The sequence below is a fragment of the Pholcus phalangioides genome, unplaced genomic scaffold (assembly GCF_987345545.1).
Source record: "Pholcus phalangioides strain wild (caught in Gottingen) unplaced genomic scaffold, Ppha-v1.0 ptg000015l_1, whole genome shotgun sequence".
NCBI lineage: Eukaryota > Metazoa > Arthropoda > Arachnida > Araneae > Pholcidae > Pholcus > Pholcus phalangioides.
Genome location: NW_028301608.1, coordinates 75,744,824 through 75,984,538, shown reverse-complemented (window position 1 = coordinate 75,984,538; position 239,715 = coordinate 75,744,824). Strand labels below are relative to the sequence as shown.

At 38.9% G+C, this 239,715-nt stretch overlaps 3 protein-coding genes and 1 pseudogene across 6 annotated transcripts; 3 read left to right on the top strand and 1 right to left on the bottom strand.

The window, feature by feature from the left end:
* Positions 1-9,637: 9,637 nt before the first annotated feature.
* On the top strand, positions 9,638-19,561 carry LOC149076701 (uncharacterized). Of its 3 annotated transcripts, none has more exons than XM_089242494.1 (3): positions 9,638-9,953; positions 11,108-11,173; positions 18,821-19,561. In XM_089242494.1, the coding sequence occupies exons 2-3, from the start codon at positions 11,116-11,118 to the stop codon at positions 19,513-19,515; spliced, it is 753 nt and encodes a 250-aa protein (XP_089098620.1). In that variant the 5' UTR covers positions 9,638-9,953; positions 11,108-11,115; the 3' UTR covers positions 19,516-19,561. The 3 variants fall into 3 exon arrangements, with proteins under 3 accessions (XP_089098620.1, XP_089098619.1, XP_089098621.1); XM_089242493.1 differs by lacking the exon at positions 9,638-9,953 and adding an exon at positions 10,365-10,537; XM_089242495.1 differs by lacking the exon at positions 9,638-9,953 and adding an exon at positions 10,494-10,830.
* A 26,875-nt stretch (positions 19,562-46,436) lies between these two features.
* Positions 46,437-124,021, top strand: LOC149076700 (uncharacterized). 2 transcript variants are annotated; one of them, XM_089244324.1, is made up of 6 exons: positions 46,437-46,561; positions 67,723-67,844; positions 78,511-78,774; positions 87,661-88,052; positions 96,100-96,448; positions 122,250-124,021. In XM_089244324.1, exons 2-6 carry the CDS (start codon positions 67,778-67,780, stop codon positions 122,555-122,557), a joined length of 1,380 nt encoding a protein of 459 aa, XP_089100450.1. In that variant the 5' UTR covers positions 46,437-46,561; positions 67,723-67,777; the 3' UTR covers positions 122,558-124,021. The 2 variants fall into 2 exon arrangements, with proteins under 2 accessions (XP_089100450.1, XP_089100451.1); XM_089244325.1 differs by having other exon boundaries at positions 46,535-46,718.
* Positions 124,022-135,468: 11,447 nt separating this feature from the next.
* Positions 135,469-215,368, bottom strand: LOC149076698 (uncharacterized). The gene is made up of 6 exons (XM_089244320.1): positions 215,244-215,368; positions 208,226-208,323; positions 171,159-171,401; positions 154,170-154,573; positions 146,211-146,553; positions 135,469-137,595 (listed from the first exon to the last, which is right to left on the bottom strand). The coding sequence occupies exons 2-6, from the start codon at positions 208,293-208,295 to the stop codon at positions 137,309-137,311; spliced, it is 1,347 nt and encodes a 448-aa protein (XP_089100446.1). The 5' UTR covers positions 208,296-208,323; positions 215,244-215,368; the 3' UTR covers positions 135,469-137,308.
* LOC149076699 (60 kDa heat shock protein, mitochondrial pseudogene) lies at positions 172,176-173,382 on the top strand (annotated as a pseudogene).
* Positions 215,369-239,715: the final 24,347 nt, after the last annotated feature.

The following is a 239,715-nucleotide window of genomic DNA, read 5'->3' as shown; positions in this document are numbered from 1 at the left end:
GGTGGAGATCTCTTCTGAACAGCACGTTGCAAGGCATCCCAGATATGTTCAATAATGTTCATGTCTGGGGATTTAGGTGGCCAGTGGAAGTGTCTAAAGACAGAAGAGTGTTCCTGGAGCCACTTTGTAGCAATTCTGGACGTGTGGGGTGTCGCATTGTTTTGCTGAAATTCTCCAAGTCCGTCGGAATGCACAATGGACATGAATGGATGCAGGTGATCAGACAGGATGCTTACGTACCTGTCACCTGTCAGAGTCGTATGTAGACGTATCAGGGGTCCCATATCACGCCAACTGCACATGCCCCATACCATCACAGAGCCTCCACCAGCTTGAACAGTCCCCTGTTGACATGTAGGGTCCATGGATTCATGAGGTTGTCTCCATACCCGTCCATCAGCTCGAAGCAATTGGAACCGAGACTCATCAGACCAGGCAACGTGTTTCCAGTCCTCAACAGTCCAATGTCGGTGTTGTCGAGCCCAGGCGAGGCGTAAAGCTTTGTGTCGTGCAGTCATCAAGGGTACACGAGTGGGCCTTCGGCTCCGAAAGCCCATATCGATGATGTTTCGTTGAATGGTTCGCACGCTGACACTTGTTGATGGCCCAGCATTGAAATCTGCAGCAATTTGCGGAAGGGTTGCGCGTCTGTCACGTTTAATGATTCTCGTCAGTCGTCGTTGGTCCCGTTCTTGCATGATCTTTTTCCGGCCGCAGCGATGGCGTAGATTTAATTTTTTATCGGATTCCCGATATTCACGATCACGGTACACTCGTGAAATGGTCGCACGTGAAAATCCAAATTTCATCGCTACCTCGGAGATGCTATGTCCCATCTCTCGTCCGCCGACCATAACACCACGTTCAAACTCACTTAAATCTTGAAACCTGCCATTATAGCAACAGTAACCGATCGAACAACTATGCCAGACACTTGTTGTGTTATATAGGCGTTGCTGACCGCAGCGCCGTACTCTGATTGGTTCCATATCTCTTTATTTGCATACGCATGCCTGTACCAGTTTTTTTGGCTCTTCAGTTTATATATATATATATATATATATTTCTAATTAAGCCGTGTGCAAGTGGCTTTGTTCGAACTTGAGTAATAAGGATTGGCTGAATTTTATCATCAATGAAGGTTTATGCATTCACAACGGAACTTGTTTCATCAAAACCTTATTTTGTGCTCCATGTCAAAGTAGAAAACTTAACTCCAACATGCGTTGGTGCGAATAATTTTGTATAAAATAAAATTTCTGGATACACGATTTCATAGGAGTACGTAACACATGTTAAATATAGTTTTGTTTCAGGAATGTGTGTAGGGAGAGGGGCCTTGGGGGGAGATTAAAATAATATTCATTTTTTATGTAACGTGATCATCACGTATTCCTAAGAGATCCTTACAATCTGCAATGAAATAAATAATCTGTACTGAATGAAAATAACAATTTTCGATACTTTTCTTTTCGATCTACAACAATAACAATTATCACATTTACAAGAAAAATTGACAGAAATAGCATTAAAAGACGGTCTGACGTTCAAATTTGAAGATGGCTATTAATTTTTCTAGCTGCAAAAGCAAATACTGTACCTGGAATCTGTGTTGATATACAGTGGAATCTCCCATAAAAACGGACTCTCCCCGTTTTTAGCGGACACCTCCAGTTACCAAACACTTTTTGAATTACGTCAACGGGACTCCGGACCCCCGTTGAAACTGATTATTTTACTATCCATTAACGGTCACTCCTCGTTAGCGGCGAAAATTTTCGGTCCCGTGAGTCAGTGCCGTCTTAACGCATGGGCTCCTGAAAAAAAGAGGGGGCTCAGAAAAACGAGAAGTAGTTGAATTTTTTGAGAAGTTTCCAGGTAGGGCCTCAGAAAAATCACTTAGCGGTAGGGGGGGGAGGGTCCATGATGCTCTCAAGACGGCCCTACCGTCAGTGTCCGTTGTCTAATGATGTTCGAAGTTCTAATGTAGCTGAACATTTTTCATGTGTGAGACGTTTCAATGCAGTCACAAATCTTTTGACATAATCGAAATCACCTACAGACATTCAATTGTGAGGATTTGAGAACGCTGCTTAGTAAAACCAAGCGACAATCATCACACTTAGGAAACATCTATTAATAATAAAATTATTTTTATTAAAACTAAGTAGCAATTGTAGTTTTGCGTCGGTATTTTTTAATAATTTTAACATTAATAGATATTTTTTGTGTGATGCGAATATTACTTTGACCACAATAAATGCATATTGTTGCGGATAATTTTCCACAAGACTTCGGGATTGCAAAAACAAGAACCGGTTCGACGGACAAACACAGATTTACAGAACAGCAATTTACACGTATTTACAGGCTAATCAGAGAGCTAACAACTTTCTCGCAAAGTTTAAACACAACTGACTGAATCTCCTTGTGCCTGCCTGAGCCTGTCTAGCCTGCCATCTTGTGAGCGCCGCACTATTTATAACCCCGACAGAAACTTCGAGAAATAGAACATTCCACAAAATTCTATCTTACAGTTTCCTAGTCGGCGGCGCTACTGTACGGAAGGGTTGAACGAATGTCTGGAGGGGCGGACTTTCTAAAATGTTCCCGCCAATAGCATCCCTATCCGATAAACCGAAACCGGCATCAACCGATTTCGATATTTCTGAGAGCCATCGAACGAATCGCGCCATCTATCGTCGATAGTTCGTAACATTGCCCCTATCTTAGCATTGTTCGCCCCGACAATTCAGTTCGGCGGGTTGTCACTGCGGTAAGAGGCCAGTCTGTTGAAGTGGACCACCTTGCACTTCGAGGATGGCGTCTTCTGGATCCGAGTTACGACGTCGTTCAGCCTCTTCACGACTCTGTAGGGTCCTTCCCATGACGTCTGAAGTGTCGGGCACAGTCCCTTCCGGCTCTTCGGGTTCCAGAGCCAGACAAGGTCTCCTTCCTTGAAGTCATGAGACGTAGCAATCACATCGTAGCGGCTCTTCATCTTTTCGAGGCCGATGTTGATCCGGTGCCTGGCGATTCGATGCATGTCCTTGAGGCGCTCCTGGAGTCCCTGGACGTGTTCTTCCGGTAGAAGAGCAGCATCTATCGGCCGCCGGAACATCAGATCACCTGGCTGGCGAAGGTCCTCTCTCATCGGCGATAGCGAGTATCCGGTGCTCACGTGGCCGGTCCTCGGTAGCGGTCGCAGGATGTTCGGGGCGATTCCTTTGCGGGCGGTGCAGGCGTCGCAATTCTTGCACCACTCGTGCACATCGGTCCTGGATTTGTCCCAACAGAATCGTTCGCGGACCTTCTGGAGAGTCTTAATCACGCCGAAATGTCCACCGGTAGGGCTTTCGTGCAATTCTTTCAGCACATCTTTCACACGGCTCCTTGGCAGGACGAGTTGCCACCGGAACGTCTTTCCATCCTCAGACTCCCATCTGCGGTACAGCACGCCATCTCTCATCTCCAGAGAGTCCCATAGCGCCCAGTATCTCTTGGTCGTCGGACTGGAAGAGGCGACGTCTTGCCATGTCGGTTTACTCCCGATGGATTCCTTCCACTCCATGATCGGTCGTATGTCGGGATCGTCTAGCTGGGCCTTCCTGGTGTTCTCGTCGCTCCAAGGATCGTCACTTGAGACTTGAGATGTTATCTGTCTCACTATAGGGCTCACCGGTCCGCACTTCTCTTCTGCCTTGGGGCAACGACAACGGTTCTGTGTACACGGTCCTCTCGTCAGGGCGTCGGCATCTCCATGCGCTTTTTCTCTACGAAGCTGGATCGTCTTCTTCATGCCATCTGACCCTCGTGAGAGAACAGTTCCGGTCCTGCCATTGGTCTTCTTTGCACCGGCGATGCACTCTTTTTGTGTCTCTGGACTGTCCATCACTTTCCTTGGAGGTACTTCGTTACGACCACACCCGAGCAGGGCGATACGTTCCTTCGGCGTGTGCAACTGGTCGTTCCTCATGTCCAAGGAAAATCCGTATCTCCTCAAAAAGTCCACTCCGATGACGCACGGATCACTTATGTCTGCCACGAAGACGGTGTGGTGGTAAGTGACCGTGGCGAACTTCAGTGAGACTTTTAATTTTCCTCGTACAGTCATTTTCTCTCCCGTGACTGTCTGCAGCGTCAACGATGGTGGTACATAGAGAAGTCGTTGTTGGAATTTCCGAGCCAGGTCCATCCTGACGATGCTCACGTTGGCTCCGGTGTCGATGACCATCCTTCACGGCAGTCCATCAATCTCGCCTCTTACGTGGAGTCCGTGGTCTTCTCCGTGCAGCTGTGAGACGTGGTACACTCGGCATGGCGTATCTTCCGTACCGGTAGCTGTGACTGAGCATACGCTCCGCAGGTGCCCTTTTCCCTGGCGTTTCCAGGTTCCCAAAGACTTGTCTCTCTGGGTCCCACGATCGTTCTTGACACTCTTCAGGAGATCTTTCAGCTCTCGGATGATGTCCGCCGTGGCATCCTCCGTAACAGAGCCTCGGGCCACTCGTCGCTCTCCCCTCGAAGCTTGACGGGCTGCCTCGTACTTCATGGCACAGACAAGAGCACTTCTCACGTCCTTGTACTCGCCCAGAAGCAGCGCCTGCTGGATGTCGGGGTCCTTGACAGAATCGACGAAGGCTTGTAGGGTCAATCCTGATGTCAGGCGGGCAATCGGGATATGCCAGCTGCGAGAGTCTCTCGATGTCCATGGCCAGTTCTTGTAATGTCTCTCCCGCTTTCTGCTGCCGGGTCTTCAGTTGCAGCATGTGGAAATCCTTGAGGTAATTTCTCCGAACCTCAAGTCGAGTGCGTTCGTAAGAGATTCATAGCTGGATCGGTCCTCGGCGGCGAGCTTCTGAAGGACTTCAGCGGCTTCACCTCGGAGTGCGGCGGCTAGGTGGAAGGCCTTGAGAACGCAGTCCCATCCGTTCGCAGAGGCAATCATCTCGAACTGCGTCCTGAAGATCGACCAGGATGTCCTGCCGTCATACGTCGAGAGCTTGATGTTCGGCCGACTGACGTCAGCTATGGCTGGCAGGATCGGGTGACCGTCCGGGAAAAACGTAGCTGGTTCCTGAATTTTCTTCTCGAGCTCCAATATCCTTTTTGAAAGCCAACTGCATTCATTTCTTGGGAGAGTTCCTTCTTCACGGCGTCGACCATTCCGTCCACTCTAATTTCAACGGCGGCGATGTCTCCCTTCACTCCGGCGATGGCAGTGGCGATGTCTTCTTTCACCTCTGTGACGGCAGCGTTTATGTCCTCCTTCACCCCAGCTATGGTAGTGGCGACATCGTCCTTCACACCGGCGATGGAGGTGTTTACGGCGGTGACATCCTCTCTGACGTCAGTGATGGAGAGATTCACGGCTGCAATGGATGTGTTGACGTCTCTCATGGCTCTGCTCGTATTCTCTTCGATGCCTGTTTTCATCTGGCCCATCACAGACATCAGTTGATTCAGCTGTTCTCGCATCTCGTCCATGTCCATCTTCCTTGTCTTCATGCAAGTCTTGAATTATCCCACTTCTGACACCAAATTGTTGCGGATAATTTTCCACAAGACTTCGGTATTGCAAAACAAGAAGCGGTTCGACGGACAAACACAGATTTATTTACAGAACAGCAATTTACACGTATTTACAGGCTAATCAGAGAGCTAACTACTTTCTTACAAAGTTAAATCACGAGTGACTGAATCTTCTTGTGCATGTCTAGCCTGTGAGCCTCTCTCCGTCTGCCATCTTGTGAGCGCCACGGTATTTATAACCCGGATAGAAACTTCGAGAAAAAGAACATTCCACAAAATTCTATTTCACAGTTTCCTAGTCGGCGGCGCTACCGTATGGTGGGGCGAGACTTTCTAGATTTTTCTCTACACGCCCCGCCAGTTCTCCGCCAATCGCATGTCGCTGCGCTTAGACCGAAACCGGTATCGTCTGATTTCGACATTTTGAGAGCCATCGAACGGATCGCGCCATCTATCGTCGATAGTTCGTAACAATATGTTTTGTGCATATGTTTATAATTTTATAATTCACAAATTTAGTTTTTTTTGTTTTGCAATGAAGTTTACTGTAATTTTCTTAATTGTAATTATTTTAGAATTTTTAACCCTTTTTATACTAGAAATGTTTCAGGAAAACATTGATGCAAAAAAAACAAACGAAAATTCGTCACTGTATCTTTCAACTTTTTAATGTGAGTTTGTGACATCTCTCCCAGGGGGCGATGAGAAATTTTGTTTTTAAAAAGGGGGCGATGGACTGAATAAGTTTGGGAAACACTGATTTAAGCAATCTGTAAATGTGCCGCTTAGTTCATTTGTACAAAATTTGAGGAGGCAAGCCACATCAGATAACCTTCATTTGGTCTGCGGGTCAAGGGTTTACTATATATGGCTTAAAGGGTGGGTCTCACTGAATTTCTTAAAGAGAAATTTTGAGTTCTTAGCCTTCAAATAGCATTGAAATTAACAAAAATCGATTATAGTAACATATAAGGTATTTTCTTTCGAGATTTTAATTTTTTTTAAATGTTTCACATTAAAAAAAAAAAATTTCCGTCTGGGGGGAGGCTCAAGAGCCCCCTATATGCCCCCCTTCCTCATACGTTTCTGATCCCACCAATATGCGTCACGAGGTGGGGGAGTGCTGACGAAATTTTGCTGACAGTGGGGCTAAAATGGCTAAAAATTTGCTGACTTAATACTTGAACAGCCCCTTTCCGGTCATTTTCTCACATTTCGTGGGGGGGGGGGGGGGGGCACCAGACCTCCAATGTTTCTTTCGATTCCGGAGAGGCGAGAGCCTGAATTGAAAGTCAAGCCTGGTTGATACCTAGATTGATTGATTGAGATGATGGAAAAATTTACTTAATTATGTTCAACCGCTGATTTTATTTAATTACTAGGGGGGCTATGCCACCCTGCCGCCTTTGGCGGCCACCCCCCAACTTCTCTTCATAACATATCTTGCTTATTTCGTCCAATTTCATCAACGTGCTATGGAAAGGGACGTGTTTCACCAGCTTACTGAAGAAGCGAATTTTGCAATAATAAAGCATTTCATTTCATTCCGTGCACCGCCCAGGCTCTATCGACCATTGTCAATTTTAGCCATTGCCCGGATGAGGGAGCTGGGCGATGTCGGGTGCTTTATTATGCATATAAAATATAAAATACATGAACATTGAATATAAAAACACATTATTAAAAAAAAAAAAAAAAGAAAAAAAGTATATACAGATTTAAATATTTCTATTATACAATATACAATTTATTCCGATGAGCTCTTCTGATGTCCTTTCCAGCTTTATTGAGCCCGAGCCCCCTGTAACAGGGCGTAGCCGGGGGGGGGGACTTGGGGGTCTGGTTCCCCCCCCCCCGAAATGTGAGAAAATGACCGAAAAAAGGGAAAAAGATGGCCAAATCCATTGTTCTGTCACTTTGGTTCCCCCCCCCCGAACGAAATTTCTGGCTACGCCCCTGCCCCTGTTCCTCTCTGTGGCCAAGCGCCAGGTCCTGAACCATGTTTTCTTCATTTGTTTGTTGGCTCGGGTGAGCCCTCCGCCGTGTCCAGGCAAGGTCCTGGACCACGTCTTCCCTCGTTGGCTTGTTGGCCAGTGTGAGCCCTTCGTGTCACAAATAATAAAGCAACAAAAAACAAACGTGATTCATCAAGTACCCCCAGAAAACTTGCCCATGGGATCCCCAGATTTATATTCGCTGAATTTTAGTGGGGCCCCTGACAGGATTTTTTATCTCAGGCTACCGATGTGTTGCAAATTTTACTATGTTAAACAACAAAAATCAATGAGATTCATCAAGGGACACCCAAAATGAAACCTGTCAACATTTCCATGGAGCCCCGACCTAGAGGATTGTCGGACATCCTCTCGGTGAGGGGCAACGGAAATTTTTAATTTTCGTCAATTTTACAACGAAAGAAATCTAGGGCCTCCATCCAGTAGTGGAGACCCAATACTCAGATTTTTAGTGGAGAATCCAGACTGGATTTATCTCGGTCTTCCGCTGTTGCAAATTGTACAATGTTAAACAGAAAAAAAAAGAATCAGATTCATCCAGGGCCCCCAAAATGAAACCTGTAAATATGGAGCCCCCGACTTGGAAGCTTGTCGAGCATCCCCCGCAGCGAGTGCCGTGAAAAATTTTCACTTGTATTCGCTTTACCAACGAATAAAATCCAGGGCCCCCAACCCGGGACACCAATTCGCATACTTTTAGTGGGGCCCCAGACTGGCTTTATCTCGGGCTTCCGCTGTTGCAATTTCTACAACAGAAAAGAATGAGATTCATCCAGGGCCCCCAAAATGAAACCTGTAAACACGGGGGCCCCCGACTTGGAAGCTTGTCGGTCATCCCCCGCTGCGAGTGCCATGAAAATTTTTTATTTGTATTCGTTTTACCAACGAATAAAATCCAGGGCCCCCAAAATGAAACCTGTAAACATGGGGCCCCCCGACTTGGAAGCTTGTCGGTCATCCCCCGGTGCGAGTGCCATGAAAAATTTTCATTTGTATTCGTTTTACCAACGAATAAAATCCAGGCCCACCCACGCAATTACCCGTGACCGAATTCGCAAATTTTATGGGGCCCCAGACTGGATATATCTTGGGCTATCGCTGTCGCAAATTTTTCAACGTAAAGCAGCAAGAAAACAATGAGATCCATATCAAGGGCCCCTGGAAATGAAAAGTTTTAACCTCCCCATGAAGGTATACGTGCAATCCCCCCCGGGTACCCGGACCCTGTGTGTTGGGAGTACTGGTGTTATATGTATATTATACATACCTCTCGGCATGACCCTCCACAAGGTCAGGGCTGACAGGGGCCGGAACGATTCTTATCACTTTTTGATTTTTCACACTATAAATTAACCACAGAGGGGCCCCTGAAAAGCTGGTTTGGGGGCTCGCCATCTAAATTCCAGCCAAGGGCCCTGCTGTAGGATGTGAGAGCCTCTCGGTACATGCACATAACATGGTCCAGATATGTGCTACAGTTAAATGAATATTTGACCCAAAATCGTAACCGACTTCCGTAACACAAAAACGTAACAGATTTCCGTCACCCATTTCCGTGACATAAAATCTGCACTAATTTCGGTTGCTTAGAAACAGGCCCTTTTCGAGTTTGTGATTTTATATTATAGTGTAGATTACTATTTATACTGGGATACTGCCTCGTTTTCAACCCTACTACGTAAGCCTAAATTTTTCACACTTAACTAATTCGAACTTTCCGCATCTGAAGATAAATGGGAACAGTATAAAATTTTGTTTGCTGAAGAAAGCTAGTAATAGCACAACGGGTGACAGAATGAAGAAAGTGGCAGTAAACCTTCAAGAAAAGAAGGGAGAGTCTCTATCGAAGACAAAAGTGATTCCGCAACACATTCTGCAGAAGAACCGCAACAGGGTCCTTATGCTTTTGATACTGCCAAGGAAATATGGACGACACTTACTGACCTCCGTACCGTCAGGAATGGAAAAGCTCGACCACGAATACCACAGAATGAACAAAAAACCCTTGACCAATTAAGGAACAGCTTTGATATAAGGGACACGCCAAATTGGCGAATTTTTTGCCGGCGATAAGTTGCCATCGTTAGCGCGCTCTGGTTCGGTGTTGTTCTTCTGGGTTGTCGTTGTTCCAGAATGTTCTATGCTATTCTAAAGCTGTTCTGAATTCTGCCAGGTGGAGGGCTTGTTGTTGTTTTTCCGTGTTCCTAGCGCGTCTTTCAAACGGGTATTTTTTTTCCATTCTCTATCTCTCTCATTCTATTCTCTCTCTTTTTCCCTCCAAATGACGTCACCTTATAGCCGCGGCGTTTTGAAAACCGTTGGGAGATTAGCTCATTTTCTCTTCCTTCCGTATATATAATGTAGTGTGTGTGTCGGATTAATTCTTTTGGATATCTCTTTCTTCAGGTTGTACCTTTAATATTTTCCAATATTTATTATTTTCTACGTACAGGATGCCCCTGCATCCTTTTTAATTTATAATACATAGAATATATTTATTTATACCACATGCAGGACCGTTGTTTATTTATAAGAACCTGGATTCCCGGAAAGAGAGTCCGGGTTTTAATTTATAATCATTTTTATTATTATAATTATGCTTGTTGGTTTTAACATTTTTATGCTCGCTCAATCCAGCTCTTATTTATGTTTCGATTGTTTTCTATGCTGGTGATTTTTTTTTTCGGCGCCTGTAATGTGTCTAACGGCCTTGGCGACTTTTGATGGGGTCGTCGGACATGTTTGGCGCCGAAAAAAAAAGTCGCCGAAAATCGTTAACCTGTCCCTTATATCAAAGCTGTTCCGAAATAATGATTCAGAATAGCTTATGTGTAGAGTAACAACAGCGAATGCGTCGCCGTGATATCCGCCGTCACCCAGTACCGTGACGTCAGCATTATCGCTTTATGAGCCAGCCCGTATCTTTAGATACCCAGCTTATATGGCATTTCTTGTCATCTTTATAACATGGATGTTACAGAGAATAAGAAGTAAGAATGGAAGTATGATGGATGGAAGTAAAAAAAACTGTGAAACTTTCTCTTTTCAAATACTTCAAGCCGTTTGTCTCTACCTTCAATAGCTTTTTTCAATTCTCTTTTTTTTTTTAAATTGGTACTTAATCGAAACATAATAACATTGATTCATTTCGATTTAAAAAAAAATTACATCATAGAATGACATCAAGAGCGGCGGACTGAAGCCGCGCGCACGTGCTCACACACGTATAAAATAGTTTAAAGCGACGAAGCGGGCATTACTTAAGTGAAGAGGCACTTCGATGGTCAGAAATCAGATTTTTTCTTTGCTTTTTTTAAATAAGTGTTTATAATATCTCGTTTTTTTTTGCTTTGATTTTAGGCGTAAACACAGATTTAAATTGACCTGATTTTAAACTCTATTTTTCCCCGTAATTATATCGCTACTGCATTAGCCTAATGTTATATCGATATCTCTCTATTGAATCAGTTGTCTTCCTCTCAGTAATTATCTCGGACAAAGAATTTTGCAGAATTATTGGGACAAAATTTAACGTTTGTGACTTTTCTTTTTTCTTTAAGATTACACAATGAGCCCATTGTTCCATATTGTTGTTATCTCGTTGTTACTGGCTTTGCGTGGATCCTGTAAGTAAATTTCGTTTCGTTCTAGAATTAGCTAAGAGAAATCTAAGAAGTAAATAAACAATCTTGCATTAGTTGATTTTTGAAATTGAAATTCGAGTACGTACATAATTGTTTAATGTTACGATGAAATCCTTTTAATTATTTGCTAATTTACTTTTTTCCAAAAGTCCGTTCGCACACTTTAACTTATTTATATCCGATGACCGCAACACAATTACCGCAGTTACCGCAATTAACCACAGTTACATTACCACCCGGTTTTCACAGTTCAGCCTCCCGTTGGCATACCTGATCAAATTTGTTAATATGCACACATCACACATATTTTTTTTCTCTTTGAATTTATTCTGTTTCTTTTATTAAAATTTTTTGTAACTTTTAGCGCCACATGTAATTGATATCTTCAAAATTAAGTTCATTTTCCGCGTTGATGTTTTAATATTCTCCAAAACAAAACAATAGGTACTGCTATGTTATCATTTTCATAAACCGCTCTGGACAGAAGGTATAAGAGCTCGTGTCATGTTTTACATTGCCGTTTACGGCGTTTTAGTGAGAAATCATACATTGTGTTATCTTGAAACTGATATGATTCTCTTCAATGACAAGTTTAGGTTCGGGCTAGACACCGAGTTCTATTCAAAGTCTTTGGCAACGTCGATTTTAATATATTGATCAGAAAAATTTATATGCTGGTCAGGTAGAGGTCAATAAAATGGTTCAGAAACTACTTCTGTATACCTAAAATACATTAATTCCAATAAGTAAAGAATTCCCCGCTTCCCATTTTAAGCAAGTCCCTTACGATAACACGATTTTAGGATGAAATCCCTGTTACGCGACTATAAAAAAAACTATCTTATTCGTTCACAAGCCATTACACATACCTCAGGTCCAAAACTCACGCAGCACTTACAATTCCCTCACCAATTCCGATCCATTACACTGGTAAACAGAATTTCACTTTTTTCGTGTTTCTTTGATCAAATAGGGTCATTCTTATAGTATTTTCTCCACTGATTCCGAATCTGATTTCAGAATTTGTGTGTCAGGCATAGTTTTTGAGTAACACTCGTTTGAAATTTTGAAAAACGTATATTTTTCGCATTTGCTTACAACTTAAAATAGCTTAAATTCTAATATTAATAGCAGTTCAAAAGGTATTTTTACATGCTTTTCTTCTGTATTTTGCAGCCGGAATATTTCTTTTTAATGTCCAACAATGATCGGCCAGCATGTTTGGGCTCCACTTGCCTTGATAATGCGATTACATGATAGATATGTTCTGGTGGAATCGCTCACCGTGCTCGTCGCTGACATCACGTAGGTTTTCTGGAAAAAAATCCAAATGTGATTGAAGAAAATGTATCTTCAGCGACATATTGCAACCAAGAGCTTTATAGTTCTGAAGTAATTCCTCCACAAGGTCCTTATATTTGTCCGTCTTGTTATTTCCAAGAAAGTTCTGGACTACTTTCTTGAATGACTCCCATGCTGGTGTTTCTTGCTTTAGGGTGGCGTCGAACTCAGCATCGTTCATTAATTCTCGAATTTGAGGGCCAACGAATATGCCTTCCTTGATATGACAACCATATTTTTATGGGCATCTTTTTATCAGCCACCTCGTTGGGCATTTTGTCTGTTGTGGCGTTGTATTTGTATTTTAGCGTCACTGACAAGTGGAAATTTGTTTTGTAGAAAGCTTAAACCGTCGCCGTTTCAGTTCATTCCTTTAACAAAATTTTTCATCAATCCCAGTTTAATGTGTAGAGGTGGCAGGTAGACTTTCTGAGGATCCACCAGGGGCTAACTGACGACATTTTTGGTTCCCGGAACGAGCTGTCTTCTTTGTGTCCATTGTTTTTTTGACATAATGGTTTTGTCTATCTCTGCTGTCCCACAAGCCAAGAAACAGCAAAAAATAAAAAAATAAAAAAATTTGGTATATCCTAGTTGAAGACCAAGTACAAGTAGGGCCGTCTTAAGAGCATCACGGGCCAAGTGATTTTTCTGAGGCCCTACCTGGAAAATTCCCGAAAAAGTCAACTACCTCTTGTTTTTCTGAGGCCCCTTTTCTCTTGAGGCCCACCGTGTCTGGGTGGCCCCATGCGTTAAGACGGCACTAAGTACAAGGGCAATGACTTTCAAATCTCCGCAAAAGTGCCAGACATGTCTTTCATACTGAACCATCCGTAATAATGTTTTCATATGCCTCCTTCATGTAGGCCCCGTAAGCGATGCGAATGGAGGAGTTTTCGTTACCATTGTGCAAAAGTACTGCTTTCAAGCTGGTTTTAGATTAATCTATGAATAACCTCCACTCTAGGGGATTGATGCCCCAATGCAACGTACAGAGCATCGACATCATTGCAATAGACTGAGTCGTCTTCCTTCAAAAAAGGTGCTCAAATTGCTTTGGTCTACGAGCAAAGCTTGGACAGTATGGTCAGGAATTCCCTAGAAAGGGTGAAAGGGGCTCGTAATTCCCTTGTCCCCATGGCTAGCACATGATCGGAGGTATCTCAAAAGAATCTTGATGTACTATTCCATAATATTTAGTCAGATGAGACAAGTTTTAATATTCATAATACCCATTATTAGGCTAAAAATGTTGATCTTCAAATTATAGAGTATTAAGGCTGGTTAGGCTAACCCGCAACAACGGAAAATGCAATTGCGGAAAACTGGTGCCTGATGGACGATTTCTGGACAATTCAGAATCAGCATCGAAAAATACGTAAGGGTGCGTCCATACTGCACCGCTTCCCGCTTCTCGCTTTATTGCTTAAACCGCGGCAGTTGTAGAAGGCGAGATGATCCCTCGCGATTCTAGCCGGTGGTGGCTATAGTGCACCGCTCGCGGGAGCGTCTGCCTGCATGAGCAGTTGGCATCATGGAGCTATCACGTGGGAATCTATTGTGTTTTTATTGACAACAAAAAATATTTATCATAAAATTAAACATGAAAGAATGACGAATGTACATGAAATGAATAGGACTCGCCTTGAAGTTGCAATGGGTTCAGTGTAATCGCTAATTATAGTTAATTAAATAGTTGATAAATTAGCGATTTCGCTTTTAGTGCCACAACAAATTTTCGATTGGAAAAACAAGAATTAATCGTTACAAAATTCCGTTTGATTTAGTTTTATCGTTAATTAGTTTATTAACGATAAAACTAAATCATGATCGATAATTAGTTAATAAAATAATATCTTTAGTTATCGTTAATTAGTTAAAATGATTAACGATAAAACTAAATCATGATCGATAATTAGTTAATAAAATAATATCTTTAGTTATCGTTAATTAGTTAAAATGATTAACGATAAAACTAAATCAAACGGAATTTTGATTAATTAACGATATCGTTTTTATTCTGTCAACTAATTAATTAACGATTAGTATTAACAATAATTATTCATAAAAACTCCGTTGGATTTAGTATGATCATTAATGATCCTTAATTAATTAATGATTTCGCTTATTATTGTCATAACTAATTAACGATTAGTATTAGCAACAATTATCCAACAAAAACTCCGTTGGATTCAATATAATCGTTAATTAACCTTAATTAATGATTAATTAACGATATCGCTTTTATTATGTCATATCTAGTTAACGATTAGTATTAACAATAATTATTCGTCATAAAAACTCCGTTGGATTCACTATAATTGTTAATTTTCCTTAATTACTTAATTATTAACGATTTCGCTTTTATTATGCCATAATTAATCAACGATTAGTAATAACGATAATTAATCATTACAAAAACTCCGTCGAAATTTACTATTCCACTATAAAACGAGCACTTAGAGGAAAGTATCCGTTTTAAAGTGCAAGCGGTGAGCCGGTCGAGCGAGAAAAAGAAATAATAATTCATTCCGGTTAAAGCGAGTAAAAGCAGTTTGAGCCGGTAAAAGCAGGTAGGCGAGCGCACTATGGCCGCCTCAATGAGTTTTCACGATCTTTTTTCAGCCGCGATAAAGCGAGTAGCGAGAAGCGGTTCACTATGGACGTACCCTAAGAAACAGTAGTCAGCGTCCAAGAAACAAAAACCTTGTTTACCAGTGTAATTACTAAATAGTTTATTTAGGTATCGACAGCATCTGTAAAAAATTCCAACCCTATAGTTTTTATTCTAAAATAACATTTACGTTATTTTTACTTCCCAAAAGATTAGGGTTTCAATATCTGTCGTTTCGGATTCAGTTTCTACATTATCGTCTATGTTTATGTATTCCACAGCGAAACCCCGAATTTTGTGAGGGAAAGAGCAACATGATTTGCCGTCCCTAACCACTGTAAAATTCAATGATTTTATAACGGTGTTTTTGTTCCCATCTAAAATTTTCCACACGCTAAATTTTACCGCGAAGGTAGTTGCCCGCTTTGCTTCTCTAATTAATTCCGGCAATGCTGAGCTTTTCGATCACGGAATGCGCAAAGCTTGCATGTAATTTTGTAAGCCTTGCATATCATTTGGAAATTCAAACCTTACACTGATTTCTCCCGAAGAAAAGTCTGGTTTTCCGAAAAATTTTGTTACAATTTTAGAAACCAATTGCTTTACTACATATGACTTATCAAAACCACAACATCAAGTACAGAAACGGTATTTTGCTAATCCAAGGATGGATGATGTAGAACTCACATTTGAGACCATAGATTGCGTAAAAAATTTCGGTGGAGCACTTTAATATTTGTATCAAGCTTTTTGGCCTATTGGTCGCCAAACACTTACACACTTACAGTGTTTGTGTGAAATTCTCCTTTAAAGGGTGCAATTTCCCTTACCGTATCCGCGTTAGACAGGTTTCGTTTATTCCAGGTTTTTTTAATGTGTATTTTGGCATTGAAATCACGGGATTTTTTTCTGTTGAAGACGGGTTCCCGGTTAATACAGGTTCGGTGAAAGATTGGTTTCACTGTATTTGGAAGACCTTTTCCGATCGGATAAGATCCCTCGTACGGAGGTTCCAGGCCTTTCTTCACATTGTCCGTTCGGAGGAAAACGTATGAGCAGGACAATATGCCATTGCTGACAAAAACAGCACGTTTTCCATGGCGAACAGTCTGCCTTGGACTTAGATTTTTTATGGTGGTTTTCAACTGATGGACAAAGCTTGATGGATCAGGATAATGACGACTAGGTACGATAAACTCTCCTGGGAGTCGTATAGGTGCACCATAAACCATTTCCGCAGTTGTGGCTTGCAAGTCCTCCTTCCAGGCATCTCGAAAACCCAACAGAATCGAAAATCAACTTCTGAACGAACGGCCGTTACGATTCGAACAGCCAGTACGAAGTACTGAAGTATTACCCAGCGGTTAGTTGCATGAGCCTTAATGGTAGACTTAAGGTCTCGATGGAAGCTTTCTACTTGGCCATTTGCTTCTGGATAATATGATGTGATCCTCTGGCGAGTGGTTCCCAAGAACTTAGCTAGAGCCTTGAACAAAAAAAGACTCAAACTGGACACTTTGATCTGAGATGATTCTGTTAAGTGAACCGAACTGAGCAACCTATATAGCATAGAAAATCTTAGCCACAGTGTCAGTAGAGCTATCCGGCATAGGGAAGGCTTCAGGCCATTTAGAGAAGCGATTCACACATGTGAGGCAATATTTGTAGCCTTCTGATGGAGGCTGTTGTATTTTTACGAAGTGGTGGAGCCTTAGACTGAATTATATTGATCAGGCATATTGTAGAAAAATAACATACTTTTAATTGACAAAAAATTATTATATAAATGAATTAAATGATGTCATAGTCAGAGCGGCAAAACATCGTGGCCCGGGAAGTCAAAAGGTAAACAACAACAGACAGACGACATTGACCACTGTTTTCAGTTCGTAGTTGTTGTAGTTTTCACAACAGAGGCAAAGGGACTACAATATCAGGCTCAGGAATATGCCTGGTTGAGAGGATTAATTTGTGAGCTGAAATTGAAAGGACAACAAAAATCCACTGAGGGATTTTTTCTTTTTGGTTTCAGGCAGGTCGTAGACTTGTGTCCGCGCTCTTTGCAATTAAAACAACGGATTCCTTTTGTAGCATTGGCAGGTTGCCTTTTTGCGAAAAACACGGAATTCGATGGTGGTTTCGGAACTTCAGTGGCGTCTTCTAGCATCAGTCTTTTCAGGAATGAAGTCGCGATTTCTTGTCCAGATCCGCGAATGCCCAGGACGAGAGGCTTGTAATAAACTGGTAATTTCGCGAGAATGAAACCACCGATGACGAGGTCGTCCAACAGCTTGTCGACGTTCTCGAGTTGTTCCGCGACGATCGTGAATTTATTCGGGAATTCATCCACTGTACGGCAATCATGGAAACGAATATCCACGAGACTGATATAGGCTTACCACGTGAACAATGCCTTTATCTTCAAATGTGCCATTTAGCAAGTCCCATGCTACTTTGGCAGTTTCACATTTCCGCGTGATCGTTGCAGTTGCAGGCTTGAGAGACAAGTTGATTTTCGCGAGGACTCGGCGATCCAATGCGCTGTCGACAGGTTCGGTCCTCGGCACAAAACAATTCCGCAAGCTACAGTCGATGAGGAAATTTTTCATGGCGAATTTCTAATCGGTAAAATTTTTCTGGCATTCGAGATGTTTCGATTCCGTGCCTACAACGAAACCGGTGATCACAGTCTTGGAAGTCGTCGACATCGAAAATCTCAGAGTTTCCCGCTCAAGGCTTCATATTGTTCAGCCGTCGCTAAAAAACTAATCGGCGCGAAGATCGTGAAAAAACATGGGAACTCGCGGGTTTTTGTAGTCATAAAAAAAACTTACGCGGCGAGTCCATAACCTGTTAGATGAGTCCGTGGATCTATAAAGATATATTTATTACAGAAACATCACTACAAACTACATAACATACACGACGACGTCGACAAGAGGAATGGGGGGACAAACAGAACTTCGATCAACACATGTATAACTACATACGTTACACATGCTGCCATCTATCAGGCATTATTTACACTAACAAGCGACCATATAAACACTCGTTGGAACGCAAACAGTTTGAGTGGCAGTATGAGTTGTCAATTGAGTCTACTCATTCGGTCACTCACGAATTCACTTGTCCCGTTTGGGACGAAATGCTGGGGTGTTAAGTTTCCGAAAACTGCTATAAGGCCGGAATTACACTATGAAATTTTGATAAAAGACTTTTTACAAAAAAAAATATGAAGAAAAAACAACGAACAAACCTATTGTTTACATTCACTAGAATGTAACCGATGCGCTTTGCTGATTGCATTTTTTGCTTATTGGTTGCATCAACAAATTACCGAATTCCTTGAAATTTACGATGAGAGCGACTGATAACTAATAAACGTGGGTGATTGCGATTTATGATGCAGCAGTGATGAGAAATTTATTGGTTTCTATGATAAATAGAAAAAATATATATTTTTATATCTTAAAGTAAAAATATTTTTTGTGGAAACTTTTTCCAAATTTTAAGACCAAAAATATTCAGGGGGTTCTTTATGCACATTAAAATACGGTAATTTATTAGCTTGTTATTTCATTGTTTGAAAGTGAATAAAAAATAAATTTTTTTCTTCTTAAAATATATTTTATTTATTTATTTTTAAGCTGGTATTCGTTTTGAACTATTCATAGGTTCGATCGCTGTCATCGAGCTCACTGGCGAGTATGACGAGAGTCTTAGCAACTTCATCAAGGAAATCATAGAAAACTTCCGCAACCAAATGAAGGATGGTATCCCAGAGATCGGTGTACCCGTCGTAGATCCACTCGCCATTCCAGATGTAAACGAGAATATTGACGAAGGTACCGCTAAGCTAACGCTTCGAATGAGGAAGATCGCCATCGAGGGAATGTCCGCTGTTGAGATCCGTTCTTTGAAAGCTGATTTGGACAGAGGATTCACCAACGTGACGTTGTACATTCCCAAGTTAAAGGCTAGGGGATATTGCTACATGAATGGTAAGATAATCGGAATTTTCCCACTGAACAGCGATGGTGATTTCTTCATTGACGTTTTGGATGTGCATATTGACGGTCATGCGAAACTGGATATTGCGTCCAGTGAGGGTAAAATTAGCATCCACATGGCAACCCTCAAGCTGGACTTGAACTTCGGACCACTGAACATCGTATTTGAGAGTTTACTTGGTGGCGGAAAATGGACTCAAGTACTGTTAAAACTACTTACCGGACTTGGAAGGGGTATATTCAACCATTTCCACGAGCAGGCCATGACAGAGCTTGAAAAATTGCTGATGAAAGTAATCAACAAAGAACTCGACAAGGGGACCTTGGATGAGATTCTAGATAAAATACCGTTACTTTGAATTCAAGATCAAATAAAGAGTTGATAAAGAATTTCACGTCCGCAATTTATTTACGGTTGCTTTCTACATAAATAACCAATTTTTTCCCTTTACCCCTTCACTTATAAGCTATTGGCAAAAAACTCGGATCTCTGACGAATGTGCGATAAATATGGTAACCTTGTTTTAACGTTGATGGGTCAGTTGCACTGGAAGGTACGCGTGGCTACCGAATTGCACTGCTTCACTCTTGTTATCTATGTCCGAATTACACTGGACTCTCCACGATATTTTCCTGCTGATAAGGATTGTTGATAGATAACACCCCCCCCCACTTCTCCCCGAATAATTTTTCCTCAATTTTATCTATGCTTAGGACTGAAAGTGGCATGTAGTCACTGGTGTGAAAATTTAGATTTTTGCAATTAATTAATTGTACAACAATTGAATTGTTACAAAAATTTCAAACTCAAAATATTACCCTCTAAATTGCAACAGCAATGCAGGTAGTGACGTCATCTTTTATCGCTCGTGGCCTCTATCCTATCATTTACGGCGGCCGTAGATTTGTTCATTTCTTCCACAATGCCAAATTTCATCTGTCCCATCACAGACATCAATTGGTTCAGCTGTTCTCGCATCTCGTCCATTTCCTTTCCTCTCGTTTTCACCATTCCAGTCCTTGAATTACCGCACTCCGGACACCAAATTGTTCCGGATAATTTTTCACAAGTCCTTGAAATAAGCAGAAGATGAAGCAATCTTCAGGACGTCACAAATTTATTTACAGAACAGCAATTTTTATATGTATTTACAAACAGAGATACACACCAACCAGCTCAGAGTTCTCTTATTGAACGTAAAATCCAACAATTCCCTGTTCTTGTGATCGTCTCACTATTTATAGGTACGGTCGAAACTTCGAGAAAAAGAATATTCCACAAAATTCTATTTTAGTTTCCAAGTTGGCGGCCCTACCGTACGGGGAGAATCTTCTGGAATGTTCTCAGCCAATCGCACTTCTTTGCGATAAACAGAAACCGGTATCAACTGCCGTTGCCAACAGAAGATTGCAATATTTTGAGAGCCCTCTAAAAAAAACAATCGCACCTTCTATTATCTATAGGTCGGAACAATATTAAGGGTCAATCTGTTCTCTGTGGACAGATATATATTTCAGCCACCTCGTTGGGCATTTTGTCTATTGCGGCCTTTGTTTTTGTGTATATACGAGTATGTATATAGTCGGCCCCCCGTATTCGCGGGTTTTTTTTCCTTTATTGGAATTTTTCTTTAAAATACTCAGCAATCGCCGTTCACGTGTTTTGTTTACAAAATTTGAGTTGTGCTTGTTTAGGATGGCTCATTCTTCTAGTGCTACTGATAATGCTTTGAAAAGGTAAATAAAAGTGAAAACTTGACAAGAAAAATTTGATATATTGACTGCGTGGCGAAGTTAATACCTTCTGTGGTCCACCACTACGGAATCAACGCATGTTCGGTGAGATATATCAAGAAAATGGAATCTGAAATTCGTTCAGCCGTAGCTGTAGCTGCACCTGTGGCAGTCAAAACTTTGCAGCGCCTATGGGATCCATGTGTTTCACGTACAGAAAATGCTGTTTTTTGTGGGTACAAGACTGACACAAAAAGGTATTTCAATTGATTGTAATATTATAACAGAAAATTTACTTTTCCATAAGGAAAGGGCTGGTGAAACGTCTATTTCATCAGAAGCTTATGCAAGTAAAGGTTGTTTCATAGGTTTAAGAAACGATTCGGATTGCGCAAAGTAAAAAGCACTGGCGATCAAGCCTCTGCCGACCAGGAGGCAGCTAGAAAATTTCAAAAGACTTTGTAGAAAATTATTGAAGAGAAATGTTATGCACCTCACCAGGTGTTAAAGAAGTTAAACAAGAGGAAGAAAGCGAGCTCCTGGTTTTAAGGTAAGTAGAGATAGACTTACTATGTTGTTTTGCGCAAATGTGTATGAGTACATGATAAAGCCCACCATCATTTTCAAATCTGCGAATCCGCGAGCGTTGAAGGGAAGGATAAGCCAAAGCTCCCAGTATTTTGGACGAACAATGAAAAGGCTTGGGCTATGAAAACACTTTTCCTGGATTGGTTTAAACGGTTTTTCGTTTCGGAAGTCAGGAGGTACCGTGAGAGTGAATACATGCTATTCTCAAAGTTCTTTTGATATTGGGTTGACCGAGGAGTAGTTAATGCAGCTAACTGGTCCTGAAACTGAAGCAGTACCAGATGAAGAACATCGAGATAAAGAAGTAGAAGACAAGTTCACCACAAGTAACATAGCGGAAGGGATTCGCAAGCTGAAATCAGCAATAGATTATTTTCATAACATAAATCCCTCTATTTTACGTTCTTCACATGTAGAAAAATTAGTAGAGGAAGCCTTGTCGACATACTCCAACGTACTTAAAGATATGAAGAAGACACGGCAAACAGAAAAATCACAACAGTCTTTCAGAAAACATCACCAACAATCTCTCGCTGCACCCTCTTTTACATTCCCTTGTACCTCTGCGTCACCCTGGTCTTTCTCATGATATTCAATAAACGAGATATACAATAAAAAACCTATGGTTTCTGTTATTCGCGGTCACTCCCGGAATGTAACCCCCGCGAATACGGGGGGCCGACTGTATTTTAAAATGTATATAAGGAGAAAAAATACACCTAGGAGCAATTGCTAATGAATAACCTACCCTGAAGTCAATTATACCATATGTAGCGACCCTTTTTCAACTATGTTTATTATCATTTTCTTTATTATTATTATTATTTATGTCAGTGTGGCAACATGTCTATTTTTATGTAGTCAAAGCCGACTATCATTATTGTTTGTTTGCATTCGGCTTATCCGCACGCCTGCCACACGCTCCTGCCGTTAAAGTTGTAATAGTTATATAAATTGTAAATAAAACATGTAAATAATTAACAATCGAGCTTGTAATGTAAGTAATGGCTATATTTCCGTAATCGGGTTTCGTGCCAACTTGGCAAAATTTTTTTCTCGCCAATGTGTGATACTTGTTTATACAGTATTTGGTAGTGTGTTAGAATAGCTCCGTGTGACGTCATAGCATCTTGTGACTTCACGAAAATGCAGCAAAAGTCGTTGATTTTATAATTAAATGAGAATTAATAAATTGAAATTGATTTATTATAAGTGTCAGATTAATAATAATAATTTATATTTATTAACAAATGTTATTATTAACAATTTTAATTAATTTATACTAATAATAAGAAATACAAATTAATATAATAATACTAAATAATATTATTATTATAACAATTATTTTGATGTATGTAACCTATGTTATATTTATAGTCAGTAATTATAGTGATTATAAGTTATTATAGTTATTAATTATAATTGTTATAGTAAAAAGTAGTAATTATTAAATAATAATAATTTATTTATTAATTATCTTATTTATTACATAAATAGTAATGGTTTATTATAATTAATATTTTATTAATTATTATAATAATTATAAAATTGTATTATTCAATGTGTTCGAATTTCACGGCAGACGATGTTGAAGCCTTCATGGAGGTTTTTACAAAGCCATATACTTATGCTTTTGGTTTTGTGTGTTGCTCGTTATTTATATTCGTGTTTCATCTTCGGAGCTGTTCAACGTTGAGAATTATGCATCCCCTCCTAATCAATTTCAGCATCTTCACCATGATGAAGATGCTTTCGTTGGAAGAAGATGCCATGAAATTCCTCACCGACGTTGGCTTGATTCCTCGACGATCGAAACCGATGAACTGTCCGGAATGTGGGCAAGGTATGAGAAGTCGTACGGATGGGACTAAAAAGGCCGGTTGGCGATGGGTATGCGCGAACAGCAAAGAGAACCGCTGCCGTGGTACAGTGAACCCTTTGAAAAACATTTTTTCACGGTTCGAAGATAGCGTTTCGTGACGTCCTGGCTATAATTTGTGAGTTTGTTATGAAATGGCCAGTGACATTTCTTTACGATCATATAAACTGTTGGCGCCGGGACAGGAAAGAGTGTTCCTTTTCAAGTGAGACAATTATAGATTACTACAAATATTGTCGCGAAATCTGTGAGGTTATAGCATCTCACAACACCCGTCAACTTGGAGGACCTGGCAAAACAATATCGGTAGATGAAACGTTCGTCGTGAAAAGAAAATACCGCAAAGACAGGATAAGCGAGGCAATGACAATTACAGTATTTGGAATTTATTGCAGAGAAGATAAGGAAGGGCTCTTCTTCCGTGTAAATGGGAAGAGCAAAAGAGATCTCTGGCCCTACATAAAAAAATATTGCCACGAGTCAACCAGTATTATTTGCTCGACAATACATGGGAGCGGAGAACCTTTTTGTAAATGCTCAGCACAAACGAACGAATCACCGAAAAGGTGAATTCGTTGCGCAAGACGACAGGGCGAACACTATCAATGATTTGGAAAACCAAAACAAACTCCTGAAGAAGAGTTTCAGGCATTCACGTTCTGATTTACCGAGGTTGATGGCTGTGTTTTACTACAGGCGAACGCGACTCGACCATCTGTCATCTGTGGGTGAGAGAATTGAAATATTTCTGGAAGACGTCGCAAAAGTGTACCCAGGAGTTGGAGAAGTCCCTTTGACTTTGCAGTGTATTGAAACCCCTACCGCTGAAAGCGAAAATATAGAAAGGTTCATGCCAGTGCCAAAACGACGAATATCGGATTGTCTTTCAGATGATGAAGACGACATACTAACTAACAATGGGAAGGATTGTTATTGGTGTTCTTTTTGAGACTGTATACTATTAACTATTATTTGTGAGTTATTTTAGGAATATATTTAATACATGTATTTCTTATACTGACTTTTTATTTATATGTACTTACATTATGAACATATAAATGCATGTATACTTATTTATCTATTTACATTATGAACATATAAATGCATGTATATTTATTTATCTATTTACATTATGAACATATAAATGCATGTATATTTATTTATCGGCTAGCCTATTTATCCGTATTTATTATATGGTTATGGTGTTTATTTGTAACATCATAAAGAAATTATACCCCTTGCTGTAAATATTGTTAATAACGATAATCCAATGTAATAAATGCAGCGGCTTACCGCAATGCAATTAAGTAATAGTATATATTATCATTACGAACCAATGACCAAGAAAGGTGTAAACACATGTATTACTTTACCAGTCGTTTCTCATTTAATAGGTTAGCGTGGCCTGTTCATACGGCGCGTGCCTGGCCCCGTACCTTTCTATATAAAACTGGGACTTTTTTGGAGCATATCCCACCGCAGTATAGTATTACCCGCAGCCGATCCATTGGACTGTCAGTACTTTCCTTTCGTCGGGTTGTATCCTTATTGGATTACACATCTCTTGGTGCTGTTGGAACAAAGTCAATATTTACCCAGGGCGACCGAGCGTAGCGAGAGAGCTGTGCCCCGCGACCCCCACGCCCGAAGGGCGGGTCGCCGCAGCAGGCTGCGAGCGGGAAGCGGATATATCCGCGGCGCGCTTCCGCGTTACTTGTTGGTCGATTTTCTTGCTACAGGGGTTTTCTACAGGTATCATGGTCATTTTATCAAGAATGACCATAAATGACCAACTTGCTTGAACCAATCAAGCAAGGAAATCGACCAACAAGTAACGCGGCACGCTTCGCTTGCGCCGCGGATATATCCGCTTCCCGCTCGCTACGCTCGGTCACCCTGGGTAAATATTGACTTTGTTCCAACAGCACCAAGAGATCTGTAATCCAATAAGGACACAACCCGACGAAAGGAGAAAATAATCTTTAAAAATTCTTTACGGATCGGTGCGACTCTTTTCGTGGGCCATATGAAGTACAGCCTACAGGTGTCAGAGCATGCAATATTATTTGTACTTAAAGATATAGATATAGATGCATTTATTAATTACCTTTATACTGTTTTTTAGAATATTTATTTCATTAAATAATAATTAATGTTATTATGCAATAAATTAATAATCTTTATTATGTTTTTTTTTAAAATTAGTTTATTAAATAGTAATTAATGTTATTATGTAATAAATTAATGTTATTCATATTAATCAAGTGACGTCACAGTCTGGCCAATCGCTGTCGTGGTTATAAATACCATCAAATACAGCGAAATTCAAGTATTTGATTCGTCAAAGCCGCACAGGTGATCAAAGGCGTCCGAATTCCAGATGTCAACAAAAAAACAAACATGGCGCCCCGGTGGAAGAATATATAGCCAGATTAAAACGCTGATACTACCTTTAATTTAAATCCATCACTTCAATAAAAGATTATTTATCATAAAATTGATGAAAGGTAATTATATATAACAATTAAAGTTAGTTTCAGTGTGAGGAATGATCAAAAACTAATAATTCAGTGAATATCATGGCTCCATGTCTTATTAGGGTTACCATAGTTATAATTCTTGAGGAATTATGGGTAATATGAAACTCGCCAAACTTGTTACAGAGATTTCGCCAAGTTGGCAGGAAACCCGATTACGGAAATATAGCCTAAATAATTAACAACTTGTGAGCTAGCCTACCGTACCCTCTACTGGTGTGACATTTGCTATGCATGATACTACTGATTATCATAAGCTGTTATCCAAATTTTCCGAACTGACTAAGATAAATTTCTCGACCAAGTCCGTTAAACATAACGTTACTCATTTTATCGAGACGACAGGCCCACCTGTGTTTGCCAAGGCCAGATGTTTGGCGCAGGACAAGCTTACTATCGCTAAACGCGAATTCACTTACATGGAAAGTCAAGGTTGGTGTCGGCCCTCCAAAAGCAATTGGGCCAGCCCTTTGCATATGGTTGCGAAAGCAGATGGAGGATGGCGTTGTTGCGGGGATTATCGCATGTTAAATGCCAGAACGAAACCTGACCGCTACCCAATTCTACACGTGCATGACTTTGCTAATTTTGTCGCTGGAAAAACAATATTCAGTACCCTTGATTTGGTTAAAGCATACTACCAGATTCCGGTACAACCAGCACACATTGAGAAGACGGCAGTCATAACACCATTCGGACTATACGAGTTTCTTTACATGCATTTCGGTTTGTGCAATGCCGGTCAAACACTGCAAAGGTTCATGAACTCTGTACTTCAAGAATTTGACTTTTGTTTTCCTTACTGTACTTATCCTACTGTGTTTTCCTTACTCCTGTACTTATCCTACTGTGTTTTCCTTACTCCTGTACTTATCCTACTGTGTTTTCCTTACTCCTGTACTTATCGCTTCGACGTCTCCAAAGGAACATCTCGTTCACTTAAGATGCATTTTCGAGAAAATCTCCGAATTCGGAATTGTCTTGAATATTGATAAGTGCATTTTCGGAAAATCTGAATAGCATTTTTAGGACATATTGTGATTGAGCACGGTATCAAACCATTGGAAACGAAAGTTGAAGCTATCCTGAACTATCCACAATCGCAGACAATTCAAGAGCTGCGCCGATTTCTTGGGATGCTTAATTTTTACAGTCGCTTCATCCCAAACGCCGCGAAAAAGAAAATTTTGCTCAACGCGTATCTTAAAGATAGTGATACGAAGGCCTGTTGTTTTTTTTTCAAGATGCAATAATAAATACTTTTAAATACACAATTAAATTTTACAACATGAAATATTTTACACACAAGCCACCAATTATTAATTAATTATTTCCAATTAATTCAAGACTTCATTGCGAATTTTCACGTCACGTGGTTTCACAAGAGAGAAAAAAAACGTGGTCACATTAAAATTATATTTTACCGAACAACAAAAAAAAATACTGATGGAATCGTGAATATTGCAATTATTTCGTTAAAATAAAATCATGGATTGAGAGACATTGCACAATAAGAAGTGGATGGATGAGGATTAAACAAGGATTGGTCACGGTACCAGTAATACGAAGGTCGGTTGTATCAATTAACATTAGACAAAAGTACGATTAAAATAAAGTACTTAACTCCAGTTTCTTTTACCATCGTTTTTTACTCCTGCATTCACCACACTGCTTAAAATTTACATAGTCATTTAATTACGCGAGGTGGCAAGTAGTGAGAGAGGGAAGAGCCAGTAATTAACTTACCACCGCCAGGCAGAGGGGTCCGCACTCGTTGCTGTTTCTTGTCACTCTGTCTCTGTGTTACGGCTTCTTCCTCAAGGTCTCATTCTATCTCGCCAAACACCTTCTTGTGCGCCAAAACAGCGTAGTGTTCTCACATTATCACTTGCAGTTACGGTTAAATTGAGCAGGGAAATTATCACAAATTATTTCTCTCCATCAATAGCAAAAGGCACGATAAACGTCTCATCCAATGGACTGAAGAATCCAAAATCGCCTTTGAAAATTGCAAGACGGATTTGGCTAATATAACCCTTTTGTTATATCCACAGCAAAATTCTGCGTTGGCACTGATGGTCGATGGATCCGACTATGCGATTGGAGGTGCTCTACAACAACGAGTTGGAAGTGACTGGCAACCCATCGCATTTTTCTCTTGTAAATTGTCAAAATCTGAGCAGAACTACAGTGCTTTCGACAGAGAACTATTAGCCATATACGCTGCTATAAAGCATTTTTTATACCTATTCGAAGGACGGCACTTTTTAGTGACCATAAACCATTGTCGAATTTCCTTCTCCTCTCGATTATAAGGAAATTGCCAAAGCTCAAAGGGAAGATGAAGAGTTGGAACAACTTCGCACTTCTACTAGCTTAGATTCAAATCCATGTTGATCAACAGCGAAATTGAAATTTTATGCGACGTTTCAACTGGAAAGGTTAGATCTTACATTCCTGAACCATTCAGATTTCAAGCATTCAGCACTGTTCACAACTTGAATCATCCTGGCAAACGAGCTACTGAAAACGTGCTCTGCAGTCGTTTCGTTTGGAAAGATATGAAAAAAGACTGCGCAGAATGGTGCAAGACTTATCTTGCATGCCAAAAATCTAAAATCAGCAAACACACCAAAGCGCCACTTGGAAAATTCCCGTTGTGTGATAAACGTTTTGGACATGTGCTCATAGACATTGTGGGACCACTCCCACCCTCCCGTGGATTCCGGTACCGCCTAACAATAGTGGATCGTTTCACTCGATGGCCGGATGTTATTCCCATGGAGGACATGACAGCAGAAACTGTTGCAAGGTGTTTCTTTTCAGGTTGGATCAGCCGTTTTGGTACCCCTGAAACCATCACCAGTGATCAAGGTCGACAGTATGAAAGTTTCTTGTTTCGAGCCCTTGCTACAATTCTTGGTATTAAAATAATTCGTACCACATCATATCATCCGGCCGCAAATGGTTGTGTTGAACGTTTTCATCGTGACCTGAAGACAGCGTTACGCTGCCTCGAAACTGACCACTGGACCAACATGCTTCCTAGCGTTCTTCTAGGTACCCGCTCGTGTGTAAAGGAGGACATCGGAGCTTCATCAGCAGAACTCGTCTATGGGATGCCACTTCGCTTACCTGGGGAGTTTTTCCAGCTCTCCAACGATGTTCCACCCGATGAATTTGTGGAAACCCTCCGCAACACTATGTCGCAAATTCGCCCAGTTCCCCTACAACCACATATGGCTCGCACAAAATCTTCTGGCATCTAGCTCTAGATGACTGTTCTCACGTTTTTGTGCGATGTGACGCAGTTAAGCCTACTTTGCGGCCGCCTTATGATGGCCCTTACGCAGTCATCAGCAGTGGTGATAGACATTTCACATTGCAGTTCCCGGACCGTGTCACTACTATAAGTGTTGACAGACTGGAACCTGCCTTCTTGCTGAAGCCAAAAGACATAATTTCGGTCCCACCGAAGACTGCATCCTCAGGCCAAGTTCCATTTCTTCCAAAGAAAGTGCGTAAGTATAACACAAGTAGTACAGACAATTATTGTTTACTGAAATTTCTCTACTGACCCATTAATATTAAGAATTCATTCTTTATAATTTATTATGTGTAATGCTTATATCTCATGGTGGGGGGGGGGGCGTCTGAAGGACCCCCAAACTTCAAATTCTTCTCCACCAGTGATTTCAACTAGTTCATAAAATAAAATTGTACAGGCCAATTTTAAATACATCGTTTAATACAAATGACATATATTATATTGTACTCATAGGTGCCGGAACCTAGGGGCTGAGGCCATTTAACCCCCTCCCCCAATAAATTTTGAAAGAGGACTGAGCCCTCCCCCTAATAATTTCTGAAAAAACAATGCAATACGCCTTCCTCTCCTGTGTACGTGCTCGAGTACCATATATACGCGACAACAAGCAAGTTTCAGCTCTCTCAATGTTTTCTTCATGTCGGCACCTATGATTGTACTGTACAGTATATCAAGAGATTTAATACAGAACTGATAATATTGAAGATTTTTCAATTTGTGTCTGCAACCAACCTATCACTAAGAGTGCTGCAATAATTTAATGATTATAAGTTCCGCAGAGAATGTGGACAAGGTGCATGTATCGTTTGGTAGTGCAAATGAGATTTGTGTGCAATTTTTGACAGGAAGTATGTAAATTGGTCAGGCATTTCAAATGCGGGGGCCTCAGAAAAATCACTCGGTTCGGGGGGGGGGGGGGGTCTATGAAATTCTTATAACGGCACGAAAACATGTACTAACACAGGAATATAAAATGTGACCTTATCAATATAGTCCAAACATAATACATTGTTACTGTAATACATGTTTTCCATGTTTATATGAACGAACTTAATATTTACGAATATAGTTTGCATATATGATCATCTCCCTATCTGTATACAGGGCCGGAAATAGGGGGGGGGCAATTGCCCCGTGCGGAAAAATTTGGGGGGGGGGAAGCAATTTTAGTGGGAACAAAAGACACCGTTATAGAATTTTAAATTTGTAGGGGCGGCAAAATTATGTTTGCCCTGGGGAGAAAAAATCGTAGTTACGGCCCTGTGAGTACATATTTTACAACGAGGTCGGTCTCAGTTGGATTTCCCCCCAAAGCCTCAAGTATTTATAAAACATCAACATTCATTTAAAATGTGTAAAATGTCATGTTAAGACAAATAAAAAAAAAAATCGATTTCATATCATAAGTTAACACCTACCTTCCACTCAACAGAAACTCTTGTCTTCATCTTTGGCCCAAATTCCTTGCATAGCTCTTATCACTTGTCGCGGAGTTCCCGCCCTGCTGCAGTGCGTGCCACTATACGCAGGCGCATTGGAACACATAGGCTGAAAACATAGTGAAACAAAGAGCAAAGCAACGAGCAGAGAAGAGATCGACGCAGTGAAATCAAACACATGAATTCCAATCCGACTGCACATAGTGGCGCGCACCGCAACAAGGCGGGAACTTCGCTACAAACGATGAGAGCGGAGCGACCAAGATATTTTGTTTTCGTTGCTCTTGTATCGCTTATCGACATGGACGTTGAATCAGTAGCATTTTTGCTAAAAATCCTTTAAGGGATCAAAAAATCACCAACATCATAACAGATTCATTCTCGACAAACTTTGGGACAAAATGGCAGAGAACTCAACAAGTAATTAATATTTCCAAATAACTTTCTTTTTACTTCGTTTTTTTATGTGTGTTACAGTAACAACTTTGAAATATGACATTCGTTATAGTAGAAAAATTTACAGTATTTTGTATTATGTACAGCTTGTGCATAAATTTTATTATCACAAAATAATTGTATAACACACACATAACGTTTATTTTATTTTGACATAAGAACATAATTATAAATTTCCCTAACGAAGCTGGCGATATTCGTCGGCCTGTTGCTTTCCCGCGCACAGTTGTTTCCATTTCGAAACTTCAACAACTGCTCATCTTGCATACTAATACCTTCCTTGTCAATGATTATGTTATGCAAGAGACAAATGGTTTTAACAATTTTGTCTGTAAATTCCGGCGATTTTTCAATGGGCTTCCATAGTAAACGAAACTTAGCATTAATTATACCAAAAGCACACTCAACAACACGTCGTCTTGCACGAGAAAGCCTTATATTGAAGTATTCTTTGTCGAAATCTAAATTCAGCCTGCGGAATGGTTTCATCAAATTGTATGACAATGGACATGCTTCATCTCCGATGAAAACGTATGGGACAACAATCCCAGAGAGAGAATTCCGCAATGCTTTTTCAGGGGGAATATACAGACGTTTGATTCGATTCTATCGAATGAAATAGTGCTGAAGAACGGAAGGTATCTCCTTCACTCTGCTTACCATATACACCAACATCAATTGCGATGAATTTATAATTAGCATCTGCAACAGCTTGAAGAACAATAGAATAAAACTTTTTATATTAGTAGTACATGGTTCCTGAGTGAGGTGGGCATTTAACTCGAATGTGTTTGCCATCAATGGCACCTAGGCAATTTGGAAAATTCCATGTTTCGTAGAATTCTTTGGCGATTTGTTGGAACATATTTGCAGTGGGAACTTTCATATGTATTGGTTGCAACACTTCCCAAATTGCTTCTATAGTTTCTCGTACAATTAATGACACTATTGTCGCACCCATCCAGAAAGTGAAACCCAGGCTCCTGAAAGATGATCCTGTAGCCAAATATCTAAAAAAAAATTACTATACTCTGACACTTAATTTGGTTGGTTTTTTTAGGAAACACTGTGCGAGCAAAATGGAAAGTTTGCGTGACGCTTTCCGAGAAAAGAACTAAAAAAAATTCCTGTCAGTCGTTCCGGAGATGCAGCATCTAGTTGTAGAGCGTATCACCAAATGGCTGTTGGTGCCAAGGGACCATCGCCAACACAGGCCAAGCTCGCTGAGGAGAGCAGAAACCTGTTTTTCGAGCTGCCTTGGGGTGACGCTTTCTCTCTATTTTTGTTCTTTCTCTGGTTCGGGTCGTTATGGGAGAGGTTGGTCGGACCTCCGGCTCTAGAATAATGTAACAAGATACGAACCATTAATAGCCGATGATTTGATCTTAATCCTCAAACAAGTATCGAAAAATAATGCCAGAAATAATCTTTGCACGCCACCCATGTGATGAGGTGGTAACCACGAGGAATGGGGGATCCAGAGTCTTCGGGATGAAAAAAGATATGTGAACTGGTCCACGTCACTTTGGGGACGCCATCACCCTTCAGACGAGATGAAGCGATCTGGCCAAAAGATGGAGTCTTCTGATGATCTGGGATTCCTGCCGAGACTCGACACCTCTGAACGACATAGATGGAACCTGGTAATCTTCGGCCTAAGCAACGGTACCTTGCAACAACCCTGAATCAACACTCCGTGGCAGATCCGCAATAGAACTTTAAAGCAGTGAACATAGTATAGGCCTGGTACGTAAGTTGTTTAATGTTAATCGAGATCTCACTCAGAAATAATAATATTTACCGTCTAAAAAGTAATATCAATGTAAATATATTATATGTGTCCAAATATAACTTGTATAACTTGTGTGTGTGTGTGAGAGAGAGAGATAGATACTTAAAAACTATTTTCTCTCTCTCTCGTCTTTTGAACTGATTAAATGTGTCTGGAGTGAGTTTTAATCTATATGATCACGCCTTTAACCCTTAACCTCACCTCCCCACAACAAGTCTCAGTCCTCTCGGAAATCCTCATAACAATATTTTGAAAGTTTGAGTTTTTTGTAAGATCAGTTCACCCCCAAACTAAGTACCGGAAATTTGACTGAAGTGGAACATGACATTGACGATTCAGTGCGGGATATTGATACGGAGATAGAAAATACTAGTCATCAAGACCGAGTCAAATGCTAAGGAATCATTACTTGATTCAGAAATATCAGAGGAAAACAATTCAGTGCAAGATGAGGGAAATGAATTCGGAAATTCCACCACTCCAGTTATTAAAGGATTAAAACGACAAAAGCAAAACGATTCTGACATTGGTACTGCTCTTTTCAAGTTGGAGGAAAATAAATTGATGTTGTTTGATGTTTTGTGTCTGAAACATTGGTACACACCTTTTTGACACAACAGATTATTTTAACATGCAAAATTTATTCCGCTTAAATATAGAAATATTTACACCATATACAAACTAGGAGGGGAGCATAACTGCGTGTGTTTATAGCTCTCTCTATATTCTCTTTCCCTTTCTGCCAGTCTGCTCTTGGCGACCTTCACGTTATTGCCTACCGCCACATTACTCCCCTTTCAGTACAGTACTTCATCACTGTGCGAACCTTACTGGTGATTTCGATTTTCGGCCAGACCTAGTAGTTGTTGGTACTGTCGTGGGAGGTGCACCGCCAATGTCCTGCAACAAATGCGCTGGTTTGATTCGGTCGATGGATATGGCTTTCTTCACGTTGTTGATTAGAACTTTGAAGACTTTGGCTGATCTCTCCAGCACAGGATATGGTCCTTTATATGGCTGGCTGTGAGAGTTAGTCTTTGGTTGTTGTACGAACACATGTGTGCACTTGTCCAACTGTTGTGGTACGAAAATAGATTTATGACCACGATGCACGAGAGGTTGAGGACGCAGTGCAGCCATTGTTGACCTCAGTTGAGAGATGAAATCCTCACTGGCAATAGATGGTGCATTTGCGACGCTGAAAAATTCTCCCGGCAGTTTTAGAACCATTCCATAGGTAAGCTCTGCTGGTGAAGATTGTAAGTCCAGCTTAATTGTAGTGCGCAGTCCTAGAAGTACCGTTGAAAGGATGTTCATCCAATTTCGTGGATCCAGGCACTTCATTGCTGCTTTCAATGGCTTATGGAACGATTTAATCATGCCACTTGCTTGAGGATGGTACGGCGTGGTTTTAAGATGTTGGAAACCAACAGGTGAGCAAAGCTTTTGAAAAGTGCTGACTCGAACTGCCGACCACAATCCGTAGTAATTCGAGCTGGACAAATAAAACGAGCTATCCAGTCGCAAACAATTCTCTGGCCGCTGTTTCTGCTTGGATGTCTTTTATGGGGATCACCTCAGGACATCTTGTGAATCGATCGATGATCGTCAGTAGGTATAGAAAACCATTTGAAGGTGGCAAATGTCCTACTATGTCTACGTGAAGGTGTTGGAAACGTTCATCTGGCAGTTCAAAGCCTGCCAATGAACTGGATACATGCCGATGAACTTTAGATTTTTGGCACTGAACACAGGTTTGTGCCAATAGACGACAGTCGCGCTGAAGGCCAGGCCAAACAAATCGTTGCTTAATTACTTGAACTGTTTGTTTGATGCCTGGATATGCGAGACCGTGGACCGCATCAAATGAGGAACGAAAGGTCAAATCGTCCCTGTAGATGTGTCACAGAAGAGAGTAGTGGTGGTATTAGGTAGAGACAGTTTTTTCAGCTGTAAGGATGTGGATGATGATGATAGTGTTTGAGTTAAATAATTGTCCTCTAGTTAATCTGCGTCAATCTGGTTGTAATTGATGGTGGATGGACACTGGATTGCAGATATTCTTGACATGCAGTCAGCTGGTGTGTTTGCACTGCTCTTGATGTGTCTGATATCTGTGCCGAATTGTCCAATGTAGTTCTAGCTGCCTTTGTTGTCGAAGGGATCCCGAGTCTTGTTTCTTGGAAAAAACCGAATACCAATGGTTTATGATCCGTGTATATGATGAATGGACGTGTCTCTAGCATGTGCCGAAAGTGCTTGATGGATTCATATATTTGCCAATAGTTCTCGATCGTAGACTGAATAATTACGCTGCGCTGGTTAAAGCTTCTTTGAAAAGAAGGCTAATGGTTGCAAACCCTTAGAAGTAGTTTGATGCAGAGCTGCCCCGAGCGAAGTCGGACGCATTGACCATGAGTGCTAATGTTGCATCAGGATTCGGATGTGCAAGTAGACACACATCGGCGAGAGTTTGCTTGCATTGTTGGAAAGCTGCAGCTAGTGGTGTGGACCAAGTTATTGGCACTTTATCTTTCTTATTTCCGGTTCCCTTCAACAGTTCGTGTAGCGGTGCTTGAATATGGGCTGCTTTAGGCACGAAACGTCGATAAAAATTGACGATTCCCAGGAACTGCCACAACTCTTTGATCGTTTGCGGTTGCTTGTAGTTGAGGATTTCAGACACTTTTTCATCTAGTGGCTTGATACCCTCAGATGACACTTTGTATCCCAGGAACGGAATTTCTGACTGGCCGGATTTGCAGTTGGCCACATTGACAACAAGTCCATATTTTTGAAGCCTGTCGAACACAAGACGTAGGTGTTCTTTGTGCTCTTCTATGTTTGCACTGGCGATCAACAAGTCATCGATGTAGGCGAAGCAGAAATCCAGCCCTCTGAGCACTTCATGTATAAAGCGTTGAAAAGACACAGACCAAAGGGAAGGTATGGGAATTCAAAAAGACCGAAAGGTGTTATAATGGCAGTTTTCTTTACATCATCTGGATTAACTGGTATGTGATAATAGGCTCTAATTATATCCAGTTTTGAGAAAATGTTTTTACCATAGAGATTTTGGGAAAAATCTTCAATATGAGGAATTGGGTACCTATCCATCTGAGTAATTCGGTTGAGAGCTCTGTAATCCCCTGTTGGTCGTCAACCGGTAGTACCTTTGGGGACCATATGTAAGGGACTAGCCCAATTGCTTTCTGAAGGACGACAGATACCCTGTTCAACCATGTAATTAAATTCTTCCTTAGCAGCTTGAAGCTGTTGTGGATGCATCCGTCTAGCTTTCGCAAAAACGGGAGGACCATTTGTGGGAATGAAATGGATGAAATACAGTGTCATGTTTGACATCAGTTAGCCTATAATTTGGTTTCGTTATTTCGGGAAATTCTTCCAGAATAGCATGAAATTTAGTCTCCTGAGAAATTGTTTTAATATCATAGTTTGAACAAGAAAGAATTTGGCCCTTTTTTGAAATACACTCATGTCCATAAATTAAGGATAATGAAAGCTCCGGCAAATAAAGGTGTTTACAACACATAAAGGTTTTAAAACACAAAACAAACGTTACTTATTCATAAAGCCCATTTATTAAACAAAAGATAAAGAACAAAAACGATGGTGTATGTATGATACCATTCATAAAAACTACGATTTTTGCTCCCTGGAGCAATTGTAAAAAATATCTCCTTTACAAAAACTTACTATTACATGGTTGGTATGATGGTTAATACATTGTATGTCTACCATGCGATGAAATACAGTCCGTACAACGCCTAGGCATGCTGAGTATCAAATTATCGATCTGATCTTGGGGAAGATCACTCCACTCAGCAAGCAATGCTCTCCTAAGTTCCGGTACACATGTAGGAGGTGGTTGAAGGGCTGCAACTCGTCGGCCAAGCATATCCCACACATGCTCTATCGGATTCAAGTCAGGTGAGAATGCTGGCCATTCCATACGGGTTATATCCTCAGATTCAAGGCATTCGTTTACGATGTTTGCTCGGTGAGGACGGGCGTTGTCATCCATAAACACAAATTCTGCGCTCATGGCACCCCTAAACAAACGTACATGTTGTTATTTTCCGGATATTATGCTGAGGTGAGCTCGGAAAGAAAAGTCATCACGTCTCCGCCGGGACTCGAACCCAGGCCCTCTTGCATACCGGGCAAGCATGCTACCATCTACACCACTGGAGACACATGAATCTGCCTTCCAAATTTCACGCACTGTGTCGTGAGGCGCTGAAGTAGAAGCATTAGTAGCCTCTCTTAACTTCAGGAAATGGCCCCCGGGTGGGACGGTTTAGAGAGATATAGATGGCTTTTTTCTCAGCAATCAGCATGCTTGCCCGGTATGCAAGAGGGCCTGGGTTCGAGTCCCGGCGGAGACGTGATGACTTTTCTTTCTGAGCTCACCTCAGCATAATATCCGGAAAATAACTGTTTCCTTGATATCTCTGGCTGAGAAAAAAGCCATCTATATCTCTCTAAATGTACATGTTGTTCCAGAATGATGTCCCAATAAATTTGGGCTTTCATGGTTCCGGTTTGAACATGCAGATCTGTTCTGGAACCCAGTATAGTTCCACCCCAAACGAGCAATGCTGCACCACCGTAACGGTGTCGTTCAATGATGCTGTCTTGGTGGTAACGGGTACCTGGCGTTCTCCATATGAAAGTCCGATGTGAGTAAGACTGCAAGCTAAACCTGGACTCGTCGGAAAACATCACACAAGCCCACTGTTACGATGCCCACATTGCATGTTCTCTATTCCAGGCTAATCGCTGCCGACAGTGAGTTGCCGTGAGCGGAACACATCTGACAGGCCTGCGAGCATATAGACCAATATCTCCCAAACGTCTGTACACGGTTTGCCTTGAAACTGTGGTACCCGTGGCTGCAGATAGCTGACGAGACAGGTCGGATGCTGTGCTCTGTCTGCTTCTTTTGGCAGTTACTGCCAAATACCGGTGCATGTGTGGTGTTGTAGTAGTAGGTAGGGCCTCCAAAAAAATGGCTCGGGGATCCATGATGTTCTTAAGTCAGCCACCTCGTTGGGCAATTTGCCTGTTGTGGCTTTGTATTTGTATTTGCATTATGCCCGGAATTCCTTATGCCCCGATCTTTTTATTATTAAAAAAATGGGCCAGGTGTAATTTTTCTTAACTGATATTTTTTTCTATTTTTATGCTTGGTGGTTTCTATTATGTTTTGCACGCTGTTTTTTTTTCGGCGTCCGTAGTGTCTGACGGCCTTGGCGACTCTTCGTCGGGCCATCAGACATGTGTGGCGCCAAGTGGCGGACCATACGACAGCTGTTCCTCGAGAAATTTAAAATTTGCTTCAATTTGAGCAAAATATAATCGTGGATTATTTGACCAAAAAGGGGGAACTTTCATCGCAACTGTAGCGATGGTTCCTTTCAGATTTTCGCCTGCCATTCTGATGGTCGGGGAGAGAGGAATACTACGCACAAATGATAGAGAGGGGTGAACGGAATAATAATAAAAAATAAAGAAAAAGAGAGAAAAACAGGGCAATAAATTTCGTGGATGGTTGGAAGCTACAAGGGGCCTTATAAGGGAAATGAGACTTACCCATCTGGCCTGTCGAAGCAGCTATGCCGTATTATATGCATAGGCGTTGCCGATGAAAATGTTGCGTGTTTCTTCAACCGGTAACCATTTCTGTTGTTTGATGTTTGTGTGTCTGAGACATTGGTACACACCTTTTTTGACACAACAGATTATTTTAACATGCTAAATTTATTCCGCTTAAATATAGAAATATTTACACCATATACAAACTAGGAGGAGAGCATAACTGCGTGTGTTTATAGCTCTCTATATATTCTCTCTCCCTTTCTGCCAGTCCGCTCTTGGCGACCTTCACGTTATTGGCGACCGCCACATTAAGAATTATAGAAAAACAGCAATGTAGATCTCGTGATGAAGATGAACGTTTTTTTGACAGCCTGCTACCACATGTGCGTGCTCTCGCGCCACAAAAAAAATGATATTTCGAATTAAAATGCAAGAACTAATTCTCTTGACTTCGTTTACGGACAGCATGAGTCAAATCAATATGAATGCAACTCAGGGGGTCCTAATGCTCAATACATAACTCATGTCTACCATCTCGATCCTTCAAAAGTTCTACAAGTTCAGAATGTACAAGATTGTCCAGCACCAACGTTTGTAGTCTTGCGAGTGATTTGCGCCTTTTTTGTGATTTCCACTTATTAATTTTCAGTTCAAAATAAATTGTTAAATAAAAATTAAAAAATGTTTTTCTTACCTTAATGCCATTGCAAGACGTTCTGTAGGATTAATGGAGTTGCGATTGAAGTTTGTCCAATTTTTTAATAAATTGGGCGTTATTTTTTCCAAAATATAGTCAAACGTAAATAAATTCATACGAAAATACGATATAAACTTTTCTGGATGTTCTCGAAGTTGCTTGTAGAGATGATTAAATTCGCCATGTATGTGTCGTGTTTTATTTATACTGTAGACATTACAACTGCGTTTTTTTTTTCAACAAGCCCAGAATTTTCCAACAGCAACAGATCCATGTCACTGATCGACTCTAAAAAAACGCCTGACTATGCGAGGGCCGTTCTTTGCTCGATGGTATATTCTTAACGCGTTTTTTTTCCCCTTTCATTCGTTGCTTTGCTCACCGTCCCAGTATGTTCTTAGCCATAGTGAGACGGAGAGCAAAGCAACGAAGGGAGAAGAGATCCGAGCAGCGAAATCAAACACACTGATTTCAGTGTGTTTGATTTCGCTGCGTCGATCTCTTCTCTGCTCGTTGCTTTGCTCTCCGTTTCACTGTGTTTTCAGCCTATGTGTTCAGCCTAATTCCCATGCGCCTGCGTATAGTGGCGCGCACCGCGGCAGAGCGGGAATTCCGCGACAAGCGATAAGAGCAGCGCATTCAAGATATTTTGTTTTCGTTGCTCTGCTCGCTTGTGTTGTTTCAAGATGGCTGTCGAAGGCCTCGTTTTCGCTGTTAAAAAGCTCTAATGAGGTCAAAAATGTCACCAGAATCGTTGATGTTAAGTTCTCGACGTACTTCAAAATGGTGTGGACGATCAAATGGAAACAGGAAGTACCAAATAATTTTCATACATTTCCCGTCAAACTTTTTTCCAGCGCACGTGCTTAATCAAACCGAAAATGATTTATATTTTGAGTTTTAATACAAATACAACGCCACAACAGGCAAATTGCCCAACGAGGTGGCTGACTTAAGAACATCATGGATCCCCGAGCCATTTTTTGGAGGCCCTACCTACTACTACTACACCACACATGCACCCTGCCCACAAGGAGGAATATTTCCGTAGTTATATTTAAAAATAGCGATATTCACACAACACTATTATTTCTAAACTGTAGTCCGAGCAATGGTTTCTATAATTATGAAATTTTTAAGCATTCTTTAATTTAAAAAACGAAGCTAGAAACTCGCAATCAGCTTGGTTTTTTAAACAAGACAACAGATGGACCACAAGTATTCTAGATTGGTACCCCCGTGGTGTTAAACTTGTCCGAGAAGGCCTTCCCACGCAAGATGGATTGACGAGATCAGGAAAGTGGCAGGAGTCAACTGGATGGCTAAAAGCATCAGACAGAGACAGAGCAGAATGGAAAAATTTAGAGGAAACCTTCATCCAGCAGTGGATTGAAAATGATTGTTGTTGATGATTGACATAAAACTGTCACAGCCATACTGAACCAGGTCCATTCTTGATTAGAATTTTGATTGCCTCGTTGCAATTTTTCATTATTTTAAACATTTTTAAGTCAAAATGAGTTGTAATTTTGAGTCTTCTGGAGAGGAATATGCTCCGGATTCATCATATGAATCATCGGACGATAATATTGTCAACGGTAGGTACCTAATACTTCACTTCAGACTCTAGAGGCAGACACACTCCTGCAAACAAAATTGACATTATAGACATTATTGATCACATAAAGTCATTTCCAGCCTATCAAAGTCACTATTCCAGGATAGATAATCCTAATAGAAAGTACCTTCACCTTAATTTTTCGATTCGGAAGATATATGCCATTTATGTAGAGGAATGTGCGGCAAAGAATAATATCTCCGTAAAAGAGAAATTCTATTACAAAATCTTCAGCACAAAATTTAATTGACACTTTAAAGATTAGAGCATGGCCACTGTGGTGGTCGAGTGGTTATAGTGACGGACTCGCGATTCCGGGTTCGAACCCCACAGTGGTGGTCGGCTGAAGTTGGTTTTCTGTGGTTTCCAACTTCAAGGCGCAAATGCGAGCCGATCTCCCCGTTAAAAAGTCTCGCCACAGAGAGCAACAGTCCTACAACGATAAATCATTCAATCATAACTCATCACTCATAGTTAGAAAAAAACTGGTGGCAGATGGCAGCACGACACATAACAAGCATTACACAGGAACAAACTTCACGTCAGGTTTCACTACACGTACACACACATTCCCGCATGTACCGATTCGTTGGGGGGTTCCGCGGGGGGTTGTGGGCGGGGTGCATGTGTGGTGTAGCAGTAGTAGGTAGGGCTCGTAGGTAGGGTAAAAAAGGGCTCGGGGATCCATGGTGTTCTTAGGTCAGCCACCTCGTTGGGCAATTTGCCTGTTGTGGCGTTGTATTTGTATTTGTATTTGTTTTAAAGAATTAATGATCAAAACGATCATTTATTGATGATTAAACTCATTTTCCACCATTTTTTATCGGTTTATAATATAATTTCACAGTTTTATGTGAATATTATGGGGGGGGGGGGAGGGGGCACAGGGCATCTGTCCCAAGGATATTTTGAATTCATTACCTTCAAAAAACATTTGAAATTAACAGAAATTCAAAAATATAGCACACACACACACATATATATAGGGGGTATTTTCTTTCAATATTATATATATTTAATTTATTCAAAAAAATAACTTTAATTTTTTATTGTCTTGGGCAGAGCCGCCTTTAGAGCATCATGGGCCCCCGGCTCAGGTAATTTTTCTGAGATCCCACTTGGCAAATTCTCGAAAATTTGAACTGGTTTTCATTTTTGTGAGGCCCGCATTCTTTTGAGGCCCCCGGGCCGTGCCCGGTTGGGCCCATGCGTTAAGACGGCACTGGTCTTGGGGCAGACAGGGGACACCTATACCCCCTCCTACATAGGTTTGTTACATTTTACTGTGGTAAAAATCTTACCACTAATGCAAAAGTAGGTTGAAGAACGGGTCATATCGCGGAAATCAAATAGATTCGAAAAAAACGGGACACCACTTCAAAAAAGGACGGTATGGCCTGTACAGAGAAATGACTCGCATACGTTGAGCAATACCAATCATTTTTGACTTCCGGCGTCCCTGCTTTCAACCTCGTCCCACAAATGCTCAATTGGGTTGAGATCGAATGACTGAGGAGGGCCATTGGCAATAGAAGCTCTGAATCATGTTTCTCAAACCCATCCGAGGTATTTGCAGTGGGAGGGTGCACTAGCCTGCTGGAAATAGTAGTCATCATCGGGCGGGATTATTTTTCGTTTTTTACTATCCAATAACGCCAGTCATGCTCCCCCCGGTCAGATTCTACACGAGCCTCTCGATAGTGAATTTGTTGTGAAAAAACCGAAAAATGATAAGAATTATCTCAGGCCTCCAGGCCGGAGCCCTGTCAGTCCCACCCTTGTGGGGCCATAACGCCAGTTTTCCTAACCGATTCATGAACTAAAAAAAATGTTATTTTCGATGAAATCTTGTTGCGATGGTCATCTGCCCGAAAATGAACATAAAAAATATTTAGTCACTCATCAATGTACCATCAAGAGCGATGGTTTTTAACGTCATTTCTCGGCCTCTGCTCGCTAAGCGCGGTGCGTCTTCTCTCTCCGTCTGACTCAAAATGCCAAACTGACTCGATAGCTTATTTCACACACTAAGCGCTCTTGTGCGCTTTAAAATTAAAGGCTCGTTGACACGAAATAGCCCTTGAGCACCTTAGAGCTCTCATTTTAAACTTAAGATCATGTTCACAAGCGAGTGTGTGCATGGTCCCCACAAAGATGGGGACTGACAGGGCCCGGGACAGTTCTCATCATTTTTTGCTTTTTTTCACGCTATAAATTAACTACAGAAGTCTGACCGGGGGCCCGCAAAAGATTCCAGCCTGGGAGCCCCTCTCCAGGATGTGGGGGCCATGAGGTTGTGAGTCAAGTATTAATAAATTAGCTCTTTAATACAGCTTTGGTGTGTGTTGTCTCTCTCACAAGGCAATCGAGAGAGTTAACTTTTTATCTTCTTTGTTTATGCGAATAACCAATTTGATTGGATGGAAGAATCGTGAAAAATATTTACATGTATCTGGCTCTCCGGCGGATCATCCGAACTAGTAAAATCGGAATTTCAGTGGTAGTGACTCATAAGGTGAAAATGTCGGTGTTTTTCTGATGTCAGAGGTATTTTGAAAAACAAGGCATTTTATGGCTGGAGCGTCTTTATGTCATGAGAATGCTTTCATATATTGGCGTCAATGTTGTTGATGGATCCCAACAAGTTATACCGGATATAAATAAAATGAGTGCGAGATTTCTCTCAGTGTGAGAAAGAATGTAGCAACATGTTAACTTCGAATTGAATACTTTAAGGGGGAAGAGTTGTGATCACGATAACCTAATGGAGAGGGAAAAAAAACTTGAAGAAAAATTTCAAATGATTTTGATGTCAAGACTTTTTTGGTTTGTCTCGGTTTCGAACATAACCGATTTTTCAGGAGAACTTTATTTTATTATTTTGATGCATTTTTCCTCGTTTTTTAAGTCATTTTTCAAGATTTTTTAAAGCAACAACATCCGGGTTTTTGTGATAACATTTGGTTAGTTATCACCCATAGAAAGATGCTTACTCAAACTACCGAAAAAAAAAGAAAGATAAGTTCATTTAGCGCTTATAAAGATAAGATCGTGTTCTGTAATCGTAGGAAGGAAAGCGATCACTTTGAAGATGAAAAAAGGGAAATCTAAAACACATCCGCGAAAGTCAACATCTGTCAGATAAAATTTCGTTTACGTGTTTTATTAGAAAAATATCTGTATGCCGCAGATGAAGGGCACTATTTCCATTTTTTTCAACATTGCAATAACGCTATTAACCGTTTAAAGAACATAGTTTTTATTTACAAAAATATCAGATAAAAATTGATTCAAACATTTCCGGTTTTTTAACGTATATAGACGAGAGTTCAAAGTATTTTTTGATATAAGTTCGGAAACTTTAGGTTGATATAAATGATATAAACATTCTTGACAGAATTTTGAAATTTGATATTTTTGGGGCATTTTTCCCCATTTCGATTAAAATTTGGCAAAATTTCAATTTTGAAATAAATTTAAAATTATTTTGTGTGTTTCTACCACTTAATATATCAAAGTAAATCAATTAGTTTGTACTGTCAAACGTTAGAGAGCTACGCGCGTTCAAAAATTCATGTTCCATTTATGGAACATTGGCCTTTGAAGAGAGCGGGATTTTAGGGATATCTAATGTGCAGTGCGCTGCTTCGATTTTCCCATTCGAACCCCAGGGTGTTGTCATCATTCGACATGTGTATAGGGGCTAATTCTGGGTAATATGACAGAGGAATGTGCTTTCTGGGGTGGATTGTTTATATTGGGTGAGTACGTTTTAATTCTTGTTTTCTTAGAAATGTATGTTTTAGCGAACTGCAGAGAGACTAATCAAACCGAGTTTGACAATCTTAGGTAGTCTTGTTGTGTTCAGCTGAGTGTAACCATATCAAAAAGATATCTTACATTAGAAGCTGTAAGATATCTAGAAACTCTTTCAGATTCCGAATTAGAGGACGTAGATATATATATATGCCAATTACGTGCTAATGAAAATGGGAACATCACGGATGAAGCTGATATTGTTGAAAATTATCTTGTATCAACAGTGCCAATTGATGTATGTGAAATGTTAGGTAATTTGGCAACAACGAGTATGAGGTGTTAGAAAACTCCTGAAACGTGTTCTTCAAAAGATGTAGGACAGAAAAAAGGAACAAAACGTAAGTGCAACACTTAAGTTTCAAGAAAAAGCAAGTCGAGCAATACGAAAAAAAACTTGCATGGGATAAAAAATTCTTTCTAGAATCCGATCAAAACCTCAGCTCTGGATTGCATTGAAAAAAAAAATTGCCATATGACCATTATAGCACGTTGGGAAATTCATTCACAGTTGCGAGAAGTGGATTTTATTTCGCATTTGCAATTCCAAAGAGAAGTGACAATGGACCTTCTATGAACGAAGAAATACTTAATTATGTATCCAGGTCCACGTTGTCAATTGAAAAAAAGATGTCGGGTCATTTGATGGCCATTATATTGTGTCTGCGACGAAAGGACGGTGTGCGGTTTGCCAAAAAAAAAAAACACTATGTATAAATGCTACGAATGTGACAAACGGATCCATAAAATATATATGTTTTCCTTCTTTTATCACGGACAATTAGAAAAATATTTGAATTTTCTGCACTCATTGTTTTGTTTAAAAAAATCGGTACGCGTTGCGAATTTGTAGTAGAAAATAGAAAATTTCGTGTGATAACTGTACTCCAGGAATAAATAATCGTGAGAATATAGGCGATACCAGTTTCCGCTTTCACCTCTCCCAAGTGCCGATGTTCCATTTATGGAATATCGTGAAAAACAACAAAAAAACATTGTTTCTTCAAATTTCAAAGTTGATTTATGTATAGGCATACAAAAGGACTTCGAATTTCAAAATAATAAGTAACTTTGTTCATAGTTCGGCCTTTAAACGGTTAATTTGCTGTACAGTACTTCCGTTGCACTACATATACTGTAGGACACTAAAGGCTACTACACGCTACACTGAATGTAACGTGGGACCACGTCACGTTAGAGACATTGGGAATTCTGATTCCTGAAATTGTGTGTCGTGGGAATTCTCGCATCAGAGTAGTGTGAAGCGGCCTCAAGTCCTCTATTTCAATAAATAATAGAGACATTCATTTGAAATTAAAACAAGCAAACTGAATAGAAATATATAATAAATAAATAAAAAACCCTTTAAACCGTTTCCTGTAAAATTTTTGAGGCAAAAGACACTAAAATCTTTGTAGACATCGATTAGCCATTGATCGCATATTAGTTTGGCCGCGACATCATCGAGGAACGGCAAAAAAGTTAGAAAGAAGAATATGAATCCTCATCAAAATGTGGAAGGCCTCCAACATGCAGTGATGAATAAATAAATAAAATGATCAAGAGAGAGAGTGTTAAAATGTGTTGACTATGAAGATTGAGTTGCGGTCGATTTTGCACATATCTGTAAAAAATGGGGGGAGAGGGAGAATGGGTAATTTCATTGCAATCGAGTGAACGTGAATTGAGAATTGCCAGTCTATTAAGGAATTGATTACGATGTACTCGTGACGATTTTGTTGTTATCTCGATAATGTGAATTCGAACAAAAGGCGGCGCATCGAAGTTGATAATCGTCTCGAATGACGCTGCAACCGCATCAAGATAACGATTGTTCGAAACAGCCTTTATACGTACGAGTGAAAATTATAAGTCCTCGAAAATGTTTCAAACCGTAGGGTAAGAAATTCTAGATTTCATTTCAAAAATCAGATTTTAGATAAAGTTGCATTGTTCATGTCGAAAACAAAATTTTAGCGTTGCTCAAACTAGAAGAAATTTCTAGCATTCATATTTGTCATGAACGGAAATATCAAAACGTGCGCGCAAGAATAGGGTATGAAGAGTTTTGACCTTAAACATTTATCCATGTAGCTGTCATTGCGTGTGTATTTTTTAATTATTTTCTTCGCTAACCTTTATTGCTTATACAGAGTTTTAGGGACGTCAAATGATCACGAAAGTAAAAAAATAATTGGGCTGTCAATGATTTGATAAATTGCTATTGAAAATTTCAGTCGAATTAATCAATTCGATGAAAATTTTCCGTTATATATAGTATTATGTAAATTAATTTGATTTATTTGAGAAATCGGATTGGCCGAAATGAGTGATGAACCATTACGTCACTCATGGTGAAATTTTTGCTGGCGACGTTTAACAATAGATGAATTTAATTGTGCTTGAATCCGACATCCACCGTTGGAGTAATGGTTATAGTACGAGACTCGCGTACCGAAAGTTGCGAGTTTGATTCGGTCTGAAGCCCACACAAATTTTTTTCCCATCCTTCCATCTTTGTTGTCATTTACTAAAAAGTGTTTCCATTTTTGTTTCTGATTTAATCAAATGCGGTTCACGTGCATCGAGAAGACAATAATAACGGCTCGCGAAGCTGGTTTAGCACCTCCTAGGGATAGAACGCCTCTGCAGTGTTTACCATAAACGTCATTCAGAAAACTAGCAAGTTTGCCACATTTTGAAACACAGCATCCTATTCGTTTCTTCTTATTTTGGCGTAGAATCTTCCTGATTGGCTCACCAATACCGCATGGTGATTGGATGTGGGGCATACAAATCGCCAATTCTGATCCCGATCATTTCTTTCCCTCACAACGATGATACTGGCATGAGCAGGGAATTTTTTTCCTCTGAATATTCTGAAGGAAAATGGACTACTTACTGACGTCACAAGCAGACTGCGGAGGCCTTCTATCTGTAGCAGGTGCTGGCTGGTTCCAGCTACTATTTACTGATTCAATAAATCCTTTAATTTTTGGTTAATGAACTTTGAAATTGAGTTTCGTCCAAAACTCCGCCTCTTGTGACGTCCTGCTACCTTTTTTGCTAGCAGTAATCAATCACCGGCGTGCTAATGCTTCATGGGTTACTAAGAAAGTAGAGATTTTAATTACGCTGCCGGCACTTCTACCAAACCAGAGAGGTAGTGAAGAAACAAGGCAATTATTTGCATGGATTGCTTTTCCTCGGAGGCACGTGCTGAGAGACGAGCGGGAAATGTTATGAAACAAAGTTCTCGAAGAATTTCAGTTCGTCTATGGTGGTTTTCCTCAGTTTATGCGTGTACAGTAATCGTAGTGTTCCGGATAATTTCTCACAATTCCTTGAAATGAGAGAGAGAGACCCATTTGCAGAACGTTACAAATTTATTTTTACAGAAAACAGCGATTTACAAGGACGAACTACAAATACGAATCTCGCATTCAGGATCAAGCAACAACTCTGACTGTTTTTATAGATGTGACGAAAAATCTAGAATTCTTCTATAGTTCCGATTTTGTGTTGCCACAGTCTGGAAACCTAGATAAATCTAGAAGCTTCGAGCATATCTTTACATTTCCGATTTGTGCAACAGGAGATTATTGTCCGGAGGGGTTCTTCAGAAATTTCGCTACGATATTTTTCGTAACAGTAGTGATTTTTTGGGAGAGAAAACAGTTTTTCATAAACAGAGCATTGTACATATAGTGACAATAAATAAAATAAATTTTCACAGCATTAATCAGTATTATATAGCTGCTAGGCGTACTCAGAGGGTGGTGACCTGGGACCCTCCAAAATTTTAGGAAAATACTGTTATACGCGTTTGTTTCAAAAACTTAGAACGTCCGAACGTCCCAAGAACAAACTTTGTTACGAACTTAAAATATCGAATTTTAGCTGACTTATATAATACCACTGACTAATTCCATTCACTCCTGGCAACTAAACTGACTAATCCCTCACGGTACTGTTCGCATTATCGTTCTCAAAACCGTTGGTGTATCTCTTCCTTTCCTCTCTCTCTCTCAGCAGCTACTCGATAAATCCCTACACTCAGTCATCCTGTCCTGCAATCGTCCCAATTACCTCCACAGTACTGGTTCTTACGTGTCAACCTCTTCGGATTACGTTTTGGTAACACTGGTGCATCTTCATCTTCAACGGGCATGTTCGAGTCTTGATTCTGCATCACACTTCTCCTCTTTCAGCTGGTTCACGTGCACTGTCGTCGTGTACAAATGACTTTGACCGAATTAGAATCAACAGTGAACCGATACGTGTCGTTCGGCAACACAGTCGAAACAGTCGGTTGGCACATGGACCTTGGACTCTTCATACCTATGAAAACGAACCTGGCCTGGTTCGAAAACTATTGTATCGAATCTGCCTTTACCGAAACCGTTTTTCATCTTTCGCTGGTTCACTGCGATTATATCTCGAGCATCCTTATGAAAATTCTCTGAATTGGTCCACGAGTAACTCTCCTCAATATTTGAGAATATCCCTGCAGCATCTCGAATAAAACACCGTTTGAATGAATTGTTCACAAAATTATCCATTCAGCCCTTTACATAAACTCTCGTAACTCTTTCTCCTCCTTTCCTTCTTTTTCCAACTTATCTTCCTCGTTTTGTAATTCTCGGTAGCTTTTTTCTGTTTATCTATCCATCTCCATCGTGTCAACGGATCAGCATTTTGTGCATAGTTCTTGATCATAGGCGGAGATAGACTGTAAAGTCTGGAGGAACACTATGATGATGATGATGTCAATTGATATATACACATATACCACTTTTGACGCTGGGGGGAGGGAGAGAAATGCCCCGTGTTCTTGATGAATATTCTGAAGAAACTAGTCAATCCTAGACATCTAGGTGGTTCATGCATATTATCAGGTATCCGAAACTCCACGACAGCCTTCAACTTTCTTAGACTGGGCTGCATTAATAAGGAATCAAACACTCCAGTTTCCTTTTTCCGAATTCACACTTCAACTTCAGCGTCAACCCGGCTGTCCTCAGTCTTTCGAATACTTCTCTAATCCGCTCTATCATATTTTCCCCAATCTTTCACTGGTATCAAAATCGCATTAAACCTTCCTGTTCGTGAGTGGACCCTACATCTGAGTCATCAGTCTTTGAAACTACGTCGGTGCGTTTGCTAACACAAATACCATATGTTCGAACTGTAATGTGTACTGAATAGTGATGAGTAAAGTTTTCAACCTCGCTTCTTCCGTTAGCGGTATTTGCAAGTAACCATGAGCTAGATCCAAAAACTAGTTTTATACGGCGGTACACAAATCGGTTTGCTCCCATCCGTATTTCCATAATATCCGTCTATGTCAATGATGCACATCCAAGTTCCTCAATAGCATAAATGTCTGTTCTCAGTCATTGAGGACCAAACTTCATGTCTTCCTTCTTTTCTAGTCGAATCGTCAAACTTAATCTAGAAGAATCCCTTTACGTCCGACCATGTAAATGAATTCGTTATCGCGAGACTAACTTATCACGCTGTTCATTTTTCATCGCCCCACCTAAAACGGTATCATCCTCGCAGAATTCTTCAACGTCCTTTGAACCTATGAAGACTTCACTTACACAGCAATCAGTTAGGTTTCACTACTTCATCCACTGGAATATCTAAATTCTTACGTAGCTGCTCACACGCAGAAATTCCTGACTTTAGAGTTCCCCACAGCTATGTCCGATCCTTTTACTTCACTCATAATCAGTTAATCATTAACACTTGTCGCACGACCTGCGTCCTTCAAACTTTTCATCCCCTTATTCACAATCGGTATCTTCGTCTTCCCATTCACGACGTTCAGCAAGACATCAGTATTCCTTTGACTGCCTTTCATGAATAGCAGTCCATCCTTCATGTAACCCGTTCTGCCATCAATGACCTTTATCGTTGCACAGTTTACTTCTTTTGTGCTCATTGGTCATTAGGTTCATCTTTTTCTCCCAGAATCCCATAACTTCTCGAACAGACGGCTCACTTGCGGAACGTACGCTCAGGCTTCCGCTACTTCCGGCAAACTGAATTATACAAATACAAAGGCTACAGCAATCAGTCAAATTGACCAACGAGGTGAAAAAAGATACCCATAAAAAATATTAATGTCAAATGCAACCAAAACATGGCAACACCATATAAAAGCATACATCACGACAGAAAAAACTAGTAATAATATACAATACAAATGCACATAAAAAAAAGGTTATTGTTGTCTTTTTAAGGTATGGATCCACCCGGAGGTAAGTAATTCCATTTATCAACAACCTTATTAAACTTTCTACGACACCAAACCTGGAACCTCACTAAACGATACTAGTGTCTGCTTGTCGAAGCAGTTGATTGACGGTCTATGGTGATGCTGGTGGCAACTCGTGGTTCATCCTATATCCATCCTGTTGAAAATTTTAAACACTTCATTCGACACCTGCGTTGTAATGCCTCCAATGTAAAACAATGCAAGAAATCATGTCTTTTTTCAGGCCTTGGGTTCCAACAAGAGCAGGCGAAGCTCAAGTACCTGTGTAGCCATGATGTCCAAAACCTTACGACATGCTCCAGTCAAGAACGAACTAAGCCTCGGAAAAGCGGAAGAATGACTTTAGAACGCTAAGAGATCTTTTTAAGAATAAAACCGAGAAGTCTATTCAATTTTTTGACTACCGCTGAAAAATTTTCAGAAAATTTAAGTCACTGACCAATGATAATTCCCGACTCGGCGACCCTAATTGCATCCGGGATAATAATACCATACAACTCGTTAGAGAAACGGGGCTTGTTCGAGCCAAAATGAGCGACCATGCACTTTTACACAATTAAGGTCATGCTCCATTCATTTGTCCATGCTGCAATCATATTCAAGTTCCTCTGGAGCAGTGGTTCTTAACTTTTTTTTTGCCCATTTCCCCCCTTTGAACCATTTTTAATTCCTGTGGGCTCCCCCTCGTGACCATGATTAATTTTCCCACCCCCAGTTTTCCCGTTGAAAGATAGATATTCAAATATTGTTTGAAGTATAAATATGTTTGAAGCATAAATATGTTTTGAACAAAGCGATAGGGAGTTGCTCCAGACCAACTTAAACAGGATTGCAGCATGGGCAGATCAATGGAACATGACGTTTAGCGTTGATAAGTGCATGGCCGCTCATTTTGGTTCGAACAACCCACGGTTCTCTTACAAGTTGAATGGGGTCACCGATTTAGGAATTCTCATTGACGAGAGGCTTAGGTTTTCTGAACATTGTTCAGCGGTAGTCAAAAAATCGAATAGAAGGCTTTGTCTCATTTTCAAAAAGGTCTCTTCGCGTTCTCCTAAAGTAATTCTTCCGCTTTTTCGAGGCTTTGTTCGTCCTGGACTGGAGAATGTTTTAAGGTTTTGGAGACCATACCTACAGAGGGACATAGACTTGGTTGAAGGGGGGTGCAGAGAAGAGCTACGCGTGTCCTTATTGCCACACGGGGCTTGAATTATGAAGAGAGATTTCATTTTTTGAATATGTTCACATTGGATGAACGCAGGTGTCGAGGAGATATGATCGAAGTGTTCAAAATTTTCAGTGGGATGGATAGGATGGACCATGAATCCGCCATGACACCGCCAATCGACTGCTTTTACAAGGGGACACCAGTATAGATTGGACAGGGACAATGCAAGGCTATGGTGTCGCAGGGAGTTTTTCTCTGATAGGGTTGTTAATAAATGGAATAGCTTACCCCCGGACGTAGTAAATTGTAACACAATTGACACGTTTAAAAAGAAATACGATAAACATGTTGGGGTAAATCGAGAAGCTATCCATTCTTAGAATAAGACAACCTTAAGTATATTCTTGATGGACGTTGTATAATATTTTAACACGTGTATATAATGTTTATAATTTTTATAAATTGCATTGTTAATTGGGTTGCTGTATTTTTGAAATATATGACATCCATTTTGTATTTGAATTTATTTAATTTTTATTTTATGAAAATAATGGAAAAGCAAAATAAACACAATACAATACAGCAAAAATAATAATAAATTGAAAATAAAATTTGAAATTTACATCATCGTGAAAAATCCGATCTGATGTCTCGTGTTGGATGACAAGCTACCTCCGAGTGGCTTTTTGGTCCACAATGTAGCCTCTCTCTCGCAAGCGAACGAAGCAACGTGTGAGTTGGCTCAAACACAACACAACATTTCACATAAAAAACATATAACAGTCCATACTATATTTAATATACGGGGTGATTATAAAAAAACTATCCCGACATATGGGCCCCTAACTATCATACCATTCACAGAAACTGAATGAAATTTTGGCATAAGGTATTTTGAGGTATGCGCTCAAGAATGATATGGAAATGACAGTGTCACTCTAACAGTTACGGTTACAGTGAGAAAATTTCGAAAATATCAAATGGCAACACCAAGTTTTTTGTATTGGAATGCGATCTCCGTACTGAAAAACACTAAATAGCGTTGGAATGGCTCCTGTAGCACGAAAATCCCCGGAGCTAGGAAAGGAAAAAGTAAAAAGGACTTTGCCGTGCACCAGAGCACCCATTAACGTTCGTTTCATTCGTCACATCGTTTCTTCGGCTGAGGCCTGATTAGTCCTCCACAAGGTCATGTGGAAAATTTGTGAAACACAATAAAATGCTTTATTTTATGCTGCTTCTCTGTCCTTATTGGTTGTCCTCACTTTTAGCCTATCTACCGCCGGTGATTTTCATGCTACAGTTGCCGTTCGAACGCTATTTAGGGTTTTTCACAATGGGGACCACATTCCAATACAAAAAACTTGGTGTTACCATTTGATATTTTCGAAATTTTCTCACTGTAACTGTTAGAGTGACACTGTTGTTTTCCATATCATTCTTGAGCGCATACATCAAAATACCTTATGCAAAAATTTCATTCAGTTTCTGTGAATGGTATGATAGTTAGGGCCCATATGTCGGGATAGTTTTTTTATAATCACTCTGTATATACACGTAAAAAGAGATGATATATGTATTATATATATGTTTGAGATGAAATATTACAAAACCTCTTATAATTTTAGGAAGTAAATGAAAGAAAGGATAGGAAAAAAAGGAATGGCTAAGAGGGATCCGGTTGTGCGTAAATGCCTCCAAATTTCACTTGTGCGCAAGGGAATTCATGCCTCAGTGAGACCCCATTTACAAATCTGTCAGTTACATGACTCACACTTATGAGACGTTTGATTTCATTTATGCGACGCACAATTTCAATTATTTGACATTTTCCCTTCGACTCAAGCTCCAAATTTTTAGAATCTGTGGACATAATTTTTCAACTACCGAATCTGCGCAATTTTCGCAGATTGTGAAAACGGGTCATTTAACTAGTTTTTCATGAGATCTAAAATTATCAATGCAAAAATCGTAAACTTTAGATTGACACATACGAAGAGACACATCGAGCTAGTTGTGGACATTTCAAAGTGAACACTTGCGTGAGAATTTGTTGCAATTTTCTGAGAAATCAACAGACGTAATAAGTCTCAAATTTTAATTAAATTGTTTAAAATGTGGTTAAATGTGTTTTATTTAAATTGTTTAAAATGTGGCCATACGCCTCCTTTTAGAATTTTTTAATTTCTTACTATCTACAGAAATGTTCTCGCAGGTCAGAAAACTGCATTGAAATTATTTTGGATGCTGCAAACCTGTCAGTAGGAAATGGGATGAAAACAACAGCGCGTGTGTTTATTTAGCGGGAAAGAGGAAGCAGTGACAATGAACACAATAAAAAAAGGAAATTGGCCAAATATCGTTAGGGTTAAACAAATTAAAAAAAACAATATTTAAAAAAATTATGACGCTAGTTACAAAAATGATCGTAAAACAAATGCTTGCATTTACGTAGATCAACTGATTAGATTTTGCATAGGATTCATGACTCATGAGTGTGAACATGTTTTGTAGTTTGCACATGTAAAATATGGTAAAAAATATGCCTTCTATACTTTTGAATTGGGTTGGGCTCTGCTCTATCAATATGTGATAATAAAAAAAGTTATTGCGCACAATAATGAAAAATAGTAGCGCTACATTAAAAAAATACCTCACAAATTTGTGGCAGTAGGATTTTCGGATGTGGATGATATTTCAGTAGTCTCTTGTCGAATTGATGTTTGCAGTCGGTTGCAACAAGGTGGATATGATGACCTTTACACCATCGATGAAACGTTGTAGATGGTGTGCTGGACACTCTGAAACCTTCCACATGATTATAGGAAGAATCGTTCACACGGAAATGACTAGTGTCGCGATTTTGAAGATGATTTCTTCTTTTTTTTGTAGCACCACTTGGATGAGCACGCGATGTTCGTTGATTTTCAAATTTGTTTTCCACATTTCTCAAAAAATATATATTTTAAAAACGTATTTGTCTTGGAGACCCAAGAACGGGTCTTTTGCGTTCGGAATCGCACGTTGACTGCCCTTTTTCTCGATGCCAAGCAAAGCTCGATAATTCGCACCTCGGTGATTTTAGATGCATTTTTTCTCGCCAGTTTGCGCTATGCGTGACCTTTAGTATATGAGAGGTGAGTTTCATCCAGTTTTTTCCATTTCAAACCAACGTTTTTTGGTGTATTCTGTATCGGTTTTTCGCCAGTGCGTGCATGTTTGACGATCGTTGTCACCAACTCACGTTTGGTATTCTTTTCGGGAGGTGTAAGATTTTTTGGAAGAATAGGCGAATGCTAAAAATACCCACTTTGAAGGGGGAGAGCAAAAATTGAAAAAAAAAAGTTTCATGCCATAGGGCGTGATAGGAAACATGTACAACTTCAGAGCAAAAACCTTTAAAGAGCTGCTTGTTGCAGGGGCGGGACTAGAGTGGGGCAGAGGGAGCAATCGCCCCGGGCAGCAAAATTCAAGGGGGGGGGATTTTTGTTGGGAACAAAAAAAAACATAAAATTATCGATTTTTGAATGGCGGGGCGGCGACATCCTGTTTGCCCCGGGGAGCAAGATAACACAAACATCCTAGTTATGGCCCTGTCCGCTATCAATGCACTGTCTGCTTTAATTAGATATAGAACGAACCAATCAGCAACAAACCAAACGACGATATGATCTTCTTAAATATGGTTAAAATTACTTTTTTTCCGGTTAAATTGAAAGGAATAACATACGAATACTTGAAATTGAAACAACAGTAATGTTATGCTACTCACAGTTTCTCTAGTTACACAGCAATGTAGTTTTAAAAAATTAAATGAGGTATAAAAAAATTATACTAAATGAGTCATGGGTATTTTTTTCACGTGTGGTTTTTATACCACAAAGTTTAACACGCAATTAAAAAATTGAATTTTTGTGATACTTTCATTGAGAGATAGTTGGATCTTACCTATAACCATTATGAAAAAACGTTTTAGGTGGGAAAATGCTTCAAACTGAAAATCTTAATGAGAATTAGTTGGAGTTGGGACAACAAAAATAAGTCGTACTATATGCGAGAAAAATTTCGTTCTAAGTGCGAAAGTTATAAGAGAGATCGACTATATATATGTGTGGCTGAGGGGGCAGATTTTCAAAGACGTTTCAGTTGTACAATTTTTGCATTTATACACGGCATATAAACGAAGTTCACTGTGTATGAAGTAACAATTATAACTTACAACAAGAAATTACCAAGTGTGTTTACATACTGAATGATACATACTTATAATGCAATGAAGATTGCTACAACAAAGACCATCCAGTATTTTAGGAACTTTTTGATGTATCACACATACGTAATGATATAAGTATTTTACGTAGCTGAGCATTTTTTTTCGCGTATAAGTATAGAGATAAATAGCGTCCCTGAATTATTATCCACGTTCCACACTAACTTGTTCAGGCCCAGAACAAACAAATACTACTAATTTACCGTTGCAATTCAGAAAAACAAACCGTGCATCTTTTTTTTTTTCAAATAGGTTTTCGACTTATTCCTCTCCTTATTTGTGATATTTTAAATTAAAATTGAAGAAAAAGCAATACAAAAAAGTCTTACTTTCTTAAGATTGAAAAATATGATGTCAGATTCAAAAAAGTATATTCAACTGTATTCGTCTCGAAATCTCCCCCTCCTGCACGGCTAAAAGTCGGGGGCAAAATTTCCGGATCCCATTTTGAGGTACCCCCCCCCCCCCTTACAGCCAGAAGTTGCAAAGGTTAAGTTGCATCCTGTTATTGTCAATATGGGTCTTCAGAAAGCTGCTTTGCTGATATTGCAATGTGCATCATGATAGAAGTTGTTCTATTCATGCACTAATGCTGTGGGAGTGCCAAAATGATGTGGTTGCATAAAATAGATTATACTGCTGGCCAAGTGCAGTATCATCTACTTGCACTTTTTCTTTTGCCAAAGAAATTTCCATTGCTTCAGAAGTATCCATGCAAATTTTCAAGTCATTCTGACCAGTACTTATTGTATAGTTTTGGAATCAAAACTTATAATCACCCTGCATATAGCTGATTATTTTTCATAAATCTGTTACTACTATACAGTAGAACCTTGATTAACTGGGCTTAACGGTAAAAGTATAAAAAAACACTTATTAAGACTGGGAGATATACAGAATACGAGATGTGCTACTTTTTATGGGAAAGAAAATGAATATGTCTGTGAGGTAATGTAACTACTAGTACACTAGTCTTTGTCCTGGACAGTTGGTGTCTTTATCGGATTATAGGACCACATAGGCGTAAACTTACTAAAAATTGTGGGGGGGGGGGGACTCAGGCTCAACTAATGGAACCTCGTTTATACGGCGCGTCGTACAAATGCGAAAACCGTATAACCGGAACTTTTTTCGAAAAAATTACTTCCCCCCCCCCCCTCTCTTTTTTTTACAGACGTTTCCCATAAAAACAATTTTGTGAAAAATCTGTCGTTTTGATTCAAAATCTTATGCTTGAGAAGAAATATTGTACCTTATACTATCATAACATTACTGTTGCTGAAGTCTCAAGCAATTTTACGGTATTCATTTAGAGATTTAACAGAAAAAAATGTTGTTTAAACCTTATGTAAAACATCCTATACTTGTTTGTTTTGCTTTTGGTTTTTATATCTAAGCAAAAAGATGATGTATTGAGTTCCGTTGTTGAAAGATTTTTCTCTTAAAGAAAGAACTAATGGTGTGCATGTTTGCTATCAGCAGGGCCGGAACTAGAGAGGAGGGCAGAGGAGGCAACTGCCCCGGGTGGCAAAATTTAGGGGGCGGCAGTTTTAGGTGGGAACAGAGAACACCGTTACAAAATTACCGAATGTGGGGGCGGTAAAATCCTATTTGCCCCGGTCGACAAAAATCCTAGTTGCGGCCCTGGCTATCAGCATACCATAGCCCGTTCAATAATTATTTCAGTTCCTGTCAAAATCCATTGAACCAGTCAATTATCTTAAATTTTATGGCTTTTTCAGTAAAAAATATGCATGAGAAATTACAGTCGATCCCGCTTAGTTTTTCCGCTTACAACGTTTCTTCATTATGTGTTTTTGAAAACCGGGAAACACTGTATTTCAATGACACAGTTTTACCAATTGAAAAATTATTTGATATTCGATTGATAGAAATGGTGTTTTCCAAAATTTGCGAGTTCGAATCGATGTGAAAACGTTGATTAATTGAAGTGTATACAGGCAGGGCCCTGGGTAAAGCCGGAATTAAAAGGCTCTTGCGGCAAGAGTCAAAGATGTTAATTAGTCAGTGAATGAATGCTGTTTGAATTTCGGGGCTCAAAGAGTTATGAAGGCTTCATTACCCATGCAGTAATCAGGCCCTGTATACAGGGATAATGTATAGGAATGTATAGCAACTGAAGCCAAACGTCGTGCAAATGAGTAAGGGCAGAAAGGTAATGAGGAGAAGTATAGGAAGGGTTCCATTATATTTTTATAAATGCAGTAAAATCTCCACAAATGATCACCTGTACTCAAACACAAATATGCACCAATGGTCTCCTCTATTTGGCGTAAAATTTCTATGGCGGAGCCCCGTAGGCTCCTCTTTTATTCATTTATCAAATTTACTGATTTATTTTATTTTCTTCGAGTGGCGGCGGAGCCCCCGGGAAGTGCACACGGAGCACCGGTTGGGAACCACTGCTTCAGAAAAAAGTTTCCCAAACTTTTTGTTCCATATAGCCCTTCTTTTAAAAAAAATTTCTTTTTCATCTCTCCCAACTCAAGCCCCACCCATAGGATCCTATACTAAACCCACAGCTTCTACCGACCCCCAGGACTCTCATCGCAGTGTTTTCACACTTTGGAAAACACTGCTTTAGTGGCCATTCTTGGTTATTATACAACTTGATTTAATGAAAGGTCACCCAGTGGGAGACGGGAAATTGACTTATAATTTTGTTGCGAATAGAACTGTTTTTAGCATTTACATATTTTCAGGGATGTAGCGAGGGGGGGGGCGTGGCAGACCCCGCAAGTCCCCCCCCCCCCCAAAAAAAAAATCTGAGAAAATGACCGAAAAAGGGGAAAAAGATGATGGCCAAATCTATTGTTCTATCACTTTGATCCCCCCGGACAAAATTTATGGCTACGCCCTTGCATATTTTAACCTCTTTTTAGCATTAACGTGTGTGTAAATGTATGTAATTGAATAATTTTCAAAATAAGTGCATATTTTCAAGTTGTGCGAAAGATTAATTAAATTTTTATAATTTTTCAAATTAATATTTCTCATAATACAATAAAAGTTCGTTATAATGAACTCAGGACCCCCTGGGTTCCCCCCCCCCGGATCTCATGAATTCCGAAATCCCTGGGCGGGGTTACGAAAACGGGTATATACAAAGAATACAAGTAAATCCAAAAAATATATACACTATATACATCTTTATTTATTCCAGGATTTGACAAATCCCTGGCGCCAGGTCACTATGGTGACTGGAAAATCTGTATTGACGCCTAAAATTTTGTATAGGCGATTGCTAAATCAGAATCTAGGGATGGCTCAAAATTTTCTGATTCCATAATTAATAACTGTCTTTCAATATGTAAAGGAGCAGAGCCGCAACTAGAGAGAGAGAGAGAGAGCAGGCGGGTCTGGTGCTCGAGACGCTGGACCAGAATGGGAGTCGAATTCACCTTTTAACTGTTTTAATTTTACTAAGGGGAGCCAAAATTCCGGCTTGCCCCAGGTAACAAAGTATCTAGTTGCGGCCCTGGGAAGGGGTCATCAATTCCCTGAAAGGTTGAAAAAAGATGATTTAAGACACTTTTCTCATGAAAAAACCATGCTTGGCTCCTACGGAATTTGACTGCCGCATAAATTTTTTTCTGATTTGTCAAGTCCTGTATTTATTTATATTTTATGATACAGCGTGTATATTTCCCTCAAAATCAAATTACATTTCACCTATTTAAGATTTATTTCACTCTCGTATATTGAGTCATATATGCGGTTTTAAATTAGAAAAATAATAACTTTTTAGTTGCATAAATTTCTTAATAAAAACTCGATTTAAATATTGTCACTTTTCGAAGTTCGCAAGCCAAATGGAGTTTGAGTTTCTCTTAAATTTTAAATATGATTGAAAAAAATAAAACATGCGGTAAGTTTTATTAATTTATTGATATGTCTAACAGAAAATAAAATTCTTTTACTACGCTTTATTGATTATAAGTATGACAGGGATGCAAACTACTGTATTTAGATTGCTTTTGAAGATTCTGAATAAATTTTCATTGAAGAAAATGCTTAAAATGCATGAATTTATCAGAAATGTGTAGCTATATTTAATATTGCTTACTTTTTCTGTTAGGAAACTGCGCGGAATCAGGAGGAACTTTTCCGTTTTTTCTTGTAATACAACATTTTCTACTAACAGAAGGTTATACTGTACATGCACAACCGAATGTGGTCCACACAAACCATAAAATACTGTGGAACTGCCTATCTCAACATTTGTGGGGTTTTTCCGGGAAAGACAAGGTGTTTATTTCAAGGGGCGCCAAACAAAGCTATTCTTATTCTGCAGAACCACAAACCCCGTCTATAGCCGATTTTTTCACCACCGTAATTTCTTTGTATTCCAACTAGGATCATCTATGGAACTGCTTCTGTCGGCGTCCCTGTTTCACTGATGACCATCCATTAAGCGCAAATAAAGAAACAGAAGAGAAAAAATAAAAAAAAGCTTTTAGCAAAGCCCTGACCGGCGCCTGCGGCGTCAAAAAGAATGTAGTGTTCATTTTCGGAGACCCTGGAGTCCCCATACGGATGCCTCCAGGTGACATATTCCCCACGTAGGCGACACGCTATACACTCCCTGTCCTTCTAATTAGGAAATGGTGCTTGTATTCAGAAAACCTGCATTGAAGCAGCCGAAACTGAACCCTATTGAAATGCTCTTTGTCAGCTGCAGAAGGTGCGGCCCCCTTTATCATGAAAAAAAAACCAACTCAAATACATGGAATAAAAACATTTTCAAATGTTTGGAAGAATTTCGAAGAAGAAACCCATTTGGCTCAGGTTCCTGGAGCATTATCCCGATTGCCGCAGCCTAGTTACGAGCCAAAGACAATTACCATGATTTTTTGTTTTTCATGCAATGAATACATTACCTGTGAAAAGTTTGGCTTCAGGGGCCAGCCAAAGATCCCAGGCTAGAATCCCTTCTCCAGTATGTGGGAGTCCATGGCCCTGCTTATAGCCCGCTGAGTGCCCTTCCCCCCCCCCCTCCGGTAAACACGCCAGTGAAAATCATTTTATTGTCGGGGGGGGGGGGGAGAAAGCATCAAAATAACTCCTCGAGATCGACTGAGATGCAGCAAGATATTTAAAATTTCTAAGAGTGCTGCGAACGTAAACCGGGTATGTAACCCCCACCCCCCTCCTTGCGGTCATCCGCGGGACAAAAAGAAATTCGTCCATAAAAAAGAAGTGACCGTGAGAGGAGGAACCCTATTAAAACCATGATGATAATTCTTCATTTTGAAATAAACACAATTTTGAATAACATAAGTAAGAAAAATACTACATACTTTTTAGAAATTCCCCGATTTAATTTACAATAGGACATAGAAAAAATTACAGTAATTTCCGATAAATAAGTCGCATCCTGAAAAATGGCCGGGAAAAAAGTTTTTGCGGAAAAATCGCCACTTTTTTTTTTACACGTCACAGCTTCGTATAAAGGCCGAAACACACTGTACTGACGTGACGTGATTATTCCGAGTCTAGGTGCGGAAAACGTATCCATGCGATTTCTTTTTTTTTTTTTTTTTGGGGGGGGGGAATTGAGCCAGCTCTTTAAAATTAATAGGGGGGGGGGCTTCGATCCCATTGGCCTAATACAAGTTTACGCCTATGACAGGTTCCACGCACTTCCCTGTGAAAAATCGGGATCCTCGCGAAAGATCTCAGTCCAAAAGCCCGGTCCAACGGAGACAGGATCATTTTTGTCGTGGGGGGAACAATATGTAATTTTTTTACCCTCTCCACTGAAAAAAATCGATCGAAACGGTGTTTTTCGTCGCCCTCCCCAGAATTAGCAGCCCCCTCAAGATTACCGCCTGTGAAAACTGCCTACTTCCCTAGTTCCGGCCCTGGCTACGTAAGTGTTGGGGTACTGGAAACAGGGCTGCAACTGGTGGGGTCAAATTTCCAGGGTGCTGGACCGGGGGGGGGGGGGTGGTCACAAATTTCACCCTTTAACCTCCCTTCAACATTACTTGAAATATTTAGAATTTCTATATGTATAAAAGAGCGATGCTAACGTAAATAGTTTGGGAATCCCTGATTTGTAAGGAGAAAATTTCATATTCCTAGAATTAGAATGCAATGGTACCCGGCTCAGGGGCTTTGAAATTTTCTTTTCATTTCTTTTCTTTTTTATGTTAATTTTATTTTACCATTATTTATTTGATTCCTCATCAAATTCACCGGAACCTAGGAGCGGAGGATATTTGAGCTCTCCCAACCCCAATAGGGGGGCCCCCATTTTGTAAGGGGGCTGAGCCCAGGGCCGCAACTAGGGGGTGCAGGTGGGTCTGGTGCCCCGGGCGCTGTACTAGAGGGGGCGCAAATTTCACTCTTTAATCTCTCCTTCAACGTTATGAGGGGGCGCCAAAATGCATGCTTGCCCCGGCTGGTTAAGCATCAAGTGGCGGACCTGGCTGAGCCAACACCTACTAGAGAATTTTCAGTGTGTGTTGGCTGAGCCTCTCCCCAATATTTTTTAGAAAAACAATGCAGTGCGTCCTCTGTTTCCTGCGTATGCGCTTCATCCCCGTATATACGGGACGGTCAGCAACTTTCAGCGCTCTCTCCCCACCCAATGTTAATTTCGTCTCATGTCCCCATCTCCAAGGTCACACTCAACAAAAGAAGAAATGCTGTTCCGACAGTACAAGCAAGAGAAAGGAGTTCCCCCAAGTTACCTCCAGAGGTACAGCACTCTGGGAGGATGCAATTTAGGATAGATGGATGCCGGGGTGATTGCGAGATAAGACTACTATTGTCACAGAACAAGTGCATTGAGATTCTAAAGAAAAATAAAATTTCGAGGAGATGATTTTTCTACTATTTAGAAAAAATTTTTGTCAAAAAGTTTTTTCTGAGCCGAGTGCGAAACATATCCACTCGAATTTTTTTTTTTTTGGGGGGGGGGGGGGGCCGAGCCGGCTCTTCAAAAATATTGGGGGGGGGGGGCTCGGGCCCATGGGCCGGATACAAGTTTACGCCTATGTAGGACCACCTGCCCCTAGCATGATGGTGTCTCTACTGTTGCTGCTTCTTTGTGAAGGGAAAAAGAAACTTGTCAGATAATAATGAGAGATAAGATGTCATAAGATAAGAGTCAGAGATAAGATGTGTGATGCAATCCTTATTCATGAATTTGCTTAAGATAGAGAGAGCATCAGAATGTAGCCAAAGGTTAGAAAATGTGGTAAGAATGAGAAATTCTGCCTTCTGTATTTAACTTTAAATAACTAAGATACTTCATACGAAAAAATATATATATTCAGGCCACTTTTATGAGACTTTTGGAAAAAAACCCACTTTTACCATCTTATGCCATTTAAAGGTATACCATCAGAATGTACCCCAAGAATATAAAATGTGGTAAAAATGAAAAATTTTGGCTAATAATAAACCAATATGATATTTTTTAAGGAAAAAATCATATTTAGGCCACTTGTATTTGATTTTTTGAAAAAAACCAGACTGGTTATTTTTGAAAAACCACTTGGTTAAAACCAAACAACCCTGGTCAGCGTAACTAGTGGTTTAATATTGTTCCTCTGAAGACGACACCCATTGGTGTCGAAATGCAGTACGATGCTTGAGAAGCTGAACACGATGTTCTATGTTTTGTGTGATCCTAATTATTTTTGTGAATATTGGCATATTGTAAGAAATTAACATTTTGAAATTTTAACCGTTCTACGTATGCATACTGAAACATACATACAAACATACTCTTTACAAACAATGCACAGCGTTTTTTGTTTTGCTTCATATATTATTCTTGAGTGAGTTATTTTGAGTAAATTTTATACTGACTTATATATTGATTGAAAAAAAATTTATATGTAATATTGATCACACTTAAGATAACATCTCACTTAACATAAGATTCAAATGTAAATGTGTACATATAACTTGCTATTAAGTAAAGAATTGTGTTCATCATGCATTAAAAAAAGAAAAATAAATTCCTTAAAACCCTAACCCCATAAGTTAACAAATTTTTGAAAAATGTAACGACAGTTGACTAACCACTTGACTAACAGACAATAGACTACTCTTATAGACCTGCTGAAAGGACACCCTAGTTCCTTGGGGTCACAGAGTGAATGTTCCTAATTTTATCTTTATTTTTATGTATGTAGTTTTGTTCTGCGTTACCACTTTTGTCTTTTTGTACTTATTTGTCATGTTTTGATTTAAGAAAACTCAGGTCTGTCTTCCGCATCGAACTTCTGCATCATTTTCTTTAGCTCACGTGGAATAACGTGTCGATTTTCAACGGCATCACTATTTCGCGTCGCGCAAGTTTTCAAGTTTTTTTAGAATGGTCTACTTGAAAAATGTCTGTGGGCTTGTTTGTTCCTGTCTCTGGATTTCTTGCTCTCATTCCTGCCATTGGATCTCCTCTTTCTCTCTGCGAGCATCGATGATCTGGTCGAGCAGTGTCTTCGCGAAATCCTCTTCGAAGTTGTTGGACTTGACTATGGCATTCTTCAGGTGGATGATTCGGTCATCCGGAGATGGATTCTCTCCCATGCAGAAAATCACACGTTAAAGTGTTCACACGCAAAAGCTGCAGTAAGATGTATCTTCTTTCCTCTTGCCAGGAATGACATCTTTGGCTCTTATCGTCACTTCGGCGTTAAATACTGGTTCTGAATATAAATCTGTTATCGATAACGCGGCCTATATTAATATCAACAGAAAAAGCAGTCTATTTTCGTATCTTAGGAGCCATTAAAGTATTACGTAAGCAGATTTTCAGCCCCTGCCCCCCTTGTCAGCAAAAGGCAGCAAAACACAGACCCCCCCCCATCTCCCCCGTCAACAAAATTTCGTCAGCAGCTTAGAATATTTCATATCTTCAAAAATGGGTGGTTGATGACGTAAGCAACCTTCAAACCTCCCTCCCTCCTCGTCATCAAAAGTCAGCAAATCCGAAACCCCCCCCCCCCCGATGCTGACTTAATACTTGAATGACCCCTTATACGATTACAATAAAACTTTATTACGAATTCGAAGCGACAAATCGCACTGCCGACTTAAGTGTTTGAATTAACCCGTCCAGTGTTTCCGTCGTAGGAAGTTCTATAACATCATTCTTTCGCTTGCCAAGGTGTGTACGCCGATTTGAGATAAGAATGTAACCTTGAGACGTTTTTGTGTGAGTCGATAAAAACACTTTTTTTTTCCACTCGAAATCTTCTTCTCCATGCTTGTCTTCACTTGAGGAAGACAAGCATGAATACATCAGAATAATTTCGAAGAGAGAAAATTTAAAACTGACTAATGCATTATCAAATTCCAAATTATATATTCGTACAATATGCAAAGGCGTGAAGTTATTGAGAATATTGGGGGTCGGGGGATGAACCCAATATTTTTATAGGTATTATCGAGATAGAGGGGCAAATATTGAGGGGCTTGGGCTCACAAACCGGCTACAAGTTTACGCTTATGATAATTCGGCATTATATAGTTCGCTGCATTTTATTAGGCATTATATAGCTCTCCAGCAGGTTATTAGACATTATAAAGTTTTCTAACCATATATTATATTATACTTAAAAGTTTTCTTTCGACAAGATATTACACTTGAGGATTGATTTATCATTCTGTATTTTTTATTTGATATATGTTTCATTCTAGGTCGCTAATTTGTGCATATTGTTACAATCTAAATACTCAGTTTAAGCTGAGTTAATTAAATTCAGGGGTGTCGAGAGTGTTTTAGACCCTTGGTGCTCGGCCTGAGCTTCATGTAAAAACTCTAATTTTTTAATTAAATTTTGTGTGCTTGGATGCATGCCAAAAATATAAACAGTTATATAAATAGTCCATAATGCAGAAAGTTTTACAATCTGTCGTTCAAAAGAAAAAAGAAAAAAGACGAGGCTCTTGTTTTAAAACAAGAAAGAGAAATGAGGTATCAAATACTTTTTTCTCCACCGAAAATCGCTACTAATTGTAATGGTGAATGTTCAATCATGGACATACCCCAGTCTCTATGTACAGTACCACAATGCCTTTGTTATCGAATCGCTAAAACCTGTTTGTGAAAATAATCTAACTAGAATACAAGGGGCCGTTCAAGTATTACATAAGCAGATTTTTAGCCATTTTTCACCCCCCCCCCATTGTCGGCAAACTTTCGTCATCAGCTCTGCCCCTCTGAATCCTAATGCATATTGGTGGGATCAGAGACGTACATGGGGGGAAATGGGGGGGGGTCATTTAAGTGATCTGAAAATCACTTAAATGACCCTTAAAATCCCCATCGGGTCGCTTAAATGCTTGGAATTGTACCACGGGACACTTAAGGGATCTGAAAATCACTAAAATGACCCGGGACGCAGTTAAGCGATCCGTAACACATTTAGAGATCCCTTGAGTGACATGTGACGTAGTTTTAGAGCACTCAAGTGGCCCCCAGTGTGGTTCTACATCACTCAAGTTACCCCCGGCGCATTCTCAGATTATTTAAGTGATCCGCGGCATATAATTACGGATCACGTGAGTGATGCGTGGCACAGTTCCAGAGCACTTAAGCGGCCCGGACACATTTCCAGATCACTTGGATCCGCGAAACATTTACAGATCACTAAAGTGGCTCTGCAGGGCACTTATCAATAGGGGGGGAATGCTACTTCAAGTGCCCACAAACTATCGAAAGGTTTTTCTTGTTTTTGGCGCACCGAGTAAGATTCCATCAAGAATATTTCATATTTTCATAAAGGGTGATTGATGACGATATCATTATCCAAACCCCCCCCCCCCTGTCATCAAAAGTCAGCAAATCGGAAACCCCCTCTCCATTGATGCTGATGTTATACTTGAATGGCCCCTAATCTATTCTTCCCTGTTTTCTCAAGAATCCCAGGCTTCCACTTTTAGCGGATACATTAGGGAGGAGAAAAAATGTATTTCAATGGAATTATATATATAGGAGAGAGAGAGAACAAAAACATTTTACAGAGGTTAACGTTCTCAAAATCGTCGTTTCTCGACTCCTTGAGATTCCTTAGAAATCTCTCTTTCTTGTATATATATAAGCGGCTGCTCAATAAATTCCTACACTTGTCAGTTTGCCCCCACCCCCGAAACACCAGTGTTCCCCCCTCCGAAAGAAATTTCTGGCTCCAACCCTTTATGGCTGTCATTAAATGTTCGTCATAAATGTTGAACATTTTAAAATGACAGGTTGAAAGATAACTTATAATCCATTGAAAATTTTTGATTGATCAATTGAAAGTATTAACCAATCGTCAGCACTAAAATATAATAATAATGTTTCATTCTTGTAGCGAACTTTGTGTGTAACATACACATAAAGGGGTAAAAGCCGGAAGGACTGTCAAGATGGGAGTGTCAGCTGTGCTTTTGATATTTCTCTCTAGTTCCGTTTACTGCTCGTTGTCTGGTTCAGGTAAGTGACGAGTATAGAGTGACCATAGGATTAAAATTACTTTCTAAACTTTATAAATTACATTCTTATAATTATGACTATAAATGTGAATATTCATCTCCTATAACGAACGTTTTTTCGTGGAATTCATTTTAATACACAGCTATTTACAGTATCACTTCATTCCCCCCCCCCTCCCCCCCCCATTAGCAATTACAGCAATAACTAGCAACTTTTTGTCTTCTTTTTCATCATTTTTGTTAACAACTGGCGATTTTCCGTATTTGGGAATTCAATTTCCAGTATTTTTCTCGAGGAAATATGGTCAGCCTAGTGTAGGGCAGTAATTATGATTTTTGTGAGGGAATAAACACACGTGAATGCCGCCCCCCCCCCGACTGTAAAATTCGATGCGTTTCTAAATGTGATTCTGTCCTTCCCCGCTAAAGTTTGCTTAGAGTCTGGTGCAGTTGTCTTAGCTTTTGATCCCCCTCTAGTTCCGGTCCTGGCCTAGTAACAAGGTAACATTTCCCCCCCCCCCCGCGCTAATAACTTCTCGGTAAAGTTATTCTCTTCAACGAATGTGAAATTTACAACACGTGACACTACGTTCTTAGGTAAAGCGCAAATTCAGCCGCGTGCAGCTTTCGCGACACGACGCAGGGTAGCACTCTGTTTTGCGGCCAACGGAAATCAGAAGGAAATCAGCGCAAAATGAGCCACGAGGCAACACTTCCTTTCTTTCTTTAAAACCGAGCACAACTCAGGTCTATCACCATCTATGGGCGATTTACTACCTAGTGAGTTGTGCCGGAAGTGTAATTGTGCGTGTACCTTAACAGTCTGAGTGCGTTTGTAGTGTTGTGTTTCATTTTTCAGTGCTGCCATCTATATTTCAGAAGTGAAGTGAGTGATGTGTTATGATTGAATTATAATTTGTACTCTTTGTAGGTCTGTTGCTCTCTGCGGCGAGACTTTTTAAAGGGGAGATCGGCTCCCTCGCATTCGCACTTTGAAGTTCGAAACCACAGAAAACCAAATTCAGCCGACCACTATTGTGGCGACGGTGGGGTTTGAACCGGGACCTCGCGACGCGAGTCCGTCACTATGACCACTTTACCACCACAGCGGCACGAGGCGGGTGACACTACGCTAATCGCGTGTACGCCTGCAATAGTTGGCGCTGTTGCTGAGCCGCAGAATCTCGTGTCGCACGTGCACGACGATTCTTCGTATTCCGTAGAAGTTTTTTAAAAATTAAACAGTAATTTTGATGGAGTTCGCATTCTCTTATGAAATATTGCTTAATACGTATCAATGTTATTTACATAAACACGGTATTACCAATTCTTTCTTTAATTAATTCCTGAATTATTTTATTTCTTTGTGAATTTTTGTAATTTATTGCATGAATATCCAACTCGAAAGTAGGTCCGTCTAATAACTTCGTATTTAATTTTCTGGGCTTCGTATCTCTAAGCGAACTCAATATTTCAAAAATTGAGAATTCAATACACTTTTTTAAAATTATTGATGTAGTGGAAAGCCCCACTAAATTTCCGCATTACTACAGTAAAAACGGCAATTTTAACACTGATTTCTATGAGGATGACCCTTTTCCTGACCCTCAGCGATGCTGATAATGATTATGACGTCATTCAAAAAACCTCATTACTGGGAGAATTGAAAATGTGGCAAACCATTATAAAAGCATAAATATTATACATATATTGACAGCGTTGAAGAAGTGGCAAGCCATTGTAAAGGCATAAACACGTCTGAAACGCTTTGCTAGGGAACCACGGTAAACAATGTAAACGTTCGGAAAGTGATTGTTGAGGCCCAAAAACCATTGTTGCCCGACAGTTTTTTGCCCATTTGGGGCACTTGCCCTGCTCTGACGAAATTTCAAAGTAGCCTATCGTTCAAGTCGGGCCCCATTTGGTATATATGCAACATTTGGTGACGATCGATCTAAAATTGTAGATTTGTATAGAGAACATACATACACACACACACACACAGAAAATCAATTTTATATACGGAGTGATTATAAAAAAACGATCCCGACATATGGGCCCCTAACTATCATACCATTCACAGAAACTGAATGAAATTTTGGCATAAGGTATTTTGAGGTATGCGCTCAAGAATGATATGGAAAACAACAGTGTCACTCTAATAGTTACGGTTACAGGGAGAAATTATCAAATGGCAACACCAAGTTTTTTGTATTGGAATGCGATGTCCATACTGAAAAACACTAAATAGCGTTGGAATGGCACCTGTAGCACGAAAATCCCCGGAGCTAGGCAAGGAAAAAGTAAAAAGGACTTTGCCGTGCACCAGAGCATTAATGTTCGTTTCATTCGTCACACCGTTTCTTCGGCTGAGGCCTGATTAGTCCTCCACAAGGTCATGTGGAAAATTTGTGAAACACAATAAAATGCTTTATTTTATGCTGCTTCTCTTTAGCCTATCTACCGCCGGTGATTTTCATGCTGCAGTTGCCGTTCCAACGCTATTTAGGGTTTTTCACAATGGAGATCACATTCCAATACAAAAAACTTGGTGTTGCCATTTGATATTTTCGAAATTTTCTCACTGTAACCGTAACTGTTAGAGTGACACTGTTGTTTTCCATATCATTCTTGAGCGCATACATCAAAATACCTTATGCCAAAATTTCATTCAGTTTCTGTGAATGGTATGATAGTTAGGGGACCATATGTCGGGATAGTTTTTTTATAATCACCAATCACCCTGTATATAGACTAGCTATAATACCCGGCGCTGCCCGGATTTTCTTCAATGAGGCTTTCTGGATCACGTGATATCGCCCTCTTTGAGAGACATACAAACCGTGTCTAAGTTCACCAATATGACGACTTCCTGCGCGACTCATGAAAGAAACAAATCTAGATTTAAAGTAACATAAAAATAAATATATATTTTTTCTTTTTTTAAATGGTGCTAGGTATTTCGATCCCCCCCCCCCCCCACCTTTGAACTTATCTATCTCTATGACAAGAATGTCAGTCTCCACTTGTTGCGTCAGGAGCGAGAGATGAAGCCACAATCCTCCCCCACCAGTTCCCAACTTCATGGTAGCGGAAACATACGCGTCTACCGGATCTTGTAGTTGTGGACGATTTAATGGCAGATCGGAGTGTCTTCACTTACTTACTAACCGAAACGGCGACTCAGTCCATATTCCGAAGAATTTCTAACCGATAGGTCACCGCCGGGAGAGGCGGTGAAAAAGAGTATAATAGCGGCAGGAAGAGTAAAGAAGGTGTCAAAATATCGTATCAGAAAATACACGCGTACGGTTAAAAGCAAGGGCTGCTAGGGAAAAATTTACATTGCTTACAAAATTGGGTATGCATGAAATTACTCCTGGCATCACCGGAAAGGGGGAAAAGTGCGTGATATATTGTACAAAAAAAAAAATACTACACCGAGATGCAACCTGCGGAAGGAACAGAAAATCAGTGGCCAGGGGGAGAACCCACACGCAGATCCGCCGCACTTCAAATATCCAACATTACTCCACTTCATGAAAATATATGAAAAACAATCCACTTACAAACTATATGAACACACAAACAGCCGGAGGAAGCGCCACGCACTCCCCAGTTCATCAGAATAATAGAATAATATGTGGGGTGTGAATACAATGGTCGCATGATGTACAGTTACAGGACGGAATACATGTACGCGAAGCGTCTCAAAATTACACAAAGATGAAAAGTAAACGGGTTTGTTAACAATGTGAATTGTTATTTATTCCCCCCCCCCCCTTGCCATAAATACCGTTAAAAACACCATATGAGGGTCCCTGTTCATCAAATATGATGTACCTACATACGTCTATCCCTGTTTCCTTCTGAGATAGAGATATAGCAACTTTAACTGCCTTTTGTCCATACTTTACAATTTTATACAATAAAACCTGCCAACAATGGCCACTGACGGGACCAAAATGATAAGCCGTTCTGTTCATTACGAATATTTTTAATTGACTAAATACTTTAATAACTTTTAAATTTAATTTAAAATTTTTAATTTTTTTCTTTTTAAATATTAAAAATTCTTTAATAAAATATAAATATTTTAAATATTTAATATTTTTTAAAATTTTTAATTATTTTAAACTTTAAAAAAAATACTTTTATTAAACAACGTTATCCACGTACGGTGTTCACTCAGGGCCGGATTAAGACGTTTGAAGGCCCTAGCACTTGAATATTTTTGGTGGTTCCCCCGATACCTACAAGTTTATTTTACTCGATGTTCAGTCTTTAAACTTAAAAAAATGAAATTTTATATTTCAGAAGTGAGACTAATCTAAGGATGGGATTTCACTCTAAAAGGTTTATGAAAGTTATTTTATAAAACTTGAAAAATGTAACCAATAAACACATCTGTTACATTCGAGCTAACTTAACTGATCCGCCTACTGGTTGCATTTTTCAAGTTTTATAAACGAACTTTTATCAAACTTTTATAGTGTAATCCCGGCCTAATACAGAATTGTGATGTGAATATTTCTAAGCACAGGCATTTTGGAAGTCTCCACCCAGTGGCGGATCATGATTTTGGGAGGCCCCAGGCGCAACCTGATCTGGAGGCCCCCTATCAGGGGCGGATTAAAGGTAGGGGCTGTCACCCCCCCCCCCTCCCCGAGAGCAGAAAAATTAAATGGAAAAATGTTCTCTACGTTTTTGACAGAATAACAAACCAAGAAAATAAATTTGCTTAAAAAAGGGGGAAAATTCAGAATTTTTTCCAAAAAAAATCAGAACCGTCCTGAAAAATTGAACACATGGTCACAACCACCGCCCCCACCCACAAATTTGCGTTTATCCACCACTGCACCCTTTTGGCCCTAATAAGAACGAGATGGTTCACTAAAATGAACAATATTATGAAAATCATAACTTTTTTTTTATTTCTGCATCACCAAAACCATAAACACAATAATAAGATAAGGAAATATAATGATATTCTCTGGTACTAGATGAAAAATAATCACACTCCCATTAAAAAAAAAAATCACAGTAAAATTCTGCATCATATTTTTAGTAATCTAAGATGTCCGTCCTGGTGCCTTCAGCCACACGGCAAAAATGGAGATCCGTCATAGTTTTAGTAATTTAATATTACTGATTAATAAAGATTTGATAATATCTCAAATATAATATATTTGATTTGATATAAAGATACTGATAATATTTAATAGAAAAACATTTCTTCAATAGAGGGAATAGAGGGAAGAAATTATATCAGAGTAAATATAAGAATTATATTTTTAATGGAAGAAATTAGTTCAGAATGAATTAAATTTAATGAAAGAAATTATTTCAGAATGAGTTTATTCTATTTTATTTTTACTATTATTATATTAATTATTATTATTTTCTCTTTCAGCCACCTCGTTGGGCACTCTGCCTGTTGTGGCCTTTGCCTTTGTATTATTTGTATTCAGAGTGAATAAAAATCTTCTATATTATGCTCCAAGGGCGTAGCCAGGGGGGGGGGGACTTGGGGGTCTGGTCCCCCCCCCCGAAATGTGAGAAAATGACCGAAAAAAGGGAAAAAGATGGCCAAATCCATTGTTCTGTCACTTTGGCCCCCCCCCGAAATGAAAGTGGTCCCCCCCCCCGAACGAAATTTCTGGCTACGCCCCTGTTATGCTTCCCCCCCCCCCCCGTTTCGTTTAATAACGAAAAATGCCACAGTATAACATTGTGGCCCGCGTACTTTATAAAATGTTTCAATATGGCCTGCTATGCCTCAAAGGTTCCTGCAGTAGACTCTCGCTAATCCGGTACGTATTAGACCACCTGGGTGTGCCAGATTTTACCGAAATTGCTGGATTAACTTTGAAGAAACCCATTGAAATAATATATGAAATTTCGTGCAAAGACATAGTCAGGACTTGATCAGCAATTAAGAAATATTAGAACGTGTTAAGGAGTTAGGGCATCAGGAGAAAAGTGACACCACACCACATAAATATCCTGGACTACTGGACGTGCTGGATTAGAGCACGACCGAATTCTCGAGAGACTACTGTAGTTGAATTGAAATGCTCAAATAAAAATTTATCAGATAATTTATATATTTTTAGTTTTGCTTACCGTTATTTTTGGAGATTCTGCAATCTAAATCCTAAAGGAAATCTTGAGGATCGGCATGAAAATTTTTTTCATTACAATAACACACATTACAATTACATTAACAATAAACACTTTTCGGTCTGACACAAAGATGTTGTCTACCCAAGCCTCCTTGACCAATCCAAAAATGTAGCTCTTTTTTTAGAAAGAAGGAAAAGAAACCCCCTTGATTTTTTTCAGATGGGGAGGGAGTGTTTAAAAGAGAAACAGAAAAATCACGTGATTCAGAATGCATGTCATTCAGCATTCATTTCAAACCCCAAATTTTTTTTTATTCATATGGTCGTATGGTTCCAGTCATAGATTGCAAATGTATATGTTGTTTGAACCAGCTTATAGTATTTCATTCAAACAAGTGGGAGACAAAATCACAATAAGAGCTCTACTACATTCATTTTAAATAGTACGAGTGTCTCTTCCTGTCGATGTCGCCGCTTGCCGATAGCCATCTTGCCATCCATTATACTGTATACAAAAGCTTACACCAAAGCTGTCGTATTATCGGCGCCCATAAAAACATTTAATATCACATTAGCACATCTGTTTATGCCTTCACTCCAATTTTCATTTCGGACAGACATTAGGACCTGCTGTTCTCACCCCTCCTCCTGCTTGTGCCCTTAGGGAAATACTGTTTGAAAATGACCCTCCCTGAATGATCGCTTTACAATGTCTCTTCATTCTTTGTCGGGGAAGAACTGGCCCTTGAGAGCTGCGTCTTGTAAATTGTTCTTTTCTTTCAGTTCCCATTTTTCTTCCCTTTATACGTACAGTATACATAAAAAAAAAAAAATTGCGGTTAAAAAAAAAAAAGGAGAGCAGATACTGTACTTAGTTCAAGAGATTTGTTGATGCGCATGTAAATTCATATGTAGGATGAAGCACACAACTATTTGGAGGCCCCCCCCCGCTCTGCCGAGGCCCCAGGCGCGCGCCTCATGCGCCTGTGCGGTAATCCGCCACTGTCTCCACCCCTACCCTTTTTTTCTACTTACAAATTCTTTGATATTTGCTGAATTTTTTTTTTTTTTTTTTGGAACATCGAATGTTTTGGATGTTTTTGGATTTGATTTTTCGAACATTAGATGTGTTTTTGGAATTTTTCTTTCATATTTTTCCGAAAAGACAGATTTTTTTCCAAAATTTTTTGAAAATATTTTAAGATATTTTCTCCCATCGACTACTTGTGAGGATCGGAATGAAGGCATCTTTATACCCATATTCTATGGGGCTCTAGATTAAACCACCAAAGAATGCCTCTAGGCTGCCTATGGCCACTGAATCAGGGGTGAAGGAGAAAAATGATTACAAAAATTGCGAAAAAATAGTTTTTATGCACGAATTTCGAACTAAAGATGCGGGCGATTCGCTCCGCATCCGCATCGTCTGAATAGCTCCGAATAAACCTATTGTCAAAACTTCTATGTGCGGATGCGGAGCCCGCACTTAGGTTTTGACACATGCGGACGACGTCCGGACCCGCATGAACATTTCCTAGGTGTGGAGATTTTTCGGCTCGCCTGAAAGGCGCAGTATATTCCAATTGTTAAAACTTCTTCCGGACCCGCATCCGCTCCGTGTGAAAGGGGTCTTAGGCGTGAGGGGGTGATGAAACACAACTAGACAAGCACAAATCGCCATACAGCTCATGTCTGGAACTCAAGTGATTAAGCGCAAGAGGTTTTTACGTTCAGTTGTTACATCATGAAATAATGATAAACAAGACAGAGACAGAATAAAAGAACACCGATGAGCTTAAGGAAAATATTTCATTCATCAACTTACAATTGTACTGAGACATCACAGCTCAAAATTGCTGCCGCCAACAGTGACGTGGTCTGCACACTGTCGATGTGGTGATCGCCAAACATCCGCGAAAACACCAGGCATGTCTCGTACGGTGCCAGCAGCTACAGAAATTTAGCCGCTGTGGTGGTCGAGTGGTCATAGTGACGGACTCGCATCGCGAGGATCCGAGTTCGGAGCAACCGTCGCCACAGTGGTGGTGGGCTGAAGTTGGTTTCCTGTGCTTCCCAACTTCGAGGCGCAAATGTGAGTCGATCTCTCCATTGAAAAGTCTTGCCACAGAGAGCAACAGGCCTAAAACTGGTGGCAAATAGTAGCACTATACATAACGAGTATTACACAGAAACAAACTTCACGTCAGGTTTCACTACACGTACACGCACAGTCCAACATGTACCAATTCGTTAGAGGTTCCGCAGAGGAATATGGAGGAGGTGCATGTGTGGTTTAGTAGATTAGTAGCTACAGAAATCCACCAGCGGCCATAACATGCTGAAAAGTCTTACCAGTGATAAGATGCTTATCTTCCACTATGAAGGTTGCTGTCGAGTTGCACGGGTTTGAATCCGGCCAAAGAACATCAGAAACAAGTTCTTAAACTACCGAAAACCTGGGTCCACCACCCAGATGGTGTGCTTCATTTCCGCAGAACTCCGCTGGCTGGAAATTGTCGTATAAAATATATGATTGTGTGGAGTTGCTGTGCGGTAAAGTAGCTACAGAAATCCCCACCGTTGCCACAGTGATGGTCGACTGAAGTTCATTTTCTGCGGTTCCCAACTTCGAAGTGCGATTGCAAGCAGATCTCTCCGTTAAAAAGTCCCGCCACAGAGAACAACGGACCTACAACGGTAAAATCTTCAATCATAGTTTGAAATTTTGATGTGAGATGGCAGGACTACACATGGGCGCGGTAGCCCAGGTCGATAAGATACTCGCCTAAAGTACCAAAGGATATTTAGAGATGTCGCGAGTTCGATACCCGGTTCGTCCTTGTCAGAAAAATTTCCTGACACGGGTACAACAAAAACGATGACATAACCGCAGAAAAATTGCTACCGCAGGGAGACCCCCCCCCCCTACCACATGAACATAGTGCGTCCGTATGTCAGATTCTGGAAACCCGCATCGTCTGCGATTGGTTAAAAACCCGAATTTCAAGTTAAAAAAAGGTTGAAATTCGGGTTTTTAACCAATCGGGGACGACGCGGGTTTCCAGAATCTGAAATACGGACGCACTATGTTCACACCCTTAGATTCTAGAAATGCGATGTCAGAATATGAAGCGAGCACGGTGGGAAAAAACTTTCTACTTCAATAATAGCGTCACAGACGGATGCAGAGGAGACATTAGAGTAGATGAAACCCCCTCCTTGAAACCAGGCTCACTCATACGCCACATTACAGCAAGAATTAGACGTCAGTTTTATCGCTATAGCCAATTACCGTTCTCTATCCTGCTCTCTTTGCAACGATTAGACGTCACTTGGAGCGAAAACTAGTTTTTTGTTCAAACAGGGAGAAGGACGGGTTCGCTCTCCTTTATAGGCGACTTACGTAAAATTATATTGTGACCTATAGGTCAGAGCGCTACTATTTTTAGAGTAATATTTTCCAGATTTACTATTGTCCAGAACAAATACAGTAAAACCTCGTTAAGTCTTCACTCCGGTTAAGTCGCCATTTTTCTTCAGGCCCTTCCAGCTGTAATAGACAACAATGTTATTAAACCCTCGTTTACTTGTCGCTAATTTCGGTTAACTCGTCACTATGAAAAGTTTGAAAAAAGCAGAAAAAAACAGACTATTTTTATGGCTCCCAATAAAAAAAGAGCTTGTTAACAGCATTTCCATATGCTCACCACAAAATCCTATATACCCGAACGGAACAGTTTAAGTAACGAAAGTTACGCTGGGGAATTTCATTCGCCAACTAAGGTTTTTGAAACGTTAGGGGCTTTCTAGCTAGATCTCATTTTTGCATGGGCCCTACTAATTTAGGGCTTCAAATTTAAACAAAATATCTTTGTTGAAAAAAAAATCGAACATTCTTTCCCAAGTTGAGGTCTTCTGTTCACTTTTCCCTGCTCAGAGCCCTCACCTCAAGTCAAATTGTTGGAGATTGCTTTGTAGTTGTATCATGAACTACTATTCTGATGAAGAATTAAAACACTAAAAGTTTAAATTTGACGTATATGTAAAATTAATGTGCAATAGAGAATTCTGTTATGAAGAAAAGCTACCTGTTCTAACAGTTTCTCTGTTGATAAATATAAAGTAAAAATTACTAGTATGTATCACAGTGTACCAGTACATTTTACCACAATAAGTAATAAGAATAATAAGTAATAATCAAAAAAGGTAAAAAATTGCTATTATTTTTTCTTTTGATATCCATAAATTTTATTAATATTGTTATTTCGATTCATACTTCAATATAAATGTCATATTACTTTAAATTCATACGATTTTCATAAGATTGGACATTAAAACTGACGGCACTCCGCTTGAGTCGTCATAATTTTTCGATAACATAGGGTGATGACGACTTATCGAGATTTTACTGTACTATTTTTAGTGATAGAAACCTACAAAGAATATTCGTTTTCAAACAATGTCATTATTGAAAGAGGTAAAATTTCTTTTTAAAACATCTAAAATTTAAAATTTCTAAAAATCTTTTATTATTTCCGGCAGATCCAGAACTGAACCTGCATGATGGCTCTGCATGTTACGGAACTTTAGATGATTTGGGAAATACTCATCTACAATGCGGGGATGTTGATGTCAACGGCTTTCTTATCGGCATTTTAGAAAACTTCAGGGAAGACATGTTGACGGGAATCCCGGACCTCAAAGTACCTGTCCTCGATCCCTTCCAGCCGCCGAAGCCGATCAAAGTCGACGTTCAAGACAGCAAAGCGGTCGTCAATGCGAATTTCACGAATCTTAGAGTAGAAGGTACAAGCAATCATTTCGAATCTTTCTTTGTTTCTCGAAAAATGTTCATCATTTATTGGTAAAATCATCATTTCGGTAATCATTACAAGGTATGTATTACCGAATTTTTACAACATGTAGTCAACCAACTACTAAACCGCATATGCGCCTCGTGAACAAACATCTCTAAGAGGAATTTCATAACAAACATAAACGCAAAGTGATTGAAAATGTTGGGAGCTATCGAACCCCACCGTCGCCACAGTGGTGGTCGGCTGAAGTTGGTTTTCTGTGATTCCCAACTTCAAGGTGCGAATACGAGCCGATCTCTCCTTTAAAAAATGTCTCGCCGCAGAGAGCAACAGACCTACAAAGAGTACAAATTATAATTCAATCATAACACATCACTCACTTCACTTTTGAAATATAGATGGCAGCACTGAAAAATGAAACACAACACTACAAACGCACTCAGACTGTTAAGGTACACGCACAATTACACTTCCGGCACAACTCACTAGGTAGTAAATCGCCCATAGATGGTGATAGACCTGAGTTGTGCTTTGTTTTCAAGAAAAAGAAAAGCTGAACTTGCTTATAACCATGAGGCCCGTACACATGGGCAATGAAAAAAGCCGGCTTAAAACCTTGTTCAAGAATTTTCGCTGAAACTCATTATTTACATAGACCGGCATTTCAACCGAACTTTATTGAAGTCGTCAGAGTTTCGCTCGCACGACTGTTACAGAGTAGAGTTTCGCTCTACAAGGACTTTTATCAAAGATCCGAAGAAAGACAATCCGAAAGAGAAAGCAATGCCTGCTCCCTATTTCTTCCCTACGAAGGGAAAAAAAGCCCCGTTCACATGTGCAAATATTGTGGTAGCATTGAGAGTTCTAGTACCCGCTTAACGACTTTTTTCCTTCGTAAGGAAAGAAATGAAGAGCAGTTATTGGTGAAAATTCTTGAAGCGGGTTTTAAACCCGATTTTGCTATTTCCCATGTGAACGGAAATAAAATCGTCAAGCGTATGCCAGAACTTCAATGCTACCACAATATTGTACATGTGGAGGGGCTGATAGACGGAGTATTTGACGCGCACGGAGCGGGAAGAGATAATAAAATGCCTAGGATACGTCCAACCAGACCAGACCACAATGGAATTTTTCTTTCCGGGCCATCTGCGGGCTTTTAAACTGTAGCCTCGGGGGCTACGTATGAAGGGAAAGACGAGTTCGTAAGTGTATGTGTAAAAGTGAGTGCGTATATGTGGAGGGAAAAAGTTTTAAAGTCAAAATCGGGTAAATGGTCTCTGGTAATTTAAATTTAAAATAAATTTAAATTCAATTTTTGCAGGTGAAATGCCGGCAGCAACCTTCTCGTGTTAATACGATTACGATTAATGTTTCGCTGTGAAGAAAGCTCGGGAACCGACGAGTTGATTACGTTTCTGCTCGCTCGGGATTGGTCGATGCGATTCTGCTCCAGGATTGGTTAGACCTGTAATCGATATCATTAGTTACAAGAAGGTAAAATTCAGAGATAGAATTATGGTGTTAAATTTTTCAAAGTTCAGAAAATAGTAGAAGCGTTTCAAAAAAAAAAAAATTAAAATGTTTTTTAAAAGGTATTTTGAGAAAAAAAAATTTAATTTTTTTTTTATGATAGAGTAAAGTTAGGGAAAGGAAAATGAAAGCAAGTTGAGAAATTTCTGGAATAAAATAATTAGATTGATGAATTTTCGAGTCATCACTCAATGTCCAGAAGGAAATTAATCTTTCATCAAGATATTTCCAGCTCCGACTAGGAATTTATCGATGATGGCATGTCTCTCTTTCCTGGAATTCATTTTCATGATGTCCTCGAAGCAGGACTTCGCAAACTCGAACATTTCAAAAGTTGAGTTCCCGCTGGCAAAAGATTCCGTGTCGGAAGAAGATACCGATTTTCCCGCTAGACTATCTGCGGATGGCACCGTAGGAGTTTCGGCGTGCGGAACGGTCACTTCCTTGACGAGCGGGCTGCTGGATGCCATCGGTCTTTGAGAAAAGTTTTCGCTGAGGTCCGTAGACTGACGGAAATCCGTAGAGCGAGGCTTAGAAAATTTCTTCGAGTGAATCATTGGTGACGTAACCTCCGCTTGAGCGGCTCCGGAGACATATTTCGCAAATGCACCGCTATTCCGCGATTACACGATTTTTTTCGGAATTTTTTCCACACACCCAATCACGTTGCTTCAGCCTCTACGATAATTTGCGTAACTCTACGATATCTTCATTTTCTTGTCTGATCGCGAAACAGTGGTGCAAACAAGATGGACATTTCCACCGATGTTCCGCGAGGCATTTCAAAATGCGCAATCGCGTTATTTTTAATGTTGTATAAAAATGTTTTATTTTCTAAACCAACAAATTTATACATTGAAAGCAAACTTAAATATTCAAGCAAATGCAACCGGTGATCTTAATGGTTGAATTTTTCACGTTTTATCAAAGAGCTTTTACAAAACTTTTATAGTGTAATCCCAGCCTAAGATGTGAATATTTGTGATGTGAATATTTCTAAGCACAGACATTTTGAAAGTCCCAACCCCTCCCCTTTTTTTATACTTGCAAATTCTTTGATATTTGCTGAATTTTTTTTTTTTTTTTTGGAACATCGAATGTTTTGGATGTTTTTGGATTGGATTTTTCGAACATTGGATGTGTTTTTGGAATTTTCTTTCATATTTTTCCGAAAAGACAGATTTTTTTCCAAAATTTTTTGAAAATATTTTAAGATATTTTCTCCCATCGACTACTTGTGAGGATCGGAATGGAGGCATCTTTAGGCTCAATGATAAAAAACCACCAAAGAATGCCTCTAGGCCGCCTATGGGCACTGAATCAGGGGTGAAGGAGAAAAATAATTACAAAAATTGCGAAAAAACAGTTTTTATGCACGAATTTCGAACTAAAGATGCGGGCGATTCGTCCGCATCTTCAGCGTTCGTTTGAAAGGGTATGCGGACCCGCATCCGCGTCCGCATCCGCTCCGTGTGAAAGGGGCCTAAGCTTTACATTTTTTGTACGAGGCCGGATGATTTTTCAAACAGTTCACGCACGCGGGTGGGTCCTTCACTTTGATGTTTCCGCACGGTAACCCGGGATGCGAATTCGTACACTTGATGCATCTCGCTGGAAATTGGCATTCACTTACTTTATGCGACCATCGTTGACATCTGATGCATCTCGAGGGATAAGTAGCTTTGGCAAGGCCACAGAATTTGACATCGAGTAGTTCTTGTAGTACCTTTTCGAGTTGCGAATAATTCTCGTATATTCGATGTATTATTTGGAACAATTACTATCATTTCTATAGTTCATATTAGGGCCTCTGAAATGAACCAATAAACTTAAAATTATTTAAAGATAGGCATTTATGGCAAAAAAACTTTAAAAAAGGTATTTTTCAGAAAAACTTGAAAATAGGCATTTATGGCATTTTGCCTGAACTTTCGGGCTCTAGTAATAATTAAAGAGTAAAAAACCCGCTGCCAATACTTTCAGAAATTTTTGAAGGTGAGTATTTTTTCAACGCTGAAATAATTTCAGCCCTTGAATGCAATTTGTAAAAGGTGTTTAATTGTAAAGTTAAGTGCTCGCGAGCACTCTGGGTGCCCACGAGTAGTGGGTTAAAGATGCCGGCTCTACATAAACAGAAATAGATTGAAGGAAAGAGGGTTCCTGTTTTTTGAGCTGTCTACAGCCTTGAAATATATGGCATCCATATTTTTATGGGCATCTTTTTCTCAGCCACCTCGTTGGACATTTTGCCTGTTTCGGCGTTGTGGTTGTATTTGTATTTGTAGAAGTTTTTGAAATTATTTGTTTTGTTTTCTTGATTGAAAAGTGTTTGAAAATTTAGAAAAAATAATTATCTTATATCAGCGTATCACTTACTCTTCATTGATGTGCTGTAAGTAACACTAAAAGTTTCGGAAAACATAGTAATATTTTTCTGCAATATATTTCCCTTCCTTCAGCTGAAATTTATTTGTAAAAAGAAATTCCAAACAATAAATATGAAAACAACGTATAATTTTAAAATACCACGGCTCTCAAAAACTTGGGGATTTTTATTTTTATTTTTTTTCAATTTATGGGGAAAAAATGAACGTTAAATAAAATGTTGAAGCCAATAAAAAATTAATTAATTAAGAACAAGCAGATTAACTCTGTTTTCCCGCGTAAATGCAGGAATAACTCCAAGTAATCGTAATGATACAGAAAACTTTAGAATTTTTTTTGCTTACTTTTCTTGAAGAAATTTCTGTCGCTCACTTCCCCCGAACGGTCTATGCCACTTGTTTTCACGACAGTTTCAGTCTTTTGTTACGGTTGATGTGCTGCTCATGGTTATTACGGATGATTCTCATCGAGTTTTGTTTATAGTGAGTTATCGAAAACCAAAAATATAGTATTCAGGAATGGAAGAGCAGGGACCTTTTTAGCTCCTTTATCTCTTTCTTAGCTCTTTTTATCTCTGGTGAGAAGAAAGATACAACTGTCACATAAAAGACGCAAGCCTACACTACTGTGGGCCCCCACTCTCGCTTATTTTATCTGAAGAGACACTGGGGAATCTGGAGAAACAGGTGGCCCCTGCTGTGGGTGGAAGACGTGACTCGTGTCAACACTCTCCGTGATCGGCTATATAGAGGATTCGGAAACCTCTACTATCCCATGAACATCGCAAGAAATAAATAATTTAAAAAAAAGGATGACCTAACCAAAACTTCTGCGCCCATAAAGAGCCTCTCACAATAGTATCGGCGCTCTCATGGGAGAGGAACACTTCCTGTAATCTAAGAGTGAATATCTGAATTCACTGAAGCCTATTTTCAGGAGAAAATAAAACTGTATATAACTAAAACTATGTAAAACACTGAATGAAAAATTGTGTCGTTATGGGAAATTCAACCAAATAACGATATAAAAAATATATATACAGTATATAATTGTGCAACGGAAAAACATGACAGTGATATTGGCGGGAAAAAATTCTAGGATATCGCGCCAGAATGTTGTTGCTGTTGCTATAAATTTTTGATAATGGTAACCAATATTTTTTCTAATTTAAAAATTTTAAACGAATAAGTATCGGTTCAAAACGATATTTTTTCAGTATTTTTTTTTAAAATCATGGAAAACTGAAATGTTTGGTATAAAGGATCATCGTAAACCTCTGATATATGGCAACTATATTTTGCGCCGAAGGAATACGCTCTCTACCTTTCTCTTCACTGCAAAGTTAAACTGAAACGGACTACACTTGATCTAATACCTCTACTGTGATATTTTTTCTTGGTCAGCAGAGTATCGAGGTTTCACTGTAATTCACTAATAATTTAAATGTTTATTTCTTATTTTTATGACATTTGTTCGATATCAAGATTTGTAGGTAAAAACATTGACTCGTAACTTCCAGGCGTAAAGATGAGTATAACGCAATTAGAATGTGGTTGTTCTGATGGTCAAAGGCCGTAAAGAATAACAGAAATTGCACTGTCTAAGTTATTTTTATTTTCCAGTATCATCTGGAAACAGCGTCATCTGTTATGATCAGAGGTAAGTGAGTCGTTTCAGAGGGCATGAGTGTGCGCCCTCATTTCGGAATTTCCGAATCCGGTGACACTATTTGTGATATCTTCGTTGATGAATCCACTGAAGATTTAAAAGACTAGAGTAGAGACAACAAACGGTGTCGCTTGGTATGAGAAACCCAGCTTATTCACTGTCTCTCCAGCGTGGCCCCGACCCTTCGGAGAAAAGTGCTGAGCTGGCATCCCACTATGACTGGGTCCTGACGCAGGGTCAGATAATTAAGGTTGACGCATATTTGATAGCGTACTTTGGACTGGTCTCTAGACAGTTAAAAGAGTGCGTGTGTGTGTGTGTGTGTCCGTATCTTTTGTCGCTTGCTGGACTAGGCAGGTGCAAGAGTTCGCCACAGGTACATTATGGATAGGCTACAAGGTAACAAAAGTATTTGTTCGATATAAAACGTAAACCACAAAATGCTATCGGCAGGAATATAATAGATTGAATGACGAAATACACTGCTCAAAACAATTAGGGGAGCACATGGTTTTAACAAAATTACGCAAAGATGTATACCGATAAGTAACATAAAATGAATCATCCATAATTTAAAGCCTAGCAGGAAACGGAAGAAGAAAACTTCATATGCAAATCAAAGTTCATGACGTCAAAAACCAGAAAAATGAGATAAGGACAGAAATCGGGATGTTGCAGAAACGTCTGTTTTACTGCTGTTTAACTGTGAAATTCGATTGCGCAGTATTTTTTTTTTTTTGAGACAAGGTGACTTGAGGATGTCTCAACAACGTGATTTACCGGAATCCATGGCATGGCGTGTTATAGGCAGACTGGAATCCGGGCAAACACAACGTAGTGTCGCGGACGCTGTTGGAGTCGCCAGAAGTGTTGTTGCAAGGCTGTGGAATCGATTCCAAGAAACAGGAAATGTTAGACGTCGACCACGGCAAGGTCGGCCACGCGCCACTACAGCAACTGATGACCAGTATGTACGGTTAACAGCCCGTAGAAACAGAACAGACAATGCTACGCAGCTGCAAAGACGGTTGCTCTTGGCAGCAGGACGAAGGGTGTCCAGCCAAACAGTACGTAATCGGCTTCATGAGGGAGGGCTCTATGCACGTAGGCCAATGGTCTGCATTCCGTTGACCCCACACCACCGTGCGGCCCAAAGAAGATGGGCTGCTGAACATCGAGATTGGGAGCAACATGATTGGAGCCAAGTGCTGTTTACAGACGAGTCCCGATTCAATCTGGAGTGTGACACCCGACGTGTTCTGGTATGGAGGGACAGGGGCACTCGAAATAACCCCGCATTCGTTCGTGAAAGGTCACAATACAGACGAGCTGGTTGGATGGTATGGGGTGGAATCAGCATAGACGGACGTACGGACCTGCATATCATTCGGAATGGCACTTTGACGGCCCGAAGGTATGCAGACGAGATACTGCGACCTCATGTCATCCCTTAAGCTGGAGCCATTGAAGATTCCTTTGTTTTCCAGGATGATAATGCCCGACCACATAGAGCTCGTCTGGTGGAGAACATGCTTGAAGCTGAAACAATACGGACATGCTCGGACGACGCATTGCTGCGCGACCAAGGCCGCCTGTTACTGTCCGAGACTTGCAGATTGCACTTCTTGAGGAGTGGAACAGTATTCCCCAAAGTCTGATCGATAACCTCATCGCATCAATGGCAAACAGGTGTGCAGCAGTCTTAGCTGTTCGAGGAGACCACACGCCCTATTAAAACTCATGCATAATGTCTAAACAGTACATTTTTTATCGTTTACATGTAACCAAATTGTTGCCCTAAATCATCTTTTCATGTTTTTTCCATATTTTCAAAGAATTAAAGCTTAATTCCAAATTTTTTTACGTCTTTTCTCTGTATTGCGCATTGATACGCGTGTACTATCCATTGTATGCCAATACGTGGCTGTCTCGCACGGTTTTCTTCACTTTTTTGCTTGCTCCCCTAATTGTTTTGAGCAGTGTATATAAAAGCAGAAAAATCACTGCACAAATTTAAAAAAGTACCAATAAATAAAATCAACGCAATTGAATAATACATGCATTTTTTTTTTCTCTTTACGAATGTAATGAGGACTGAATATTATATCTTGAATTATAAATATACATCATTGGTCTGTTCTCAGCACCAAATATATATTACAGTATCAATATGCCTTGGACGGATTATGTAATCCCTTGGGCTAATATATAAATGGCAATATGTGTGTTTTTGTGTATTGCGTCTGTATTGTATGTGTATTTTGTTTTTGTGTGTGCTGTTTGTGATAGGTTGTATATGTTGCGTATGTAATAAATTTCAAATTTCAAAAAATTTCAACCGGAGCCGGCATCAAGAAAAGCTGTACTTTTTCGGAAATTTCAAAGGAAGACGCTTGGTGAGGGAGAAAACCTCCCGTTCCGTCATTATTCTATGGCCTTTGCATTGAAAACTATAAATTATTGCTGCCCGAGGACGATGCTTGAACCCAGTCATAGTGGGATGCCAGCTTCATATCCACCATGGAACAGAGCCTGGGTCACAGCTTATTTACTAAAGTGTCGGTTATAATATAGAGATAGAGAAAAACCCTGATTCGGCATAGGCACTGAAACCTGGGGAAAGGAGGGAGCGGTGCCTGGGTAAATATTTCTAATTTTTGAAGCATCTACGAACTTAGGTGCTAGAATTTCACATTTTCTTTAATATAATAATTTAGCACGAGAAAATTTTTTAAACTAATTTTGTGCGTACGACAGAAATTTCATATTTGATAGGATTTTGCCGCTGTGGTGGTCGGATGGTTATAGTGACGGACTCGCGATGCGAGGATCCGGGTTCGAACCCCACAGTGGTGGTCGGCTGAAGTTGGTTTTCTGTGGTTCCCAACTTCAAGGCGCAAATGCGAGCCGATCTCCCCGTTAAAAAAGTCTCGCCACAGAGAGCAACAGTCCTACAACGATAAATCATTCAATCATAACACTTCACTCATAGTTAGAAAAACTGGTGGCAGATGGCAGCACTACACATAACAAGCATTACAGAAAAACAAAAACTTCACGTCAGGTTTCACTACACGTACACGCACATTCCCGCATGTACCGATTCGTTGGGGGTTCCGCGGGGGGGGGGGGTGTAGCAGTAGTAGGTAGGGCCTCCAAAAAATTGCTCGGGGATCCATGATGCTCATAAGTCAGCCACCTCGTTGGGCAATTTGCCTGTTGTGGCGTTGTATTTGTATTGTATTGTATTAATAGAATCGCATCATTTATCTTTTTTTTTCCCCTCCAGGTCTTTCAGAGTTTTCCATGGAGTATCTTGATGCCAATCTGAAAAACTTATCGTTGCGATTCCATTTAAGACTTCCTCGAATTTTTGCGAGTGGCACTTACGCCCTGCAGGGATTGATCATTAAGATCATCCCATTGAGAGGTAATGGTCGCTTTTGGGTGGAATCTAAGAACCTCAGCTTGAGCGCGATAGCTTCAATATCCCGGAAGGAAGGAGATGACGGCAAATCCAGGCTAGTGATTTCAGATGACTTTGATGTGAACATCGATTTCGAAAAAGTCGAAATAGACCTTGAAAATTTCATGGGAGGTGGCCGATGGACGGAAAATTTGAAACAGATTCTAAACGATATGAGCAAGACCCTGTTCAAAAAGTTCCTTCCTCTCTTGAAGGTAAGTGTTTGAAAATTCAAAACTTCGGTGTTCGTTCTCTCGAAGAGGTGAGTTCTGTCAAAATATTTTTTAGTAGAACAGCGTGCCGCTGTGTGGTCGTGTGAGCATCGTGGTGGCTCTCATCCTGAGGATCCAGGTTCGAAATCCGTTGGCGGCACAGTGGTGGTCGACTGAAATTGATTTTCTGCGGTTCCCAGCTTCGAGGTACGAATGCTAGTCGGTCTCCCATTTGAAAAAGTTCCGCAGAGAGCAGGCTGACCTACAACACGGTACTGACATAACATGAAAATTCAAGCATTTTCATCTCTACTTCAGAAAATGAGAGACAGATGGCAACATGAACACGAAACAAGCTCAACTTGACAACAGAAATACGTTAGGGCCAGACATACACTCAGAACACATATTCCAGCATGTGCCGATTCGTTAGAAATTCCGTAGAGGAATGTGTACGGTTAAGTAGTAGTAGTAGTGGAACAGCGTGAACTGTACGTAACGTAGTATCTCATGTGCTATGTGTTTAAGTATGCTCTACTACAACTATGTACTACACCGCATACGCAGCTCGTAAATATTCCTCTGTGGGACTTCTTAACGATTTGGAGCATGCCGTGTGTGTGTTCTATACATAACGTAAAGTTTGTTGCTGACGGATGTTTGTTATGTGTTTAACCGACTGACGGTCCTGCACGTATATGTACGTGTGAAGTTGATGCCTTCCAAACGGTCTAGGCCGTATTTTTACGTGTGAACTTTTCGACTTCCAAATGGTCCTGGCCGTAAATATACTGCCTTGCTTTCCCCCCATAAAGAATCACTAAGCTGGCTTAGCATACGCCCCTCTCCTTTCTCCACAAAATGACCATTGTACTCGCAACAGCGCTGGGCGTTGAAAACGACAAAATGGCTTCTGCCTCTTCGGCGGGAGGGGACAGTTTTCAATTAACTTAGTAGATAGACGTTTGACAAGCAGCTCTCGAATAGTCAGTTCAAAGAAGCCTTAATCCTTTTGTAAACGAAGAGGAATTTTCAGAAAGTATAAAAAAAGGCTGCTCTTCAGCAAGAAATGCCCCACCTAAAAGGCACGTCTTTATCTTATTATAGAAATTCTTATCGCTTGATTGTAGGATATGTACTGGCATTCACTTTTATGTTGGCATGAAAAAATTACATCGTATTAAAACTCATTGACTGCGAAACACTGAATGCATAGAGATAAACAGGATTTCCCCCCCCCCCGAATTGTGACATCCTGGCTTTCCAGTGATTTTAATTTTTTTACATTATAGGCGAAATTTTTTAATTTTATTTTATCATTTGTTTATCTTTACCTCTTTATCACTACTCAAGTACGATACGGCAGAACCTCAATTATCCGATGTGATTGGAAAGCCCTACATCAGAAAACCAAATACAGTATCATGTTTATTTACGCAGAGCATAATTGATACCAGTGTTTCTTAACTCCTTTACCCTACCCCCTGTAACCCTCTTTGGACCATGTTTTCTTCTCACTTCTTGTTTCTTGGCCTTTGCCTGGGCCCCTAACCTCACCCAGCAGACTAAACCATTTCAAAGTATGCAAACTATTTTCTTTTTGAAAAAATTTATAGTGAAAGCGAAAATTTTATAAACAAAGACTGTCATAGTTTTTGTCAAGAGTGTCATGTCTCTAGAGTCCAGCGAGCTTCCCTCTTGTGAAGGTTATATGCTGGGCAGTGATGCCAAGATCGTGCCAACCCACCCCCTCTCGCGTGCAAAGTAATTTTCGGGAAGGGGGGGGGGTTCAATATTTCGATGGAAGTAACAGCTTACATATTTACATACTTTCGAAAATTATTGTGTGCCAGAATTTTATCATGTAGGCCCCATGAAGACATTATACCCCCCGGACTATGCCTGGATCAGCCCATACTTGTGAACCAGAGTTGGGCGAACATATACAGAGAAAGCATATGGGAACGTATGCACATCACATTTGTGCTAAGGCGTACATAACATGTATGGAATTCTATTAGCTTTGCGCAAACTATGCCATGCTAATGTTCAGTGAAATCGAGAATGCGGCTCATTTGCAATACCTAAATCCACGCATGTATTCAATCTCTGCAACATTTCATTGCTCAGTTGATAATTTTCAGATAGTACCAGTGCTTATGCAAATATATACATTTTTATATCATTGTTCATCACTTCGTTGAGCAATGCTCTAAAAAATAAATAAGGCAAGGGCACTCGTGTGTGGCTTTTTTTTTTTTTTTAAATTTTATCGGTTATAGTAAGAATTAAAAAAAAACAGTTGGAAGTGGAAATAAATATAATCATGTTATCACATTGTTGACCGGTCATGAGTAAATTCGAACTTTCAAGCAGGATAAACCTGTAACCCAGCGATTCTCAACCGGTGCTCCGTGTACACTTCCCAGGGGCTCCGCGGTGACTCGAGGAAAATAAAACAAATCAGTAACTTTGATAGATAAATAAAAAATAAGAGGCCTACAAGGTTCTACCATAAAAATTATATGCAAAAAGTGCTCCTCGAGTGAAACAGGGCTTCGCCATAGAAATTATATACTGAAAAGGGCTCCGCGAGTAAAAAAAGGATGAGAACCGCTGCTGTAACCGTTCATTAAGTTGAAAAACCACAGAAAACAAACTTCGGTAGACCACCACTCTGCCGCCAGTGAGGTACAAACCTGGATGCTCGTTATGAGAGCCCAGAATGATGTCCACGCGACAACACAGTAGCTCTAGAATATACTAAGTGGCCACGGGTGAAAATCCAGTAAAAAAGTATTGTGCTGTAAAAGCTGAGCCACGGCTTATGATTAAGCATTACGTACAAAAAAAAAAAAAAAAAATGTGCAGCTCATCCATCAATTCCTCACACTTATGTGACAGGACATGAATGAGCTTGTACGTGCTCATCAAGCACAATGCCTCAACATTGAACGAAAAAAAAGTACATTTAAATTTAAAAATAAAATACAATTTTTTTATTGTATCTTTTGTGGTCATTTACTCACACTTCTTATAAAAAGTGTGCTCATTGTACAAACGAAACATCCAAATGGTTGACTGACTTTTTTTTTTCCATCTAAGATAGTGATCTGGTGGCCCAGCCATTAGATACGTCGGAAGAGTTACGAAACCGTGGGTGCTTGACTTGAGCTTTACATGGAAACTATTGATCCCTGAATGAATTTTGGAGGTGCTCAGATCAGTGGTACAGAATACTGTAGGTGCTCAGATCAGTGGTACAGAATACTGTAGGTACTCGAGCACTCACTGCATCCTCTGGCTCCACCCCCACTGCCAGTCATCCCCCCAAATGCCAGAATTTTACTTATATATTGTGGAATCTTGACTAAGTACTGCACTGTCAGTTCCCTTCCCCCAACCCACAAGAAATTTCTGGCTACGGCTCTTCCAATAGCACCATTGTCCACATAATAGAAAGGTCTTACAGGTCTTGAGGTCAAACAACCTAACATAACATTTATTTGCACAATAATGTTTTTAGGAAGAAATTTAACGATCAAACGGACCACAGCAATTGAATTCAATTAGTGAGAAAAACTAATTTCTTAGCAAAACAATTATCGTACTCCCCCACATTAGCTGGCATGCCGGGAAACAGTGGGGCATACCAGCATGCTGAAAATATCCGTATTTTCCGGAATGCCGATAAATTTGATTCACGGATTCTGGAAAATTCTTGAATATCTTTAATTTTTATTAATTTCTTATCAGGAAAATAGATTATACATATCCGCGGAGCCAACAATGATGGCTCTTACTGGATGTAAGTGAAGACAAACAGTTGAATATTTAATATTAGAATGAATAACTGAATGGGAGTAAGAAGAAAATGAAACATTTCATAGAGAATCAGAAATATTGTTCAATGTCGGTACTGTAATTGAAAGAAGGTAAAATTTGATTAGTCTTCTATACATGTGTATGAACAGGGCCGCAACTAGATGCTTGGTCACCCGGGGCAAGCGCGCATTTTTACGCCCTCTTGTAATGGTAAAGGAGAGGTTTCAGAATGAAATTTGCACCCTCTCGGGTTCAGCGCCCGGGGTACGAGATCCGTCTGCTCCCCCTAATTGCGGCCCTGTATATGAATGAAGGCTGACAGTTGAATTCGTATCAGATGGCATGGAGTAATAAAATTCAGGAACTATGTAAGTAAAATACTTTCTTTTCAAAGTTTTATGAACACAAGATAATGCATAGATTCAATTTATTCCTGAGGAAGAACGAGACAAATTAATATTTAAAGAAAACGAGGAAGAGTGATTTAGAAAAAAATATATATATTTATCAACTTTATTCGGAAAGTCCACTGATTCAGCTGAATGCATGCTGTGATCCTATTATAACCTCACTTTTTCCGGCATGCCGAAAGTGGCCAAGACCACAACATACAAAAAGCTGGTGCCCCTCGTGTTTTACGGCATGCCGGCCAATGCGTGGGAATACGGTAAGTTTGTTGAAATTTTTGAGTAAAATAATTTGGTAGTTGTTCAAATCAGCGCTCGTGTGTAATCACTTCCATTTTGTCCAGATCTTTACTTGAAAAGTAAAAAATACGTTGGCAGAGGAATGGGAAAAAAAGACGAGCCCACAAAAAGCCAAGTATTGTACTTAGTTTGAATCCTTTTCGAGAGAACACACCTTTTCTTTTCCTCTCCTACAAAGAAGCATTCAACAGTGGGCGGAACAAAAATTTTAAACCACACAACACTAAATCCGATGTCCCGCTGTTTGTACGGGGGGAAGGAAAAATGGTTGGATTTTTTTCGAAGCAGTTTTGTGACAATTACCTGAACCTTTTCCAAGTAGATTTTCTCAACACCCTCAAACCGTCAGTCGGTTAAGTGGTGCCAGAGCTGTCTTCCGAGATCGGAAGCAACAAAATTAACAATGACAGTTTTTTCGTTTTTTTTTTGCCTATTGTATGCTGCGTGAGTTTTAAATGTTCTCCCGATTTCTCTCTGTGGAGACATTATAAGTGGGAGCTTGGCTCGTATTCACGACTTGAAGTTAGAAAACCACGTTTGGTATAATATCAGCAGTTGGTGTAGTATTAGCTGTAGGAGAGCTCTATCCATCATTGGGGATAGCCTTTATCCTAGAGTACAGAAAAGTGTCTGCAGGTAGGCTCCTCAAGTCACTCTATTCCATGACAAAAACACTGCGATATTAAAATGATTTTGGTAGTTAATGTGCACCCCCCCCCCCAACTCGTCGAACTGCTGTTCTCCATATTCCTCTTTAAGCGGTCCAAACAAATGGTAGTCGCATGATCGGGCTGTAGAGAGGATGTTCGCACTGGCCACCTCTAGAACATCCTCCCCGCAGTCTGGATTTATCACCATGCGACTGCTATTTATTTGGACCGCTCAAACAGGAATAAGGAGGACACACAGAGATTTCATGACGATGCAGAACCGGAGGAGCTTTTACGCAAATGGCTGCACACACATTCCTCTTTGTTCGAGGAAGGGATTATAGAACTGTTAATTCGTTGGGAAAAATTATTTCTGCTGTGATCTATTTCGTTAATATAGATGGCAGCATCTAATAGACCTGATTTGTGCTTTGTTTATAATGTTCAAGTGATTTACGATCGCTGTCTGTTCTGCTTCTGTGTCTCTCGCTCTCTCGAGCATTCGCAATCATGTAGCCAACGCGTTAACATCTATTTCTTTCGTGCTTCTTCCTTTATCATGTGTTGTGTATTAAATTTAATAATTCAAAGAGTTCACCTCGTCTTCTATCGTCTTCTACTCGGACGAATGTTTCAGCGAGTAATGAAACATAAAACTGGCGACGAACTATGGAATGTTTACCAAACTGATGCCTGAAGAGAGCTGGTATGTTTATTTTGACATTGCTTTTCCTTATCACGCTCGAGTTTCGTGGCACTGATATCTATTTATATTGATGTTTATAAAATTCTAACATGGTAACAATTGGGTCTATGTCTGAGTTCGATACCTCAAATGCGGGGTCTTGGGATTTATATATACAACAGCTGACTTTTTTTCTTGGAAGCAAATGCAATCCTGATGAATGATCCATGTTTCCTGAAAAGAAAAGGGCTGTTCTTTTGGCTGTGTGTGGAATAAAAACACTAGGGATTTTGCGTTCCCTCGTGTCGCCTCAGCAGATTTCTGATGTGAGTTTCGATAATATACTCGAACTACTGAAGAATCATTTCTGCCCAAAACCCTCCGAAATTTATTGCAGATTTCAATTTCATAAGAGAGTACAGTTAAACAATGAGTCCGTAAATTCGTACGTTACCGTATTAAGAAAATTAGCTGAAAATTGTAATTTTGGTGCTACTTTTGCTGAACGATTGCGCGATCAGTTGGTATGTGGATTACGAGATGAAGGAACTCAACGGAAGTTACTGGCAGAGCCAAAATTGAATTCTGATGATGCTTTTGCCAAGTGCCTTGCAGCTGAAACTGCATTTTCACAATCAAAACAAATTCATTCTTAAAGTTCTCAAGTTTCTAATTCAGGAACTTCTGATTTCGTTGATCAAGTGAAGAGTAAAAAGAAATTTAATTCGAAACAAAAAATGTATCAAAGGATGACTTTTCTAATAACCGTTACGTATGTTTTGGTTGTGGTGGACGACATGACCGTTCTAATTGTCGTTTCTAATCAACGACTTGCAGACATTGTGGCAAGGAAGGGCATATACAAACTGTATGTCGGGCCAAGGGTATTCAGAAAAATAAAGCATACACACATGATGCACATGAAATTAAAACCGAAAATGAATATTCGAATTCTTTAGTTAACTTTTCTGGTTTCAAACAAGGTATCAAGGTTTTATTGAACAACCATGCATTAAAAATGGAGGTTGATTCTGGATCTTATTATTCCATAATTTTTAAAGAAACTTTTGAAACTTTGTTTGGTTGCTGCAAACCTAAGATTAGAAACACTTTTGTGAAGTTGCGGGATTTTCAGGGAAATTTAATTTCACTTCTAGGTTCATGCACAGTAGAAGTACAATTTGGGAACAAGAAAGTCAGATTACAACTGCTAATTTCAAAATGCAAATGCGCAAATATTTTGGGTTTCTCATGGTTTGAGCCTTTGGGTGGAGCCATTGAATGGAGTCAAAAAGATTGATTCTAATTCTGTGGATTTTGTAATTCAAAAATACAGCGAGGTGTTTGATGCTTTATTGGGTACATTTGCAGGACCTGTCGTGTCCTTACCTCTTGATCCTCAATTTCCTCCCATTCGACTCAAGGCTAGCAATGTTCCACTTGCAAACCAAAAATTGAGATTGCTTTGAAAAAACTTCAGTATGAAGGAGTTATTGAACCTATTTCGAACCCAAAGTGGTCAACTCCTGTTGTTCCCATTATTAAACCTTGAGGTGACGTTAGATTATGTGGGGACTATAAGGTAACTTTGAATAAGGCCATGAATGCTCACCCCTATCCTATTCCAGCTGTTAATCAGTTACTGTCAATCCAGAGTCGAGATCCAGCGGAGCCAGGTTCGAGGGTTGGTGCCAATCCTCTTAATGTGCGTCGTGTGGTTTCTGCTAAAGCTACAGAGCTATAGCCTTTGACCGCAGGGCTTAGTGCTACGTAACGGCAGCGCCAAGCTGAAGCCCTACCCTAGACGCAAGGGCAATATACCCAACAGTAGGATAAAACTAAAGCCTCACGACGGTCACATTAATTACATAGGTAAAATAAACCTCCTAGAAAAATCTCGACAATTCGCGTGACATGTTTACACTTCTTGTTTGGCATCATGGCATTGCTAACTTATAGCCGTCACCAAATGTACAAACTTGACGTTATTTACAGAGTATCGCATTGTTGGTTATTTACAGGCGAATAACTACATAACACGTGATAAATAATTATTTAAATAATTTTCGTGACCGTATTTATATCTGAATAAATACAGAATTTTCATGTATATAAGACGTATGTAGTGTGTGCCTGTACACGAAGAAACTCCCATGCTTTTCTTTTCTTTCTCTTACCGACAGGGGGAGCTCAACAAAGCGTTGTTGAAAGTGATCAACAAGGGTCTCACGAAATTACCAATCTCAAATGTAGGATCTTCGGCTGATGATTACGTGGACGAGATTTTGTCGAACGTAAGGAAATTCATCAGAGAAAACGATTATGACCCAATGACTCTTCCAGACTTCCATTCGAATTTCTCGAAAAAGGTGCTTTTCGCCTGCGTCCACGGAGAGGCTAAATTGTACGATGGTATCTTATACGGAGTATCTTCGATCAACAGGACGGACAACTGCGAATTCAGTTCGAATAAAACTCACATATATATTTCGGCACACCTCGGTCTAAAAGAACTTCGTCTCAGCTACAGAGGTCATTTTCTTTTCTGTTTCAAGCTATAACTCGCTTTCTTAACGCATAAAGCCTCTTATAGACTTGATTAGATATCCTAGCAATATTTCTGCAGGCTGTCCCAAATTGTTTGCACAGTAGATATCTCTGCAACCGTTTAATTCTTTCCATAATATCATATACATTTGCGTGGTTCCTTATCCAAGTGATTCGTTTTCTGTCTGTTCTTGTGATGCCTAGCATACCTCTTTCCATGCTCTTTTGTGTTGTCTGTAACCTTTGTATCATTTTGCTTGTGAGTGTCCATGTTTCAGCTCCATAAGTCAGTGCTGGTAGCACACACTGGTTAAACACTTTTCTTTTCAGGCATAATGGCATGTGACTCTTCAGAATTTCACAGTTTTTGCCAAAAGTGTTCCATCCAGTCCTGATCCTTCTGTTTATTTCATTAATGATTCCGTTATCCATTTCTTCAACGTAAACGAGTTGAACATAACTTTTGTCTTTTGCAGATTCATTTTCGAACTTACCTGAATACTTGCCTTCGCAAGCTCTTGTGTCATTTCTTCTACACTGGTGTAAGAAATTAAGAGAATTTGCAGACTTGGTCGATTATCTCTAGAACTACTGTACCGATTTTAATGAAATTTGATATGTACATACATTGATACAATACAAAACAAATAACCATTCAATAATTGTAATACACACGTATGATCGTGCGTAACACTCGTTGGAGTCGGAAGGTATGAAACAGCGGTTGCAGAAGAAACAAAAAAATGGGTTAATTGGGGGGTATGGTCCCCTCTTACAGATATACAGGTCTCGCAGCGTGATTTCATACTTGAAATAAGGCAGTTTATCATTTCCTGTGGCAATTGGTCCCACTCGTTCAGCAACGCTGTTTTCATCCCTGGATGGTTCCCGGAGGGGGGTTGCGAGTTACAATTGCCCTCCCCAGAGCACCCCAGACATGCTCTATAGGGTTAAGTTCTGGGGATCTGGCTGGCCAATCCATCCGGTGAATATTCTCACTCTCTAGAAAATCGTCGAGCAGAAGAGCTCTATGTGGCCTCGCGTTATCATCCATTAAAATGAACTCAGGGTCAACTGCACCCCTGAAAAGGCGAACATAGGGCTCCAAGACCTCATCCCTATACCTCACACCAGTCACAGTGCCTCTTTCAAAGACATGGAGAGGTGTGCGGCCATCCAACATGATGCCTGCCCAGACCATTAAACCTCCTCCGCCATAACGGTCGATTTTGCGGACATTGGAGGGTAGGTAGCGGGTCCCTGGTTCTCTCCATATGAACGTACGGCGAGAACCGGTGCTTAGGCTGAACCGGGACTCATCAGTGCCCATTGATCCATACTCCAATCTCTATGCTCTCTGCACCATGATAAACGGATTCTCCTGTCCTTAGAAGTGAGCAACGCAAACAGCAGGTCTTCTTGCAAACAACCCTCTCTCATGTAGTCTTTTGGAAACAGTCACCCTTGATACACGGGTTCCTGTGGCTGCATACAAGTCACGAGAGAGCTGAGAAGCTGTAGCACTCCTGTTACTCCTCGCTGTAATCGACAAATGGCGATCTTCTCTGGCCATCGTGGCTCTTGGACGACCTTGCCCAGGCTTTCTCTCGATGGATCCGGTATCCTGGAACTGTTTCCATAAGTTACACACGACGCTGGGCGTTAAATTGAACTCTACAAATCTGGACTTGAGATTAGCCTGCTTCTAGCCTCCCCACAATTCGCCACCTGATTCCATCATCTAAACATTGGTGGTTACTCATTTTTACTGTTACAATTTGAAATTATACGATTGCTGCAAAATAACACCAAGAAATTCGCCGAGGTGTGCTAGCGAACGAAATGCGTCTTAACTTACGCGCGCTTATAAAGCCTGTTTCTCTACTGGCCTACACACACGTGTAAGCCTACGTATTCGACGTACAAGATTTGCATTTTTGTCTAGAAGCAGTGGTTTTGCATTCAGTTCAGTTCTTTTCATGAAATTCGATAAAATATGCAACTTCTCTTGATTTATTTCACCAGTGTAGTTCGTCTGGATTACCGCTGATAATAACAATGTCGTCGGCAAAACGCAGATGGTTGAGAAATTCTCCATTTATTTCAATTCCTTTCTTATCCCAATCCAGTTTTCTGAATACTTCTAAAACAGCGGTAAAGCGTTTTGGTGAGATAGTATCACCCTGGCCGACTCCTTTCCCAAGTTTAATTTTTGCTTTTCCTTTATCCAAACGAATCATTACAGTTGCTTTGTCATATATTTTCTTGATGATATTAATGTAAGTGTCTTCTCTACCCCTATTACATCTATAGCTTTAACAACAGCAGATGTAAAAACAGAGTCAAACGCTTTCTCAAAATCAATGAAGGCCATAGACAATGGCAACCCAGAGATTCTTAGCACCCTCTGTCTTCCTGTCTTGCTGGTCGCTGCCGTAACCAGGGACATTCAGACTGCTGGGGACTGAGATCCTTAGTTAACAGACAGAATTCATATTTCTTTTTAGAGGGATTATGGCCGTAATCCTCCACGCTGGCCAGTGCGGACTGGAGGATGCCCATCCGCGTCGTTAAACAAGGCTACTTACAGGCTGCACCATGAGAAGGTGAGGATTGGACTTTAGGCCTCTACTCCTAGTCGATTCTTTCAAGTCCTCATAATGAAGCAATTGAAGGTTCTTCTCCTAGTTAACAAGTAAAGACTATTAAAGAGCCCGTATACATAGAAAAATAGAAAAAAATAACTTTTTATGTAGACCCCAGTGTGCTAAAACTTCCAATTACTGAAATTCTTGCTCTGAGAAATCATTTGCAAAAAACTCTATATTTTTAAATGCAACATTCACTCAGTTTGACGTCATTGAAATTCATGATATTTTGGCGATTTAATGCTTATTTGGCAAGTGCATACTGACTTGAAAATATGTGTGTACAGAGACTGTAATCCAATAGAATGAAATTTACACATAGGTTATCATTTTATATTCAAATTATTTTAGTATTAGGTACAGCATTATCGCTGACATTTAATAATTTGTTTTATATCCATTCAGTTTCATTTTTATTATTTACTTTACGCTTATTTTTTTTTTACATTTTTATCTGATAAAATCATAATATTCAAGACATGTTATAAACAGATTGATTAGACATTGTGATAATATCATATAAAAATACACCATTCACGTATGCAATGGATATTTATTGGGAAAAATATTAACTCAATAAAATATAGAAACACACACATACATAATTCGTTACAAAGTATAAATTTTCAAATGTTCAAAATAGTATCCATCAGCTGCTGTGCAATGTTGCAAGCGTGCTACTGTTGCATCCTGAACACAGTTTAGTTCTGCATCAGACATTGTTCGGCACCTGTGATACCTATCATTTCATACGACATGAATACATTATCAATTTGTGCTATTCCCCCTTCAAAATGGGATCGAACTTTACACTTTCGAAAGAATAAAGAGATAGGCTACATCGCCCCGCATGTGTTTGTCGGTTCTCGGTCAACAAAAACTTCAGCTATTATTTTACCAGACCTTTATTTGAAAAACTTTCAATACCTTGGAAGAGAATGGCAACCGAGACAGACAGGTGACACTCGTCAGACGTGCCAACAGCTGGCAAAGAGCCGATACCGACTGCGCCAAAAACGATTGTTTGAACTGGTGCAGACTTTGACCTTTGAAGACCAGACACACCCCGCTTCCTATCTCAGGGAGATATCGAAGCGTTCCCGAAGGATAGGTGTATCCGGAAAGTTTTATTAAAAACAACGTAACATGACCACCTCAGACGAAGGCAGCAAAAAAATAAAATAATTTACATAAAAATTGATCGTCAACCCCTGAAGTCATATAACAAATAAATAAAATCTAAACAATCAACGCCAATGGGCAATCAAAATTATAAACGGGATTATAAGATGGTGGTGTATAGCCGTCCATCCCATAATAATCTAGTTATCGTCAGTTGATCGAATGATTGCCGATAATCTTGGAATATAAAATTTCGAATCACGGTGAATTAGTCGCAGATCATCATCGTCTAAGCCGCAAGTCGTTACCGGAATCGTCACCGGGTGGACTAAGAGCAGCACAATTCACTATATAGCCAAATAAATCACACTTAATTCGTCCTTGCCATCAATGATTTGATTTATCTCCTTGCAGGTGAACTTGCTTCTGTTTTCCATTTATCGGTTACTTTTGTTGACGCCAACGTGGTCGAAGATCATATTTCCTCTTAAGATCAATCACTGGGGCCCTTGCCGGTTTGAACTCGTCATCGCTCCCACCGCTCAGACGCGCACTTACAGTCTTCTTAGTATGTATGTGGTGTAAGTTGTTATCGAGGAACAATATAATCCACCGCACTCGAGCAATTCTCATAGGACTCTTCAAAACTCTCCCTTTGAAACACAGTCAACCGTTTTCGGAAATAGCACCAAAATGAAATTTTTTTGTATATGGGCAAGATGTCAGGTAATGCCATAAAGATCCAATCTCACCACAAGCACACATGGCGTTGTCCGAATTCTTAAAAACGTTCTAGATACGTCGGTAATGGGCCGTGCTCAGTTATCGGATCAAACTTTCTTCTACCAAACCACTTTCTCTCTAGACCAAATGGTACTATTCCAACGGACGCGTTTCTGTATCTTATAGGCATCTTTATGTGCATTCTTGTCCCATAGCTGTTGCCACTTTTGTAACAGGTAACTTTTTAGCACCTGTTTGATGTGATTGTGTGCGTGGTAGCAAGAGTTGTTCTTCCGTTGGGAGATTAAGAGCATCTTTGGCCAATCTGTCAGCAATTTCATTCCCCGCTATTCCTGCATGGCCTTTGACCCATTTGATACTGATAGACGTATGGTTGTATAAAAACTTGCGTATTCGCCGAGTATTTTCATGTGGAGTGCGCTGGTCACGAATCGCATTAATACTATATGCGCTGTCAGTATATATCGTCGTCTGCTGACTTTGCTTAATCGCCCATTCTACTGCAGCTAGTATGACCTGAACCTCCGCCTGAAAGATGCTGTTCCCTCGACGCAACCGTCGCCTCCAATCCTCTTCAACAGATCCTTCTGCATTCATAACTACGTATGCACAGGCCGTGGATGCCTGTTTTTGAGCCAACCGTGAATATACTAATAGCTTCATCCGATGAGCATTGTTCCGCACCAGGCAGCGGAACTTAATTCTGGAACAAGTCCACACTGGGATGATGAAGCCAACTCCTATTGCTCCCTTCGTAGGCATCAGGTGTTATAAGAATTCCGTCCATCCAAACCTCCTTACCCAAATGCAGGATTGTAGATCGAAGAGCGTCATATTCAACATATAGGCTGAGCGAAGGGTTTCCCGTAGCCGTATACAGAACATCATTGGCCGTAGTTCTGTATGCACCAGTTACATACAATAAGAACGGACGTTGGGCAACATCTAGTAATTTACGGAAACTCTGTGTCGGGTTTTTATACCAGATGGCACTTGCGTATGAAATTTGCCGTTGTAAAACCGATCTGCACAAAATGTTCCTAAATTTTTGGTGTACATCCCACTTTGGGCCTGCTATGCGTCTCAATTTTTGCATGGTGTCTTGAACTTTATCAATTTGTTTCGCCACATGCGTCGTGAATTTGAACTGATGGTCAATATGCAGTCCAAGATATTTCATGCATTTAGATATTTGCAGTCGAACACCATTGATTCTTATGCAGGAAAGCTTTTTCTTGGGGTGTGGCCATAGTAATTTAGTTTTAGTCACCTCCATGCTGAGACGATGATCTTCTAGCCATTTCGACAGTTCGTCAAACGCGGCATTCGCAGTGCTGCCAATGTCGTTGTGAGTTCTCGCCGAGATCACATAGACCAGATCATCGGCGAAAGCTTGGACATAGACATCCGGTCCCCAATTCTTTTTCAGCAGTGAGTCAAGCACGATAGACCATAGTCGTGGACCGCTGCATGAGCCTTGAGGACAGCCCATGGCCTGATGCTTTTCCGTGTCTCCTTCATCAGTTGGCCTCACAACCGTTCGATCTTTTAGCATGTTCTCCACTATACAAATGAGATTGTGATTAATCGGTAATTTTTCTTATAGTATTGATTATTATCTCGTGGCGGACCGAATCAAAAGCACTGCGAATGTCTATGGAAACTATGACCGTTACTTGACCTCGTCGATGTCTAGTCGTGATCTCTTCCATCAGTGATGCTACTGCTTTTTCTGCCCAGCTACCTGTACGAAATCCGAACTGTCTTGGGCTAAGCCAGTCTGCCTTCTCTAAATAGTAGGTGATCCTTTGCACCACCAATTTTTCTAGGACTTACCCATCGAAGAGAGTAAACAGATGGGGCGATACGACTGCAGCACCCCTGGATCCCTATCTTTCTTCAGGAGAACCAAGACCTTACCGCGTTTGAAACACTTTGGGAACACCGACAACTTTACTAAACTATTGAAGACATCTGTAATAACATGACCATGGGCTGCGACTAGGGTTTTCAAAAGAGGAATATTTATGTTATCGATACCCGGAGCTCGTTTATTGTTCAGTCTTCTGACTATTTGATTGATCTCCGTATAAGTGAATGGTGGATCCGTCATAATCATAGATGGCGTGTATGGAGTCAAATTTATAGTATCCGGGAGGTTCGGAAAAATTTCCTTCAATTGTGCTTGGGCCGCTTCCAGCATCGTGCCACCAGTATGTGGACCGTTGGACATCATTACCCGTGGTGGTAGGCGTTTCGTTTTGAACATAGATTTGTATGCTTGTCCAAATGGGCGACTTTCCTCTGTGCAGAAGGCAATCCAACTAGTCTTTTTTGCCTTATTTACGGCCTTAATATGCCCTGCTCTGAATTTTCTAAACTCCTTCCTCGCCTGTACTATTTCATCACCCTTGGCCTTAATGACAACGATGGGTGTCCGCCACGAAATCCCTTATCTCGTGGCAGATTAACGAGCTGCGAAAAACTTTGGTGGGATCTCAGCCTTAGGCTGGTATTACACTATAAAAGTTCTTTGTCAAAGGTAATTTATAAAATAAGTTTGACAAAAAAATTTGATAGTGTAATGGGCAACTTTGATAAAAAACGCTGTTTATCAAAGTTTCTCTTAACAAAGTCAGCCTCCTCATCCAATATTTGAAAAAAGATTGATGTTGATGCTTTCTTTGCTGCAGTTTCAATTTTTCAAGTTTATGTACTATGTACTTTGCGACTTGATAAAATAATTAAAAAATGAGTGGTAGGTATCAATTGGATATCCAAGTTTTCTTTTTCGTCTCGATGAACTGAATTAGTTCAAACGATCTGAACGGTATAAAAAAATATAAAAATGGTTTTAAATAAGCTAAAGAAAAAAATATTTTTTTTTTACTTCCATCACATACTGAAGTTAGTGGGAGCTACAAAGACTTTAATTCCCAATGTGAATATCAGATTTGAATTTCTCTAGCTCAATGAAAAAAACAGAAACAAACGCATTTGGATGCTTATCGGTTGTAACGAATTTAATTCCGTCCTAATGAACCTGCAATACAATAAAATAATGTTGAAAATATCGTTATAACGAATGGACATATTTATATCTATGGGATATAAGGGGTCATCTTCATGAGGGGGTTCGCATTTGCTGACTTTTAATGACAAGGTGGAGGGGGGGTGTTCAAATGATGATTGTGTGAGCAATAGAGGTAGGGAAATATGAAAATGGGTATATGTTGGGCTGGTATATATGAAATTTTAGTATATATATTTGTTTGGTAGATATATGAAGTGATAAATACTGTACTTTCGGAAATCATGTATGTAAATTGGAAGGCCTTTTATTCAGTGCCGTCTTACCACATGGACCCACCCGGACACGGCCCGGGGCCTCAAGAGAAAAGAGGCTTCACAAAAATGGAATGTGGTTGAATTTCCGAGAATTGACCACGTAGGGTCTCAGAAAAATCATTTGGCCCGGGGGCCCATGATGCTCTTAAGACGGCCCTGCTTATACTTCTGGTACTTTTGCAATCAGGTAGTGGGGCCCCAGAACATCACTCGGCCTGGGGGCCTGCCTTACGATGCTCTTAAGTTTTACAGACATGGGTTATAGTTAGGACGGGGCAGGGTCACGGAGTCCGCAAATTTTAGGGGGGCTGGGTAGTTTCCAAAGTTTCCTTTGGGAAGCCACACACTGGTGGATCGATTTTTGTTTCAATGGATCAAGTTCCATAAAATCAAAAGTTGTATTTCAAGAAAAAAGCCCGAATCTGAAGTACTACCGTACTATCCATCGCATTCACGAATGTGACGTGTCGTGCTATACTCTGCTCGTTCTAACTTGGGTCCTGATGTAAATAAAAGCACGTGTGCGATGCCCAAAATGATTGGTTGAAGAACATTTCACCTTCTCTTACTGTGCAACACCGCCAAAAATATAGTCCTTTGTCGTTTGCCCCTCATACCATAAAATACCTCATAATTGTTATTTTTTTACATATTTATTCCATATTATTTCAAAGTTATCTGGAAGACGGGAAAAAATATTTTATAAAGATCGGGGTCAAAGCGTTTTTGCTGCTATGTCTTCAGGCTGGGTGTTGACAGGATACGCCTTTTTCACTCAAACATTACCGTCCCCTTTTTAAACGGAAGTTTCATTTTATTATTATTATTCCTATTCGCAAACAGATTTGATATACACTTGTATACGCTTCTTCAAGAGGTCTTGCAAGAAAAAGAGTTTTCTTCTTTACAGTTTGATGACATAAATGAAATATGCGTGTCTATCTTGTTTGGCAGAGCCATTTGAAAATGCATTTTTTTGCCGCTGCTCTGGACTCCTATAAACAAAGTTTCTGTCATCAAGATTTTTTTTTCTCACCCACACGCTTTGATGTACACTGAACGTGGGGGGGGGGGTCGGTCACTTATTCTCACTTCTGCTTGAGCAGCTTGTTGGGAGGAAGTAATATTGGTTTCGTCGAAGGCGGCAAGCCGAAGAAGTCTGAGGATTATCACGTAGATGTGAAGGTAACGTTTTGAAACTCTGGTTCGAAAGAGTAATGCTCATTTTTGATTCAGTTAGCCTCATTATGGGAGACACTATAGATCCGGTGAGAAAGCCTGGCCTGGGGGCCCATTAAAGATCCCAGTCCAGGAGCTCCTGCTGCTGGATGTTGGGGTCATGGCTTGCAACCTACGCAAGGATAAAAAACCGAAATTGTCTTGACAAAAAACAGGATATCAACAACAGGTTGAAGAAAAGAAACGAAATAATGTGGATGACTCTCTCGTCAAATTGGAACTGCTACAGCCCGTAGATTATTATGAAATATTTAATTATACAGACTCGCAAGAAAAATAAAAAGCGGCAACACAACGGTAAGTTGCTTATAATTTGTTTCACGTTATAATTGGTAGCATATCCGGCCCAGGGAAATCATACCGCGTAAATTAGCTCAGAAATAAAATTGTGAAATTCTGAAGAAAAAAAAGTAATAAGAAAAAAATGAGGATTTTTTTTCTCACTATCTGCCGTAAAATAATAAACAACTCGCACAAACTTTTGTAACGACCATGGCCCCACATTCTGCCGCAAGACCCCCCCCCCCAGGCTGTGTTCGGGCTGGAGCCCTGTCATCCCAACTCTTGAGGAGTGTGCCATGATAACGACAGAATACGTTATCGAATTTTTTTTTGGGAGATATATACCTCTTTCTATTATAATTAGTGTTATCAACAGTTTTTATTTCAACAAAATTTGGAGAACAGTGAAAAAAAATTTTCCAGGAAAATTCTTCATAAATTAGAATCATGATTTACAATCTCGCGTTTGAGGAAAAAACGCACGTGTTCGGAACACGTGATGAAGGGGCGGGTAGAATTACAACCAATAGAGATAAAGGATGCGGAGTGATATCAAAAATTGGTACAGCGGTTTATTTACATCAGGACCGAACAGAGCGAACAGAGTATAGTCGCAACCGAGGGATTGGAACAGCTTCGGTATAGGGGACACGCCAAGTTGGCGACTTTTTTTCCGGCGATAAGTTGCCATCGTTGGCGCGCTCTGGTTTGTTGTTGTTCTGCTGGGTTGTCGTTGTTCCAGAATATTCGAAGAGTTCTACGAGGCAGTGGCGCTGGTGGTTGGTTTTCCGTGTTCCTAGCGTCCTAGCGCGTCTTTCAAACGGGTTTTACTGCCATTTTCAAACTGGTTTTCTCTTTTTTCCATTCTATTCTCTCTCTTTTTTTTCTTTTAAATGACGTCACCTTATAGCCGCGGCGTTTTGAAAAACCGTTGGGATAGTTCATATTTTCTCTTCCTTCCGTATATATGATGTAGTGTGTGTGTCGGATTAATTAATTGCCGGAATTTTTTTGGATATCTTTTCCCTCAGGTTGTACTTTTAATATTTTCCAATATTTATTCTTTTCTACATGCAGGATGCCCCTGCATCGTTATTATTTTATTCAAAAGAACCCGGATACCCGAAAAGAGAGTCCGGGTTTTAATTTATAAAACATAGAATATATTTATTTATACAACATGCAGGACCGTTGTTTATTTATAAGAACCCGGATTCCCGAAAAGAGAGTCCGGGTTTTAATTTATAATACATAGAATATATTTATTTATACAACATGCAGGACCGTTGTTTATTTATAAGAACCCGGATTCCCGAAAAGAAAGAGTCCGGGTTTTCATTTATAATTATTTTTTTATTATAATTACGCTTGTTGGTTTTAGCATTTTTATGCTCACTCAATTCAGCTCTTATTTATGTTTCCATTTCTCTTGTGTTTCATGATATTTTTCATATTGTTTTCTATGCTGGCGATTTTTTTTTTCGGCGCTCGTAATGTGTCTAACGGCCTTGGCGACTTCTGATGGGGTCGTCGGACATATTTGGCGCCGAAAAAAAAAGTCGCCGAAAATCGCCAACCTGTCCCCTGTACCGAAGCTGTTCCAAAGCGCCGAAGCAGCATAACAAAAAAATAATAATATATTTTATACATTATCACAATATAAACCGGAGAGCAAAAAATCCCCTGACCAACAATAGGGAGGAAGAAAAGAGTTTTCCCGCCATTCTCCGCTATCAGTAACTGAAAGTCCATAACAAAAAAAAATATATATGTAAGCATCATCATCAACCCCCTATGGGGCGAAAAAATCCCCACCAACGTCATCGAGGTAAACCCCCCCCCCCCAGGGGAAAAAAGGGGGAAGGAGTTTTCCCTCCATTTTGATATCAGCGCTGACTAACGAATCGATACACTTGTAAGTTGCGATGTAGTAGAATCTTTGAATTTTTTCAATATATATCATAAATTAAACTAGAAAGCGTTTGGCAATGTAAATACATTTTTTTCTTATAGTTTTAAATAAAATTTTCTGAGTTACAAACGAATGTTGTGTTTTTAATTTCCTTCTGCATCCAATTTCTGGTGTTCTATTAATACATCAGGTATACAGGTTTTGTATCGGGTTTTTGAAACAAGAGGGTCACAATGAGGCAAGTTTAAAAATGATTGGAGGGTAATAAAGCTTATAAGCAGTAGCGAAATTTTCTCCCCTTGAATCACGTGATATAGTCAGGCGATAGCCTGAAAGAAACAGTTTCAGGCGGATTTATGCAATCTCCAAAAATAAAAAAAATAATAATTCTTTGTTCAATTATTGAGTCAAATATTCGATATATTCGTTGACTGAATACTTTATTTCTTAAACATCAATCGTACAGCAAAATCTTTTTGCACATACTGACTCTTTCCTTTCTCCCAATGATGTGTGTTTTACGACATCTTTGTAGCATGTCTCTGCATGCATTGTTTCCCCCCTCCTTCCGACCAACAACAGGGAGGAAGGACAATGGGGGACGAGTGACGTCACTTCCGGTTCCAAAGTTTCCCCATACTACTACAGGTTTTCGATATTTTTTCGTGTTTATCTGGGTACAATTGCTAGAATTGATAAATTTGTTGATTTTTTTTCCGCAATTTTCATTTGTATCATATACAAATGGAACTTGCGCGTTGAAAGTACAAATGAAAAAAACGTGTAATTGAATATGTGTAAATACTTCAATAATATCTGAAACAATGGACGGTGAAATTCGATACCATTTCCACTGCAACAAATACTGCTTTTTTATGTTTATTATTATTTTTTTTTTATGGTGTGTTTTCTTTCTTCTCTTTTTCTCCTTCTCCAGCTTTGGGATAGAGTGGGAGCCATGTTCTGGTTTGGTGTTGGCCATTCAATGGGTGTTAGCAAACCAATCCACTGCTTCTGAAATTCCTTGTTCAGCCAACTGATAACAATTCATTACCTATGATGAGGAGCGCCATCCCGTTTAAACTACAAGTGTCATTAGCACTGCTTAAGTATGGCAATGTATTCATTAAATCTTCCACTGCACCAGAAATAATGATCTCGGTATCGCTGACCCCCGAGATTTCCTGCGCACATCACGGGCCCAATGAGTGTCTGGTTGAAGAGAATACGCCATACTTTCGTAGAAAAGCGTTGCTGAATGACGAATGGATTCGCTTGCCTCCAGTGATGGTCATTGTGATGGTTGATTGGACTATCTTGAGAAAAATTGACATTCATTAATCCAAATTACTCTTCTCAGAAACCCAGGGTCGTTCTCTACTTCTCTACTCGGATCAGTACCCAGTTGGAAAAGTCCAATCTTTGCAAATCTGATGGCAACAACGTTTGGTGATTTCTGATGCCATAGGGATACAAGTTGTTACGTCGCAGCAGACGCCATACTGATGCTCGTGGTACACTCAGTTCGGCCGCTCACTCTGACGCTTGCACGTGGATCCATAGCGAAATACGCAAGAATGTCTATCTTTTGATCATCTGCAACTTTTTGTCGTCGAGCTGTGCACCCGATAGGAAGAAGCGATCCGGTCATCTGCAGTCAACGAACGGTTTGTGAGACTCCCAGAAGGTGGCTACACATTTGGAAAGCGCCGGCGAAACTCTTTGGCAACTTCGGTTACGTTTCTTCCGGTTTCCGCGAATATCAATCATCTATTTCATAAAGCTCGTGATTGGTATATAAAGCCATTATAAGTCAACGTTGTTTAACGTTGTCGTTAATAGTCGAGGCCATTTTATATTTTTGCGGAAAGTTCTAGAAAAAAACCTCTCGAAAATTCATTAATATGCATGAAATTTCTAGATTTTTCCAGAAAGTTGTGTGAAATATATTAAACAAAAAAAAGAGTTATATATACATATCTTGAACACACTGAGACACGATCTCAGGGACTGCGAATTTGCAACGAGATGGGCTATTTACTTGATCGTTCGCTCATGAAGCGAGGGAAGCTATCATAAGGTTCATTAATTCTCAATATTACGATTCGACAGGAAAAGCAACTCTGGAATTTTCAGTTGGTGTGCTGCGGCACCCTAGGGTGAGAAAAAATCGGTAGAGGGAACACCGTAAGACACAGTGATATATTTTGGTTATTTGAGTTTTAATTTAAAATTCTAATTAGTATTTGAAAAAAAATTCGGTTTGCGTTATTTTAAGAATATACACCATTTTAGAAGTTATTGAAATTTTTGAATGATAGAATTCAGTAGCTCTAGAGAATTCGAAACGATAACAGTGAATACGGCGCAATTCATTTGTGCATTTTTTGAGCAAAATATCACCGATATGTTATCAATTAACGCAAGCAGTTAATGCACATCAATTAATGCAATCAAATCACCAGTAATCATCAAAACGAGCCGAGCAAAATCACACAGACAAAGAAATTGGTAGTTTCGTCAAAATTGTCATTGCTCCTTCGAAATGATTCAGAAAGGTGTCACGAGTCTTCCACTTCTCGAGAGTACCACGGAATTTGAGTAATCTTTGATTTAATTTCATAAAATGTGCTATTAACAAGAAAACTATGAACGTCGGCTTTGATATTTGAAGATCAAATTCGAAATATAATTTTGAAAAATTCTACATTTCCTTGAATTTGATCGCTGTCTGGGTATTGGATAATTCTCATCCCCCTTGAACGAAATTAATTTGATTAAAAGAGGGTAAAATTATCCAATGAAGTTATTTCACTTTTCGTAACAATATTCTTTTCACCCTGAACCTTAATTTTTATTTTCGCATTTTGTAAACTCCGCCCGGAATTATTGGCGATAAGTGCTTTAAAGTCGAAAATCTCGATGAATGTTGCATTTAAAAATGTGGAGTATTTTGCAAATGACTTCTCAGAGCAAAAACTACATTTCACTAATTAGAAGTTTTAGCAAACATGGCCTACATAAAAAGTTATTTTTTGTACGTATATAGTACCTTGAGAAATTTAAGACATTTTGAGTAACCGCACGTCATTTGGAAAAAAATTATAATTGAAAGTATGTTTCTCAAAAGTCAACGGTTGCAGAGATATCTGCTGCACAAACAATTTGGGACAGCCTGTACAGGCACCTCAACCTGCGAGCATACGGACAGAAGTATTGGAGAAATATTTTTTCAAACGAAACAGACCGCGACGAGCATTATAAACTTCTGAGAAATACGTCGTTATTATGAATATATGTTTTGAAATGATTCCAACTGAAAACATCATAGATTTTATACAGTCATTAATCAATACTTTCAGCTGGCATTATTTTGCATGTTAGCTAATTACTTACAGTATTTGGTATTCAATTAAATTATCCTTAACCTTGAGGGACAACAACTACTGTTTTTGGCATGATAATATCAACTGAATTAAGATATTAATGCAGTTATTATAAATGTGTTATACAAACAGAAGACGAGTAAGTATAGCCAATTTTTCAGGTAGTTTTCGGGCCATTAATATCTTAGTTTTAAGTGGGTTTCGTTTATATATCAATGCCTTTTTTTAATACCTGTTTTGAGCACTTTCAGCAATTTTTTTTTGCCTGCTTATTTTTATTATTTTACTACTCAAATTCCTGGGCTCTAGTGACAAGTAAACACGTCAGCTTAGAATTCTGATCCGAATCGAGTTATTTTCAAAATTCTTTCTATTCTGTGGGCACAAAAATTTAAGGGGACTGGGCTATTTTACCTAAAATTAAAACCATGTATAAATAAGTAGCAAAAACTAACGCGGATATCCACCCCCCCCCCCTTTCACAAGCATTTCGTCTTTCGCACAAAAGACGTGAGATTAATTTATGCCTTCTTGCACTGAGACCAGCTCAAAGGTTATAAAAGCACTAATCGGTGAGAGCAATCCGAATAATGGCCAGAGAGAACATTTTTGTAACTCTTCGGAATCAGTTGAAAACAATTGAGACAAATTAAAATGTTCACATCCCAAATTGAGAAGTTATGCAGAGATGGTGATTTTTGAAAAGAAAAATTCACTTTCCTCTTTGCAGGAATCAACCACCGTCCCTTCGCAGTCCGGGCCTGTGCGCTATCAATACGTTATAGAAGCAGTGGGAATCTTCTTTCACGGAGCGCGAATATATCTCTGCTGAACCATTATACGCGGACTCGTTCAACGTATATATTTATATACCAGCTATAATGCCCGGCGCTACCCGGGATTTCTTTAACGAGGCTTTTTGGATCACGTGATATCTCCCTCTTTCTTTGAGGGACATACAAACCGTGTTCAAGTTAACTAATATGGTGACAATATTCCTGCACGACTCATGAAAGAAACAAATCTAGATTAAAGAAACGTGGAAATATTTTTTTCCCCTTTTTTTAAGGGGCGCTGGGTATTTCGATTCCCCCCTTGAACTTATGGAATTTCTTCGATGTACTTTACGGGCCCATAATTAATTTTAAAACATTAAGTTCTCCGTATTGTCTTTTAATATTCAATATTCAACTACATGAATTTATGCAGTTGAATATTAAAAGACAATACGGAGAACTTAATTTTCATGCTTGAGAAGATATAAATAAATGGTTGAAATCAATGTTATTGCATGGATATCCAACTCAAAATTAGGTCTGGCTAATTACTTCATGTTTAATTTTCTGGGCTTCTTATACCTCTAAGCGAACTCAATATTTCAAAAATCGAGAATTAAATGCAATTTTTAAAATTACTGATGTGGCAGGAAACCCCACTAAATTTCCGCATTTATATAGTAAAATCGGTAATTTTAACACTGATTTCTATGGAGATCATCCTTTGCCTGACCCCCAAAGTGATGCTGATGATCATTCTGACGACTATTGAAAAAGTGGCAAACCATTATAAAGGCATAAACTATTGTGAATATACTGGCAGCATTATAAAGAAGTGACAAACCATTGTAAAGGCATATACACTAGCGTGGAACAAAAAAAATTTTGTATGACAAAAAAATTTTTTTTTTGAAATTGCCACTGTAGTAGAATTTAAAATATGCCTTTTTATGTGAAGGAAAGCCATTCCTAATTTTTTTCCCCAAAATTCAAACTTCTCTTGAGGTTCGTCATTGCCCCTAAAGTTTTACGCACGTGTGGAATTCTGTAACTTGACACCGCGGAGGAGGCTTTCCTATTCTCCTGAACACGTGATTCGTTAAGTGAACTGGATGTTTTCCCCTGTTTTCAGTATTCATCTGCAATCTTACCCCTTAACTAAGAGGGTGTATAGTAGTCAAAATGACGACCAGAAGCTTTTATTGTTGTGACATTTTAGGAAATCCTAAAGAGTTGGATTCTCGGGTCTTACCCACCTGTGGCGATGTTATGCTTTGTTATTTGCTGACTCAACGCAATATGAAAGCACAGCAATCAAGAAAAGATCCAGCTATTGCAGACATTCTTGTGCCAAAGATAGAAAATATTTGGAAAACTGCTTCAATTCCTACGGTTTCTCACCAACGGATATGCAAAATTTTCAGACATTTACTGTAAATACAAGAATCTTCAGAAAAATATGAAAGCAAGGAAAGCTTCTCAAACAGTCTTTCATTGCGAAGCACGGAAATTGTTCAACATTGCAGCATGCAAATATGATTTTGAAGGCTTCAAGTGTGACAAGTTGAGAAAGGTCCCAAATTTAGAGCGAGATTTCTTGCAAGATCAAAGAAGTACACGCAAGATGGCGATTGGTCGAGTAATCTCCTAACAACGAAGAAAGAAGAAATTGAAAAACAATGAACAAAGGAGTCATCTCAAGAAGAAACGGTAGGAACTAGTTCATCAACCACTGAAAACTCATCTATATCCAACGACTCTGAGGAAAGTGATCTATGAGCCAAAACACAGTTTGCCGTTTTGGGTTAGCATTTCCATCAACCAGTACCTGAAGCTGGTCCATCAATCAGTGCCGAAGCAAGTACTTCATTTGCTTTTGAAGTTCTACCATCATCCTCACAGATGAGAACTAAATTACCAACGGCCGTATTCACCAACACAGTTTAAACTGCAATCGCAGGTGAAAGGATTGAAGATCGAAACGGATTGGTTAAATTGAGGATTTTAACCAATCCGTGTCAATCGTTAATCCTTTAACCTTTATCGTATGGGACGGAACTGTTACCAATACTGGTTATAAAAAAATGGTGTTATCACAGATTAATAGAGAAAGAAATAGGCCATCCCTTGCAATGGCTTATTTGTCTTTTTCACTTTAATGAGTTACCTCTAAGGCATCTTGTGAAGCACCTAGATCAGTGATTCCCAACGTGGGCGTTAACGCTCCCTGGGGGGCGATGGAATGTACAGGGGAGTGGTAAAGGCTACGAATATAACATAGGATCCTGTGGGTTAGATTGCGTTGGGGGGCGATGAGAGAAAAAATTTCTGAAGAAGGGCGCGATGAAACATAAAAGGTTGGGAAACACTGACCTAGATGGATGTTCCATCAGTCCACACGGGCTTCAAGGTGATATCGGAAAAGGTTTGGAAAATTGTGAAAGATTACCTATTGCGAAATTTAAACCAATCTGTAATAACCTTCCGATAATGGACAGTGACAACAGTGATTTAAGTGCAGATCAGAGATATCTTGTGGAAATAGTACGGGTAAAGAACTGGGAATCAAGAGAATTTTAAAAATTAGAAATGTAGGATTATCAGAAGAGCAGAAATCCGTACATACCATGTTCCGAAATAAACTTTTCTGCTAAGCACTATTCGGAACTAATTGCATGGGATCAAGTGCGAGTGACTGGACCACCTTTTATAAAAAATCAGGCACCTGGACCCACAAAAATTATCTGAACCTGCTTTTCCATCTATACCGAATTTTCCTTTTCACACACAAGCAGTTGAACGGGGTGCGTACACCTCGTAACTGAAGCATCTCTTGCTGTATCAACAACCGCGAGTCGTGAAGGTTTCATTCAAGCCAGAATAAAATCAAGGAGTACTCTTCCATCGTTTGAATAAAAAGCAGGCTGTTTTGCAAAAAAATGAAATGTAAGAACAGTGTAATAACAGAGGAAGCAATAGAGGCATTCTCCTGACACCTATATCTTCAAACTATGTTTTTTTTTGTTTTTATAATTTATAACATATTATAGTTTTGTCCCCATCCCCAAAAAGGGGTTATTATATATATATAATGTTTAAAAAGATTTTTTATAATGTGCACTTCATTTTTTTATAATGGAACCTCAAGATATTAAAATATTTTCCTAGATTTTGGTATAACGTCTTAAAACCTTGAAAGGCATCTTTTGAATACTAAGGCAACATCGATTTCCAAAAAAAGTGAAAGAATACCCTTTTTCGTTCCACCCTAATATACACGTCTGAAACGCATTGCTAGGGAACCACTGTAACCAAAGTAAACGTTCGGAAAGTGATTGTTGAGGCCCAAAAACCATTGTTGCCCGACAGTTTTTTGCCCATTTGGAGCATTTGCCCTGCTCTGACGAAATTTTAAAGTAGATTATCATTCAAGTCGGGTCCCATTTGGTATATATGCAAAATTTGGTGACGATCGATCTAAAATTATAGATTTGTTTAGAGAACATACACACACACCCACACAGAATATCAATTTTATATATATAGATATATGCTGCATGCAACAAACACAAAAACCAACACAAACAATTGTCATCAAAGAATTCATGGTCTAACATGAAACGCAAACGTGTTAGCGCGTTTCGAAACGGCCGCTCCGCAAACATTAAAACGGAATTCCTGTTAAAATTTATCGGGAGAAAAAGAACACCATGCATGCAAATGTAACCTGGGGAACAGTATGCAAATCTGCGTCACAGTGAATAAAAGGTTCGGACGCCAGCCCTGTGAAGTTACTCCAGCGAGCAACCGTTCTAACAGTTGTAACCTACGGGATAATGGCGCACTTTAATAATACCGAGTCCGCGCCTTTTATTCAGTGACGCAGATTTGCATACGGTTTCTTCTTCTTCCCCATTTGCATGCAACGGAGCGGCCGTTTCGAAACGTGCTAGCGCGTTTGCGTTTCATTTCAGACCATGCATTCTTTGATAACAATTGCTTGTGTTGGTGTCTACTGACTACAGACTACGGTTCGGCTGTTGCGGTTGATCTTATCAGCAACCGTCGAATTTATACAAATACAAATACAAGGCCACAACAGGCAAAATGCCCAACGAGGTGGCTGATAAAAAGATGCCCATAAAAATATGGATGTCATATTTCAAAAATACAGCAACTTAATTAAAAATGCAATTAACAAAAATTGTAAACAATATATACACATGATAAAATATTATACAACGTCCATCAAGAATATACTTAAGGTTGTCTTATTCTAAGAATGGATAGCTTCTCGATTTACCCCAACATGTTTATCGTATTTCTTTTTAAACGTGTCAATTGTGTTACTTGTTACAAATTACTACCTCGGGGGGTAAGCTATTCCATTTATTAACAACCCTATTAGAGAAAAATTCCCTGCGACACCATAACCTTGCATTCTCCCTCACCAATCGATACTGGTGTCCCCTTCGCGTTGAACACACACTTTCTTTCTTTCAAACCGAGCACAACTTAGGTCTATCACCATGTATGAACGATTTACTACCTAGTGAGTTGTGCCGGAAGTGTAACTGTGTATACTTAACAGTCTGAGTGCGTATGCAGTGTTGTGTGTGATTTTTCAGTGCTGCCATCTATATATCAGAAGTGTAGTGAGTGATGTGTTATGATTGAATTACATTTGTACTGTTTGTAGGCTTGATGCTCTCTGTGGCAAGACTTTTTAAAGAGGAGATCGGCCCACATTCGCGCCTTGAAGTTGGGAACCAACTTCAGCCGACCACCACTGTGGCGACGGTGGGGTTCGAACACGGGACCTCACGACGCGAGTCCGTCACTATGACCACTCGACCACCACAGCGGCTGGAACACACTGCTGTTACCAACCGGGGTTTTTTATTTTTTAATGTCACGTGAAATTTCAGGATTGGCTAAATCATTTTCGCCAAGCTGAAGTTGGCTGCAGTTGGCATGCAAATTCGTGCTCGTAAGTTGCATTGCAGTAAAACCCCTCTTAACGAACACCCCTCAGATTCGGTCACCCCCCCCCCTCTTTTACGGCCAAATAATAATTTACAGTTGTATAATATATAAAAGTATGTATTTTTAAAACCCCTGATAAATGGTCATCCCTTCTTTCACGGACGAATTTTTTTTTTGTCCTGTCGGTGTCCGCAAAAGAGAGGTTTTACTGTATATACTAATAAAACTATTCAGGTAATTAAATTATTTAATTTTCTGTAAGAATATTTGCCGTTTGAAATTTATTCGGTCAAGTTAACCCATTTTTGAGCGCTCTTAAATTCGTGACCAAATCGCACAATTTGTTTTATATATAGTATTATGGCTGGTTATTTAAATAACATATTTTTGAAGTTTCAAAAAATTTTACATGAATTTAGCACATTTTTCTTTGTAATTAAAGTAAATTTCCAATTAATTAAATTTCTAATTAATGTAAATTAATCATAATTATAATTTTGGGAAACCCCATGTCACAAAAAAAAATTAAGGAAAAAATTATTTTCTCCTATTTAAAAAAAAAAAAAATTATTTCTGTTGATGGTCAGGAAAAAACAATTCAGATAGAAAATGGGAATGAAATTTCTAAGAATTTCATTTTAAAACTCTAAAAAATCAAATTTGTAGGCCCCGGGTAGCCAGGAAACGGACTATGCTGATGTATCAGGAGGGACGATTTCTTACGCAGGTTCGTTGCAACATCTCGTATATATTATTCCCAGACCTACTGTTCCGAGACAATTCGGTGTTAGCGAGGGATCGATCCCCACTCCCCCCCCCCTTTTGGACATGCTTTTGGCTTTAACACATGCTGGCTATTCGAATTTCTTTGCCTTTTTCACGTTATAATTTAATATTATAAAAAATCATATATATGTCACAGAGGATAGGCGAGAGTGGGTTGCCCATGGCAAGACCTTCTGTTTGGCGGTAAAACTTTCCAAACACTGAAAAATAATTGTATAAATTGTATAAATTATAATTTAATGTTCCTGACCACGAATTATTAAAAAATAGAAAACCCCTGTTACTAACAGCAGTGTGTGTTCCACGCGAAATTCTTCGGTTGCTGATAAGATCAACCGCAACAGCCGAACCGTAGTGTGTAGTTAGCCTAACTGTGGTATATGTGATTAAAATATAGGCCGAGAACTGACTGCGGTGCGGTTGCAGGCGGAAGGCATCATCTATAGTTTTATTCTGTCAAAGCACACAGATCCAACTTCAACCGCGGGCGGCGGTTTTTTCAACCGAGAAAATCCACATTTTTTTGGATGGTTAGAGTTACGGAAAGCTGCCATCATCTATTGGAAAGGTTTGAACACCCTGATGACGGTTCGGCTGGACTCGCGGTTGCTGTTTCCCATTGCCTATTAAGTGGTTTACAAGGAGGGTGATGGGATTTTCGATGCACTGGACAAAGAAATTGCTCTTCTTCTCAGGTTGCCATAAAAAATGAAAGGAAAAGACAAATTCGAGAAACTGAATGGTGAAGTTCCATTCGACAGAAACTAATTATTTATTTGGCGTCCTTGCACTAATAAAAATAAAAAAACTGATGAAGAAAAAATTAAATTTTTCTAACGAGAATGAATTATTTTTTTTGCTTTCCTACAAGAGCATACATTAAATCTCGGTTATAATGAAATTCATAAACTAACGTGATTACGCTAAAACCGAGATATATATTTTAAAATACCTGAATGAAATGCATTGGATCCCGATTATAACGTTTTAGCAAAAAACCAATTAGTTACCTCTTCCAAAAAAGTACAAATTACCAATCATTAGTAATAAATTCATAAAAAATTATGAGAAGTAAAAATAAATAGACATCAGAAGGAAGAAGTTTTTATATTTGCAAATTCCACACCACACAAATTTTTCAAACATTTATTAAAAGCAAGTGTGAACCGGGGAGGAAATATGTTCCCCGGTATATTTTGTATCGTATATGAATGTGCCTGTCTATCTGTTGTTTTCGCAATGAAAAAAAAAATCTAGACGAAACGTTGTATGCGGGTAATATCGAAGAGTGCACTAAGACAATTTTCACACCCACCGTTCTTTTCAAGCAGTTTTTGATTTACATACACACACAAAGCCGCAAGTAAGGAGAGCGGGTCCATTGTACTGGGTGCTGAACTAGAAGGGGATGCCGAATTACCCCTTTAACCACTCCTTCTAACCTTTCCCTACACGGGGACGCCAAAAACTTGCTAGTTCCAATTAAAAAAGTATCCAGCTGCGGCTCTGTATGTACCTTAAACCTTGCAACATACATACTGATGTATAGAGGCACAACGACATGCGTGGTCAGCCGGGGCAAGCACGCATTTTGGCGCCCCCCTTTAATATTGAAGGAGGAAAGGAGGGAGGAAGAAGGAATATTGAAAGGATAACATTTGCGCATCCCTCTGGCTTGGAGTTCGGGGCATTAGTCAGTGCCGTCTTAACGCATGGGCCCACCCGGGGGCCTCAAGAGAAGAGGGGCCTCACAAAAATGAGATCCGACTGAAATTTTCTAGGATTTACCAGGTAGGTCCTCCGAAAAACCACTTGACCCGGGGGCCCATGATACTCTTAAGACGGCCCTGGCATCATTCCCGCCTGCTCCTCCCTATTTGCGGCCCTGGTGTCGTATGTACAGGGTGTTAAACGAGCCGGGATAGCAAGTTCGGAGTGGCGGCAAATTTTAGTAATTCGTGGTCAGGAACATTAAATTATAACGCGAAAAGGCAGAGAAATTCGAATAGCCAGCATATGCTAAAGCAATAAATCTGTGTCTGCAAGCGGATTCAGTAAGAAGCATTTAAATGATTTCGTAAGAAAGGTACATTTTCTTTGTGTCATCGCACCATCTGGAAAAAACCATCTACTGATAACTGATCGGGAAAAATAATAAACGAAGAAGTTTTTCGTTACGACGGTTCTCTGTGTTCATCACAACGAATCCATTGATGGGTGTCTTAGTATTATTTTATTATACAGCGTTATATCATGATTGAATAGGTTAAAGTTTTCTGAATTAAAAGAAAATATCGCATATGGTCCATTGGTTGTCAATTTTTTTGTTAGCCAATGGCCCTTTGCACCATATCGGGGCCTTGGTGATGTTCGTTTCTCCCTCCTTACCCCCCCCCCCCATCTTTCCCCAGGACCTCTTCTACCCTCATCCAAGAGCGCGGCCATTTCTCCTTATTGAATTGAATTTAGTCAAAGCGAAATTTATTGCACAAATATATTAAAAAAAAAGAGTCGGTCGCTGGAACTCCCTGTGACAGGTTCGGATCCAAAAGGGGAGGGGGGAGTGGGGATCGATCCCTCGCTAACACCGAATTGTCTCGGAACAGTATGTCTCAGAATAATATATACGAGATGTTGCAACGAACCTGCGTAAGAAATCGTCCCTCCTGATACATCAGCATAGTCCGTTTCCTGGCTACCCGGGGCCTACAAATTTGATTTTTTAGAGTTTTAAAATGAAATTCTTAGAAATTTCATTCCCATTTTCTATCTGAATTGTTTTTTCCTGACCATCAACAGAAATAATTTTTTTTTTTTTTGAATAGGAGAAAATAATTTTTTCCTTAATTTTTTTTTTGTGACATGGGGTTTCCCAAAATTATAATTATGATTAATTTACATTAATTAGAAATTTAATTAATTGGAAATTTACTTTAATTACAAAGAAAAATGTGCTACAAGATATACAGAAGACTGGATGTTGTGAAGATATTTATTATTTGAGATGTTAATTTTTTTTTAAGGAAGGAAAAAACTCATCTCTGCCTCTACCGGGAGTCGAACCCGGGTCCCTCGATTGCCGGACGAGTGCTCTGACCACTAAGCTACAGAGGAGATAGAGATTTTCCTTCGCTAGAGCGTATATATGCCGAACGGAACCGTGCAATGGACGGTGAAACTGATCAGCTAATAGCTCATGGACGACGAGCCTCTTGTGGCTATTAGCTGATCGGTTTCACCGTCCATTGCACGGTTCCTTTCGGCATATATACGCTCTAGCGAAGGAAAACCTCTATCTCCTCTGTAGCTTAGTGGTCAGATCACTCGTCCGGCAATCGAGGGACCCGGGTTCGACTCCCGGTAGAGGCAGAGATGAGTTTTTTCCTTCCTAAAAAAAATTAACATCTCAATTAATAAATATCTTCACAACATCCAGTCTTCTGTATATCTTGTATTAACAAGTGAAGAGCGACATTCATGTCATATAAAAATGTGCTAAATTCATGTAAAATTTTTTGAAACTTCAAAAATATGTTATTTAAATAACCAGTCATAATATATATAAAACAAATTGTGCGATTTGGTCACGAATTTAAGAGCGCTCAAAAATGGGTTAACCATAACTGCCGAACCGTAGTTTGCAGTTAGCCTAATATCCTCAATATCCTCATCGCACTTTCAGACCCAGGTAACACAAACGGGGAAGGCAGGGCAGGTACTGGTGATTTTCAAGTGCAAGAGAATGATATTTTGTTGATAAAAAATCATTTCTTCCCCCCCCCTTTCAGTTGGCACCCTAAAATATCGCCCACCTTCAGTCGGCGCTTTTAACGGCCAGTTCGCGGGATTCAAGGTCCGCCCTGGGTGAAGGGGGTATTTTGTTCTCGCTTCAGATATTCTTTTTTATCTCATAGAGTTCATCCGAAGCCTCCTAGGTACTACATCTAGGAGGCTTTGGTTCAGCCCAAATTTCAAGGAATACGGTTGTTTAATTGTTGAAGTCAGGGCTGAACCAGCATCTCCTAGAGCTATCTCTAGGAGATGCTGGCTGAACTTCTCGACATAAAAAAAAGAATATATACAGCGGAAAAAACAACAACCCACATGTGTGTACGTACCATGTCTGAAAAGATTATATGCGTGAATTTATCTTGTGACCCACCAGCTGTTTGAAGTACTTGACCCACCATTTTCATTATTCTCAATGTTTGTTTTTACAAATACTTTCCTCTTATCAACCTATTTTTCCTTCTTTTGTGTATATGTTACGGTCCATGCTCTAAGTTTTGGCGATCCGTGAAGTGACCGGCCGCTTCACACAAGTGACTGATCAGTTCACGAAAAATCTAGACTTCGAACATTGACCGTAAACTGGGGGAAAAAAGACATGTTTTTCACGTGTACTACGAAAGGGGAAAAATTTCAATATTTTTCAAATTCATTATTCTCACTATTCGTTATTACACTGTTATCAATGTCACTACGGTTTCTGTAGAACCAAATCGTCTGTTTGTTCGTTCCTCGTCTTTATCAAAATTGTTTACTCTTTTTCTGTAGGACACGCAAAATTCATGAATTTTGGACCTTCAATCACGTGTGGAGGCGAAATAAAAGAAGTGTCCTTCTATTTTGCGTTGGATCAGTCAAACCGGAGAGGATCAAAGCCGAATCTTCAGGAGTTCGAGATTGTAGAAATGTCAACAGTTTGGATCGAGCTCTCTGGACTCGGTCCCCTCACGTGGATCATGAAATGGCTTCTGACTGGTATTAGCAAACTTGTCGAAGGCGTCATCATAGAAAAAGTCAAAGTTAAAATTGCGGAATACCTCAGAGATGAACTTGCAAAATTTTCGTTCCCTGTGTAAAATTCTTTACTTTCCATTCTTTCCCTTCCCCTCGTGTTATTCTTTGAGAGAATAAATAAAATGAATAAGAAAAAATTGTAAAAGACCATTAATTTCAGCGTATAATTAACAAGATACGTTCTTTTTTCCCTGTAATATTGACGATAGTATTGATATTACATACAGTTGTTAAAATTTAAAACGTTTCAAACTCTACAGGCTGACCTATATTTTTTCAAGAAATAAAATACAGGTATTTAGGACCGCGAACACAAGGAAATACGGAAAATCACCAATCGTCACCAAAGGTAACCAAAATTGTCAATTAAAACTACAATCACCGAAAATCGCTAATGACGGGAAATGAAGTAGGCTACTTCTGCAAATCGCAGTGGATTCAAATGAATTCTTCGGGGTAAAAAAACCATTTCAATTACACACGCAAAGATGCGAGATATACTACATTCACTCATGTATTTATCGTCATAATCATCGTAACAATTTTTTTAAATTGTTTTTAAACAAACCATCTCCGTAACATCACTATACGATACAAAATATCGTAATTGAACAGTTTAAAATTAAATTAATTAGGAATTAATGTGTTGATTAATTATTTATTTTATTTATTCTCAACAGTAAAAACCCGTTTTGAAGAATAAAAAAACGATAATGAACTTATTAGTTTTCCTAAATGCTGCCACGTATCCAGGTTTAGGTTCACTTGTACTCTAGGCCATTAGTTTGTGTCCCGACATATCCAGAGGGGTGCGGGGTCATGATGCAATGCGTGGAAAGCAGATCAGTGGGCGAAGCGCACTCAGCCAACACCTTCTAGAGCAGTGGTTCTCAACCTTTTTTTATCCATGCCCCCCCCCCTTCACCCATTTCTCATTCCTGTGCCCCCCCCCTTATGAACATGAATAATTTTCTACTCCCCCTTCCTTCTTCCCCCCCCCCCCCGTTTTCCCATTAGAAGATAGTTATTCAAAAATTGTATGAAGTATAAATATGTTTGAATTTGATTAATTTTTAATTTATGAAAATAATGAAAAAGCGAAACAAATATAATAGAATACAGTAAAAAATAGAATAAATTATTTTCAATCAATGTAACAATGCAACTCTGAGCTTGAAGACGGCGCAATGTCATCAAGTTACTGCACTGAATGAAATTTGTATTATTTCCAAATTAGTTTTTTTTTTGTGTAAAAGATTACGGTTTCATTGAAAAATGTCAGTTGTAGCTTCCAAAATACGCATTCTTATAATGATAAAAATCGCAAAAAGTGGTAGCAAGCAGTTTTATTAATTTTATTCTCTTCATGCGGATAAAAGTAGTAATGACGGAGTACATACACATACGAATGAATCACAATTGAAAAGTTCAACCTTCCACATCGTTTTCAACAATAATACATGTATCAAGGATATAGGTTTATGTTGTAGCCCTACTATGAATTAAAAAAAAAAATAAAATGCGTTTTTTTTTTTGTTTTATTTTGAATACTTGTTTGAACCATTCATTCCAGAGAAACCATGTACGCAGTGACAAAGCTGTTCATGTGAACATAATAATGATTCATTATCACGATTTCAAGCCCATCGGAAAATATAAATAATCAGATTTTCAAATACGAAAATTATCAGTTTGTTGACTTCAATTTCCATACGGTGAAAATCTGATATTTCGTTGGATGACAAGCTGCGTTCAAGTGGCTTTTTGGTTCATGACGTGGACGCTCTCTCGCAGGCAAACGAAGCAACGTGCGAGTTAACTTAAACCCAACACAATTATTTCACATAACAGTCCGTACTATATTTAATATACAAGGCGCATAGGTAACGGGGCATACGACATTTTACTGGCGAACCAGGTCCTAGAAGCATACCTCCAGTTGGAAAAAGTACCCAAATAATGTGTAGTACTCAGATATTTGATTCATGTTGCCAGGGGTTACATAGTTATTAAAATAAAAATGTTAACTCTTTATGCGGACACCCTGTGCCCCAAAACCCAATGTGAAAGTTGTTTTCCGGTCTCCAACAAAAAACTTCAACGTTTCTAAGTGCAATATTCACTGAGATATTCGAAGAAAGTTGGAAGAAAAAGACCAGCATTAAATACGGGGAAGCCATTTTATCCGTTGCTGTTTTTTCCCAAATTTCCTCAATTTTTCGAATTCGCATATCTCGGTGAATATTGCTCTTAGAAACGTGAAATTATTTTAGTCGGCATCGGGAAAGACAGAGCAACAACGTCTTAATTGGATTTGGCACACGGGGACGGTATAAAAAGTTTTTGCACTTTATAACTATACAACCCCTTACAACATGAATGACATATCTGAGTTGGACACGTGATTTGGACACTTTTTCCAGTTGGGTATGTCTTTAAGACTAACGGCCCGCCAGTAAAGTGCCATACGCCCTATTACCCATGAGCCTGCATATACACGTAAAAAAATAGCTTGAGACGAAATACAGTCGACTCTCATTGTAACAAGTACCATTACAACGGGAAAAATATCGTTTTAACGAAAACTTTTCTAATCCCCGGGTAAGTTTACATAGATGGGAACAATTTAAAAATCTGGAATTCTTTTGTAACGAAATTTCGTTATTACGAAGTGATTCCTCCGGTATCTTGGAGTTCATTATAATGGGATTTGGCTGTATTCCCCCCCCCCCCCAGAAAAAAAATCTGACATTTTTGCACTAAAGTAATTGAACTTCGGCAATTTGATCTGAAAACGGTCCTTTTTATAATGATTATAATGATTATGTCCTTTTTACTTTTATAAATTTAGGAAGGAAACAAAAGGAAGAAAGGGTGGAGAGAAAAAAAGAAAAATGACCAAGAGGGACTCAGTTGTGCGCAAATGCCTTGAAATTCCACTTGTGCGCAAGGGGATTCGCGCCTCACTCGCAGTTTTATGACAAAATTTGACATTTATGAGACGTTTGACTACGGTCACGATTAATCTCTATATATAGTTTTCAATATTAACATATCTCATTTATACGAAGAAAAATTTCAATTATTTGACATTTTCATTTTGATTGGAACTCCAAATCTTTGGCATTTAGACATCATTTCAAACTATCCAATCCACGCAGTTTTTGCAGATTGTGAAAACGCGTCGATGAATTGGTTTTGCATGCGTATTATCAACACTAAAAACCATAAATTTTAGGTTGACAGATGCAAAGAGACGCATTCAGAGGGTTATGGACATTTCAAAGTGAAGACTTACGTGAGAATTTATTGCACTTTTCTGAGAAATCAGCAGACGGAGTGAGTCTCAAATAAACGGATTTAAATTGCTTTAAATGTGGTCATACGCCCTTTAAGAATTTTTTTTCTAATGTCCACAACATTGTTCTTGCAGGATAGGAAAATTGCATTGAAATTATTTGGGATGTTGCAGGCCAGTAGTAGGTGCCTATCGACATTTCGTACTGATGAATGTCTGATCAACTTGTAAAAATTGAGATTATATATATTATATCTGTAGTGACCTTATGTTCTTTGAATAGTGAGCACTCATGATGACAAGCATAACCAGAAATTTATTAATAAAAAAAAATAAAATAAGAACGTTAACATGAGACGACGATCCTACTCGATCGCTTTTCCACACCATTCTCTCTCTCTGTTTATTTTCGAATATCCAATTTTTTTTTTGCAACCTCCGGTCTCCTGAGGCTTTTCTTCTTCTTATGCTCTCGAGCCTTATACCATATTGTTTCGTCAAGGTTGTCAACTGAGAGACGCGCTACAGAACACCACACCCCCCACGCAAGATTGGGTTTACCTATAAACACAAACTGAATTCTCTTGTTTGTTCTGTTCTTTGACGAATTCCAACAGCGCGGCTCGAAGTATCTCAGCAACGGTCCAGCATCAACCAACTCTCTAGATGCCCTGGTCGTTATCACCTCGATGATCTCCACGTCGCGTATCACCGAGATTCGGAAGAAATCCGTCTGGAGGAGTTTCTTGAGCACTTTTCCAGTCGCCGCGTTCCTGCAATGTATGGCACACTCACAGAACTTCTCGGACGGCAACTCGTCGGAAGGATTGGCATGGATAAGCACGTTCACGTCGATGTTCAGAAACGACCGCATTACGTCGGACATCAACGTGATTAAACCCTCGTGTTTCATGTCGAAGCCCTTTATCAACAGCAGGACGAGGATGTCCCCGGTGGCCTCGTGGAAACCAGGATTCGTTCCACCCCGGAAAACGTGTGACAGATGCTCGTACTGTATGAAAAACTGAATGTGTCCCATCTCATGGTGAATAGTGATGAAATCACCCTCGGTTCTGTCTGCGAACATTTTGATCCAGAAGTCCAATCCATTGGACAATTCGTGGACAGACGCGTGGCAAACTATCTTCTTGCCTTTGGATCTGTCGAATATAGACGTCTTCCAGAAGACCTTCGTCTTCGGCTTCAATCTCAGTGAAGTGAAAAACTCTTCAGCCGTCTTCACTTCCAGCACCGTTATATTTTCCGCTTTTGACGCCGGAGCGACGTCCACCGATGGCTTCTCGGTCAATTGCTTCACGTGGTCCATATTGCTACCCCATTGCTGGGTCCACATGTCCTCTAAAATATACGCCGGTACGGGTCCGCATTCTTGAATCTTGTCGCTACCATAACAGTTCCTGGTCGTGCACTGGACATAAACGGGGAGTTGCTTGTACGGCGGTTTCACCCGATTCCACAGCTTAGATATGGCGTCTTCGAGTATGTCACATTCGTAGCTATCCCGAAACATGGATATGGTGTTTTCAAAGTCATTAAGCTTCGCGGTTTCGTTGCTGAGCTTCTCAAATTCCCAGAAATATTTCCTGACGGGTTTATCAGTGACGTCTCTCCAAGATGTCCACAAGTATGCCATTTCGTCATAATCACGAGCTTCCGCTATGATCCTTCTTAGATCCAATTCCATTTGTAGGGTGCACTCAGATTTGCTTCGGCTCTTGGTTGTATTGAGATGGTGAGTTTCTCCAACCTTCTCGCGTTTGATTTCGCAGATTTTGGTGGTGTCGAAATGCTCAGTCAGGTCATCCACCAGCTCAGTCTGTCTTTTGTATTTGTCCTCGGGTAGAGATGACATCTTGTCCTCTTCAATATTCACACTCACGCCCTTCTCCCTTCGCTCTGTCGCAGGAGGCTTGTGATATTCCCTTATAGTGGGGAAGGACAATCGCCCTTCTTCGGTGTCTGCGGCCTCGCAAAGTAGTCCATGTACGTTTGGTGGAATAATGCATTGTTCTCGAATTTTATCTGTTACTGCAGCGAGAATTTCAACAGGTTTACAAAAATCTTCGTTATTTCCTATTTCCAGCGAAGCACTGATATTCACAAGGGATGCTTCAATTCTTTCTCCAAATGCACTCGCTAAGATGATTTTCCTTTTCTTAGTTATTGGTTCCTGTATACAGTCAGAATGAATCACTGGGATTTGACAACCAGAATCCACTAAGCTTCTGATTTTTCTATCGTCTACGCAAATATCAGCATAACGTAAAGGGTTCAAATCCAGACTCGATTCAATGGAATTAAATAATTCCGATCGAATTTCTGCGATCAACACATTATCTTCCGATTTCTCTTTTGTGTTAGCCTTATATCTTCGGTCACAATCTCGAGCGAAATGGTTCAGTCCACAGATGTAACACTCCTTTGGGGTTTTTCTGATAATCGTGTTTTCGGTCTTGTTCCAGTCCTTATTGCTATGATATTTCCGAGTTGGTGGTTGATATGCTGTTCTTGTCGATGTTCCTCGTCCCTCTCTATAACTGAAGTGTTGTTGCTGTAACAATGACTTTTCTTCTCCGTAAAAAGCTTTCTTATCCCCGCCGATGTCTGCCCTGACGTTCTCATAGTCATCCAACTTATTAGCAAGGATGTCGGGTCGCTTGAATTGAGACCACTCGTCAATAAAATGATCTCGAATCTCTGACGGTACTTTGCGTTTTATCTGATCCGTAATAATCAAATCAGACAGTTCTTCAACCGTGGTAATCTCCAGGCCTCGGATCCATTCAGTGAAGAAATTTCTGAGTTCATAAGCAAAATCACACCACGTTGCTTCCGATCGTTTACTGTGCTTCGTGAACATCTGTCGAAACCTCTCGGGAGTAAGCTTATATCTCTTAAGCAAAATGGATTTGACTTGGTCATAGTCATCTGTTGTCTCTTCATTTTCTCTAGCAATAACTTGCGCCACATCATAAGGTAATAGTCCAATCAGATATGAAACCCAAAGTTCCCTTTTTATTTCGGCTCTTTTCGCTTGCCTTTCAAACAGCACCAGGTAGAGGCTAATCTCGTTGCTCTTCGGATCGAACTTTTGTAAAATATTCTGTAGCTCTAGCCGTGGCCTTGCCATTGAGTTAATCGGGGATTCACCTGCCGCGCTGATGCGAATCCTTTCATTTTCTAGTTGCATTTTTCTGAGTTCGAACTCCATTCGTCTCTCCTCACTAGCTTCCATCCGTTTTCTTTGCTCCTTCCACTATGCATTGGATATGAATGATTCCACGATTCATACACAGATGCACAACATTCTATGCTAAGATGTGATTCAAGTAGCGATGTAAAATTCTCGGAGAATATTCTCATCGAGGAGAATATTCAACAATATTCTCTGGTAGGACTACTAAAAATAACGAGAATATTCTTAAGTTCTTGTTGATGAAAATATTCTCCTGTTATTCATCTACTCTATAATATAAAATCACAAACTCGAAAAGGGCCTATTTCTAAGCAACCGAAATTAGTGACGATTTTATGTTACGGAAATGAGTGACGGAAATCTGTTACGTTTTTGTGTTACGGAAGTCGGTTACGATTTTGGGTCAAGTATTCATTTAACACCTGAGGACATCGGGAACCGCTTGACCTGTAGAGATCAAATTTTGTGCATGTACCCAGAGGTATGTATACATCACCAGCGTTCCCAACACACAGGGTCCGGGTACCCAGGGTGGGGCATTGGACAGATCTCTTTATGGGGAAATTGACAGTTTTCATTTTGAGTCGAGGATGAATACTTGATTTTCATTGCGCATTGTGCTGCATTGCTTATTGTGGCACTGCAAAAATAATGGTGTACTACTGATTGCGGTGCATTGTATATTGTAGTGCATCGCGTGCTGTATGCTCATTGTAATGCCCCGTTTAATGCGTATTGTGGTGCATTGCGTACTATAGTGCTTTTTATAGTGCTTTGCTTATTGCGATGCATCGCATACTATGCAGCATTACTTATTTGTGGTGTACAATATTACTGATTACACACATTACTATATTACTGATTGTGATACTTTACGTGTTGTAGTGCACTGAGTGCTGTATTGCTTATTGTAATGCAGTGCTTATGGATTATTGTGGCTCATTGCGTATTATGGTGCTTTGTTTAGTGCGATGCATCGCATATTATGCGGTATTGCGGTGCATGAGGTATTGTGCTGCATTGCTTATTGTGGTGCACTGTAAATATTGGCCAATTGCGCGTTGTTATGCATTACGTATTTTAGTGAATCACGTGCCATATTGCTTATTCTAATGCAGTGCTTATGGTGTATTGTGGTTCATTGCGTATTGTGGTGCACTGCATATTGTGGTGCATTGCTTATTGTGCTGTATTGCCAACGGTGGTGGTGGTGTATTTGTTATTGTGCTGTATTGCCTGTGGTGGCGCATTGCTTATTGTGCTGTATTGCCGATGGTGGTGCAATAAGCACTGTCCTGTATTGCCGATGGTGGTGCAATAAGCACTGTCCTGTATTGCCGATGGAGGTGCATTGAATATTTTGCTGTATTGTATTATGCTGTATATGCTGTATGTGGTGCCCTGATATAGTGGTGCATTGTTTTTTGTGGTGCCCTTAATATAAGGCTGCACTACTTATTGTGCTGGTGCATTGCTTATTGCACCGAATCGCCGATGGTGTAGCATTGCGTATTATGGTGCATTGCAGCGCATCGCGTGATATATTGCTTACTGTAATACAGTACTTTTTGTGTATATTATGGTGCTTTGCTTATTGCGATATATCGCGTATTACGGTGCATTACATTTTATGCTGTTTGCGGGGCACTGTAAATAGTGGTACATTGCTATTTTTGGTGCATTGCGTATTGTAATGCATCGCATGCTGTATTGCTTATTCTAATGCATTGCTTATTATGGTGCTTTGCTTATGTGATGTATCGCATATTGTACTGTATTGCATATAGTTATATGTATTGTGGTGCATCGCGTGCTATATTGCTTATTGTGGTGCATTGCTGATTGTGGTGCGTTGCTAATTGTTATGCATTATACTGTATCGCGTACTGTATTTCTCATTGCAATGCAGTGGTTACTGCGTATTGGGCTGTATTGCTTATTGTGGTGTACTGCAAATAGTTGTGCATCGCTGATTATAGTGCATTGCTGATTATATTGTATCGCTTGCTTATTGTGTTTCAGTGGTTATGGCGTATTGTGGTGCTTATTGCGATGTATAGTGCTTTATTGCGTATTGAGCTGTATTGCTTATTATGGTGTATTGCGTATTGTTATGCATTACGTGTTGTAGTGCATCGCGTACTGTATTGCTTATTACAATGCAGTACGTATTGCGTATTGTTATGCATTACGTGTTGTAGTGCATCGCGTACTGTATTGCTTATTATAATGCAGTACGTATTGTGGTGTATTGCATTTTGTGAATTTGTATCCATATTGATGCTCTTGTGAAGCATTTATTGGTCTACTATTTCGTGGAAATCCACAGATCTCACCTCGTAAAAGATATGATTCACTGATTTCAATTACATCTATTTTTTCGTTGATTGCGTCTGAACTGAGCTGTATTGTAGCATCGTAAGAGTTATGGAGATTTACTGCGCAAATTTTATTATTCCCATTGTATCGATATTAAATTATTTCATTTAATTGAAGCTCGCTGTGTTGTTGTTAGTGTTGAATGAATTGCGATTGTCCTCTTAATTTTGTCGCGCTGTGTTTCGAAAGATCCTTGTAACAATTATTCCTCCGTCCTCCTTTCCAATAACCTCTCTGTACGGTGCAGAGTTGTTCCTTCTGTGCTTTCTTTCCTCTTGTACTTGATTGAAAATGCTCTTCTATACTCTTGTACTTGAAAATGCTCTTCTATACTCTTGTACTTGAAAATGCTCTTCTATACGTTTGTACTTGAAAATGCTCTTCTATACTCTTGTACTTGAAAATGCGGTTATTCCTGTTATTTTGATTCCTTGGGTACGGTCTACGCTTGGATAAGCGTAGACCGTATTTCTTCAGAAGTTGTCCCTTATTACTTTTATGCGGATGTCTCTGCTGATCATTCTTACAATATATCACCATTCCAGTCTTTATTAATTGTGTTTCCTTTCTCTTTTACATGATCATTTCTTGAAATTATTTCCTGTGCTTTAACTTTAATCTCTCTTTGACCTTCTTATTTTTATTCCTGACTAATTCTTGAAATTCATCTCTTTCCCTGTCCTTTTCCAGTTGTCCTTCTATTCTTCAACAGTTTTTGCATAGTTCACATATTCGAAGGAATTTTCTGAAACAGAAAGATAATCTTCCGTATCGCTAGTATCTTGTCTAATCTCATTTCTCTCCTCTATCTGAGTATGTGTTTGTTCTTTCCTTAATTCATCTGATTCTTTCTTTCCCATGCAGAAAACTCCATTTTCATCCGTGTTTTTTCTATCCATTCCATAATGTTCAGTAGGATTCTATTAGCTCTTCTTCTTTGGCTGTTGGGTAAGTTGTATCTGATTGATCCTCTATTATTATTTGTGGTATTGTAGTTGGCCATGTTTTTGAATTTCCTTAATAGATGCGTGATGTTAACCTTTTGCTTCTTAGTCTGTACTTCTTCCTCTTCGCTGAATATCACCTCTTCATCTAGGCTGCTTATCTCTGTCTGGCTGTCATTGCTAACCTCTGTTTCAAAGTTGAAGTCGTTTTCATGTATTTCTGTTTGTAAATTTTTTTCTTTTTTTTTTGGTTTTCTATTTGTTGTATTGATGGTACCTCTAGACCACAGTTCAAAAGTTTTATTATTCCCTTTGTCATCTTCTAATACTCTTTTTTTTTCTTTTTTTTTTTGTTCTTTTCCCTGCTTTCATGTCCACGTGTTTGTAGAAACTCTAATGCTCTTGGTTTTTTACCAAGTTCTTGAATATCATTTTGCTGCACTCCTTCTTCTGAATCTTGCATCTTCTCATGTCCTTGAGATCTTGATTCTGGTCTCTTTTCTCTATCGTTGCCCACAGTCGCCCTGATTCCTTCGTTGATGTGTCCTCCTTGTCCTTACTATTTCCATTATCTTCGTATCTGCATATTGGTAGACACTCTGATGTTCTTGACTCTTTTCCAGGTCCCTGATGATCATTTTGCTGCACACCTTTCTCTAGTTCTTGCATCTTTTCATGTCTCTGATCTTGATTTTGATTTCCTACCTCATCCGTTGACCGCATTTGTTCGATTTCCTCTGTTTGTGTGTCCTTTTGGTTATTGTTTTTCCCATTATCTTCGTGACCACATGTTTTAGGCACTCCAATGCTTTTGGCTTCTTCCCACTTCCAAGTCCTTGAGAATCTTTGTGTTGCACTCTTCCCTCTGAATTCGACATCTGATTACCTTGGTCTTGATTTACTTTGTGTGCCGAATCCCACAGTCGTGTTGATTCCTCCATCACCTGATGTCTCAATTGTTCTTTTGCTCCTCCCTATCTTGGTACTTGATGGTGGTGTCCTGATATTTGTGAAATTAATCGTATTCTCTGAGCTTGGTGAGTCTCCCTCAGCAACACTCTTTTTTGAATCTCCCTCAGTAGCACTATCTTCTGAATTTTCCTCAGTAGCACCCTTTTCTGACTTTTCTTCAAGATCACACCAATGATCTTCCTCTCTATCCTTTGTCACCGAAGCATCACTCTGAAACTCAAAATTATATATATATTTTTTACTTCTCCCCTGTAAGCTATTGTCAGGTTTTTCCATTATCCTTTGATTTAAAATAATTATTTTCAGATTATGCAATAAAACTTTGTTTTAATCAATAAGACTCCTAATTATGACTAAACGCAACAAACAGTACAGAAATCTCTATTATAATGATGATCTGACAACGCTATGGGCGAAATTCTAAGAGTCCCGAAAAATGGAATACAGAATATGGTCTAAAATCGGGATATTGAAACGTCTATAATGTATATCTGGCAACACTGCCAGCAAAACATGCCCCGAAAAAAGAAATCAAGATATGGTCTATGACAAAAAAGCTCTATATATTTTTAGAGCTCAAAAAATAAAAATATAAACTGATTGACCATTACACCAAGTACCTGTATAAATGTGTTAGTGAAGGGTACTTTCAAGGAAACAGTTATTTTCCGGATATTATGCTGAGGTGAGCTCGGAAAGAAAAGTCATCACGTCTCCGCCGGGACTTTTCTTTCCGAGCTCACCTCAGCATAATATCCGGAAAATAACTGTTTCCTTGATATCTCTGGCTGAGAAAAAAGCCATCTATATCTCTCTGAAGGGTACTTTGTTTACACTTTTTTCTTCTGTTGAGATTTAAATTTCAAAAAATTTATGATTACGATTATGATTATGATTTATGATTAATTGATACAATTAATTTGTATCAATTAAGCTATTGAAGATAGAATTCCAAAATAAGCGGCGGAACAAAATATATGAATCAATCTTCCTAATATTCACAAACACTAATTTTAGAATTATAAAAACATTTCGAAATTAAACTTCAAAATTTCACATGTTAATTTTGCATAGACGCCATTACCTATGGGAATTAAAATGTCCATAATCATTAATATACAACTCCAAGTTTCAAAATATTGATGGTGTAGCACTATGTATAGGCTACAGAATGTATATGCATTTAAATTGGCATCTTAACAACAAAACATTGTTTACACAATATTTTTACAAGGTTTGCTCCATAGGCAAACTTTGAAGATTCAAAAATTCGTAACGGCTAAAATTTTCTATCAACATTTGTCCGAGAGAAACATTGTTTTACATAGAAAACCACCCAAACAATTCGTATATGAACTCAGTTTTGGGATTTGCTCACCGCTTATACGAAAAAAATCTTTACCAAGTTTGGTCGTTAAGTAGTACACAAACCCCGTATACAGCCATGCTGTTCATACATCACGATTAGTTTTGCAACCACGCATTGTAGACTCACGCAGTAAAAATCACTTGATGCACGGTTTGTTCACTCACAGTTTATGACATACTGCGACACTTCATGCTTATTTAAAAATACTTTACAACGCTACAAAGACAGAGCGCAAAAAAAAAAGCTCCTACTGTATAAATACCAATCAAGAGGTATGAATAAGCAGATTTCGTTGCGTCTGCGTAACTTTCTTGGAAGAACTTGATTTTCGTGGGATACAACTGTCTTCCCAGATGGGTGACTTGGTCCCTCCTATTTTTGAATAAAAATATATCATGCAAATTTAGCGTTATTTCCCGCAACCCTTTATGAAAAAAGTTCTGAGTTGTAAAAAAATAACAGATAAATTTCTATGATGGCTGTATTTAGGGAATAGTTTAACCATCTTTTGCTCGGACGAAAGCTCAGACATAAGATAATCGAAAATGAGTAACGCCTTATTAACCCGCTCAAAATCATAGTCGTCTCGGAATTCGACATCTTTGATTTCCACATGCACTGGTTGAGATTCACCGTAAAACCATATTATTCGTTTCGGTAATGGTTTTATGAGTTTATCGCAGCCCTTTCAGAAAATAAGTTTTCCCGCTTCCGCTTGCTCCGGCGCAGACTGCCGTAAACGGGTGGTGTAGCGTTAATGGTTCCATTTTGAATAATGACAAGATAAGCGTTATGTAAATCAGTTTTATATTGGAAAGAAAAATATTTTCTCACAAAATTAAACAGTAGAAAATCGTTGTTTACATTAAAGCGGGATACAATCGAATTCATGCTCTCTCACAAGCATTTGCAGTGCACGTAATAAATGACGTAATGTCCACAAACTTGCGTATCAGCCGACTGTAGCTCCACATCGTTGTAGTTGAACCGTTGATATCTTCTGAGGAATTTTATGATGTTACCTTTCTGGAAGTTAGAAGGTTGCCTTCCGAATGAATCGAAGAATTCGGCAGTCATGTTATCGTGGAGATAAATCGCGAACCAGTGTGTTCCGGGTTCAGTGTTGGTATCAGTGTTAACAATCAAAGCTGCTGGATACCTCCGTAACGTATCACTAGCGTAAAAATCTGTGAATGTTTTCTTAGTTATCGGGTTTGTTCGAAGAGCACGTCGGAGCTGGTCGGAATTCATTAGCTTGAGAAATCACACCACACACTTCCATACTTTGTTATCTCTATCAGACCCTGAAATTCACCGTAGATGATGACAGAGATGGTTTTGGGTAATGCTTCTGCAAACTTCCACACGTAAGTTACCTTGGCGGACTAAGTGTAAGTGTCCACAGTTACTTTGATCGGGGAGCAGCGAGAAACAAGAGGGTGTACTCGTTTTGGAATTCCTGTTGCGTTATATCAATACCACGATCTTCCTCGATTCCAAATAGATTGTTGTAAGTTCTGACAATGTTTCGGGTTTCAAAGTTGGGTTCCAGAGGTTTATGGGGCACCGGACGTCCGTTTACGTATACGGAGACAAAGGTGAGGTTGTAATGCTTGAAATCGAATGGGTTACTTGTAAAGGTGCCGTTGAATGCGTCATTATCCACTAGGGATGGGTATCTGAGGAGCAAGGGATGAAAACTGAGGATTAAGAGATGGAAACTTGAGGAGCAGAGGGAGCTAAGAATGGGAACTGAGGATTAAGGGATGGAAACTGAGGAGCTAGGGATGGAAATATGAAGAGCGAGAGGAGCTAGAGAGGGAAATATGAGGAGCGAGAGGAGCTAGGGATGGAAATATGAGAAGCGAGAAGGCAAAGGTCGCCGATAAGAGAGATTAAGAATGGATATCTGAGGAGCTAGGGGTCAAAGGGCACCGATAAGAGGGTTTAGGGATGTAAATCTGAGAAGCCAAGGGGACAAAGGTCACTGATAAGGAGGTTGGTGGCTCCTCACTCCTCATCCCTGTTTTTGAACTCTCATTTTTATACTCCTCATGTCAATTGTTTGTACACCATGTTTGAGTCTTACTTCCAGTGATCATGCTATGTGTCTCAACTGGGGCTCCCCCTTAAAGATTTCCTGATTATCTCTCTTTCTTGTTATTAAAAATGTCTTGATTTAAATTTCACATTGTTGCATTGGCTCCTTGTGTCGGGTTGTTTATTGAGATATATTTTTGTTAACGTCCGGTGACGGACGTTAACTATTATAAGTTCTTTACTATTATAACTATTATAAGTTCTTTTTTTTATTATGTTGTTTATTTGAAAGTTTATTATTATTCTTTTTTTCTAATCACCTCCCTCCGTTTCTAAAACTGTTTTGCCATTAAAAACCATGGTACGTCGTAATAACAGTGTGTCATCTCTTGTAGGACACAATGTGTAACATAGTAAAGAATGAGCTATTCCCTCCTTTTTCTTCAGAACCCTGTTTTCAATTTTGGTAAATATTTATGTGGTATGTGGGAAGAAAAAAATGCTTTCAATTGGAAAGACCGAGTAAAAAAACATTGAAAGGACTAATATAAAAAATTTATTGCAATGAGACACTGTGAGAACCAAGAGAGTATCTTATATAGTTTCATGGAAGTAATCCGCAAGTTTTTGTGGAATCGATCGACTCAATAATTTATCTATATGTTCGGCAAAGCCAGTGTTGAGCCAATTAGTCATCCATTCCAGATGGCCGAGCTCGGATATTTCCAAGTTAACGTTGTGCTTTCCTACAATGTTCACATCTCCGAGTCGAGGTTTCGATTCCCTTTCATTTGAGTGGATGACTGCAAACGAGAATGTTATCTCCGGTATGTGAGCTTTGCAAACGACTGATTCGCTGAATGCCATAAACTTCAAACGACCTAAAAGTAAAATATATAAATATATATATATATACTGTATATAGAAAAATGTACAAAATGCACACTATGAAAATTTAATATGTCGAAACTCACCAATACCAGCGCCATAGGCAGCTGTAATATGCAGTGTAGTGAAAAAACATTGTTAAAATATAATTTTTTTTATATGAAAACAGAAAACAAATTAATTATGTAAACAAGAAAGCAAAAATATATCAACAATGAAAATTCCAAAAAGAAATAAATTGAAGAATTCAAAAGTGAAAAATTCAAATAAAAGAATTCAAAAACGGAAAAAGTCATAGCCAATGTCTAAGGCTTGTGTTGCATGTCACAAATCTGAATTTAATTGGATTTTTGTGAAATTTGCAGTAGCAAAAAGATGTGGAAACAAGATTATCATTTGAAATTTTCAATTTTTTGAAATTTTCCAAGTTTCTTTTATTGATTTCTTTGATAAGTCTGTCAATTGAAGTGTAGGTGTAGGTATTGTTAAAAGAATACTCGTTGATAAGTCACTTTTTTTAAAACACTTTGCAAATAATAGCAAAATTATTTGCAGCTTTATCCACAACCGAAATTATGAATTTTTCTTTGAGCTGCTTGATTTCTTGTAGAAGTTTCTCATCCTCGGCGAAATTATCGTTATATGAAATTTCGTTATTATTGAAAAATGTCTTTACACTTTTCGAACCATGCATGGGGTTTCCCCTAATAATGACCTTCTGCATAGGTCCTATTTCACTCTCATAAAATTCCTTTTTGTGTTTTCCTTTTTCTTAAAATATTTTTTTTGTGTATATATATATATATATATATATATATATATAGTATATACACTTTCAATTTTGAAACTTAAATGCAACTCTTATAAAATCGTGTGTGGTGTACAGTGGTACCTCGGCTAACGAAGATAATTCGTTCCGAAATCCTGTTCGTTAGCCGAAATATACGTTACGCGAAATTCGATTTGCCATGGGTTCTGTTTAACCTCCCAGCGGGCGCGCATGCAAGAGATACGTGCTCTAATTTTCTCCGCTTATCTCCTACATGGGCGCTGTCACTAGAAGGTTAATTAGTGATGCGATGCTACATCGATTACGAACGAGACTAAGTGAAATTTTAATAATAACCATCCAGCCGAGACATCCGTTACCATAACAACCGAGCCGACATTCCAATGCCATACTGTTGCCATTCCGCGACTCGTTATAATAATAATGAACATAAATTAATAACACCTTCAACACGTTACAGGTTCTCTTACTACTAAACCACACATGCACTTTGTCCACATTCCTCTGCAGAACTTCTAACGAATTAGTGCATGAAATGTGCTTGTAGGTTTGGCTGAGTGTGCTAGTGGTTGTTTCTGAGCACTGCTGCCATCTGCCATCAATTTTTATAACCATGAGTGAAGTGTAATGCACAATTATTTAATGTGAGATTAAATAATTGTATCGTTGTACCTTTGACGGTACTGCCTAAACTTAAAGATAAGTTTTAACCCCCTAGAATAGTACCTAAAAAATGTGCGTTTAATGATACCTATGCTAACTACGTCTTTTAAAGTATAGGTACCATTCTAGGATTAAACACGAAGGAGCATTTTAAAAAAGATGAAAACCGACCGAAAGCTATAAAATTGGATAAATGAAAATTTACAGGAAGAGGAGATATACAGAAGATCTTACTCTACTCTGTGACTAAGGGTGACTAAGGGTACAAACATAGTGCACGCCTGTTTCAGATTCTGGAATTTGGCGTCTTTACTAAATGAAAAAACAAACAAAAATTTAAAATTTACAAACTATGAATTTCGGGGTTTTTTAGTTTTCAGGTTTCTTCGATTTACCGAAAAAAAATTGATTTTTCCGATTTCGGCTATCGATGATGATCGGACCAATCTGAAGGGGGGGGGGGACGCTTCTTTCACTTACATAGCGGGTTGCCGCATTCCTCCGAGCCGGCTGATTGAGGAAGAAGATTCACCGGAGAGAAAGAGTTTTTTTATTTCCGGCTCTTTCCGGCTCCAGATTCCGCGCGTGTCGAACATGTATTTGAAATAGATTGAGAGCGATATATAAATGATACTGATTTGTTTACTAACGTAAATACACTGCCGGTACTTTCAGAAATTAAAGTGAGGTTTTCGAAACAATTTGTTTTGTTTTTTGATTGAAAAGTGTTTGAAAATTTAGAAAAAATAATTATCTTATATCAGCGTGTCACTTACTGTTCATTGATGTTTCGTGAGTAACAATTTCAAAAACATAGTAATATTTTTCTGCAATATTTTTCTTCCCTCAGCTGAAATTTATTTATAAAAAAAATTCCAAACAATAATATGAAAGCAACGTATAATTTTAAAATACTGTATATTAACCACGGCTCTCAAAAAAAATTTGGGGATTTTCAATTTTTTCTTCAATTTATATGGAAAAAATTAATGTTAAATAAAATTTTTGAAGCCAATCAAAAAAAAGATGAATTTGATGACAACGGGGGAGGGGGGTTTAGATAATACTTACGTCATCAACCACCCTTTATGAAAATATGAAATATTCTTAATGGCATCTTACTCGGTGCGCAAAGAACGAGAAAGAGCTTTCGATAGTTTGTGGGCACTTCATTCCCCCCATTGATAAGTGCCCTACAGAGCCACTTTAGTGATCTCTAAATGTTTTGCGTATCCAGGTGATCTGGAAATGTGTCCGGGCCACTTAAGTGCTCTGGAACTGTGCCACGCATCACTCAAGTGATACGTAATTATATGCCGCGGATCACTTAAATAATCTGAGAATGTGCCGTGTGTGACTTGAGTGATGTACATGTAGAACCGAAACTGGGAGCCACTTAAGTGCTCTAAAGCTACGTCATGTCACTCAACGAATCTCTAAATGCGTCACGGATCGCTTAAGTGTTCTGGAACTGTTTCCCGGGTCATTTAAGTGATCTGAAAATGTGCCATGGGCCGCTTAAATGTTCTGGAATTTTACCCCGGGACACTTAAGCGATCTGTAAATGTTCATTTTCTGCCAAGTTCATTCTGCCAAGTTCATTTTTACAAAATTATGTTTGATGAGGGCAAGCCGCATCAGATAACCCCCAGGGCCATATTTGGTTCATGGGCCAATGGCATTTGTGCGATTTATCATTATATGGCTGAGAGGGTAGGTCGCAATGAATTTATTAAAAATGAATTTTGCGTTCATAGCCTTCAAATAACATTGAAATGAACAGAAATTGATTATAATACTTATACTATAATACTTAATACTTATAATACTTAATTAAAGGTATTTTCTTCCGAAATTTCAATTAAAATTTTTTTTGATTAAAAAAATGAATTTTTGATCGTGGGAGGGGCCCAATGCCCCCCTCCCCCCCCCCCCCCCGTGTACGTCTCTGATCCCCACGAATATATGTTAGGGTTCAGAGGGGCAGAGGTGATGACGAAATTTTGCTGACAAGGGGGGGGGTCAGAGTTTTGCTGACTTTTGCTGACAAAGGGAGGGAGGGGGTCAAAAATGGCTAAAAATTTGCTTACTTAATACTTGAACGGCCCCTTGGCTGTAGGACAATACGCAGCAGCGCAAACGAGCAGTCTTCCTTCTCCATCCATTTCGAAATGTCTGAACTTTCCCTGTTGTTGGCTAGATATGGAGCCAAATGTTCCTCCCGTTCCAGGGCCCCGATACCCGGGACGACCTCGGATTCTGACAGACTTTTATTATATTTTACTTCAATTATCTCATACTCTGCGTCGCGAACCAAGTGATCCGGGGCTAGGGTTTTAGTTATTTCGGTTTTTTTTGCCCATCGGCGCGGATATTTATGAAGGCTCCCTTGGAAAAGGGGTCCGAGTTTTTGAAATCTTATTTTTTCCTCTAGTCCTCCCATCGCCCCATTATGTCCCTTCGTAGCCCCCAATCGTGTCTGAAGCTGGTATCACCTCCTGAAGAGCCTCATCACCCACTTTGGGAAACACTGGGTTAGCTTATGAACATTAAAGTGTCGAAGAGGTTGTGTTCTTGGTAAAGACCACGTGATTAGAGGTGAATCAGGACGACATTCAAGACTTAGTGAAAGAACATAGCCAAGAGTTGACTGCAGACTAACTGATAGATCTCCATTGTGTGCAAGAGCTTATGGAAAGGTTCTCGTCTGAAGAAGAGAGAAATGAGGAGTAGTCCCTCACTTCAAATGAGATTAGAGAGATGAGGGAAGCCGAGCAAAATTTTGTAGAAAAAGACCACTCCAAGTAAAGCTGTAGCAGTGTGCGAGCAATCAATTTGCCCAATGACATTGCAATTTCTCATTTCCACGAACTCCTCAAAAGGAGTCAAAAGCAAGTGTCACTCCACTGGTTCCTTTCTGAATTCGCACAAAAAGAAAAAGATTGGTCAGCGAGGAGATTACAATTAGTCCTAAAAAATAGTCCTCTCTCTCTGGTCGTCGTGAAACTATTTTATTCTATGTTTATTTATGGTGTACTGCATCATTAAATAAATTATTATTGTATTATTGATGAAGAGCGCGTTTATTAGTCATTTTTATGTGAATGAATAATTGTGGAACGAATCATCCGAGTTTACATTATTTCCTATGGGAAGTTTGATTCGTTATACGAGTGATTCGTATAACGAGCACGTTCATGGAACGAATTAAGTTCGTTAACTGAAGTTCCACTGCATAATTATTTTATAACTATTTATAATTATATTATATCATCTACATATCACAGGTTCTGTCACTCTCTCAACGCTTCTGATCTTTCAACATTTTTAATGTGCTATGCATTTTAGTTCATGTCGGGTTTTATTGGTGCATATATGCTTGTTTTATTTATATAACTTTTTTTTTCCATCAGTTTTATTGATTATTTCAATTTGGAATTACATGTGATGATTTTTTATTTTTTTAAATATATATACATGTATTTTTTTCGGCTTCATATATTGAATTTTATTGCGTAAACATGTTTATTTTATTGTTGTTTTGTGTTCGGGGATTTTTTTTTTTATTTATTTATTAGCGTCATCTTTTATGCATTTTTCTCTTTGCATATATTCGTGTGTATGAATGTGTGCTGATGTCTCTTTCCAATTTTATTGATTGTTTGAATTGTGCACCTGTGGAGCTAGAGCCTACTGGCCTTGCACAGGTTTTGTATATAATAAATAAATAAATAAATATTATTTTGATTAAGTTCTCCTTTAACCAATAAAAAGGAACTCATATATGTGGTGTATATCGTCATCTTTATTCCTAACTATTAACTGACGTTGTTTGTGAACAATTTTTTCAAAATTTTCAAATTTGCTTAAGTACGTAATTTGAGTTTTCAAAAAAAAAAGAAAATTACAATTTTTTTAAATTCTATAATCATTACTAATTTAACTGTGCAACTACGTTACACGTAAAAAAAGATTTTTCTCAGTGAAAAATCGGCCATGCCTTACCAGGGCCGCGCATTGGTTAATAGGCTTTCGTTTCCATAGCAACGAGTGATGCGGTTCCCTCGTAGCTTCTTCTTTACTGCAAAGTTACCCTGAAACGGACTATAGATATAGTAATACTTATTCATTTCAGTCGCCTTTTATCCCATCGTCCTCGAAGAAAACGAAAAAAAAGAAAATGAGAGAGAGAGAGAGAGGTGATGTTCTTTTTTCTTCTGCTATGCATTTCCACTCGCAGGCATTATCCTGCTGACTAATATGTCACATTCTCACATTTTGATAATCGAATTGCTGTAGGTTGAAGTTAAAGAAAGCGATATCAGGAGCAGTAAGCGATGGATGACTATTTCATGGTGACTGTAGTAAAAGTGAATTACATGACGTACATATCTCGATAAAGGATAGATGTGAAAGTGTAGGCGTACGAGAGGTAGGTGGGTTAATTAATTGTGATTGGCTATATAAAAGGTTCAGCTGCAACTTGGAGAGGTATGCATCAGAGAGGAGTAAGACCGTGCGGACGGGGTCGTCGAACACTTGCTCCGAGACAAATAGCCAAAAACAAAGGACAATTTTTAATGTGAATTTTATCACATATATATACCATTTCTAGTGTATTTCTGAAAGCCAGGGGAGGCAATAACCCCTCCCCGACTCCCCCCCCCCTAAATGACGGGACTGTGGTAAATACAGTGCCGTCTTAGCACATGCGCCCACCCGGGGGGAGGTTCCAAAAGAAGATGGGGAGTCACGAAAATTAGATCTGGCAAAAAATTTCAGGAGTAACTAAGTGAGTTTGCCAAGCAGGGCCTCAGAAAAAAAACACATGGCTCGGGTGCCCACGATACTCTTAAGACGGCCCTGGGTAAGCACCTCTAGAAATTTTCAAAATACGGTCTACTTTCACTACATGTACCTGAAGAAGCACGTGTCCTATAGGGATGTTCCTTGATTTTCCCCCTTGCTTGGAATGTCTGTAATTTAGGTCACATACACGCTCATCTGTGTGTGGGAGTATTCGGGGAAAATCATTCCCTGAAACATAAACAACAATTCATGTTGTTTGTCTCAAGTTTTGCCTACAGTTTATTTTTTGCCTCTCAGAACCGTAGCTTTCGCCGTTTCATCTCAAGAAAGCACTCAAAATCCTACGTGACATTACTGAAACGAATAAACAATAAACTAAAATAATAATAAATCCAACATATAACGTACTGAGAGAAATATTTATTGAGGAAAAACTGATATTTTATTGCGATTTTTTTTCCATTGAAATTGCTCAAAGCAAACGAAATTATACTAAAAAATTATATAATTTTACCATTTTATTATCATTTCAAAATGATACCAATTTGAATAAATAAATAGTGTACACTCAAACCTGTTTTTGTGCGATTTTTTTTGTGCGGTCTATGAAAATTTCAATCAAATTAGAACATAATTGACGAAGTTATCAATAAAAAAAAAATTAGTAGGTTTGATCAACCATTTAGTTTTTTCGATTTTTGATATTTCATCACATAAGTATTGCGTCAGCCAATTACATTACATATGTATTGAAGTATGTAATCGCATTATTTAACTAACGTTCTTCAAAGTGCTTTCATATTCCTGGACCATTAAGATAAGCCATCATTTCAAAGCGCAAATTGAAGGTAAATTTATTATTTTTTCCATTTACATATAAATTTTTAGGATTTTTCGACATGATCCCTGAAAGTGAATGAGGGCAAAAACAAAGCGAAGAGAAAGGCAATTTCCTTAGAAACTAAGATTACGATTTTAAAACAAACAGCAGAAGCTGAAGGATCCACAGCTCTTGGTAAAGAATTTGGATTAGGTGAATCCACTATAAGAGGCATACAAAAACGTTATGTATGTGTAAAATAATTACATATGTAAATAAAATATTTAAAAATGTTCGCATGTGTATTTTCTAAATCAGATTCCAAAAGGTTTGGCGAGATTCCAAGTATTTGCCAAGCAGGGCCGCAACTAGGGGGGTGCAGGTGGGTCTGGTGCCCCGGGCACTGTACTAGAGGGGGCGCAAATTTCACTCTTTAATCTCTCCTTCAATTTTATGAGGGGGCGCTAAAATGCATCTAGTTGCGGCCCTGCTGCCAAGCCTCGTGTCTTGATTTCATTTAAAAAAGCAATTCTTAGTTATGTCGTAAGGTTTTGAGTTTTTTTATGCGGTCCCTATCCACCGCACAAAAACAGGTTTGAGTGTATTTACCTGTGAGCTGAAATTCTATAGTAATTTCACTTTTACAATAGAAACTATTTTTTCTTATTTCTTGTAACGATTTTTATTCATTTTTGATAAATTTAGATTTTTCCTATCCCGGTTAACAAGATAAGAAGGAGACTGTAGACTGTGCTGTTTTTACTCAATTTCCCGGGCTTAGGATATTTTTTCATGTGAGGGAGAACGGGCAACTCGATTCGCGCGTTCAAGTCAACTCAACTCTCAAGTTGAGGTAACTCGAGTTCGATTTTGAGTTGAGTTTTAGTGGTTTATTTTAATTTCTCAAAGTGAGGAGGGCCTTAGAAAATTTTATTATTGAGAGGTTTGCAATATGGCCGACAATTCTTACACAAAAATAATAGTTTTCCACGAAAACTTTTTCGGATGGAAGAAAATTGCACATTACCAATAATTTCCCACTGAATGACATGGAGCTATCACGTTTACAAAACACAGACAGTATTTTTCCATGAACGACATGGAAACAATCCACGATAATTCGCGAGCGCACGCACACACGCACGCACGAACACGGACGAAAACACAAATAGAACACAAAAACAATCAAAATTAAAGCGGATGGACGATTCCAATAAACATAACAAACGCTGCTTCCCAACATACGTTAGATACCATGTCGTCATTATTACTATATTTTATGAACCAGGGCAAGCATGCATTTTGGCCTCCCTGGTGTAATGTAGAAGTAGCAGTTATAGGGTGAATTCGTCGCCCCCACTACTCCATCACCCGGGGCGCACCCGACTCGATCCCCCTCTAGTTGCAGCCCTGGATTTTACAATACTCGGTCATCCGCTGAAAACTCTTCGTGAAGGTAAGTAAAAACAAAAGGAAAAAGTACATGAAAAAAAAGCGAATGATAAAATCATTTGAAAATCACTTGCCATCGTAAATGAATCGTATGTCTTGAATCATCAATTCCCCGTCAATGATCATGTGTGTCTTATTGGACTGCGATTTTGGTTCGCCAATGCGTTTGATGTTCTCCACACCCTGGACCGTTTTTTGTTGGAGCATCACTGATCCTGTCACTGTGGTAAAGAGAATTTCTTTGGTGAAGTTTGCGTGGAAATCCGGCATCGACAGAGGATCATCAGACTGCTTCACCAAGTGGCTGATGTGCACTAGAACATTGTCTACGTACTCCGAGCCCGAATTCCATATGTAGAACGGAATTTTCCTCAGACCAATGTTCAAAGAATTTACCAATGCCGTGTTCAGATTTTGCTGAGGAAAAATGGGCATATGTGTATATATATAGAAGAATTTACATAATGAAAATTAAATTTTTTAGTCGAAACTAATGAATATCAGCGCCATAGGCAGCTGTAATATGCAGTGTAGTGAAAAAACATTGTAAAAGTTTCATATTTTAAATGAAATACTGCAAACAAATTAATGTGTAAACTGGAAAGAAATAGCAAAAATATGAAAATTCAAATAGCAATGAAAAATTCAAATAGGAATTCAAAAGTGAAAAAAGTTGTAGCCAATGTCTAGGGCTCTCATCAAGGGGGAACAACACTCCGAAATTGGCTTAACACAGAACGTTTCCATCTGCTAGTCCTAGGTAGGGCGGATTGTGTTCAAAGTGAACAGTTAGTTATTGGTGTGAGGAGGAAGTAAAGGCCCGTTTACACGCGGTAAGTGATTAAGTTGGTAACTAAATTTTAAGTTGCCAAGTACGATACACTGTATGCAGACGATAAGGGCCGTTTACACGGCTTTAGTTGTCAAGTGCACAAGTGATTTAGTGGTTAAGTGAAATAAAAACGGTTCTATTTTTTCCGGTTAAGTAGACCTATGCGCATGCGCCAGTGGACGTGACCTACCGCTCTGGAGGGGTCTTTTTGCTCTCTCACGGAGAGGTTTATTTTGATCTCAAGCGTGAACCTGTTTATGCTCCGTCGTCTCCTACCGTTTCGCTAGAATTCCACGGAAATACAGAATGGTAAGTAATGGTGTGCCAAAGAGACACAACCTTCAAGTTTGTTGAAGAATATCTTTGCCATGAATGTTTGTTGAACTATAGAAATGAAAATTACCTTAACAAACAAGCTAAAAATTATTCGATGTTGGAAAAAGCTATGGAATATTCTGTCGACGTGATGTCAGGATTTGAGAAAAAGTGAAGATTCAAAAATATATATCGGGTGTGGAGGATTTATATATTAAAAACTGGAGGGGGGTTTCGAATAATTCTCTCGTCCAGAACGAATTTGCTGCCATCTGTTGTAAAAATACATGATCAAATATTTAACATAAAGATATCATCTAGATTAAATTTAAAAAAATAATAATTTCGAAAATTTGGAAATAATTTTTATGTTTAATGAATTTTTATTATTTAATTTTTAACCCTTAAAATTTCCTACGAATGCCAAGAGTCTTTTCCCGTATTTTCGGCTTACATAATTCATAATTATCTCCTCTTTAACATCGATTAAAATATCATATAATCGATATTTACATCTTAGAAATAGAGAAATCTTATATTTCTTCTCGATGACTAACAGAAGTTTATATGAAGTGTATTCTTTTTTCCCCTTTTGGGTAAGTGAAAGTGAATAAATTTATATTCTTTAAAAAAAAAGAATCGTATAATGTGGCTGTGATCATAGTATTCGTAAGTTCTACCGGATCATCTTCATCCATTGTTACGAAAGCTATGAGCTTTAAAAAAAGCACTTCTCTGAATGCCAGATAAATAAAAAATGATTACTATTATTCTCCCGCACGTTGCGTCTCTCTCCCTCCGTGGATTTGAGTAGACTGAAGCGCGCATGCGCTAGTTGCTCTTGGCCTCCATAAAAATTATCCAATAAGGGTTTACGTGTGGACACTTTCAAGAACAATCGGTAACTTAAAATTTAGTTGCCAACTTAATCACTTACTAGTGAACAAGTAACAAGGTGTAAGAAGAGGAAACCCGTTGCATATTAAGATTTTTTTGAGATTATTTAATGCATTTTGAAAATCGTTGGAATTATTACAAATGTGTTTGATGCGAGAAACTTGAGAAAATACAATATTTTTGAAAATATTTTTGCTGATATTTGAATTGTGATTGGTTAGAAAATTGACTTTGAAATTAAAGTCTTTTATTTTGTCGTGGATACCAGTTGAGACCACATTGTCTTAAATAATATCTTAAATTTACATATCTATTTGCTACTGTCAAATTTCACAAAAATCCAATTAAATTCAGATTTATGACATGCAACACAAACTACAATCATAAAATTGGTTTTAAATTCTTCACAAATTGCTTCATCATATTCTTAAAGAAATTCACAACAGTAAATCCGGCATTATCATCAGCAATAATGTCAAAGTGTTGGAACTTCTCAAAACAAATAAAATTAAATTCATTGAGACATTTCATTTTGAAAATCTTTTCACTAGCATTCCACATAATGATATTCTAAACATCTGTGAATTTCTCTACAACAACTTTGAACAATGCATAAAAATGGAAAAACACGAATGATTGAATATTGCAAAATTTTGTATTTTTGAGAACTATCTTTTTAATGGTATTTGTGTTTGTATAAACAAACAACAGGGATTTCTCTGAGGACTTGTTTTTCAAGTGCTTTTGCAAATATTTTCTTGCATTACTTCGAAAACAAAAATTTAATTTCTCTTAAAATGAATTATATTCATTGATTGATGAAATATCATAATTTATGAAAATTCAGCTGTAAAAGAAAATTATTCAGTAATTGAAAAAAATCTAAAGGTGGATTTGCATAAATTAATGTAATGTTCATGCCGCCTGGCAGTCCAGTGGTTAGGGAGCTAGCTTCTCACTGTGCAGGTCTGGATGGATGTCTACTAACACTAACAGATTCCCTGGACAGATCGTAACGATTTCTTGGGAACACGTGCTGATCATTTTATTATTATTGTTATGAAAATTGAAGATGGATAAAGAGTAACGCAAATTTAGGATAGATAAAAATTAATGAAAATTCATGAATTAGGGGCCGTTCAAGTATTACGTAAGAAAATGTTTAGATATTTTTGACCCCCCCCCCCCTTGTCATCAAAATTTCGTCAGCACTGCCCCCTGCCTCTTAACCCATATTGCTGAGATCAGAAACGTACGTGGGAGGGGGGCATATGGGGGCTCGTGTGCCTCTCCCAGACGAAAAAAAAATTTTTTTATGTAAAACATTAAAATTTCGAAATAAAATACCTTTATATGTTATTATAATCAGTTTCTGTTAATTTCAATGCTATTCTAAGGCTTCCTGAAATTTATTGCGTCCCACCCTTTAAGTGAGATATAGTAACCCCTTGACCCGCGAACCAAATGTGGCCCTGAAGGTTAACTGATATGGCTTGCCTCCTCAAACCCAATTTTGTAAAAATGAACTAAGCGGCACATTTACAGAAGGCTTAAATGGCCTGTGGCACAATTCCAGAGCATTTAAGTGGCCCGTGGCACATTCAAAGATCACTTAAGTAACCCGTGACACAGTTCCGATCTGATCACTTAAACGATCCGTGGCACATTTAGAGATCCTTTGAGTGACATGTGGCACAATTTTAGAGTACTTAAGCGGCCCCCAATGCGGTTATACATCACTAAAGTTACCCTCAGAACATTCCCAGATTACTTAAGTGATCCGTGGCGTAATTGCGGATCGCTTGAGTGATTCGCTGCACAGTTCCAGAGCACTTAAGTAGCCTGTACGGTTGTCTACAAAAGTATTGACCAAAATAGACAAACTGTTTCTCTCTTCCTTGACACCTCAAAAGCATTTGAAAACGCCAATTACGAGATCTAACTTTATAAATTATCTAACGCTGGTGTTAGAGGTGAAATGTTACAATGGTTCAAGTCTTATCTAAATGATAGAAAACAGAGAGTTAAGAGAAATAACTGTTTTAGTGAATACACAACTATAACAAAAGGAGTTCCTCAGGGCTCTATTTTAGGTCCAATTCTTTCCATCATTTTTATTAATGATTTTTGTACGCTAAAACTCTTCGGTAAAATAATAACATACGCGGATGATTCAGTGGTTCTCTATTCCTGTACTGATATACATTCGCTTAAAAGACAGGTTGAATACGATTTACTAATAATCAATGATTGGTTCAATAATAACGATATGAAATTGAATCTCCAAAAAACTAAATTTATTTATTACAGCTTGATTGGGGATAGCAATGCAGACATAGTATTCAAATCACATCTGACAAACTGCTCAAGAAATGATTGCAACTGTCCTAATTTAAATAGAGTTTTTTCTTGGAAATATCTTGGAATCCCGTTAGGCTCAAACTTGAAATGGACATCTCACGTTTGCTATACTAACCAAAAAAACTCAGATATTTTCTCTACAGGTTCTATCATCTTCATAAAATTGTCCATCCTTCCTTTTTGCGAAAATTATACTACGCATGGATACAATCTTCATTACAATATGGAATAACAACTTGGGGATATGATTATAAAAGCAACCTTCTTCCTATCATAACCTCTCAAAATAGATTTTTTTTAACTTTTAAATCATTCGGTTTTGACTTCTGGTGCTACCGTCAAAGACATCTTAGGTTTACGACACTTAGTTGTCTACAAATCGATATTGACACTTCATAAAAATAAGAATTTATGCTCTCCTAAAAAATTCATCTTTCTGAGGAGACCTGGTGAAACATTTGAAATCCCTTTACATAGAAAAGAGGATATTTAGCTGTTGTTGTCTATTTAGCTTCCAAAATTTACAATGCCTTGCACATTCGAATTAACAAATATAGCTTCATATTCTAAATTTAAAAAGGAATTATTTAGTTACGTTGCTGCTATTTGACATTGCTGCTACACTGTTACGTTGTTACGTTTGTTACGTTGCTGCTACATTGAAGACTATTTTTAAATGTATATCACGGGACTATGCGAATACGGTACTTGAATTAAAATTGCCGCTTTATGTTTATGACTATTATTAACATGTACATTACATATAACTGCGAAAATTGTTTTGACTATGATCATTAATTTCGTTGATTGGTTGTCAGTACGGGCATAATTACCCCTTGACAACTCATGTATATCGATACACTTGTATAGTGTTTTGATATATCGCATTATACATTATATTGTGTGGTATTGTGTTTTTGTATTTAATTTGATTGAATAAAGTTTGGGACTGATCTCCGGGACTGACATATATATATATTCTTTGCCCATGTTGATACGTGTGAAGAAAGCCAATATAACTGATAATGTTGTTATGTGAACTTTGTTTCTTCTTCACACTTATTTTCATTTAATTCAATTTTTATTGCAACATTTGTAGTGCACGTACCATGGACGGGTAAAAATAATTAATGGGTTTAACGAAGGAAAAAAAAGGTTATAAATTTTTTCATATTTATCAGACTTTGCTTGGGAATTATGCACAATCACCGGTAAAAGTGATAAATGTATTGAAATTTAATCAAATTTTCCTTCTATCGAGTCGATTGATGATTATGCATAACCATCATTTTTACAAACAATAACATATACTCCGGAACCAATTGCGACCGAAGCCAAACGTAGTATAAATGGGAAAGTCGTATAAACGAGCGAGATTTTACTGTATATCGTACCTCCCCATTAACGGACAAAAGTTTTGGTCGCATGGGTGTCCATGATCGAGAGGTTCTACTGTATTAGGGCCATTCAAGTATTACGTTTATCATCGATGGGGGGGGGGGGTTCCGATTTGCTGACTTTTGATGACAAGTGGGGAGCGGGGGTTTGGATAATGCTTACGTCATCAACCACCCTTTATGAAAATATGAAATATTTTCAATAGCATCTTACTCGGTGCGCCAAAACGAGAAAAACCTTTCAATAGTTTGTGGGCACATGAAGTGACATCCCTCCCCCCATCCCCTATTAATAAGTGCCCTACAGAGCCATTTTAGTGATCTCTAAATGTTTCGTGGATCTAAGTGATCTGGAAATGTGTCCGGGCCGCTTAAGTGCTCTAGAACTGTGCCACGCGTCACTCAAATGATCCGTAATTATATGCCGCGGATCACTGAGAATGCGCCGCGGGTAACTTGAATGATGTAGAACCGCACAGGGGGCCACTTGAGTGCTCTAAAGCTACGTCACATGTTACTCAAGGGATGTCTAAATGTGTCACGGATCGCTTAAGTGTTCTGGAACTGTGACCCGGGTCATTTAAGTGATCTGAAAATGTGCTACGGGCCGCTTAAATGTTCTGGAATTGTACTACGGGACACTTAAGCGATCTGTAAATGTACCGCCAAGTTCATTTTTACAAAATTATGTTTGAGGAGGGCAAGCCGCATCAGATAACCCCCAGGGCCATATTTGGTTCATGGGCCAATGGCATTTGTGCGATTTATCATTATATGGTTTAGAGGGTGGGTCGCAATGAATTTATTAAAGATAAATTTTGCGTTCACATAGCCTTCAAATAACATTGAAATTAACAGAAATTGATTATAATAACGTATAAAGAGGTATTTTCTTCCGAAATTTCAATTAAATTTTTTTTTCATTAAAAAAAATGAATTTTTGATCGTGGGAGGGGCCCAATGCCCCCCCCCCCTCCGTGTACGTCTCTGATCCCCACGAATATATGTTAGGATTCAGAGGGGCAGAGCTGATGACGAAATTTTGCTGACAAGGGGGGGGGTCAAAAATGGCTAAAAATTTGCTTACGTAATACTTGAACGGCCCTAGGCGTTTAGATAAATTAGAATATTTATTGTCATTTTTTATATTGATTTAAAATGAATATATTACAATTAACATTTTTGAAATTAATAATTTTGTGTCTTAGAATGAGAAGTATGTTTTATTGAGAAATAAAAGAGATGTTAGAAAAATGCGAAATATGTTTGGCGCGTAAAGTTGACGAGATTTTGAGAATTTGTCAGATGCGTATATTCTTGTTATGGACTGTCCATGAAAAATTAAATTTTCAGCTCTTATAGCAAATTCATAGCCGTGGCTCATCCAATTTTTGTTTTCTTGATGTTCTGGCCATGGCCCGCAGGGCTCCATATTTTCGGAAGCTCGGAACAATTCACTTTTTTTTGTTAGTTTCCTCACAAAAAAAAAAATACAATCAACATAAATAAAAAAATTACAATCACAAAAGAGGGTCTCGTGAAAAATCTGGCTCAAGGCCCAGAGGCGTCCGTGAGGGGATGGGAGGGGGTCATCGGAGGCTCTTGTCCTTCTTCCCTCAAGTCAACCAAAAACTAGAAAAAAATGAATTAATATTTTAGTTAAGAAATTTGAAGTATCGAAAAAAAACTTGTGTGCAATTTTAACAAATTCCTGTTAATTTATATGCATTTCGAAGGGTTGTAACTCTCTCTCTGGGGAAGAGCATTTTTGTGTTCTTACGAAAGGTCGATCAAAAGCGTACGCCCCTATGTATTATGAACCACGAGAAAAAATGAAACTAAGAGAGATAAAAAGAAATTTATATTACCAAAAAAGAATTGTCGCACTAATTTTGATAGGAATTTCATCTGTGAAAGTTAGGTACCGTATACTTATTGCTCTTGTATATTAAAATACGCTTTATTTCCGCTTCTAAATAAAGCCACGAATACACGAATCTAAATTTTCTTCACTCGTTACAAGGAATGTGTCGCCAAGTACGAAGACAGTGCGCCAAGTTACGGATACCATGGTCTTGTTATTCAACTCGTCACGTGCTTCAAAAAAAGAAGGCACCGGACAATAGGACGCGCTGTTTAGTTAATCTTATATCTATGAGTGTATCTACTCAGTGTTTTTACTGTGGGGAGGAAGGGGGGGGGGGGAGTTGAACAATTGGAAGTAATTTTACCTTTACATTCAAAAGAAAACGTTTGACGAGTTCCTTGCTTGTGACATTCAGGAATTTCTTGACGACAACAGTCCAAGTTGTACTGCCTTCGATACCTTCCAGATCTACGACCTGAATGTTGTCATAGTCCATACTGAGGTTAAGGTCATCACTATTCAACTGTAGGTAGGAGTTATTCTTCAAAGCGGTCTTCCTTTCCGTGTATACGTTTGCAGTTGCCTTAAGAGTGACGTTTTTTGAAGCCGCCCAAAAAGTGCCGTTGCCACGAATCGGCACAATCTCTATTACTCTGCCTTCCATTCTGTAACTGCCATTCGTCATGATTTCTGGAAAACGTATTTCTGTGTATATCTTGGAATTATTCAGATCAGCATCCAAACGCTCAACGAGAAACGAAGAAAAACCTGAAACACGTTAAAAGAAAAATAAACAACTTGTGTGATACCATAAAATGAGGTACTTTAGTTGTCATAAAACCACGAGTTCTTAAGGGTCATTCATCGCATTTAAAAAAAAAAAAGGGAGAGAGGAAACAGAGATGGAAATGTAGAATACGTGTATCAATTATTTCAGTTAACTTCTGATTAAAACCGTTTAAAAGCCAATGGAATAAATGGAACATAGTTTTTATTTACAAAAGTATAAGATAAAAATTGATTCAAACATTTCAGGTTTTTTTATCGTATATAGACGAGAGTTCAAAGTATTTTTTGAAACAAATTCGGAAACTTTAGGTTGATATAAACATTTTTGACAGAATTTTGAAATTTGGCATTTTTTGGGAATTTTTTCCCCATTTCGATAAAAATTTGCCAAAATTTCAATTTTGAAGTAAATTGAAAATTATTTTGTGTGTTTTTACCTCTTAATATATCAATCAAAGTAAATTAATTAGTTTGTTCGTGCTGTTAAACGTTAAAGAGCTACGTGCGTTCAAAAATGCATGTTCCATTTATGGATCATTGACCTTTCAAGAGCGCGGAATTGTAGGGATATCTCATGTACAGTGCGCTGCTTCGATTTTCCCGTTCGAACCCAAGGGTGTTGTCATCGTTCCATATGTGTATAGGGGGTAATTCTGGGTAATATGATACAGAGGAATGTGCTTTCTGGGGTAGATTGTTTATATTTGGCGAGTACTTTTTTATTCTTGCATTCTTAGAAATGTATGTTTTTGTGAACTTCAGACTAATCAAACCGAGTTCGGCAATCCTAGATAGTCTTGTTGTGTTCAGCTGAGTGTAACCATATCAAAAGGTATCTTACATTAGAAGAAGCTGCAAGGTATTTAGAAACTCTTTCAGATTCCGAATTAAAGGATGCAGATATATATATGCCAATTACGTGCTAATGAAAATGGAAACATCACGGATGAAGCTGATACTGTTGAAAATGGTCTAGAATTAACAGTGCCAACTGATGTATGTGAAATGCTAGATAATTTTGCAACAACAACGATGAGCTGTTAGAAAACTCCTGAAATGTGTTCTTCAAAAGATGTAGGGCATAAAAAAGGAGCAAAACGTAAGTGTGACACTCAAGTTTCATGAAAAGGCAAAACAGTTTTGAGCGATTTGGAAAAAAAGAATTATTACATGGGATAAAAAAAATTCTTTCTAGAATCCGATCAAAACCTCAGCTCTGGATTCCATTGAAAAAAAAAATTGGCATATGACCATTACAGCACGTTGGATAGTTCATTCAGAGTTGCGAGAAGCGGATTGTATTTCGCATTTGGAATTCCGAAGAGGAAGTGACAATGGACCTTCTACGAACGAAGGAGGGGTTGATTATTTATCCAGGTCCACGTTGTCAACTGAAAAAAAAGATGTCAGGTCATCTGATGGCCATTATATTGTCTCCGACGAAAGAACGGTGTGCGGTTTGCCAAAAATGTGTATAAATGCTACAAATGTGACAAACGGGTCCATCAAATATACTGTATATGTTTTCCTTCTTTTATCACGGACATTCGGAAAAAATTTGTATTTTCTGCAATCATTTTTATGTTAAAAAAACCAGCATGTGTTGCGAATTTGAATTTGTAGAAAATTTCGTGTGATAATTGTATTCCAGAAATAAATAATCGTTGGAATATAGGCGATACCAGTTTCCGCTTTCACCTCTCCCCAAGTGCCAATGTTCCATTTATACAACATCATGAGAAAAAAAAAAATTCTTCAAATTTCAAAATTGATCTATGTATAGGCATGCAAAAGGACCTCAAATTCCAAATTTCTAAACAATAAGTGACTTTGTTCATAGTTCGGCCTTTAAACGGTTAACTTAACAACTAACTTTATTTCCACTAATTTCTTTCGATTATATCTTAACCTCTTCGAGGGTATCGAGGTATACAAATAAAAGTTTCATTCGTGGACGGCGCACTGTTTTCTTCACGTTTTCGCAGCTCAAGGACTGGTGTGGTTGACTTTTACCTCACTTCAGCCTCGTCGTCGGAAAATGTTCGTCACCGTGGGTTGCTGTGAGGGGTGAGTCTTCTGATTATGCCGATTTCATTTTTGCTGGGCAGTCAGTGCGCTTGAAAATGGGAAGTAAGAGTATGTCAAAACTGTGTTTTTTGCATGGGATTTCTTTTGCCAGCCATCGTGCGGCATGGGACAAGGTATTTAATGCTTATATTTCATTACTTGAATATGATATGAACGCACGTAGTGACGACGACGAGGCCCCTAACGAAACTAGTGTTAGACACGACCTAATAGTCGCCATACTAAAAACTCGCGACATGCATTCGTCCCGTACGAGACATGCAGAGATTAAATCGTCTTCAAGAGGCGCGTGCAGTGGTAACAATTCTTTCTGTGAACTTATTGAACTGGGCTTTAGGCTCGTAAACTGTGAAGTTGATTATGACAAGTACGAAATTGAGGATGCTATGATATGGAAACTGGGTGAAGTGCTCGATGCCGAGGCATCATCTTCTGGTATATTTCGCAAAAACAGCCCTTCTCCCCATCAATCATCTGATGACGATGCAAATAGCGTCAGTGGAAAGGGAGGTCAGAAGAAAAAGAGAAATAAGAAGAAAAAGAAGAGAGATAATGGCCCGAAGGACATTATTTGTGAGCCCATTATTGTAGAAAGGTGTGAGGTGCCCCAGGGTACCCTGTGTAATGATGGTTCAAACGAATCCCCACTTGTTAGTGCCTACGCTGTGGTCAAAGGTCGATTTGGCCAATGCTGTAACAGCAAGTAATGACGTAGTCGCTCCAGCCAATGGGCAAACAGCTACTTATGACGTCATTACTACAGCCAATCAGGACTCAACCAGCAATAAGACGCGCAGGAGCGACGTCATTGAAGCTATTCCATCAACAAGTACCGTAGGAAATGCGGGAAATACAGGACAAAATATCGGAAACTCTGGAAATAATTGAAAAAATGAAGAAATTGATGATCCAGACCCTGATAATCCTAATCAATGGAGAGAAGTCTCTCATAAGAAATCCCCCATTGACTCTTACCAAGTATGGGAACTGGATGGAATTGCTGCAAAAAATTAAAAGCACCTGCCAAGAGACTTTTTCGGCAAAAACAGCCGGTAAAAATATGATGTTGTTTTTGAACTGTGAAAATGACCACCGTGCGATTACAAAAATGTTCGATGCGATTAACATAAAGTATAGCACACACATGCTCCATTCAGATAAGACAATAAAAGTGGTTATCAAGGACTTAGAAAGAAATACCCCCTGTGAAGTGATCAAAGAGTCTCTGGAAGCCGAGGGCTTCGAAATTATAAATGTTGCTCAGTTAAAAAGCCATAGAGGACAGGACCCTGACAGAATAGTAGTACCAATTCCGATTTGGCTAGTGGAAATGCCCCGAAAAAATCGGAGTAAGGAAATTTATAAGTTGACTTCTTTGAACTACATCAGAATTCGAGTTGAGATGTATAGAAAACGCCAGGGTGTGGTCCAGTGTTTCAATTGTCAGGCCTGGCGACATACATCGAAGTCATGTCATAATCATCCACGCTGTGTCAAGTGTCCAGGGGAACATCACTCCTCTGAATGCAGTCTGAAGCGGGGTGAGCAAGACCCGATATGCACCAACTGTGGAGGAAAACACAGTGCAAATTACAGAGGCTGTTTATCGTGCCCCACTAGCAAAGGCAGAATGGCCAGAAATGAAAACACGACAAGACGTCCAGATATACCAAGAAACAGACCAAATATTGGTATGCATAATCGTGAAAATGATAGACAATCCGACAAGTTGAGACCAAGTCACAAATCTCAATATAAATCTCAAGATGACCATGATGATGACTGCTCAAGCGTCAGTTCAGCTAGAGGCTGGCCCAAAGGAAGGAAGGGAAGGTTCAACGAACCTAAAAGGACTTCTACTGTACCAACGGCCGAGGCAGTGCCAACTCATGATGACAAGAGTGTCGTGTTTCAGCGGGCTACCGACGAGATGGTGCCTTTTGCCAAAATACTGAGGTCCCCTCCTCGACGAAGTGAATCACCGGCAACAGCTGTTAGAGACGTGCGGGTCTCCAAAGCAGCTTCCAATAGCAGTAAATTAAACTGTAGTGTGGTGAAACCAACAGCTTCGAATCGACGATCTGACATGTGTGGTGGCAACCGTGTGGAAAAAGAACCCACGAAAATAGCAAATAACGATATCAATATGAACTCTAATAGCATAATTTTCCCGATTCAACAACTAATATCTATTACGAAGGACTGCTTTCTGAAAATCCTCAGAGCTACTTCAAACGAAGAGAAAATATAAATCTTCTTCAACTGTTTTCTAACTGCAGCTGAACACTCATTTGCTTCAACACTCACAAATGTCTAGTACACCAAATGTTGTGTTGCATAACATGAAGATCATGGCTTGGAATGCCCAAAGCTTGATCTCTAGCATGACTGAGTTCAGGGACATCCTTGACACTGAGGGTGTTCACTTGGCACTGGTGGGGGAAACTTGGCTTCGTCCTTATCACACTGCCAAAGTAGCAAATTATGGCTGTATCAGACAGGATAGAAGCTTTGGTCCAGGAGGAGGAGTAGCTATATATGTAAAGCGACACATTAATTATGATATTATTCAGCTACCTCCCTCGACACAATGTGAGGTAATAGCAATAGAGATCTACGTAAACAATCAAAAAATAGACATTCCACTTTTTAACGAATTTTTCAATTGTCAGTACCCAGTTATAATGTGTGGCGACATGAATGCTAAATCCTTTCTGTGGAACTCGTACTCTACAAACACCCAAGGCAGGGTGCTCGAAAATTTTTGTATCAGAAAGAGCATTCAACCTTATGCGCCATACACTCCAACTCATTTTCCTGACCAGGCTGGCCAGTCACCAGATATTCTTGACATAGCGCTTGCTAAGAACCTTACATTTGCTATGTCGGTTCACGTTCAACCTGTCACGGATTCTGATCACAACCCTATATTTCTGGTAGCTGATTTCAATATTCCTTTTATATGTAAACCAAAGAAAATAGTGATATGGCCATTATTTAAGCGAAAGCTGGCCAGAATCACCTTGCCTTCCTTCACGGGTGGCAATATTGATCAAATTGAATCTGACTTATTATTTCTCACAGAAACCATCACTAACACTGCTAAGGAATCCACCCGAGATGCTCCCACTAATAATCCACTGGGTATTCCCCACTGGATTAAGGAACGCATCAAATTAAAAAACAAATTTAGGAGGAAATGGCAAAGAACGTTAAATCCGTACTACCAAGATAGATACAGATCTATAAAAAGAGAAGTATCTAGAGAAATCAAAGAACTTATGAGTGAGCGTTACTTCAGCTTTTTACGTGAGGCAAATTGTGCTGATGGCACGTTATACAAAGTGTATAAAACATGTAAGCCCACTTATTCGAGGATTCCTCCGATTGTGGGCACAAGCAGAACAGTATATAGTGACAGTGATAAAGCGGAAATATTTGCTGACACATATGAGAGACAGTTCTCTCCATGTGATAACACTCCTCCTCAGCATATTGCCAGTGTTGACAGAGAAGTTCAAGTATTCTTTAGGGATATTCCCCCAGAACAACCCTCTGCTTTATTTCCTACGAACACTGAAGAAGTGACAAACATTATCAAAAACCTCAAAAAGAAAAAAGCACCTGGTCAGGACACCATCACCAACAACACTATCAAGAATCTCCCCGAAAATATGGTTCGCCAGCTGGTCAACATATTCAATGAATTACTCCGTGCAAACCACTTTCCGGCAGAATGGAAACTCGCTAAAGTTAAGGTCATCCCCAAAGCTGGACATGACCTACACTATCCACAGAATTGGCGCCCAATCTCACTTCTCAGTTCATTAGGGAAACTTTTTGAGAGAGTGGTAGCCATCAGACTACACAAATTTGTAGAGGACAATAACATTATCGGTCCAGAGCAGCACGGTTTCCGCAGCAAGCACTCGACCACCACTCAATTATTGCGGTTCGTAGAACGAATTCAAGAAGCCAAAATTTATAAAGACACTGCAGCAGTACCCTTTTCCGATTTAAAGAAATCTTTTGATAAAGTTTGGCAACAATGGGCTGCTGTTTAATATGATTCGCATGGGAATGCCGTATAACATCATCAAATTTGTGAGCAATTATCTCGCTCCTTCCGAGTACAGATAAATGACTCAATATCTAATTCTAGACAGATTCGTTCATCAATAGCTCAGGGAAGTGTGTTAGGTCCCATCCTACACAATTTTCATATGAATGACTTCCCAGTTGCCCCTAAGGGTTTCACCGCTCTTTATGCCGACGATAGTGCCCTTTGTTGCACAGATAAGGACCCTGGCAAGGCCCTTTCAAACTTGCAAGAAATGGTAAGATTGGTCGAGCGCTGGTGTGTGCGAACCCGTGTTGAACTGAATGCGGATAAAACCAAATTCATGTGGTTCACTAACAAGTCCTCATTACCACAAAAAGCACACATAGAGGTACAAGGAGTTATAATCAACCCAGTCATTCACAATAAATATTTGGGGGTGATAATGGACAAGAGATTCAGTTTCTCCTGGCAGTGTTGATGCCATCCGTAGGGCGACCGTGGCCTCGGTCATGCTCAACAGACTAAGCCACAGGCACTCAAGTCTTTCAATTCGAAATAAAATTATTCTGTATAAGATGGCAATTAGACCGAATCTTCTGTATGCTGCGCCTGTCTGGTTGTTCTCGAAGAAAATGAATATCATCGCTCTGGAGAGATTTCAGAACAAGACTCTGAGGAGATACACCGGACTACCTTGGTACGTTAGAAACGTTAATATCAGACGTGATTCCGGAGTGGCTGATGTAACGTCATATGCAAAGAAACTGGCAAAGAACTTATTTGATAAATTGAACGATTCTGAATTTCCACACCTTGCGGAGATTTCATCATACGACAGTAGACACAAAGCACGATTAAAAAGACCAAAAAATTTTCTACGCGTGCCTCGACCTGTGTTGCCAGGTCTATGAAGATTTGGAAACTTTTGAAAGAAAAAAAAGAAAAGAAAAAAAACCCTTGGGTCTCAGGTGAACCTACGTCTTCACCCACCTTATTAGAATCTAACTATCATTGCAAAGCGCACTACTGCACAGGAATTGGCAGAGTCATGATGAAGGGGGTTTGATGGATTATAACTATCCATTGGAACCCCGTTTCACCAATTACGGTTTTCGGTTTTCGGTAACCTCTTCGAGTACAAGCTGTCGGTGACAAATATAAATGATCTGCATTAGACGTATAGGTAATAAATAGAAAAGCCTTGTTCCCCGTTAAAAAAAGGAAGAAAGGGAAAGAAAGACAGGAGAGGTATAGGCCTATATGACTCAGGTAGGCTAGGATTTTTATCTTTTTTCAAAAACAGTAATACTTTGAAATGGCTTAGACCCGGCTTCGAACCCCACCGTCGCCATAGTGGTGGTTGGCTGAAGTTGGTTTTGAGAGGTTCCAACTTCAAGTCGTGAATGTGAGCCGATCTTCCCTTTAAAAAGTCTCGCCACAGACAGCAACAGACCTACAAATAGTACAAATGTAATTCAATCATAATACATCACTCACTTCCCTTCTGAAATATAGATGGCAGCACTGAAAAATCAAACACAATACTCACTCATATTCACTCAGACTGTTAGGTACACACACAGTTACACTTTCGACACAACTCACTAGGTAGTAAATCTTCCATAGATGGTGATAGAGTGAGATAGCCTGAGTTGTGCTCGGTTTTGAAAGAAAAGTACTAAAAGTCTAAAGTTAGGTTAGATTTTCATTCTCAACTTCCGGCAATCCAGAAATTATTGCTGTACATCTGACACCGTATCACTCAGAGATTGATTTTTGATTGAGTTTCGCATTTTCAGATTTCAATTTGGTTCCGCCGACGGCGGATTAAAACCAACATTATCATTCAGAATCGACATCCTGGACCATAGTTAATCAAGTAATTAATTCAATAGTGTATTTACAGGGGGACTAAGAGGGCTATAGCCCAGGGCGTCAAATTCGGAGGGGCGGCAAATTTTTGAGTATAAAAAGAGAGGAGAGAAAAAACTTTTTTTTTAATTCACGTTTCGTAAACGTATGAGGTTCCATGTGTCATTTGGAGGGGGTTGGACAAGAGCCCGCGTACGTCACTGATTCCATCAACATAGGAGGTGGGGGTAGAGATGAAGAAATTTTGCTGACAAAGGAGGAAGGGGGTCAAGAATGGCTAAAAATTTGCTGACGTAATACTTGATCGGCCCCAAACACAGAACATTCTACAACAGGTTTTTGAATTGGAGGAGAAAAAGTAATGAGGGATTTCCTGCTGTAGGATGAGTAGACAGGACAATAAAAAGAATCTTCTGCAACAAAGATTCTCTTATTAGCGCCGGTCGAGGCTTTGGTGGAAGTCTTTGGAATATGGTTGACCATCTGAAGAAACAGGCTAGAGGTAAACACTGATAGAAACAGTGTTAAGTGGCTATAAATCGAATGGATGAATTCGATTACAATACATTTTTTTAAACCTGTGTGGGAACCGAAATGGGACGAAGTTGGATAATCCAGAACAGTATCCGTTTGCAGTCCCCAATTAGAATATAAAAAAATCATGGTACAGAATGGTAAGCGGGGTCACGCGATTCCATTTACTGGTCTTATAAAGACAGCTCTGCTCATGTGATGTTTTAATGAAAAAAAAGAAGAACAAATATGGAGTGGCAGAACCTACATTTTTGTGAATTGTATACAGTATTACAAAACACTACATTCGGTTATAAACGCAGGATTACCAACAAGAAAAACGGAAAAAAGCTCCTCTTCATTATACACTTTCCTGACGAAAACAAAATAAGCAAATATCAAATACAGCTATTCCTTTCTGATAAGTTCACACATTTTGTATTTTGTGAGAGTTTTCTTTAATGATAATTTATGAACGATCACCACAATTCAATCTTAGATAATTTGTAATACTTGTATCGATAAGGCGTATATATATACAGGTATACATAATACGCATATTTTTTTGTACGATACATCGAAAAATTCAAAAAGCTTGAGCTAAAGCTCATTTAAGAAATTAAAGTAAAAAAGGAATATTCATTGCATTTCAGTTTTATATTGGGTGCAAAGCTACATGAAGGTGACTCACATCCTAGTATTAATACAGGAACAACTATTAAATCGTGTTTTCTCTGCAATCTACTATATATTTGACACAAAATAAAGTGTTCCAGATTCTGCCACGAAGCTGGGCTGGAAGAGATCTCGGCAACGGGATAAGTCCAGTGGCAAAGTTCTGGTGTTCATTCATTCATTCATGCATGCAATCTACTATATTAGGGGGAGGAGGGGAAGTTTCTGACCCATGCACCCTAAATACGTTTTCGTCTATGGTAATTCGTAGCATAAATACCGTGAGTTTTATTGGCTCTATAAAACACTTGATAATTTTTTGTCTCGTCTTAATCTTGAAAAAAAAATGTGCATAAGTTATATACAGGGTGGTAACTTACGACCGACCAATAATTACACACGTGATTCCTTGTGAAAAACTAATACAGAAAAGTGTTTTCTGTTTTTCGATCGGACGAATATTGGGTGAGTTATAAGCTTTTAAAATTTTGTGACGTACCATTTTTCTAACGGTCAGTTATATGCCAAACACCGAACCAAAGTGCATTTCTCCGCCAGCAGTGGGTTGTCACTTCTTAAAAATGAACTGAAATATTCCATCCCATTAGAAGCCAAGTTCGGCCTTCTTCCTTCCCGATTGGCACTTTTTCTCTCCGTGTAGTGTGATACTATATACATATATCTTGCTATTACGTATCGCTTACGTATTTGCTTCGTCTTCTATGTTGGTAAATTTATCGCAAAATTTGTACCATGTTAGCCAAATGAGATCTGTTTGAAAATTGTTTAGCCAAATCAACACTTTTTTGCCAAAATGTGCAATTTTTTCTACCATCACTATTAAGTCTAATTTTCTGAGGGAAGGTGCGTGCGAGCGCGATCATTATTTTACGTCGTTGTTTTAATCAGATTGCAATGTTGATCAATAAAATTAGTAATAATAAGTTGTTTTTTTTCGGTTTTTTTGGTTTTTTTGAACTTTTATCGAAGCTGTTACTTGTAAAAAGTTTCAACGAGGGATGTAAAAATGGTAGCTTGACGAAGGTGTGACTTGGTGGAAACAGTAAAATAATAACAACGATTCAATCAAACTTATTACGTTACGAATTGACGTATTCAAAACAATTTTTGGTTTCAAATTTTTCTGTTGACTCTCACTATTCAACTCTGATTTTTTTCTCAAGGATATTTCAGTGATTTTAGGGTGTTTTTGGAGCCCTGATTCTGAATTTGACATTGGTTTTATCAGATCGGCTCCAGTTTTTGAGTGAATGACAGTTGAATTTCGATGGTAATACCATAAGCAAAACGCGTATCAATTGGGGGGAGGGGGGGGGGTGAAGCAAAATGCGATAATTCATGAAATTTTCGAAACTTCTATATGATAATATTGCATTCAATCAATCCGTTAAAAATTACCTGTATCAACGTTTTTAATTAAATAACAAATTCAAAAAAATTGACTAAAAAATAGGAAAAATCACAACATTTTTAAAAAAAAAATTCGGCACGGAGAAGAAGCAGAAATAACGAGACTATTCCGGAAAATACGAGACAAAATGAAGGAGGTATGGTCACCCTATTCACAGTGACTAGCTCGTTTTATTTATTTTTATTTTTTATATCAAAAAATCTTATTTTTAAATCCCCCTCTCTCCCAACACACACAGCGAGCTCTCGATCCGCTCAGGCCGTAAGCCAGCATGCAAATCACATTGGAACTGTACTATATATGTGTTTGTGTGTGTGTGAATCATTTATAAACTTAATCATCATTTGATCATTTTTGTCGCACCACGGTCATTTTCTGCATACGAGGGCTAATTAGACCGGGCAATTTATTACCGATTCCGAACGGCAGCTTTTTTTTTATACTCGCCGAGAGGTTGGTGCGCTAACCCCTCGATGTGGGACTCCCTGCGGTAGAAATCTTTTTCTGTGGTCATGCCACCGTTTCTGTTGTACCCCTGCGTCGGGAAAGTTCCTGACGAGAATGAACCGGGTATCGAACTCGCGACACCTCTAAACATCCTTTGGTACTTTTAGGCGAGTATCTTATCGACCTCTGGGCTAACGCGCCCACTAAACTTAATATCAATACATAAAGATCACTGATGTCTGGTAATGATATAAATGTGAGAATGTGTTGAATAAAATAGGAAAGTAAAAAAAAATTGGAAAGAAAAATTTCTACGTAAAAATTAGTCATTGAAATAATATTGATACTGTACCGAAACCATCAGCAGTTTTGACATCAGCCGTCCTAATATACCCTAAAACCATTAAAATTCCCTTGAAAACATGAAAATGTTTTATTTTCAGGCCTAAAATTTTGTTATTTTAATCACACCGTTTAATTCCCAAACGTTTAGTTTTATGGTAGTTATTAGAGCCATTATTATTCGAAAAATAACCTTGAATAATAATTTCATCACTCTCAAAATTTTTTAAGGTCAGTTTGGTATATAAGAGGAAGTTTCTTTCTCTCAAACCGTACACAACTTCGATCTATCGCTATAGCCAATTTACTACCGAGTGAGTTCTGCCGGGAATGTTAGTGTGTGTGCCTGACAGTCTGATTGAGTATCTAGCGTTGTATCTGACGTTTCAATGCTGTCATCTATATTTCAAATTGTGAGTGAAGTGTAATGATTTTTGAAGTGCAATGAGAACATTTGTACCGTTTTAGGTCTGTTGCTATCTTTTGCGAGACTTTTTAACGGGAGATCGGCTCGCATTCGCAACTCGAAGTTGGGAATCACCGAAAACTAACTACAGCCGACCGCCACTGTGGCAACGGTGGGGTTTGAACCCGGGACCTCGTGGTGTGAGTCCGTCACTATGATCACTCAACCACCACAGTGGCTAAAAGGAAGATACCATCTTACATTAGTAAGTGCTCAAAATGTGCTCCGTCCATTGAGATACATGAAGAAGCAAGGCGTGAGATGGAAAGCTGAACCCGCTTCATCATAAACGGTGTCACTGTCGTCACTGCCGCATGCAAGGCGGCTACGAGGTTTTCTTGCGAGTCAGGCGTATTCCTGTACACATGCGCTTTAAGATGGCCCCATAAAAAAAATCTAAAGGGTTTAGGTCAGAGGATCAAGCAGGTCACTGTATTGGGCCACCGCGGCCAATCCACCGATTTGGGTATTCTTGATTTAACCACTCGCGGACATCCGATGCGTAATGGGTCGGTGCCCCATCATGCTGCAGCCAAAGATTTCGCAAGATAGCCAAGGGAAGGTCGTCAAGGAAGTCTGGGAGGCAATCTCTTAAGAAAACGAGGTAGTTTTCAGCAATCAGACGTTGTGGAAGCAGATATGTTCCCAGAAGATTGTTGTTTATAATGCCGCACCAAACATTAATTCCACAACGAACCTGATGAGATTTCGACGTGTTGCATACGGATTTGAAAAATCCCAGATATGGCTGTTAAAGACACCTTCACGAGTAAATGTTGCTTCGTCAGTCCATAGAATCCTATTTAGGAAAGTGCTGTCATTGGAATGCTGTTGAAGCAGCCATTGACAGAATTCTTTCCTTCGCGGATAATTTTCTGATGAAAGTGCTTGCACCCGTGTGTAATGATACGGATGCAAAAACTCATTGTGCAAAACGTTTAAGACCGTTACGTGACTTGAATTTAATTCTCGTGTGATCGCTGGTCATTGGATCCAATTCAACCAACGACAACACGTTATCTTCGAAAGCCGGTGTTCTTACGGACGATACAGGCCCAGCGTCTATGTTTGGTTGTGGTAATACACACCCTGACTCGCACAATCGGCGGTCCAGTCGCAAAATAACTTTATGTATGGTCTGGGTGCTTTCGCGTTGGATACCGTTGACTGTATAACCTTGCTGCTTGCAAGGCTGATCCGTGGAACTCACCCAGTATAAGGTGCATGTCACAATATTCTTGTATGTTGAATGCCATCAAATTAGAAATTATAACAATAAATAATTAGACGCAGTATTTTTTGGAGAATAAAACAAAACGACTAACGCTTATCTCTATAACCTCTGTGAAGCTAGCTTTGTGAGATGCAAACAACCTCTGTTCTGACTTGTAAAACAAGTTTTTTCTCTTTCCTGAAAAGTGCGAGAAAAAAAACCTGGTTTTTATATCTCTTTCGTTTTCTGTACAGCAGGGTTAATACATTTTTAGCATTGTCTAAAACGCTAAGTTATACATTTGGTGAATTTGACCAGATTTTTAAGTGACGTCATCAATTTTTAAAGCGTTATAACTAATTAATTATGGGTCAGATCAAAAAACGGAAAACACTTTTCCATATTAGTTTTTCACAAAGAATCAGGTGTGTAATTATTGGGTGGTCGATAGTTACCACCCTGTGTATTTCGTGTAATGCAATATTTTTCGATAAATCGGGACTAAGAAAGAGGCAAAGGGCGCTAGCCTAGTCTTTTTTTCGGATGGTACAAAACTCTAGCTACAGTAAACTCTTAATCATGTTATTCCATGTACGAGTACATCAGCATTTTGGTAAACGTGAGGGAGAAAGACTACAGGTCCTTCTCCCTTGGATACTTATTTTTTACATATGCACATTTTAACATCGTTTCATGCTGAGAGAATGCACTTGACTTTAATGACGAAAAGAATAGTAAAAATAATTTATGATCTAATTTTCGGTAGAGCTACTTACAATTGTATAAATAAAACTTCCACGACATTTTTCCATTTAATGCCCTCAAAACCCCTTATGTTAGCTCTTGGATGGTTCTATGAAGGTCATGGCCCACGTTGTTATATAGCAGGGTTGCACAAACCTTTCTGGCGCGGGCCAGATAGGCGGCGATATGGTTTTCCACTCGTAAGCAAGAAACTGGTGTAGCTATCGCGTTGTGTGTATTAATAACTTTCTTCAGGAACCCTTTGGTGGGCCACATTTGGCTTGCGACCGGAGGATGGGCACTCTCCGTTATATATCAATCATTATGAATCGGAATAGGATACGAATACAGGACAGAAAAGTAAAATTTAGGCGCAACAATATACGGTACCTCTTTTTGTCTTTTGTTTGGTTTATGATTTATTAGTAATGGCATGGGAGGGGTGGAGGGAGGTGTTAAAAAAGGTTACACTGAAATGGGAGGGAGCGACAAAATTTGTACAGCCCACAGGCGGCAAAAACATAAATACGGCCCTGAATTAATTGACGGATTATCATATTTACCAATACGAGCTTGGGATTATACATAATCACCGTTGAGTATGATAAATTCTCGATTTATGGACAAAAATTCACAAATTAGAGTTTGGAAGAAAAATTAGTTTGTCTAATTTTACTGTCCACTATCGGGGAGTGAAATACATTAAAGCCCTATTCCACTGAACCGGGGATCCAAAACGTGTCAGTTAACGGGAGGTGTCCGCTAACGGAGAGTGTCCGTTAATCGAGGTTCTACTTCACGTATGGTTAATAATCAATCTCTGTTGCATGGATTTGGGGAGGATTGAAAATCCCTTCAAATCACAAAATGAATGCACGTCAACTGCAGAGTTGGTATGGTATTTACCTTTGATGGGTTTCCGCCGTCTTTGGAAAAACCCAATGTAAGCATAGTAAAATTACTTGATAACTGTACCGATATGACAACCATATTTTTATGGGCATCTTTTTATCAGCCACCTCGTTGGGCATTTTGTCTGTTGTGGCGTTGTATTTGTATTTGTATAAAAAATATTTTGATCGAGTTTTCCTTAACCAAAAAAAAAAAAAAAAAAAAAAAAAACATGTGGTGAATATATGATCATCTTTTCTCTCAACTACTAAATGATTCTGAACGATTCTCTCAATATTTTAAAATTTCCCAGAGTACTAAATTTGAGTTTTCAAAAGAAAATTGATAAATATCAATTTATGTTAATCAATAAATCATTTATAATCGCTCACAATCTAGTTCAAATACTAGTTCGACACGCGCGCAATCTGTAACTGAAAGAAAAATGCTTTCTGAGATATTTTCTGCTTCTCACAGCCGGTTCGTGCAAAGCGGCGACACACTATGCAAATGAACGGAACGTTGCCCTATTTCCATTGGTCCGATAGCTACCGATTTCTGTGTGTATAGAATTGGAAACACCAAGAAATTTTTTCCGTTAGATTTTCGAAACCTGAAAACTGAAAAAAGTTGAAATTCAGGTTTTTTTTTTCTAACCAATCAAAGACGACGCGGGTTTCCAGAATCGCGTGCACTATGTACATACCCTAAACCCTGTAAAAAATTGTCTCCCCCCCTTCCTTTTCCTTTACCTTAGCATTATCTTTTTATCTTTATTCCCTCGCTATCTGCATGTCGAATAAATCTATTGCTAAAAGCTGGTACGTAAAAGGGTTAATGTGGAACGAAGGATCTCTCTCATTTTAGTGGTCGCATTATTTTACGCTCCGCTATTCTTATCTAGCTTAACGTTCACAAACTGCAATAGTATTATCGCTACAGATAATAACTGTTCCTGGAGCTTCCAAAAACTCTAGGCTGGCTCATCCGTCATATTTGTGCGCAGTATATCAAAATTAGTGCTGCTGCCAATCGCCGTTCCCTATGCCACTATTTTTAACGTTTAGACGTCACTTTGAGCAGAAAACCGGTTTTGTCACTCCAAGATAGACGACTATGAGTCTTCCCGGAATTCAAGCCATCATCCTAGTACGGAAAGAGTTTTTTTTTTTTTAATCTAATTGCAAAACAACACACACAAATACATGAATGCAAATTAATATATAAAATAAAGACGGTACAACAAAAAAACAAAACATACTCTGCAGCTCTTAGGGACTCAATTGGTCCTCCCCCGAGCTTAATAAATTCTGTAATAAGCAACAGTAGATATTTTATGTGTAACATTGCAAATACATTTCAGATTTTTTACCTTTTTTTTTATTTAATTCAAAACTTGTCTTGAGCATTCATTTTATACTTTTAGTGAATGTTCCAAAATTTGAGATAGAATTTGCAAATGTAAAAATTTCTTCCTTGAGACGTTTATTAATTTTTACGTTGAACATTTTTTTTCTGAATTTGTTCCAGGTAATTTATGCTTTTTAGACAAGGTAGTTATGTGTTTTTGGTGTTCAAAATAAAAGAAACTACAGTATATACCTATTTGAAGTTCCATCGTTATTATTTATAGGAAAAAATAATGATTTTTTACCATGAAAATTATCAGTTTGCTTGAACTTGCCTCAGTTCAAGTGTTAAAAAAAATGTTAAAAATGCTATCTGAAAACTAAAAGCACCAGCCTCCGAAAATATTTAAAAGAACCTTCGAAAAGATATGCGTAATTAGAAACAAGAATGTAAAAGTGAAACAAGTACCTTTGACTTCAAACTCAGTCAGATTGACTTGTATTCTTGCTTGCTTCTTTTCATCCATACCCAGAGTCAAAAGTGACTTGATTTCAAGGGGATCGAGCACCGGTATGCCTATTTCGGGCAAACCAGTGCGCATAACCTTCCTGTAGTTTTCAATTAAACCCTTCAAGAAACCATTCACTCCTGCCGCATGATTCATATCTCTGACCGAACGTAACTGCACCGACTGCTGCTGCTGAGACGATTCTGCCGAATGGAAAAGAGAGGCTGTTGTTGAAATTAATCAATAACAAACTTTTCAATTTCAGAAAAAACATTTGAATTATAACAATAAAAACGTAAGCGCCCTTGAATGTAACTTCAACTCACGTTTGTTTTACCAGGGCATTTCGTTGTTATAATGCTTTAATTGATATATTTGGTATATACGTTGATATATTTCACTTGAATCAATTCAATTTTGAATCAAACAATTTCGCAAGGAAAATACGAGTACTGTACGTTCATGTCTTTTGCGATTTTGTGTTTTCTTGAGAAGAAGCAAAGAGTAAGAAGGCGCTGAATTTACTTTTTGGCATTACAGGTGAGGGCTCCCAACGCATGCTCACCCAGGTTGACCAAATAAATTTTTGTACCTTGTCGCAATTCTGAAGAGACGTTCTTCTGTAGCTGCAAATATAGTAAATCGAAGTGTAAAGATGGAGTCACATCTGTAGAACTAACCGTTTCAAACACGCGTCATAACTGACAGATATACATAGGTGTTCATGTCGAGAGACTCACCGTGAGAGACGTAGACAGATGTTATGTATTGAGTGGGCGATTGCACGCGGTAGTCACAAGCTAACTTCGAAAACATGTACACGTATTTGTTTTTAATGTTTTAATATTTTTCTTATATACTCAGTGAAATTCCGAAAAAAACGATACTCTGCAGACAAGAAAAAATTTACATTTACAGGGATTATCGGTATATCGCGAGCTTTTTCTGAATCGGTGTTGTTAGTAACACCATAAAATTCACCGTACTTCATCAACACGACAAAAGGAGCGAAGGTTGAGTTTCAAGATGCTCTGGTGCTGCTCAGTGAGAAAAAAATATCCAGTGTGCAGAGCATTATTCCCGCTTTAGAACTGTCCAACACCCACAGAAAACCCCTAGTGATCATCGCAGAGGACATTGATGGTGAAGCTTTGAGCGCGCTTGTTTTGAATCGACTGAAAATTGGCCTCCAGGTTGCTGCAGTCAAAGCTCCTGGATTTGGCGACAATAGGAAGAATACTCTTCATGATATGGCCATTGCTACAGGAGGAATTGTCTTTGGGGATGAGGGAAGTCTTGTTAAAATTGAAGATATCCAAATATCAGATCTTGGTGAAGTTGGTGAGGTGACAATCACCAAAGACGACACGTTGCTTCTGCGAGGGAAAGATGACAAGAAGGATGTCGGTAAAAGAATTGACCAGATCAAGGACGAGATTGATGTCACGACATCGCAGTACGAGAAAGAAAAACTCAATGAGAGGCTTGCTAGATTGTCCAATGGCGTTGCTGTCTTGAAAGTCGGAGGTTCCAGTGAAGTTGAAGTCAACGAGAAGAAAGACAGAGTGACTGATGCATTGAACGCCACGAGAGCAGCTGTCGAGGAAGGAATCGTTGCTGGTGGCGGCACCGCATTGCTCCGCTGCCTTCCAGCTCTTGACACCATAAAGTATGAGAACGACGACCAAAAGACTGGAATTGACATCATCAGGAAATCTTTGAAGATGCCTTGCACCCAGATAGCCAAGAACGCTGGTGTCGATGCTTCCGTCGTCACGCAGAAGGTGCTAGATGCTGAAGGCGACATGGGTTATGATGCCATGAAGGGCGAATACGTGAACATGATCGAAGCTGGGATTATCGACCCAACTAAAGTCGTGCGCACTGCATTGATGGATGCCGCTGGAGTCGCATCGTTGCTCACCACAGCTGAAGCAGTCATTGTTGAATTGCCAAAGGACGACAAGATGCCCATGGGAGCTGGAGGTATGGGCGGCATGGGAGGAATGGGTGGTATGGACATGTGAAGAAATTGATTAAAATCTAATTAGAAAAAACAAATCAAATATCCATAGGTTTAATCATTGAAATATATCATTTTTGTTCAGTTGATAGTATTCATATATGTGTTGGTCTGTACAGTGTTAGTCTTCTTGATGGAAGCTACGGTCATGTTTCAAGTAATAAAAAATGCACTTGTGAACATTTACTGGCCCTACAAAATTACAAACAATTAGTCAGCGGAGGCAAGTTCGAAGGGGTGGGGTGCCGACTCTCTTAATTTCTTCCGTCACCGTATGTCAAGGCCATTAACACACCATCATCACCTGCTAACTAGAAAGACTGACCAACACTTAGATTTGGACAGAATCCACTTCACCGTCCAGGAGAGGCACTTTCACAGGCTCTCACCCATCACCACCTGCAGAAGAAGGTCTCTGCCCGAAGCTCGTGACGTCCAAAAGAAGACCTATAGCCATTGGTTATAGCAGGCCGACGCATGCACCATCTTTAACTTTTTTTGTAGTTTATCTGTTACCGTGAAAGACCGAAATGTCGACATTCACCATGTACTGATAATGAATGTCTGAAATATATTTGCTAATTATCATTATTTCTCACTTACACCGGCAAATGTTGACATTCACCATGCACTAATAGTGAATGCTGAATAAAAATAATTTTTTGAATGATAGCAGGACTCTCGCTGGGCGCTTGCTATTTCCGACCACTACTATTTACTTACTTACTAACAGAAACGGCAACCCAGTCCATATTCCGAAGAATTTCTAACCGATAGGTCACCGCCGGAGTAAAAAAAATATGATAGGGGCAAGAAGAGTCAAGAAGGTGTGAAAAATCAAAGTATCGTATCGAAAAATACACACGCGTACAGTTAAAAGCAAGAGCTGCTGGGAAGAAATGTACATTGCTTACAAAATTGGGTATGCATGAAATTACACCTGACACCCCCGGAAAGGGGGAAAAAGTACGTGACATACTGTACAAAAAAAAACTACACCGAGATGCAACCTGCGGAAGGAGACAGAAAATCAGCGGCCACACATGGGAAGAACCCACATGCAGGTCCGCCGCACCTCAAATATCCAACGCTACACCTCTTCATGAAAATATATGAAAAAACAATCCACTTACAAACTATATGAGCACACAAACAGCCGGGGGAAGCGCCACGCACCCCCCAGTATATCAGAATAATAGAATAATGTGTGGGGTATGAATACAATGGTAGCATGATGCACAGTTACAGGACGGAATACATGTACGCGAAGCGTCTCAAAATTACACAAAGAAGAAAAGTGAGAAACGGGTTTGTTAACAATGTGAATCCATCGAGAATATTTTGAAAGAGTTTTTTGGAGAAAAATATAATATATTTTTGAATGTGCGTATCGAAAAATACACGTACAGTTTAAAACAAGGGCAGGAGAAAAGAAATGTATGCTTGCAAAATTGGATATACATGAAATTACACCTGACACTACTGAATAGTGTAAAAATACATGACACACTGAAAAAAAAAATGCGAAATGGATACAAATGTAGTGACTAGAAGAAGAGTATACATGGTAGTCCGTTACATTCCAAGTATCATACAATACACAATTTTTACATGAAAATAGATAAAAAAACAATCTAGTTACAAATTATTTGTAAAGCGCAAACGGCTAGGGAAAGCATTACGCACTTCCTAGTCCGTGAGTAATTATAGAGGAAAAAAGAATGTGACTCTCTTGTGGTCGCAAGATCCATAGGGATACATAGTTACAAGGGAGTATACAAAGCATATATATGCATGTAAAGTTTCAAAACTACACAAAGTAAGAAAAGTGAGAAGCAGGTTTCAGTTAACAATGTGAATACATCGAGAATATTCTGAGGGAGTTTGAGAAAAATACAACATATCTTTAAATGTGATAGGACCAAAGTATCGAGAAAAAAAAAATCTACATTGAGAAAAGATGTCATTGTGTATCTAAGGATGGGATACAAAATGAGTTACAAGGAGATGAGTACATATGCCAGTCTGTTGCTTTCCAAATATCATAGAATACACAATTTTTACATGAAAATAGATAGAAAAACAATCCAGTTACAAATTGTACGAAATACAAAATTATAGAGGTTAAAGTAGGGTGTGACTATTGTGGCCACATGATATGCAGTTACAGCACAAGTAAGAAAAGTGAGTAATGGGTTTCAGTTAAAAATGTGAATACATCGAAAAATACTGAAGGCGTTTCGGAGAAAAATACAATATATCTTTAATATCTGGTCTGTACAATATTAAACAATCATTGCTGTTGATTTCGGCTCTTACTGCGAGTTATTGGTAAGGAGTAATCTGTGTCTATTTCCGAGGAAGATATGGAGTCGTCGGCTGTAGATGGGTGTGTAAGATGTTTATTATGCCAGAATTGTAAGTTTTGTTCGAGAAGCCTGATGAGGGTTCTGGCTTGGATCGACAGAACTTGCGATCGGATGATTCGTTTCTTCCAAACGTTTTTTAGTTTGGGATCAATCACTGGGAAGTGATGTGAATTTGTGTACTGACGCAGAGAGAGAGAGCTGGTAAAGTAGTGAAGGAGATCCCCAATCTCTCCACAGTTGCAGTACTTATTTCCGATGATATGGAATCTCTTAAGGTAGGTTGGTAGTGGGCCGTGCTCTGTGATGAAGATAGTTTTCTCTCTAGGCCACACTAGGTTTGTAAGATTTACCCATAGACTAAAGATATAAATAGACAGCGCACGCTATTCATAAAACTTGTCGAACGTGAAGAAAAAATGAGCAGTATTGTCGGGGAAAGAACAGGTTCTGCGCTATTACATTTGGCTCGTTTTCGCAGAACATAGCGATTTCGTGTTAATGCTAGGATGTTGCTGTAACGAAATTTGACTCGATCGAGTTGATGAAAACTTTCCTTCAGTTGTTCAATGAATTTCATTCATTCTTTTGTAAAATACTTAGGGAATGTGGGGTTTAAAAAAAAATCAATTCTATAATATAAAAAAATATTGAAAAACGAAATTGTTTTATTTTCCAAAAGGGATAATTCCTAATAATTTAAGACTTTTGAGTTTTTAAATCTTATTATATAACCTACCTCTTATATATACAGCCTATTTCATTTCTATTTTTAAATATTCTCTTCTCATTCACTTTGCCACTTTTAATTTCAAAAATTTATTTTAACTAGGGGTTATTAAAACATAAAAATTATCTTCCAAGAACATTAAAGTTACTCTAATCATACATTTATTTTGAGTAAATAATTATAATGCATCATATTATGTTATGTAACACATTCACACTCATACCATATTTAGTCATGAAATATTTAAATAATAAGTAAAAGTTTCATTTCCAACATTTTCTTGAAAAACCTTTTATAATCTTATCACACAAAAATGTAAACACTTACATAATATTTCAGGAATAAAATGAATTTTTCAAGAAAATTGCAATACCTCATCGTCAGTACTTTTCTAAATTATAAGAAATGAAATTTCGTGTAGCATATATAAAGTATGTAATAATGTAGAGTACGTAAATGTATTTTACATGTGACATATATGTGAAACCTCTTCGCTCCAGAAGTATACATATGTGAATCTTCATTTTTTTTTTAGGCATTAAGTAGTTTTTAGAATGATTCTTTCATTCAGTTAACATCTGAGGTACACATAGTGACTTCAGATCTTAACTCAGATGGTCCTAATAAAGATATTGACTAAAAATTAATTAATCAATTAATTCATTCATTTTTCTTATTTGAGGGCAATTTCACACATACGGCAAACACAAATTAATCAATAAAAAAATTTCTTTTCTGTAATAGTTTTCTCTCAGGCCTGGAGAGAGGTAAAAATACTATTTTTAGAGGTAGTTATACATTTTTATGCAAAACTGCCATTGTCTAGAGCATAGTTTCCCAACCTTTTTTGTCCCATCGCCCCCAACGCAATCTCACCCATAGGATCCTATGTTATATCCGTAGCTTCTATCGCCCCAAGGGGGCGTTAGCGCCCACGTTGGGAATCACTGGTCTAGAGGGTGCGTTTTCATTACATTCTATTTAAATAAAATATTTGTCATAAATTCCTCATTCTGAAAAGCATATTTTCTTCAAGTTGAGCGAAACTCGAATAAACCCACTAGCTCGCCAAATCTTGCGGAGACATATATTTCAGTTAAAAGTTAATAAAACTCATTACTTCAATCATTTATTACCAAAAATTCTATTAAAACATTTAATAATGACTCATGACATTTGAATTTTACCAAAACTTGGAACTTCAATTGAATTAAATCCAAAATGGAATCGTAAAAAACTGAAACTACGCCGGAAATCTATTGAATCGTCAATTTAATATTCCAATTTTTAATTTATAAGAAGGGGAATAAGCAAAAAAGTATTCCCTTGTGAAAGGATACTGGTCCCCCTTTCTCCTAAACCGTTCAGAACATCCGAAAGCTGCGCAAGTGTTGACCATTCTAATCAAAAATAAGACAGCACGTGTAGATCGTCATACGAATAGCTACAGTATAAGGAAAGCATTGCCAGCGAGATTCCCTGACCAGCCTTTTGACCGGAGTCACGTGACTCCGGATCTTTGCTTCATATTGTAACCCCTCGCGTGCACTTTATATTATTCTTACTCTGTGGATTTACCTCAGGTATAACTTCTGTGACGTTCGCAGAGGTGTTGGTCCGAGAACATTCCTGCTGCCAGGAGTTCTTGAGAACAGATTGAAGTAACCTTTTTGCATATGATGTTGGTAGCACTACTGCTACTTCTTAACCGTGTATAACCTCGTACACACATTCCTCTGCTATTCACGACTACTTTATTAGTAAATGCACCTCCTGTAGGCCGAACTTTGTTCGGGCCGATAGGGGGGGCCCCTGCCCCTGTACCTGAAAATATCGGCTCTGTTTCACCGCAACCGGCAGAAAAAATCGTGGATTTTTTTTTTGTGTATTTGGTGTTTTTGGTGTGTATTTGGTGTTTTTGGTGTGTATTTGGTGTTTTTGGTGTGTATTTGGTGCCTCTCTGGCTGTGCTAACGTGAGGCCGATTAGAGCCGATTGACCTAGCCGACTTGATCTAGGGTGATGTAATACCTATCTGGCCCGGGTCCCCCTTGATATTTTCGGTGTGTTGAAGACGTTATTAATTTATTAATGATATAGAGCCCGGAAGTTTAGGCACTAAAAATGGTAAAAATAGGCAGGCAAAAAGGTACTAAAAAGGCATTTATAAATAATGTAAAAAATGAAAAAAAAGAACTAACTAAAATTAAGAGTTATGCTATGGCCAATAGTAGATATTACCATGTAAAATAGTAACAAATGCTTCATATACAGTGAAATCTCGATATAACGGTACTCTGTGGATCGGGGAAAAATATATTGTGCAGTACCGTGGGGTGACTCACACCAGAGCAATGAAAATTTTATATAATATAATATATATTCGTTTATAATATTTTTTAGAATTGAAACGAAAAATGTTAAAAGAATAATAATGTGTGCTTAAAAGAAAAAAAATAATAATAATAGTAGTAGTAGTAGTAGTATTTCTTTGAAGTGTGTGTTAAAGTATCAATAATATTTGATGAAATTAAAAATCGAAATGTATTGGTGAAATATAAAAAAAGTATGTGTTAATGAATAGGAGCAATGTGCCTTGGAGCACCCGCAGATTTCTCGACGTGTTAAATCGTGAATTTCGTCGAGCGTAAAATGTATGAATCCCGAACCATCATCATCATCATCAAGCAGACGGTATGAAGGCAGACACGTGATCGTGTACAGGAAATACTGAAGAGGAGGGCGTGTGGTTGGCTAATTTCGTCCGATCACGGGCTTCGGATCACGTGTTTGTTATCGAAAAAAAATACTGGAAAATACTGAGTTTTGGGGGCAGTTGGAGAGGATCACTAGATATTAGCGCACGTAACAAATTCCAGGTGTTTGCTCCGGGCGTGCCTCGAGCGCGGCCCATCGTAAAATTCCCGTGATGATCACTCCACCAACTTAATTCACCAGTGTAAAAATTCAGTGAAGATCACCCGACCAACAGCATTATCCGTCGTAAAAAAATTCCAGTGATGATCGCCATAAGATATTTTCCCTAACGAACTCGAGGTGACCACCGATAGACAGCGCCTTCACTTCCAACCCATCTCGCTAATGGCAGTAAATTGCACTATAGCGATATGGCCAGAGTTGGTGTTTGGTGAAGTAGTGATGATCTCCCGAGCAAGACATTTCCCCATCGAAAAATGACAGTAACGTAAAATTCTAGTGGCGATTGCCCGTCCAGCTTAATTGCCCATCTTAAAATTCCAGTGGAGTTGCGCGCGCTCCGAGGTTACTTCTGAGTCAACAGTCACGATGTAAAGGCGATACCTAGATAAGTTTACAATTTTTTTTTTTATTTGATGGTTTTTTTTTTTTGGTTGGAGCCCCATAGTCACCGAATTAAATCCAAAATATTAAGTGATTATATTTTGAGTGATTATACCATTGTGGTAATTCTTGTTTTAGTATGAAGGTACACCTAAAATTACCTAATTATTTAAGACGCGTGAGTAATTGAAAATACATGTACTTAACTGTTCAAATATGCAATGCCTGTAAAAAAATAAAAAATTTATGTTTTTTCAACAACAACTTGGATAACATAAAAAACCGAATTAAACACCTCATTTCGATTTTCAATCTGTCTGTCTAGCGGCCATTCAATGTGTTTTGAGTGTTTTTTTTCTTTTTTTTCTTGGGTCATTTAACTCATTCCTTTTCAGCCCTTTTTGCTCACTGCAACAGCAACATTATACGAACCTAGGTGTTAATGAACTCTCGGTAAATTGCACAAATGGTGCCGAGTCTAGTCCCTAATTAGAAACCTTAATTACTAGAACAATAATGTATAGTAAAGGGCGAAAAATAAATAAATAATTAAAAGTAAATAAATATAGTAATAATAATTTAGTTTGCGAATTCTTCTTGCAAGTGTCAACAATGAAAACTTTTGTGTTGCTGTTGAAATTTTTTTGTGAATAACAGTAATAATTGGTCGATGAGTAGTGAAGCCCAATCATTGAAAATGATGTGTGGTAATATGAATTTAATATAATAATTAGTTTTTTTCATTTTTATAATTACATATATGTTTAAAAATTTGATTTTGGTGGGAAACGCTGAGGTGATGAATAGGTGTATATTGGTGCAAGTTAAATAATTTGTTAGGGTTTACAAAAATTTTTTTGGATACGAGAAAGATGATAATATCCATTACCATGACCATGACCATAATTGGTGGGCCGGGGTCCCAATCGCCGCTGTGGTAGCGGCCCATACCCCCTTCATCTGTTTTCGCCATCTGCTCATGCGATTTTGCGTGAAGCCATTTTGTTGTTTGTGCAGATTATTTAATTTTTTGCTTTTCTTTTAAAAGCTAGCGCCCTATTGGGCTTGAAAACAAGTTTGTACTTTAATGGTCCATTTGAACATTTCTCGCTACTCTTTTTCGCTTGTTCTTACGATCATCGCTTTATTTCGATTGTGCATACGCCTGACTAGTCCCTTGACATGATGTTAGTTGCCACTTTGTGGTACTTGTCCGATTGCCTGGGTTTCATTGTCCGTGGGGTGGTGTGAGCCCGAGTAGAGGGAAGGAGGGGGGCGTCTCCTAAGGGCCGTCAGCAAAGTTAGTTTTTGCTGTTGTCATGTGTAATATCCATTATGAACAAACCAGTAGCAGGAGCTTTTATGATGCTACCACAATTTATGAGTAGTCAGAGGAGGAAAAACTTAATGCCATTAATTATCGCTACCTCCAATCAAATTTCAATCCTTTCTACTTCCATCTTCGAGGGTTGCTCCGACCATAAAATCCCAGTCATTAACTTTCCCCTCCTCATTCTATCCCACCCTACAATTTCACCCCTAAACGTAATTTCAACAAAGCAAATTATCCCACTTATGCAAAATATTCTTTGCTCTCACCTCAATGATTTCCTATCCATATCCTCTTCTAACAATATTCAAACCCTCTAGACCTCCTTTAAATGTATTATAGACAAATGCTTAGCTACAATTCCAATTTAAAAAGTTTCTTCCAAGTATTTTCTTAATCCGTGCATCACCAGAGACATTATTCATCTAAAGAGGCAAATCCGCCGTATCTCTTTCAAATATAAAACCAACAAATCCAATTCCCTCAAATCCGTAATTTCAGCCTCCACCCGAGCCCTCAAAAACCTCATTTCCGCCCAAAAGACCAAATACCACTCTCGTTCCCCCCCCCCCTATTTCTTAAAAACTAATCCAACGAAATTCTTGAGTTACCTTAGACCTAAATCTGTTGGTCCCACTTCCCTCAGAATTCAAATAAACATTGAATTCTGCTGAATTCAATTTAGCGTTCTGATCGGTTTTCTCAATAGACCCCTCCCCAATACTCTTTTTTGATTCTATCTACAACTCGCCCCCAATATCTCTCTCCAAACAGAGTATCCTAAAATTATTGAAAAAACTGAAACCCTATTCTGGACCCCGATGACATCCCAAATTCCATTCTTAAATTCTGTGCTGATAAAGTCTCCGACTATCTTTTAATCCTGTTCATTGTTTCACTAAACACTGCTATCCTCCCCAATGACTGGAAAATCAATAAAATTATCCCTATCCACGAATCGGGTCCACTTTCGAATCCCCTTAACTTTTGGCCAATAGCAATCACCTCCTCCTGCTGCAAAATCTTCGAACATACTGTAGCAAAAGAAATCCGTATCCACTTAGACTCCATCAACTCCCCCCCCCAACCAACACGGCTTTAGAAAAATCTCTCTCTCCACTACCTTTCAATTGACACTCTTCATCCACGACCTCTCGGAAGCCATTGATAAAACCTACAAACTGATATAGTTTTCCTAGATTTCTCTAAAACCTTTGATAAAGTTCCCCATGATAAACTTCTCCTTAAAATCTCATGCCTTGGCCTCAACGTGCAATTACTTATTGGGTGGAGGCTTTCCTAAAACATCGTAAGCAGTTTGTCCATTTTAATGAGCATAACTCCCCATCCACCCCGTAATGTCTGGGACCCCTCAAGGATCGGTCCTCTCCCCGTACTTTTCTTAATTTACATCAACGACCTTCCAGAATCCCTCAACTGCACCACTAGATTATTTGCTGATGCCTGTGTAATGTACCGTATCATTCTCCATGAATCTGATCAGGAACTTCTTCAACATAACCTGGCTTCCATCGCTTCCATCGTTCTTTATGGCAAATGCCAATCAATATCTCAAAAACGGTTCACATGAAAGTTACCCGTAAATTACTTCTCTTGAATACTCGTACTCCATCAATAATTAAACGTTATCCCAAGTTTCTCAAATCAAATACCTCGGTGTCATAATCTCACCGTCCTACGTTGGAACAAACATGTTGACTACGTTTACCAGAAGTGTCTAAACAAACTTTTCTTCCTCGGCCGCAACCTTAAACACTCCACTCGAGATATCAGACTACTCTGTTACCAAACTTATATCTCCCTCGTTCTTTCCTACGCAGCTGAAATCTGGGACCCACCTCTAGTAATATAGACAAACTCGAATCAATCCAAATAAATCCACCCGATTTGCTCACAACTGCTGGTCATCTTTCGTTTCCGTGTCCGAACTCAAAAATGAACTTCTCATCTCCTCCCTCTCTCGTCCTCCCTCTTCGTCTCATTTCTCGATCAACATTGTTATATAAAATTTTCCATGGTCAATTCAACATAGATACTTATGGGTATCTTAAAATAAAACCTATTTTTGCTTCCACTGACTGCTTGCTTTAAATACAGCTTCTTTCCTCATATCATTGGTGAATGGAACAAACTTCCAAGCTCTATTGTCAAATCCCCCACTATATATATCACTAGTTTTTTGTTCATTATCAAACAATATATTTGTCATTTTCAATCTCATCCTCTTGTATAGGCCCCAGAGCCAACAATATTGTATAAATAAATATGTAACACCATTGCCCTTGTCACCAAATTTTGGGATGATTCTGGACAATCATTTTCTGAAAGAGAATGATTGAATAATCGGTGGCGAGATATGTCACTGGGTCGGCTCGAGTTCTAATAGAGGTAACCATGTTGTGAATTACGTAGACATAAAAATTCATATGGATATTTGAGTAAGAAGGTTGATATCTGACCATTTTCCCAACAACTGGTCTGTGTGAAGTTAAAAGAAAAGCTCAGCACTGACCTGTTCATGGCCGAGGCAGCTAACGCTGACCAAAAGGTTTATTTTGTGGCCAAAACCGTGTACAAGTCAACCCAAGAGTCATTCCCTGTTGTAATTTTGAACCCTACTGACCAAGTCTTGTATCTCAATAAGCTCACCAAGCTTGTAAATAGTATGCTCACCCTTAATGGCAAGTAATAATTTTCCTGAAGATTTTCATGTCGAGGTTGAACAACACTGGGGTGAATGCGAAGAGGCAGACTTGAGTTGGGATCAGGAATTTGACCTTTCCCATTTAGACATGGACACTAAACATAAATTGTGTAATTTCTTGGAGACTATTAAAGCGTGCCTTTGCTAATCTGGAATTAGCTAGGCACGAGAGAGAGAGGAGTACCTTAATCTAATGAAAAAGCAATTAGCGTACTTTCATCCTTTTCAACATCATATCATTATATGCGAGCAAGCCTTTTCTGACTATGGAGACAACAGGTTTTACATTTCTCGTCATACAAAGCAATAAATACACTGCAAGGACTTGAGGACGATATGGGTGTTTCGTTGCCAACTGTAAGGCCTGATATCAATGTCCGTTCTCTAAGCCTCGATCAAAAGTTTCACATTAATGATTTACCGAGCAAAACTGTATTGATGTATTTTCACTCAGTCATTTTTGTTGTAGTAAACTTTGTATTCAAGGAAGGGTGCCCCAAATTTTGACGTTATTCCCAAGGGTGCCGTGAACTTCAAAAGGTTGAGAAATACTGTTCTACCTACTGGCTACTGTACAATGTGCAGAACGGGTCTGGGTCATAATCCCAACAAGTCACAATTCTGAGAGACGAAATACCGACAGGTCAAAATCCCGACATAGTCGAATTTAAACATTTAATTTCGCCGTATAAGCCGCACTTCACGCTTTCTGTCGGGGTTTTCATTTCTTGCAGCGAGAGGCGTTTGGGGCGCTATCATGCTGTTGATACGGTCCTGGTCAGGGCTTCCTTCAACAAATAGGCCAGCCCGGGCAATGCGTACGACCTCAAATATTTTGTTGTCAGCATGGCTCCCACAAGGGTACCAGCCCTGGGGCTCAGGACGACTGTGCATAATTTTTGTTTTTCATAATTTATAATGCAATGTGGGTGGGGGAAGATACCAGCCTAACTAGAAGGGGTGGGGCATGGTTGCGCTGCAACTTTTGATTGTAATTCTGCAACATACACAGGCACACACAAATTGTCTCAATTTTAAGTCGAACAAATGCAGTTAAAAAAAATTTTACAGTTCCTCCATTTATATCATGAGCGTGTATGAAGCAATGCTCAAACCATATATAGAAAAACAAATACTAAACAATGTCTTTTTGAAAATTTACAGCTGGTGGGGGGGACATGATTTCTGAAGGGAAAAATTAAGGAAACGAAACATAAGAGCATTTCATAGGCGCAGCAAAATCAGAAGTGCCTAGAACGGCGAGAGCCTGAGGTCCGTCTCTGCTGAGATAGGCTCGGGGAAACCGCCTCCTTATAAATACGCAGATGAATGAAACGTCATCTGAAAAAATGCCCGATTCTCATGTAGGCTCATAAGCGCCGGAATCTGGGGGCTGAGGCCATTTGAGTCCCCCCCCCAATAAATCCGTTTTATGCATCAACGTGTGATCTGATGAAAACGACAGTATAAAAAAGGACGCACAATAAACACTATGCCCTGTATGCCCATTCCCTCAAAAAATTGAATAGTGAAGGTGAAAAAAATATCACATTTTGGCAAATAAGTCCCGATTTTGGGAAAACAATTTTTCAAAAAGAAGTCATTTCGCAAACACTTTACAAATCTGGTGATCAATTTGCCTATATAGTGATCGAATTTATTACGTAATAACAAGGTTATAGCATTAATCCTCACGAAGAGGAAAAAGTGCCTTCCGAAAAGAAGACAAGCGAACTTGGCTTCTAACGTGATTGGATACTTCAGTTCATTTTCAAAAAGCCACCCTCCGCTGGAGAAGAAGTTAACTTTCGTTGGTTGTTTGGCGCGCAACTGACCGTTCAAAAATGACACGTCACAAAACTTCTAAATGTTACAATACATTTAATATTCTGACGATCCTAAAACGAAGCACTTTTCTACATTAGTTTTTCACAAGGAATCACGTGTGTAATTATCGGGCAGCCGATATATATATATATATATATATATACAAGGCCCCAACAGGCCAAATGCCCTACTAGGTAGCTGAGTAAAAGATGCCCAGCTACCTCGTTGTGTGTGTGTGTGTGTGTGTGGGGTGTATGTATATTATATATGTATAAATATATACATACACACACACACACAGAGTCGACGCTACCTCATGTTACAGCGATCATTCCATTGCAACGACCAGTGGGATAAAGCCCAAATGTTTTTCATAGAACGACAATCATATATATTTTACTTTCGATACAACGACCCTCCCACTATAACGTTCATTTTGAAGGGACGATGGGGTCGTTATATCGAGCGATGATTGCATATACATATGCTACTACTACTTCACCAAACACCAACTCTGGCCATATCGCTATATTGCAATTTACTGCCATTAGTGAGATGGGTTGAAAGTGAAGGCGCTGTCTATCGGTGGTCGCCTCGAGTTCGTTAGGGAAAATATCTTATCTATCTCCTCCCTTGGGTTCGAACCCGGGACCCTGACAACAACCTTCACGATGGTAGACGAGCATCTTACCACCATGCTACTCGGATACATATATATGGTACTGCCAAAGCCCGAAATTGGGTATTTCGTGGACTGGCCAGCCCAGTTGACCCGGCCAATGTCCGAATTACGGGCTTTCGCCGTTCCCTACATGTCGATCCCTATATATGGATCACTAAGATATCGATATTTATATTCCTTTGACTGTCAGAGTTGTCATAGCTAATCATAATAATTATAATAATAATGATTAGCTATGGCTGATTATAAATGGCCATAATTGTCACAAAAAAAATACTCCAACGCGGCGATAACCTCGAATCATAGGCATCGCTATAGGGATATATAGGGATCAATATACAGAGGTTCTCCATACAAATGGCGGTGTTGAGAGGCGGTGTTCTCAACAAATTCAATACAGGAAGTGATCATCGACTGGTTAGATGTAGAATAAGGCTTAACACTAGAACGGAAAGAGCAAAACTTATCAAAAATATAAAAACTGTCATCGATATCGTAAAGTTTCAAGAACATCGATATAAATTCCAGTTGGAGCTGAAGAACCGATTTGATTTGCTAGATAACACCACTGAGGATGAACAAGATGTCGCCACGATAAACAGAACTTTAACTACTACCCTAAAAGAAGTAGTAAAAGAAGTCGCTGGAGAAAAAGAAATCAAACCGGTGAAGAAAATAAGAGAAGAAACAAAGAAACTTATGAAAGACCGGAGAGAATTTCAGATTAAGAAGAATGACCCTAAATCAAAAGTGGAATATGAAGAATTTTGCAAGACAGTACGAAAGCGGATTGTAAGGAAGTTTAATTGCGATATTGTAAAGAAAGCATTGGGAGATAATAGGAGCTTAAAATCAGCAAAACTCCTGTGTGTAGGGAGAAAGGACATTTTTGCACTAAAAAGGAAATATGGAACCATCACAAAAGATGGAAATGAAATCATTAGTATGGTTGAGGAATTTTTATATTACTCTATACAAATATGAAGAACAGGATCGGAACAAAGGAAAGGGAGCAGGAAGAATATAAAATGGAGCCGAATTTGTAGAAGTACCACCTGTGCTGAAAGAGGAAGTCCATAAGGCTATAAGATGTATGAAAAAAAGGAAATGCCAAGGTGAAGATGGGATTTCAATAGACATTTTTAAAGAAGCAGGAGAAGAATTTGCCAGTATGATAGCTGCCATGTTTACAAATTGTCTCACAAAATCGGATGTGCCTGAAGATTGGAATAACGCAATGATGGTTCTTCTTTACAAAACGTGCGAAAAACAGGATATGAAGAACTATCGACCAATCAGTCTCCTATCAGTAATTTATAAAATCTTCACCAAAGTGCTGACATATAGGCTTGAATCCAAATTGGACGAAGCTCAACCAAAAGAACAGGCAGGATTTCGAAGTGGATTCAGTACAATGGATCACATCCAAACAATCAGGAAACTTATAGAGAGACACAAGGAATACGAATTACCATTGTGTAGGGTCTTCATTGATTTTGAGAAAGCGTTTGACTCTGACTTCATATTTGCTGTTGTTAAAGCTCTAGATGTAATTGGGCTAGAGAAGACTTACATCAATATCATCAAGATAATATATGACAAAACAACTGCAACGAATCGTTTGGATAAAGGAAAAGCAAAGATTAAACTTGGAAAAGGAGCCAGACAGGGTGATAATATCTCACCAAAACCCTCTACCGCTATTTTAGAAGAAGTATTCGGAAAACTGGATTGGGATAAAAAAGGAATTAAAATAAATGGAGAATTTCTCAACCATTTGCGTTTTGCAGACGACATTGTTGTTATCAGCAGTAATCCAGACGAAGTAAGTTCGAAAATGAATCTGCAAAAGACAAAAATTATGTTCAACCCCTTTTCATTGAAGAGGACAATCTTGCTCAACAACAGAGATAGAAGTAGAAAGCTATATATACCTGGGACAAGAAATTACCGTGGACAACGGAATCATTAATGAAATAAACAGAAGGATCAGGATTGGATGGAGCACTTTTGGCAAAAACTGTGAAATTCTGAAGAGTCACATGCCATTATGCCTGAAAAGAAAAGTTTTTAACCAGTGTGTGCTACCAGCACTGACTTATGTAGCTGAAACACGGACACTCACAAGCAAAACAATACAAAGGCTACAGATAATACAAAGGAGCATGGAAAGATGTACAGTATGCTAGGCATCACAAGGAGAGACAGAAAACGAATCACTTGGATAAGGAACCACACAAAGGTATATGATATCATTGAAAGAGTTAAACGTTTGAAATGGAAATGGGCTGAACATATTGCAAGAAGACAGGACAACAGATGAACCACAAGTATTCTAGATTGGTATCCCCCGTGGTGTTAAACGTCCGAGAAGGCGTCCCCACGCAAGATGGATTGAGGAGATCAGGAAAGTGGCAGGAGCCAACTGGATGGCCAAAGCATCAGACAGAGCAGAATGGAAAAATTTAGAGGAGATGATGATGCAGAGGCTGGCCAAAGCCCGGCAAAAGCCCGTATTTCGGACATTGGAAGGATCAACTGGGCTAGTCAGTTTGCGAAGTGGCCAATTTCGGGCTTTGGCAGTAACATATAGACCGTTATTCTCCTCTCTCGGCTGATTCCCCCCCCCCCCCAGCTCCCACTGTTGGGCCATGGCAACACTTAAAGCAGGCTTTAGAATCTGCTTTAGAAGGTGTTGGTCGTAGGAGCTGGACCACCCCCCCCCCCCCAGAACACTTTGCCGTGTATCCGGGTTGAAAGGATTCTGTCTACAGTAAAGTACAAAATGATTCAGAAGTAGGGGATATCCATGAATAAGGAACTAACTATTACACGCGTCTTCACTAGCGTGGATTTGGTAATCTGCAAATTCTTCCTTAAGACAAAATTAGAGGTTGAACTTTCAGAAATCTGTTTTGGGAGTCTCAACAGTATAAAATAAAACTACTGACAGAATTTCATGTTTATAGCTTCAGCAAGGCCGTAGCGGCGGCGGGGGGGGGGGGGGCTTGGGGATCCGGTCTTTTCGAAATGTGAGAAAATTACGGAAATAAGGGAACAGAAGAACTAGGAGAGCGGCCTGGAGAGAATTCTGCGAGAAGGCCTCCGATCCATTCGGGAAAACATACAAGGCTACAGTCAAGTTCAAGGCGCTGCCCCTCAACTCATGTTATAAGTAGAATATGTCTACAACCGCAACATTGAGGAAGCCGCTGCCGAGCAACTTTCCTGCATTTTCCCGGAGGGAGATTTGCCATATGGTGTCGACTTCTCTTTCCCTGAAACAACTTCAAACGTTTCTACACAAGAAAGAAAGATATCCAACTTTGAAATTCGTTGCATCATCGATAGACTGAATGACAAAAAATCACCCGGTCCAGACAGAATCAACAACGTATTGCTTAAGGCAATTAATAAAAAATTTCCGGAATTCCTGTTTCAGTTGTTTAACAAATGGTTTCAAGTCGGCTTATTTCCATCACATTTCAAAAAGGCGAACTTACTCCTATTTTTTTTTGAAAAAGAATAAAGACTCCAAGCTGATCTGTTCCTATAGACCAGTGGTTCCCAACCGGGGGTACGCGAAAAGAAAATGGTAATGGCGGCCATCCATCCAAAAAAAGAAAAAAATAATTTAAAAACATTAAAAAGAATTTTTAATGTAGGTAGAGGTTTTTACTAATATTGTCAGTCGTAATATATTGACTTTCCCTATCAATAAAATCTTCTATAACAGAGGGGTTGCGTCCGCTGAAAGGTTCGGCCTTCCCTTCTCCCGCCCGCGCCCAGCCTATGATTGGAATTCGTGAACTCCTTCCTCTCGACTCACTTTTCTTCGGCGTTTTAGATTTGATTGTTGACACATGCCGGGCTGCACATAAAAGCGAAGAATTAATTCGTGTTGTATTTAACTTTTGTTGTGAACGTGTTTGTATTGAGGCGGATGTGTGTTATTCCCATAATTTTCTACGTCAACTTTTCTACCAAGAACCTACTGCTCACGTGATTTCAGCGGCTAAAAACTAGATCTGTGCGGAAGCGGACTGAAACACCAAAATGAAATATCGTGCACTTGTAAACGTGAAAACGTATTTTGAATCTTTCAAAAGTGATCTTGCCAAAGCTACCTAGACCTCCTACTATACATTAGTTATCGTATTGCGAGACAAGGGGAAAAAAAACACACTATTCTTGAAAATATGGTGTCAGATGCATGTTTGCAGAGGAAAGTGCTCTTATAATGAGTTTAATACCTCTGCCAAATTATACGGTGTCTCGAAGAATACAGGACGTGGCAGACGATGTTGAGAGCACAGTCATAAGTCACGTCAAAGGTTGTGAATTTTTGGTCTGTCCAAGTCGACGAAAGTATCAACGTTGTGCAATATTCTGTGCTACTTGTAATTGCTAAGTACTTGAAAGAGAATTCGAAGTAAATCTTTTTGTCACCCATTGAAGGGGGTCGTACGACTATTAAATACTTATTTGAAGCAATTAATCACTATTTCGTTGAAAAAGAATTCAAATGCATTGGGCTCACAACAGATGGAGGAAAATCCACGGAAGGTTGCTGCTACTCAGGCCGTCGTGCACGCGTGGCAGAAGTCTCTCCCAAAATGAAATGGACTCACTGCTATATTCACAGACAGAGCCTTGCACCGAAACTGTTGCCTCCAAATTTGCGAAACGTTCTTGATGAAGCAGTCAAGGTTGTCAACTTTGTCAAGGTGAATCCTACCAACTACGGGATGTTTAAATTGTTGTGTGAAGACATGAACATCCTTCACAACGCTTTGCTTTTGCACACCGCAGTTAGGTGGTTGTCCCGAAGTTAAGTCCTGACGTTGCTGTTCGAACTTCGGCACGAGGTAGCCCTTTTTTGGAAAGTGTTTGAAACACTTCACGATTTCTTGTCACAAGCTGAGCTAAATTTAACAGTGGAAGGATTTAACTTGGAAGGATTAAAATCCTCGTTTGAAAAATATTTTTCAGAGCCGGAAATGAGTGATCGCGGTGGATATCTAATCCTTTCAAAGAAGAGTATTTTGAACCGGCTTCATTATTTACAGAGATACCCCTCTGAAGTTCCTCTTCAATGACGGAATGGTGAACCTAGTCAGTTTTTGGGCTTGCCGCGATGAGAATACGTTGAACTTTCCAGAAAAGCCATAATCTTTTTGTTGCCGTCTGTTAGCACGGAGCTTGTTGAATTGTTTTCTTTTCTTTGTATACTAAAGCAAATTGAACGCAGCTCCAGATTTGGGTTTGCAGTTATCCTCTTTTGAGCTTAATTTTTCAAAACTTTGTAATTCAATTTACAGTCCCAAACATCACATTATTTTTTTCCCAATCTATGTGTTAATTTGTTTGCTTACTTGAAAAATAAAAAAAACTAAATAATGAATTTATTTTATTTAATTCAACATGTACCTTTTTTTTTTTAAGTTTTTCGAAAACTGTAATGGGTGAAAAAGATTGGGGGGGGGGGTTTCTGGAGGATTCGGGGGGGGGGTACGCGGAAAGGAACCGAGCCGAAAAAGGTTGGCAACCACTGCTATAGACCAATAAATCTGCTCCCCACAGTGCGCAAAGTCCTGGAAAAAATTATCGTCCTAAGGATTCAATATCACACAGAATCAAACGATTTCTGGAGTGATGCGCAACATGGGTTCAGAGCCGGCCGCTCCACCGAGACAGCCCTTCTGCAAATCGAACAGGAAATACAGGCACAAAAGTTGAAAAGGCATAACATCACGATAATCTCGCTAGACATCAAAGGTGCTTTCGACGCCATTGAATATCCTATCATCAGACAGAGACTCCGCTCCATGCCCATTTCTACCCAGCTGTTTGATATTTCTGCAGACATTCTAACAAATAGAACCGTGGGTTTACAAACCCCTACGGGCTTTGTTCACAAAACGCTCACGAGAGGATGTGCCCAGGGCTCCTGCTCGGGGCCCATCTTCTGGAACAGCGTCATTGATCCCCTCCTCAAAATCCAATGGACGAAAAATATCAAGGTTATTGCCTATGCGGACGAAATTTCAGTCATAGTTTCTGGTCCAGCATTGCAACGAGTGGGAGATCGAGCAACGTCGGTACTTTCAATAATAGATACCTGACTCCACGATCATCATCTAACCATTGCATAAGAAAAACCAATTTTCTTTGGATATCTTCTCACTGACCTCCTACCATCAGACTAAACAACAACTCTATCAAAAGAACGTAGGTCATGAAGCTTCTGGGAGTGTTCATCGACGAAGAACTTAACTGGAAACAACATGTCCTTGAACAGACTACCTTGAAAGTCAACAATATATTGTCGAGGATGATGAGTACAGCCGGTCGTCGGTGGGGCATCAACGACTCAATGAGACGAACACTTTATATATCGGTTATTCAACGCATTGCTGTTTACGCTGCGGCCATTTGGGGAGACCATCTAACAAGCGCACTAAAGTCTAGGGTCAATTCACTTCAACGGGGTTTTCTAAAATATATTTCAAGAGCATATTCAACAACTCCAAATAATGTCCTTCATGTTGTTCTAGACCTCCTTCCTCTCAGCCTTTGGGTAGAATTCGAGGCCAAGAGGGCTCTACTCACAAGACTACAGACGCCAATAACCTTGAACAATGGCAATATACTCCGACCCGAAGAATTTCAATCTAAGGCTTTTGGATGGGCTCCTCATCCCGCAATTCGATTCAAGATCAAATCTCTTTGACCGAGAAGGAGGAACCACCAACATCTCAAAGTACGAACATCTTCACAGACGGGTCCAAAACCGTTGACGATACCGCTGCTGCTTTCTTGGTGGTTAGAGAAAAGACAATGCTATTTCAATGGTCTAGAAAGATGTCAATTTCCAATAGCGTGTTCCAGGCCGAGCTCCTGGCGCTCTGGGAGGCCACTAAATATGCTGCCAGGATAAGAGAAGTCAAAAGCATCTATAAGGACTCTCTTTCTTCGCTATATGGTATTCTGAACCCCCAGTCATCCCACACCATGGCCAGGGATATTCGTATTCTTTGCTCTGAACATTCCCACATATCCCTATCATGGGTCAAGACACATGCGCAGACTTGGGGAAATGAGGCAGCGGATCGACTGGCCAAAGAAACAACAAAGAGTGAAGAGATCGGTGTTTCACTGCCTTCGCCAGTTTCGTGGGCCAAAAAGCTGTTGAAAGAGGAGCTATTGATTAGATGGCAACATTACTGTGAGTCTACAGTTCGTTCCGGGAGGAAAGTTCACGAAATCGTCCCAGCAGTGACCTTCCGTATGCGGAAAATTCATCGCCAGCAATTCACCAACAACAATTCACCACCGGAAAATTCACCGACCAACAATTCACCGCCATGCAATTCACCTAGCGATTGAGTTACTGAGTGACTGAGTGACCCAGTGAGTGACTGAGTGACCTAGTCAGTGATTGAGTGACCGAGTGAGTAAGTGATTGAGTGACCGAGTGAGTGAGTAAGTGATTGAGTGACCAAGTGATTGAGTGACTGAGTGAGTAAGTGATTGAGTGACTGAGTGAGTAACTGATTGAGTGACCGAGTGAGTGATTGAGTGACCGAGTGAGTGATTGAGTGACCGAGTGAGTGACTGAGTGACCGAGTAAGTAAGTGATTGAGTGACCGAGTGAGTGAGTGAGTGAGCAAGTGATTGAGTGACCGAGTGATTGAGTGACCCAGTGAGTGACTGAGTGACCGAGTAAGTAAGTGATTGAGTGACCGAGTGAGTAAGTGATTGAGTGACCGAGTGATTGATCCAGTGACCGAGTCAGTGATTGAGTGACCGAGTAAGTAAGTGATTGAGTGACCGAGTAAGTAAGTGATTGAGTGACCGAGGGAGTGAGTGACCCAGTGAGTGACTGAGTGACCGAGGGAGTGAGTGACCCAGTGAGTGACTGAGTGACCGAGTGAGTGAGTGACCCAGTGAGTGACTGAGTGACCGAGTAAGTAAGTGGTTGAGTGACTGAGTGACCGAGTAAGTAAGTGATTTAGTGACGGAGTGAGTAAGTAAGTGATTGAGTGACCGAGTAAGTAAGTGATTGAGTGACCTAGTGAGTGAGTGACCCAGTGAGTGAGTGACCGAGTAAGTAAGTGGTTGAGTGACCCAGTGAGTGACTGAGTGACCGAGTAAGTAAGTGATTGAGTGAACGAGTGAATAAGTGATTGAGTGAGTGGGTGAGTGAGTGAGTAAGTGATTGAGTGACCGAGTGAGTGAGTAAGTAAGTGAGTGAGTGACCCTGTGAGTGACTGAGTGAACGAGTAAGTAATTGGTTGAGTGACCCAGTGAATGACTGAGTGACCGAGTAAGTAAGTGATTGAGTGACCGAGCGAGTGAGTAAGTAAGTGATTGAGTGACCTAGTGAGTGAGTAAGTAAGTGATTGAGTGACCGAGTGAGTGAGTGACCCAGCGAGTGACTGAGTGACCGAGTAAGTAAGTGGTTGAGTGACCCAGTAGTGACTGAGTGACCGAGTGAGTAAGTGATTGATCGAGTCAGTGATTGAGCGAGCGAGTAAATTGGTTAGTGAGTGAGGGAGTGAATGAATGGTCAGTGAGGGAGTGAGTGAATTGGTTAGTTAGTTAGTTTTTAACCTAGTAGTGTCACAAATGATTAAAAAATCCGACTGTTCCGAAAACGTATTTATGATGAAGTGTAGATTTGAAGACACTTGGATCGGGCGTCCTCTTCGTCGTGGTGGTCGTCGCGCTTTGACATCGACATTTGGAACTGCTTTCAAGGAGAACGCGTAACTATTTCCCTAATACCAACAATGCTATAGAAGGATGGCATCGAGCGTTCCGACAGCAATTATCTGCTCACCACCCAGATATATGGAAGTTCATTTGATCATTTTTGTCGCACCACGGTTTTTTTTATACTCATCGAGAGGTTGGTGCGCTAACCCCTCGATGGGGGAACTTCCTGCGGTAGCAATTTTTTGCTGCGGTCAAGTCGCCGTTTTTTGTTGTGTGTACCCCTGTCAGGAAAGTTTTCTGACAAGGACGGGTTGGTTGGTAGGGTAGGGGGATGGCAGCCCGGTCGATAAGATGCTCACCTAATGTACCAAAGGATGTTTAGAGGTGTCGCGAGTTCGATACCCGGTTCGTCTTTGTCAGAAAACTTTCCTGACACAGGGGTACAACAAAAAACGGCGACTTGACCGCAGCAAAAAATTGCTACCGCAGGGATTCCCCCATCGAGGGGTTAGCGCACCAACCTCTCGACGAGTATAAAAAACAAGCCTGCCGTCCGGAATGGGCAATAAATTGTAGGTCCCGGTCTAATTAGCCCTCGTGTGCAGAAAAATGACCGTGGTGCGACAAAAATGATCAAATATATGGAAGTTCATCGGTGCCATAAAAAGAGAACAGAGTTTGAATGAAGTTCGGATGGAGCAAATTGTAAGAGGACAAAACCATCACGTTGATTAGGAGAAAGAAATACCGGGACTCTGCGCAGAGATTAAAGAATTTAGTTGATAAGTATCATCAAGGATGTGACATTAAAGACTATTTGAGAGGTTATAGCTCATAATGTATCATTTTAATTATGATATCAATATTTGTGAGAAATGAATATTTTTCTCCCGTTTTTTCTTACATTTGCGTGTTATCTGTTTTTCTAGATCAGTAGATTGGAACCCTTTAACTATGAATATGTAAGGAAGAAAATCATGTCGAAAATTGTTAAATAAATACTGTATGTTTTGAATGAAAATTATGTCAGATATTACTAATTAAATATTGTAGGTTTTGATTGAAAATTACCAATTAAATATGTATGTAATGAAAAGTGTGTGATAATTATCCTTCTAAAATACTCCTCTAACATTGCCCAAAAAGAATGTCATTTTTTATATCGTTTTTTGAAACTGTGGTTCCGTGAGTTTCAGTTTTCGAAAATGTTATTTGTCACCCAAGAGGTTTTATGTCCAAGAATTGGATGTTTAAAACGAGATAACTTCATACGATTTTTGAACTCACGCATATAACTTTAAACAATATGAGGCTATGGCTTACTTTTACCAGTTTTGCTGATGGAGAAAATTAAACTTATCTTTATATTCACTTTATTCCATTAAATTTTTTTCCAGCATCAGTAGTAGGACATAATTATATGGCCTCTAGAAAACGAACTGCGTCGTAGCGAACTAATACGAGGTGGGAATCATACATAATCACCGGTAAATGTTAGAAAATAACTAAAAGAGCTCTAGAACAATATTCTAAAAGTGAAAGCAATACAGCCAGACTCGGTTATAACGCCGAAATCCCGCGGAATCTTCGATGTCGTTATAACCGAGTTTAACTGTATTTAAAATACTGGTTTTAGTAGGTGTGGCATCATCAACAACCAATTTCAATCCACTGCTGGATGTAGGTGTCCTCCTTAGATTTTCCCTCAAACGAAATGCGATATTTTATGAAATTTTCGGAACTTCTATATGGTAATATTGCAACAACAAATTAAACAACAAATTCAAGAAAACTTCGACTATAAACGATTAAAACTGTGACATTTTTAAAAAAGTCTGGATGGAGAAGAAAAAACGGGAAAACCGGACTGTCACGGAAAATACGAGACAAAATGCAGGACATGTGGTCACCGATGCTTAGACTAGATTTTTAAAGATTTGTAAAATCACCCCTACCAACAGCGAGCTCTAAATCCACCCCCGTCTTCAACATATAGGCTTGTGTCATCTGCGAATGAAATTATTTTACCGTTCTACTTCATTTTACATAAATCATTAATATAAACTAGAAATAATTATGACCCAAGGGCCGATCCTTGTGGGACTCCTTTCATTATATTTCAAATATGCTGATTTTACCATTTATTATGGCAGCTTCTTTCCTGTTGTAGTAATATGTTTTAAACCAATATAGTACATTACCTCATACGCTTTCTGAGAAGTGTTTTTATTTGTTAGAATATTTAAGTCAACATAATCGAATGTTCGTTTTAAGTCTAAGACTGTAAGTCAAATGTCAAAATTCAACTCCCCTAATAAAGGGGGGGGGGAGGGTTCAAAGGTTATATGGAGTAATCATCACTGAGCCGAAATCCCTGAAGCCATAAATATAAAATTTAGTAAGCACTATATTTTATTACCAGTTGTTATCCGCGGCTTCGCTCGCGTGGATTTTGCAATCTCAAAATTACTCTCACCTCATAACCCCCATGGGTGATGAACTTTCAGAAATCCTGTCTTAGTGTGTATGTACAATTGTACATTATAAAATATAATACTAACTAAATTTCATATTTATGGCTTAAGCGACTTCGGCTCAGTGCTGATTGCTCCATATAACTTTTTAAACCCCCCTTAGGGGGTTGAATTTGGAAAAATCCCTTCTCAGTGAGTCTATATTACAATTTTGATCTAATGTCATATTTCTAGCTTCAGCTGTTTCGGCTCGGCATGATTTCAACGTTGACACCCCCTATTATGACGCCCTTAGGTTGTCGAATATGGAAAAACCATTTCTTAGTGAGTAGTGAGTCTTTACGTCGTGAAAAAAACTATTCACAAAATTTTATATTTACAGCTTCAGCGGTTTTGGCTCGGCGATGATGAATCAGTCAGGACATGTTATTTTATATACAGTACTAGGAGGCTCTGCCCCCTACCACCTTTGGCAGCCAACCCCCACCCCTTTTCTCTTCACAACATATCTTGTTTATTTCGTCCCACTTCATCAGCGTGCTATGGAAAGGGACACGTGAAAGCACCAGCTTACTGAAGAAGCGAATTTTATAATAATAAAGCAACAAAAAACAAATGTGATTCATCAAGTAACCCCAGAAAACTTCCCCATGGGGGTCCCCAAACTCCAATTCCTTGAATTGTAGTGGGGGCCCTGACTGGGTTTATCTCGGGCTACCAATGTGTTGCAAATTTTACAATGTTAAACAACAAAAATCAATGAGATTCATCCAGGGACACCCGAAATGAAACCTGTCAACTTTTCCACGGGGCCCCGACCTGAAGGCTTGTCGGACATACCCCCTGTGAGTGGCCACAAAAATTTTTAATTTTTATCAATTTTAAAACGAATAAAATCCAGGGCCCACATCCAGTAATGGGGACCCAGTACGCAGATATTTAGTGGGGCACCCAGACACTGGATTTATCTCGGGCTTCCGCTGTTGAAAATTCTACAATGTTAAACCACAGAAAAGAATGAGATTCATCCAGTGCCTCCAAAATGAAACGGGACCCCTGACTCGGAAGCTAATCGGGCATCCCCCTGTGAGGGCCACTGCAAATATTCATTTTACCAACGAATAAAATCCAGCCCCCCCCCCTCACGCAATTACCCTTGACCGAATTCGCAAATTTTATGGGGTTCCAGACTGGATATACCTTGAGCTTCCGCTATCACAAATTTTCAATGTTAAACCAGCTAGAAAACAATGAATTCCGTTAAGGACCACTGGAAATGAAACCTTTTATCTTCCCAATGAAGGTATATGTGCAATCCCCCGGGGAACCCGACCCTGTATGTTGGGAGCACTGGTGATATATGTATATTTTACGTATACATACCTCTCGGCATGACCCCCACGAGGGCAGGGCTGACAGGGGCCGGAACGTTGCATGCGTCAACGGCCTCTTGAAATTCTACCCTCCGTAACATTATAAATATATAACTTGTATAACTAGTTTTCGTGTGCCCCACTCGTGGCCTGCAGGCGATGTGCGTCTTTGCACCTGCCCATGTTTCCCCATATCTTTCTATTAATATATCATTTCATGTACAACAAGTGGGGAAGTGTGTGTGTGTGGGGGGGGGGGAAGTTGTATGAGGGATCCTGCTGCTGGTTGGCTTGTGGCTTGTTGTGGGTGGTTTGCTGGTCTTGGATGTCATTGGATTTTTCCACTGTGGCCCACGTCTCCTGAGACGGACCAGCTTATATCCCCTAGTGGGACAAAACGGGGGTCACGGTTGGTCTGGTGGTGGTCCCAGGTGTTGGCCATGGTTGCTAGTAGTCCCTTGTCAGTAGGTAGCCACTAAGTCACTGTTTTCATAGTCTGTAAGTAGTTTGCAAGGGGAATCGCTTTGAGTTTGAGACATCCCAAATGTCATAGTGAAGGGCTGTATAGATTTCAAAGTCACATACCTGCGAATAGGTATTTGTAGCCAATTCCTGGGTACAGCACGTTGTACTCTAATCCGACGATAAGTCCCACGGCGATAGCGTGTTGTGAAAGGTATCCTGCGTCTCCGGTATAGTAGCCTGTGAGTCCTCGTTAGGTTTACCTTAAACTACGTTATGGTAATTATGTTTAGGACTCGAATTTTTATGACGTCATATTTTAGGCATTTTTGAACAATCAGTCATATTTTAGAACTTTCTAAACAATTGATCATATTTCTATGGTTATTTATCACCAATAAGTTGGTTTGCACACCAATTTACTTGATTTTTCAATAAAAGAAACAACATAATTAAATTAAGAGTACATTCTATAACGAAGGTACTTTCAACGAATTTTTCTTTCTTTTTTGAAAAAGAAACAAAAACTTCTGCCTCCCCTATAGCCATTACCTTATTACTGGGGGGCGGTAATACTTTGCTTTGTTTCTGAAGAGGGGAACCACGGAGGCTCGCCAAGCACGTGCGAAAAATCTTATTTATTTAGACACGAAATCTTCTTTGAAATTCACGCATATTACAACAGACTAAATAATAAAATAAATTTGCCGAGTTGTTTACTTTCGAAATCAGAAAACAGATGGCAGCAATTCATAAAACACATAACATGCATTCCACAGATACAAACTTCACGTTAGGTACACACCACGGCACCACCGCAAATTTCGACATGCACCAATTCATTGCTAAGGAATGTTAACTCAGAGGAATGCTTACTAGTACTAGTAATCCTACTACGATTGAGTAGGAAACGCCTCCCCCCCCCCCCCAGTGACTGTAAAACTTCAGATCTCTGTAACAGTGTTTTTTGCATTATGTTTTGAAGTACATATCTTTCTTTTTTTCAAGTTTTATCTCTAAAATTTGTCACTCTCCCTCAAGATTGCCGTCCAGGGTACGTGTGCTTCCCCCCCCCCCTTTCCAGTTCTGGTCTTGCAGAAATTATAGTGCTCAAAGATAAAAAGTCAAGAAATTTATTCCAGGAGTTCAAGTGAGAATGTTAGTACCAATGATACTATTATTTCTTAAAATATGTTAGAAGTTCTAGCACAAAAGCGATTCAACGTGAAGCAACATTACTATTCAGCTAAAGTAGTGGTTGCCAACCGGGGAGTGCGGGAGAGCATTTTTGGGGGTGCGAGATGGAAAAAAATTACAAATCAATTCCTAAAAAAAATATGAATCATAATATTTTGACGCCTCATCTTCTGACTTCTGCTCGCAGAAATGCGTCATACGAATTTTGTGTTGTAAAAGTTTCTTTTCGATTGGCGATCGTATTTGTTTTCCATTTCGGTTGAGAAAAAAATTTCCCTATTTACTTAAACTATTTCGTGGTTTGGTTACATTGGTACCTCGTGTTATTAGCATGTCGAACTTAGATTTGATAGTGTGAACACGCGACTCAGAAAAAACGTCGAAAATTTCAGTCAAGGGTCAAAGAAACATCAATTTATAGTTGCTGCGGCTCGAATCAATAACTGAAGAACGATTCGATGAATCTTTTTTTTCTAAATCCCAAAAATAATTTTTAAATAGTCGTTTTTTTTAGTTTCATTTTTGAATCAATTTTCATAAACAATGGAGCCAAAATTAAATATTAGCCATAGCCGAAAATACATTAAGCAATAAGTAAAAGAATTAATAGAAATTAATTATTGGATAATCACTTGCAGAAGAAGAAAAACTCAATTTTGTAACGGATAAAAAATGTATTACCCAGGGGGTGCGGAAAGAGAAGAATGTTGGGAACCGCTTAGCTAAAGTAAGAATTAGTGAGACTGCAGAAACGGGACGTCAGCTTTATGACCAGGCTTCTTCAGACATTGCTCTATTTGTTTCTGATTTTTAAAAGATCTTTGCTGGTTTCTTTAAATATTTCTTAGAAGAATAAAAAGGTTTCTTTTTTTCCATATTTCAAAGTACATTTAATATTTTTGTGCAATTCTAGAACGTTCTACAAGAATAACATTACTTGTGCATATAAGGTAAGTGGGGTTTTCATACGAATTTTGAGTCAGAGTTATAATTAAAAATCATTACAATTTTTTCAGTTACGTAAATTGATTCATTTACTACCTGTTTTATTACCATTACTATCACTTACTATTCTTTTAGAAACATTAACTGAAAAAAAAGATATATATAAAATAATAAGAAAAATTGTCGTATTTTCGTATTTTAAGGTAATATATTTTCATGTTTTTAAGTCATGAATGCTTGCACATTTCCAAGATTTTTAGATCGTAAAAATCCGAGCCCTAATTGAGACTAAAAGTATGAATATTGATCACACATATTTGTTACTTTTTTCGGGGAACTGCGTTTCAACGGCAATTTCCAGTGTGGTGATTTTAAACAATTTCAACAATAACTGGTGATTTTGCCGGCTTATAGAAACGTATTGTTAAGAAGAGAGAAATTTGAAGAAGAAAAAAAGGCTAGTTAACTCATGTAAGGTACGCGTGGCATGCGATTGTTCGAATAGAGGAGCGAGCTTCTATTGACTCGGACTGGACTGAGCGAAGTAAGAGAGTTGAGTATGAACGAATGGCTGCTGTAATTTAACACGAACTCTAGTTGCTGTAAATAAAGGTAAACCTATACAAAACATCATACGCCCGACCCATCCATTAGGATATACGATCACTGTAGATCAGACGTCGAGAGAGCAATTCTTAGCGGATTAATTGAGCAAATTAAATCAATAATTTTTTTTTTTTTTTTGCGAGCCCTCCGATTCTGCCTGGCATCATCGGACGGCTCCCAAATTGGTAAAACGTGTTAGTGCGGGGTGATATTCCCCAGGCGCCAAGCCACCAATCAGCCAATACTGGTGCTTAATCACCTATAAGCAACATATCACAATAGGCAATAAATAAACATCGTCCCAGAGAACCAACTCATCAGTGGGACTATGTTAAAACAGTGATACAATCATTTTCACTATCAAAAATTATGATTAGTTCCAAGTTGATAAAATTCCCTGTTAATTCTGGGTTAGACTTATGTAACCCATAAAATCGTTACCATTTATAATCACCAATCGGAATCTAACTTGGTTAGCAATGTTCTATTATCGTGTATTAGAATGTCTCTCCGAACAATTAAAACAACAAGGTGTTACAAACTATCCAACACAACCACACATTCTCAGACAAGTTGCGGGACGGTTAATTATACTAGGGATCTCCACATACCAGATATATGATCGATCTATCAAAGACTTTGCATCAGTTTGTAGGGTCAGAATAGGGCAAAAACCCATTTTCTTTCCCGAAGACTACCCATAAAGGGCAACAAGGTATTAGTAGTTATTTATACCATTTCACCAGCGATCCTTTTAAAGGTCTTTACATGTTATAAACATATCCTGTGTTATACATATTTGCATATTATATCATAGATTATACAGACACAATCCTCAAAGACAATGATGGCATGGTCGCAACAAATCCATTCAGTATTCAAATATGTAGTCCCAATAGTTGTTTTACGACCATTGCTATCTAAACATTCTTTTGTTAAATGTTAAAAGCACAAATACAGTATTATTTACCTTATATAGTTCACATATTAAATTTATAAATACAATCAACCGTTAGTTTCTATCTGTGTGCATTAAAAATATCCATTAAACATCTTCCGACATTCATCTACTGGCGGTTCCACCATTCTTTGTTACCTTAGTAATCTTTTACCAATCAATCATGTTTCTTACCAAAGAAATACAAGTTATTGTCAATGCTCACAAAATGTTTCACATATATTATATTTTCAAAATACACATATTTTCTTTCCCAGAAGGTCATTACCACAATACTTAAGTCACGTTTCCAACCAAGTCATTTAAATAACGATTTTATCAGTTCAAATATCATTTTACAGTTATTACTGCTAAATATTATTCATATTCAAATTATTAAAATTATAAAATTTTACAAAATTACAAAATATAAAAAAAATTATTATCGAGAGAACAATTGTCAATCACATTATTATTCACAGACATTTGTCACAGAGCAAACAGACATCTTGATCCTTTATATATACCATCCATACTGTTTTACCCCTCTCCCTCTTCTTTACTCGAGCTGCTCTTGAATCTTCCATGATCGTGTCCAGTCACTTTTATTATTTGCGAATCGATCACACAAGTGGCGCTGGTGTGAATTCACTGCCAGTACTCACAATATATGATCATTGATTCTTTGATGATTCTGGTCAGTAATTCTTTTATTCTTCTGTTTTTCCACAAAATTTTCAGTTCCAGGTCTCTCATGTTTCTAGGAATTGTTTTCTCTCTCTCCTCTTTCCAGTATTGACACTCGTAAATGTAGTGTCTTCTTCGTGTATTTGTGTCTCCACAAAATACACATAAGCTACTTCTCCCATGGTGCCAACCTTGGTAATAACCAAGTGCACCGTGTTCTGTTAAGAGTTGATTAATGTAAAAGTCGCCCAGTGTTCTTTTCGTTCCAACCCCTGGATAAATTGCATATACAGAGCGTCCTTTTGTTGTTGTGTCCCATTTCTTTTGCCATTCCCTGATGTTTTCCTTCTTCAGTTTAGTCTTGATCTGTGCTTTACTATATTTGGTTGCAAGATCAATTTGGCTATGTAGTGCTCCAGATTTTGCAAATTTATCCACATATTCGTTGTGCTTGTTACCCGTGTGGGCCTTGACCCAATGCAAATTTACTACCCTTTGGACACATATCTCTTTAATTATTTTAGTTTCTTCTTCATACCTGTCTGGTCTTTTCAACGTATTCAGACACGACATGGAGTCGGTATAAAGGTCTACTTCTTCGATTCTCATCGATTCTATTCTTTCCAAGGCCATTTTAATTGCTAATAATTCAGCTCTATACACCGTGGTGTTATCTGATAGTCGTTTTACTTCTTCCTCAAATATTATTCCATCTTTAAGGATTACAAAAGCGCAAGCAGTTCTCTCCTCCATTCTCGAGCCATCCGTGAATACTTCCCATCCTTGTTCTCTATTAATCTTACTATCCCATGTTAAGCTCCGCATTTTCCATGGCTCTTCAAAGTCAATTGGCCCGTGATAAATGTCATTAGGGGTTATTTCTTCTCCATGTACCCGAATATTTTCTCGTCGCGTATGCAACAAAAAAATTGTCTTATTACTTTGTGCTATTAAATACAATGGTATACATCCTGCTAGTACTTCTAAATCATCGTCCGATATGGATTTATAGCACTATGTAATTGCCAATAGTGGTTTTCTTTGAATTTGGGTTAGTTTAGTTTTCAGGTATAGCAGATCTCGATACCAGATTTCGCAACCATATAATATGGTTTTTTGAATACAAGTTATATTTCCTTCATAATCTTTGGGGATATACCCCAATCATTTGAGATTATTCTTCTAATTCTGTATGTCATTCCAATGACCTTTTTGTGTACCTCCTTTAGGTGACCAGTGAAGTTCATGTTATAATCAAGTCTTATTCCGAGGTATCTGATGTTATTGCTATATTGCAGTCTACGTCCATGCATATAAATTGGTGGCTTTCTCTCCACCTCTTTACCATATTTGAATATGCAATAGTTACTCTTTTCATAATTTATTTCGAGTTGATATTTTATTGTCCATCGATATATCCTTTCAAGAATATCCTCGCTGTATCACTGAAAAGAGCTATAATTTTTTGAAGTTATTGTTGTTACCACTAGGTCATCTGCAAAAGCCTGAATTGTTTCTTGTTCGTTTAGTTCCATTTGTAATAGTTCATTTATATATAGTGACCACAATATCGGTCCCATGGACGATCCCTGTGGGACCCCCATATTGTAGTGATGTATAGTTCCATTGGTCTCATTTAATATACTTCTGTTACTCAAGAAGTCCATTATTACACCTCTTGAGTATTTATCAAGACCCATATTCGTAAGTATATATCCAGTTTGTTCTGTCGAGACACTGTTGAAGGCATTTTTCATATCTATTCCAATGACACAAGTGTAATTCAGTTTACCTTTTGTTCAATGTTGGTCATTATGGTTCCTACCAATTGATCTAGTGCCAAGAGCGCGTTCCTTCCTCTTCTGAATCCAAATTGTTTCTCTGAAGTTAAACCATGTTTTTCTAAAAAGCAGATCAATCTATTCGTTATAATTTTATCATATAGTTTCCCCCAAACTGGAAGCAAGCATATAGGTCTATATGATCCCGGTAATCTACTATCTTTATCTTCCTTGGGTATAAATGCCACTCTTGCCCTTTTCCAGACTGTTGGGAAGGACCCCTCCTCAAGACACTTATTACATATGTCTTTAAACCATGTTTCATTCGATATGAACAGTTCTTCCACAATTCCGGCTGTGATCCCATCCGGACCTGGAGCCTTGTCTTTTCCAGTTTACTGCAAGGCCAGCTTGATCTCTTCAAGCGTAATCTCATGAAACTCTTCTTCATTGTATGCTTCATTTAAAGAAGTTCCCATATTATATTCCATGTTCTCTACGATTCTAAAGTAATGACCAATTAAGGTTGTAACTGTATCCCCTGCAGTCGCTCAATCAATACGTTCATGTCTATATTATTACTTGGCTTGTTCTCATATTTCTAGTTAATTCGTAGAGACCCGATTGCAGTTTTAATAAATCGAGTTCTCCAATTTTTAAATTTTTCTTTATGTGATTTCTAGTCAGGCCCGTTGTAATTTCATAGGTGAAAATCATGTGGTCACTCAGGGTTACCTGGTCCAACACCTTCCATTCCACGATTTTTTCTCTATTCATGTTCTTTATTATTGTCAGATCTATCCAACTTTCACCTCTGGTACTTCGGAAAGTCGGCAGACTGTTTTGGTCATTAATAACTATGAGTCCTAACTGGTTTATCAATTCTTCCACCGCTTCCCCTCTAGGGTCTGTTGGTCTTGGGCTCCACATGGGGGATTTTGCATTAAAATCGCCATTTATGATGATCTCCGATTGATCATAGTTGTATATAATTGTTCTAATGACATTTAGGTAAATATGTATGTCCGTGGTGGTGTCACAGTAGACAGAGATAAAAACAAGTGTCCTTCCTTAAAAACATGTTATCCTTCATCTCTATAGCCACCAGATTTGCATCACTCCTCACCACGAAAACATTTTCTGTCAAGTTGTTCAATAAAATTCCCGCTCTAGGAGTTGAGCTTGCGCTCACAATTTCTATTTCTTCATCGAAGCCATTTATTTTATTGTCGAGTATATATGGGTCATTCATGCTCACTAATTTCAATCCTTGTGAGATTATGTCTCTATTAAGTTGGTCTGTTGTTGCAATACAGTGATTCAAGTTCAAGTGACCACACTTTATCTTCATTTCCGGTGTGTTAGGCATAGTCTATGCGTTCTTTTAATCTCTGGGTCTCTTTAATATATGTTGGACAATTCTGATCTCTTACTGGGTGATTACTATCGATCTTTGTACCTAATTTGTCGTTCTGTCTTTTGCAGTTGCAGCAGGTTTCTTCTGTTGCACATTTGTCTCTTTTATGGTCTGTTCCACCACACTTGTCACACCTTTCTGGCCCTCGACAGTACTTACTTATGTGTCCAAACGCTAAACAGCGAAAGCAGTGTTGTATTCTCAAGTATTCCCTGCATGTCACTGAGGTCCATCCCAGGAAAACCCTATTCATATTAGTTAGGATTCGAAAATTTCCCGGATCCATTTCTACTATCCAATTAAATGTACCGTCTCTGTTTCTGTTTGGATAACTATATTTAACGTTGATCACTTTAGGTCATTTTGTGTTTTAATACACTGTGTTATATTCGATTTATTAATGGTGTTGTCCACCCCATAAATTATTATAAAGGTAAATATATTTTCGGTATTTTTTTCCTTAATGAAATGTGATCACCAAATTTTAAGGTTTTTTCTTGAAATATATTTCTTTTACTATGAGGAACAATCCTTAGTTTTCAATCACTTTAACGGTAATTGGCAATTTCATTAGGAATAGCAAGTTTTGGCGGCAATTAACGACGATTTTCTTGATGAAATATCGAAACCTAAAGTATAATATGCTTTTTTTAAGCATAATTAGTAATATCTTTAGCCGATAATTTTTATTCAATTAAAATAAAATTATCAAGTCTGCCTGCGGACCACCTACACCATCGTCACGAAGCATAGGTCGAGAAATGCTGCCATATTAGAATGAGTCACACAGGTGGATACACACAGTGCGGGGGGGGGGGGTGGCTCGCGTTCAGTATAAAAACTTGTTATTGGCATAGGCGAGACAAAGGAAGTGGACATTCCCTTCCCCCTCCAATTTGTCAGGGGCGTCGGCATTGTTTCAGAAGTGAGGGTGCTCGGATTAAATTTTATGTGGAGGCTTTTGATTTCTGAATTATTTCTGTGGAGGTCCTCATTCTGCTCGTCTCCATGCTACAAAATCCTGCACAGCAATCCGCCTCCGACGTCACTGCTGTTTCTACTCACGATGGGTCGAGTAAAAATTTTGTAAAAAAATTTAGAATTCGTGAGAGACTTGCTTGATAGTTGCAACCATTGACGATACAGTATTTCTGTTTTTCTTTTTTTTTAATTTTTGCAGAGGACTTCATTTTTATGTCGACACTTATTGATGAATCGAAACTGGGGGGAACCCCCACTCAATCTCAACGACATACAATATGCAGACAAAACGAAGCGTAATTTTTACTACGACTTACATACTTTTACTGTAGCATTTTCTCCCACTTTTCGCCATTACTTCTATTTTATAATTTTACGTTTCCGTTTTTGGTTAACATGCTAAAAGAATAAGAAACAAACAAACAAAAAACAATTGGCCTTACCCTCGTTGCATAATATAGTTTGAAAACTGCTTATCAGCGACAGAAGACTGATGAAGTTCATCAAGTTCATGTCCGTGCTTTTCTGTATTAAAATCTACCTACGAGTCAATCAATGAAAAGAAAGAGGGCGCGGTCAATGTCGTTTAAGAAAATAAACAAAAAAATTAGTATGTAGTATGTATCAATATCATTTCATATACTGCGTACGAGTATGTGCATTATGGTACCATTCAACATATATGCGCTCCATTGGCTAAACATTCTATCTATCACTATAGTTTAGATGGTAGAACGATTGACCAGCATTCGAAGGACCCGGGTTCGAGTCCCGGTAGGAGCAGAGATGAAAATATTTCCAAAATCAGTATCTCTACAAAATTAGCCAGTTTTCTGTACATCGTGTATCAAGTAATTGTAGTCCACGAGTTTCAGACAAATAGCAGCTTTTCCTGCGTGAATGCATCTGAATCAGTTCATCGCGTTCTTAAGCGTCGTAAATACGTACACCTGAAATCGCAAAATGTGTTCTCATTCGAAACTTACTAAGCAACGTAAACAGGGAAGAATTTTTTGGGCGAAATATCATATGATCGATTGCCAAGTGGCATAACGTCATTTGGAGTGATGAGAAAAATTTAAACGGATGAAAGTATTATTAGAATATGATTTCAGAAAGGAAGAAAACTAAGCTACCTTAAGCGTCAACAAGAAGGGGAAGGTGTAACCATATGAGGTGAGTTCAGCGCGAGTGAAAAAGTGCAGTTCCTTCGCTGTTAGATGTGTCTTAACGTCTAAAAGAGTGATTCATAACCTTTTTTCCATCCCATACCACAGTGCGATTTAATTTACAATTCCGCATTCCGCACCCTCTTGAAGGATGTATTATTGTAACAAATCTATTTTTCCAGAATGGACGTTTTTACTAACTCTCTGTGGCCTTATATCACATAATGTGTTTGTTTGTTTATACATTGTTAAAAGAAGGTGAGAAGAGAAAATCTATCTTCCAAGAGAAGAGAGCGTGTGTTGTAATGTGGCTTCCAACCTGGAAGGTTGTCTGTTTGAGTGTGCTTCGAAATAAAGTCCTTTTCTTTAAGTTTCGTAGTTTTGTGCATTAATTGGAAACCCCTCCAATATCAAGTGTCTAGAAATATTCCGCCACCTCACGAAAAAGAGACGCACGTCCTCCCGACGTTCCTAAAACTGGTGCCTAACGTCGTGGCTCGAACGCAAGGCGGTACAAAGCGGACATCCGATCTCAGTTATGAGGTTCCTGAGGTTCTAGAATTAGGAGAGGAAGTTACGAATGATTCGCGTGTAATAACATATCTGAAGCGTATAATAACAAAGTCCTCCGGTTATGAAGAAGAATTCGTGAAGGCCCTGCTGGCAGTGCCGTCTTAAGAGCATCATGGGCCCCCGAGCCAAATGATTTTTGTGAGGCCCTACCAGGCAAATTTTCGAAAATCTCAACCAGACCCCATTTTTGTGATGCCCCCTTTTCTCTTGAGGGCCCCCCCCCGGGGGGCCTTAAGACGGCACTGCCTACTGGCTACCATTATCGGAGAAAGAGAGGAAGAAGAAGAAAGAGCTAGAATAGCTGAACGAAGAGAGAGAGAGGAAAATCGCTGTATATAGAATCGACGAAGAAAAAAAATGAGAACGATTCGCCTGGAACGTTCTTTTGAACTTGAAAAGATGCGGTTGCAGCTTGAGTTTCAACGACTCTCACAACCGGCAGAAGAGCCATCCGTCGCTCTCATCGATCAGCCCAAGTTCGACGTGAAAAGGTTGATCCCAAATTTCAATCCGAGTGAAGATGACATGTCGTTACTCCGAAAGACAGCTAAAAATTCTTGAAAGTGGAGTAGATGAACTGGGTTGCGTATCTGCTGGAAGTTTTGCCGAATGAAGTTGCTAAACTCATTACTCGAGAACTTGAGGATAAGGCCCATGATTACGACCACATCCGGGAGGTGCTCTTACGCCGTTTCAAGCTGACTGCGGAAAGGTTCCGGCAGCTCTTCTCTACTCACAGAAAAGCACCTGGAAGGACTATCACTTTGAGATCCAAAATTACTTTGAAGGCTGGCTTCGAACTAAACATTGGAAACTTCGACGAGCTGAAAGATCTGATGATTTCGGATCAGATGAAGAAGAGGATTCTACCTGAAGAACATTTTCTGGATGTTTGAAGTGAGTGGACTACCTCTGAAGATATCGTGGAGAAGCTTGATGCTTATGATAACTTTCGAAACAAAAAGAGTGAGACCCAATGTGAGAGGAAGAAGTTGCAGTTCAAGCAACATGAACCCCTAGGTCCCCAGTGCGACAAAGAGACTTTCATTCTAATCACCGTGCGAATCCGGAATCCGAAGATGCATGACGTCATCCTATCTTAAGATGCTATGATTGTAGGGAACCTGGTGTTACCAAGTCCCGATGCCGAACGTGTAATCCTCCAACGGATAGATCTGGACCCAGTGTCAACGCTTTGGACTTATACAGTTTATCAACCCATCCTAACACGGAATCGGAAGATGTAAGAAGCTGTCTTGTCCTAAGATGTACTAAGGTGTGAAGAACCTGATGCCATCAAGTCCCGATATCGAACGTGCAATCCTGCCACGAATACCCCAGAAGTTAGTGTCGACGCCTTGGACTTTTACAGTTTCTCAACCGAGAGACGTCAAAGAAATGCTATCGAAGTCATGATTTGTAACGCGCGTGGAGCAGTGTGTGCTGATACGGGTGCTACACATTATTCGGTGGCAGGGAAGAAGCTATGCCATCTCCTACACGAACATGGTTTGCCCTTTTCCCGCAAGACTATCGTTATGAGACTAGCCGATGGATATGCTCGTAGAGCCGAAGTCCTAACTACGACTGCGGACATTAACATCCAAATTAAAGTGATTCCCACCGAGATGATGGTGCTACCACAGGCCAGGGAAAACCGAACCCTTCTCGGTACCGACTTTCTCAGAGATGCTGGAATCGTCCTGGATGCACATCAAGGAAAGTGGTACTTCTCTGAAGTTCCTGAGAAGCGGCATCCGTTCGTCGAATCTGAGCCCATCTGAAAGCAGTGCCCACCTGGCACTACCTGCTGAGTCATCATCGTATCAACTTTGAAGATAAAGGTACCCACCTAACTTCTCAGCAACGAGAAGTTGATTCCTTCCCGGCGGAGTTCAAGCGATGCTCCAAGTCAGGGGGAGGAAAGGTCTTCCTGGAGCACTAGATCAACAGGAGTGGTGATGGCCGGGTATACCGCTGTAGAGGTGGCCCTGGAGAAGGCTACGCGAAAAGTGTCGTCCATCAAATTCTCGCTCGACCTTGCGAGGAAGGCATGCTTACTATAACTGCGGTCGACGTGGACACGTTGTCCGAGGATGTTTGGATCCGATAATGTGTTACCAGTGTGTGTAGAAATCGTGGTCATATTGCCCGTAATTGTCCCAGCAGCCACGTTGATAAACTATCCGGCTTGATTCATAAAGGAGCCAAGCGGTGTGAGCTATTGAACTTCATTGTAGTGGAGAATAATGCACGGACTTTCTGAGAGTCCCAACGTGGGAATGATGTTTTGGATAAGATCATCGAAAACGTTGAATCTACTCAGGAAGCTGAAGATTACGTAAACGGAAGAAAACTAGAACTCGTCTTGAATCCCGTAAAGCAGTACCGATTCCAAAGGGAGTTGACTCCATTACGAGATTCTGAGACCACAACCGTGGTTACCCGGACCCCAAGAGAGCGGCGTTCTACAAAAGTGCTTCCGAACCATAGTGGGCATCCTGAGAAATATTGTGATTCAAGGACTGAACTTCAACCTGACACAAGAGTGTCGGTAGTTGCCCGCAGCTTCCCTTTGTGTCCGTCAGGAACTACTCCCAAAGGAAAAACGGCTCTTACTGGCTACTCGCCGAAACATCGTCGGAGCCAGAGGGGGGAGATTGTAACGAATCTGTTTTTCCAGTATGGACATTTTTACTAATTCTCTATGGTCTTATATCACATAATGTGTTTTGTTTGTTTATACGTTGTTAAAAGAAGGTGAGAAGAAAAAATCTATCTTCCAAGAGAAGAGAGCGTGAGTTGAAATGTGGCTTCCGTCCTGGAAGGTTGTCTGTTTTGACTATGCTTCGAAATGATGTCCTTTTCTTTACGTTCCGTATAGTTTTGTGCATTAATTGGAAACCCCTCCAATATCAAGTGTATAAAAATACTACGCCACCTCACGGAAAATAGACACACCTCCATCTAAGGAGGCGCAACCCTTATAATATCTATTTGTTGAAAATTTAAATAAATTATCCACTAATTAATCCTTATGGAAATTTTAAATTGAAAGATAACTGCAAAATTAATTTATTGTAGAAAAAATGCACGTAGATATCGTAAAAAATTGAAATGAAACCAACAAAATTAAAATCATATTGATTTTTGGTGACATTTTTTTTTCTACCAAAATACTTCGAGATTGCGATTCTTTCTTTAAAAGGGTACTACCCGCATATTATTTAAGTGATTTCTGGTTTTTGTTTCCATCAGCAGAAGCGGTGTAAACCTAATTTCGTAAAGGTAGGTAGCGAAGATAGACGTGTTTGCGAAACTGCCTTCCCCTAGCTTTGAAAATGGTCGCAACTGAGCTCAAAAAAATTGTTTTTAAAAAAATCAGAATTTTCAAATTCCCTTTTGAATATGTGCGTTGGCGCGCTTCTTTTTATTTTTTTTTCTTTTCTGAGTCTCTATGAAATCATCTTTAACTAAATTATCATCATTAAGATCAAAAAGCAACAGATCTACTATCGCAAACAGAAAAATAAACTTTACACAAAAGCATCCTGAAAATTGTATAAGTGTGCGGCTTAGTAGATCTTTTGAAGATGGAAGCATTGAAATTTCACACAACTCATTTCTGCGGCAGACTTAAAAATTGAAACGTCAAAATATCTGTATGGCTTACATTATTAAAAGAATTTAAAAAATTGATCGCAACCCTGAAAATGCTTTCCCGTGCCGCTGAATAAGAACCACTGAATGATCAGACATATCAGCAACTGTTGAATCGGTGTCTAAAGGCCGAAACACACTACACGTGACGTGATTTCATGTCATGTGAGAGACGTCGGGAATTCTGATTGGTCGAAATTCTGTGACGTGGGAGTTTCACCTCATATAAATTTAACTTCACAGAATTTCCACTAATCAGAATTCACAAAGTTTCTGACGTGATATGATTATCACTTCACGTCAGTGTAGTGTGTTTCTACCTTAACTCAAACTTTTGAATCTTAAAATGACTCCATACCTCACAATGCAAATTCGACCTGCTAGCTAGTGATGGAATAGCCCGCATGGTCTCCAAACCTCAATCATATGGAAACCATGAGGGCTGCAGTGTCACGCAAAAGTCTCGCCTCAGAGGCTTACAACGGTACAAATATTCAATCATAATTTGAAAATGGATGACAGCAGTAAAAAAATTCACTCACAACACTAAATACGCACTCAAACTGTCCGGTATACATGCGTACTCATCCCCCCCCAATCTCCATATCCCACAACGTCTATTGTTATGGATTCACTAAAACCTGCTTGTGCAGGCAGGCAATTTTGCACTTGCGAGCATTTAAAAAAATTAATTAACTAGAATGATCTCTTTTCCCCTCTTTCCTCAAAAACCCTGTTTCCACTTTTGGTGAATCCCTGCATAAGGGAAGAAGAAATGCATTCCATTGAAAGAAGGACCGAGATAACAAAAAAACATTTGAGGATTAAAACCGAATTTCATATAAGCAACTATTTCACTGAAGTTCACTGAAGATTTTTGCAATTCCATTCAAACAAAACTGCACTCGAATTTTCATTTAAAGGCATTATGAGCTCATAGAATATCCCTGTAATCGCGTATCTATGATCAATCATGTCGATGTTTTTATGACTTTAAGGATATGCTTTTAATAAATGTAAACACTCGTCACATTCATGGATTCATATCTCTTAAGTATTCGCGTCATTTTGTAATATAATGATCCTTCCCCTCAATCCTTACTCAAATGTATACCATGTCGCTGCAAGAAAGGATGACGTGGGGCTTGCACCTATCAAAAAGCAGGCCTAAAGTGTTCACGTTTTTGCACTTTCTCTATCTTGGCCAGTCAATGCCAAAACGCTCTTACTCCTGTTTCGGAAGATGGCGAAACAAATGAAGATGAGAGGTTCTGGATGTTCTAAAGCAAATTGAGGAGCTTGCCACTAATCCTCCGCACACTTCAACGAACAGGGTAACTAAATATGACCGTCGACTATAATATATCGGCGACATCAACACCGATGGCAACAAAAACTTGTCACCTTCATGTGTTTGATGAAAGATCCCATTTGAGACTTTCAATTGATTCAGGATCAAACAATATTCTTGCATTCCATACACAAATCTTCCTTTCACAAAACTAGTTCCGGATGCTTTTGAATTGTTTGCTGCCAATGACCCTAAGATACCCGCTTCGAGCACCAAATTTCTCAATGTGACTGGATTAAGACGTTGTTTCCAGTGGAAGTTTCTCGTTACAAGCGTAGCAATACCGATAATAGGCGTGGATTTTCTTCTCAATTTCGGACTCTTAATTTATCTCAAACACCGCAGATTAATGGGCAGTATCGCAAAACTTTCGCAAACTATATTTTATGCAATGGTGTGTTTTATAATTTTAAGAAACTTTTCACACTTTTGCTGCTCTAGTTTGATAACTGTAGTGCGTAGAAAAAATCATAAATGCAAAACATAATATAACACATCGAAAAGTACCAATTTATATTTAGTGAATTTCGCGAAGGATTCGAAAAATTCTACATTACAATATATTTCAATCAGGAAAAAAATAATTAATTCTAAACAATTAAGAATAAGAAAACAGCAGTTATGGGAGCTATGAATGGGCTAATCACAATATAATTTTTTTGTATGGAGCCGATAATAGATGAATTAATCAAGTATAGTCACAAATACCTTCTCTTCGTTCGATATTCAACCCTTGAGAGACACCGTAAGTAATATCGTAAGTCGGCATCAGCGGCGATTGGAATAATGGTGCTCACAGTATTTCAACACCCGTATAATCACAGGTGTACGTCGTCCCACGATGATATACAGATTCTTTCATTAATAGGCTATTTTTCCCCTCTCAAGCCATTTTCTTATCTTATCAATAACGTTGCACTTAACTGTAAATATAATTCTCTTTTCATAATTACACTATGTCCCAAAAGTTTATGGAAACTTATTTTTTCGATAATAACCTTTGTAGCACATGGTGTAATGAAATTTAGTTTTTTCACCGAAAAGGAAAAAAAAAATTTCAATGATATAAAGAGCATTCTCTTCAAAAATAATAAAAATTGTATTTGCAATCGTTAATTTGTGAAATTACGAGTCCCAAAAGTTAATGGAATAATCAAATGCATTACACTATATAATATTTTATTTGTTTCTAGTTTTGTAATTGCATGTTTAATTGGGGGGATTGCTATATTTTAGAAATATATCACATCCATATTTGTTATGGGCATCTTTTTCTCGGCCACCTCGTTGGGCATTTTGCCTGTTGTGGCCTTGTATTTGTATTATAATTTCTGGCAAACACGTGCGAATTAAGAACTGATCATTTTTCATTATTTTGAGCGACATCAAACACGTGATCTTCCATTGGAAGAACTAAACTTTGTAGGAGTTGTGGGTCCAAATTACACCATTCTATTTCTACAGCATGTTTCAAGGCGTTCGTCGAGCTGAAGTGTCACCCAATGGAGTAGACTTAATAAGTATATTGCTGAGATCAGGACTCATCGGTAGCCAGTCCAGTAGAGTCACATTTTTCATTTTGAAGTATGTTTTCGCAATGTTGAACTGCATGGGAGCATTGTCCTGCTGCAGGGACGCCGGAATATATCTGCTCGTGTTGAGCGAGCAATACCAATCACTTGAATGGTATTGCTGAGCAACACCATTCAAATTCAGCTAATAGAAAATTTCTCATTTAAAGTGCCCTCCCAAATATGAGACTATCATTTTTTCAATTCTAAATATGGATCCTAATTTATTTGGTTTAGTTAGCCTCATTAGTTTTGCCCCTGAAAAACATGGTAACAAAAGTAAAAATCCGCTACTGCACAGTACAGTAGTTACATAATGTTGTGTGTACAACCAGAGCCGCCCTTAGGGATGTGCGACAGGTGTGGTCGCACCGGGACGCGTTATTAGAATCCCTACTCTCTTAGTAACACAGGAAGCGTTAGCACGCAAGTGATTGGTTATACGAGCAAGAAAGATACCAAGTCGTCACGAGGGGCGGAGCGCCAAATAACTCGCTAAGCGGTTTTTAGTTGACGCTACAAAAATTAGTTATGAAAATAATAATATAATATTATTAATATAATATTATTAATATAATATTATTAATATAATATTATTAATATAATATTATTAATATAATATTATTAATATAATATTATTAATATAATATTATTAATATAATATTATTAATATAATGTTATTAATATGTCGTAAGTATCGACAAACATGTCGACTTAAGCGGATGTCGAGTTAGCGGGGTTTCGCTCTAAATTTTTGTCCGATCGTTTTCGTGTACGTAATTATATGCATTCAAACAATTCGATTGAATAAAATAATAACTCTCTCATTAATTTTAATTCGGGGTTGCTTCATAATAGAATCAAAACATATATAAACAATTTACCTCATCAAAAATGATCAAGTATATTTGTTTGTTTTTCTTTCCGCAGAGAGAACAAAAATTCTTCTACACTTTTCAGTTTATCCCGCGATTGTTGTTCTTTTTCCTGAGTGCGTAGGAATCGACGTATCGCATCTACAGCTTATAATGCATCATGGTGAGATGGTGCACATACTTTTCTTCATCTGAACTTTCTGTGTGTGATTTTATTTTTTCGGAACATGAAGCACTTCCTCTTTGATTGATTGATTCTAGAATATCATCATCTTCTAAAAGTCCTGAAGTTACAAAGACAACGTTCAAAAATTCATCCTCTATAAAATCACCTGTAGCGTTATTTATGCTTTCTCCACACGTAATTTGAGAGGAATCTTCGGAAAAACTATCGTCTTCCAAAGACTCGGAACAAAAACCAACATGACGAAAGCAGTTCCGAATGCTTTCGTCGTGACTGACTTCCACGCAGAATCAATCATTTCAATAGCATCTAGAACAGAAATTTTTGCCTCCATTCCAACATCCACAAATTCACAAATTTTTTTGGTCTGTTATTTTCTGTAAAGAGTTTTCATACTTAGGATAATTCCTTGATCCAGTGGTTGTGAAATTGCTGTTGAATTAGGTGGTAAAAAAGCATAATTTTATTGCAGAAAGCTCCGCTATTTTTGGATGTGAGTGGTGAAATTATCCAAAATAAATAAAATTTTTCTTTTCTCACTTGAAAACTTTCTATCTAACTTCCTCAACCATTGTTCGGAAATCTCTGATGCCATCCATGCCTTTTTGTTGCCATCATAGTCCACACGAAGAGTTTTAACATTTTTAAAGCACTGCGGGTTTTTTGATTTTTCGAATAACTAACGGTTTCAATTTTTCAGAACCGTCTGAGTTTGCAGCCAAAAGAACTGTCAAATGATCTTTGTGTTTTTTACCTCCTTCACATTTTTTGCCTTTGAGGGCAAGCGTTTGGTTAGGCAAAATGCGAAAAAATAAACCTGTCTCATCACAATTAAACACATCTGCATCTTTATACCCTTCTATCATTGGTTTCAGAATATTATTATTCCAATTATCAACAGTTTCTTGAGATGCAGATATGCTCTCTCCACAAACTTTCCTAAAAACAATGCCATGGTGCTCTTTGAATCGGGTCAACCATCCAAGAAATCGTAAAACTGAGTTCCACCGAAAACATTCTTTACAATAGACGATATCAAAACTCCCAATAGATAAGATTTTCATCATGTTGACAATATGCACACTTTTTTTTTACCATGGAAAGAATGAAAGACCTTTTTTGGAAACTCCACTAAAATGATAAGCCGGCCAACAGGTTTTAAACATTCATTCGTCACGTACACGCCCCCCCCCCCACCCCCAATGCAGAAAAGGGACCTATCATAGAGAAGAAAGAAACAAAGGATTGTCAAAGTACCCATAAACAATGTCAGAAAATTCTTAGAACTGGTAACAGAAGGCCAATTTTAAAAACTAGTTGTGGTGAAGGGACAAAAATCATAGTCGACTTAAGCGGAGTTAAGCCAAACATGTGTCGAGTTAGAGAGGTTTCCCTACATTGAAATTAGTATTGTGCCAACCAAGGGAATAATAGGTGTCGAGTTATCCACGTGTCGAGTTACCGAGAGTCTACTGTATTAATATAATATTATTATATTATATAGGGATAGGTAAATTTCGTATTTACGAAGCGATAAATGCGAAATTTGCCAATTTTGACGAATAAATGCTAAATTTTATTCTTGAAAATGATTCTTGAAAAGTTTGGGAAATTTGCTAGAAAACGAGATATATAGAATAACATGTAGACATTTTTGCAAATGTTAATCATTTTTTTTAGTTTTATTCTAACGGTTTTTCCCCTTTGAAGTTGACAGCAGTGTACAATTTAAAAATTCAGAAAAAAATACCCTCCACTGATGTTTATGAATTTTATATACACGTCACACACACACACCAACACACTTGCATTAGCATAGCTTTTCAAGTGACAGAGTTGATTTGCAACAATTGTTCTGCCCTCATCGCCACCAATAAAAAGATCACAAAGTAATAAAAACTAGTAAAAATTCAATAAATCGAAAAGCATTAGACGATATAGTTTTACACAGAAAGACAGGATTTTATTAATTGTCAAAAATTTTATTGCTAAAATAGTTACTTTTTTCCTCGAAAGATGACGTTAAAATTATTTATTGCCATCTGTTGATCAGAACTGTAATTGGCAATGTATTCTGTTAATATCTATCAGAAATGCATTCTGGCAATGTGTTGAATTATTGAAAAAAAAATTTAAGTCTTTTTGTGAGAAAACGGTCAAAACAAAATATCACAAAAATAAAAGTGTCTGTTTTTTGACTATTTTTCTAGGGGCTTTTTGCAGTATTTCCTACAGTCGAATCTCATAACGAACGCCAAGAGACCGGAGGAATGACTTCGCTAAAACGAAATTAAAGGAATTCTAGGTTACCTAGCATTGATCCTATGTAAACTTATTTGGAGGATTAGAAAAGTGTTCCTTAAAACGGGATTCGACTGTATCCGGATTATTTTCTTGGTTAAGACCATTCTTTTGGTTTATTATATCCACAGTGTATTTTTAAGCAAGGTATGTTATAGCAGAGGTAAAAATATATAGAATATGAATGAGCCATTTAGTTCCCACAACGCATCCCAGACCTATGGATACGTTAGATGTCACCTGGACAATGAACTAGCCTTGAACTGTAAAAAATAAAAATAAAAAACAACCTGTGTTATATATTTACCATCTCAGTACTCTGGTGAAATACGGTAACCCGTATCTATTTGAATTGTAATCGCATTTATTCCCATGTATACTCACGTTAAACTCATACAGTATATTCGCATATATTCTCATTTATTCCTTTTTTCGCAAATTTATAAGATACAACACTTATTTTTATTTTGTGGACATTTGTGGATTGTGGTCATAGTTGTACATTGCAATTAATATAATTTTGTCGTTTTTGGAAATTACACTCAGTTTTTGATAACTATTATGTTAACGGCATTAGTCTTGAGTCTTGCTTGTATAGTTATGAAAGTATACATAAAGTATTACAAGGTCTGCAATTTAGTAACAACCCATATAAGAGGGTTGACTACTGAGGGGTGTTCACAGACAGTGCAACTATGAAAAGTGTATAATTATTGTACTATTTAATGAATGAATGAACGATATTTAAAAAAAAATTACTCATGCTCTGTAAACATAAATCTCTGATTTTAGCATCTCTCAATTATGTCACATTATCCGTGGGGGTTTTTGGGTAACACATAAGCTACTCTTTTCACCCCCTTAATGACAAATGTTTCTTCAGAATATAGTAAATATTTCTCGTGGTGAGTGCTCTGAATTCAAAGATCTGTAAATTACCCACTTGGAGAATGGCATTAAAATCTATTTCTCTCTACACATACACTCACTACACTACTGACATGCAAGCACAACTTGTCTTTTCCTTCGTATGCCAATCCCAGGCAATTTGTAGGTCGGAAGACAGCCTGTAAAAGCTAGACACCGACGAAAACGTTAAATTCTGGTCCGGTATGAATGGGGCCAAATTCTAAGGATTACACTACCTATGTTATATCCACGATTTATGCTATATGCGGGTTATGTTATAAGTGTACTGGACAGTATATGCAACTTTTTGGAATTTCGGAAAAATATGTAAAAAAAAATTTGAAAAATAAGGTTAAATTAGGGGGAAAGTAGAGATATTACAGTCGAATCCCGTTTTAACGAATACTGTTACAGCGAAAATCTCATTTTGACGAACACTTTTCTAATCCCCCCAGACAACTTTACATAGGAACAATGCAAAAACCTGGAATTCCTTTATAACGGAATTTCGTTCTTGCGAAGAAATTTCTCGGGTCTCTTGAAGTTCGTTATAACGGGATTCGACTGTACTACAATGTCAGATTTCAATCAAGAACTTCAACACTTTCCAGTAATATGGCCGGTTTTTTTTAATGTGAAATTTCTGATTTTGAAACTTTTTGTTGCGAAATTTACGTATCTCTAAATGTAATTAGTATTAAATAATATAATTAAAGCTTTTTTGAAATTAATAAAATAAAACAATGAAATTTGAGGAATATATTTCAAAAACCGCCTGAAACCAGGTGAGAAAATAAAACGTTAGAGAGAAAAAAGACATCGCTCAACTTCGCCATATTTGAATTTCGCCAAGTATCCATTACATCATGACGTCATGAAAAAATCCCAGGATTCATGAAAATTCAAAATTAATTTTAAAAATACCAAAATTCATGAAAGTTCAGAATTAATGAGGAAAACTCCTACAATTGATGGAAATTCAGAATTAATGAGAGAAATAATTTCAAATTTGATGGAAATTCCAGAATCAAATCAGTTACTACAAAAAAAAATGGGATTGGTCGAAGTTAGTGATGAATCATGACGTCACTCGAAAAATTTCTATAATGTTACTAGCAGAGTAGGATTTGTTTATTCGCCACCGGGACCCGTGATTTAGGTTTTTCCGCACTTGGTGTGATAGAAGTGAAAAAATATTTACATGCATCAAATATATATACAGTGGATCCCGCTTATAACGTTTTCGAAAAACCGTCATGAAAAAACGTTGTAAGTGGGAAAACGCTGTAAACGAGAAATCATATTGAGAATTAGTTAGGATTGAGATAACGAAAATAAGTTGTACTAAGCGGGAAAACGTTCTAAGTGGGAACGTTAAAAGCGGGATTGACTGCACATTTTTTTTTGTAGTAAATTTTTTCAAGGTGCACATTTTCAAGGTGCCTAAGCTTCCACTGATTTGATTTTGGAATTTCCATCAAATCTGAAATTATTTTTCTCATTAATTCTGAATTTCCATCAATTGTAGGAGTTTTCCTCATTAATTCTGAACTTTCATGAATTTTGGTATTTTTAAAATTAATTTTGAATTTTCATGAATCCTGGGATTTTTTTCATCAATCCCTGACCTCAGCAACTTGCGACTCGTAACTAAAAAAGGAAATTCACTCAATCGCTTGGGAACATTGATTTTTGTGTCCCAGTCCTCCATAATATTTAAAGAGAAAGAGCAATGCCCAGGGCACCAGACTTCCTGAACTGCCTTAGATGTGACCACATCTTCTCAAGTCCACCATGTGTGTGCACATGTTACCAATAAAAATACAATCTATCTCCGCCAAACATTGCATACACAGAATCCAATCCGAGCCCACAATACATGCGCAAAATAAATATAATACGCAACAGATCCGCCATTAGATACCTGGTCAACTTGTTGCATAGAATATATTATATTCTGGCAGACTCTCGCAATGTTGATTCAGTAGCCAGAGAATGAATTCAGATCCCAACCGATTCAACACATCCACCTGGAGAATTACGGAACATTCTACTTGAAAGCGGAACGTATGGTCTGTGGTAAACTATCATATTCTATCCGAAGAAATTTATTATCTTTATTATTTTGCAAAACAAGCACACTTCGAGCAACACCATTCATTTTTGACTTCCGGCGTACCTATCCTGCTGAAATAAAAAATGTTCGCCCCCCCCCCCTAAAATTTAACCAAAAAAGAATGAAATGATTTAGTGCTAATGATTTCCCTAAAAATTATCAACTTTTTTTCCGTCAGTAACATCTATTTCTCTCCATAAGCTTTGAATCCAATCTGGCATCTCGAAATGCGGTGCTTTGAGAGGGCTAATTGACGGACAATTTTCCACATGAACCATAAAATCAGCAGGTTTTTTTTTTTCAATTCTTCTTAAAGCCTTAACTGACGATATAACTCAAACAAGAGGCCCGAGAAATTCCACAAACAAACATCACGTGGGTAAATACCATTCTTTTTATCAGCCTGTCATCGTGTGGAGTCCTATAACAAAGTCTGACTATCCAAAATAGTAAGGCGTCTTTCTGGCTAAAACGGAATAAATTATGCTTTTGCAACGATTGAGTGCCTTTGAAATACATTAAATAGGCTTGCTTTGCAACTTCAATCTCAAAATTTTGTTAGTCACGTCCACAGAAAGCTACGTCGCTTTTGCCGTCTAGCAAACGAAAAATTCTCTCACACCTTATTTCGTCTAAGGGCAGGATTAAACTATAAAAGTCCTTTTATAAAACTTGAGAAATGCTACTAATATAGCTAGAATGTAACCAATAACCTTATTGGTGGCACTTTTCAAGTTTTATAAAAGTAGTTTTATCAAACTTTTATAGTGTAATCCCGGCCTTAGGCCAGGATAATAATGCAAAAGTTTTATAAAAGTTACTTTATACAAATTGAAAAATTTAGCCAATAAGTGCATTGGTTACACTCGAGCGAATGTAACAAATAGGCTTATTGGTTGTTTTTTGCAAGTTTTACAAAATAAATCTTTTATTACACTTTTATATTGTAATCCCGGCCTTTACTGCATTTATAGGTTTCAAGACTTGAGTCACGATTACGAGTTTCAAATGTGTATGTATTAGGTAGTTTCCAGAAACTTTTGGGACGTGATTTTAACAAATTAACGATTATAAATACAATTTTTATTATTTTGTAAGTATGCTCTTCATATTATTGAAAAAATGTTTTTCCTCTTCTGTGAAAAAATTAGATTTCATTACACTGCGTGCTACAAAAGTTATACAGAAAAAACAAGATTCCATAAACTTTTTTCGGATATGGTGTATATTTTTTGTGAAAAATTCTTTACATAATCATATTTTTAACAAAAAATAATGTCATACCTTATGATCCGAAGAATTTGAGTTAGAGAAAAGGATTTTATAACTAATTTATGAATTAAAATAATTTTTGCAGTGTTACGCGTAGTCATTTTTTTTTTTCTCCCCTTTCTCGAGAATTTTTCACCATTTCACGTTCCCAAAATCTCGTCGGGAAAATCACTGATGCGACGAAGTACTACTTAACAATATAGAAAAGCAAGTACAGTATAACTACTAATAATATAAATACATATTCAATATACACTTTCACTGTTCACTTTCAATGACTTTTTCGCGTCAGTTTTTAATAGAGAATACGATATTCAATGTACGGGTGTTGCATGGAGTAATAAAATCCTCAACGATATTCAACTGGAAGATGTGGAGGTCCTAAATCTTCTAAAAAATGTATGTGCGAGCAAAGCACCAGATGATATCTATCCTAGGGTCCTCAGGGAATGTGCTAATGAATTGTTGGGGCCAGTCGCGCAGATTTGCAGGAGTAGTGATGTTGAGCTTATGGTGTCGTCCCAAGGGATTGGAAACTTGCTAATGTTGTTCCGATATTTAAAAAGGGTAGTAGAGAAGGCTGTGTCCAATTATCGTCCAGAACGTTTGACAAGCTCCCTCAAATTTTGGAAATTATTATCAAAAAGCAATTGGTGAAGTGGCTAGACGAGAATAGTGTATTGTCGGATAATCAGCATGAGTTGAGGAAGGGGAAGTCATGTGTAACTAACCTCCTTTGCTTCTATTATCACGTGACTAAGACACGGTAAGGGCAAAAATTTAGATATTGTTTACCTTGATTTCCAGAAGGCATTCGATCAGGTCTCTTGAAGCGTATACACGAGATTGGGATTGGGGGCAACTTGCTGAATTGGATAGAATCGTGGTTGAGAGACAGATCACAACTCGTTATAGTGAACGGGGAATTATCTGATTGGATAGGCGTCACTAGTGGAGTTCCTCAAGGAAGTCTCCTGGGCCCATACCTTTTCACTTTTTATGGATGAACTCGAACAGGGTATCAATGGGATTGTTAGCAAATTTGCAGATGACGTGAAGCTAATGGGAGTAGTTGAGAATCAAAGCGATAGGGAGTTGCTCCGGACCTACTTGAACAGGATCGGAACATGGGCAAATGAAGGGAGCGTGAAGTTTAGCGTTGATAAGTGCATGGTCGCTCATTTTGGTTCGAAAAACCCAAGATTCTCTTACGAGTTGAATGGTGTCAGTATCCCGGATGCAACTAGGGTCACCGATTAGGGAATTCTCATTGACGAGCGGCTTAGGTTTTCTTAACATTGTTCAGCGACACTCAAAATATCGAATAGAATGCTCGGTTTAATTTTCAAAAAGGTCTCTTCGCGTTTTCCGAAAGTCATTCTTCTGCTTTTCTGAGGCTAGATTCGTCCTGGACTGGAGTATGCTGTAAGGGTTTGGAGACCATACCTACAGAGGGACGTAGACTTGGTTGAAGGGGCGCAGAGAAGAGCTACGCGTGTCCTTATTGGCTGGCACACGGGAATAGTATACGGGACGGTTTGGCGTATTTTTTTGGCACGCTCACTAGTGAGGTCCTTCCGTCCTTTCACTCCTCCCCCCTCTTAGTGGGAGGGAATTTTCTTTGTGATGAAAATGCTGCTTTGCCGCTTTTCTTTTACTTCCGTTGATGATGCTTTCTCTGTACCCATTAGTGTACAAATAGTAAATTATGCTGCTTCGCTCTGGCGCATTCTATGAAAGCTCAGATTAGAACCTTTTATAAACAAATATCCAAGATTTATAAGTTATTTATGAAATGAAGTATAATACAAAAACCCGTCACTTACGGGGTTCTTCACCCCCCCCCCCCACCCCGTCTCAGTACAATGACGGTATTTTCCTCTTCAACTCTTTCGATGCCGAACACTTTTTTTTTATCGCGTAGGAGATTAAATACCAAAAAAAGAAAAAAAACACGTATACAAGTTTTTAATGTCAACGTTTTTTATTGTTTCAGATAACAATATACAGTATATAATATTAGTAGCCCTAGGGCAGCATCGTGAAATCAGGCAGAAGTGCACGCTTGTCATAAACGAGACCGTATTTTTTCTCAACTCGTCGTCTGGTCAGTATCCGCCTTCTCTTATCTTCTCTTACTATCTTGTGGATATCGACGATAGCGACCTTCGTTGTAAAATCTATGGACTGGACCAGGGCCTTCATCGAGTCGTAGCTGAGGACTTCGGAATTTTTTAAGTTTAAGGTGAAGTCTCGAATCTTACAGAATGCCCTGCCATCTGACCTCCTATAGGCGTAGTTTTTGGCTCCACCCGTTGTAACAAAATTAATGAAATTTTATTTAAATTTGGGGAAAAAAGAGATTTTTGAATGAAAAAACTATATTTTTGTTGAGAAAAAATAATTATAAACGACTGTTGTGTGTATTGTAATACCTGACAAATTCGGTAATCGTACGACCATCAAGTTCGTCCATAAATTGTCCCAAGAAATCTCCTAACGGTGGATCATTGGCCCCGTTGCTAGCATAGATAATTCTGAAATTTAAAAAAGAAAAAATCATCAGAAACGATAACTAAAAATTGAAAAAATATATGTGTGTAATCATCATATTTTTGTAACACGATAGAAAAACTTACGAATCTGTGTCAAAATACAGCAAAGCATCGCCTAGTTTTTCCGTCTCGGAATACAGCTTCAAACGGGCCCACGTTGTTTTGAAGGCAGCCAGGAAAACGTTCGTCCGATCCGTCTGTGGTATAAAATCCGATTTGTACCGCCATTCTACTGCAGCTATGTTGTCACTTGGCAGATACAAATCCTTGACCTGGAAAAAAAAATTGTTTTTTAGTTTGATGAAATCAAGTGTGAATATGTTACAAAAATTTAGAAAATTTTATTCCATGGAATAGTATCACATAACATTTACCTCTGTTATTGGATCGTTCATCATATTGTAGAAAGCGGATGTTTTAGTGACGTACGACAGCTGTGTTTTGTTTCGCTGCATACCCCAGCGACCCCAGAAGCTGAAAAAAACGAAATATGATCATAAGAATGCCTAGTTTCAATATTTTTCATTCGTTTAAAATGATAATTACCTATTCAGACACAATTTAGCCGCTTGACGTCGACATGGATTGACTTGGATATTTCCCGGTTCCAATTGTACGCCTTCAACCTGTTCGTACAGCTTCACGTACGAGTCTTTCTCCTTTTTCGTTGCACAGTTTGACGGTCAGCCAGAGGACTCTTGCTTGATCTTGAGGAAAGCATTGATGTATGGAGCAAAAAAGATCCTCCCGAGATTCGTCGAAATGATAGATCTAGAAAAGAAGTTAAAACATATAGTGTCAACACACTATAGTGCTAAACGGATTAGCGTTAATAAGTGATGAGTAAAAAAACACCTCTTGTATCCCTTTGATAATATATCCTTTTTCGATAGCCTTACATGGTTACATGGGTTACTGTTATTCAGTAACCCATGTCCCTGTAATGCACCTTTGAGCGTCACTGTGTTGCCATTCTTTTAAGCGTGTTTCAACACATGAACGACACAGCGGATCTAGAAGAAATGAAATATATTAGCCATTGTATTGACGGTAAAATTAATAATAAAAAGAAAATCGTACTATTTACCTGTTTGAAAGAACAGGTAGATATAAGCCACGTGGTGGTAGAACTTTACACTTTATGATTCCGAAATATGATCCCAAACTCTCTAAAGCAAGAGCGTAACGAGGGGGGGGGGGACTTGGGGGTCTGGTCCCCCCCCCCCGAAATGTGAGGAAATGACCGAAAAAATTGAAAAATATGGCCAAATCCATTGTTCTGTCGCTTTGGTCCCCCCCCCGGAAATGAAAGTGGCCCCCACCCGAACGAAATTTCTGGCTACGCCCCTGCTCTAAAGTTCTAGGTTATTATCCGGGGATGTCCGACCGGATATCTGGAATGAAAAAATAAATAAATAAATACGCAATGTGGTTAGCCATATTTGTTAAGTTATAAATTTTAAAGTACTCACTTGCAGTATTTATTGACCCACGGGTACAAAGACGTGAAGTCAATATATTTTGCGGTGCCTTGATAGAACAGCTTGGTGGCATTGGTTCTTCCGTGGATTAAGCCTGTCGACGAGGTGAAAGTCCACCGAGAAATTTCTCAGACCCACGTCCGTTTTCTTCAGAGCGCTGAAATCATGCTGCCACATGACTTCAAGCTTGTATCCGCCTCGACGGATTTTCTGCTCTTGCTCTAAAGTTTTCTTATGGAGTACCCACCTGTAGCTATGGGTACTGGGGTTGACCATATCTTTTTCGAAACATTACGGGCAGCCGTGCCAATAACATCCTAAATTGAAAATAAAGAAATAAAAATAAAATAGTGGAAAAAATTTTGGAAAAAATGAAAAACCCGTATAAAACAAAGTAATATATTACCGTGAAACAAAAACACGGTGTTTGCTTTCTCACAAAAACCGCCCACGCTGAGGTCAAGCACTCTTTTTTTCTCCTAATCTATTTCTGGAATGGTGGATGTTGTTTTTCAGTCCTAGGTATGACAACCACATTCAATGCCTAGACGGTTGCTATTCGTTTTGTTAACGTATCCTGTTACATGCCGTAGCCGGTCAATTTGTCGCACTCAACTTGTCGCACTCAACTCGTCGCGCCTCAACTCGTCACGCCTCAATTCGTCGCGCTACAAATTTGTCGCAGCTCCAATTCGTCGCGATACAAGTTCGTCGCAGCTCCAATTCGTAGCTGTACAAGTTTGCCGCAGTGTCAATTCGTCGCGAAGTCAATTTGTATATTAAAGCGCAGAATCAATTCTTCGAACCGTCGATTCTTCACTGTACATGTTCCACGCGAGCTTGTATGTAGGTTTTTGTCTTACACGTGAAATAAGAAACATGAACAAAAGTGTATACGCAGTTAACTGAAAATAATTTTTTTTTGTCAGTGCGGAAAGGCCATCGAAATTAAAATTACAATATCAATTACATTTAAAAATTTAATTGCATATAAAAATTTAATTATATTTGAAAATTCAGTTATAAAAATTTGAAATGTGTTAAATAATTGATTTTTGCTGTGATAAAATTTCAATATCATGTGGAAAAATTTCGGTTTGTATGATATTCCCCAAATTACAGTGAGCCTATCTTTAACGGTAAATTTCTATCTGCCCCATGGGCTCGAGAGTTTCTCCCCCCCCCCCCCTCGAGAGTCACCAAAATTTACCATTACAGTATCTCCATAAGAACCTGAAATATTTAATTAATTAATAATTAAATTTAATTTAATATTCAATTTTCACCGTATAAGCCGCACTTTCCTCTTTTGTTGGGATTTCTATTTCTCACAGCGAAGGGAGTTGGGCGCAGATCAAGGGTGGAAATGTACAGTGCTTATGAATGACGATTCGATGAAGTTTTCATAATACCCACAGGATGAGCACCGACAAAGGCAATGTAATCACCAATAAGAAAGATGACTATGGGTCAGTCGCATAGATATAATACAACCATTAATCGTATGTTTATAATCAGTCGCATATGTTTGGCTGGCTTGTTTGAATATTTTCACATAGTTTTCATTAGCGTCTAAGCTTTTGGTACAAGGTTGGTGTGCTTGGTCTGCATATTTCTGTTGGCAAAAACATGGAATATTGCAAAACCGAACGTGGAAATGATATGCTGGTTTGCGTGTGTGTTTAAAAGTTTTTCTCCATAATTTATGTTCCGAAATTAGAAGAACTTTTAATGCAATTGAATGAATTAACCTATTATAAATTTTCTTTATTTGAGTTTTTTTATTGTATCATAAAGTAGAGATGCAGATTATACGGATGACAAAAAATAATGTAGTACTTTTTAAATTAAATTGTTTGAATTCAATTTAAATTGCAATAAATTGAAATCTTCTACGTATCTTTAAAAAATAAAAAAAATTATAGTAGTTCAAACTACACTGGTGAAATAAATCAAGAGAATTTTCATATTTTATCGAATTTCATGAAAATAACTTAACTGAATGTAAAACCACTGCTTCTAGACAAAAATGCAAATCTTGTACGTCGAATACGTAAGCTTACACGTGTGTGTAGGCCAGTAGAGAAACAGGCTTTATAAGCGCGCGTAAGTTAAGACGCATTTCGTTCGCGAGCACACCTCGGTGAATTTCTTGGTGTTATTTTGCAGCAATCGGTTAATTTCAAATGGTGCAGAGAGCATAGAGATTGGAGTATGGATCAATGGGCACTGATGAGTCCCGGTTCAGCCTAAGCACCGGTTCTCGCCGTACGTTCATATGGAGAGAACCAGGGACCCGCTACCTACCCTCCAATGTCCGCAAAATCGACCGTTATGGCGGAGGAGGTTTAATGGTCTGGGCAGGCATCATGTTGGATGGCCGCACACCTCTCCATGTCTTTGAAAGAGGCACTGTGACTGGTGTGAGGTATAGGGATGAGGTCTTGGAGCCCTATGTTCGCCTTTTCAGGGGTGCAGTTGACCCCGAGTTCATTTTAATGGATGATAACGCGAGGTCACATAGAGCTCTTCTGCTCGACGATTTTCTAGAGAGTGAGGATATTCGCCGGATGGATTGGCCAGCCAGATCTCCAGACCTTAACCCTACAGAGCATGTCTGGGACGCTCTGGGGAGGGCAATTGCAACTCGCAACCCCCCTCCGGGAACCATCCAGGAAATGAAAACAGCGTTGCTGAACGAATGGGACCAATTGCCACAGTAAATGATAAACTGCCTTATTTCAAGTATGAAATTACGCTGCGAGACCTGTATATCTGTAAGAGGGGACCATACCCCCCTATTAACCCATCTATTAACCCATTTTTTTTGTTTATTCTGCAACCGCTGTTTCATACCTTCCGACTCCAACGAGTGTTACGCACGATCATGCGTGTGTATTACAATTATTGAATGGTTATTGTATCAATGTATGTACATATCAAATTTCATTAAAATCGGTACAGTAGTTCTAGAGATAATCGACCAAGTCTGCAAATTCTCTTAATTTCTTACACCAGTGTACCATCACTTATTATTCAATAAATCATCATCAGGTTTTTACTGCAATGTTCATGTCATATAAGTGTTTAAATAAAATGATACTCAAAGCACTGAAAATAAATAAAAGTTTAGATATTGTGGAGTGTTTATATGTACGGTACGAATTGTTTTTAAAATTAAAATTATCCTAATAAATGTAGGCTATAATCAGAGGCGGATTTATAGTTTTCCCACCTGTGGGCTATTCAAACCTTGCCTCCCTTTCTAATTCATGTTCTTGATCACCAGTTACTCAATTTTGGTTACGCCCTTTCACTTGAACTTGTCATCTTGGGATAAAGCCCGCATACTCCCTCCCCACCCAGGAAATATACCTCTGAATATAATCCTTTATTGTCTTTTAATGTTAATTCACTTGTGTTGTAAGAAGAAATTTTTACTAATCGTTGATGGCAGCTGTATGAGTGTCATGTACATGAAGTTACATACAATGGGCTAATTAAAAGTCTGATTTCATTCTTTTTACTTGAGAGTTGTTACTTTAGAGTTGAAAAAAAAAAACCCCATCAAAAATCGACTGACATTTGCAGTGGTGTCAGAGACAGAGATGCTGTTGGTGCCCAGGGTACTTTATGGAATGGGTATGAGCACCCAGAGAAATGATTCAGAAATCAAAATTTCCTACTTCAAGATCAAGACAAGAACCCACAAGTTCCAAAACTTCCGGCATCCTTGGCCAGTCAAAAGTGTCGACATGAAGGAAACATTGAGGAGGGGGGGGGGGGGCTGAAAATCGCCATTCATTCCTTTTATAAGGGACTCAACCCCGTACTCAGGAGGCGAAATGGTTCATTACATTGTATATTCATGAGTTATTGGAGTTGTGGGGGGTGGGGGGCTCAAATGGCATCAGCCCCCTTTTTCTGGTGCCTATGGTCGGAGTGTTTGAATATTATTTCGGTGTGATAATACAAAGGGATTCGAAATGTACATTGCATTGCAAAAAAAATAATAATTTGAAAATAAGACTTTTCGCATCTGTTACACATAAAACATTGTCATAAAAATTCCTTAAAGATATATTCTCTGCATGGATACATTTAATAGTGAATTACGGAAATCCTGCTGGGGCCACATTGATCGCAATTTATTATCTCGATGTGCACCCCCCCCCCCCCACTGCAATGCCCCCTCGCTGCAAGAAATGGAAATCCCTACAGAAAGCGGGAAGCACGGCCTATACGATGGAAACTAGATTTAAATAGTGCTTGCCCCTCTGCCAAGATGCTTGATTTGTCACCCTGGAATACATGATTAAATTTGTGATCGCTAAATCATGGTAGAGGAGTGCGTAAATGAATGCATGGGGCAAACTCAGACTTCCCACCTGGGGCCTAACAAAAAAAGGTCTGGTTGAAAATTTCCTTAGAAAGCATGTAAATTTTTTGCCTGGTAGGGGGGGGGGGGGCTCAGATAAATCATTTGGCCCAGGGGCCCGTGATTCTCTTGAGATGGCCCTGCATCAATGTTTTATCCATTCATTTCTTAAATATTAATTGAATGTCTAAACATTGAGACCTTTAGTGCCATCTATAGCCACTGGGTATATCCTCATTCCAGTTACCTCAGTGCCATCTATCTACAGACGAGAAAACATCAAATGAACCAGACAGACCAGAATAGAACTTTTAGCTGATTCCCATCCTGTATGGACGACTGTCAGCATACAAACTGGCCAGGAAGGCCTATGAAGAGGGAAAGAATGAAAAAGCTTAAGGGGAGAAGAAGAAAGAGAAAAAAAGAAAAACGTCAGCTGGTCATCAATGGTCAGACTATACAAATTTAAGCCAGAGATTTTTTTTTTTTTTTTTTTATGCCACCACAACCAACAGTCCTTATGCAGAAACATCAAGAACAGAACCCATAGAAAGCTTCACTCGTAAACGTCCATTCTATACAGGGGGAAAAAGGGGAAAAAAAAACACTGCATGGGGGACGCAGCGCAAAAAACCTCAATATACGTTTTGAAGATGTAATTATCCATAAACTAACTTATTTCTGTACCTTTCAGTTGATGGCAGTCCTAAAAGCATAACTGACTGTAAGTTAGTATTTCGCCAACATCATTTCCATTCCATGAGGGTTTGCAGTCAAGAAACCAGATGGCCACATTCAAAAAATGCCACTACTATTCCAATTGTTCAATATCAAAAGTATACAGTGAGATATATACATTCTTAAGAGTTCTATTCAGTAAGTGCTCAGTAATTTAAGAATTATGTACAAACACAAGATTCAAACTTCTAAAAAATACACTAGAAAATTTCAACTACCGTTATATATACATATAGTGCCAACATTTTCATATATACAAGTATCAGCTATAGATTATTCCAATTTAAATGGAATATCTGCTGTGGTCTCCTATATTTCCCTATGGCTTGTACATCATAGTCCACTATGTCAGCAAGGTGTTGGTACGTAGACTCTCTCATTCTGTCAAACTGATCTTTGTTTAGAGTTTGTATATAGTCAAATATATGTGGGATATCCAAGTCTTTCCTAATATTAATACCTCTGATGAACCATGGGGCATTTGTGAATCTTCTAAGAATTTTATTTTGAACAGTTTGTAAGTTTTTAATATTCATCTTGCAAGCATGGGCCCAAGCAGGGGACGCATAAAGTAGGGTAGGTCTGAGTATTGATTTAAAGAGGATGATTTTGTTATGCAATGTCAATTTGGCCTGTGGAAATGTGATTTTGTTTAACATGCCCATTACTCCGTTAGTCTTATTTTTGATAAATTCAATATGTGAAGAAAATGAGAGATTTTTGTTCAGTGTACATCCCAGATACTTCACCTGGTTTACTGGTCTTAGAAACTGGTCACCAATTTGGATAAGTTGTCTGGGAAGTTTACGCCGTCGCGTAAACCACATGAATTTGCACTTGGCAGCATTTAATTTGATAGCAGATTTATCACACCAGTATTCGATGCGATCCAGAGTATCCTGTAAATTTTCCACTGCTTGTGATGCACTTCTGCTGCTGCACAACACCGCACAGTCGTCCGCAAATAACGCTATTGTTCCATTCAGCGGAGCTGGTATATCATTGATATATAAGAGGAACAATTGCGGGCCCAACACACTACCCTGTGGCACAGAGGCTCGGATGGTTTTAATATCTGATAGAGAATCTTGTATCTTAACCTGAAAGGTCCTACCCAAAAGGTAATTATAAAAGAAGATTATAAAATATGGCGGGAAGTCAAGATGAATTAGCTTGGCAAGTAATGTGACATGGTCGCAACGGTCAAAGGCTTTTGAGATATCAAGGAACGCAGAAGCAACATGGTCAAAATTATTAAATGCATTTGTGATAAATTCTGACACTCTCATCAGCTGAGTAACGCATGAATGTTGGGACCTGAACCCATGCTGCTCAGGTCTTATGACATTGTTTGTGTCAATATACTGTATTAGCCTGGGTGCCACAATTCTTTCGAATAATTTGCCAAGATTACTAAGAAGACTAATTGGTCTATAATTTTCTGCCAATATAGGATCTGTACTAGGTTTATGAATTGCCCTGATTACTGATTTCTTCCAGGGGGAAGGAAAATAATTGTTCAGTATGGCAGAATTAAATATATTCTTAATCGATTCTACAGTATTGTCTGGTAAACACTTTAAAGCTTTGTTGCTAATTCCATCAATACCAGCTGCTTTTTTAATATCCAGATGTTTGATAATGTCCCGAATTTCATTAGTTGAGGTTAGTTCCATGTGCCCTTGTGGTGAATTCGCAACATTATAAAGATAAGAGGCCACCCTGTGTCTCAGTCTTTGGTATGTGTTTACTGGTTGATTAGGATTCCTGGAGAACTGATTTTCATACACTTCTGCAAAAGTGTCAGCTATCTCTTGATCAGTAAAAACCAGATTCCCAGCTGTTGTCTGAATTTTGTTAAGTCTTGTATTTTTGGGTTTGCAAATTCTCCAAGCTTTCCAGAGACCTCCGTTCTCTGCAGTTGCATTACCAATGAATTCTGAAAACCTTTCATTGACATAATTTGCGACCTCTTTTTTGATTTCTTTCTGTAATCTGTTCAGTATAATTTTATCCAAATTGCCCCTGTACGTTTGCCATTTTTTCCTAACTCTATTTTTGTGTTGGATTTTTTCAAGAATTTCTTTTGGTAATCCAAAGTTGTTTTTGGAACTTTGCTTAACTGTTGTTACTTCTTTTATTGTATTATTAATTACAGTAGTAACATGATCAACTGCTTGGTCAATATCCACAGCACTTGGATCATTAAATTCAATGATCGGTAATTCCTCTAGTATGTTAGTGTACTGGGCCCAGTCAATTTGATTCCAGATTAGCTTTTTCCTTGGAATCATGAAATCTATTGTGAGGAAAAGTGGATTATGTGGTGATGAAAGCAATGGTTTGACATGCATGTTAATATTGTGTAAAAAGTTCTTTGCGATTCCAAAGTCTATAACATCCGGAAACCCAAAATTTTGAGGAGGGTGATGTGTAGGCTCCGGTGAAGATATAACCTCCAAAAAATTATCCAAACAGAATTTCCTCAATATCCTACCCTGTCTGTTTGTTGTTCTGGAGTAGAAAAGAGAAGATTTACAGTTCCAATCTCCTATTGCCAAGACAGGTAAAGTAGTGTTAAAAATCTCTTTTAAGAGATCCATATCTAAATTGTTATTCGGGGGCTTGTAAATTGCACAGAATCTCATAGCCACTCTGTTTACATATATGGTGGCAGCTACTGCTTCAATATTGTAAGAGTCAGAGAGTGCATAATGCTGAAAAGGGATATTGTTCCTAATAAATAAGGCGACTCCTCCCCCCCTATTATGAAGTCTATCCCTTCTTATACATTGGTATCCATTAATTTCGTATTTATTGCTAGGCAATAACCATGTCTCATTTATCAATGCTATATCAATTTGATGATCAAAAAGAGTTTGTTTGAAAATTTCTTTTGTACTTCCTCTTAAGCTATTTGCATTCCAGGCCATTAGGGTCAATGGCCTGGGGGGGGCATTAATTAATTGAGCTATTGTTAGGCTGTTCGAGAGTTTGAATTAGAATTGCAATAATCAGTTTAACCTTATCAGAGTCAATTTTAGCTGACTCAAGTATGTTCACAACTTTATCTATGACCATAGTACCTTCGTTACCAGTATTTTGTGTCTTGTCTTCTAATGTCTTAGCACCAAAGTTAACAGTTTTTTGATTATTTTCAATCTGCACTCTCATACTTTCCTCAGAACTGTGCACATTTTCTTCCTCTGTTACTTCAACACCACTCATGTCAAGTTCCTCAGTGTGTGTAATGATGTCATGCATTACATCACGATGTAATATTTTTTGTAACTCCTCCTTCCATTCGTCAGTAGTTCTGTGTGTTTTCCCAATACCCAGAGGGTGAGGGCCCTCGTGTAAAACACTGTGTAACTCTTCCTGTCTACGCAGTAATTCCAGTTTTTCCTCTTCTGTACACATTTGAGCTGACAGGGGAGTATTATGTTGTTTTAAGTCCATCCCTTGTTTAGATCTAACAAAAAGTGAATTAGACCCTATATTGAAATTTTCTTCATCTTGTCCAACTAAGGTTGGGAAGTCATCAAGATTAGGTGTTTTAATACCAGTAGGTATTAAAGGCAAAAAAGTACGTGTGTTCCTGTTTGTAACTCCAGGTCTGGCACTGCATCCTGAAAATCTAGCCGTATGGCTTCCTCCACAGAAAAAACACTTCAGATATTTCTTATCACCTTTGACAACGCAACTTCTAGTCTCATGATTGCCTGAGCAGAACGAACATACAGGCAAATTTTTGCAAAAATATGAACTATGCCCCATCAACATACAGTTCCTACATTGAAGAGGCACCTGGTTACCCCTATAACGTTCGATACTGATTGGGATATCACCTATGTTTTTTACATTTGCAAACTTCTTATTTTCAATCGTCACCTCTACTAAGAATAACGGTAGTACTCTACCAGACGAGTAGTTCTTCATATTAACTACCTTCACAGTGGGATACCCCTGTTTAGACAGGTCATCCGATATCTCCTGCGGTTTTATATTCGCAGGCAGACCTCTTATCACAAATTTGATGGTTCGATTACCTTTAGTCTGATATGTATGATATTTGTATTTTTTTTCGTCAAAAATTTTTGTGACAGTACGGTGATCTTTCTCCGAAAAAACCTGAAAAGTCATTTTATCACCTGTTGGCTTCTGTTGCGGAGGAAATTCACATTTTGCTTTAATTTCACTGAAATCCTGTAACCACTTGTTTCCCCAATCAGAAAGTATTATTGGGGGAATGTTACTCTTTTTTTTATTTTTTGTTACCATAATGAACCCTTCGTTATCATCATTACAGCCATCAGAGTCTGAATTTGTAGTGGGAACACTAACTTGAAAGTTCTGTAAGTGTTGTGTATTGTGCAATGTGTTATCTATTGATTTTTTCTTTTTTTTGCCAAAAATAACCGAAAGTCCATCATTGCTATCAGCAATTTCATCACATCTTTCATTACCATCTGATCCTTCGTCGTTACTTGTTTTTGTACCTGTTTTAATTTGTACAGGAGTGCTGTGTGTGTCATTTGCACTGTCCGATTGTTCAGCCAACACTTGACCAATATCATTTGCCTCTGAAACATCCGAGGTATTTTCCAGTAACAATTTAGAAGGAGACAGCGTCGAATTATTATTGGGTATGTTATCATTTGACATAGCCATTGTGTCATTTATCGAAAAATTTAGTGTACTATTCTGAATATCTAATATAGGAAGCGTATATTCACTAGAGTCATTTAGCCCCATGAGCACGCTTAAGCTCTCAGGCGGGGGTGAATCTGATGACACAGTAGATGAACTACTGTCCGTAGAACCCGATGTACAGGTATCACAAGTATCACTACTGGAGCACGACGAAGTAACTGAGTCGTACTCTATTTTGTTATGTACAACCTTTTTCTTACTCCTACCTGCCCTTTTAGAGGTGCTCGTCCCAGAGAAATGTACATCCCCCTTATCATAACACTTATCCGGACTATCTCCCTTTTTGGAAACTTCTTCATCAGTATTCCTCATTTTCCCATTTTTCTTTTTGCCCCTATCTTTCTTGCGCCTTGCCCTCTTTTCACAAGAGGGCGAGGTGGGGGTTTCACTAAGTTTCGGAATTACCGACTTAAATCTAAGCTTGCTACTATGAATGCATGTACTTGCATTGACCTCTTCAAAAAATGCATGAGATATTTTTAATACTTTTTCATGCAAAATTTCCTCCTCACTAGGGGAGGATTCCAACAAGACAACATATACAGCAAATACATCCTCAAGTTTTTGTGCTATTGCACATTCGTCATTGATATTTAGGGAATTACCCTCTTCATAACTGATTTTCAACCAATTAAATACAAGTTTTTCAAATTCCTCTTTCTTATTAAGGGAATCATGGTAATCCTCTGCCAGAGAGCACAGTTCTCTGACAACATGAATGTTCCCCACATTTGCAAAAGGACAAATCAAACCCATTGAGCACTTACTACAAGAATAGAACTCACCTGGATAGATCCAACAAGAAAATCTGAAAAGGAAAAACACAAGGGAAAAGGGGCAGACGAAAACACTGGGGGAATCACAGGGAGAACACAAATCGGCTGAACTGAAACACTGACACTTGTACACACTGATTCACGATGAGAAAGCTTCGCCATCAAAAGATATCTTCGTTGACAGCAAGCTGAAGCATTATCCACATGCGATCCAAGCAGGACACCCAAACACCGTAGATTTTGACGATTCGCTGCTTCTCCGTAGATTCTCGTTATACTACTAACGCTGAAGAGCTCCGAAAAATGCGACCACTCGTCACGGCGACCCAGTTGATTTTTTTGTTTATATGTTGCTGACACCAAATGAACAGAGAATGAAACCAATTATATACAGAATAGCTGTTTCCATCTACTTATTATTAAAGAAATAAATATAGCATTTAGTATCATTCTTAAAAGTTAGATGGCAGTAATCATTTATCAAAGGGAAATTTTTCACAAGATGAAAATATGTAGGTCCAAGCCGAGCTCTCCCAAGAAGCTACAGTAAATCACGACCGACCGTATTTACATCAGTGACGTTGCAGTGGATCAAACTTTTAACGTTTCTTAAAAAACCGTCATGAAAAACGCTGTAATCGCTGTCAGGAAAAAATGTTTTAAACGGGGGGGGGGGAAGGAATCTTAATGAGTAACATTAACAGCTTGCAACGAAAATAAGTCGTACTAAGCAGCATAATGTTATCAGGTCCCGTCTCAAGAGCATCATGGGCCATGTGATTTTCCGAGGTCCTTCCAACTAAATTCTCAAAAATTTCAACCTGTTCTTATTTTTGAGAGGACCCATCTTTTCTTGAGGCGCCCGGGTCGGGCCACGCCTTAAGACGGCACTCAATGTTATAACTGGGAACCACGGCAAAATTGCATGTTTATAGTTTATTCAGTTTTTCGGACAACAATTAAAATGGGTTTTTTTCCCCAATTGGCACTTTTTTCTTAAAGGGTCGATGGTAGCCTGTATTAGCAATATCGTCCTTCAGGCCCTTGCTCAAATAGAACATGCGGGCCGACATAATTGTTGACGTATGATAAATGCTTCTTACTAAACGAATGCCATCTGTTGTGGTTTTGAGATAGGTAATCTACATGATCCGATAATGGGGAAAGATAAAATCTTATCCTTGTATAAGGGGTTTTTATATTTTTAATTTATTTTTGAAAGGGGAAGATCATTTTCACTCTCAACTCGTTCAGTGCCTTCAATTTATTTTAAAAATTTGATGTATCACATTAATGTCTATGGGAATATAA

Coding starts and splice junctions, on each gene's coding strand:
- LOC149076701 (XM_089242493.1), top strand. CDS start 10,489: ATGGCATTTCTTGTCATCTTTATAACATGGATGTTACAGAGAATAAGA. Junction 10,538..11,107: donor GATGTTACAGAGAATAAGAA/GTAAGAATGGAA, acceptor TTTTTCTTTAAG/ATTACACAATGAGCCCATTG. Junction 11,174..18,820: donor ACTGGCTTTGCGTGGATCCT/GTAAGTAAATTT, acceptor AACTATTCATAG/GTTCGATCGCTGTCATCGAG.
- LOC149076700 (XM_089244324.1), top strand. CDS start 67,778: ATGGGAGTGTCAGCTGTGCTTTTGATATTTCTCTCTAGTTCCGTTTAC. Junction 78,775..87,660: donor CACGAATCTTAGAGTAGAAG/GTACAAGCAATC, acceptor TTTCCCCTCCAG/GTCTTTCAGAGTTTTCCATG. Junction 96,449..122,249: donor ACTTCGTCTCAGCTACAGAG/GTCATTTTCTTT, acceptor CTTTTTCTGTAG/GACACGCAAAATTCATGAAT.
- LOC149076698 (XM_089244320.1), bottom strand. CDS start 208,295: ATGAACTTGATGAACTTCATCAGTCTTCTGTCGCTGATAAGCAGTTTT. Junction 171,402..208,225: donor AACTATATTATGCAACGAGG/GTAAGGCCAATT, acceptor TCCATTCGGCAG/AATCGTCTCAGCAGCAGCAG. Junction 154,574..171,158: donor GACTGAGTTTGAAGTCAAAG/GTACTTGTTTCA, acceptor AACGTGTTTCAG/GTTTTTCTTCGTTTCTCGTT.